Genomic DNA, 288358 nt, shown 5'->3' with positions numbered 1-288358 from the left:
AAGACCAGAAGGCAATAAAAGCCCATCGTGAATGGAAGATTGTCTGGATTAGGGGGACAGATGAAGCTGACTGAATTTCCCAAGGAGTTGTATCCAGCACCAGAGTTCTGGGGAGAGGCTAAAAACAGGAGGAAGGAGGGTGAGGCTGAGCTGGTCTTGGACAAGCTAAGGAAGCAAAAACTGTGAATAGCATTCCTCTGGAGAGTGTGCAGTAAGTGTGTTTCCAAAGGTGTCGTGAGTGAGTACTTGTGAGCACAAAGTACTGTGAACAGTACTTTATTTTTTTGTAAGTAAGTGTATATACATTCAGATAATAAGGGAGCACTAAACTCTGTGAAAATTGTATTCATTTATTTACTCTTCTCTTTGCTCGGAGCCTATCTCCTGAGCCATGTGTATTTAAGGTCCCTCCACCCCCCAGGAGCAGGGCAAATTTTAACTTGCAGGCTCCATCCATACCGGTCAGACCAGAATGTCTGGCCAAGCTCAGTTATATAACATTACATCCAGCTACTCAGATGCCAAGGCTGTCACCAACTCTGGCCCCAGGCAGGTGTGTGTGCCCAGGAGTGGGAGGGGGAGAGGAAAGGGCAGGGGACTGGATTTCCATTTGACTGGGCTCTTTGCCATGCCCTGAGGTGAGGCCTTCCATTTCATAAGTACCAAAGCCAAATCGACTGGTCTTGAGTCCCTCACTGGACTGGTGGTTGAACCGAGGAATCCTGCCTCCTCACCCACACCTCTACTCTACTTCCTGGATGATTTAGATTAGACAAGAGAAGGAACTGATTGATTGTAAGAGCTGCAAAGTATAGAAACTTGTTACCCAGAGAAATTATGGAGTTTCTTTTTGTGGTGCCTCTATTGATCTTTGAAGACAGGTATCTATGATGGTTCAGGAACAGTTCTATGAAGAACCAGGGGGATGGAATACACGACCTCCGGAGGGCTCTGCCAGCCTAGGGTGTCCACATGTGGAGGCAGCATGGTTCTGTGGAAAGAGTCAGAAGACCTCATCTGATATTTACTACTTGTGTGACCATGGTTGAGTCCCTTAATTGCCCTAAGTCTCAGATTACTCAGCTGTAAAATTAAGTGTTGGACTAGATGACCTCTGAGATGCTGTCTTATTCTATGATGCTATTTTTATAAATCCATTGCTATATGAATGTGCTATGGACTCCTCCTGGAAAGAATTTGGTGTCCAGATAACCTATTTATTATTTTGCATTTTGATTTTATATATATCTGTATGTATATGTACTAATTGTAAGCTTCATGAGAACAATGACCAGGTCTTACTCATATTAATATGTCCCTGAGTGCCTAATACAGTGTTCTCCAACTAGTTGGTACCCAACAGATGTTTGTTGAGTTGATTTGAATTGACCGCGTGTTGTTTTAAGAGGGACAGAAGGCTGGTGATCAAAACTCAGCAGTCTCTACAGAAGCCACTCTTCACGGTGTTGGTTGGACTAAAAAAGAATGAAGATCAAAAGAAATAAAGAGAATGAATAGAGTAAAAGAAATGGTTAAAGGAAGGACTCAGTGGGCCTTTATTTGCGGACCAGAGTTTTGTCTTTTTCTGGGGCAAGAAATTTGAGCTGAAGGCTTGGAGCTGAGGCTATTAAATAAGGATAAAGCTTGGAAGCCATCATCAAGAGCTTTAATGTGGTATGAGTGCCATTGTAGGCTTCTGAGCAGGGAGAGGCATGGTCACAGTGATGCTTGAGAAAGGTGTTTCATGAGCCACCATGGAAAAAGCCAAAAGTCCCTCGATAAACTTTATCCAGGTGCCTAGATAGGGCCAGGGCTAGGTTCTGGTGGTGACTGACTTGGGAAAGAGAAAGGAAGACATCCAAGTGTTGATGTGGATGAAGAATCCAAGGGAACAATATTATAAAGAAAAACAACTCTTAAAATCAAAGCAATGACCAACCACATTTCCAGAGGACTGAAGATGAAACATGTTACCTACTTCTTGACAGAGAGGTAGTGAACTCAAGGTGCAGAAAGAGGCGTATGTTGGTGGACATGGCCACTGACCACTGTATGGATTTATTTGGCTTGACTGATGGACTAGTATACTTATGATCCTATGAACTATGACAATGTAACTCTGGGAAGTAGCCCAAGCTGGGGCTACCTGGGGGTGTGGTTTTGACCATGAAACATCACTAAGTCAATCATCGGTCAGGGCTGGCTGAAGATATCCAGGTTGCTTCCATCAAATGTCTTGTTAAACAAGATGAATGTAAGGGAGTATACATATGACTATGCCTAGGATACATATCAGGAAGGTCAGTATGTAGTAAATATTGTTATGTCCCAGTGCACAGACAGTTAGCACGTGCACAGCCAATTAGCACGTACACAAGGAGTCCAAACTAATAAATTCTATAGGTGCAGCTGGCCGCAGTATCAGGAAGAGAGATAAGTGTTTTGCTAAGGCATGCTGCTTTTGAACTGGAGAGGGACTACTAGGGCCAATGCTTTGAAGCTAGGGAGAGATGTGATTTTAGTACTGGAGTTCAGGCACAGGCACCCAAGCAGAGGCTAAGGAGAAATGTTAGAATTAGGGCCCAAGCACAAGCACCCAAGCACCCCATCACTAAGAGGTCATTTAGTCTAAGCCATTCATTTTACAAATGAGAAGATTGAGGACCAGAGAGGGTAAATTACTTGTCCAGAGCCACACAGCTTGTTCGTGGAAGAGCTGAGACTCCTTGTGCCCAGTTATGTGCTTTCCACTGCACTGAAGTCACAATAATAGCCTTCAAAGTTCTCTTTTGAATATTTGCTACTACCACCAAGATCTGCACCCACAGCGATTGTTGCTGTTCAGTTGTGTCCACATAGAGTTCTATGTGACCCTATGGACTTTGTCCATGGGGTTTTCTTAGCAAAGAAACTGGAATGGTTTGGCATTTCCTGCTCCAGTGTGTCCCCATTTTACAGATGAAAAACTGAGGCAAATAGGGGTCAAGTGAATTGACCAGGGTCACACAGCTAGTAAGTTATCTGAAGCCAGATTTGGACTCAGCTCTTCCTGACTCCAGGCCTGATGCTCTATCCACCCCCACCACTTAACTGCCTGCTGTACTGCTGCTGTTAGAGGGAATTAGATTGGAGTAGAAGGGAAAGGGAGATAAAAACCAGAGAGGAGACCAAGGGGTGCAAAGGAAGGGATGGAAAGAGAAAAAGAAGGAAAAGAATGTTGCCGAAAATGGAGATATTATAAAGGGACTGAACCCCTGACTGTGGAAGGAGGGCAGTAGGAGAAGTGCAGAAATGGGGGAACCCATAGTAGATTCTGAGGCTATTCAGGACTTGTTAGGTTGGTTGTTCTTGGCTTCCTTTTCATTCTGCTTAACCCTTCCCAACACCCTGCTGAACACTCTTTGAACTGACTGCAGCTAATCCATGCCTATCCCCACCCCAAGCAGGTGTCTCACCACCCAGCTGAGAGACTGATCCCATCTGTACTGAGAAAGCACCCAAGCTGGGAGAGTCTATGCTGTTTTCCCTGCCTCTAGGGTGCCAGAAACAAAGCCTCTAATTACCTCAAGCGGCGATCCAGTGTGGAGAACAGGTGCTTAATTGGTGGGGGGAGCCAAACTAGCTCAAATGTTTACTAATCTGACCCTACCTCCTGGAAAAAAGCCTTTAGACTCCCTGCTAATGAGGGGGAATATGGTTTTCATCCCCTCCCTCTCACCCTAGGTGGAGAGATTTTAAAAGGCCAGAACCACAGGGTTAGATTTCCTAATCACCCTTTTCTTGTATCTCTCTCCAAATTGGCCCCCACATCATATATTTGAGGACTTTCTTTGTCCAATTTTTTTTTCTAGGAAAAGCACCAACCTCTGATTACACAATAGACCTCATCAGTTTCTTCATACAACACAGGATGTCTCTTTCTGTAGACACTCACCTTCCCCTCCACCTGGGGAAAAGAGAGCCATTCACCCCAGAATGGATGAGTTAGCCCTAACTTGGGACTATCTTGCTGCTTCTGAAGTGTGAGGGGAGACAGGATGTTATCTACTTTCCTGCAGAAGCTTCAAAGTTTCCTGGGTTGGTCCCTGTGATTGTAGAAAGAGACAGCAAGGTGCCAGATGCCTTGAAGCCTCTGGCAGTCCTTGGCCCTGTTCCAGGCGGAGGGTCAGAGTCCAATATATACTCTGGCCTTGGAAAGTTTGCCAGAGTAGCCTCCAAGTTGTATTGGTATCCATAGTTAGGTCTCTACTCATCTGGGAAACTTGGATATACTGAATTCTATCCTACTCTGAGCATGCTCTCTCCAACAGGCCAGGTGGGCTATATGGCAAAGAAGAGCAAAAGGATGGGATTCATATTGCCTAATGAGGCTAGAACTCCAACTATAATCATATATGGATCTCCTGGTTGATTAGAGAAATCACAATCATAATGTAGGTTGGATTTTGCATATTTTAATTTTTATATTAATCAATCAATAAACATTTATGAAATGCCTACTGCACACTAGACACTGTACTAAGCACTGAGTTATACTATGTCTATATCTTTATGTGTATATGTATACATATATATACACATGCACACACAAATACTATATTTGTATGAAACACTGAGTTATATATGTACATATGTGTATCTATATATGTATGTGTGTGTGTGTGTGTGTGTGTGTGTGTGTGTGTGGTGTAGTATGGTGATTATTGTCCTTTTTTCCCACAGAGGACCAAAATGACGTCACTATGCTGGGGTTTCAGTGTCAGTATGTCTGACTATGGCTGATCAGACCAAGACAAGTTCAGGAATGCTCTACCACAGGTCAGGTACAAATAGTTCATGTGAACATTTGGGGTGGATTCTCCAAATTTGTGCATCCTGTGTTTCCTTTGAGCCGTTTCAATTCTGCTTTGCTCATAGAGCACAGCGCCTTCTCTGATGTGGGCATGCCATGCTGAGCGGTCCTGTGCCAGTGTCTCCCATGTCACACAATCAATTCCAAAATTCTTTTTCTTTTTTGCAGTTTCACGTACAATTATCTTTTTTTTATTGTACTATGTTATGGAAATGCTTGTTTTATTCCATAAATTTCAAATAAATTTTTAAAAGACATTGACTTGCCTAGAGGAATTCTGAGACGTTTAGTGATTCCCCAATCATCATAATATTTTGGCCCTTGAGCCCAAGATTCTGCAATTCCCAGGTTGTCCTTTTATCTACTCTATCATATTCTCTGTAGAGAAGTTAATATTGCATCAATATGATAATAAAGAGCCTATCAATATGACGATAAAGAGCCTAGGTATATTATAAAAGCACACTGGAAATTTGCAAAACAAATAGCTAGGTCTTCCTACCTCTTTTGGTTAATAGGCACAAAGGAAAAGAAAGCTGGTAGGTTATGTGTGTGTGGCAGCAGCAACATCCCCTCCAGCCTCCAAAAGGAAACAAAGTTGGGTGCTTATCAATTGAGGAATAACTGAATAAACTGCGGCATATAAATACAATAGAATGTGATTGTTGAATAAGAAATGATGGGTGTGAGATTCCTATCCGTATGAGCTTCATATTTTGTTTATTAAGCAAAAGAGCTAGGACCTGACAACACCGTTTTACAAATCTTGGTGCACTTTTCAATCATAAAACTTTTATGACATGCCTATGTGCCAGATACTTTATTATAGTATTGCGACTGTATTTAATTCTTTTTTTAATATATAATTTATTTATTTTTAGCTTTCAACATTCGCTTCCATAAGATTTTGAGTTTTAAATTTTCTCCCCTCTCTCCTCTCCCCTCCCCAAGATTGCGTGCAATCTGATCTAGGCTCTGCTTGTACATTCATATTAAATATATCTTCACATTAGTCAGGATATAAAGAAGAATTAGAACTAATAGAAAGAACCACGAGAAAGGAGAAACAAAACCACAGAAGAAAAGGAGAGCAAGTAGTGTGCTTCCATCTGCATTCAGACTCCAAAGTTCTTTCTCAGGATGTAGACAGCATTTTCCATCATGAATCTTTTGAGTAATTCCAGAGTTCATAAGAGAGGCCTCGAGAGTGTCCTTGTATCGCTTCTTCTGACCACCACGTGAACGCTTGCCCTGTGTGAGTTCTCCATAAAATAGTCTTTTTGGCAAGTGTATGTTTTGCATTCGAACAACGTGGCGGGCTCATCAGAGCCTCATTCACTCTGAATGCTTGGCAGTTTAGTTCGAGTAAGGGCCTCAGTGTCTGGTATCTTATCCTGCCAGGTGATCTTCAGAATCCTCCAAAGACAGTTCAAATGGAGGTGATGCGGTTTCCTGGCATGGCACTGGTAGACTGTCTACAATCTACCACAGGCACACAGCAATGTGTCACAGGCGTACAACAATGAGGTCTGACAAGCATTTAAGTGCTAACTGACTGACTTGTACCCTTCACAGATTGGTCCTGCTTTTGTTCTCTGTGGTCAGGCAGAATAAGTCTAATCCTTCTTCCTCATGATAGCTCTTCAAGGCAATGATCATGCCCTCCCTCAGTCTATGCCAAACAGGAAATTCCAATCTTATACAATCTCCAGAAGTTTCTCTATTTCCCTTTTCTTCACCCTCTGTAGTCCTGTTGTTAAATCTATCTATCTATCTATCTATCTATCTATCTATCTATCTATCATCTCTCTATCTCTATCTATAGATATATCTATATCTATAGATATAGATATAGCCACTGAACATTTGCAGCATAGATACACCATGGTTTTGTTCAGACAGTGTTGCCGGTTTTATTTACAGCAACCTGCTGGAGGAAGCTTACTTAGCCTTTTGTTGAATTTTTGGCAGATGCGATGATCTGATTCTTTCTTTCTTTTCCTCCTCTCCTCCCTTCTTTCTTTCTCTCCTTCCTTCCTTCTTTTCTTCTTTCCTTCCTTCATCCTTCCTTTCTCCTTCCTTCATCTTTCTATTAATTGCCATAGACATATGTTTGTGTGTATATATAGTGTGTCTAATATACACACATGCACAGTGAGAAATTATTCTCATATGTTTATAAATATAAGAAAGTTGACAGAGCCCAAATGGAAAAGGAATTCTTTGTAGGTGAAGAGATTCTCCATGTATTCCTTTTTGCTGATAATATCCTGCTGATTGTATCAAACACCAGACCATTATAGAACTTTGTAAATAAGATCTTTAGTCACTGAAAGGAGGCAGGTAAGTGGCTCAGTGGGTAGAATTCTGGGCCTGGAATCAGGAAGACCTGAGTTCAAATCTGGCCTCAGATACTTACAAGCTGTGTGACCCTGAGCAAGTCTCTTAACCTCTGTTTGCCTTAATCTACTGGAGAAGGAAATGGCAAACCACTCCAGTGTCTTTGCCAAGAAAACACCATGGGCAGCATTGGCATACTGTGGTCCATAGCGTTACAACGAATCTAACACAACTGAATGACTGAATAACAACAATCATTCAGAAAAGTTCAGCCTAACCATCTACACAGGAAAAAACAAGTGGATGAAGAATGCCTATTCTTGTGCAGTTCAAAAGACTACCGACAGAGAGTTGATCTATCAGCATGAATCTTTATATCTTATATAAATATGAATGACAGTGAATTGGGTCTGGAACTGAATAGAAAGGAGAGTGAACTGCATTACCTTTGGGAAACTGTGTGGTTCTCTTAGTGATCCCAAACTTCTTCCTGAAACAAAGGCCCATCTTTTTACCGTTAGTAATCTTCCAATGTTGCCAAATGGTTGAGTCACGAACTACTGTGGTCTGAGAAGTTAAAACCAAAGGTCATCCAAAGGTGCATGGTGGGTGTGAGTAGCATGTAAAATCACCAAGAAAGAATTGAGCAATAGAAGCAGCATAAAGGATGTTACTACAGAGAAATATATCCAGGAAAGAAGGTACACTGGTCATCGAGTGAAAGCAAGTAGATAACTGATGGCCAGCTTGCATCCTCCAGTGCAATTCAAGCAATGGCAAGAGACATAGAGAAAGGACCCCAGAAGGCTGGATCAACTCCCACAGAGGTTTTATAAGAAGACATAGAGAAGAATCTCAAAGATGAGAAGGAGTGGATAAGCTGTGATCTGCATCGTTGAAGAGAGTGCCCACACAAAGAGATCCCAGCTCTATGAGTGTTGGACTAAGAGAAAATTAATATCTGGTTGTTAGTTGTTAATATTCTCTGAATCACTTTTTAAAGGTAGTCATTATTCTTTGCATTTTTTCAGGATATCTCCTTCCATTAGATAGGTTGTTGTATCAGGAGGGCCGAGTTTATAATCTCAAAGAAGATCATAAACATGTCTGAAAGGTTCGGAATCGCCGGATAGAAGAAACTCTCAAAGTAGAAGGCAGAAGAATCAAAACATTTATTTAGGCTCCACAGTAACCAACCCATGAACCAGAAGCCCCATTTTGATATGTTGGTCATAATCTTCCAGGCCCAATAGGTACGCCTTGAAAGAGTAACCAGGAGGCTACAGAGAAACATGATTGCGTAAAGCAAAATCATGTTTCCCCCTTGATGGTAATAAGATTACCCACTGGACTGAAGTCTTTGTTCAGCTTCCTCCCGTAGATCAGCTCTGCTGCTGGCAGCTCCTGCCTCAGCTGTGTCTGTTTCTGAAACTGAAGCTGCAACTGAAACTGACGATGTAACGGTCGTAACTGCCTCTGTAACGGTCGTTGTAACTGCCTCTGGCTCCAACCGGACAAGGAAAGAGAGGAAGAATCTTCAAGCTGTCCTCTCCCCTCTTATAGGGTTTCTGACATCATCAAGCTCCGCCCAAATGACCAGGGCCGATTGGTTCCTGAGTTGGCTCCTCCCCCTAGGGTAGACCAGGTTCTGGAGCTAACACCTCCCCTCAGCCAGCCCCATGACTCCCCACACAGGAAGCCGTCTGCCTCCCGGCATGCTCCCCGGGCCTCCTGCCCCGGAAGAGCAAGCCACAGTGTCCAGAGGCTCAATGAGGCAAGCTGAGCCATTCAAAGAAAACAAAAGCCATTATGGCTACATTCCACCCCTTGTTATAGGATACATAATCTAATCAGCCATGTATCCTAGAACATACATTGTGATTCAATTACAAAGGAAACTAAAACATATCATTCATTATAAAGCAAAACATATCATTCAGTGACATTCCTAAATATTGGTTTACGATTCAAATGTGATCCACCCCTAGGTCCCAGCAAGATAATCTCTTCAATCAATCATCCCCAAAATAATTATTAATAATTCAAATGTCCACCCCTAAATCCTTGTATCCATTACATAGGATCAATAATATCATAACAATAAAACAACACAGCAAGGATAACACAAAATAAGTAAACAGAACACTATCATCATTTCCACCCCCCTTGAACGATTGGGGCTCAAAATCTTGGGGTGAGGGGTGAAGGTCTCATTTTCCATAGCTTCTTCATGCTGAAATTGGATGTAGAGATGGCCCTGCCCCCAAAAAGTCCCATTCCAGAGGTCATTTCTTTAACGAGCTGGCAGGAATTCCAAGAATGCTACATGCTTAGGCAGTCACCGGAAAGTGCAGGGTGCTTAAGCCTGAAGGAAACAAAACTAGCAACAAGGTTAGCCAAAACAAAGGACAAAAGAATAGACAAGTATGGACTATAATTCTTCAAATAAAATCATCTCAAGTTTGGTTGAGATTTCAGTTATGCAAAGATCCAACATCAGAGCCAAACTCAGGTGGGAAATGTTTCTTTTCAAAAGGAACATAATGAGGAAGCCAAGAGGATCCCACCCTAGATATAGACTAAGATTGTCCTCCCAGCCTTTCCCCAAATGTACAAGTTTTCATCCGTTGATCACACAAGGTCACCTTCACTCTGAGTGGCTTGTGGGCTTGCAGGAGCAGTTCTTATTTCCCTATTTCTCGTGTTATCAAGTCCTCTATACATTCTGTATAATTCATTGGTTGGAATTCCATCTATCATTTCAAAACCTACCCCTGCTCTCAATAAAGTAGTAAACATTTCTTTCCTTGTTACTCTCCTTTGGCGCCAAGTTTGCTGGTTATACACTCTTCTCTCTCGAGGAGATCTATCCCTTCCCCAGTCACCTAAGTCATATAACTGTAAAATCTTATTTATCACTGTTGTAAGACGGCTCCCTACTTCTCCAAGCAATAAATTCAAAATTAGTTGTTTATAAGCAGGGGGAGCTGTCCTAATTATTAAATTCCTATGAGACAGTCCCATTGGATCATTGTAATATTTGTCTGCAGTTCCTATCATAATGGCAGTCTTCATTACCTCCTCCTTTAGTCTCATGATACAATCTCTAAGTGAATACCAGGGTCTGTGCTCAGTGGGCCACATAGAATCAGTATCATATCTCTTATTGCATCCCACAGCGGCTAATGCCAACAGAGTAGTCCTGCTATCACCATCTCCTTGCTGATGATGTTCCCTAAAAGCTTGTTGAACTAGAGGATCATGGCTGATACCTATGAATCTCATGCAGTCTGTCCCATCTACTGATATTCCACCGGCCCCTTGATCACTGAGTCTTACCATCCAAGATATCAATGGTTCTCCTATTCTTTGGCTGAATCTACTCAAAATATCTGTGACCTCTTGCGGTGAGAAATCTTCCTGAATTTCCCTTGTAACTGAATCTTCACCTCGGGTTTCTGTCTTCCTCCTTTGTATGGGTCGAGCCCTTGTCTGATCATTTAACCATCTCCTATTCTCTATGTGAGGCACATCCTGAACCCCAGTAGTGTTTTGTGCCTCAGCCGGCTCTTTCTGGGCTGGGTTGAAATGCACTCTGGGCTTTTTTGGTCTCCTGTTGCTCTTAGCCACATTAATAGAAAAGTTCTCATTTGAGTCAGTTTGGTCTTCTGCTATCTGAGATTTCCCTTCTTCCTGTGGGGTAGGAGTGCCCCCATGTCTTTCACTTAATCTCAATCTTTCGTATACTAGCCGGTAGGCTGATAACACTATCCAGCTTTGCCTAGATAGTGATGCCCCTGACTGAATCCCAACTTCTCGTAAACACTTTTCTAAATCCCTAGGATCTCCTCTCCGTAGCCTTGGTTCCCAGTTTTCACAGGGTCCAGCTTTTTTAGCCAATTCTTTTGCTAGGGAGGAATAAAATGGATCCTCCCATCCTGGGATATTTATCTCTTCCTCTGGAATTGTTCTGCTTCTAAATAGAGATCTTATACCTAGCGATCCTGTTCGTGACGCCAAATGTATCAGGAGGGCCGAGTTTATAATCTCAAAGAAGATCATAAACATGTCTGAAAGGTTCGGAATCGCCGGATAGAAGAAACTCTCAAAGTAGAAGGCAGAAGAATCAAAACATTTATTTAGGCTCCACAGTAACCAACCCATGAACCAGAAGCCCCATTTTGATATGTTGGTCATAATCTTCCAGGCCCAATAGGTACGCCTTGAAAGAGTAACCAGGAGGCTACAGAGAAACATGATTGCGTAAAGCAAAATCATGTTTCCCCCTTGATGGTAATAAGATTACCCACTGGACTGAAGTCTTTGTTCAGCTTCCTCCCGTAGATCAGCTCTGCTGCTGGCAGCTCCTGCCTCAGCTGTGTCTGTTTCTGAAACTGAAGCTGCAACTGAAACTGACGATGTAACGGTCGTAACTGCCTCTGTAACGGTCGTTGTAACTGCCTCTGGCTCCAACCGGAAAAGGAAAGAGAGGAAGAATCTTCAAGCTGTCCTCTCCCCTCTTATAGGGTTTCTGACATCATCAAGCTCCGCCCAAATGACCAGGGCCGATTGGTTCCTGAGTTGGCTCCTCCCCCTAGGGTAGACCAGGTTCTGGAGCTAACACCTCCCCTCAGCCAGCCCCATGACTCCCCACACAGGAAGCCGTCTGCCTCCCGGCATGCTCCCCGGGCCTCCTGCCCCGGAAGAGCAAGCCACAGTGTCCAGAGGCTCAATGAGGCAAGCTGAGCCATTCAAAGAAAACAAAAGCCATTATGGCTACAGTTGTAAAACAGTATTTCAGTGCTTTTAAGATTTTATCATCTTGAGATTTCTTCTGTATGTATTGTGCTCCAGGCATTCTTCCTGACTTCACTTTCTTAAATGCTGTTTCTTCTTCCTCACAAGCACACCAGGGTCTGAAGTGTTAGGCTCCAGATGTGATGGATTCAATGTCCTCAGTGATGAAAATTGATTGTCATGAAAATGCTGGAAAATCTGTTCCATTTCCCAGTTATTTGTGGTCTTCATGCCAGTTTTACTGATGAGTGTTTGGGGTGACATGGCTTAATTGGGTCTCACACTGAGCTTTCTGCAGGCTTGTTTTGACTTCCCACTGCTTTTTGCTGTTTTATGAGGAGGTGCTGCTCATCAACCTCTACCCACCTACTTTATAGTATTTCACAAATGAAGTTACATTATAAAACCTGCGTTGTCCTTAGCTGCTATATCATTTCGCTTGCTTGGTGAACTGAGCAAGTGTGTGTTGAATAAGGTGGGTTCTGGGCTTTTTTGCCCTCTTTGTTTTAGCAACTGTTATTTTTGCTGAGGGCACCATAGTCCTGCCAATCTCCCAGTTATTTATTTAGCCTTGACATTTTAAACCTCGATTCTTCTCAATCGCTCACCCCACATAACCAATTGGTGACCATATCTTGCCATTTCCATCTTTACAACATTTCTCATACCTGCCATTTTTCATTACTCATACAGTCACCATTTTAGACTATACAAAACTGCAAGTCTGACTATCACTGCCCCTACTCAATAAACTCTCCATCACTTCTAGTATAAATTATAATTGCCTCTATTTGGCTTTTAAAGCCTTTCACAACATGGTCTGCCTTTTCAGCCTCATTATATGTAATTCTCCTTCCCCTACTCTATAGTATAGCCAAACTGACCTTCTGCTTATTCTGTTCTTCTCTTCATCACAAAACGCCTTGACATCACCTCCCACTTTCTCTGTCTTTCCTCCAGTCTTTAATAATGAACTAGCCATTCTCCTTGCCATGGCCAACCCGTCTACGTTTGTCCTTGACCCATCCTCAACTGTCTTCTCCTACAGATTGCCCCCTCACTTATTCCCTCTTTCTCCTATCTTCAGCCTCTCTCCTTTAATAGTTTCTTCCCTACTGTCTTCAAACAATTAAAAGCAAACAAACAAAACCCTTCACTAGACCTTACTGATCCTTCAAGCTCTCATCCTATAATCTCTCCACCCTTTCTCAGCCAAACTCCTAGAAAAATTTGTCTCCAACGCCTGGTGCCTTCACTTCCTCGTCTCTTATTTACTCCTCAACCCTTTACATTATGTCTTTCAACCTTGTCATTCAACTGAGCCTGCTCTCTCCCAAGTTATCAATAGTCTTAATCACCAGATTTGTTGGTCTTTGATGAATCCCCTTTTTTATCTTTTTTCTTTTTGCTACATTTGACACTGTTGACTACTCTATCCTCCTGGATACTCCCTTCCATGAGTTTTAGTGACACCCTTCTCTCCTTCTCCTACTTGTCTGACTGCTTCTTCTCAGTTTCCTTTGCTAGCTCATCATTCATATCACACCCCCAATTCACAGTATTCTCTTCTTCTCTTTCTCTCCACTTTCTCTTAATGACTTAATCAGTTCCCATGGCTTTGTCTTCTTTATACAGATGATTCACAGTTCTGTGTGTCTAGCCCCAGTCTCTCTGCTTTGCTTCAAGGTAGTAATATTGAACTTTATTTTTATATTATATTTTATATATATATATATATATTTTATTTCATATTTATTTTGTATTATAAAACTGTATCTTAGACATTTGTTTCAACAATCCGGCTAGCAGCTGTTGCAGGGGTGTAAGATCCACCTACAGCCAGCACCCGGAAAGCTGCCGGCATGCTGCAAAAGCACAGGTTCTTTTGATCTGCTTAACTAAGGAAAGCAAGGTGAAGGGGTTGACAAGCTTACTTTAATTCAGCACACAAATATAATTCACTTGGTTCAGATGAAAAATCCAGCACACTGAACTTCAGAGTAAAATACAAATTACGAACATCAACAGACAGACCCAAAACAGATTCATAGTTACCAACATCTAGGTTCAGCCAGGGAGCTCAGAACAAGGGCTGGCCCAGAGTCACGCAGGCCACCGAGGCTGTGGGGAAGAGCTCCAAGGAAGAGGAGGCCAACCCCTGGTTTTATATCTTTTTCAGGGTCAGGGGTGAGTCACACATGCGACTCACCCACGTGACCTAGAATCGTCACAAAGAGGTGACTTAAACCCATGTGGTCTAAGAGCCTCTGCTCTCCCAGATGTGTAAACTAGGCCCTCCCTGGAGTTGGCCCCACCTTGGGCCCCACCTTAGTTGCCAATCCGCACCCACACAGGTTTTACACCTAATAGGGGTTTGGGCCTGGGGCTTAGCACCTAGTAAGGCTCAATGAAATACACTGAATTACTCAAAGGGAACAAAAGCCAAACTATTCAAGGGTACTTGGTTGAACTAAGTGCTAAGGAGCCCATTTTGCTTACTAACACAACATTTCATATTGAATGTCCCTGACACATCTCAAACTCAATATGTCCAATCCAGAACTTATTACCTTCTCCTCCCCACCAACCCACCCCTCTTTCAAACTGTCAAAGGTACTATCTTTCTTTAGTCTCATGGGTATAACCTCAGACTTATCCTTGATGTCTCCCTATATTTCATCTTACATATCAAATCAGTTACCAAATCTTGCTCTTTCTACCTCTACAACATCTTTACAACTGATCCCTTCTTTCTATTCAATAGCCACTTTGATTCAAGACCTCATTACCTCTCACCCAGACAATTGGAATGGCCTCCTAACTGTTCTTTCTAACTCAAGTCTCTTAGCACTACAATCTCTCTTAAGTACAGATCTGACTATGTCACTCCTTTGCTAAAAATCAAAAACAAAAATCTATTGGCTCTTATTACCTCTAGTATAAATTATTAACGCCTTTGTTTAGAGTTTAAAGTCCTTTACAACCTGACCTCAACCTCTCTTTCCAGATTGATTGAACACTACTCTGTCTTGCATTCTGATCCAATCAAACTGGTCTTCTCTCTGTTCCTTACATACAATAGTCCATCTCCCATCCACATTTCTCATCTCCTTGCCTTTGCATTGGTTGTTCCCCAAGCCTGGATGCCCTCCCTCCTTACCTCTAACTTACAGAGTACCTGTCTTCCTTCGAGTGCTAACTCAAGGACTGCTTTCTACACAAAGCCTTTTGTTGGCCCTCTCAATTGCCTGTACTCTCATTCCCAAAATTACCTTGTATTTTTCTACTTTGTATTTATTTATATTTATTCTCTTTAGATTTATTCTGGATATATTTATATATGTATTTATTATCTCCCTCATTAGAATGTGACTCCTTGATAGCAGAGATTGTTCCATACCTTGTTCTTGTATCTCCAGAATATAGCACAGTGCCTGGTACATAGTAGACTCTTGGTAAGTATTTATTGATACATTGACTGATTGTTCCTTACGCACAGCACTCCATCTGTATCTTTTTATCTTTAAACAGTTTTATTTTATTTTCAGTTCTGAGTATTCTCCCTTTCACTTCCTTCTTCTCTACTTACTGAGAAGGCAAGAAAAACAAAACTCATTACAGATATGTATAGTCAAGTAAAATAAATTCCCACATTAACAATGTCCAAAAAGAAAGAAGGAAGGGAAGGGAAGGAAGCAAGGAAGGAAGGAAAGAAGGAAGGAAAGAAGGAAGGAAGGAAGGAAGGAAGGAAGGAAGGAAGGAAGGAAGGAAGGAAGGAAGGAAAGAAGGAAGGAAGGAAGGAAGGAGGGAGGGAGGGAGGAAGGAAGGAAGAAAGAGAAAGACATAAAGACAGGAACAAAGAAAAAAAGAAAGGAGGAAGAGAAAATAAGCTTTGATCTGCACTCTGAGTCCATCAGCTCTCTATCTAGAGGTGAATAGTATGTTTCATCCTGAGTCCTTTGAAATTGTGGTTAGTCAGTGCATTGATCAGGGTTTGTAAGTCTTTCAGGTTTCCTTATCTTCACAATATTTCTGTTACTGTTTAAATTATTCTTCTGGTTCTGGTCACTTCATTTTTTAATCAGTTCATATAAGTCTTCCAAGGTTTTCCTGAAACTATCCCCTTCATCATTTCTTATAGCACAATAGTATTCCATCCCATTCATATACCATAATTTGATCAGCCATTCCTCAGTTGATGGGCGTCCCCTCAGTTCCTAATTCTTTGCCAAAATAAAAAGAGTAGCTAAAAATATTTTTGTACATATGGATCTTTTTCCTCTTTCTTTGATTTCTTTGGGCTATAACTTTTAAATTTTATGTAATTAAAATTCTCCGTTTTACCTCCTATTAACTCTTGTATCTCTTATATAGTCATGAACTCTTCTTCTCTCCATAGATCTGACAGGTAATTTCTTCCGTACTTGTCAAATTTGCTTATGTCACTTTTTATGTCTAAATCATATACCATTTGGAGCTTATCTTGATATCTTTCCATGCCTTTTTAATGGCCATTACTCATTGCCTGGAATATACTCCCTCTTCATTTCTTCCTCTTGGAATATTTCTCTTTTTTCAAGATGTTGGTCAAGCATCACCTTCAAAATGAAGCCTTTTTTGATCATCCTTCCAACTGCTAGTGCCTTCCACACCTCCCTAAATGACCTTATATATATTTTGTGTATATACTAATATATGTACATGTTGTCTTCCCCAATAGACTATAAGCTCCATTGGGGCAAGAGCTGTTTAATTTTCACCATTGTCTCCCCAGTTCCTAGTATGAGGACTGGATCAGGTGCTTAATAAATGCTTGCTTGCTTGATTGATGTTGATTAAACTTCTGCATAAAATGATAATGCAGGTAAAAATGTTCGTCCCTCTCCATTTCCCATTTTTCAGTGTCAGTGACTTGTTTGAACCTGTCAGGTTAAAATTATGACCATTATACACAGTCATCCTCTCATTTTTAATCCTTTCTTTTCATGTGATATTCCTTTTGACCTTTGCTTTAACTGGTTGGTCTTGTTGCACATAGACAGCTCATTCTAATATGACTTCTGCATCAGCCACTAGTTGTTTGCTGTTGGCATATTTTCCATTTCTTTCTCCTTTTTTTTTTGTGGTGTTGTTCAGTATTTATAGTGCCTCATTTCTTCTGTCTCCTGGAATAAAATATATATAATATTTAGGCAAGGGACTTATTAGTCTATAATTTAATTCAAACAGCATCTATAAAATGTCTACTGTGTGCCAAGCAGAGATGGAGCATGGTGTAGTGGATAGAGAGCTGGCCTCAAAGTCAGGAAGGTCTCGGTCGAGTCCTACTTTGGTCCCAAACTAGCTGTGTTGCTCTGAACCAATCATTTAAACTCTCAGTGCTCTAGGCCAGAGATGACAAATATATGACTACTGGCCACATGGGGAGAGAGAGTGAGGCTGACGACTTTGTGCAGCTCTGCCTCACTTAACTCCTATTCACCCAAGAGTCAAGACGTCACCCTGTGATGTCATTGTTCCTCTTAGAAAAGGGAGGACAAACAACACTCTTAAATGCTAACGTAACTGGAAAATATTTTAACAATAAATGAAACAAGTAATAAATATGCAAAATAAAACAATAAATAAAAATATAATAAAACATAGATAATATTAATATGTGGTTTTCTAAATCAACATGCGGCCTGCTGGAATCTTTATGTACCCTTTGACACCACTGCTCTAAGCCAGTACTTCTTAAACTGTGGGTCCAGATCCCATATGGGATCATGAATAATTTGGCAATGGTAAAAGGTTTCTGAATGTGCAGCAACCAAAAATTAATTAAAAAACCAAATGTGTAATGAATCCAAGGTGTTTCTGGCAGCACTTGCCCGTGTTGCCTCATGCAACTTTACTTCAGCCTTGGTTCTGAACACAAAGCATGCACACTTCTGTTGAGCATGCCCTCAGGGCTATGCAATGCAAAAGAACCCTGCTGAAACCCCAGGAAAAGGGGTCTCAAGTGGAAAAAGTTTAAGAAGCCCTGCTAAGCAACTCTCTAAAAGTATATGTCACAAAGAAAGATCCAACTTGCATTAGCAAAGAGAGTCCCTTCACGTGGACCCTTCATGTGGGAATTCCCTACTTGAAATCATATGATCCTATGAAATCATTGGTCCAGTCTCTGTCCTATCTGCTAGTCACAAGAGATAACAGAAACAAAACAAAACAAGCCCTGCCAGCCTTTGGCCTCTTTCCTCTCTCAAATTGGAGCAGTATATCCCAAAATAATCTTTGTCACGCTCCCCTGTGCCTACTTTACACTGCAGTCACTGAATCTCAAAGTCTATGTTGACTTAATACAAAGGTTCTTAACCTATTTTGGGTCATGACCCCTTTTGGCGGCTGGTAAAACCGATGTGCCCCTTCTCAGAAAAATGTTGTAAACGCATGAAATAAAATAGAGAATAACAAAAGAAACCAATTAGATTGTCATAGAGGCAGTTTTCCCATCCCCCTGAAATCTCTGGTTCCATGGACCTCACAGAGGGGATCTACTTTAATGATCTTGTCAGGTTCTTCATAGAATTCTCCAGCTCGTCCCCCTCTGCCCCAAATGTTGGCTCATAGATCTCATAGATCTTCACAAGATAGAGTGTTCTTGCTTGTGCTCTTCGTGAGCCCTGGTAAGCCACATGTACCATGGTGTGATGGCTCCTATTGTCCTTAGGCAGATGGTAACACCAGATCCTTCACCTCTTCAAGGAAAATTTGTGGGCATTCTTTCCACAGCTGCCTCTTCCTTCTAGTTTCACTTACTGTGAAAATGCTGATATTGATGTGATTCCATTCTTCTGGTAGTATGAGGGTGCAAAGATTTTGAATATTAATCATTATAGTTTTATTATAACAATATGTTATAATGTATTATATTATACATAATGTATTGTGTATGCATACATATGTCCAACTTTATTATAATAAATTTTAATATATAAGCATATATTTATATTACACAACTACATTATTATAATTTCTATAAGTGAAACTCTTTGATTTTTAGCTCCTTCTCCATTATTTCCTGCAACTCTACCACCATCCCTCAGAAGCGATGGGAAGTTGGAAGGTCGGCCAATGGCGACTGAGGGCCAGTTTTTATTTTACTTTGGTTCACAGGTTGCCACAATCAATGAATTTCTCACCTAGTGTCTGGCACATATCTGTGGAGCTATAAAGCATATATAAAGATCTTTATAGCTATGTAGCTATTTATTTATCTATCTCCTCTCTTCAGCAACCTTTTACTTGTTGTCTTCTTCCATTAGAATATAAGCCTCTTGAGGGCAAGGACTATCTTACTTATATTTGTATCTGTGTGTTGTCTCTCTGTCTATACTAGTGGCCAGCCTCCTGGGAAAGACTTTCTCCATACTTAGTTGATTAATCCTTGGACAGCAGATTCAGTCTATGGACAGACTATCCTTGATGTGTTTCGAGCTTGGTAGACCTGCCAGAGCTTATACTCTTGTTGGCATAGTCTTTTAAAATCCAGGGTGACCTCCATGCAAATGATGACATCGATTAGGGCTTTGTGACTTTGCTTGGAATAAGGCGGCACCTTAGTATTCTGTTTCTTGGGTCTTGGCAGAGAGGGAAGTTCCCTAACCTTTCTATCTGGTACCCAGTTCCCCCTCTGGAAGAGCCTGGCTTTAAGAGCTAGACTTCGGTGTCCTTATCACTGACTTGTTTATCTCTGAGGAAGTGCTCAAACTTTTCATGATCTAGCCCCAGAAGCTGGTCTGGAGGTCTAGGGCTAGATGGAATGAGGAGGCTTCTTCAGAGCTGAGTGACGATGAGTCACTCCATTTCTGTAGTTGCGTTATACTTGTCTAGCCTGGGGAGAGTCATTTACTGTAGAAATGGTATGTTTCCTGGTTCAGGGAGAGCTGATGAGCCACCAAGTATGGAATAAAGGGACATATTCTCCATGTAAGCTTGAGACCCAGAGGTTTAACTATGAAAGCTTGTCCATACTTCCCTGGAACAATCAGAATTGAGTTATTTTGCATATAGTTACTAGGATGCCTATAAGACACATCCCTGATTTGTCATCTGCCCTTCACTGTTTGCTGTTGTTTCAATGAAGTCAAATAAAGAGAAGGGAAACAGCTGAGGAAAGGTGGTTCTGCTGGTAGATTTAAATCACCATTATTCCCCAAAGCATTTATTCAAATGTCTTGCAAATGATCCTATACTAGGGGCTACTGAAAACTGAAGTCAGTAGACATACTTCCTATTGTTGTTCAGTCATGTCCAACTCTTTGTGAGCCTGTGGACCACAGCACACCAATGCTGTCCATAGGGAAAGATACTGGAGTCATTTACCATTTCTTTCTCCTGCTCATTTTACAGATGAGGAAACTGAGGCAAACAGAGGCTAAGTGACTTGCCCAGGGTCACCCAGATGTAGTAAATGTCTGAGGCTAGATTTGAACTCAGGTCTTCCTGTCTCCGGGCCCAGCTCTCTACCCACTGAAGCACCTAGCTGCCTCTGATATACTTCCTACCCAACTGTGAACCATATACTCCTTCTTGAGTATGACCTACTCAGCCTTACATGACTTAGCATTTCCACAATTCTCCTCTTAGACTCTCCCCTGTCTTATCTGGTTCAGGTAGGGAGTATAATAGATAGAGTACTGGTCTTAAGAACTGACTTGGAATCTTGCCTCAGGCTAGTTGTGTGACTCTGGGAGAATCACTAAACCTCTCTGTACCTCAGCTTCCCCATCTGTGAAGTGAGCATACACTTTGAGAGCAGGGACAATGATTTTGCCTCTCTTTGTATGCCTATTGCTTAGCACAATGCCTGGAACAAAAACTAAATGCTTAATAAATTCTTGTTTCCTATTCTGACTGGTGACTTATTGGCTGGTTCCCTCTTTCCTCCCACCTCAAAATGTTGGCATTTGCCAAGGTTCTAATTCTATTCATCTTTTTCCTCCCTTTCTCTATACTCTCTTACTTGGTGATCTCATCTATTCTTGTGACTTCAGTATTCAGATGACTACTAATCTTTATATCCAGCTTAAATCTCTCCCCCAAGCTGAGGTCTTACTGACATTTCAAACTCAACATGTTCAAAACAGAACTCATTATCTTCCCCAAAGATCCATTCTGTCTCCCAACTTCCTCGTTTCTATTTATGGGCTCACCAGATTCTCGCAATCATCCAGGCTGGAAATTTTATAGTCACCTTTGACTTCTTTTCACCCCCAACATTCAATTGGTCACTTAATCCTGCTGTTTCCACTTCCAAAATGTGTCTGAAATCCATCCCTTTCTCTATGTTCCCAATCTAGCCCTCTAGTCTAAGCTCTTAAGACCCAGGCTATTGAAAATTGGCTCCTAACTGATCATCTTGACTCATCTCTTGTTCTCCCAGTTCATTTTGCATACTGCTGTCAGAATTGTCTTCCTAGAACATAGTTTGGATAATTTCTCTCTCTCTCTCTCTCTCTGTCTCTCTCTCTCTCTCTCTCTCTCTCTCTCTCTCTCTCTCTCCTCTCTCTCTCTCTGTCTTTCTCTCTCTGCCTCTGTCTCTCTCTCCCCTCTTCCTCTTACTTTCTTCCCCACCTCCTTTGCTTGCTCTGTCTCTCTCTAACACACACACACACACACACACACACACACACACACACACACACACACATCCCTTTCCTCCTAGTTCAAAACTCTTCCATGGTTCTCCAAACTCCTTAGCCTGATACTTAAGACTAAGGTCTTCCATTATTTGGCTGGTAGTAACCCAGCCTTATCTCCCACTGATCTCCTTTCATGAACCCTATAGCCAGTCAAGTTCAGCTGTTTGTTGTTTCCCAAACATCCTCTATGGTTTCCTGCTTCTACCTTTAGTCAGTCAATCAATCAATTAACATAAACTGCTACTCTGTTCTGGGACTAGGGATATAAAGAAAACAGAAAAAAATTCCTGCCCTCAAAACATTTATATTCAAACAAGGGAGACAACCTGTATATACTTAAGTATGTAATAGCTACTAGCATTTTTATTGTGCTTTATACAAAACAAATGCAAAAGAAATACATGAATATAAGATGATTTGGGGAGATAAGACACTAGGAAGGAGGAGGGGAGAGGAGATGCTTGGTGTAGAAAGTGACAAGTGAGTTGAGCTTTGAAGGAAAGAAGGGATTCTAAGGGGCAAAGGTGAAGAGGGAGACCATACCATGCATGACTTCCTCCAAATCTTTTGAGAATCAAATGAGTAAGAGCAGAGAAAATGCTTGGTGGTAGCAATACAGGGTTGGGATTTGGCAAGGCATGAGCAGAGATAGACAAGGCAGAAGAGTATCTGAGGGTAGCGGATAGTGTAGAGTGTCTACACTTAGTGCACTAAGGCATTGAAATTGGGAAGAGAAGAGAAAGTAGGGGTGATAGCCTGGGAAATACTGACAGGTGGAAGGACTGAAGGTGACAGTGAGGATAAAGAATAGGTTTAAGTAGGAGAAAGGCATAGGGAGACATAGAACGACCACATAAAAGTAATTCCGTTATTCTAGATTTGTGGGTAATGACAAGATAAGAGTTGTGACGAGCCCTGTGGTTCACAAGAATTGAATAGATTGAGGAACTGAGAGGTTGGAATATCTGAAAAAACTTCAATATACATGTTGATGACTTCTAATAGAAGGGCAAGATTTGGGGTTGTGTTAAAATTGTATCTTTTTCTGGTCCCCTTGACCACCACTCCTCTTCTAATCAGTATAGTAAATTTATAAGTAAACAGTATAAAGGAGGCAGTAGGAAATGAGATTGTGAAAAGGAACCTGGAAGCCAAGTACAAACTATCCCAGAGATTGAATGAGCATAATTTATAAATATATATCATATATTAATTGAAAACCTCATGTTGGTAGTATGTGCTGAATCGGGGGACACTGTCTAGATGCTGATGTCAGGGCTTTTGAGTCCTACGATGTGTAAATCCCAGACAAACTCCAGACCTCCACAATAAAGACCAGCAAGTCACCAAATGGTGCTGATCATTTTGAGATGATGTGGACATGTTAACTTTTCAGTTTTACTGACAACTTTGAAATTATTTGAGTATTTTAATGAACTAACTTACCTGCTCCTAAGAGTTAGTTTGTTCCCCCTAAAAAACCCTATGAAAATGAAACCTCAAATTCCTGCCCCCTCCCCCCAGCTGTCTTCCATCTCCATTGGGTCTGTGCTGTTTAGTGTTCCCAACTCTAACCGTCGGTTGCATGAGCGATACTCTCTGCCTCTCCCCTTCCCCATGCTCTTCTTCACACTGCTTACCTTCCTTCACCATTCCATCCTCTGTCCTCATGCCATTCACCTCTGTACCCCTTTTACCATTTGTCTCTGTACTTTCTTTCCTATTTCCTCCGAACCTTTTATGATTATTAAAGTGTGGTTATAGCTCTGTTTCCTGCTGCCATCAGTCTCTCTTGGCAGTACTCCAGGAACCCATTTCATAATTTCTTTAATTAGTAATCAATTCAGAGGCAGAAAAGGAGTAAGGGTGAATGTCCTGAGAAATGGTAGGTAACAGCCATCATTATCTGGATTGGCTGGTAAATTGGATATCATGACCTTTAAAGGAAAGGTTGCTTAGTGGTAGTGGTAGAGAAAGAGTCTAGAAGTAGCAAAAGAGAGTAGGGAGTATTCTGATTCCTGCTACATGATCAGTGAGTGAAGAGGGAGGGAGGGAAAGAGAGAGAGTATAGGAGAAGATAAAGCCAGTACTGGAAAGGACAAACAAGGCTACAGTCTTATCTGGAGAGAGTCAAGTAACTGTAAGTGCCTGAGGATGGAAGGAAGAGGAGAAGAAGAGGTTGAAAAAGAAGAAAATGTTCCAGCCATTTTGAAAAGCAATTTGGAACTGTGCCCCAAAAGCTATTAAGCTGTGTATATGCCCTTTGGCCCAAAGATGCCACTGCCAGCTGTATGCTTCAAAGAAATCAAAGAAAGAGGAAAAGAACCCACATGTACAAAAATATTTATAGCAGCTCTGTTTGTGACAGCAAAGAACCAGAAGCTAAAGGGATGCCCATCAATTGGGGAAAGGCTGAACAAGTTATGATATATGAATGGGATAGAATACTATTGTGCAATAAGAAGTGATGAAAGGGATGGTTTTGGAGAAACCTGGGAAGACTTGTAAGAACTGATGCAAAGTGAAATGAAAAGAACTGGAAGAACAATTGTAATAGCAATTAGGTTTGAAGATCTTTCCCACCCATTAATAGGCCATATGACTTACTTACATCACAGGAAGCCTAAGTCACACGTGGTGGGAAGACCTTCCTGAGAGGAAATGGAAGTTATGTCACAGGAAATGCTGAGAGAGAGAGAGAGAGAGCGCGAGAGAGCGAGCTGTTAAGGCTGTTAATGTCCACTGTGATAGTTAGAGCTGAGGTAACGCAAATTGACCTCTGATAGCTGAGCAGACTGTGACAGCTGTACTGTGAGTTTGTTTTGGGGAAGACCCCAGCAGGGGATCAGAGAGGTTTGGGGATGGCAAGGCTCCATGTGGTGCTATTATGTATCGAATGCTTTGCTGCTCTGATGGCTTGGGTAGATGGCTTATGGAATATGGTTCTTTGGTATCTGAATAAATGGTTTTCTTCTTCTGCCTTCTATGTGGAGAGTCTCATATACTCTGTGATATAGAACCACATAGGCAATTTGACAGTTATCATCTATATTATTACTGCCTTACTGATACAACAATTTATACACTAACAACAATATTATAAAGATAAACAACTTTGACAGACTTAGGTCCTCTGATCAGCATAACGACCATCCAAAATTCCAAAGAACTCGTGATGAAATGTGCTATCCACCTCCAGACAGAGAACTAGGGAACTCAGTGTGCAGATTGAAGCGTATTTTCTTTTCTTTTTTTTCCTTTTTGGACATGGCTAATGCAAGAAAAACTTTGTCTTACTTGACTATACGTATTCACGACAGGTTTTGTTTTTCTTGCCTTCTAAAGGGGAGAGGGAGAGGAAGACGGGAGGAAGAGAATTCAGACCTAAAAATAAAATAAAATAGAATTTTAAAAAATAAATAAAAACAATGGAGATTCGCTAATGCAAGAGTTCTGGAAGGCACACTGAAAGAATAGATGGATCTAAAGTAGGACATTGGAAGGAAAGGGTGTAGGTGAATGGGGGGAAAGGAATAGGCAAAAAAGGAGAAGAAAGCGTTTGGCTTGCTCTGACAGTTATAAATCTGATATCACTGTAATTAGAAAAGTAAGAAGGTTACTTCGGGGAATGGGTTACCATGCCTAACCATCCCCTCACGCACCTTTTAGTGGACACAATTTATTCTCCCTAGACACTCAAAGGAGGTTAGTGAAGATATCAGGAGACATTTTGATACAATTCTTCCCATCCACCCCCCCCAAAAAAAAAACAAAATTGTAAGCTGTGAATTACAGCAGAGTATGTAACATTCATATAAAATACATTTGAATACAATATATCAAATCAAGTCATTAGTAAGCATTTATTAGGCACTTATTATATGCTTAGATAGAAGGAAAGGCACAAAATACTCCCCGCCCTAGAGAAACTTAACATCCTAAAGGAGGAGATAACACACAAACAACTATGTAAATACAAGATATATACAGGGTAAATTGGAGTAGTATAAGATATTCATGTACAGTAAATTTACACACAGTCAACTTGGCACACGCTTTATCATTTGTTTCCCACCCTCCTCCAGGATCCAATATGCAGCTATTTATGTGAGTGACATCTTCAGTTGTTACTTCCAAGGCATCACATGCTAGCCTAATCACTGACTGGATAGTCCACAATTTTTATGTTGTATTTCTGTGAGTTCTAGTTGCTCCAACTCTATTATCTCTGCATAAGAAGCTATTTTCAGACACCCTGGTCCGCAGCCAACATTCTGGGCCTACTGACATCTGAGGGCAACAAGGGCTGTCTGTCATACATGTTCAATGCCTTACCATACAAGCCTATGAGTATTCATCATATGTGACCTGACTCCTTAAGACCTTAAATGATAGCTTCTACGACTAATTTTCCTCTGCCAAGCCACTTGTTTGAGTGGCTAAGGTTTGAGTGACACTCCATATTACCTTGTAGCATATCTAGATTTAGTTTTATCCTCCTAAGAGTCCTCCACCAGGTCACCTCCATGGTAGTGAGTAGGGCTGCTAACTCATTCCCTGATGGTTAGCCAACTCCCACCCCCTCCAATTCCTTTAATGCTAATAATAATGATATGTGGATCCCCTTTCTGGGGCATCCTGGAGATAAGGTCTTACCAGAGTCCAATTCTTTGGCTCCTATCCACTGTGCTAGCCCAATCAGTTGTCCTACAAGCAGCAAGTGACTGGTCTTGGCAAAGCTCTGGTCACTTTCTGATGCTATTTTTATAGACTGGCAGACCTTCTAGTCTCTCAATTACTTGATTAGGTATGGCTTCCTTATCTCTGTTATCCTGTGCTTTCCAGTGGCATCTAGATGTCAGGATTCTAACTCCTGGGTAGAAAAAAATATATTCATAAGTGGTGACCTTAATACAAATGGAAACAACAGCCAAAACCAGAAGGAATCATCAGGAATAGGCTTGGCCCCAAGGAAGAGATAGGAGAATATGCCTCTTCCTCATAAGAGTGTGTAATCCTCTCAATGTCTTTCCATGCTGAAGCCAGAGTTAAGGCAGGGGCCTCTTATAGGCTCTCAGTCTTGTGATATATTGGTCATGAATTGCTGGATCTCCCTATCCTAAGACACTCTAGAGCACATGTCAACAGGCAGCTGAGGTCTTTGCTTTAGCATCAAGTATGGAGTTAATCCCATGGCATCATTCCTAGTGGTATTGTGGGCTTGTCCTAGAAAGGTCACATTCTGGCTCAAGTCAGCCTTCTGCGCAGGCCTGAGAATTTCCATATTTAACAGGTTACAGTTAAAGCATTCCAACTGGGGATTTCTTTGTGGGTGGGCAAAACATGTTTGTAGATATCCTCATTTCTTTTTTTTTTTTCTTTTTTTGACCATTTAAAATATTTTTTATGTATTTTTAATTTATGAAATAAAACAAGTATTTCCATAACATAGTATAATAAAAAAGCTAATTGCACGTGAAACTGCAAATCTACTATGTACAACCTGCTGTTCCTTTTAAATATATAACAAAGTTGTGTTATGGTAATTAGGGTGGGACTTATTTGTTGTCTTCTCTTTTGGAATGCTAAAGCAGTCAAGTACCTTTGATGAATCTTGCCTTTCAAATGTAGTAGCAAAGTGGACTTTTTGCTGTTTTTTGTTTGAGTGCTTCTCAGCACATCAAGTGCCTTTGATGAGTCTTTCCTTTGTTTCTTTGATTGAATCAAGAGTCTTTGATGACCTGCTTAAGAAAGAAAGCCTAGTTCACATGGGTTTGAGTCTTATGGTTATGACATCCTCTGACCCTGAGAAGGGTATATAAGATCTGAGGTTGGAGTTTTGTTTTGGGACTCTCACTCACTGGAAAAGTGTTGTGTGATTTGACCAGATGAGACTCTGGGTAGCTGTCATGGAGCCCCCCTGGCTTTGAAAAACCCAGATGTTGTTGCTTCTCTCTCTGGTAGCTATGTATGTATTGCTGTGGATAGACTGGTTTGCTCTGTTTATATAATTTCTGTTTGTATTTGCTCTGAAGTTCAGGGTGCTGACTTGAATTAAGTGAATGATATATATATGTTTAATTAAAATAAGATTGTAAACCCCTTAAAGTTGCTTTCCTTAGAAAAGCAGATCAAAGAATCTGTGCTAGCAGCCCTCTTGTGTGCTGGTGTTATTGGTCTTACATAGCCACAGTAGCTGCTAGCAACATTGTTGTTGCAAGTTGTCATGTAACTTTTTGGTGTTTTTTTTTCCTGTTTTTTTTTCTTCCCTCCCCACTCCCCCACTCTGCTTAAAGATGGCTAGCATTAGACACACAATTATGCGTATATGCATATACATATATATATATACACACACATATGTATGTGTGTATATATGTAAGTATATATGTCTGTATATATGTATAAGTGTGTATATGTGTATGTATGCACATACATGTGTATATATGTATGTGACACCATTCATACTTCTCTTTATCAGTTCATCCTCTGGATGCAGATAGCGTATTTCTTCATTTGTTCTTTATAGTTTATTTAGGTATTTTTAATAGTCAAAATGGCTTATTCATTCAAAGTCATTCTTAAAATAATGTTGCTGCTACTATATGCAATGTTCTCTTGGTTCTGCTCATTTTGCTCTTCATTACTTCATGCAAGTCTTTCCATGTTTTTCTAAGATCACTGAGCTCATCATTTCTTATAGCACAGTAACATTCCATTACAATCACATATCACAACTTATTTAGCCATTCTCAAATTGATGAGCATCCCTGCAATTTCCAGTTCTTTGACACCACAAAGAGAGCTGCTATAAATATTTTAGAACATATAGGGATCTTTTCCTTTTTTCCCTAGTCATCTTTGGAAATAGACCTGGTATTGCAGGGTCAAAGAATATAGGCAATTTAATAACTCTTTGGGCATAATTCCAGATTGCTCTCCAAAATGGTTGGATTAGTTCACAATTCCACCAACAATGAATTAGTGTCCCAACTTTTCCACATCCCCCTCCAACATTTGTCACTTTCTCCTTCAATCATTTTAGTCAGTCTGATAGGTGTAAAAGGTATCGTAAGGTTGTTTTAATTTGTATTTCTCTAATCAATAATGATTTAGAACATTTTTATATGACTATAAATTGTTTTGATTTCTTCATCTGAAAATTGCCTGTTCACATCCTTTAACCATTTATCAACTGGGGAATGACTCATATTCCTATTCTTTATGTATTTGATATATGAGTCTATAAATTTTTTCCCCAATTTTCTGCTCTCCTTCTGATCTTGGCTACATTTGTTTTATTTATACAAAACCTTTTTAATTTAATTTAATTGAAATTATCCATTTTACACCTCACTCTGTTCTTTATCTCTTGCTTATTCATACACTGTTCACCTATCCATAAACCTGATAAGTGATATGTTCTATGTTCTTCAGCCTTTCTTGTAATAGCTCTCTTTATATCTAGGTCATCTATCCATTTTGACCTTATCATGGTAAATGATGTAAGATATTGATCTATGTCCAATTTCTGCCATATTGCCTTCCAGTTTTCCTTTACCAAATAATGAATTCTTATTCTAGAATCTTAAGTCTATACACTTAAGGTTACTATGTTTATTTGCTGCTATAAATTGTATGACTACTCTCTTCCATTGATCTGCCTTTCTATTTCTTAGCCAGTAGCAGATAGTTTTGAAAATTACTGCCTTATAACATAGTTTAAAATCTAGTATTGCTAATTCTCCTTCCTTTTTGTTTTTTCATTAGTTCCTTTGATAATCTTGACTTTTTGTTCTTCCAAGTGAATTTTGTTATTATTTTTCTAATTCAGTAAAATAATTTATTGGTAATTTAATTGGGATGGCATTGAATGTATAAATTAATCCTGGACTTGCTGCTTCACTTTCTTGTGAAAGTGAAATCACAGATTACCTCTACTCCTTCAGTAAAGATCACTAAACTCCCTGCTGTTGGAGATCTATGGGACAGACCATCTGTATCCAGGTTGCTTCTGTCCTGCCTATACTGTACACTAAATTCTTAGTTGGCCCTGGGCTGCTGTCCACCTCTAGCTGATAGCTTTCCACTTGGCACTCACTACATAGTACACATGCTGACGGGTAAGGATAGCACACAGGCAAAACTGAGGCTTGTCAATTGTCAGCTTGAGACCAACAACCTAACACCTTCCATATTTTCTTCTCATGTCCTCTCAGTGACTTTCCAAACAACAATACCTTTACTTAGTTCATATTGCCTATTCATTTTTTTATGAGCCACTGACAAGTGGCAAGTGCCCCAGAAAACTTTAGACATGCTCAAATAGTAGGTAAATGATGATAGCTTCCTCTACATCTTCTTCAAAGGATCACTTTGGATTTAGACCTGGGAAAACAGTCCAACCCCTTCATTTTAGAAGAATGTGATAGGATCACTGTCTACCAGCGTCCCTCTCCCACCCCCATTTAGGGCAATAAAAGTATTCCCAAAACTCGATTGGCCCGGTGGGCTAAGGATCAAGCAACATCTCCACCAAAGTATCTTCCTTATGGCCACTGAGCATATTGATGAGACTTCCTGGTCACCTAAGGGTATAAAAAGGCCCAGTCATGTGGAATAAGGGTCCTTCAGACTTTGCTGGTGTCCCAAGGTAGGGCAAGGCACTATACTCTGTCCTGCTGACAAGCTGTGTTTCTATGTGGAGGCTTGAGGGCTGTGATTTTCTGTACAGCCTTTTTGTTGTTCACACACAGCACTACACCAGATCACTCTAGCTATCACTGACTGGCCAAGAATGGGTCCCAGCCCAAGCCTCACTTGCTCATTGTTTGGGGTTTTGGTGTCTCAGAGTAAACGTAAATGGCAATTGTTTTTCTTCTGGTCAGAAACTCTTAGAGTCTTTCCCCTCCCAGACTAATTATTTTGTGAAAACAAACAAGGCCATCTTTTGCCTCAATTCTTACCCAGCCTTTAAATACTGAATGGTCATTGCCTCAGACAAACTGAGCCCTGGGAAAGACCTTAGCTTAAAAAGGCCAAGGTCTCCTACTACTCTAGGGTCAGCTCTAGTTGTCCTGACCTGTCTTGCCACTGGACTCCAATGCCTCGATGAGAGAGTGGGGCTAAGGACTTTGCCTCACTTAAATCCAGTTCACTTGCAAATCAAGACATCACCTTCCTGATGCCTTTGGTCCTCTTCCAGAACAGAAGGACAAACAACAGCAATGTACAGGCTGCTTCTCATTCCTGGAAGGCTCTCCTGCCTTACCTCTGTCTCTTAGAATCTTTAGTTTCCTTCAAAGCTCAGTTTAATCACCACTTTCTACATAAGGCCTTTCCTGATCCCCCCAGCAGCAAGTTCCCTACTGACCCCCACCACCACCTCAATCATCTTGTATTTGTTTTATATACATTTTGTCTATACTTGCAGTACACTTTCTACCACACATGTACATTGTTTTTTTCTGGTAGAATGTAAGGCCTTCAACAGCAGAGACTGGTTTTGTTTTTTGTCTTTTTGGCTTTGAATCCCCAGCACAGATCAGTGTCTTGCCCATCGTAAGTACTTAATAAAATCTTGGCAATTGATTGATTCATCAATACACGTCCTACATTCCCTTCCGTTACTGAAAACACTCCACATTCAGCAATAAAATTCTTCTTTAGATGCTCTTCCCAACACTTAGACACCATAGCATCTTCTAAATCAAACCTCTTAGGATCCACCAATGACACTCAAAGTTCAAGGTCAAATCTGAAGTCCTGAGTTTCAGGAAACTTCTGCATCCTGTCAACACTGCCTTCTTATAAGCTTTGACACAAGAGGCATAGATGGTTGGGTTCAGTTACTGGTCTCTTGCTTCTTTTCTAGAGTACTCAGCAAATAGTCTGAAGAAACTTAGTTCCAAAGTAGAAACTCCAAGAATACTGTTGGTGTCTGGGCATACCTAGGGACCTCCTCTCCACTGACGTACAATTTCCTTTGGAAGTCTTAAATATGCTCAATATAGGGGCAATCTTTTTATTTAAGGTCACAGAAATCTAGTCCTTTTAGTGACTATTAAGATACGTAACTCATGCCCCAGAACTAAAGTCTGGAATTTACACAGAGAGGATTTTCTCTTATTGACTTCCTCTATAATTGTAACTTCTTTGTTTTGTGCCCCTAACTGGTGCTTACCTCTGAAAATGGCAGAATTTGGCTGACATCTGAGTCTCTATAGAAAAGATCCCATGCAAGTGTTCAGGCTGACAATGTGACAGATAAGGGACAACCTTTATTTAATCCAAAAGAAAACACAAAATACTCATAATTGAGTTCATAAACAGTCGAGATGACATCCCCTTCTTGTGAGATTCACATTCTCAGGGATCTCTGTAACGATCTATCTCAGAGTTAAGGATCTTCCCTCCAATAAAAGAACACTATATAGGGTTGATATGGTGTCAGACTCTCTCCAGACCTGTGCAAGTCCACATCACTGACAGTACCAATAAAGGGCAAAGTCTTGGTTCCTCCACATCAAGGCTCTGTACCTTATTGCCCTCACAAAGTCCTTTTCCTGTTTGGTCTAGAAGCTCCTCCACTGGTTCCCAGGCAACCTGGTTACATGAACTCTTTCACTGTTCTGTATTACTCCACTGCTGGCCAACTAATATTCTCATAGCTCCCAGTTGAGCACCAGATCTCTTTGACAATCCATCTCTACTTCCATTTACTGCCATTCCTGGGGCCATAGAGTTCTCTGGTGGGGCCTCACCAATGACCAAGCTTCTCTTCCAGGGCAACAGTCAGTCAATGAGCATTTCTAAAGCAGTCTTTGTGTGCTAGTCCTCCTCTCTCTGGATCTCTTCTCTCTGTGTGTCTCTGTCTCCTCATTCCCCCTTTTCTTCTCTTTCTCCTCCTCTCTCTCTGTCTCTCATTTCTCAGTTCTTCTCCTCTCCCTGTATCTCTGTTTGCCTTTTAAAGTCCAAGGTCAAGAGTGTATGAACTGAATCAATCACTTTTTTAAAAGCTTTTAAAATTTTATTAAATATTTTATTAAATTTTATTAAATTTATTATATATAATTATATAAATTATATAATAAATTAAATTTATTAAATAAAATTTTATTAAATATTTCCCAAGTACATATAAAAATGTTAACATTCTTTTTTGAAATTTTTAAATTCTGAGTTCCTCCCTCCTGCTCCTCTCTCGACCATTTAAAAGGCAAGTAATACCATATCAATTATGCAGTTGAAGTCATGCAAAACATGTTTCCATATTAGCCATGTTGCAAAAGAAAACACATACACAGAGAAAAACAAAGAAAAGATTTCTTAAAGATCAGAATTCATCAGTTCTCCCTCTGGCAGTGGAGCGTATTTTTCATCATGGGTCCTTTGGAACTGTCTTGGGACGTTGTCCTGATCAGAGTAACTCTTTCACAATTCAATCTATCATTCTTAAGGTCAGTATTCCAAGGGCCTGGATTGTGCCCAGAGTCAGATAAGTTTATATTTTATCTGAGAGCTAACCTTACCAAGGAACTCATACCTCAATAAAGAAACAAAGGAGGGACTCTTAGACACACCCTCTCGGACACACCCTCTGAAGTCTTACTCCTGGAAGAATTTACATATAATGATTATCTAAGACCTTCAATTACCTCAGTCTTGATAGTCACTGCAGCCTGTGTTGTCCTACAAATGCTAGAGGAATGAGTCCAGGGAAAGCCACTGGTCATGGTAGCCCCTAACTTTGGTTCTTTTATCAGTTCCTGGCACCTCTTCTTGGACACTGTCACAGAAGTTTCCATCTATATTGCACACACTGATAATAATGCTCATGGGGAGCATGAGGTATTCATGGAGGACTAGTACCTTTGGTGTAAAGACTGCCAAGCCCATTTCAGGGTTGCTCATTGACCTTTGGTGTCCACCTACACCTAAGTGACCTGTGGCTCCAAGAAGCTAGAGCATGTACAGCGGCCGCACCTAGGGAAATTGTCTTGGCAGATGGGCTCAACAAGGTTGAGGGTAACCAAGGCTCAAATCTCTTGGTGAGTCGGGAGGTGTCTATCCCAAGCATGTGAAGACTTTCCCTGGTGGAATGGGCAGATGAGAACAGTTTGTTCCAATGGCCATGAAGGAGGCTGAAGCAGGGTCTGTGGAGCACTTAGAGCAAAGGTCATCCACTGCCTCCTGGACCATGACCAGTTGTCTTGACTTTTATCCCACCACTTAGACTTCGATGACTCAGGAAGAAAAGAGTGAGGCTGACAACTTCACCAACTCTTGCCTCACTTAAATCCGATTCACATGCAAATCAAGATACACCCCATGATTTCATTGGTCCTCGAGAATAACAGACAGGCAACAACAATAATACTAATAGTTACCATTTATATGGCACTTTGAGGGTCTTCAAAGACCTTTACAAATATTATTTCACTTTATCCACACAACAACTCTGAGAGATAAGTGTTATTATCATCCCCATTTTACAGACGAACAAACTGAGGCAGACGAAGGTTAAGTGACTTTTTCAGGGCTACAGAGATAGTAAGTATCTCAGGTTTGATTTGAACTCAGATCTTTCTGAGTCTGGGTCCAGCCTTCTATCTGTTGCACTACCTAGATGTCTCAAAGACTAACTGATCACTCTGGGTAGCCTCCCTTGGCACAGTTCCGGTGACCCCCCACCAAGCTGAAGGCTCCCCACTTCTATAAGAAGACGGCATGATATAGTGGAGAGAGTGTTGGCCTTGGATTCAAAAAGCTCTGGCCTGATTCTACCCTGGACTTTTATGAGCTGTGTGATCAGGAGGAAAATCTGTCCTCCAGTTTCCTTATCTGTATAATGAGGGGGTTGGGCCAGATGACCTTTGAGATCCATTCTAGCTCTAAATTAATGATACTGAATTGAACAATATCCTGGACTGAGCCTTCAAAGAGTTGAAGGAGCACAGTGGGGGAAAAGTACTGTCTCTGGAATCAGAGCACCTGAGTTCAAATATCACATCTAATACTGTATCTGTGACCTTACACAAGTCATTAACTTTCCTGGGCTGGACTAGAGCGTCTCAGGGGTCCCTTCCAGCCCTGCATCTATGATCCTGTGGGTTTTTTGATCCAGAAAAGAGAGAGGGAAAATGATGAAATAGAAAAACTAGTGGGTTTGGAGTCACAAGACATAGGTTCAAATCCTGGCTCTGATAGACAAGTACTTTGATTCCTCAAATATGGAATGAGGAGGTGAGACTACATCTTTGTAGATCCCTCCCTGCTGTAAATCTATGACCTGGGACTTAGGACAATGCCTGGAACAATAGAGGTGCTTAATAAATGTTTGAGGCACTTAGATGGTACAGTAGATAGAGTGCAGAACCTGGAGTCACAAAGACACATCTTTGTGAGTTCAAATCTGGCCTGAGACACTTACTAGCTGTGTGACCCTGGGCAAGTCACTTCACCCTGTTTGCCTCAGTTTCCTCACCTGTAAAATGAGCTGGAGAAGGACATGGTAAAAGACTCCAGCATCTTTGTCAGGAAAACCCCGAATGGGATCATAAACAGTCAGACACAACAGAAATACTGAACATGCATGTATACAAAGGTGTTTAATAAATGCTTATTGACTGACTACAACCATACTCCTCCTTCACACCTGTCACTAACACCTGAGCTGGTCAGAGGAGACAGGGAAGATGACTGTTTGTCTAATGCCTGTTTTTTCTGACAACTCTCTAAATATTTGTCTTCTCTCTTCCTTGATCAAAGTCATCCATTTGGTACTAACAAAGAGGTAAGTCCTGCTTATTGGATGGTGAGGTGCTGGAACATAGTAATTGCTCTAAATTCTCCCCAAGGGCTTGCTCCCTGTACACTGCAGTTCAGATGCCCACTTTTTACAGTTCCTCCATATATGACTGCAAACTTCCCCCTACACTTTCTTGAGGGGTTACTTCGGAAACTGAAGGTCCTCTGCCCTCTCCATACCCGGGTAGCGATTCTCCAGTCTCCTTAAACATTCTCCTACTGGAACAGATGGATTTTCCATTTTTAACATGTACAGGACTTAGGCAGGCCCCCTTGGAGTCCCTGGCAGTCTTCCCCTTTTGGCATCCCACACCTGCTGTGGATCATCTCAATAGGACATACCAACTATAGCTCAAATTTCCCCTCTCCTTCTAGGGCAACAGCCGCCCCCAGAAAATAAGAGCTGGCCTGTGCTTTAAGGTTTACTCAGCTACTGCAAATGGATAAGTTATATGCTTCAGTGAAAGAGCCCAGATGATAATGATAATAATAGTCATGGTAATAATGGCTGGCATTTGTACAGTAATTTAAGGTTTACAGAGCTCTTTACATATTTTCAGTGATTGTTATTCAGTCATTTCAGTCATATCCAATTCTTCATGACCCCATTTGAGGTTTTCATGGCAAAGATACTGGAGTGGTTTCCCATTTCCTTCTCCAGATCATTTTAGAGATGAGGAAACTGAGGCAAACAGGTGAAGTGACTTTTCTCTGGTGGAGGGTTAGACATATTCCCCCAGCCCTAAACCAGCTTTCAGGAGGCCTATCTTGGCCCTCAGCTAACTGCCAGTAGAAAGGGGATGATATTCTCTCTCTCTCTCTCTCTCTCTCTCTCTCTCTCTTATAGTTTCACATGGCTTTCAGCTCTGGAGCATGGAGATCTGTTTCCCAAGCAATAGCAGGATGAACTTCCTCTCATATTGGATGCTATCTCACTGTGTAACTGGAGGCCAAAACCTCCAGAGTTCACCATCATTGTTCCCCCTCTTACAAAAAAAAGTATTGATATCTTTTGTTTTAATATCACCTGTCTTAAATATCACCTGTCTTCTAGACCCTCCTCTCTCCAGTGGGTCATCCCTTGTCACAAAGAACAAAAAATAAAAAGAGAAATAAGTGGTTCAGCAAAGCTACCAACATGTTAAGGGATTCTGACAATATATATAATGTTCCATACCCATAGTCCCCCACCTCTAAAAGGAAAGGAGGGGAATGCATTTTCTCAAGTCATCTCTAGGGCCAAACTTCTGAGTTACTGTAATTAGACAGCATTCAATTTCTTTTTATTGTGGTTACTCCCATTTATGTAGTTGCAGTTATTGTGCCTGTTAAAATGCTGGCACATATTAGGAGCTATATAAGTACTGATGGTGATGGTGATGGTGGTAGTGGTGGTGATAATGATGATGGTCATGATGACAGTGGTGATGATGGTGGTAATAATGGTGAGGATTACACTGGTGATGATGATGGTGGTGGTGGTGATGAGGAGGAGGAAAAGGATGACACTGATGTTGTTTTCCTGGTTCTCCTTCCTTTGCTTGGCATAAATCCATCATCCATGTTTTCCCAGGCTTCTCTGAATGGGCACTTCTCCCAGTTTCTCTCTCCAGCATCCACCAGTTACCAGTCTTAACCATTGTTATGCCTGTCTTCTGGCAAATTCCATTTATTCTTTTCAGTTGTTCAAACAGGAGAGGGAAGAGGCAAAAGAACCTAGTTGACTCACTGTGATACACAAATTACATGAGAAGTGCATTAGAAAGAAAGAAGTGCTATATGAGGTAAGGGAGTGTGTATAGCGAGGCTGGGGAAGGAGAGGCAGGGGGAGAGATTTTTAAGAAAAAATATAGGTGGCAAAGAATGGGAATCTTTAATAAATAAATTCCCCATAAACTGAGGAATGGATGAATAAGTTAGAGTAGGGGTGGGGAACCTGTGTCCTTGAGGACACATGTGAAGTTTGAATTCAGTCAACGGACTGAACTTGAGGACCTAGAGTGCCACAGGTTCCCCACCCCTGAGTAAGAGCATATTAATTTGAAGGAATACTATTGTGAACTCTCATGACCAACCAGGATTTCAAAGGACTAATGATGAAATATACTACCTACCTCCCAAAGCAGAGATGAAGGACTCAGAGCAGAGAATGAATCAAATAATTTTCAGGACATCACCAATGTGGACATTTGCTTTGATTGGCTATATATGTTTGTAATGTTTTTTTTTCCTTGTGTTCTCAGTTGGGGGAGGGAGGGGAAGTAAGACGGTAGATCTTGGCTGATTATATATATAAAGAGAGTTTTAATGTATAATATGTATTATCTAGATATTATAGATAGATTATCTAGATAATATATATCTAGCATATCATATAAGTTTTGTATGATATATAATGTCTCCTTATACTTGAAAGAGAGAGAGAGAAACTTGGAAACTCTGATCAACATAATAACCAATCATAATGATAAAACATGTTGTCCCCTACTGACAGACAAGTGATGGACTCAGATCAGATTCAGAATACACACATACACACACACATATATCTGAATCTGCTTTAAGTTCATCAACTTTCAGGAAGTGGGCAGCATGTTTCATATGTATACACACTCTCTCCCTCTCTATGTATTTGCATATACATATATATTTATATGTGTGTATATGTATATATACACATATACATATATATACACACACATTTATATATATATGTGACCTTTAGATATTTAGACATGGCCAATGAGAAATTTTGTTTCACTTGACTATATTTGTCACAAGGATGTTGTTTTTCTTGCTTTCTCAGTGGGGTAGGAGGAAAGAGAAGTAGGAAGGAGTACAGGCTGATCTTTGTTTAAAAATAAAATAAAATTTAATCTTTTAAGAAAGAAAAATATGAAAAGCTACAGAAATTAGCACAAAACCTTGTCTGGCCACACTGTTGGAGCCAAGGGATGAAAGAAAACCACTTGATCCCTCAAGATACCAAATGAAGCAAGAGCTGAGGCCCCAAGGCCAAGTTGCCAGTGAGTTATGGGGTAACTCTTTTGAGACACTGAGAAGGAAGGCAGCTAGAAATTAAAATCTTAATTCTTGTGGCTGAGCTACTTTTTTTTTAACCCAGTCGTGGTTTTTTTGCTCCTTTCTTACCGTACTAGTTGAGTCATAGGAGTGATCTGGCAGCCCCCCACCCCCACCTCCCGTCTGCAGAGTCAACCCAGAGCAAGTGAAAACCTCCCGATAAGGGACTGGAGAGTTGCCTTCTGTCCTCCCAAGCAGAACAATCTGAGACTGTACTTTTCTTGTCCTCCCATTTAGACTGTTCTCTACCTAAGGGCAGGAACTGTACTTATCTTTCAAAGTGTTGTCCCTAACATAATGACCATGTTTATCTAACAGAATTGAATTGAGCTGGCCCCCCAGCCTTTGTGGGGAAGAGGGTCATAACAACCCTGGTCAAAGCAGTTGGCCCGGAGACTCCCCCTCTTCTCCACCCCAGCCCAACAGGTTTTCAAGGGAGGACAGAAAGGACTGAAGAAAGTCTTGAGACTGTAACCTCTGAGACAACCGGTGGCTTTTGGTGGGGTATGCAGTAGCATTAGATAGCTCACATTTACAAAGACTTCTGAGGTTTACAAAGAGGTTTGCACTTTAAGAGGCAGACGGCCGCAGTATAAGGAAAGCTGGCTTCCAGTTGGGCCCCGACACATACTGGCTGTGTGACCCTGGACACTGCGTTTGACCTCTTGGGGTCTCAGAGGATAAGTTGCTGAACAAATGCCAAGCTATATTTGGTAGAAGCTGTTTTCTCATTAGGAGTCTCCTATGCCAAATGACACCTCAAAACTGTTCCACAAAGAAAAAAAAGTCCCATTGAATCTTTACTATAATTCTGGGTAGCAGTTATGATCATTGTCCCCATCTCACAGGTGATGGAACTGAGGCTCAGAGAGTTTCAAGGCCTGGTCCTGGGTTAGGCAGCTGACAAGTGTCAGAGATGGGATTTGAATGCAGGCCCAGTTTTCTGGCTGCTAGGCACTGCGTTCAGTGGCTCTCTTTAGCATTTAATCCACACAACCACCAAACCCCATTCCCCCACACCTCTCCCTGTCCCTTTTTTTATCTCTCCACAAGTCTCCTTCAGGGTTGTAGTCCAGGCTTTGTGACTTACTAGCCTTGCAGCTTTGTGCAACTCACTGCGTCTCTAAGACTCCGTTTTCTCAACAAATGGTGATGATAAATGTCTTGCCCTCACTGCCCCACTATGTTGTTATAAGGGGATTGAGTGAAATGTTTGCCTATGAGCTTGGAAATATTTAGATTTGAGGTAGTATTCCAATTATTTTCCTAAATCAGGAACAATTCCTTGGGAAGGAAAAGCTTTCACTAATAACTCCACCCTGAAGGAGGGATTTCTTGCCTTCCTCTGAACCCTTTTAGTATGTAGAGCCTGCATAGTTCCTTGTGGTATCTCAACTACTGCCATCTTGAAAGTCTTCAGCTTTTTACAAGTTTATGTCTTGTCTCCACAATTCAACTCAGAGCATAGCTAGCACAGGACCTGAATGGGGTTTGGCCCAGGGCGTCAACTTCTGCATGGCCATCCTTCCTCCCTGACAAGGCTCACTTCTGCATCCCCCATCCATCATCCAACCATGTTGCCACCCCTAGGATCCAGGTGACACGGCCTCCCTCTCTTGGAATTTTTCCCACAACCTCCATACAGCTGAGGGTCAGACCTGCCCCTTCCCTGTCATGAATTCACTTGAAATTGTACTGTCTTCTGTAGTGCTAGTGTTGGTGCCTTCGCCAGCTGTGTTGGCCTCAGATAAAAAAGAATTCTGGGTTAACAGCTCTGACTGCATTATAAACTCTATGAGGGTGAGGAGAGGGTCTAAGTAACTAATATAATACCATATACACAGTAGATGCTTAACAGATAAATGCCTACTGAATTTTACTGAATTTTGACTAAGGGGATTGGGGTGGAGAAGGACCTCTTACCTATGGAAAATCCAGCCTGCAGAGACAACACTTTACCAAACACTGACTGGAATGGAGAAAATGAGTGCAGAGAATAAGGAGAGGAGGAGAAATGAAGACAGGATAGATAATAGAGTAGAAGGAACAATGGATTTCCTCACCCTGTCATTTGCACGCACAGGCTGTGTGACTGAGCAAATCACTTATATTTTCTTCCTCTTTTTAAGATCACAGAGCAAAGTTTAGTAAGGAGCTCAAAAGCCATGTAGCCCACCCCTCAATTTATAGAGACCCAGGGAGGCTAAAAGTCCAAGTTTACATATAATTACCATTACACAAGATTACAGTCTCAGAGGTGGGATATGAGAACATGACCTCTGACTTCCTGCTTGGGCTTTAGTTTCTTCCTCTCTGAGATGAGAGAGTTGTCTAAAACAATTGCTAAGGTCACATGGATGCCTATTCAGGAGTCTCCTGTCCAATGTCACACAGAATAGAACATGACAAGTAGCTATCGGCACTACACTGAATAGAATCCTCTGAACACAGCAAATGCTCAGTAAGTATTTGCTGATCTGATTTGGAACTGGTGACATCAGGTGACAAAATGCACCTCCTTTGTTTCCATAAAAAGGTGAGGGACCGTGGCTGTGGAAGATTTTGTACGTTTTCAGGAGCTATCACTGTGTTGGTTGGTCTTGCCTTGTTCATTGGGGTGGGGAGGAGGTGAAGGCAGGTGGGTACTGGGAAATGACTAGGGTGTAAAACAAAAGGCACACCTTTTTAAAAAAGAAAAATAGGGTTTGTGCCTTTGCCAGCAGCAGCCAGGAATCTATAATGTGTCAAACCTAGACCATCAACACACTGAGGAGTCATTCTGAAAAGTCAAGCTGACCAGACAACTGGATAATGGGCAGCAGGAAACTTGTCTTTCTTGTAAACTTTTTGACCAGAAATCTTTCTAGAATGTTTCTCTCACTTCCTAGCCTTCTTTAACAGAAGATAACTGAACTAATGTAACTTATTCTGAATGACTCAAGGTTCATTGTGAACACCAGCTGTTTGTTGCCTGTTGTTGTTGAGTTATTTGGTTATGTCTGACTCTTCATGATCCCATGGACTGTACTGTCCATGGGGTTTTCTTGGCAAAGGTACTAGAATGGTTTGCCATTCCCTTCTCCAGTAGACTAAGGCAAATAGAGGGTAAGTGATTTGCACAGGCACACAGCTAGTAAGTATCTGAGGCCAAATTTGACCTCCGGTCTTCCTGATTCCAGATCTAGCTGTCTCCTGTTGTCTGTTAGTACTTGCTATATGAAGTAATTAATGGGCAAATCACTTCCTCCTCTCTGGGGCCCCTCTCTTGTAGTGGGAGCAATATCCTAACACCCCCCTCTACAACATGCAAGTCAGACTAGTCTTTCCCTAAAAGGTATTGTGATTTAAGAATTCTGATCAATGCAATGACCACCTAAGATTCCAGGAGACTGATGATGAAACATGCTATCCACTCCTTGACAGAGAGGTGACAGACTCAAGATACAAAATAAGACAAATATTTTTGGACGTGGGCAATGTAGGAATTTGTTTTGTTTGACTATTCATGGTTTTTTTAAATTTATTCATTTTGAACTTAAATACAAAAAGATTTTTAAAAAGAACGTTTCCATGTACACAGCACAATATAAAAAGAAGATTCAATATAAAACTATGAATTTCCATTTCATAGTTTGCTTTTTTTAAAAAAAAACCTATGTAATAAATACTACATATTATTTTCAAAGCTACCCTGCTTTTCTTTGCTTCTTTCCAAGTATGCATATTTCTTTTTCAAGAGTTTTGTGGTTTTCTTTTTCAAGAGAGGAGGAAGAAGGAAGGGAGAGGAAATAAATGTTTGTTAATTGAAAAATAAAATAAAAGGTATTGAAACCATCCTTCAGACTTGATTGTCTCAGGGAACTGATTGTTAAGGCTATTGACATCACTTTTTGGTTGCCTGACTACAGAACAACCCCAAGGAGCTGTAGGTCCTTCTTGATGTTTGGCTGGCAGACCATCACAAGCAACTCAGAGGCAGGGGAACGTTACTCACCTGAATCAACTTATAGAGTCTTTGATACATATCCCTGTTGAATATCCTTTCCCTTTAATAGCTGATTAAATCTCCTTTTGTTAACTGTTCAGTGATCTACAAGTATCTTATTTTGTTCTAATATCAAACAGACACTGTGAAAGGACTGATCTGAATCAGGACTGGCCAGAATAGCCCTAATCTTTAAAATAAGGGGCTTAGAGGAAATAGGCTCAGCTTAATTGCTCTAAGAATCTAAAAAATGATGATACCCTCAGGGACCACTGAGATGTCCTAGGCTGTCTCCCCACACGTTAAATGACCTCAGGGTATGAAAAATAGCGTTTCTGACTCCTCCCTTCGTATCCCAACATCTCCCATTCTTCATGCAAATTAGGCTAGTCTTTCTTTAAAGGTGTTGTGACTGAAGAACTCTTTGATCTATGTGACCTCCTGACAGAGAGGTGGCAGACTCAATGTTTTTGGACGTGAGGCAAGTGTTTTTGGACATGGACAATGTGAAAAATTTGTTTTGTCAAAACATCTCCACAGATCCTTTTCTTCTAACATAGAAAAACAATTAAGCAAAACCTACTAGCACAGCAAGCCTTACCTGGCAGCCTAGTGACATGACAACATGACAACCTGTTCTCCTATAGCCCCTCTTCACCAACCCTTTTACTTACAGACTCTTCCTAAAACAGTGATCTGACCATGTTATTCCCCAACTCAGAAATGTTCAGTGGCTTCTTATTAACTCTAAGATAGAATACAAAATCCCTAGCCTAGTATTTAAAGCTCTCCACAGTCTGGCTCCCATCTACCTTTCCAGAACCTTCCTTCCTTCCTTCTTTCTTTTCTTTCTTTCTTGTCCAAATTAATGACTCTTTCCTCTCCATTTTATTAAAAATAGCAGGTAAAAACATCTTCCTGGTGTGATGAAAAATGGTGTGATAAGCCTTCTCTTAGATTTCTTATTTTTCCATTTCTTTTTTTAAAAATAAATTAAATATTTTATTTTTTACCCACTTGCATGTAAAAACAATTTTTAACATTCTTTTTTTTTTAAAAGTTTTGAGTTTCTAATTCTATCGTTCCTTTTCTTCCCTATCTCCTCCCTGAGACAGTAAGCAATCTGATATAGGTTATACATGTGTATTCATGTGTATTTATGTCAAACATTTCCATATTAGTCATTTTGTGCAAGAAAACTTGAAGAAACAAAGAGAGACAGAGAGATGAAGGAAAGAAGGAAGGAAGCAAGCAAGCAAGCAAGAAGGAAGGCTTTGATCTGTATTCAGATGACATTAGTTCTTTCTCTGGAAGTGGAGAGCATGTTCCATCATGAGTCCTTTGGGATTGTCTTGGATCGTTGTATTACTGAGAATAGCTAAGTCATTCACGGTTGTTAATCATACAATATTGCTGTTGTTGTGTATAATGTTTTCTTGGTTCTATTCACGTCACCTTGTATCAGTTCATGTAAGTCTTGCCAGGTTTTTCTGAAATCATGCTGTTTGTCATTTCTTACAGCACAATAATATTCCATTATAATAATATACCACAGCTTGTTTAGCCATTCCCCAGCTGATGGACATCGCTTTGATTTCCAATTCTTAGCCACCACAAAAAAGAGCTGCTATAAATATTTTTGTATAAATAACTTCTTTTCCCTCTTTTAAAAACCTGTTTAGGATATGGACCTAGCAGTGGTATTGCTGGATCAAAGGGTATGTATGCACAGTTTTATAGCTGTTTGGGCATAGTTCCTCCAGAATGGTTAGTTCAGCTCACAACTCCAACAGCTCATTAGTGTCACAGTTTTCCCACATCCCTTCCAATATTTATCATCTTCCTTTTTTGTCATATTAGCCAATTTGATGGGTATGACATGGTACCTAGGAGTTGTTTTAATGGGCATTTCTCCAGTTAATAATGAATTTGAACATTTTTTCACATGACTATAGATAGCATTGATTTCTTCATCTAAAAGTTGCCTGTTCTTAAACTTTGACCATTTATCAATTGGGGAATGACTTGTGTTTATATCTGACTCAACTGAGAAGTGAGGGCTTTATCAGAGATACTTGCTATAAAAAATTTTTTTCCCCACTTTTCTGCTTTCCTTCTAATTTTGGTTGCATTGGTTTTGTTTGTACAAAAACTTTTAAATTTTATATAATCAAAATTGTCTATTTTGCATTTTGTAATGCTCTCTATATCCTGTTTGGCAAGACCTTTCTTGTCAAATACTACTCCCCTTCACACACTCTGTTCCAGCCAAACTGACCTACTGAAGGCAGTTAGTGGCAAAGTGGATAGAGAAATGGACCTATAGTCAGGAAGATCTGAATTCAAATCTAGTTCTAGCTATGTGACCCCTGGGCAAGTCACTTAATCTCTATTTGCCTCAGTTTCCTCCACTCTGAAAGGGGGATAATAGCACCTTCCTTTCAGGGTTGTTGTAAAGAATCCAATGAGATAATATCTGTTAAAGTTTTTAGCAAAGTACCTGGCACACATTAGGCACCATATAAATGCTTATTCCCTTCCCTATGTCTCTAAAGCTATCATTTAAAATAAACATTTTTTTTATTCTATCTTTCTTCTCCCTGCCCAGATCCAGATATCCCATATTTAGAATGCACTCTCTCCTCACCTCTGAATCTTGAGCAACCTTTGACACGCAACTCAGGGACTCCTTCCTATACTGCCTTTCCTGACCCCCACTCCCACAGCTGTTAGTGCTCTCTGCCTCCTCGGACTTTGTGTCTGTAATTTATCATTTACTTATCTCTATATTTGTCATATTTCTGTCCCCCAGTTCCTTGAGAACAAGGATTATTTCTTATGTCGTATTTGTATCCTGGCACCTAGCTTAATGTCTTGCAAATAGGGTTGGAGTTAGGGACTGGCCTTGTGATTTCCCTGCTATAGGGTATTTCCAGATAGGAAAACTCCTTCTACCAATGCAGGTCAGCCCCTTCTCCACAATTTATAGGAAGTTGCCTAGAGCAGTAAGAGATTGAGTGACTTGCCTAGGGTCACACAGCCAGGATGTATTAGAAATGAGGCTTTTACCCAGGTCCTCCTGGCTTGGAGATCAGAACTCCAGTTACTAAATCATACTGCACATAGTAGGTGCCTAATACAGATTTACCAACTTTATTTGGATTGAATAGGGGAAAAGTACATTTCATCATCTGTCTTTGGGAATAGACTGGACATTTCAGTTGTCCCTTCATGCCGCACCTGTGCACCTGCCCTTAGTAACCGTTCCTCACCTCTTCCTAACAATCCCATTTTTCTGTTTCTAATACAATATTGCCGGGGGAACCAGCTGTCCAAACCTGTTAGAATGGCAGGTGTTGTCATGGCCTACTTACATCCTGTATTTGGTCAATGAAATGTCAAGAAAAACAATGTAATGCACGAAATTAGTTCAATGAGACCAGAGGAGCCCCCACTGGAGCCAGCTTGAACTGGTTCATAAAAGCATATTGTTAAATTTTTGGTGTGAGCATTTATGCCTTTCTGCAAATCAGGGCCTGATTTATGTTAGTGTTGATTGTCTAGACTTAAAAGTGGTGGAAAAATTATAATAATGCATATTAAACTCAAAAGTGTATGTACGTTTTACAAATGTATATGTACTTTTTTCTGGAAAACAAGTTGTTAAACATTTGCTAGCACACCATTGCATTTATAACATTGGTGATTAGCCAAACAATTAGAAGTTAGAGATTAGGAGTTTGTTGTGAATCAGCAGTCCTGGAATGGGCAAAGATGCTGTGTCCAGTAACCTCACATGTCCAGAATTTCATTGACTGCAGAAGTACCATCTCCACCTAACAGCACCCCTTTAGATCCCATGCACCTGTCTCAACTGTCAGACCCAGACACTGGAAGAATTAATGTATAACATAATGATGACAGTTTGGGGCAATTTTATGCAAGATTTGCCAGTACAAAATATGAGTAGATGAAGCTTCTTGAAAACAGAAATCGTCTTTTGCTTTTCTTTGTATTCAGAGCACTTAGCACAGTGGCTGGTACACAGTAGGAGCTAAATAAATGCTTACTGACTGAGTGCTGATAAAGTGCTTGAGCTCTTAGATATAGTCTTCATGGACTTTACCATATCTATTCTGGATGCTCAATGGCTTTTCTTTGACTTCTCGGTCAATAAGCATTTATTAAGCTCCTACTATGTGCCAGTTGTGCAAGTCATGTCATCATCTCCCTGATGTCATGGTCCTCTTCAAGAAGGAAGGACAAATACAACCTGGGAGTAGTCCTCTCCTCCCCTCCCTTCCCTTCCCTTCTCTTCCCTCACCTCCCCTTTCCTCTTCTCTTCGGCCAGCAACCCTGAGGGTCTTCATCTTCCAGTTTGATTTTTTCTTTTTTTTCCTCTTTCTTTCTCTCTTTCTCTCTCTCCCTGTCTCTCTCTCCCTCCCTCTCTCCTTCTTTCTTTTCTCTTCTTTCTTTCTTTCTTTCTTTCTTTCTTTCTTTGTTCTTTGCTTGCTTCCTTCCTTCCTTCCTTCCTTCCTTCCTTCTTCCTTCCTTTCTTTCTTTCTTTCTTTCTTTCTTTCTTTCTTTCTTTCTTTCTTTCTTTCTTTCTTTCTTTCTTTCTTTCTTTCTTTCTTTCTTTCTTTCTTCTATTAAAGGGTCTATCCCTTGACTCACCTCTTAAAGAGGCCTATTCACTGAACGGGCATTTCCTCACTAAAGTGAAAACCTGAAAAGCCCTTAGCCTAAAAGGGCCAGGCTCTCCCGTTGCATCCTGGGCCATCTCCAGTCATGCTGGTGAATATCCGACCACTGGACCCAGATGGCTCTGGAGGAGAAAGTGAGGCTGGTGACTTTGCATAGCCCTCCCTCACTCAAATCAAAGTCAACTTCAAGTCATGTCATCATCTCCCTGATGTCACGGTCCTCTTTGAGAACAACAATGTGCCAGGCTTTGTGCTAAGCGTTGGTGATACAAAGAAAGGTGAAAGACAGTCCCTGCCCTGGAGGAACATCCCATTCTCATGGTCCCTTCTTGGTTCTTGGATGGTGTTCTGGGTAGGTGAGGTTGCTGTATCGCTGGGGTCTTGAGAGGTGAAACTTATAACTATAAAACAGAAGCAATAAAATGTGTTTTTTGCTTTGGGAACAACACTTGCCCTTTCCTGCCTCTGTTACTTTGTCATCTGACCTACCTACACAGCGTTAGAAGGGACCCACAAGGTCCCTGGTGAAGCCCTTTCATTTTACAGGTGAAGATATTGAAGCCTAGAAAGGGAAACAATTTAGTCATACAGAAAGTGACAAAGCCAGGATTTGAACCCAGATCATCTACATTCTGAGTCCAGTGACCTTTCCACGGCTCCATACTCCCTCCCTAACCTTATATGTCCCATTTACACCCTGCCCCTCGCAAAAAAAGTGCTTCTATGAGCCAAAAGCTTCAAGATAATGGTCAACTTCAAGAGTGACCGTCAGCCATGCCAACAGCAAAATGAGTGCTAGTACAGATGAAAGCACTGGGTGAAATCGGTAATCAATCAATAAACATTTATTAAATGCCTACTATGTGCCAGGCACTGTGCTAAGCAGTGGACCTATCCGTGTACCTTCGGAGGTGAGGAAGGGGAAGGGGAGGAATGAAGGGGGATATGGTTTAGCATTTCTATTTGATTCAAAATTTTCTTACTATACAATTTGTTGTTTTAGAAGGTAAAACTGTGGTCTCCGACAATTCCTTTATTTTTTTTAAAGTCTTCATATCAGTAGTGGATACTTCCGAGATGTGAATTGAGTTGAACTGAACTGAATTGGATTAATTTGAAAGGCTGGGCATTCATCAGAAGCTAAGAGATCTTCAGGAGGTGAATAACCTTTATGAAGGAAATAGGAAGATTTCCCTCCTATGAAGGAAGAGCTATATCTCATTGTCTCTGTGACCCCAAAGTTAGACAGAATGTAGTCTGCCTTGGTCTGTTGCCTGCTCTATCCTACTGTGCCTATGCCAGCCTAGGCTGCCTCTTCTTGTTATCTCTGTAACCACAGGTGCAAGGTCTGATGAAATAGAAACAGTCCTTGACAAAGTTCTGCAATGAGAAAGGAAGAATGAAAACATTATTAAAGGAAACTGGAGGCCACAAACTGTTTTCAGTTCATGAGTGACTTGTTCATTCCGCAGTGCCCTTACCCATCAGCTTCCCCCATGCCAACAGGTCTGCTGGCCACTAGGAAGGAAGAGCTCTACAATCATTCTCCAAAAAGTAAGGACAAGACCTCCGCCCTTGAGGAGTTTCTAATCTAATTGGAACAAGTCAATGCTCAGGATTATAGGGAATTATAGGGAACCAAGATAGGGGTGTGTGTGTGTGTGTGTGTGTGTGTGTGTGTGCAGAGAGAGAGAGAGAGAGAGAAGGAGGGAGAGAAAGAGAGAAGGGAGAGAAAGAGGGAGGGGGGGAGAGAGAGAAAGAGGGAGAGAAAGAGAGACAGAGAGAGGGAGAGAAAGAGAGGGAAAGACAGGGAGAGAGAGACAGAGACAGACAGAGACAGAGAGAAAATGTAACAAGAAATAGACCCAGTTGCAAAGGAAAACCAGCCAAAAGTCAAACATGAAGACCAGCTATCATTGCTTTCTGATAACTCCATGTATTTGTCTCCAAGTGACATCAACTTAAATGTTCCATTGAGTGCAGTGGGGATGTGGCTGACGTGCAAATGACAGAAGAAGCAGAAGCTGAGCTCTGAGATAGGGGGACCTTTAGAAGAAGGCAAAAGGTAATGAAAACACCATTTTTTTTTATCGTACTTCACAGTTTACAAACATCATCCCCACAACAGCTGGGTGATGTGGGTATTGTGACTAACTAGTCAGTCAATCAACAAGCTTGATAAAGTATCTACAGTTGCAGGCGCTACACTCATCTCTAAGAATAAAAAGACAAAAATGAAGCAAAGAGATATAATGATCAATGTGGGAATGACGAGGGCTGGAGGACTGATAAAAAGTATTTATACACATGTATGGGGTGTATGGGGTGTTCAGGGAGGATTAGCTTCTCTGGTGTGTGGCTTGCCGAGCCCTTTTCAGGGCTCATCCACCTTTGGTGTCCACCTGTGGCTCCAAGAAGCTGTGGCATGTGCAGCGGCTACACCCTGCGTAAAACCATCTTGGCAGATGGGCTAAATCATATTGAGGGTAACCAAGAGGCCTCAAGCTCTTCGGGTGAGTTAGGGGGGATGTCTACCCCAAGTATGTGAAAACCTCCTTGGTGGACAGATGAGAACAATTTGTTCCAACAGCCATGAAGGTGGTTAAGCAGGTGCTATGGAGCACTTAGAGCTTGGTCAAACATCAAAGACTTTTGTCTTGCCACTGGGCTCCGATGCCTCTGGAAAAGAGTGTGAAGCTGATGACTTTGTGCACCCTACCTAAATCCAGTTCATGTGTGAGTCATGACATCACCCTGTGATGTCATTGGTCCTCTTCAAAAGTGAAGGACAACCTACATACCTATACACACATATGTAAACATCTGTATGTAGATTGTTGTTTGCAAGAATAAACCCCAAAATCTGAAATAGTTTTGGAACATTTATTAAGTCATTTGGTAGAGAAGAGCAAACCAGAAAGGTGGTGTGCCTCCCTGTCCTCAAGGTTCTAGAAGGTTTACATTATATAGGATTTAGATAAAGGTCTTCACACATCAACCATATTTAGACAGTTAAGCAATTTTGCCTAGAGAGCAACCTGAAAGCGAGATAGGTTGAGGTGTTATTTAGTCGTTTCAGTCCTGTTGAATTCTTCATGACCTCATTTGGGGTTTCCTTGGTAGAGATACTGGAATGGTTTGTATTTCCTTCCCAGGTCATTTTATAGATGAGGCAATCGAGACAAACAGAGTTAAGTGATTTGTCCAGGGTCACACAGCTAATAAGTGTCTGAGCCTGGATTTGAACTCAAGAAAATGAGTCTTCCTGACTCCATGTCCTTCACTCTATCCACCGCAGCACCTAGCTGCCCTAAGATTGAGATTGATATGGGTAAACATAAAGATTTAATAAAATTCGGGTAGAGCCAAAACACTAGGAGAACCCAAAGCACAAACTTGAATGGAGCCAAAACCTGACTTGGGTGTGGAGTTCCAAAACAAGCATGTTTTGTGTGGATCTAGGACCTAGGAGAATCCAGACTTCCTTGCAGCCTTCTCCAGCATTCTTGGAGAATTACTGAGGTCAGAGCAATATTCTGGATTCAAACAGTCTCTGGACACATAAAGCTAGATTCAAACGAGATTAAAAAGTGATAAATAATGCCTAATATGTATGTAAAGGCATAGACATGTATGTTTACATAAGGAGACAGAAAAATCAGATCATTAGGACTTTAAACTGAAAACAGATAGGGAAGGAGAAAATTGCCCATATATATGGACTAACCCAAATACCACAGAGCGGCAGGTTTGGTGCAGGGGTAAGAATGGTAGTGGGGAAGCCCAGAAATTCACAGGGGCAATTCCTAAGGTATCCCCTTCCTCACTGTGCTCTTATAAGAGTGTTTCAACAATCTGGCTAGTAGCTGTTGTGGGGGTGAAAGACCAACACAAGCCCAACAACAAGCATGCTACCAGCACACTGCAAAAGCCCAAGTTCTTTTGATCTGCTTTAGTAAGGAAAGCAACGTTAAGGGGTTGACAAGCTTACTTTAATTCAGCATACAAATATCATTCACTTAGTTCAGGGGAAAAAACCAGCACCCTGAACTTCAGCGCAAAATACAAATAAATTACAAACATCGACAGACAGACCTAATACAATTCATAGTTTACTGACATCTAGGTTCAGCCCGGGAGCTCATAACAAGGGCTGGCCCAGGGTCATGCCGTGCCACCATGGCTGTGGGTAAGAGCTCCGAAAAAGAGAAAGCCAACCCCAGTTTTATATCTTTTTCAGGGTCAAGGGTGAGTCACCCATGCGACTCACCCATGTGACCTAGAATCAGCACAAAGAAGTGACTTAAACCCACATGGTCTAAAAGCCTCTAATGTCCCAAACATATCACTCAAACTCATCTGTAAACTAGGCCCTCCCTTGAGGCAAGGAGGTCATCAGGGACTCCCAAATCTAATCAAGGAAACAAAGGCCGAACTCTTCAAGGGCACTTGGTTGAGCTGAGTGCTAAGAGCCCAAAACAAGGGGCAAGGGAAAAGGGCAGACTAGAAGTTGTCCTCTGGTGCACACCATACTGGACCCTAGTGAGAACTTGGAGCTGCATAGCATTATGGTCTTTATTATCAAAAACTGGAAAAATGAGAGTACAAAGTAATACAATTTCATAGAAGAAGGGTCATAATAAGCTGTGCTCTAGTGTGCTCCATATTGAACTATGGCAAGAACTCAGACTTGTGTGGCATGATGATGGTCCTTCGTTCCACTTTGTGTCCTTGAAATTATATTTCTTTGGAGTCACACTTTCCCAGTTTTTATTAAGTAACAGTTCTTTTTCTGCCCCTTCTAAACCACCAAACTATTCACAAACAAGGAAGGCATCATCCAATATCTTTTAAAGATGATATGTCTTTATATTTGTGCCATCATTAATTTTCTGTCCAAAACCATTCAAATCGTATCTGAAAACCATGTTTCTTCGTACACATATTTTAACAGTTTTTATTAAGTGAAAGCTCTTTTCCTGTTCCTTTCAGGCATCAAAATATTCATCTGTCTTATATCCTTTTCTAATGCTTTAACTCTTCCTATGCATAGAAGTACTTTCTCTACCCCTTTCAGCATTAAACTGCTCCATATAAAAGGACAGTAAAGGGAAAATGCCTACAGGAGAGTGAAATGAGTTGAGAAATTATTAATTGTTCTCCTTTTGGCAGAGAAAGCCCGCCAGCAGATTGTCTGTGTACTAGAAGTCCATCATCACTAATATAATGTGTGTCTGTGCCAGGCTTATGATATTTCCCATGATCCTCAACTGTTTCAATTGCTTTCCATCCGTCTGTTCTCTCTAATGTCAAACAACATTGTCTCTATTTCCATCACCCACTTATCCACTCTGGATCTTGGATTTCCTCATGAAGAAGTTAATGAGAGGCTTCCACTTATTTAACATAGGTATGTCTCCTCCGCACGTAAGATTTTAAGTATGTGCGTGGGTGCTCCTCCTTAAAGGGTGCCCCTCGTGGTACATGGTTGAGGGGGCGGCAGAAAGGAGCAGGGCTGGGGTCAGAGCTGAGGAATTTAAGGAATGCTTCTCCTTGTAGCAAGAGGTGGGCACCTTGTGGGTAAGTATGATCACCCCACTTCCCATGCTTAGTTCACTTTTTTTTACTCAAAGGCTTCTTTCATTTAAGTCTAGAGGTATTAATATTTACAGATATATGCATATTCATTTGCTATTCTCTCTGCTTATAGATTATCTTATTTATAAAACCTTGCATCTGCCTGTGAGTATGCTTTTGGGGCTTCCAAATGGGATCAGTGTCTGCTTTGACTTCCTGTTCATGCCAGAGCCACTGAGGCAAGGACGTATGCCCTAGTCCTCTACAGACTTCAAAACTTCTCTTCAAAATTCTACCCAGTCCAAATAGTCACATCAGGCAAAGATTTAGTTTAACACTGGATTTAGTTTCATAGAAAGGGGGAACAGGTTTATAAATATTAATAGTAATAGCAGGCAATTAGGGAACAAATTGTTTTTAAACATGGCACCCCATCAGGACTTTCTCTACAACTTGGTGCTCCAAAGTTTTCAAGTTGGCCAGGAAGGTGATCACTACTTCCAGGTGCCAAGAATACCTACCCTGTGGGTCCACTTTCCTAAAACTATTGCTCATGAGCACCCACCAATGAGCTTACCTTTAATAGTTAGCCAGTAGACACAATTAGCTCAAAACAAAGGCATTTACTAAGATGGTATAAAAAGAAAAGTGACTATAAAATGTTCCACCCATAAATCTGGGGGTATGCTTTCACATACATTTATATATATATATACACATACATATACATATACATGTATGTGTGTGTGTGTGTGTGTGTGTGTGTGTGTGTGTATAAAATCCCTGTGGGAAGAGTGGGCACAAGCTTAGATTATACTGATACTCAGGCATACATATAAGGGATATGATGTGTGACCAAATCAACTCCCACCTCGGGTACCACTGGACCTCAATGTCTCCTCTCTCTGTCAAGTCCTCACACTACTTCCTGTAGTGCCTTTGCTGGGTGGGTCCCTCAGTTGGATCCTAGGGTCCACTCCTCTCCCACAGATCAACTCTCTATTACCAGGACTAGTTCTCTCTTGAGATCATAGTTTCTATCTGTCTGTCTGTCTGTCTGTCTGTCTCTATACACACACACACACACACACACACACACACACACACACACCTCTGTACCCTGCTGAATGTGGTTTGATGAGCGTAGCATGAAGATGTGTGTGAATGAAAATCCCTTCCACGCATGCCTGTTGCACTATAGTAGAGATTGAATTCCGCATACCTAGGCAGACCTTAGCAAGCTAGCTTTTTAAAGGTGACACTTCATCTCTGTTAACTGACCTTTTCTTTTCAATGACTACATGCCTTTACAACTTAGGTTAAAACCTCATCATTTGTGATTATATTCTAAATTGGGGGATTTAGTTGGCCAGGTAGTAATTACACCACCACCACCACCACCCCCACCCCAACCGCCCAAGATAAGAAAACTGCTCCATGAACTTCCTGGACTGGGGAATGTACAGATGAGGTTGTCTCAAGAAGAATGGGGAGCTTTTAAGAAGGAAATTCTAATCCATAAGTTCTTGGTCTCAGAACCTTTACTTTCTTAAAAATTACTAAGGACCTCATTCCCAAAGAGTTTTTGTTTATGTATCTACAAATATTAACTGTATTAGAAATTAAAACATGCCCCCTGCAAAAGGGGCCCATATGCATTCTAGGAGCACTGGTGACTCCCCGGCTAGTCTCTCTGCAGAACTATGGAGCAAATGGGTCTGTGGCCCGAGATGCCAACATCCAGGGGGCTCACTTCCTCCTTGAGAAGGCACACTTACTCCCTGCACCAACCACTTATATTTTTCCATTGTAGACACTTAGGCCAACCCACCCCCCTCTTCGTGTGAAAGCATCAATGTCAGTAGTTGGACTATTTTCTACACCACCACCACCATTTCTTCTTTCCCCCTTATTTGCACCCACCCTCCCCTCTTCTCAACATCGCAACCTCAATTATACAGCATCCTTCCACTCCTTTCTTTTTAAACTGCATGTGCTGGAACACATCTACTCAAAGTGCATGATGAACAACCTCCATACCTCAGAGCTCATACACAACCTCCTGGGTGATGTAGGCTAAAGAATTTTCCCCAAATGAGTAAGGCTGTTTCTCATGCCCAGGCATTGTGAGAATATGAACTCCATCCACGAATTAGCCCTCACTTTATTTGATGGAAGCAAAGGCAGGTAATTAAGGATGAATAGAAAAGGGTGGCATGATACTATAAGAAACACTAAAGTTTTGTACAGTCTGGACTTGCATGAATGATAGACCACAGAAAAGTTTTTTCTTTTTTTTTTTTTAAAGCTATGTTGGGTGCAAGAGGAAGGTAAAAGAAGAGATAGCTCCTTTTCCTCCTTAGGAAGGCATAGCTAGTTCTTGCGCCAGCCATTCTCCCTATAACTTATGGTTTAAAGTTTGAAGTAGGAAACTCATGGGAAAGCATTGTCTGACAAAACCTGGAATTACAAGGGGAAGGTGGGTGCAGAGAGAGTGAGAAATGGTGGTAGTGGAGGGAGTTAGGTTTGGGGGTGCATGGCATGATGATAATGAAAAAGGCAGAGAGAAGATAGAACTTATCTTACTTCTCTTTCCTCTACAAAAAAAAGAACAATATTGGATTAGGAATGATAGAGCCAATATGATTAACAAGGAATTGAAAGCTAAAAGACATGGACAACTAGGTGGTGCACAGTAGGCCTGCAGTCAGGAAGACTCATCTTCCTGGGTTCAAATCTGGCCTCAAATGCTTACTAGCTGTGTGATCCTGGGCAAGTCACTTAACCTTGTTTGTCTCATTTTCCTCATCTGTAGAATGAGCTAGAAAAGAAAATGGCAAAACACTCTAGCGTCCTGGCCAAGAAAATCTCACAAGGGGTCAGGAAGAGTTGGACATGACTGAAACAACTGAACAACAACAAAAGTAAGAGACATGATCAAGCTACATCAAGCTGCCTTCAATGGATTTAAGTCACACCGTCCTGACAAGTTACATTACGAGATACCGACTGAAAGGACAGGTGTGACTGCTAAACCGCTATAATAGTTGAAAAATTATAAGGATTGGAATTGGAGAGAGGCAAATGTTGTCCAAATTTGCAAAATAGGGAAGAGAGTGAAATCTTCAAACTATTGGTTTATAAGCCTGACTTAAATTTCTGGCAAAATTTTAGGACATACTCTTAAAAGGAGGGTTTGTGAATGTTAAGAAAGAGAAGCAGTGATTATTAAAAGCCAGCAATGTTTCATTGAGAAAAGTTCATGCAAGACTAACCCAGAGTTAGTAGCCTCTTAGATCAAAGGAATTCAGTGAGACATTTGATAATTTCTCATTTTATTCGTGAGGACAAGATGGAGACAAGATAATAGTTCAGTTAACTAAATTTCATTGAATGACAAGAACCAAAACCTAATGATAAATGGAGAAAAGTATCCAGTGTTGCTGTTCAGCCATTTCAGTCCTGTTGACTCTTTGTGACCCTGTTTGGGATTTTCTTGGTAAAGATACTAGAGTGGTTTGCCATTTCCTTTTACAGCTCATTTTACAGATCAGGAAAATGAGACAAACAAAGTTAAGTGACTTGCCCAGGGTCACACAGCTAGTAAGTGTCTGAGGCCAGATTTGAACTTGGACTCCAGGCTCACTACTCTATTATCCACTGTGCTACAAAGCTGCCCTTATATTAACACTATCTATGTTCTATTGTATTTTTATTTGTTTTTTAAACATTTCCCAATTACATTTTAACCTGGTTCTGGCCCTCGCTGTACCCATACAGCCCATGGATCACATGTTTGACATCTCTGCTCTGCAGCACTTCTCTTATAGGGTTGTTGTAAAGATTGAAAGACATGATGTATATAAAGTGCTCTGCAAACCTTAAAAGCGCTATGTTAGTATGACATGTTTGTTGTTGTTATTTGCCCCGGGCAAACCAAATTTAATATTACGTTCAGTTTTGAGTGCCGTATTTTAGGAAATATATTGGAAAACTAGAGCCAATCCACAGGAGGGTGGCCAGCATGGAGCTTCTCTGTATGATGTATCAACTTAAGGACTAGAGGTATTTGACCAGGAAAAACAAGATTTAGGGAAGGTGTGAGAACTGTCTTAACTATCATGAGCGTATTGTATGATGATCAGCTTTGATAGACTTAGCTCCTCTCAGCAATGCAATGATCCAAGACAATTCCAAAAGACTCATGATGGAAAATGCCATCCACATCCAGAGAAAGAAGTATGGAGTCTGAACCAGATCAAAGCATGCTATTTTCACTTTTTTTGTTTTCTGTTTTTTCTTTCTTGTGGTTTTTCCCTTTTGCTCTGATTCTTCTTTCACAACATGACTAATGTGGAAATATATTTAATATGATTATACATGGATAGTCTATATCAGATTGCTTGCCTTCTTGGGGAGGGGGGAGGGGGTAGAAGGAAGGGAAGAGAGAGGGAGAAAAACACTTAAACACTTGGAACTCAAAATCTTATAAAAGTGAATGTTGAAAACTAAAAAAAAGATAACTAATTAACTATCATGCCCAATTGAAATTAAACTTGTGCTGTTTGGCCCCAGAGGGAAGAATTGAGAACAAAGTGTAGAAGTTTCAGAGACAGATTTTAGTGTAATAGAAGGAAAACTGTCATAATTTATATAGCATTTTAAATTTAGCCAAACACTTTCTTCTAAACAACTGTGTGAGACAGGTAGTGCAACCCATTTTATGGATTCAGAAATGGAAGACAATATAGAGGTTAAGTGACTAGCAGCGTGACACGGGTACTGCTAGTGTCAGAGCAAGGCCTTAAGCTTGGGTCTTGTGGCTTCTACACCAGCATTCTGACCAACATGGCTTCAGCAGGCTGCATCAATAAAGGCAATGGATTGCTTCATGTAGTAGTGAATTCCCCATCACTGGAGGTCTTCTATCAGGGGTTGTATGATGGCCTATCATGGATGTTCAGTTATGGGTCCACATTAAAAGACATTGAAAAATTAGAAATGGTGACCAGAATGATGGATTAAGCAACTAGGGATTTTTTAGCCTAGAGAAGATAAGACTTAGGAAGAATCGTAATGGCAAGTAAAGTGGGACTTTTTGTTGTCTTTTTTTTTGGAGTGCTTCTCAGCACTAAGGCAGTCAAGTACCTTTGAGTCTTGCCTTTGTTTCAATCAAGAGTCTTTGATTGAATTGGGAATCTTTGATGACCTGCTTAAGTCACAGGAAGGCTTAGGTCACATGGGTTTGAGTCGCATGGTTGTGATGCCCTCTGACCCTGAAGAAGTATGTATATAATCTAAGTTTAGCATTTTGCTTGGGGTTTACTCACTGGAAGAGTGTCCTATGATTTGATCAGACGAGACTCCAAGTAGCCGTTGGAGCCCCCCTGGCTTTGAAAAAACAGATGTTGGTGCTTCTCTCTCTGGTAACTATGTATGTAATGTCTTGGACAGACAGCTAGGAGCCTGTCTGTTGATTTGTGTTATTTTGCTCTGTGTATATAATTTCTGCTTGTAATTTCTGTTTGTGTTTTCTCTGAAGTTCAGGGTGTTGACTTTTTCCCCTGAACTAAGTGAATGATATATGTATGTTTAATTTAAAATTATAAATCCCTTAAAGTTGCTTTCCTTAGAAAAGCAGATCAAAGAACTTGTGCTAATAGCCCCTCTGTGTGCTGGTCTTACACAGCCACAGTAGCAGCAAGTAGCATTGTTATTACAAAAATATATCCTCAAAAAGGGAATTCTTGGTCTGTATAGCTTGGACTATGTCTCCTAGGTCCCTTCCAACTCGATCCTATGATTCCTTTATCTTCATTTTACAGGTGGGTAAATTAAGATCACATGGATGGTAAGTAACAGAGCCCTGGATCTGAACCCAGAACTTGAACCAGATCTCTTGACTCTTGAGTCCAGCACCAGCCCTTCCTCCTCCTTCATTTGTGTCTAGTATCTTAGGTATAATACTGTCTACAGAGAGGGGAAGAGGGAAGAAGAACCAGATGGGTTGGGTTTGGGGGTGGGGTGGAAGGCGTTTGAGGGTGTTGCAGATGAGAAAGTGCTTCCAGCTCAGGGATTTGCTGCTTCTTCTTATCTCTGAGTTTTAGTTCATTGGAACAATTAAAAGGAAGGCAAAGTTGTTAGCCCAGGGCTAGGACAACTTCTGATCTGTTGCTACTCCTTCAGCATCTCACCAGGGCCCACCTAGTGCTTTCCACACAAACCACCAGGCCAGGGGCCATGTCCCAAGGCTAACTGGAAAGTTCTTGAGTTAGACAACCCCTCCAAACCTTCTCCTCCAGTGCTTTGTTTTCTGTGCCTGGGCATTACTGCCTAGAAAGTCAAGCTTTGTGAAGGTTTGTTCTTTTGGCAAAAAAGAAGAAAACTAACCTAATCACCTCTCCATCATGTGTAGGGCTTAACAATCCCTCTTTCATAAGCCTCCCACTGAAGTGCATCGGACTCTGGCCACAGAGTCGGTTTCAGGGCCTGCCAAATTACCCTTTGGAAAGAAAAACACCTTATACTAAGGAGCTTTAGAGGATGTTGGGGCACTGCGGATAGGTCCTCTGGGTTTGCGTCCAAAGACTCTAGGTCTAATCCTGGAATCCACAATGTGTAAGCACACAGAATGTCAGAGCTGGAAATGGCCTCAAGAATTTTCTAGTGTCTCCCTATGGAATGTAGGTTCTTTGCGGGCAGAGAGCATCTTTCATTTTGAAAGGGGGGGGGCAAGGAGGAGGCAATCGGTGTTAAGTGACTTGCCCAGTGTCTGAGTCTGGATATGAACTCGGGTACTTCTGACTCCAGGGCCATTGCTCTATATCCACTGTGCCACCTAGCTGTCCTCATTTTTGCCTTCGCATCCCTAGCACCTAACAGGCTGCTTGGCACAAAATAGGAGATTAATAAATGCTTATTAAATCAAATAAAAGCTAGGCAACATTTATATAGTGCTTGAGGTTTACAACTTTTTTCATAAATATTATCTCATTTTGTGCTGACAACAATTCTGGGATATAGGTGCTTTTATTTATCCCTCCTTTATAGATGAGGAAACAAAGGCAGAGAGAGGTTAAATGACTTACTTGCCTAGAGTCATACAGCCAATAAGCATCTGAGGCTGGATTTGAACTCGAGTCTTCATGACTCATCTTAAGTCTTCTTGACTCAGTGCTCTCTCTACCTCGTCATGCCTTATGTTCCAGAAGGAGTGACTGAGGCCCATGCAGGAGAGGTGACTTGTCCAAGGTCACACAGTGGGTCTAATGGGCACTGGAACCTAAGTGCCTTAGCTGCTAGTCCAATGTTCTTTCCCTTATGCTGCATTGTCCCCGACACTTACTTTATTGGGACATTACCAAATCATACATGTATCAGCAAAGATACATAAAGGGAAAATATTTACTGCAAATAGAAAATAAAGCGTGTATTTCTAAGAGAAAAAAGGAGAAGTCTAGATAACCCCAATTTAGGAACTAGGCAATTTCCCAGACCAGACCTCAGAAGCCCATGTTGGTGTTGAGTCACTCAACTGGGTCTGATTCCCTGTCAGCTGCCCCATCAGAAGCCTGTAGTGTAGCCATAATATAGCCGAGATGTTAAACATTTGTGATTTTTTAAAAAATAGTAGAATTTACTCAGTGGATAGAATCCTGGGGCTGAATCAGAAAGACCCAGTTCAAATGTGGACTCAGACATTCATCAGCTGTTTGATTCTAGGCATGTTACTCAGCCTCTGTTTGCAGGGAAGGAGATGGCAAACTATTCCAGTATGAAGAATCAGACTTGACTGAATGACAAGAAGAAAATCATATTGTTGCAAATAGAGTGATTTAAACAGAAGCAGAGTTTGGGGTTCTTGGGGTTTTTTAAATAGCTCTAATTAATAGTATTTGGGGATTGGTGAGTCTCCTTTATCGTCTCGTAGTTCTCCACCCTGCCCCAGCACTACTTTTTAAAATTAGAATGGAAAAAGCTTTGAGGGTGAGGGGGAATGGAGAGATCTATGGAAGGGGGTAGGAGTAAGGTCAAAATTCACTTAGTAAATATGAGAAGCGGCATCCTTCAAGGTAGGGAGGCAAGTGTGGTATGGGGGACAATGGAAAGGGAGGCAAAGTCCTGGTATCATACAGAGAATGCTGGGATTTGGAACCAGAGGATGTGGTTTTAGATACTGGCCCTGCCCCTGTGACCTTGAGCAAATCATTTAATCTATTTAGGTCTGTTTCCTTATGGAGGAGGTTGGGCTAGATATCTTTTAAGGTCTCATTAAATTGTAACACTCACATCCTTTGATCCTATGAATCAAATGGGGCGAGTCCTGTTATTAGTTAGGATTCGTTAATCCAGATTCAGATAAAAAACATTTCAAGGAAGGAAGGGCCGTAATCCAAGAGAGGCCCCACCGTGAAAATATCCTTTCATTATTTCAGTCTAAGCACATTGCATATACAATGAAAAAAAGAGATAATATTGCTAAAGCATTTGGACAACCTTAAAGTACTAAATAAATGCTGGTTATTATTATTATACCATCATAATAGCTCTATATTAGGATCTGAGGACAGTATATGATCCATAAGTGGTCACTGGCCCTCTTATGTGCAAGATTCTGTTCTAGAAACTTTGGGGGGCTATAGACTGATGCAGGTCCTTCTCTGAAGGAGTTTACAAACTAATGGTAAAGACGTATACCCGGAGCAGCTAGGTGGTTCAGTGAGTAGATCACGGGCCCTAGAGTCAGAAGGACCTGAGTTCCAATCTGGCCTTAGACATATGACACACTTACTAGCTGTGTGACCTTAGACAAGTCACTTAACCCCACTTGCCTTGCCTTCCCCCCCTCCAAAAAGAAAAAAAGACACATACCCATGGCGAGATAAGCAATAGTATAATGGATTCCCAGATAGCCTACAAGGCTTGATAGTTTATGCAGGCTTAGAGACAATAGGAATATTTTTATCCGCATTTCACAGATGAGGAAGCAGAGGTTCAACAGGGCATGTCCATGGTCTCTAAATAGCAGAACAGGTCTCAGATTTGCTTTGAGGCCAATGCCCTTTCTATTGTACCATAGTGCCTTCCTACAAAGCAAGTGCCTTCAGTCATTAGGGTAGGTTTTATGAAGGAGATGGGTCTTGATCTGAGCCTAATAAAAATAATAATAATAATAATAATAGGTTGCATTTATATAGCACCTTAAGGTTTGCAAAGAGCTTTACCAACATCATCTCATTTTATCTTCACAAGAACCCTGGGAGGTACGTGCTATTATCATCCCCAGTTTTACAGATGAGGAAGGCAGAGGTTCAATGACTTGTCCAAAGTTACACAGTAAGGGTCTGGGACTGGATTTGAACTCAGGTCTTCCTCGCTACAGGTCTAATGCTCTGCCCACTGCACCACCTAGAGAGATAGTCAAGAGATGGAGAGGCTAGAGGAGCAGAGGGGTGACCTAAGGCATAAAGGGAGACATGGGCAAGGGTCTTTAGAGGGGCAACGTACAGACCAATCTGAGTGAAGAGGAGGCTTTCTGGATCAGAGAAGTAGGAGATTGGTCTTGGAAGGTAAGTTGCAAGTAGCTCATCGAAAGGCCTTGAATGCCAAGCTAAGAAGTTAAAGTTTTGTTCTACAGGCAATGGGGAGCCATGGAAGGTCTTTGATTAGGGGAATGATGTGCTCAAAGTAGTAATTCAGGAAGACTGATCTAATAATAATAGCTAACATTCATATAGTGTTTTAAGGTTTGCAAAGCAACTTGCAAATATTCTCTCATTCGATCCTCACAACAAGCCTGGGAGGAAGGCACTATTATCATCCCTGTTTTATGGTTGAGAAACTGAGGCAAACAGAGGTTAAGTGACTCATCCAGGAAATGACCCAATGGACAGACTGAGAGCTGCATTAAGAGACCTAAGGAAAGCCCTTGGCCATGGGATCAAGCCTTTCTGCAGAACTAATTGAAGGACATAGACCCACCGGGTAAGAAAGCATGGGTCATCATGTCGCCAATGGTGGAAATACTCATATTAATGAGATCATAGAAATAAAAGTTCATAGATGAGAGGGAGAGAGTGGAGGCAAGGAGGCCAGACAAGAGACTCTTGTGGGAGTCCAGGTATAAAGTAATAAGAGTGAGAATTAGTTTAGTGAGAGTGGGAATAGAGAGGAAAGGAATAAATGGGAAAGATCTTGTATCGTAATGGGAATATTGACAGGGCTCAGGCTTGGTGACTGGATATGAAACAGAGGAGTTCGTGATGCTCACCCATCAAGCCTGATTGACCCAAAGTTTAGTCTAATTCAGTTGAATTCAAGAAAGCATTCATTGAGTGTGTTCAGTGTGCCAGCCATAGCCCCTGGGGATACAGAGACCAAAGTGAAACACCACCCCCTGCCCTCAAGGAGCCTATAGTCTAATGAAGATCTAGTCTTGATTATATTCTAGAAAGAAATTTGGGCACAGGTAGGGGGCAGGGTAGAACCAGAATTATTTATGTTGCCTTTCTTCAAACAGAGAGGAAGGAAATATCAGCATAGCCAGTGGTGAGAAAGGAAGGTTTCATGGCAGAGAGAGGGCCTTAAGCAGGGCACTATGATCTAGTCAAAAGAATGCTGGACCTGGAATCAAGAAAGACCTGGGTTCTGATCCTGCTTCCGCCACTTGTATAGCTACAGGACCACAGGGGACTAACCTCAGTTTCCTCACCTGTAAAATAGGGATAACATAATCAATAAAACCTACCAGACGGGGTTGTTGTGAGGATCAAATTTTCCTTGTGTCTATAAAAGAGCACTACCTAAATGTCAGTTATTAGTAATCCCCACAACTAAACCTGAAATTGTGTCGAAGGGAGCAGAAGAGATGGTTTAATAGAGCCTTGAGCAGCAGGCAGGAAATTACCGATAGTACTGAGGGCGAATGGGCTGGGCTACCTACCACCCACTTCCAACCACAGTCCAGATGTTATGGAACAGCACCACAAGGCAGTGGGCAGGGGAGTTTATACAGTATGAGAAGAGGGAAAACCCCTACGTATGAACAGTTGTCAGCCAGCCAGAGCGGGAGAGGGTTAGGCTGGTCTCAGAAACCAGTCTAAAAGTAGTCTTTAAGTATGACTATAGTTTAGATGCAAGGGCCCAACATCTCTGGGTTTTGTGTTGTATCATCCATTAAAAGATGGGGATGGGGAAGGAGGTGATGGACCTGGGAGAAGGGAGATGGTTTCAAGATAACAAGATGAATAAATTCTTTGTTAAGAGGGAAGGTGATAGAAGGAGTCATTAGGAAGTGATGATGTTGGGGTGGGAGGGAGGGAGAGGGGAGAAAATACCAATAAAGCATGTTTGGTTGTTTTATTTTTAAATAAATGAATGTGATTTACATATAGGCTTCTCGCACCCTACCCTCCGCAAATGTACCTTTAGGATGACCAGAAATTGTTCCAGGAAAACTATTCCCATGACACTAGTGGGTGGGGGAAAGAATAGAGAAATGAGAAGTCATCCTAAACCAGCTAAACAGGGAGTAATGGAAATCTCTGTGCAGTGTGATCTTTGGGAAGGTAATAGATGAGAAACGAGTGGGATAGAGTGAAAACATTGAGGGAGAGTCCGCTTCTTCATTTTATGATAACTGACATTTACATAGCCCTTCAAGGTTGCCAAAACACTTTACACACACTGGAGCCTCACAACCACCCTGTGAGGTTGTGTATCATATATGACTATATACCCATGTATGCTAAGTAGCAAATATTATAATTATTCCACTTTATGGATGAGGAAATGGAGCCTGCTGAGAAGAGCCAAGTCCTTTCTCTAGGGATCACACAACTACCAAGTTTCTCAGGCAGGATTGGAATCAGGACTCTATCTGATGAGGTCAGGGGTATATTGAAGTTTAGGGATATTCTAGACCCCAAAATATCAAAATGCCAGGTCGTGCCGAATGAATTCGACCCAAGCCTTCTTAACAGCCAAAGAGAAAAACAAAGTTTATTAAAGATTCACCATAGTGGATAGAGTCTTAAGATATCTCACCATTTGTGATGCTCCTATCGACAAGCCGGCCAAATTCAATCTGCTGAGCTAGATTGAATCTGAGCCCCTTCATGGAGGCAAGATGAGACTTATATACAGAAAGGTTGTGGGAGGGATCTAGGGTGGTCAAGTAGCCTGGGGTGATGGAAGGAGGGGTTTAGCTAGGGTCTTGATGGGAGTGGGGGAACTGGGGGGACTGGGGTGAGGTCAGACTCCAGGGTGGGAAATAGCTGAAGGCTACCTGGAGATGACAGACAATGTAGGGCTAGGGTAACAGCTCAAGGGGGTTCCCGGAGTCTGTATCCCATCAGCATCAGTAACCTATACCCCATCATATCCATGACACTAGGTCGCCTCTCCTCTAGGCTGGGGTGAGCCTGGATGGTTTCATTTCATGAAGGTGGTGACTAGACTGAGGGTCAAGAGAGCCAGGTTCTAGTAGCAGCTCCGCCACTAACCATTCCTTCTCCCGAGCTAGTTTCTGTCTCTACAAAAATGAGAGGTTAGATGGAACAATGAGCGTTTCAAGTCTGCCTGTGAGTCCAAAATGTGTTGCATTTCAAGTCCTGGGAAGTTGTTAAAGTGTTCTCTTGAAAGAACGTGATGGTTGAACAGCTGATGTTCAGGAATGGGGGCGGGGAGGGTTGGAGGGAGAACAATTTCAGGTTTCTGTGGATGTTCTCGCTGCCTGCAGACCAGGAAGGATGAGATTACTGCTCCCCTGTTTTAAACTCATGCGAAGGTAATTGAATAATATGCAATTGTGCTTTTCCTCGTCAGTTAGAGATAGTCCATAGCCAGAGTTCCCTCCCGAATGAATGAATGAAACTGCATTTATTAAGCGCCTACTTTATCCCACGCACTCTGCTAAGCTTTGGGGATACAAATATGAGCAAACAAGACGGTCCCTTGCCCTCAGGAAGTTCATATTCTAATAGGGGAAGGCAACCCATACTGAGCAGTGATGGCCCTGGAAGAGGACAGGGAGTTCAGAAGGAATTGGGCTGGTGTCCTAAGGCAGTTAAATTGACACTGGAGAAGTTTAGTTAGGCTTTCGTGCGATAGGTTGGGAGAAAGTTGAGATAGAAAGGGTGGGGAGCCTTTTTGTCTTTTATCTAGCCGATAGACTAATGTGGGGAGTTGGTCTCTATGTACCCTTTGCCATAGATAAATATTCTTCCTTCTTCTTTGGCCTGGAGGGATGCAGCTCCCCGCTCCAGCCCAACCTATGCAAATCCATATTCACATTCTAACTTCTGCCGCTTCTCCCCCGCAAGGCAGCAACAATCAAAGACTTAATCTCTCCACCCACTGACTTTCCCACCCAGAGTAAAGTACGGCAGACTCTCCCAGGGCTGGTCCCACGGCTCCTCCTCTCTAAAGAAGCACGTACAAAGCCGGGGAGCTGAGCCCAGGTGAGGCATGTTTCAGGGACTCTCGAATCTTCCTCCTCAATCCATCCAGCACACAGCAGCCTCTATTAATACAGTGCTTGAGGCGGCCTGGAGCAGTGAAAGGAAAATAGCACTTTTACTACCTGCCTTACACTCTCGGTGGTTGTAAGATAAATACTTTTTAAAGATTTAAATGATATGGAAATGAGTCCTTATCTACTGGACTTTGCTTGAAAAACTCTGCAGTTTGAGATAAAAGTCTGACTTTCAAGATCCTCTGTCGGCTGCCTTTCCAATCTGAGCCTTGGACCTGAGGCCTTTTCTGTGACTTGCATATTTCTTGTATATTATGTGTACTTGTTGTCTCCCTTCACTGAATATAAAGTTCCTTGAAGGCATTTTGTCTTTTTTTCTTGTCTTTTTTCTTTCCTGTCACATAGACACTTAATAAATTTGTTAATGGATAGATGGTGGCTCAGGGGATAGAGCACTGGGCTTGGAATTAGGAAGACTCGTGTTCGTGAGTTCAAATCTGGCCTCAGACGTTTACTAGCTGTATGACCCTGGGCAAGTCACTTAACCCCTATTTGCCTCAGTTCCACATCTGTAAAAGGAGCTGGAGAAGGAAATGGCAAACTATCCCAGTATCTCTGACAAGAAAACCCCAGATGGGGTCACAAAGGGTCAGGCACAATTGAAACGATCGAACAACAACAAAGATTGATCATCTCCCCATATTTCCTTCTACAAACCCTCCATCCCTTCCGCTCCACTGTACATATCCAAATCCTACTAAGTCCCATCTCCTCCACAAAACCTTCTCTCACTACTCCAGCTTACATTTATTCCATCACTTTTTAAAATTCCAGACCACCCACGTTTTCTGATTTCTGATACATAAATGCTCGCCTTGAAAATCTAACAATCATCTTTTGAAATCAGTTCAAGCTGACTCCAGCCCAACTGTGCTTCTAGTTGCAAATCTATGGACCCAGTGAATCATAGTACACTTTTTTATATAAGTGCATTGGAGAGGTGCAAAACAAAGCGTATGTGAGGTCTAGGGGAAAGGTTTCTAGAGAAAGAAGTCTTAGGAATGGTTTTCTGAAGGAGATGACATCTGAATTGGACTTTAAAGCATGCGTAGCAATCATGCAAGCAAAGAGGGGGAAGGAGGGCATTCTAGTCTAGGGGACCAGCCTTAGTCAAGCCACGTAGGAAGAAAATGGTAAAGAATTGGGTGGGGAGAGAATGATCCAGTTAGGATAGCGAGCACAGGAGAACAATATTATAAGTCTGCAAAAGTAAGGCGATGACAGATTGTAGAAACTCGGAATGCATAGGAATTTCTTTCTTTAGCTTATTATTTTGATGTATTCCTGACATTCATTTTTTTTAAAGTTTGAGTACCAAATTCTCTCTCCAGCCCCACCCCACACCCTTTGAGAAAGCAAACAACATACTATCAACTGGACATGTAAAATCATACAAAATATATTTCCGTATTGGCTCTGTTGCAAAAATAATCAAGAAAAATAAAATGAAAAAATATACGTCAATTTTCACTCAGAGTTCATCAGTTCTCTCTCTGGATGCATATAATGCGTTTTTCTCTGTGAGGCCTTTAGAATTGTATTGATTAGAGTAGCTAAGTCTTTCATAATTGATCGTTGTACAATATTGCTGTTACTGCGTACAGCATTCTCCTAATTCTACTCACTTTACTCTTCATCAGCTCCTATAAGTCTTCCCAGGTTTTTCTGAGGCATCCTGCTCCTCCTTTCTTATAACACAATAGTATTCCTTTGCAATTTTATACCACAACTTGTTCAGCCATTCCCCAATTGGTAGATATCCCTCAATTACTAATTCTTTACCACCACAAAAAGAGCTCCTATAAATGTTTTTGCACATATGTGTTCTTTTTCTTCTTCTTTGATCTCTTTGTAATACAGACCTAGCAGTGGTATTGCTGGATCAAAGGATATGCATGGTTTTATAGCCTTTTGGGCATAGTTCCAAATTTTTCTCCCGAATGGTTGGACTAATTCAAAACTCTACCAACAATGTAATTATGTCCCTATTTTTCCACTTCCTCTCCAGAATCTGTCATTTTCCTTTTCTGTCATGTTAGTCAATCTGATAGGTATGAGGTGGTACCTTAGAGTTGTTTTAATTGAATGCATAGGAGTTCAACTCCCTAATAAACAGCGAAGAATATGGGCTTTTTTCCCTCTAGACGGTGACTGACTTCCAGATATTTCTTCCTGAGTCCACATATTGGCCACAAAGGAGGCTTTGGGACTGTAAGGTCAAAACAAGAATAATTCCTCTTCTTCGCCTAATAGTAACTAAAATAAGAAATGGTCTAGGGACTAAATCTAGTAGTGAGCAAAAAAAAAATAAAACCAAACAAACCCAAAACAGAACAAAAAACAAACAACAGGTGAGCAAACTCCCTGTCCCTGGGCAGGTCAGCACATTTTCTAGACCTTACATAGCAGTAGAGAGAGAGAGAGAGAGAGAGAGAGAGAGAGAGAGAGTGAGCGCTGAAAAGTTAAGTGACTTGCCCATGGTCACCTAGCCAGATTGTGTTAGAGGTAGACCTCAAATCCGGATGTCCTGTCTTCAAGGCCAGATCTCCATATTGCCTCTCAAAATAAGAAATAGTTGTTTAAAAAAAAAAACAATGAAATTAATATATGCCATCAATCATGTAATAATAATAATAAAAAAAACCCTGGTCTTTAGCCTTTAGAGTGTGTGTGGAGTCTAACCAAGCACTGCCCCACCCCCCAATTCCATTCCATTCTGACCAGGACTGATTTGTGTTTACATGATGTAATTGCTGATAAAAGATGATATCACGGGTTACTATGTGGCTCATACCGTTGTCCAAACTATCATAAACAAAGAGTTGGAAGGCACCTCTGATGCCTTTTGATCTGACCTTCTCATTCTGCTTATAGCCACATATCCCATATCCCCTGACCCAAATTCCAGGCTCTTTTCACTGGGCCGCACTGGTCCTGGAGCCAGTCCCTTTTTTCTCCTTCTGTTTACCTTTTTCCATCCACCCCATCCTACCCCAGAATCTCATCCATTAACGTTAACATTGAATTTTCAGTCCCTACAAAATTGTTGTTGTTCAGTCATTTCCAACTCTTCATCACCCTATTTGGGGTTTTCTTGGCAGGGATACTGGAGAGGTTTGCCATTTCCTTCTCCAGCTCATTTTACAGATGAGGAAACTAAGGCAAACAGGGGTAAGTGACTTGCCCAAGGTCACACAGATGCTAAGTGTCTGAGGTCAGATTTGAACTCAGGTCTTCCTGACTCCAGGCCCAGCATTCTGTCCATTACCCAACCTAGCTGCCCTCCCTACAGGATATCCAGGTGGAAATGTCTGTAGGCATCTGGAAATCTAAGACTAGAGTTAAGGAGAGAGGCCAGTGTACATAAAAAGAGAAAAGAGCAGAGGGCCAAGGACAACCTTGAGGAATGTCCACAGGATGAAGATGCAGAAAAGGTCAGAGAGATCGTAGGGAAGGGCATTGTCATGGAGGCCAAGATAGGAGAAAGTTTCTAGAAGGAGGGAGTTCTTCACAGGGCCAGGGTCAGCTACCGAAGAGAGTTGAAGTAGGCTGAGGAGTATGCTTTTTTATGGTCAGGGTCAAGGGGGCTGAGGGAAAAAGCTACCTGCAGAGCATTGGCCAGGAAAGGAACCCCAGGAAAGAGCGTCTGTGTCTCTTGCAGCAGCCTGACTACAGGGAGTCCTGGGAGGGGGGCAGACTGTCCTCCCAGCCAAACTGCTGTTGCTGCTGGTGGCTTTAATCCCCGCTGTGCCAAAACAGGGTGTAACATAAACCAAACCCAAACCGTCGCTCCTTTTTCCTCTCTTTACTTTAGTAACCTGACATCTGTGTTTCTGGGATGTTTTATTTTTTACTTCTCTTTCCTGCCACAGGATGTTAGGGGGGAGGAGGGGAACCCACCTAATCCTAACAAACGTCTCTATCTTGAAAGCAAGGTCCTTTACATTAATAGCCCTGGTGGCACCTAAGGATATGGTCTTTGCTCTCTGACTTGGATCAAACGCACCACGACTGAACACCTCTTCCTTAAGATGGCCACAAAATGATCCTCTCAAAGCCCCATCCTGGACAGCCCGATGACCCGCATCCCTGAGACTTTAGAGTGGGCTGGGGGCAATCAGAACGTCCAATCAGGGCAGTGATTTTCCTCAAAAGAGCTTTGAAGTTCCAATAGCCCCGTCGTACAGGCAGTGAAGGAGCTTCCAAAGGGCAGAACCCCAAAGAGGGGAAGAAACTAAGCAAAGAGTCACCTGACAGAAGAGGCTTCTCAGGATTGAATGTATCCACTTCCAGATGGCTAAGAGTCTATCATAGTCTCATAGCTTTAGTGCTGCAGAGATCATTTAATCCAAACCTCTCGTTTAGACCCAGGTAGGTTAAGTGATTTGCCCCAATTCACAAAGAAGTAAGTAGAAGAGGCAGGTACTTTCTCTAGATCTTTTCTCTGTCCCATAAAACAGTTCACTAAGCTCATCCCCCTAAACCAGGGGTTCTTAACCCTTTTTTGTGTGCCATGGACCCCTGTGATAGTCTGGTGAAACCCATGGACCTTTTCTCAGACTAACATTTTTAAATGCATAAAATAAGACAGAATTATAAAGAAAATCAATTATATTAAAAATAAAGATTTTCCCCATCCAAGTTCACAGATCCCCTAAAATCTATCTATGGACCCAGGGGACTCTGGGTTAAGAATTTTTGCTCTACACTGTGACAGATGGGAGGAAAGGAACAGAGACAACGTGTCGAGGAAAGAACTGGAGAGCTGAGTCTGGAATTCAGAGTCTTCTGTTGGCATACACACATGCTATAAAGAGTGTCCCAAAAGTCTTAGTGCAATTTTAAACTTTAATATCTGTGGTTAACTAATACAGAATGTCGATGGGAGTAGGGGCAGTTTGGCTGGTTAGTACGGGATCTTTATTGTTCTGGGGAATTAATTGGTCCTGCTTGGAGTCTTTGCCATCCATCAGCAGCAGCCCAGGATTGAATATCTCCTTCAGCTTTCTGGATCAGCCAATCAGGCCCAAAGTCCTTGATCAAAAACGGAGAATTCCAAAGGCAGGAGGGGTGTTAGGAATCATCTGATTTAACACCTTCATTTTAGATTTTATGTATTTATTGATGTCCTTTGTCTTTGCATCACAGAAATTTCTCCGTATAAAATATCCCAATCCCTACTACTGAGCCTTCCTTTTTAAAAGAAAAAAAAAACAATTAAGCAAAACCAAACAATGCAGCCACTGCTTCTGACACCACATGCAACATTTCATCCTTCCTGCAAAGATGGAGTTCTTAAACTAAGGTCAGTAAACTTGGGTTTGTTTTTTGCTTTTATATTTTGATAACTACATTTCAATGTATTTGGTCTCCTCGATGATCAAATATATTTCTATTGTATGCATTTAAAAACGTCATTCTAAGAAGGGATCCATTGGCTCCCCCAGACTGTCAAAGGGGTTCAAGACCATTGAAGATTCCCTTTTCCCTCCTCAGAAGGGAAGTTTGTCTCATCATCTGTTCTCTGAGGTCAAGATTGGTCATTCCAATCAACCAAAATCCAGCTGCTTTCCACTTTTTGTTTCTTTTAATTTCCATTATTATATTCGTTATGTATATTATTGAGATGGTTCTGATTCTTCATTCTGCATCAGTATATACACAAGTCTTCCCATATTTCTCTGAATTCCTTATATCAGGGCTGTCCAAAACATGGGCTGTGTGCCCCCATGCGGCCGGCCTGTGTCTACCACAAGCACAGAAATTGACACAAATGCTTTAGTTAAAGCATTTATGTCAATTTCCACGCCTGTAGTAAAAATAGGTGGGCCTCATAAAATCCCTTTGGACAGCCCTGCCTTATATCATTGTTTTTTATAGTACAACGATATTCTATTAGAACCACATACCAGGGCAGCTAGGTGGCATAATGGATAGAGCATTGGCCCTGGAATCAGGAAGATCTGAGTTCAAATGTGACCTCAGATACTTACTAGCTATGCGACCTCGGGCAAGTCACTTAACTCCAATTGCCTCCCTCTCCCAAAAATACCATAATTTATTCTGCCATCCCCTAAACAATGAGCATATACTTTGTTTCCAGTTTTTTTGCTTCCTTAAAAAGTTTTGCTATAAATATTTTGTTATACATGGGGCCTTTCTTTCTCTGACCTCCTTAGATTCCAGTAATAGGATCACTGGATCAAAGGTCTATGAAGAGTTTCATGACTTTTTTTTGGAATAATTCTAGATTGTTTTCCAGCATGCTTAAATCAATCGACAGCTCCACCAGCAATGTATTTATGTGCTTGTATTTCCCATAGAACTAGTTCTATCTTTTATCGTCTTTGCCAATTGGATAGGCATGAAGTAAAACCTTGGAGTTGCTTTAATTTGCATTTTCCCTACTTAGTGGCATGGAGCATGGTTGGTGATAGTTTGTGGTTCTTTGCCCTGCCCCAACCCCTACTCAAATAGTTAATCTTTTTACTAGTCATCCATTGGGAAATAATTCTTGGCCCTTTGCATTTGTATCAATTCCTTATTTATCTTGAATGTCACACTTCTTTTCCAGAGATTTGATGCAAATATTTTTCCTAGTTAATTTCTTCTCTTTTTTTCTAGCTGTCTTGATTTATTAGAGCGAAAGTGTTAAAAATTTTATACAGTTGGAATTGTCTACTTTATCTTTTAAGATTTTCTCTAGTGTTTATCTAGTTAAGACATCACCTGGCCACATAGTGGTTAAAGGTATCTCCTTCTATTATGTCCTAATATTTAAATTATGTGATCTTTTATGTTTAGTTTGAGTATCTAACTGGAGCTTATTGTGATATATGGTATAAAGATGCTGATGTGAACCTAATTTCTGCCAGACTGACTTCCACTTTCCCCAGAAATTCTTGTTTAACATGGAGTATTTTCTTTTCCCCAGTGTTCTCCAGTTGTTGCACTAGGCTGATTTATTCACTTGCTTCTGGATCTTGCTTATCTAATCTGTTCCACTAATCCCCTCTTTTTACAAAAGAGTAAGGGGAGGCACAGAAAGACTAGGGAACTTGCGTGAAATCCTTGTAATCGGTCCTGTTGCTCAGCTGAGATGGCCACCTAGAAGCCCTGACTCCCGGTATACCTTTACACAGTACCAAAATACTGATTGGCCAACAATAGGTCCCAGGCCAAGTTTGGACCCACTGTCTCAGAAAGAATGCAAATAGCAATTGTTTTTGTTTTGGCCGGAAATCCTGAGGGTCTTCCCTCCTAGATCGATTTTTTTTTTTTTTTAGGTAAAGAGGTCATTCTTTGTCTCCTTTCTTATTAAGCCTTAATCACTGAATGGGCATTGTCTGGGTCAAACCAAGACCAGTTAAAGAAAAGGTCAAGGTCTCCCACTGCATCCTGGGCCATCTCCCGTTGTAACTGGAGTAACTATATCTTGTCACTGGATCCAGATGGCTTTGGAGGAGAGAGTGAGACTGGTGACTTTGCACAGCCCTGCCTCACTTAAACCCAGTTCACTTGCATGTTATAGCACCACCTCCCTGATTTCATGGTCCTCTTTGAGAACAAAGGACAAACAGCTTTCTCTCCCCATCCTCCCATCTCCCTCTCCACACAACACCTCTACCTACCCATTGGCAAATGGCCATCTCTGAAAGTTACAGGTCACAAATATGATGGCATTACCCCAGGTAGAAGAAGTCAACAATTTCCACAGTTCTCCCTGTACTTTTTGTTGTTAATCTGCCCTAGTTCCTTCTAGGCCTCAGTTGTTTTTTCACCTCTGCCACCATTGTACCAGGTCTATAAATGGCTCTGATTTTCACTGGTCAGCTAGCCCTGCACTAGGCGGGAGGTTGAGTTCAGTTCAAAGGACCAAGGCTCCCAACTCCTGGATACCCCAGGATATTGTAAATCCTACATTCCCCCAAACTCCTATACAGTTAGCCCTTCCGCATCACGACTTTCCCCATCACAGTTTCCATATATCGCAGGTCGACACAAGAAGTTAAATAGGAATTTGGGGGGAGTTTTGCAGAACCCACAAACTGCATCATAATGAATGACAAGTATGAAAAATTCAAAGAAACGTAGAAAGACCAGTATGATGTGATAGAAAATAAAGAACAAAAACCCAAAAGACCGATGCACTACATGATGACTACAAAAATATGAGTGAAATTAACATGGAGAAACAACAAAACCAGGATCAAATGCCACAGCTGGTGTGGGTACTGAGTTGTTCAAATTAAAAGACATTCATTCTGTTAGTAGTCAATAAGCTAAGTGTTTTGGAGGGATGGACTTTGTAAGGAGCTTTCATTGGGAAGTATCTGTTATGTCCAAACAAAATGTTTCATTAAATTAAAAAAAAAATAAAAAGAAACAAAATGAGATGTTGAAACAGATGACTTCCTTCTCAGGGATCCCATGATGCTATGACTCCTGCATCTAAGTCTGAGAAATCTTTAGGTCATCTGTTCATGGATAAAGGCTGTGGTTTCACTGAGTGGTTGGAATCCCGCCTTCACCTATATGAGGTTTCTTCCCATTTCCGACTCTGATCTCTTGCCAAATATCCCACATACCCCCTTTGCCCAATGTCTCCCTCCCCCAGCAGCCCTTTACAGTCACTTTTATTTCTTGCCTCTATCTTTTCAAACTCAGCACCGGCCATAGTTTTGAAAAGCAAGAACAAGGAAAAAAAAAAAACCAACTAATCACCAACTAGAAAGCAGAAGCTTTCTAGGGGCTTTCCTGAGGTGAAAATTCCCCATCAGTCTCTTTAATGACCTGGTCCTTTTTTCCCCCTAATCTCATGCCATAATTTCTCGCTATCACTACTCCCCGTCTCCCTAAGAGGCAAACCCTCAGTAATGAGTTTTTGTTGGCTTTCATTCTCAATCCAGGCTAATATTTTTTTTCAAAAAGCTTTCATATATATTATTCTTGCAACAACTGAGAGATGTAGGTGGAACTCTCTAACTGACCCTTGACAGATGAGGAAATAAATATCTATACTTGTCTCCCTCTTTGGAATGGAAGATCCTTCAACATTGTACACAGAAACAGCAATATTGTAATGATGATCAAATGTGAAGGACTTAGCTACTCTGGTCAATACAACGATGCAAGACAATCCTAAAGGACTCGTAATGAAAAATGCTGTCAACCTCAGATAGAGAGTTGATGAATTCTGAGTGCAGATTGAAGCATAATTTTTTCAGTTTATTTTTCTTGCTTTTCTTTTTGCAACATGGCTAACATGGAAATATGTTTTGCATGATTTCATGCATGTAATGGATCTCTCACGTAGCTTGCCTTTTCAGTGGGTAAGGGAGGGATGGGAGTGAGGGAGAGAATTTGGAAATCAGTTTTTAAAATGAATGTTAAAAATAAATGAACAAATAAATAAATGAATGAATGAATAAATAAATGGGGGTGGGGCAGGTGGGGGGAAGACAAGAAGAATGGAAGCTCCCTGAGAGCAGAGATTGTTTTATTCTTTCTATTTGTATCTCTAGTGCCTAGGACAGTGTCTGGCATAGAGAAGGCGCTTACTAAACACTTGGATTGATTAGTTAGATAAAGGAATGAATGAATGGAGTTGAAGGCCATCACACAATGAGTTTGTTAGTAACAGGGCTAAGACTAGAATCCTAATCTCAATCCAGTACAGAGCCCCTGTTTGAACACACTCTCTCTCTGTTCACTGTGACCCTTGGAGCTGTGTTTCATTAATATCAGCTACAACAGACATTTATCAATAGCTTGCTATGGGCAGGGCACTGTGCTGAGCCTTAGGGGTACAAAAGATAGTTGTGAACCTGACCCAAAACTTCTCAAGGAATTTATAGCCTAAAGACCAGCAGAGAGGAAGAGGTGGAAATGACACATCTACAGATAACTGATAAAAGGAAGGAGCAATTTGCCCCAAGTCACAGTGTGCTAATAAGTGGGAGAGCCAGACCCGGAACCTAGGTCCCTTGTCTCCAAAACTCACAACATCCTGAAAGGGGAGAGCTCATCTGGGGGTCTAGCCTCCCAGCCTGCACGGCCCTCCATGCACAACACCCACCCAGCCAGGCGAAGGTTGGACCCGTGTCCAAACCTTTCATAAAGAAAGTTTCCCATTTTCTGACTCCTCAGCCTAGACTCTCTGCTACTACAGCCGCAGCCCCATTTCTTCTGAGACAAAGGCTGAAATAACCAGCTCTTCCTTCCTCCTCACCCCCCTATCTCTTCTCTTAGACCTCATCTTCCCCCAGAGCTACGCCCCCCCCCCCCCCCGTGCCCACCAGGCTTTCCAATAGAAGCAGCAGGAAATGGCTTTTAAGAAGGTAGTCTCAGGGGTGGGGGTGGCATCAGGGCAAGACAGGGCAAAGGGCAGGGCACGGGCAGGGCTGGATTATCAGGGCCTTACTGCTGGTCCAATGTTAAGATGTCTCCACTGGAAAATGGCCAATTTATTATCAGAAGTGAGCCTCCCTCTAGCTTCAGGCCCTTTTTTTGGGTGGGTGGGGTGCAAATGACAGATCCTATGGTAGGTCTTATCATCTCTGTTCCCTTGGTCCTCTGGAAGGGCCACAGGAACAAAACTAGCTTTCCTGGCTTTGCAAAAAAAAAAAAAAAAAAAGGAAAGAAAGGAGCAAGGGAGGGAAGGAAGAAAAGGAAGAAGGAACAAGAAAGAAGGAAGGGAAGCCCCATTCGAGGTTTTCCTGGCAGAGATACTGGAATGGTTTTCTATTTTCTTCTCCAGCTCATTTTACAGATGAGGAAACTGAGGCAAACAGGGTAAAGTGACTTGCCCAAGGTCACACAGCTAGGAAGTTTCTGAGGTCAGATTTGTGCTCTAGTGTTCCTGCCTCCAGGCCTAGAACTATGCAACCTAGCTGCCTCAAGGGATTGTAGGATCATGGGAGTTGGAGCTAGAAGGGAGATGGTCAGATCCTAGAATCATCAAGTTAAGGACCTCAGAGGACATCTAGTCCACCCTCCTCAGTTTACAAATAAGGAAACTGAGGCCCTGTCATAAATGGCAGGAATAAACCCTCAATCCTCATGCGTCTACGCCACTTCTATGCCTCTTATCATCTGCTGCCATGTACCAGTTATCTTCTGAGGTCTATGCCCAGCCTCTCCAATTAGGACCCGCTAGATTGCTTTAAAAACTAAAAATAGGAAGCATTTATAGAGCACTTTCAAGTTTACAAAGCACTTTACAGTGTCCACTCATTTGATCTTCACAAAAACCCCATGAGAGCAGTGCTTTTATTATCCCCACATTCTTCATGAGGAAACTGCTGGGTGCAGGTCTTTCCTTCTCTCCTGCTTCCAATACTCCAGAATGTTTTTGTTTTTCTTTCCCTCTTCCTTCCTTTCTTTTTTCCTTCCTCCCTCCCTCTCTCCCTCCCTTTCTTTCTTTCTTTCTTTCTTTCTTTCTTTCTTTCTTTCCTCCTCCCTTCCTCCTCTTCTTTCTTTCTTTCTTTCTTTCCTTCTTTCTTTCCTTCTTTCCTTTTTCTTTCTTTCTTTCCTTTGTTTGTTCTTTCTTTCTTTCTTTCTTTCTTTCTTTCTTTCTTTCTTCCTTTCTTCCTTCCTTCCTTCCTTTCTTCCTTCTTTTTTAAAATAACTTTGCTTTCAGAAACCAGACAATTTTAAGTTTCCTGGTCCTACATCTAACTTAGAAAATGGTACGTTAATTAGAGTTAGAAAGGCTGTTGGAGAGTTTATTCAACTTTTTTACTTTACAGACAGGGAAACTGAGGTCCAGAGAGGGGAATGGCTTCCCCAAAGTTATACAGCCATTTATTGGTAGAGCTGGGACTAGAACCCATGTCTCTTGGGTCCCACTTTTCTTGTCAATATTGTGCTGCTTCCAGGGGTGTGCTGGAGAGCTGGTTGTCAAATTTTCAATGGCAACATTTATTTTACTCTATTTTTTTTACGTTTTTTTGAGGGGGGAAGGCAGGGCAATTGGGGTTAGGTGACTTGCCCAAGGTCACACAGCTAAGAAGTGTGTCAAGTGTCTGAGGCCAGATTTGAACTCAGGTCCTCCTGACTCCAGGGCTGCCCTTAATGTCAACATTTACAGCTTGAAAATCAATAAATGATATAAATCAGGGCTTGATTTATTGTTTTGTTTATTGTGTAGACTTGAGAAAGTGGGCAGCTAGGTGGTGCAGTGGATAAAGCACTGGTCCTTCCTGAGTTCACATGCAGCCTCAGACACTTACTAGCTGTGTGACCCTGGGCAAGTCACTTAACCCTGTCGAGAGATAGATGGAGAAAGAGAGACAGAGAGAAAGGGGTGGGGGAGGGGAGAAACCAAAACTCTTTCTATACCCAAATGACTTTCTACTAAAGGGCAGAGGGGAAAAGAAGAGGTTTCCAATGGCAACCCAAAGTACCATAGTGTGAGAGAGGAAGTATCTACCTGTGTCGAAAACCCCATACTTTGACTGATCTATCAAAACACCCAGAGGACCATATGAGCCATGGGACCCAGTATGGTCATATGATTAATTTAGTTCAATCCTCTATTCTGTAGAGGAGAAAACTGAAATTCAGAGAGGTCCTGACTTGCCAGAGGTGGTGGTGAGCAGCAGAACCAGCCCCAAACGAGGCCCAGCTGTCTAGGAAGGACACCAAAGGTTCACATGGTTGGCCCCACCCTCCCAAGGTCCTAATTTGTTCGAGAGGTTTAAGAATTGGTCTAGATCTATGGGGAGGGGAAAGGGAGCTAGGGCTTGTAGGCATCTTTAACTCCCAGGGCCAAGCAGACAGTTTCTCTCACTGTAAAATTAAGGGTTTCCTGCTCTCCCTTGGCCCAAACACCTCTTAAGCTTCTGCTTGGGTGGGAGGTCAACAGAGTCTTCTGGCCTGGTCTGGGTAGCTAGCCTTGTAAATGCTGGCATGCCCTGATAATTCCCGTTCTTCTTATCAGGACCTAAGGAGAGACGGGTGGGGTGATGTAGGCCTGTGGGTTGGAGGAGAAGGAGGAGAGAAGAAGTGATACTGGAGGGTGGGTGAGGATTCTACACCCAAACTATCCTCTCCTACTCTCAGCATGGAAACCTAGACAGGAATTAAGAGCTGGAGTAGGGATAGTGGAAGAAATTGAATGTGCATATGGGTCGTCAACTGGACTGATCTGGCCTCTAACCTGTGCGTGGCCAGAGCCAAACAGAGCAGGCTAGAGACAGAGGAGAGTCAGGAATCAAACAGTAGTTTATTTCAAAGTGAGGGAAATGGGCTTGCAAGCAGGGATAGGAAGGGGATCCAGACTTGTGCTGAGGCCCGTCCCTGGTGGGGGGCCCAGAGGCAGTGTGGGGAGATCGAAGTAATTGTATCAGAGGTTGGACAGTGAGCTGTAGCCCTGACAATGCCAATGTGACCACTTTGATTCATAACAGGGCTTCATGACCAGAACTGGTCCAAGCTTGTCTGAGCTCAGAGAATGCCTGGTGCTGGTCAAAGCAATACAATAATGATGCGGGGTTTTGCCAGAACAGTGACATCATCCAGAGGGTGAGTGCAAAGGATTGTTGTTATGCCAAGCTCAGGCACATCCTGCTTGCTGGGCCTTTGCTCTGGAAAACATGTCTCCTAATATCTTGACAGGGTGGGGGGAAATACTCACATGGGGTGATGGGAAGGTCTCAGCAAGAAAGTTGAGGGACTTTGCATAAAAAAACACAGGATGGAGATTAGCCATAATGTGGCTTATTCTTTGGGACTGCGACTTGAATGGGGCCCAGTGTGAAGTCAGGGACCCAAGCAATGTCAGTTCTCCAACACCCCTTGACAAGGTAGCCTAAATGTCTATGAACCCACTGAAGATGGTGTTATCCTCTCCAACCACTGTGGGGTCCCTACTCTGCATTTGTTCACTCGTGTCTGACTTTGTGACCCCATTTGCGGTTTTCTTGGCAAAGACACTGCAGTGGCTTATCATTTCCTTCTCCAGATCATTTTACAGATGAGGAAACGGAGGCAAACAGGATTAAGTGACTTGTCCACACACCTAGTAAGTGTCTGAGGCCACATTTGAACTCAGATTTTCTGACTTCAGGACTAGTGCTCGACCCACTGCGCCACCTAGTGGCTGCACAGTAACCACCCTATAGTGATATGATACTGGGTCCATACCACCAAGTATCTCAACTGTGAGATAAAACTTTAGGAGCGTGGAAGACTTTGAGGTATCGCAGCTCACCTTACCTTCTTCCCCTCATCCCTCAGCTGTTAGGAGCCTAGGTTGTTGCTGGGGTTCTTGGCCCGATCTTCGCTTCTCAAGCCTCCCTCCCATGCTCATTTCAGAGACTGAAGCCCCCTCCTCTCTGTCCCGCTCCTTTCTAAGCCAGGCCCTGGGCGAAGTGTAGGGAGGTTCTGGCGAGTGTGTGTTCATGTTTACAGACTTGTGGGTGTGAAATGACTAGAGGGGTGAGTCTGGTGGTTTCAATTTTACAATGTCAAGTATTTTTAAAATATTGTAAAAAAAAAAAAAGAGCTAATGGGGATTTCCTAAGACCAGACTGGGGGTGCCTTTTAACATGAAAATATGTCTAGTGAGTGCCCAGTGGGGGCAAAGTGAATGGGGTGTGTGGGTGTCGAGGGTTTGGCACGGGGCATGACTGAGAGGTACCTTGAAAGAAAGGGGTGGGGCTACAGACCCAGGGCCAAGGGGGAGAGGGGTGCCTGATATTGATCAGAAAGATGAGGTGCATTGGTACATTGTGCTCCAGCTCATCTGATCGAGGGAGCTAGAGATGGGAAGGGCCTTGGAAACCATGAAGTCCAGCCGTGTCATGGATTCCTACAGAGGACACCAGCTGGATAAAGTAAGAGGGGTGGCTATCAGAACAGGAGGTTACAAAAGGGATGAACTGGGAACCCAAGGAGGAAAGGACCCGTGGAAACCAAGAAGGTGCTAACAGCAATAGTTCCCACCAGGACTGGAGGCTCAAAAGTGCATTGACTGAGGACTCCCAAGGGATATCTGTTGTATCAATGGAAAAAAATGCTAAATTTAGACCTTGAAGACCTGAGTTTTAATCCTGGCTCCAACACTTAACCAGCTGTAACAATCAACCTTCCAGTGTTGTGAGGATACAATGAAATACTTGTCAATCACTTAGAGCAGATGAAACATAGTAGGTGCTTAATGCTTGTTTTCTTCCTTCTTTCCCGTGTGACCTTGGGCAAATCATTTATGTATTCTGTGCCTCGATTTCCCTGTCTGTATAATGGGGGTAATATACAGCCTATCTCATGGAGTTGTTCAGAGGAAAATGCTATACAAATGTGGGCTACTTGACCTCCAAACCACCTCGGTCCATAATCTTCCCTATCCTTAGAAAGTTAAAACAGGTGAGACCAGCCCTGCTCCTCCGCACATCACTCTGGTTAATGTTTATTTTTATTTGTTTGTTTTAACACTTGTATAAATCCATTTCTCTCCTTTTCTGGACCAAAGTCAGTTCATTTATATCTGATTTCACCTACATAAAAATGGGATGGAGTTGTGCATAGTGGCATTGATTTTCCTGTGCTCGCCCTGTATGGATGCTCCTCTGCAGGGATGACCCCACAGGATGGACTGGCTGGGATAACCATAGCCCTCTAGCCAGGGCCTAGAGTAAATGGAGAGGAAACCTAATGACCACAGGATGATGAACTTACAGCTGGAAGGGACCTTGTGTTGTTCAGTTGTGTCTGACTTTTTGTGACCCCATTTGGGGTTTTCTTGGCAGAGATATTGGAGTGGTTTGTCACTTCCCTCTCCAGCTCATTTTACAGATGAGGAAAGAGCATTAAGTGACTTGCCCAGGGTCACGCAGTAAGTGTCTGAGGCTAGATTTGAACTCGGGAAGATGAGTCTATCCTGATTCCAAGTCCAGTGCATTATCTACTGTGCTACCCAGATGCTCTACAAAGGACCTGAGAGGCTATCTAGTCCAATTCCATTTTACAGGTGAGGAAACTGAGGCCCAGAAGAGATAAGTGTCTTATCCAGGGTTGACTCTGAGGTGGGATAAGAACACAGGTCTTCACGACTCCAAGTCCAGCGCTACACCAGGCTTAGACTCATGGGTATCGTTTTTGGTGCCCCCCACCCCAAATCACACATTTTTAACCGTGGCAAGGGGAAACCCATGTCATCAGTGAGTGAAATGGAGGGAATGGTTTCCATGTCAACGTGTGGATCCCAGAACCGAGAGACAAGGTGGGAGTGGGAGGTCTGTAACGCAAAGGATTTCATAATCCCCAGGGACCTAAACCAGGTGTGAGATACTCCACCCTGGCAAATGCACCGAAGACTCAATGAGTCATAGATAACTGTCTGCTGCCCCCTACAGCCAGAGAGCAGGAGCAGCAGCGACACCAGTCAGGAGAGGCTGATGGGCATGGAGGTGTGCTGACTCATGCTTGGGGACAGAGCTAATCCTCTTCTTTGATGAATATTTAAGAACCATAAAATACAAGAGCTGGAAGCAAGCTTTTTGCAGTCTGGGCCAACCTTATCATTTTACCGATAAAGACATGAGAGGCCAGAGTGCCTTTCCTCACGTCATCTAGGGAGTCAGTGGCAAAGACCGTGACGCGTCCATTATTCTTTCCACCACTCCAAACTGCTCTAGGAAGTTAATAAAGAGGCATTTAATGGAGACTCTGGAGGAATCAAATACTCCCACCAGTGGGAGCCAGAATGGGAAAAGGGCAGATGGGATCTGGGAGTGGGGAGTCCGACATATTGTGGCTCCAGGGAGAGAGCCCAGGGAGGGGTGGTCTCGGCATAGCAGAACTCATAGGCAAGGGCCAGCTCCAGGTAAGTGGCTCCCCAAATCTTGTCTCTGGGCCTCTCTTAGTTGAGGAAGAACACCCACACCCGGAAGCTGAAAAAAGAGGGAGAAACAGTTGGGGATGTACCCATAGTGCTCTGGGGAATTCCCCCTACCCTGAACCCTATCATCCTGTTCTCACACACACACACACACACACACACACACACACACACCCTTACCCCCTAGCATTGGCAAAAATGAAAGATCCCTTGCTCCTTTATCTCAAGGGGACCTTCAGAGAGCAAAGGCTAGAAAGGGTTTTAGAGTCCACTTCTGTCTTCTTTTACAATGAGGAAATTAAGACCCAGAGAGGGGAGGTTACTTACCCAAGATCACATAGCTAGTAAATAGGAGAGCTGGGCTAGAACCCGTGTCTCTCCGCTACCCATACAAGGCTCTCCCCTCTATACTTGGCTGCCTTTACCCACCCCATGAGGGTCATAGTGAATTTGGATAGGGTGATGCTCCCCTCCCTGCCCACCCCAGGGTATTTGGATGTATTTCAGACAGCCTTTGGGTTCACCTGCCCTTTTTCACGGATAGGGAGATGCAGTGGCCAGTCTGTCCCTGAAATCTACAGAGTAGCCTGGCATCATGGAAAGGCCCAATGTGCTTGGTGGACCTGTCACCCTGAATGTAGAATCTCCTGGGGTTCCCCCTCCCCACTCCTCTCCACACCTACATACACCCTTCCCTGTGACAAGCACATACTCTCTGTTCCTTACCTTTGGCTGAGGAGTTGCTTCCCCACTCCCCAAGGGACCTCTCCCTGACCACGGTTTCATGTGGAAGAGTTGAGGGGCAAACACGGGAGCAGAGTGGGAGCCTGGCGCATTGGCGGGGTGGGGTCTTGGCATGTTGGTAGGGTGAAGGCCTCGCACACCACCAGTAGAACGAAGGGCGGGCACAGCAATTGCGTAGGGACGAGACACACTGGCTGGCTGAGAGTAAGGCACAGAGACAGGGCAAGGGGCAGCGCGCCACTGAGGGGAACATAATCTGGGTATTCGGGCCCTGTCTGGCCCCAGAACCCTCTGCAGTCGTATGGCTTCTGCCATATACCTGGGAAAAAAGAAAACAACACATCTACACTATCTCTTCTCCCATCCCCCCTTTCTAGAAGGAAGAACGCAGGGGTTCTCAGCCTGTAATATTTGCATTGCTCCGGGCCAAGTTGCTTCCCACATCCTCCCCCTTCCCTCCACCCCACCCCACCCCCATCCTTTGAAGTTGAATAACCCACTTCTAGAGAAACTGGAGCTGGGGAAAACCGGGAGGGTGTGTAATAGCCAGGAAGGCTGCCCAGCTACACTAACCACACTAGCCCTTTATGCAATGCCCTGGGCAGACAGTTGGGTTAAGACGTAGGACCCTTCCACCCCTGGGGCAGCCCACTCAGGTTGGGGCCCCAACTCACTTAGGTCCCAGCGGTGCACAAAAGGTTAAATACCAGTTACTGGCACAGCCCTGGTCAAAGGGATTATAACCCTGCAGGTAACGGCACTGTGAGAGGCAGGAGGCAGGTTGGTTAACTTGTACTTTCTGCATAGGCTGGTAATTTATAGTCAGCCGATAACACTCGTCTTAGCTTTCTTCCCTCCTCCCCCAGATTTCTCCCTCATTAGAATATAAGGCCTGAGTTCCATTTCATCTTTGGGTCCCCAGCACTTTCTTGCAGAGAGCATGGGGATGATTAATGAATATAATAATATATATAATAATGAATATTATAATAATATAATATATAATAATGAATGTGATAATAGCTCTCATTTAAAGGTCTGCAAGGCTTTTTATATGTTATTTTGTTTCACAAACAAAGGTAAATGTCGTTGGGATCCCATTTTGCTGAAGAGAAAATGACAGTGTCTGAGGCAAACTTTGAACCCGGGTCTTCTGGACTCCAGCATTTTAGTCATCGTGACACCTAGAGGTGTCTTGAGTGAGAGAAGAAGAGTGGGAAGAAAGCTCTTTGAAAATGAGAATACTGAGACCCTCCCGAGATGAGTCCTCCCCCGCATCCCCACCCCAACGCTCCAGCCCCGGGTGGCTCCCGTACCTTGACCTCATAAGAGCGCTCAGCCGAGCTCACCGACAGGGCTTGCATGCACAGCAGCAGGAGCAGGGGCAGCATGAAGGCTGCGGCGGGGACAGCGACCACGATGCTGGCAGAGAGGCTAAGGGGGGACACCTGCTGACCTGGGTCCTTCCCCATCCTGATTTCACCAGCCCTTCCTCTTGTCCCTCCTTCTCTATCTCTTTATCCTTCTCTCCCTGACCCATCATTCCCTGTCTTCACTGCCCTCCTCTCTGTTCCCTCCCCATTTCTCATTCCTCCTCTGGGTCCCTAGGACCCCCCCAAACCCTTCCCTATCTTGATTTCTCTTCCCTGACCCCCTTCTTCCTTCTGCACAGGCCCACTCCCCGACATCTTCCCTGTTTTGAGTGCTGCCCCTTCCCCTCCCATGCCCTTGCCCTCAGAACACATCCTCTTTCAAGAAAGCCTCCCCCCCCCCCCCCCCCCCCCCGCCCCATTGGTCCTGAAGAGGATACGCAAAGGCCTTGTCCACGGACAACGGCTGTTGGGATGTTCGGATCAGGAAGGCCAAGCAGGCAGAAAGCAGGGCTCCCGTGTAGAGGCAGAGCGAGACCACCAGCAGCATGAAGCAGCGGAAGTTGCGTTGGCCAATGCAGTTGTTGACCCACTTGCAATGGTGATCAAAATCCTGGGGGGAGTACAGTGAATTGGGGCTGGGGGTTCAACTAAGGAATCCCTAAGCCTCAAACCCCTCTGCCTTTCCTTACCCCGATCTCCCCACCCACTTTCCCCTTTCCCTTGCACTCTCTCCCACCTTTTTTTTTGCACCTCCCCCCCTTTTTTTGTCCTTCCCCACACAGGAAGAAGCTGAGAGGCCAATTAGCCAGCAAATTTTGTCCCTTGGCCTGGTAGTTGTGAGTTTATCCTTTCAGGGAGGCAGCCTGGGGCCATGAAAAGAGATACCAGAAACCAAGAGATCTGGGCTCTGGCTTAATCCCTGTCACTAAGAAGGTATGTGACTCTGGGCAAAACCTATCACCTCTCATGGTTTTGGTTTCCCCAACTATAAAATGAAGATGCTAATTATATCTTTCCTGTCTATCTAAGGGATCAAATGAGAACATAAAATACCTAACAATTATATAGAACAGGGCTGGGGAAACTGAGGGCCTCAAGGTTACACATGGCCCTCTAGGTCCTCAAGTGCAGTGAAAGGACCCAAAGGGCCAAATGTGGCCTCGAGGCTGCAGGTTCCCCATCCCTGATACAGAACCAAAGGGCTTCTACACATTATCTCATTAGAACATGAATGAAAAGCCATTTGATAAAAGTGCCGTAAATAAGTTTTAGATTATTGTTCTAAGAAAGTCTCCTGGCCTGGAAACCTGGGCTTCGTTTCCCAAAGACTTGAGTCAGCAAGAAGCAAGAGTTTCCTGCTGGGCCCAGCATTGCCCTGGCCCATTCCCTGCCCCCTCTCCACCCTTGAGAACTCTCACAAGCACACACACACCTTCATGGTCTTCTCAGCTGACACTAAGAGGAGCAGTAGTGTCAGCTTTCTCCCTGCCCCAAAAGAGATGTGTGTTTGTGTAAAGACAGTATATAAGAATCCCAAGCCAGGGGTTCTTAATGTAGGATCTGCTCTGTTTGAATAGACTTCATGGGTTTTGTGAGCTTGGGTGGGATAAAAATTTGTGTTCCGTTAAATCCGGCTCTTTGTGACCCTTTTTGGGGTTTTCTTGGCAAAAATACTGGAGCGGTTTGCCATTTCCTTTTCCAGCTCATTTTACAGAAACTGAGGCAAATGGGGTCAAGTGACTTGCCCAGGGTCACACAACTAATAATGTCTAAGGTCAGATTTGAACTCACAAAGATGAATCTTTCTGACTCTAGGCCTGGTGCTGTATCCACTGCACCCCCTAGCTGCCCTGGATAAGAATTACATCTCTATTTTCTACTACCCTGTCATTGAAATTTGTGATTTCCTTAAATTATCAATTTTTTAAAAACTATTAAAAAACTAAAGGCTTTGCCACACTACCAAAGAAAGGCATCCTTGACTCAAAAAAGGCTAAGAATCCCTGGGTCCTAAAATGTCTGAACTCTTAGGAAGAATTCTTAGAGATCATCTACCTATCTGATTCAGCCCTCTCATTTTCCAGATGAGGAAGTGGCGGTCTGAAGGGAAATCATAGATTTAAAACTAGAAGGGTCCTCAGATTACCGAGTACACCGCCCCCCCCCATTTTAGAGATGTGAAAACTGAGCCCCAGGAAGGTTCAGTCACTTGCCTAAGGTCACACAGGTAGTGAATGTCAGAGGTAAGATTTAAACCCACATCTGCTGACTCCAGAATCAAAGCTCATTCCACACTATGATGCTACCTGAGGTCTCATTGCTAGTTAGTGGCAGGGCTGGAAATCAAATCCACATCTTCTGATTTTCAAGACCAGGGCTTTCCTGAGAGCACCAGAATTCATCTCTGCTTTTTATAGACATGCCTGATGCATATATATATATGTTTCCTACTGTGGTGGGGCTAGCTGACATGTAACATGTTTTAGAATAGTCTTAAAAGATTCTTCTCATAAATAAGTCCATGTGATGTGATGTAGTGGGAAGCTGGGCTGATGTATGGGAAAGGCCACTAGATTGGTTGTCAAGAGACTTGAGTTTAAATCCTACCTCTGAACCTTTTGTGCAACCATGCACAGGTCATATAACCTCTCTGAACTTCAGTTTCCTCATCTGGAAAACGGATACAATCCTTTCAGTGTCTTCAAAGAGGTTGTTGTGGAAATGTGAGCTACGAGTATACCCATTTGGGTTTGTCTTACAGATTCTGTAGGTGGGGTGGGGAGAGTCATGAAGCCAGCCTAGATACCCATCCAGGACTCACCTCCACACAGATGTTGCACCAGGGACAGTGGTAGGTCCGGGGAGGACGGTGGTAGCAACACCTCTGGCACCATTGCAGGCGGAAAGCTCTCCTGTTCACCCATACCACCTTGATGGCCAGTGGGCACTGCCACTCAGAGCCTGGGCATGGAGAGAGACAGGAAGCACCTGAATATGCTTACATCCCCACCACCAGAACAAGTGACCAGAAGCCTGGGAGCGTCCAGCTTCTAGGACTCTAAAAAAACTCAGCAATCTAGGGGGAAGAGGTAGAACAGAGACATTTGCAAGTGCATCGAGGTCCAGAGGACAACCCTACAGGGATACCTGAGTGTCTAAAGCACATGGGTGTCCCAACAGGAAGAGTTTTGACTTAGAAACCAGGCCTTTGGAATCGTGGTTGGCCTGCCCTTTAAGGTGGAGTTGAGGAAGGGAGTGGGGTAGGTAGGAAAGGGAAAAACAAAGAAAATAGGAGTATTGCGAAGGGAAAGTAGGACACGTCTAGTGGGACAGAAGGAAAAAGCTCTCCTTATCAACCCGCTCCACAACTGCTAGGTTCCTCCCCTCCTCTTCCTTTCCATGTTTCTTTTACCCTCTCCCAGAATCAGCAAGAAAACCATTGGAAGTCACCCAGACCTGTTTCCTCCTTTTACAGAGTCCCCAAGAGGGAGAATGACTCCACAAGCTCACGCAGCTAATTAGTGGCAGAGTCAGGAAGAGACCCTAAGTCTCTTGGCTCCCAGCTCAGAGCAGAACCCCACTTTAGCCTCAGAAGCTCTCTGAGTCACAGCTTGATAGTTTGGGAAACACAGCTTTTGGAGGCAGAAGGGGCAGAGGCAGGTGTTCTGGGGAAACTGAGGCACAAAGAAGGGAGAGGTTTTAGATCTCAGTGGCTTGCCTGATCTACAGCCTCCAACCCTCCTCCTCCTTCCCATCCCCTTTTATTTCTTGGAGCACTAGGTCTCAGGCAGGCAGGGGGACCTCACCTCGGTGGAGAATGCCAGGGTCAGAGAAATTGAGAAAAATGAGACTGACCACAGTGGGAACAAAAAGGACTCCGGTGATGGTGGGAGACACCCAGTCACCATGCTGAGCAAGCCACCTGCAACTGAAAAGAGAAGCAATCCCAGGCTAAGTTTCTTTTCAGCCTTCCCTCCACTCACCTATGCAATTCCCTTCCCATTCTAACTCACCCCAATCCCCAGTCCAGAGGGACTAAAAGGAAGGTGTATCAAATGCAAACTTCCAGAATTGGATATCGTCTCATATCTCATCATCTCAGCCAATGTCCCAACCTAACATTAGACAGGTTGCGGCCTGTTCTAAGGCAGCAAGGGGAAGAGAATTCATGTTCTTCTTGGTAACTCTGATGAGCAAGGTTCAGGGGGTATGGTCCATTTCAGTACAGTGGCCATTTTTCACCCACTAACCACTCATTTGGGGCCTTGAAGTATCTGAGTGGGCTGTGGAAAAGGACAAGAAGGTCATCCTGGACCAGTCCAGACTGGTCTAAGACTAAAAAAAATAGCAGGAAGTTAGGAGGCTTGAAGGAAGTAAGCATCTCATTGACTGGGAGCAGCTACGGGAACCTGTGAGATGCTGTGATTGCCATGAGAGATGAGGGCCCACTCTGGTAGATCCTCCCTATCCACTTGGGATTCCTACAAAGGAAAGGGGCCATGACCAGCCAGGCTATGGAGAAGGCAAGATGCCTGTGAGATGGGGAGCTCCATCCTGATCTGTATACATGGAGTTCTTCATGGGAGCTGAGACCCACTCACGGGAAGGAGAAGAACAGACCACTGATGGTGATCAACAGCACGACATTGAAGGCAGCGAAAATGCTAGACGGAGCCCAGGAGTGAGGGACATTCTTGTGGGTCACTGCCATCCTCCACCAGGGGCCCCCAGGGGAGAGCAGAGCCACTGCTAGGCTCTCTCCCCCCCTCTGGCTACCCATAACCCATCCCTGACCTTCAGAATCCTGTGAGGAGAAGTTGCCAGGTCGATGGGAACCAGAAGGAGGAAAATATAATGTGACATCATAAAGGACGAGGAGGTTCCTAGCGGAGAGAGAGACTTAGGAGTTTTCAAACAGAGATACTTCCATCTAGTTCTCCTGTTTTATTTGACTATTCTCTATCCCCTGGCTTCCAAGCCCATTGCCCAAGTTCTGTTACTGTGAGGCATTTTTTTCATGAGAATGAAGAAGATGGATAGATGGATGGATGGATAGATAGATAGGTAGATAGATAAAAATAGACAGAAAGACAGCATTTATGAAGTGTTTACTATGAGTCAGGCACTGTGCTAAGGACTAAGATACTGAAAAGCAGGGGAGAGGAGGGAAAAGATATTCAAATATAGAACTATGGTGAGGAGATGACCAGGAAAGGAAGTTAAGGTGAAAGTTCACTTATCAGATCCTGGGGACTCAGGGGTGGACTCCAGCCAAGGGCCATGGTGAAGAACCAGTGAGGATGTGGCATGGAAACCCAATCCTAACACATGGCTGGACAGCTACACTGGCACTGAAGGATATAAAATTTGGGAAAATATATTGGAAACTTCTGTGGCTGTCCTCTACTTTAAAAAAAAAATCCAGCCAAGTTACCAAAAGGTAACTTGCCCTGTCTCTGCCCCACCAATTTTAAAAATGATCATTATTAATGATTATTATTCCAATGATTTCATTGATGCAGGAATCTATCAACGTTGATGGGCCAGGTCCTAACAAATTCCTTTTATGACACAAATATGGTGCTGATACTTAAACCAGGAAGAGCTACAACAGAGAAAGAAAACCACAGACCAATTTTTGTAATGAATATTGATGCAAACATTTTAAATAAAATACTAGCAAGGATGTTGTAGCAATATATCACAAGGATCATACACTATGACCAGGTAGGATTTATACCAGGAATGCAGGGCTAGTTCGATGTTAGGAAAACTATTAGCATAAGAGACCACACCAATAACAAAACCAACAGAAAGCATATGATCATCTCAATAGATGCTGAAAAAGCGTTTGACCAAATATAGCACCCATTCCTATTAAAAACACTAGAGAGCATAGGAATAAAGGGAACTTTCCTTAAAATAATAAAAAATTGAAGGAATTAGAATAGGAAATGAGGAAACAAAACTATCATTCTTTGCAGATAATATGTTAATTTACTTATAGAATCCAAGAGAATCAACTAATAAACTAGTTGAAATATTTAATTTTAGCAATGTTGAAGGACACAAAATAAACCCATAAATCATCAGCATTTCTGTATATTAGCAACAAAGGTCAGCAGCAAGAGATAGAAAGAGAAATTCTATTTAAAATAACTATAGACAATATAAAATACTTGGGAGTCTGTCTGCCAAGACAAACCCAAGAACTATATGAACGCAATTATGAAACACTTATTACACAAATAAAATAATATCTAAACAACTGGAAAATTATCAATTGCTCATGAATAGGCTGAGCCAATATAATAAAAATGACAATTCTGACTAAACTAATTTACTTATTCAGTGCCATACCAATCAAACTACCAAAAATTATTTTATAGAGCTAGAAAAAATAACAAAACTCATATGGAAGAACAAAAGGTCAAGAATATCAAGGGAATTAATGGAAAAAATGGGAAGGAATTCCCTCACCAGATCTCAAACTATTTTATAAAGTGGTAATCATAAAAACTACCTGCTACTGGCTAAAAAACAGAGTGGTAGATCAGTGGAATAGATTAGGTACACAAGATACAGTTGTAAATGATCATAGTACCCTAATGTTTGATTAACCCGAAGACCCCAGCCTCTGGGTTAAGAACTCAACTATTTGACAAAAACTGCTGGGAAAACAGGAAAACTGTGATAAAAGCTAGATATAGGCCAACATCTCAAAACGTATACTAAGATAAGGTCAAAATGGGTATATGGTTTAGACATAAAGGGTAATACTACAAGCAAATTAGGAGAGCAAAGAATAGTTTACCTCTCAGATCTATGGAGGAGGGAAGAATTTATGATGAAACAAGAGAAATGAATACAAGATGTAAAATGAGTAATTTTGATTATATTAAGTCTAAAGGTTTTGCACAAACAAAACCAAAGCAACCAAGATTAGAAGGAAAGCAGAAAGCTGGGAAATCATTTTTGCAACAAATGTCTCTGATAAAGACCTCATTTCTCAAATAAAGAGTGAACTGGTTCAAATTTATAAGCATGCAAGTCATTCCCTAATTGACAAATAGTCAAAGGATATGAAAAGGCATTTCTCAAAGTAATCAGAGGTACCTGTAGACATATGAAAAAATGTTCAAAATCACTGTTGGTTAGAGAAATGCAAATTAAAACAACTCCGAGGTACCACCTCACACCTATCATATTGGTTGATATGACAGAAAAGGAAAATGATAATTATTGGAGGGGATGTGGGAAAATCGGGACACTAATTCACTGTTGGTAGAATTATGTACTAATTTAACCATTCTGGAGAGCAATTTGGAACTATGCCCAACAGACTATAAAATTGTGCATACCTTTCAATCCAGCAACATCACTACTAGGTCTATATCCCAAAGAGATCAACAAAAAGGAAAAGGACCTACTTACACAAAAAATATTTATGGCAGCTCTTTTTTTGTGGTGGCAAAGAATTGGAAATCAAAAGGATGCCCAATAATTAGGGAATGGCTGAACAAATCGTGGTACATGCATGTGATAGAACACTATTGTGCTATACGAAATGATGAGCAGACAGACTTCAGAAAAACCTGGAAAGATTTATATGAACTGATGCTGAGTGAAGTGAGCAGAACCAGGAGAACATTGTACACAGTAACAGCCACATTGTTTGATGACTAACTTTGATGGACTTAGCTCTTCTAAGCAATGCAAGAACCTAAAACAACTCCAAAAGACTCATGATAGAAAATTCCATCCACATCCAGAGAAAGAAAAATGGAGTCTGAGTGTAGATCAAAGCATACTATTTGCTCTTTTTTTTGTTTTGTTTTGTTTTTCCTTTCTCATGGTTCTTCCCATTCATTCTAATTCTTCTATACAACATGACTAATGTGAAAATATGTTTAATAAGAATGTATATAGAGAGCCTATATCAGATTGCACACGATCTTGGGGAGGAGAGAGGCGAGGGAGGTGGAGAAAATTTAAAACTTATGGGGGCAGCTAGGCGATGCATTGAGTAGAGCACCAGCTCTGGAGTCAGGAGGACCTGAGTTCAAATCTGGCCTCAGACACTTGATACACTTACTAGTTGTGTGACCTTGGACAAGTCACTTAACCCCAATTGCCCTGCCTTCCCCCCTCCAAAAAAAAAGGAAAATATAAAACTTATGGAAGTGAATGTTGACAACTAAAAATTAATTCATTAAAAAGAAATGATGAGCTGGATGCTCTCAGAAAAACCTAGAAAGACTTACATGAACAGATACAAAGTGAATTGACCAGAACCAGAACATTGTACGCAGTAACAGCAACATTGTATGATGATCAACTGTGAGTAACTTAGCTATTCTTGGCAATACAATGATCCAAGACAATTCCAAAAGACTCATGAAAAACGCTATTCACACTCAGAGAAAGAACTGATAGAGTCTGAATGCAGATGGAAGCATAGTATTTTCATTTTTTTCATGGCTTTTTTTCCTTTTGGTCTGTTTTTTCTTTCACAACATGACTAATATGGAAATATGTTTTACGTGATGGCACATATGCAACCTAGATCAAATTGTTTGCCATCTTAGGGAGGAGGGAAGTGAGGGAGGGAGGGACAAAATTTAAACTTAACATTTTTTAAAAATGAATGTTAAAATTTGTCTTTACATGTAATTGAAAAGAGTAAAACACCATTCAAAAATGTAGATGGGCCTTTTCTCCAAAGTCTATCCATGGAAGAGTTATCTGGGGCACTTAGAGGTCAAGAGATTTGCCTAGGGTCATATAACCAGTATATTCAGAGGCAAGACTTGAATCCAGATCTTCTTGACTCTGAAACTCTATCCAGTGGGTCATTTGTTGTTATTGTTGTCAAATCTTTTCAGTCATATCCAACTCTTTGTAACTCCATTTTGAGGGTTTTCTTGGCAAAGATACTGGAGTGGTTTGCCGTTTCCTTCTCCAGATAATTTTATAGATGAAGAAACTAAAGCAAACAGGGTTAAGTGACTTGGCCAGGGTCATGCAGCTAGTAAGTGTCTGAGGCCAGATTTGAATTCAGAAAGAGTCTTACTGGTTCCCAGCCCGGTGCTCTATCCACTGCACCACCTAACTGTCTTCCATTTGGTCGTACTCTCTCTCTAATATTTTATTATAGTTTTAAAAAATTAATTACCTCTTCTACTTTCCTTGATTCCCCACTAATAACAACCTTCCTCTATAACTCCATATCATGCGTTCATATTATCATGTAAACTAGGTGTTATAGATGTCTGTGCTTATGTCTTATCCCCATTTATAGGCTGTAAGTTTTATTTGGGCAGGGTTTGGACCTAACCTAAATTTTCTGTCTTTCTCAGTGCCTAGTTGTGCAATGCTCTGTTCACAATAAGTGCTGAGGAAATGTTTGTTAAATTGAATTGAAACTGAATTATACTTAGTAATAATCTCAATTAATACAAATAAACAGAATATGGACTAAAACCTCAAATGAAACCATAGAATCTGACATTTTGATTTTTTTTGAAGAAGAAGAAGATTCTGGATGAGTCCCACCAGATGGAGGGCATGCTCACATGGATGAGGTCATAGCTCCAATGGAGTGCAGGACAATAATACACATTTTAGCAAAATAATAATGGCTATTTACTCTCTGACTCCTAATGTCTTTTCTGTTTATAGACTTGAAAAGTGTTGTTCTGTAGGGTATTTTGTGTCATCATAGTCAACCTGTGTTCTAATTCTTCCTTCTCCGCTTTAGATCACTTTGAGCCTTTCTGCATTTCTCTGTATTCTTTCTATCTTTCCTTTTGCCAGCCCTGGAGCATTCCATTTCATTTGATGTACCACTACTTACTCAGCCCAAAGACCATGTTAGAAACTCAATTTAAACAGTGGGAGAGAAAAGCAAAAAAGTGCTTTAGTCTCAAACACAGATTCATCACAACATCCTTCAAGGATGGCATATCCTCAGATTGGGGGTGGGTGGGAATGTGTCTTTTTTTTTCTTTTTCTTTTAAAAGAACCGTTTGGTGATATCTTTTGTTTTTATATCACCTTCATTTCCAACTACCCACTCCTCTCCTAGAGAGTAATCCCCACTAACAAAGAATAAAAAAGAAAGAGGAAGAAAAGCAGTTTAGCAAAACTAATCAACATATCAATTGAGTCTGAGAGTATAAGAAATGCTCCGAACACATAGTCCTACGGGGGAAACTGCTAAAGGTTGCTCCATGAGAATAATAGTTTTTGGAATATGGTAGGGAATGACCAAATCCAAGGGGCAGCTAGGTGGTGAGGTAGATAGGCCACTGGGCTTGGAATCAGGAGTTCGAATCTGGCCTCAGACACTTGCTAGCTATGTGACCCTGGGCATGTCACTTCACCCTGTTTACCTCAGTTTCCTCATCTGTAAAATGAACTGGAGAAGGAAATGGCAAACCACTCCAGTATCTTTGCTAAGAAAACCCCAAATTAGGGTCACAAAGGGTCAAACACTACTAAAACAACTCCACCAAGACCTGGTCCAAATAGCCAAAAGTTAGGAAGAAGTTATGGGAAGGAATTATTTCCATCAGTCCCATGACAAAACTCAAGGACTGCCCAAGGAAATCTAGCAGGTATCTTTGGTCTTCCTTTGAACCTCAGTGGCATCGATGCTCTACCCCTACTCAATAGGTACCTATGTTGTTATTTATTCATTTATACAGACCAGCCTAATGTAGTGGAAAGGCAAGGTAGTTGGGGAATTGTGAGTGACTTATTTATGTTGGTAGAAGATGAGAGACTATGGAAAAGACTGACAATTTTCAGATGTTGTACTATCAACAATAGGCAAAGGATAAGTAGGATTTATCATTTGTGAGCTTTATTACTGCACAACTACCTTGGAAATCCATGTAACATTAATTATAGAGACTCCAAAGTCACACAATGGTGAGGAACCCACTGGGAATAACATCCCTATACTGCACCTTAGTGCCCCCTAGTGCACACACAAAGCAAATCCACTGTAACATACAGAAGTGGAGAAAAGGGAATTTTCCAAGTGTGGCTAATCCACAGAATTTCAGAGCTGAAAGGCACCTCAGAGACCAGCTAGTCCAACCAATGCTGAATAAGGATCTCTTCTATGATATATTCAACAAGTGGTCCTTTGGCTTTTTTGCTTGAAAACTTCCAATGAAGGGAAACCCACGAGCTCCTGAGACAGCTCATTCCGTTCTTGGATAGAGCTAAGTATTATGCAGTTTTTACTGATGTCAAGCCTAAATTCACCTCTTTCTGACTGCCTCCTATCACTCCTAGTTCCCCTTTTTGGGACCAAGCATACCACTCCAAGACAGAGCACAGATCTGTCTTTCCTGGACTTGATTCATTTTTGCCTGAGAGGTTTATCTCTAGTAGACCTAAGGGTATATATTAACACTTATAGTATAGCTAGGATGTGTAAAAAATATTTATAGGTCTTTTTGAGGTGACAAAGAATCAAAATCTGAGGGGATGTCCACAAATTGAGGAATGGCTGAACAAGTCATGGTATATGGTTGTGACGGAATACTATTGTGCTGAACTGTGGAATACTGGCCAAATGACTAAACATGCTGCCCACTCCTGATAAAGGACCCAGAGTACAAAATGAGATCGAATATTTTCTTGAACATGGCAATGTGGAAATTTGTTTTGACTATATGTGTCTGTAATGGATTTTGTTTCTCTTGAGGGGACGGGGTTGGGGTAAGAGGATGAGAAGTTATATCTTGGATGATAAAAAAAAAAAAGAACAATTAAAAGAAAATCATAGATGAGGCAGCTAGGTGGAGTCAGGTTACTTGGAGTTAGGAACACCTGAGTTTGAATACTCCCTAAGATGCGTATCAGCAATGTGGCTCTTGGCCCATCACGTAACTGCTCCCAGTCCTAGTTTCCACGTCTGTAAATGAGGCTAATTACAGCACCTGCGTCACAAGATGGTTGTGAGGACCAAGTGAGATAGCATGTATATTAGTGATTAATTACCCTGGCCACCCCCAAGTGGTAACATACTTGAAAGCCAAGTATGTTACATTTTACCCCTCCCCAGTGTTCTCCAATACTCTTAAAGAGGAGGTGAAGGGGACTCTGGTCCCTCTGCCATTGGCTCAAGCTCCTACTGAGGATGTTCCCCCAATTTTAGGGGTCTCTTGTACCCCAGTTCCACTTAACAGTCAGATTTAGCTTTTACAAAAGAATATTTATTTCAAAGGCATAATAAGAACAAATATACAAACATCCCCATATCATAAGAGAATTTTAGTATTTTTGTCATATTTTAATATTTTTGTCATATATTTGTCATGCCTCTTAAGAATTTAGAAGAAGAACTTAACTTAGTTATCTAACTTGAGCTCTGGAGCTATCCAGTCAGTTCCTACTCTGTCTGCAAGATTCCAGCTTGAGATATCAGCTAAATCCCCTAGTATTTGCTGGTCAATTTATCATTTTATCTTATGTAGATCAGTCTTCTCCTTCTGCTGTAGGTTTTTTTTTAATTTTTATTTTTTTGCAGGGGGGAAAGGCAGGGCAATTGGAATCAAGTGACTTGCCCAAGGTCACACAGCTAGTAAGTGTGTCAAGTGTCTGAGGTCGCATTTGAATTCAGGTCTTCCTGTTTCCAGGGCTGGTGCTCTACTCACTGTGCCACCTGGCTGCCCCAGCTCTAGGTTTTTTGATGCATAAATATTTACCTTTCTTTTTTGCCCAATTGTTTTCATTCTGCCTTGTCCCTGCCCTTTGGTTTTCCTGTATCATGGGATTGTACTCTAAGCATGGAATAAATTGGCTATTAAAATATCTCTGCATGTGGATAAGCACGATTGGCAACAGAACCTATCAGAGGATCCCTCAGTATTTTTGTATCAAAATGATAGATCACAAAGGGACAGGAGTCTTCCAAAATCAAGTCCAATTCAAATCTTCCAGCCCCGAAACTCTCCAGCACACTGAAGATAAAATTTACCTAAGGGAATTTCTGAGTGGGAAAACTCACTAGCCAGTAAAGTTGTTCTTCCTTCTAAAAAATAGCAAAACATCTATAACCTGTATCTGATTGTATGAGAGATGAGAGGGAGGGGATAGTATTGGGAACTCAAAACTTTTTTTTTAAATGTTGTAAAAAATGTTTTAACATGTAATTGGGGAAGAACTTTATTTTTAAATTTTTTATTTATTTATTTTGATTTTTGATATATTGCATATATTTTTAAAAATTTAAAATAGCAGAGACAAATGGTGTCTGTGTATTTGTCTGTGCTGTCTATGTTGCCCATTTGTCTGTCTCTTGCCCATGAATAATAAGACACAAATTGTTGAATTCCAGGGTGCTCATCTGGCAACTGCACCAGTCTCACCGAGGAGTAAGGCACTGTGATTTATAAGTCAGAAGCAAGGCCTGGGCTGAGAAACTCTTGGTTCTTAACAGGAAGGACTAGGTATTTTTTAAACCCTTTCACTTCATTTTCCCACTGACAAGCAACATGCTGGTCTTTCTGTCTTTTGTCATTACTGTACAATCTTGGCTACCCTCCCCATCTAAATTCATAGATAGTCCTGGTCTGATCTGGATAAATGCTAATAATATTCTGCTTTGAGTGTTCAGTAATCCATTTGAGACCTCATTTGGTTTGGTCTGGTTAGGTTAAAAGAATACAAATCTGACGTCATTCTCAATTCTACATTAAGGGGGCTTCAGAATCACTGTTGAAGGGTCTCTCGGTTTAACTTGTCTGTCCAATTATCTGTCATTTGTAATTACTGCCTGTTATGTCTACTGAGTAGTTCTGGTCTGGTCTTATTAAGATGTGACATAAATCTCAACTCTGCTTTAAGCAGGCAGTGATCCGATAACTCTGGTTTGTGGAAACTGCCTGTGGATTCAGAAGATAAATTATTCTTGGTCCAGTCTGCTCTTCATACAAGAGCTCTAGTCTGGTTAAACTCTGTGAAAAAGAAAAATGAATGAATTGCAAAAACAGAGAAAATACAACAAGCTTGACTTGGGAGGATCTTTTTTTTAATGTATTCTTATTTATTTTGTTAAATATTTCCCAATTATATATTTAAAAAATTAATATTCTTTTTTTAGATTTTGAGTTCCAAGTTTTCTCCTTCCCACCCTTCCCCCATTCTTGTTGTTCAGTTATATCCAGCTCTTCATAATCCCATGTGGGGTTTTCTTGGCAAAGATAGTAGAGTGGTTTGTCATTTCCTTCTCCAGCTCATCTTGCAGATGAGGAAACTGAGGCAGACGGGGTTAAGTGATTTGCCTATGGTCACATAGATAGTAATGTCTGAGGCTAAATTTGACCTCAAGTCCTCCTAACTCCAGGGTTGCCACTCTATCTACTGAGCCACATTGCTGCCTTTCTCCTCAAGAAGGCAAGAAATTTGATATCAATTATATATGAGAAGTCATGCAAAACATATCTCCATATCTGTGTTGCAAAAGAAAACACATATAAAAAAAGCAAGGAAAATAAAGTTTAAAAAGTGTGCTTCAATCCACATTCAGAGTTCTTCTGTTCTCTCTCTGGAGATGGATAGCATTTTCATCGTAGGTCCTTTGGAATTGTCTTGGATTGTTGTCTTGGTCAGAGTAGTGGTCTTTCATAGCTGATCACCCTCACCTATACCGCTGTTACTGTGTACAATATTCTCCTGGCTCTGGGGAGGATGTTTTGAAGTTGTTAACTGATGAAGCTTCATAGCCAAATTAGTTGGGATTGTTTAATCCCAACTCCACCTTCTTACAAAACAGGGACCTCCACAGCCCCATTGGTTAAACAGTTAGGAAGAGATAAGTTTCAGTACCTAGCAGAAAAACACCAGGGATTTATTGCTCATCCTTGTGCTCCTTATTTTGGCCAGGTTGGAAGTATAACAAGAGGTAGGGAAATGAGATGAAGATTTCCCTTTTGTAGAAATTAATTTAGGAAATCTGTTTACCATGCATTTAAAATGAACAAAAATGTGGTTTGAAAGCACTGAAAAATATCCTTGTGGGTTTTGGGGGTAACAGAATCTTTTGTTATACAAAATATCCCTCTGTCACACTCTTCATTCCCTGGAGAGTGTCTCCTGGAGAGGGCTTCTTAAACTTTTTCCACTTGTGACCCCTTTTTGCCTGAGAAATTTTCACCTGATCATGGGTATATAAATACAAAAAATAGGTATACAAACCAAACGTTCAGTGACAATAAATCGTAAAGAAATTTATTTTAAAGCAATTCTTTGATATATATGTAATTTTACCATTTATTAAAGACAAATGCAAATTTGCATACTAACGAGATGGATGTGCTTGCTTGTTTTTACATAAAGAATTAAATCTTGATGGAATATTTGATACTGCAGGATGTAGAGCATCTTCAACATTTTTCAGACTTGATTGATATTTTGATTTTATAATCATTAATACTGAGAACATTGCTTCACATAAATACGTAGTACAAAATGGCAGAAGTATGTTTACAGCCATTTCAGAAATTGTTGGAAATTCTGTTTCAATCCCAAGCCAAGATTCATTTAACAATTTTTAAGGAAACAAGTTTTAAACCTGTGTCCCTTGATAATTCAGCAAATTCTTCTTGAACTTTTAATGGCAGATAACTGACATTTTTTATTTCAGTTGAGTATGGTTTAGAATCAAAATTTGAAGGGAAGTATTTCTGAAACTGTGTCTCCAGGCACTTCAGATGATTAATTAAATTTGGGGGAAGGTTATTTTCAATTATAAAATCATCTGTGGCTGTATACATTTCTAAAGAAACATTTTCCTCCCTGTTCTTCCATATGTTAACTTATTTAGTAAAAATTTTCCATTTTATCTTTTAAAATAAATGTTATAATTTTTTCCTCAAAGCAACATATTTAAATCATTGAGTTTTTTGAAAATATCCAACAAATAATACAATTTTGAAAGCCATGAATCATCATAAAAAAATTAACAAGGGCAGCGAGGTGGTGCAGTGAGTAGAGTACTGGCCCTGGAATCAGGAGGAGCTGAGTTCAAATCTGGCCTCAGACACTTGACACTTATTAGCTGTGTGACCTTGGACAAGTCACTTAACCCCAATTGCCCTGCCTTCCCCCCTCCAAGAAAGAAATATTAAATATTTTTATTTAATATTTAATGATATTATTAAAATATTTTTAAAATGAACAATATGATTTCTGCTCAGTCAAGCATATAACAACTTCCTCTTTCAATTTCAATAATGTTTAAACTTTGCCCCCTTAAGAGCCACTTTACCTCTGCATGTAGTAATAAGCTTTTGTAATCAGAGTCCATGGATTTCCAAAGGTTTGAAAACAAACAACTGTTAAGGGCATGGCTTTTAATGAAGTTAATGATTTTGATAGTGTCTCAAAGCACAACATCTGACTCTGTGATATCTTTTTTGACTACAAGTGCCTCCCAGTGGATCATGCAGTGAGAAAAAGTGATATGTTTATTGCCACCAGCTTTAACTTTTGTTACAAATCCAACGTTCTTGCCCTTGCTGCTCCATCACCATCTGCACAGACTCCGCTGCAATTTTGCCACTGTAAACCTTCATTTGTGAAAAATTCATGAACTTTAAGATACATATCTTCCCCTATTATGTGCTCTTCCAAAAGGTGACAAAACAATAATTCCTCATACATGCTTCCTTCATAAACGTATCTTACATAAAGTAACAACTGTGCCATGTTAGAAATATCAGTTGTTTCATCTAACTGAATTGCAAACTTTGGGCTGCTCTCAAGCCTGGTAACAAGCTGCTGGAATTGGCCATCACTAATTTCAGAAATTCTTTTGGAAACAGTATTATTCAATAAACGAATTTTACACATTTCGTTCCCATACTTTTCCCCAATGAACTATTTCTGACATTTTAATAGTGGTAGGTAACATGAGATCTTCTCCTATTATGTAGCCCTTTTTAGTTTTTGCAGTTAAATAAGAAGTTTTGTAAGATGCAAGTAAATACTTTTTGTTGACAGTAACAAATTTCTCAAGCATTGTTTCTCTTTATTTGAACATTTTAAAAGTTGTTCAAAATATTCCTTTGACTTATTGGACTGTGCTACATGCTTCGTATTAAGATGTCATTTTAATTTGGCTGGTTTCATGCTCTCTGCAACCAAAACTTCTTTACAATTTAGGCAAAGAGGTTTTACCACACCATCATCATTATTAGAAGTAAATCCACTTTGCAAAAATAATTTGACATGTTTTCTTTCTCTTATCAACTTATGTGTACTACAACCTGGTAGTGAAGACTCTGCCACATTGTCATCAGTATTTTTGCCCCTTATGTCTAAATTTAGCTACTTATCCATAACTGAAAAATATTTTTGTCCTAAAATATAAATAAATATTGAAAATAATTTCTCAAATAAGTACTAGCTTTAGTTTATGAAATTATATTTGTTTGTGCTTAACTTTAGAAATTGATGTTCACACTTACATACAAATACAGTGGTGATGGAAGAGAAATATTATTAAAGGGCTTTTGTCTTTACTTGCCGTGATTAAACACTTATGTTTCTGTAAAAGAAGGAGATAACAGCAATTTTTAAAATCAAACACTTCAACACAATACAATCCAAAGATTTGCTAATTTGATACATGCTGAGGAATGATGGTAGGAAAATATTAAAAGTTTTTATTTTCCATAATTAAACTATTATGTTTCTCTAAGAGCAGAAAATTTTGTATGTACAGCAAAAATGCTGCAATTCATAATACGCAATAGTCTCGAATCTGAGCCAAGGTGTTTCTGGCAGTTTTTATTGGCATTGTGTGGCATGATGGCACGCTCAGTGCAAAGTGTACAAATTGTGTGTTCAGAACCAAAGCTGCTGTGAAGTTATGAGATGCAACACAGGCAAGCACTGCCAGAAACATCTCAGATTTATTATGCATTTGATTTTGAATTAATTTTTGGTCATTGCACACTCAGAAATCTTTTACTGTTGCCAAATTTTTTGAGACCCCCACATTCAGTTACATGTGACACATAGTTTGAGAAGCTCTGTCTTAAAGCTGTCCAGAGAAGAGAAAGAAAAAAAATAAGCCTTATCTAGTATTCAAGATTATGGCTTCTTTCCAAAGTAGCTTGTTTAAATCAAAAAGAGAATTAAAAAAAAATTTATTATAGGAAAAGAATCTTTACCTTTCCATTGCGAATAATTTAACAAAACTGAATTGTCCAGGTAAATTAAAAGCAAATTCACATAACAGAAATTGAAATGGACTCTCTTCTGTGAGAATATTTCTGAGGAATTGTTAAAATGCCCTAGTTCATTCCATCCAAGTAGGGCAGGAAACTTTTTAAGATAGTGGAGATCTCTTTCAAGATAGAAATGTTGGGTAACTTGTTGACTAGGAACAGTCTCTATTTGCACAACCTTATAATGGCTCCTTTGGTCTCTAAGGAGTTTCGATTTTGATTCATGTGAAAAGTATTAACAACTTCAGCTTAACTGGTATGGCGCTAATTTGCAAAGGAGAGATTCAATGGCATGAAGTAACTAGTTCTGGGCATAGGTGTGAGATATGATTGGGAAACATACAAATGGGAGGGATTGAGAAATTAGTAAGAGTACTTTGAAATTGTCTTTAAAGAATTGAGTTGGCAGGCTTTAAAGTCTATGGGAGGAAAAGGAAAGAAAGTTTCAGGAATTTTGGATCCCACTGAGATCAGAGGAAAATGGGAAGATTTCTATGCCTGTAAATTTGTGAACAATATTTGGAGGTGTTGTTTCAATCAATTTTGAAATATCTCATGATCTGAATTTTATTTTAGCTACTTAGATATTCTTGTTGATACAGGGAAATAGCTGGAACTGTAGTATGATTTAAATGTACCAAGGGAAGTTAGAAATGAATTTGTATGGGAAAACTTTATTGGATTATCTGAACCTAGTCCTGTGTAGGACTGACTTACATGGGATCAATTGATGTGGCAAGAACCTGAGTTCTTTAGGGTTTGAGTGTGTAAAGACAAGCAAAGTGGACTTTTTGTTGTCTTTTGTTCTGGAGTGCTTCTCAGCAGTGCTAAGGCAATCAAGTGCCTTTGATTGAATCCTTTGTTTGTATTAAGAGTCTTTGTTTTGATCAAGAGTCTTTGATGACCTGCTTAAGAAATAAGAAAGCCCCAAGCCCCAGGCCTCACACCCTTTTGCTAAGTAGGTACTAAGCCCCAGGGCTCTGAGAAGTGTATATATGATCTGACATTGGTTTTTGTTTTGGGGTTTTCACTTATTGGAAGACTGGTCCCGTGGTTTGGCCAGACAAGACTGGGTAGCTGTTAAGGGGAACCCCCCGACTTTGAAAACCCAGATGTTGGTGCTTCTCTCTCTGGTAACTATGTGTTGTGATTTGGTCAGACAGATAGAAGCCTGTCTATTGATTTGTGTTATTTTGTTCTGTTTATAATTCCTTTTTGTAATTTCTGTTTGTATTTGCTTTGAACTTCAGGGTGATGACTTTTTCCCCTGAACTAAGTGAATGATATATGTATGTTTAATTAAAGTGAGATTATAAACCCCTTAAAGTTCTTTCCTTGGAAAAGCAGATCAAAGAGCCTGTGCTAATAGCCCTTCTATGTGCTGGGCCTGTTGGTCTTACACCCCCACAGTGGCTGCTAGTCCCGTTGTTGATACAGAGTGGAACACAGGCAAGTTGTCCCTGGTCCCAGGCTAGGTCTTAGTATCCTCTTGACTCAATTTCTTCTGAATAAGAAATTTTCCCACCTGTTTAATCATGAGCCTGGCTATTATGCCCCATGAGTAATGTGGAACCTTTTTGCATGATTGGCTATTCCAAAATAAAGGTTAAATATGATCTTACCTGGAATCATACAGGGCTTAGGGAGCTTTATCCTGTTATGTTTATGTCAGATCAGTCTGTACCCTTGAAGGAACAGTTCTTCCTTTCATAGCAAATTTCTATAATCAGGCTAAGTGAACTGTATGATGAATCTTATTGTTGCAAAACTCAAACATCTCTAAGTTACTATAATGAGATGCAAATATGAAAGACAGTAAATTGTTTTTAAGTCTTCTATTCTGAATTTGTGGTCACTAATATTTATATATTCATGCATAAAATTAAGTTCTTAAAGTATCTCATTCTTTCTAGATGATATAAGGATAATATAAATCCTCAAAATGGGGAAAGAACAAAGATGTGAGGTGATAATGGAGTAGTAAATTTCACTTTGAGAAAGCAACAAGACTAGATTGTTTTCTCTAAGAACTAGGATATAAGTTAATATTATACTTTTTTTCATTATTCTCAATAAAAGTATTTGAAAGCCAATCATATATATGTATATATGTGTGTATATACATATGCTCACATATACATATATATGTATGTATGATCGGCTTTTGAACTTCCTTAAGCAGAGTCATAATCTCATATATCCCCTAAAGAAACACACCTAGTTAAACAGACACTATTGGTAAATTCTGGAACAGGCCTCATTCCTAGGTAAGTTCTGGAGAGATGTCCTAGTAGATCTGCTTCCACGATTCCAATCTCACTTATAGAGGTTCCCTAGGCAATGCCACTAAAGTCTGCTAATGATAAGACTTAATATAATTTAGTGAGGTTTACTACAACTTCTTAATTTTGGTTTTCCAGTAACTAGCTCATGTGGTAAAAATCAGTTCATACCTTATGAACCTAATCTTATATTTGTCCTTTTGTCATTGTTCTACTAGAAGAAACACCTCTCCAGAATAGTCCTGGGAATGAGAACTATTCCAGAACTTACCTATAGTATCCATTTAATTAGGTGTGTTTCCTTAGTGGATTATGAGATTATGACTCTGCTTAACTAAGTTTGTTCAACTTTTATGATATTGAAGGAAGCATGGGATCATGAATGTGTTTTAAAAACTTTTTCTTCAGTGATACTCATGGCCATCTATGTTCTTCTCTGCTATTGCTTTCAATGTCTGGGAAACCTCACTGTATTGGGTAGTGCATTTGTTTCCTGGTGCAAATCTGAGCTACCTGATTTACAGCCCCTGATGCTTACTTAATTTGATCCCTCCAACTATGAAACACTGGGAAAAGTTCATCATCAATCAGGGCTCTATATCCCTCTTTAAAATAATTCTATCAAGCTTCAGATAAGATGGGAGGGGCAGGTGGTAACTCCACTGACTCAGGTTATTTTAACAAATTTCCTTTAAAATTTTAACCTAGCTCTTTGCTTCTGTAATTTTGCTTCCTCTAGTATAGGAATGTTGGGCTTTAAAAGCCCCAAAGGGAGGAAATTATGGGAAATTTTTATTACATTAGCCCTGTGTGGCTTAGAGACCAGATTTGTTTAATGCTCCAGAAACCTTCCGGGGAAATGGGCCACCTTTTTTTGGCTCTTCCCTCTGATGGATGACTTAGAAAATTCCTTCCTAAAACTTTTTTCAGGTTTGGACTTATTCTTCTTTTTTCATTAAATTAATTAATTTATTTTTAGTTTTTAACATTCACGTCCATAAGTTTTAAATTTTCTCCTCTTCCCCAAGACGGCATGCAATCCGATATCAACTCTACATATGCATTGTTTGGACTTATTGCTGACTGACATTTGCAGCATGAGATTATTTGAGTGTGATGAACTAAACTTTTGCCCTTGAAAAACCAACAGAAGGATATATTTGAATCTTTATGTGGGGAAAATAAAGATTTCATGACTAAATAAGAGATGTTTATAATTCCTTGTTTCAGAATGTACCCCCAAATTTGGCTATCATATCTCAACTAAAGCTTAAGAGAATCATTATGGGAAGAAATATCTCCTTGCTGAGTTTATGCAGTAGGTTAGTGCTGCCTAGATAAATCTACAACGATGCAGAAATTATAGAGATAAAAATCTAGCTTTTATTATGCTTAAGCACATGTTCAGGAGGTAGAAAAATAGCCCTGAACAAAGATTAAGATTCCAGTGAAGCTTTTTATAGACAAAATTACGTCAGAAAGACAGAGAAATAAATTATTTTACATATTGCCATCTTGTACATTCTTTTAGGCTATAAAAGTTTAAAAAGACAGGTTCATAATCCCATGCTTCCTTCAGCATCATAAAAGTTGAAAAAGGTAGTTAAACAGAATCATAGTCTCACACATCCCCTATGGAAACAAACCTAGTCAAACAGACTCTACAAGTATACTGAGTCAGGTTACAGATTAAACTGTATTTAGAAGGTTTGCACTGGACTGATTGAGAGGAAAGATTTATATGCCTACAGAGTCCTTCCACAAATAACTATATTACTTTGAGAAGCTTAAATTCCTCTTTGGCTTCTTGTCTAAGGAATGTCAAGAAGTCTTCCCTTTATTCTATCATTCCATGAGACAGGTTTTTAGCCAAGAGAGGTTAATATTAACAGGAAAGAATCCATCGAATACTTATGAAAATGGCATAATAAAATGTAATAAAAGGAAAATGAAGGATTCCTATGACAGTATCATATCTGTCCCTTTATCTTAACCTTATCTGAAAAAGAAGTTTCTGTTTCCTTTGGCCTTGAGTAAACAGGTATGCACACTTTCTTTCCTTTGGAACAATTTAAGCATTCTCTTTTTACTTTTAAATTGCAATTTACTTGTCTGCACTCTGTGCTTCCTTCTAGGAAGGACCTGGAAACAATATTGTAATGCAGTGAAATATAAACTATCAAATGAAATGCAGGATGTGTGCTGTTTTTCTTTTTCCTCTTAGAATATTATAGTATTTGACCCTCTATAAGTAAAACAGGTCTTGATGGAAAATGCATTGCAATTTTGCATTAAGGTGAAATGTTTGTGGATTGTAACAATAAGAGTCACTTTTGAAACCATTAATGAAAATGGATTTTAATTATTCAATGCTGGTCTCTGCCTATACGTGGTATAGAATGCTTTGCTAAAGAGATAAATAAATTGATTTTTTTTTGGTACAATAATTCAGAAATGCATCTGACTGGATTAATGTCATTTGCCTGGCAATAAGTTTTGTTTTGGATCTATGTTTTAAATTTATGTTATTCTGCTCTCATGCTTAATTTCTTCCATTGTGCTTTTGGGAAATCTTTATGTAAGAAATACTATTGATTTGTAATAATTTTCCTTTTTCCATTATTTATTTATTTATTTATTTAATATTTTTGGTTTTCAGCATTCATTTTCACAAGAGTTTGAATTACAAATTTTCTCCCCATTTCTACCCTCCCCTCACTCCAAGATGACATATATTCTGATTGCCCCATTCCCCAGTCAGCCCTCCCTTCTGTCACCCCACTCCCCCTCATCCCCTTTTCCCTTACTATCTTGTAGGGCAAGATAGATTTTTATGCCCCATTGCCTGTATATCTTATTTTCTAGTTGCATGCAAAAACTTTTTTTTTTGAACATCTTCTTTTAAAACTGAGTTCCAAATTCTCTCCCCTCTTCCCTCCGCATCCACCCTTCCTAAGAAGGCAAGCAATTCAACATAGGCCACATGTGTATCATTATGCAAAACCCTTCCACAATACTCATGTTGTGAAAGACTAACTATATTTTGCTCCTTCGTATCCTATCCCCCTTTATGCAATTTTCCACTCTTGACCCTGTCCCTTTTCAAAAGTGTTTGCTTTCGATTACCTCCTCCCTCTGTCTGCCCTCCCTTCTATCGTCGTCCCTCGCCTTTTTTAAATCTCCTTCCTCCTTCTTTCCTGTGGAGTAAGTTACCCAACTGAGTCTCTATGTTATTCCCTCCTCAGGTCAAATCCAATGAGAGCAAGATTCACTCACTCCCCCTCACCTGCCCCCTCTTCCCTCCCAACAGAACTGATTTTTCTTGCCACTTTGATGTGAGATAATTTACCCCATTCTATCTCTCCTTTTCTCCCTCTCTCAATATATTCCTCTCTCATCCCTTAATTTGATTTTATTTTTTTAGATATCATCCCTTCATATTCAACTCACCCTGTGCCCTCGGTCTATATATATATATTTATAGACCGAGGGCACAGGGTGAGATATATACATACACACACACACACACACACACACACACACACTTTTATATACACATACACACATATATATGTATGTATGTATGTATGTATATTCCCTTCAGCTACCCTAATACTGAGGTCTCATGAATTATACACATCATCTTTCCATGTAGGAATGTAAACAAAACAGTTCAACTTTAGTAAGTCCCTTATGATTTCTCTTTATTGTTTACCTTTTCATTCTTCTCTTGATTCTTGTGTTTGAAAGTCAGATTTTCTATTCAGCTCCGGTCTTTTCACTGAGAAAGCTTGAAAGTCCTCTATTTTATTGAAAATCCATATTTTGCCTTGGAGCATGATACTCAGTTTTGCTGGGTAGGTGATTCTTGGTTTTAATCCTAGTTCCATTGACCTCCAGAATATCGTATTCCAAGCCCTTCGATCTCTTAATGTAGAGGCTGCCAGATCTTGGGTTATTCTGATTGGGTTTCCACAATACTCAAATTGTTTCTTTCTGGCTGCTTGCAGTATTTTCTCCTTGACCTGGGAGCTCTGGAATTTGGCAACAATATTCCTAGGAGTTTTCTTTTTGGGATCTTTCTCAGCAGGCAATCAGTGGATTCTTTCAATTTCTATTTTGCCCTGTGGCTCTAGAATATCAGGGCAGTTCTCCTTGATAATTTCTTGAAAGATGATATCTAGGCTCTTTTTTTGATCATGGCTTTCAGGTAGTCCAATAATTTTTAAATTATCTCTCCTGGGTCTATTTTCCAGGTCAGTGGTTTTTCCAATGAGGTATTTCACATTGTCTTCCACTTTTTCATTCCTTTGATTCTGTCTCATAATATCTTGATTTCTCATAAAGTCACTAACTTCCAGTTGCTCCAGTCTCATTTTTAAGGTAGTATTTTCTTCAGTGGTCTTTTGGACCTCCTTTTCCATTTGGCTCATTCTGCCTTTCAAGGCATTCTTCCCCTCATTGGCTTTTTGGAGTTCTTTTGCCATTTGAATTAGTCTATTTTTTAAGGTGTTATTTTCTTCAGTATTTTTTTGGGTCTCCTTTAGCAAGTCATTCACTTGTTTTTCATGGTTTTCTCGCATCGCTCTCATTTCTCTTCCCAATTTTTCCTCTACTTCTCTAACTTGCTTTTCCAAATCCTTTTTGAGCTCTTCCATGGCCTGGGACCAGTTCATGTTTTTCTTGGAGGCTTTTGATGTAGGCTCTTTGAGTTTGTTGACTTCTTCTGGCTGTATGTTTTGGTCTTCTTTGTCACCAAAGAAAGATTCCAAAGTCTGAGACTGAATCTGGGTGCGTTTTCGCTGCCTGGCCATGTTCCCAGCCAACTACTTGACCCTTGGGTTTTTTGTCAGGGTATGACTGCTTGTAGAGTATAGAGTACTTTGTTCCAAGCTTGAGGGGCTGTGCTGTTGTTTTCAGAGCTATTTCTATACAGCAAGCTCCGCTACACCAGTGCTCCTCCTCCCCCAAGACTGCAACTCAGATCTAAGCTGGCTCTGCACTGCCACTCAGATCTGCCACTTAATTCCTCCCACCAGGTGGGCCTGTGGCCAGAAGCAACTGCAGCTGTAGTTCTGTAGCTGCCCCACCTCCGCTGCCCCAGGGGCAGTGGCCAAACCGCAAACTCCTTTCACTCTGTCCCCGCAGCTTTTCCCACTAACCTTCTCTGTTGTCTTTGGTGTTTATGGGTTGAGAAGTCTGGTAACTGCCACAGCTCACTGATTCAGGGTGCTAGGGCCTGTTCCGCCTGGCTCCTGGTCTGGTTGGTCCGTGTGCAGCCCACGCTGGGCTGTGCTCTGCTCTGCTCCTAGCTCCATGTGTGATAGACCTTACCCAGCTACCATCCAGGCTGTCCTCGGCTGGAGCCCTGCTTCCCTCTGCTATTTTGTGGGTTCTGCAGTTCTAGAATTTGTTCAGAGGCATTTTTTACAGATGTTTGGAGGGTCCTGGGGGAGAATCCTAGGCAAGTCTCTGCTTTCCAGATGCCATCTTGGCTCCGCCTCCCTCCCCAGCTCTGTAATAATTTTCTTAATGATTTTCTGGATGACAGTGCCCTTCTGGTTAAAGACTGCCTCTGTTAGAATTAGATTTAGTGCCCAGTTTTTCCTTCTCTCCAGTTTCCTCCTACTCTTCCGTTCCACAGTCCACATGGTAACTCAAGCAAGGTGAAGACAAATGGCACATTGGAAAGAGGGTTGGGTTTGAAGTCAAAGGAACTAACTTCATATCACAGGTCTGCCTCTTACTGCCTGTGTGACGTTGGGCAAGTCTCTGAGTCTCAATTTCTCATCTGTAAAATGGAGATTGGGAAAGAAGGAAAAACTGGCCACTAAATCTAGCCCATAGCCCAGAGTTGTTTTAATTTGCATTTCTCTAATTATTAGTGATATAGAATATTTTTTCATCTGACTATTGATGGCTTTGATTTCTTCCTGTGAAAACTGCCTGTTCATATGCTTTGACCATTGATCAGTTGGAGAATGGCTATTATTAAATTAATACTAACATTAATATTGATATTAATTGGTTAAATAGAACTGTGGTGCTAATCATTGGTGGCTACACACGAAAAAGAAAGTTTGAGTTGGTAGCATTAAAAAAGAGACACTATAATCTATCAGGCATTCATTCATCCAAAATGCTGAAAGAGGAGATGTAATCAGCCTCATTTGGGGAGAGTAAAGCCAGAATATCATGACAGTTAACATTGGTTGCCACAGCCAAAGAATTCATTGCCAAGTCACCAGCTTACTGAAGACTCTGCTTAATTAAAATGATTCTTGGAAAGACACAGGCTCCCAGTTTTAAGCTGTGATTATCTGGCAAGTAAAGTTGAACGAGTGTTATGGACCAGTCCTAAGTGTTCTGTTGCTGGGATTGTACTTGAAGACTTTGCAGCATTGAAGAACCTTCGAGAGCTACTACTCTGCTGAAATAGCCTTCGAATGCTCATGATGGGGGCATCTGAGTAGGACTGTATGGATGTCCTAGTCTAGCAACCCTGTGAAAAAGGAAATACTGTTAATCTCTTATTACCCACGTTTGATGAAATCATTCTGGTTCTTTGGGATCACTGCTTTCATTTCTAAATATTGACTATCCACCCCTTTAATAATATTTTCTGGAATTTTGCCAGGAAATAAAGTCAAGCACAGTAGTTTATAGACTTCAGATTTCATTCTCTTCCCTTTCCTGAAAACTGGGATATTTGCCCATCTCTAGTTGTATGGTTCCTTTCCCATTATCTATGGTCTTTCAAAGATTGCCAAGAGGGGCTCACCTGTGCTTTTGACAGTTTTTTTGTACCTTAGAACATACCTAAGATAGAGAGACTTGAACTCATCATCATTTTGCATTCCTATCCCCCATGCCACTTGAGTGACAGGAGAGAATAAATGGTGTTTTTCTGAAGGAATTTATATCATGTTTGGAGCTGCTAACTGGTAGGTAACAAAAAGAGAGGAGAAAAAAAGGAGAAAAAAGAGAAAGGTGAGCAGTGGCACCTGGGGTGCCTTTGGTGGTTTTGCCCTCATCTTACACAGAAATGATATCACTAAAGGCCCTCATCTCAGGAACATAGATTTGGGGCTGTAATGGAGATTTAGAAGTCATTTAGTCCAATTCCTCCATCTTACAGATGAGAAACTGAGACTCAGAGACTTGCCCAATGTCACACAGGCAGTAAGAGGCAGACCTGTGATATGAAGTCAGTTCCTTTGACTTCAAACCCAACTGTTTTTCCAATGTGCCACGTTTCTTCACCTTGCTTGAATTACCATGTGGACTGTGGAACAGAAGAATAAGAGGAAATTGAAAGAGAAGGAAAAACTGGCTACTAAATCTAGCTCCACACCAAGTCTCAAATGGGTAGGGGGCATTAGGTATGATGTGGGGAAGGGAGATCCTACCAGAAGAGCCTTCACATCTGGGACTGTTAGTGATACCAGAGATTGATATAAATTCTTTGGGACTAATGGTAGCTCATTTAAGGGATTCTATTTTGGTTTCTTCTTTCCATTAATGAAGCTTTTCTGTATGTGTGTGTGTGTGTGTGTGTGTGTGTGTGTGTGTGTGTGTGAACTGTGTGCAGGTAGGGAGTTGGTTTCAGTGTGCTGTAAAATACATACCTTTTCCCAGTTTTCTTGAGTGAGAGCATACAAACAAGAGTGATAAAATCTCCCAAAGTTTATCAAACCTCTTTATATCATGAAAGCCTCTGACACAAGGGTTACACTTAACCTCTCTGAGCCTCAGTTTCCTCATCTGTAAAAATGAGGATACTAACATTTGTACTACCTACTATGGGACTCATACCCTGCAAGCATGGCCCAGGTTGAGGACCTCGATGTGGCAAATATTTTGAAGGACAGGCATCTTAGGAATGATATCTCCCTCTTCCCCTTCAGTCTGGGAGAAGATGGAGGAAACATTGCATAGACTTTGGAAATGGGGGTGTAACAGGTGCTAGCATATGGAACTTAAGGTAAAGGGGGGGCTACACTGAGAAATATCACTGGTAGGAGAAAAGCAGAGATGGAAAGAAGCTGAGTTCGTCTTGAGGCAGGCAGTGTAAACGTTCACAGCAGGCAGATGGGACTGCAGCAGACCTATTGGAGAGAGGACTTGATCAGTGATAGATTCTTCCCCTACCCCTCAGCTTTGAAGGAGGATATCTGAGAGGCATTTTCTTTCTCCTTTCCTCTCTTCTTCTGACTAGAGAGGGAGAATTGTAAAAACCCGATATATCTTATTTTTCCATAGAGTCCTACTGATGCTAATTTGCCAGCCTGATTCTTTTTTTTTTTTATAAATGAGTTTGTTCTTATTGTCCATGGTGAAATCATTACTTGAGACTAGAGTGCCCTCTCCCAGGGGCACTCTAAAATCCTCTCTGAGAGGGGAGAGTTTTATGGACTATCTGTGCTAAGACACTATAATTCTGCTGTGGGCAGTTAAAAGACTACTCTAGTAGTTACTCAGTCACAATTAAGCTTTATTAACGATTTTATGACTTTCCCAGCCTAAATCCTCAAACTTGAACTCGGGGTCACTTAGATTTTTCCTAGAATAGAGGTTCTTACTGCAGGGTTCATGAACTTGTTTAACACATATTTTTATAATTGCATTTCAATGTAATTGATTTCATTTGTGGTCTTGTGTATTTTATTTTATGCGTTTAAAAACGTTATTCTGAGAAAGGGTCCAGAAGCTTCGAACTCTCCAACCCTTCCAGGGTTGTCCATGATGTACAAAAAAGGGTAAAGAACCCTGCCCTAGAACAATGAGTCATTTGCAGCCAGGGTACCACTGAAGGTGCCAACACAGACCCTGCAGGCTAAACTCTGCCCCTTTTACCTGAAAGGAAGGGATAACTAGGAAGGCTTAGAGAAGGAAGTTCTACCTCTGAGCTTGCCTACTAGTTATTATGTGGGGATTTCTACCCCACCCCTTTCTGACTTTGAGAGGAAAGAAACAGCACAGCCTCACTGGAGTTGCACAGCTGACACAATGGATAGAGTGCTGGATTGGAGTCGGGAAGACCTGAGTTCAAATGTGATCTTAGATGCATACTAACTGTATGACCCTGAGCAAGTCACTTAACTGTGTGCCTCAGTTTCCTTATCTCTAAAATGGGCTGGAGAAGGAAATGGCAAACCTCTCCAGTACCTTTGCCAAGAAAACCCCAAATGGGGTCACGAAAAGTTAGACACAACTGAATAACATTGTCTCCCAACACATAGTATCTTGCCCATAGTAGGAGTGCAATAAAGCTTCTGGGTCCTCCTCTCTTCTCTGTATCCTTCTAAGACAAGCTGGCCCTGCTTCTTCCACCCCAACTTATCGATTGTGATTTGAGGTTCTTGGATTCTCTTTTCCCTATAGACCTAAGACCCTCCCTGTCCCTTAGTGCATCAACTTCCCAGTCTAGGACATGAGGGAATCTCCTTGGAAGGAGTAGGAAACAAATCTTCTCTCTTTGATTAAGGAGTGGAAGGGAAAATGAGACAAAAACAGAGAAGGTGAAGTGCTTTAGGGACTGAGACAGCACCAGGCTCATCCCACCAGACCCACAATTATCTTTCTCTTTCTTTCAAATAAAATTAATAATCCCTTTTTATATACTACGGCATGGCATTTTGATCTTTCTTACTAATGCAGAAATCCTTCTGGAGTCAGGGGACCTAGGCTGAAATCCTGCCTCTGACATTTATTACCTGTGTGACCTTGTGAAAGTCTCTTACTCTCTCTGGTTCCTTTCTCTGCAAAACAACGGTGTTGCATTAGATGACCTTTAAGGTCCGTGCCACTTCCCCAAATCCTTTCCCTCGAACACAGTTTCAAACCCCACTGGAAGAAAAGTTCTGGGAAATAACTTCCCCGCCCTCAGCCCTGCTCTGGGCAAGTCTAAAGTACAATATTCTGAGCAGTTAACCTCAAGGTCTCCCATCTTAATTCTGGGTTGAATGACCTAGGGGAATGTTTGATTGGAGATGACTTTCAGGAGGCTGAGTCAGCCTGCCCTGTTGTCAGGGACAGGTGAATGTGTCACAGGTCAAAGACAGCAGGGGAATTAACATCCTTTCCTTGTGCTGTCCCATTGCCCGCTCCCTTATAGTACTCCTGGCCTGTGGCACTGCTCCCTACACAGGGACTTTCCTTGGAGTCAAATCAAGTCAACAAACATTCGGGAGCTAGTGTGTGCCAGGCACTGTGCTGTGAGCTGGGGAAACAGAGCAAGGTGAAATACTCTCCCTGCTTTTGAGAAGCTCAGAGTCTGATGGGAGAGACAGTATGTGAATAGCAATGTACAAGCAAGATCAATATATAGCATTACGATTAAGGGGAATCAGAAAAGTTTCATGTAGGATTTGAAGGAAACCAGGAGAAAGAGATTGAAGAAAGAGAGAATTCTAGGAATGAAGGAACCACTGAAAATGTCCTGAGTCATATGATGGAGTGTCTTGTTCAAGGAACAGCAGACCACTGGATCAGAGTATGTGGTGGGGTGTAAGGGATGAGAAAGCTGGAAAAGTAGGAAGGGGATAGGTTTCTGAAGGGCTTTGAATGCCAAACAGAGGATTTTACATTTGATCCTGGAGGTAATAGGGAGCCATTGGAGTCTTTTGGTGGGGGAGGTGGGTTTTTTTTTGGAAGGCAATCAGAGTTAAGTGACTTGCCCAGGGTCACACAGATAGTAAGTGTCAAGTGTCTGAGGCTGGATTTGAACTCAGGTCCTCCTGACTCCAGGGTTGGTTCTCTATCCACTGTGCAACCCAGCTGCCCAGCCATTGGAGTTTATCGAAACCTTTGACAGCTGTGTGAAAGATGGACTGGAGTGAGGAGAGAGCTGAGATAGACCAACCCACAGATTACTGCAGTAGTCAAGGCATGAAGTAATAATGGCCTGTACCAGAGTGGTGGCAATGCCAGAGGAGAGAAGGGGAAGACAGTGATATAGGAGAGGCGTTACAAAGATACAGCTGACAGGACTTGGCAACTGATTAGATGAGGAGTTGACCTTATCTGTCCTATAATTCCGGGTCACTGGGAAATTAGTGGTTCCCTTAATAGGGAAGTTAGAGGGGAGAAGAAGAAAATATAATGGGTTTGAAAGAAAGGAGGATCTGAGAGGAAACTGTAATGAGCTCTGTGTTGGACCTACTGAGTTTGACATGTCTGTGAGACACCAAGTTCAAGATATCCGATAGGCACTTGGAGGTGGGAAATGTGGTTACACCCTCCATTCTCCTCATCCACCGTCTGAAGGCCTCCATGGCTGTCTCCACCAACCCAATTCCAAAGAATGCTGAAACTATTGATTAAAAAAAAAAAAGTAAACCTGAACTGACTCTTCAATGAAGCAAAGGATTTTGAGAAGCACAGGTGAGAAAGGATAGCATTCATTTCAGGTAGGATGGACTGCCTATGCAAAAGCATGGAGGTGGGGAATTGAATGTCATGTTAGGAGAATAACAAGTTGGCCAATTTGGTTGGAACAATGAGTGTGTGAAGGGTAATGATATGAAATAAGTCGAAGGAATAGTTTGAACTATATTGTAAGGCGCTTTAAAGGCCAAAGAGAGGAATTTGTATTTTATCCTACTAATGTAAGAAAATATGCATTTTATCACTGTGAGCCCTGAAGAGTCCTAAGTACAGAAATGATATGATCACACTTAAGCCTTAAGAAGATTATTTTGGAAACTGGGTGGAAGATAGATGGGAGGAGAGTAAGACTAGAAGCAGAGAATAATTTGGATGTTGTGGCAATAGCTCAGATTAGAGATAGTGGGGGCTTGGACAAGGTTCCTGGTTATAGAAGGAGAGAAAAGGCAACAGATATTAGAGATAAAATATAAAAGGACTGTTTATTTAGCAAAGAAAAGGTGCATACCAGGAAATACGTAAATAACCGGAAAGTAACATCATCAGCCAATATTTGCACACCACCTCAAACACCTCTTCCTGACCTCCAGATAAAGTGTTCAAGCCCTTCTTTAGGGACTGTGTGAAGGAAGAGGGAGGTGCTGATGGGCAGAGGGCAGGAAGCGGCTTTCAGGGCACTTGGTGTTAAAACAGAAGGAGAATCTAAGCATATGGGGGATTTTCCATCTAGCCATCATTTGTCTCTCTAACTTGGGGGCTTCTCCCTCACCCCCTGAAAGCCTAAGATGTGTCCTTCCTTTCAAGTTAGAGGGATAAATGATAGCTAGTTAGGAAATCCCTGTATGGTTAGATTGTCCTTCTATTTTAATGCCAAGTGCCCTGGAAGCCTGCTTCCTGCCCCGTCCCCACCAGCCTCTCCGTCTTACTTCATCGGTGATGTTTCAGACAAGGTTGCGGAGTTTAATTAGCCCAGGGCCTCCACTTGTCCCTCTCCCCCCTTTCCAGCTTCTGCTCTCTGAGATGCAGCTCCCAAGTATGATTTTTGGGTCATGAAATGAGCCCTGGGTCCACTTTTTTTTTTTCCAGAGTTGAAAAGGGATGTACAAGAATAGGAGAACAGGGCTGGTGGATGGCTTATCGATGTGTCCTCCTACTGGACTCTTGAGCAACAAGTCAAGCATTTATTAAGTACCCACTATATGCCATTATGGTAAGGACCAGGCATACAAAGAAAGACAAAACAAAAACAAAAAACAAGCCCCGTACTCGAGGAAGTCATGGTCTAAGGAGGAAGATAATGCACAAGCAACTATGTGCCAACAAGATGTAGATGGGATCAGCTGGAGATAATCAACAGAGGGAAGGTACTACTAGCAGTAAGAGGAATGGGCAAAGACAGCCTGTAGAACACAGAATTCTTTGTGTATATACATGTATGTATGTGTGTATACATATGCATACATGTATATGTATATACATGTATATTTTTAATTTTCTCCCCGATTACATGTTGTTTTTCTTTTGTTTTGGTTTTTGGTTTTTTTTGGAGGGGGGAAGGCAAGGAAATTGGGGTTAAGTGACTTGCCCAAGGTCACACAGCTGGTGTGTCAAGTGTCTGAGGCTGGATTTGAACTCAGGTCCTCCTGACTCCAGGGCCAGTGCTCTCTACTCACTGTGCCATCTAGCTTTCCCCCCCTCCAATTACATGTTAAAACAACTTTTTAACATTTAGGTTTTTTTAAGTTTGGAGTTCCAAATTCTATCCCTACCTTCTTCCCCCCTGCCCCCCATGGTAAAAGCAATCAGATAGAGGGTACACATGTGCATTCATGTAAAACATTTCCACGTTAGTCATTTTGTATAAGAAGACTCAAATAAAAGAAAAAGAATGAAAGAAAGTGAAAAAAGCATGCTTCAGTCTGTATTCAGACAAAATCAGTTCTTTCTCTGGAGGCAGATCGTATGTTCCATCATTTGTCCTTTGGGATTGCCTTAGATCACGGTATTGTTGAAAATAACTAAGTCATTCACAATTCTTCATCGAACATGTTACTGTATACAGTGTTCTCCTGGTTCTGTTCACTTTGCTCAGCACCAGTTCATTTAAGTCCAGGTTTTCCCCAAGTCCACCTGCTCATCCTTTCTTATAGCACGATAGTATTCCATTACCTTCATATACCACAGCTTGTTCAGCCATTCCCAAATTGATGGGCATCCCCGGGATTTCCAGTTCTCGGCCACCACAAAAACAAATATTTTGTACAAATATTTTCTCCTTTCCCTTTTTCATGTCTTTGGGACAGACGTAGCAATAGTATTGCCGAATCAAAGAATACGTACAATTTTATAGAACGTGGAATTCTAGTGGAACCTGAAGAAAGCCAGGGAAGTCAGGAGCTGTAGATGAGGAGAAAGAGAGTTCCGATCTCCTGACCAGGGACTCATGAGTGAGGAGAAAGCATTTCTGCTCTCCCTAAATGCTTTGGGATGTTCCACTGCTAAGATAGGAGTCTCCCTGACAGCCAGCCCTGAAAGATCAGGGATAGGGTTCATCTGTGGGAATGAGGAGGTAGAGAACACAGGAAATCAGGGAGGAGCCAGGACCTGAGGCATTCAAACTGATTGCATTTTGCTAGAAATGAACTCTGCTACCAGGAACTTGGCTTGACAGGAAGGAGAGAAGACAGGGTTAGGCGTAGAAACTGCAGCTCCGCGCTGAAAGCTCAGCCACAGCACACCTTGAACTTCCCCCTCGCCCAGCCTCGAGTCAGCCAAACCGCAAAAAGTTGATCAGTCCGGATAATGGAGCCCGGCGCGAGCCCGCTAAGACGCGACCCCAGGTAAGTGACAGCATCTCCGGAACCTTAAGTCCCTGGAAGTTTGATTGCTAAGCTGTAGGCACCCCCTCCCCATCCCCCACCGGCCAAATAACCCACCTTATACCCAGGTAGCCGCTATTCCTACTTCCGACAGTGGGAACCTTCACATTGAACCTATCTCTGGCACGGAAAGGGAACGAGCTAGCGGTCCAGCCCAGGGAGAGGGACTGAGAAACTCCTCTGGGTCACGGCAGCTATGAAGACAACCCGTGACTCAGGCTGCCCTGGGCACAGTGGTTCTGCTTGATACGCTGGCACCATGTTTGACTGGCCCATTGTGGAAAGGGGTAATTTTCTCTGTGCCACTTGCCTGCCCCACACCAGACCGGCCAGATCCGGGTGGTGAGAGGAAGATGGAATTGTCCCACTGATATGCAGGCGGGTCAGGCTTTCCCGGAGAGCCAAGATAGTCCCAGATAACAGCCGCAGAATCAGGGCTAGATCTAGAAGAAGCTTCAGAGACCATCTAGCCCAACCCTCACGTTTTACAGACGAGGATGCTGGGGTAGTGAAGTGACTTGCCCAGGGTCACACAGATAGCATCAGGGACAAAATTTGAACCCAGGTTCTCTGACTCCAAAACAGCTTGATTTCAGCTATATCCTGACAGCAACTGGTGGTGTGTGTTGGGGGGGGGGGGGGGCTAGAACATTGGGCCTAGAGTCAGAAAGATCTGAGTTCAAATCCAGCTCCAGACACTTACCAGCTGTGGAGCCTTGGGCATGTCACTCAAAACTTCTGTCTCCCTCAGTTTTCTCAACTGTAAAATAGGGATAGTAACAGCCCTTGACCTCGCAGGATTGTTGCTGGGATCAAATGAGATAAAATAATACAGGTAAAAATGCTTTAGCACTGTGCCTGACACACAGTAGGCACTCCATCAATGCTTATTCTCTTCTTATTCCCCTCCTCCCACTCCATGCCAAGTCTTGCCTGCAGAGAATAATAGGTTTTTCATAGTCAAGGTGCTTAGTCCTCCCCATGTCAAGGATCTCTCCACAGGACTCCCTGTAGATGTGGGAGAAATTGAGAACAAAAATGAACTCAACCCACAGAGGCAGATAAAAGAACATGGGATTAGGAGCCAAAGACCTGAGTTCAAATCGTGACTCTGCTCCATCATAGCTATTAACTCCAGGCAAGCCATTTCACTTTTCTGGGCTTCAGTTTCTTTACCTGTAAAATGGAAGGATTGATTCTAGAGGATCTCTGGGGTTGCTTCTAGATCTGAATCTTACAGATGATTACAGAATCCAGTCCACAATGGCTAGAGAGGACAGTGGCTAGAGAGGATGTCTGGTAATTCAGGGAACAAGCCCCACCTACGTAAAGTCCCCGTGTTCCCACTGTGATTTTGAACATCGGAGTTAGGGAGATGCGCTTCTCTCCTAGGGTTCCACTCAGTCTGTTCGAGGTGCTGACAATCAACCACAGTGTTCCAGCAGAATGCCTTTCTCATCCTCCTGCGGCAGCCCAGCTCCTGTCTAGTGAGTCAGACGTCGCCTGGAAACAATCTGGAGAGGGGAAAGGTGGAAGCGGGGAGGGGGAAGTATGAAGGAAAAAGGCCTGTACAGATTTCCAATTTTATTGTCTTGTAAAGTTGTTGCTGCTTGTCCTACATTCTCGAAGAGGACCATGACCTCAGGGAGGTGATGCCGTGACTTGCAGGTGACTTGGATTTAAGTGAGGGAGGGCTGGGCAAAGTCACCAGCCTCACTTTCTCCTCCAGAGCCATCTGGGTTCAGTAGATCAGGATGACTGGGAGACGGTCCAGCGTCTTGTAAAGTATATGCCCTTGGAAGGTATCAAATAACCTTCATTTACTAGCTGGAGAGCTCAAAAAACTAACAGGAAAACCCAGCCTTGTAAACTTCTCTAGGAACCATAAGTAGTATCCTACTTATGCAATCCTACTGATTGCAAGCTTTTATACGGTGAATGTAGCCCATTTTGAGATGTTATTTTCCTTGGTTTTGTTGCTCTAAGGATCCTGTTCGAAAGCCTCATCACCCTGAACCCCTGCTCAATGAACGCCAGCGGCTTCCATATCACCTCCAAGATCAGATATAAAATCCTCTCCCTGGCTTTCAAAATCCTTCATAATCTGCCCCCCTCCTACTTTTCTAGTCTACTTACACCTTATACCTTGCCAGCCTCCCCGCCCCCCCCCTCCCGCCCATATCGTGCTATCCAGTGACACAGGCCTCCTTGCTGTTCCCAGAACACTCTGTATCTCTCAGCTTCAGTCATTCTCATTGGCTCTCCCCATACCTGAAATGCTCTCCCCCTCCCTCATCTCCACCTCCTGGCTTCTCTTGGCTTCCTTGAAGTCTCAGCTAAAATTCTATCTTCTCCAAGAAGCCCCTCCTGATTCCCTTTAATTCTAGTGCCCTCTCTCTGTTGATTATCTCGGTTTATCCTGTCTGTATCTTGTTTGTTTGCACATAGGCACGTGCTTGTTATCTGCCCAATTAGAAGGTAAGCTCCTTGAAATCAGGGATTGTCTTTTCCCTTTTTTTGGGTGGCCAGTGCTTAGCACAGTGCCTGGCAAAGGATGATTAATAAGCACCCCAGTGGGTGCTTAATAAATGTTTATTGACTGTGACAAAAAAACCACCAAAAAACAACACCCTTTGACAAACCTAGAAGGACTTTGGTGAGATTTTATTTTGGGGGGTGGGTGGGGCGGAAGCAATCAGGGTTAAGTGATTTGCCAAGGGTCACACAGCTACTAGGTGCTTGAGACTGGATTTGAACCCAGATCCTCCTGACCAACTGCACCACCTAGCTGCCCCCCTAGGAGGACTTTGGATCTGAGCCCAGCAGTGGGCTCTCTGTTTGTCACCAGAAGACCAGATCAGCTAAATTTGGAGAGGTTCATTACCAGAGGTTCACAATTATATCAACTCATGAAGAACACTTACTTAGGTGTGGACTCTTCACTATAGAGGGTTTTGGATATGAATCAATAAAGGGAGTGTCCATAATGATGAATTCACCATTTTTTTAAGTATTGAAAGATATCTATGATGAACTAATTTTTACAGTATTGTAATGATTTTTCTCAATAGTCTTTCTATTATTTCATAGTATTATTCAATTCAACAGATATTTATTAAGCCCTTCTAGGCATACATCTTCACGTACTATGACCACAGAAAGGTACTTGTAATAGAGGGCTGGCCTTAGACTAAGAAAGATCTGGGTTCAAGTGATGACTCTGACACATACTAACTATATGACCCTGGGCAAATCATTTAATCTCTCTGTGCCCAAGCCTAACATCTAAGGCTATAAGGTAGAAATGAGTGGTTTCCCAACCAGGAATTGGGAAGGGGAGAGAGAGAGAAAGAGACAGAGAGAGAGAGAGAGAGAGAGACAGAGAGAGAGAGAGAGAGAGAGAGAGAGAGAGAGAGAGAGAGAGAGAGAGAGAGAGAGAGAGACAGAGAGAGAGGGAGAGGGAGAGGGAGAGGGGAGAGGGAGGAGAGGAGAAAAGAGGGAGAGAGAAAGAGAGGAAAGCTCAAGAAAGGAAAAGAGGGAGCTGGAGAGGGAAATAAAGCTAGACAGAGGCAGAGAGAGATTGCTGGGGGTAAGTAACCATATTATTGATTTGTTCCTAGATAGATTTGAAACTAGATGGATTTGAAATTTTGGGGTAAAAAGTAGCTGTTTCTAGATGTCACAAAATTGCAAGCTAAGAGAAAATTCTGTCGGGGCACCCGATCAGAACTCTGCGCACTGTCTGTCTTTTCTCCCATCATCAGCTGCCTGGGTTGCTCTAATGCCTTCTCCTGCAGGTATCCCAGCAGGCACGAGTTCCGTGTCTCTCTATAAACTTTCTCTTCTTTTAGCACTTTTGTGCAGAATTAAATCCAACAACTGGATTGTGCCATGCTATGGATCAAGCTAGAGTTCGATTAAGCAATGCTAGGTCACAGTTAATAAATATGAGCAGGATGACTAATTGTCTGCAGATCTCTGGTTTCATTATAAACTTCCTCTTTGTGCCCATATACTACTTAAGTGGTACGGAATTTTTTTGTTAACTGAACGTATGAGAGGGGAAATGAGATCATCTTAGCCATCGGTGACAGTCTCGGTGTTTGTTTTGCTTTCTTTACTGTTTTTCTTTGTTGTGAGTTTGGGTTCTATGGGGTGAGGAGAAAGGCAAGCAATTATTGTGAAATGATGGTAATGTACAAAACAAAAAATATTCATACAACTTTAGGGAAAATCCCTTTTCTCTCACGAACAAAAACAAGGAGCTTCTAGTTTAATTAGGGAGACAAGTCACACTGCCATTGGACAGTTGATTTTGCATTTCAATGTAAGTGCCCAAATGAGGGGTACAGATATTAAAAGAATCTCAGAGAAGGGAGACATCAGTGTGGTTGGGCAAAGCTTAGAAACTGAGCCCTAAAAAGAAGAGCAAAAATTGGTTTGATGGAGAGAAAATGAGGTGGTCCCTCCAGGTGGGAGACCATGGAGGACAGGGCAGAGACAGGAATGAGGGTCACAAGAGAGTGAGGAGGCTAGCCTGGCTGCGGTGAAAGGTTTCTATTGGGGAGCAGTAAGAAATAAAAGAGGTTGGAGAGGGAAGCTGAAGTCAGAGTGTGGAGAGCCTTGAAAAACAGAGAAGTTTGGACTTTATTCCTTAGGCAATTGGGAGTCATTGAAAGTTTTTGAGGAAGGGAGTGGCAGGATAGAAGGGGTGAGTTGGAATGATTTATCAGTGTGCGCTCTAATAAATGTATATAGGAATGAATTGATGGAATGGATGGCAAGAGAAAGAGAATATGAAAAAAGAAGAGAAATGAAGGTTATTATACTAATCCAAAAGCAAGGTGATGAGGCCCTGGATTAAGGTGAGAGACAATGAGAATAAAAAGAAAGGTCCAGACTTGGGCAACGTTGTGAAGGAAGAATCAATAAGATTTGGTAAATGACTGTATATAGGAAATTATAGTCAGAACTCAAAGGTGACTCTAAAGTTGAGAGCCCGAGGTAATGAACCATGAAATAAGAGAGTCAACCTGGGACTGTTTTGGAGGTTGCCGCAAAACATCTATATTATTAAACTCTGCTAAATTTTCTCTCTAAATTTTGGTCAAACATAGTTTATCCCAGGGCAGCTAGGTGGCGCAGTGAGTAGGGCACCAGCTCTGGAGTCAGGAGGACCTGAGTTCAAATATGACCTCAGACACGTGACACACTTACTAGCTGTGTGACCTTGGGCAAGTCACTTAACCCCAATTGCCCCGCCATCCCCCCTCCAAAGGAAAAAAAAATCTAAAAAAACTCATAGTTTATCCCTAAAGAGGCCATTAGCCCTTTAACAAAATAATTTTTAGCATAAGCTGAAATTTTTCTTAAAGGATGGTAAAAATTACTGTTTGCTAAGGGAACATTAAATGAAATCTTTCTGGGCTTAAAGCATAGTGAACCAAATACTCAAAGGCATCTGTGATCAGAACAATTTGGAAGTTTCTTCCAGTGATGTAGTCTGAAACCTATCCACGCCTGCTCATCCTACGTGACTCTTATCCAAGTCTTGCCATAAGTTCTCCTCAGGGGGATTTTGGGGAAGGGGTGGGAGGGGGCAGGGTCGCCCCAGTGTGTTGAGGTCCTTCCTTGATTTCTCCTAGCATCATAAGGCAAAATGTTCTATTCGCAAATCCTTGCCTTCAGCCATGAGACCAGCCCATCTTCTCTTCCAATCGATGACATCTTTGCTCCTATTTTCTTCAGAGTTTCTCATTAGTTAAACGTCAGAGCATGTTCATACCCACCATATACGCCTCTCCTTTGCCCTTGGTTGTTATTCCTTTTTAATTCTTCTGAGACTATTGTGCTCTACATCTTGCATCACCAGTAGGATGTTGGCCATAAAATGATGGGCCTTTGATTTCATGGGAAGCTTGGGACCATTGAAGAAACCTTGGAATTTCCTGAAGCTAATCCAGCTCGTTTTCCTCTTCCTGTTAAACTCCGGCCTCAATTCATTGTCCATATGTATTCTCCTCCCAAGGTATGCTTGCTGATGGACAAGCTCTATATAAATGTGCATATATATGCATGTTCTAATCTGGCAAGAGACATTCGTCATCCACTTGTTTTTTCCTGATGAAAATATATTGATGAAAATACTGGTCTGGGGACCTCAAAGCATGGAAAACCCTAGCAATAAGGAGAGGGTGAGGGCTGGTGATATTTTGGCACAAAAGAGAGGAAATTAAAGGCTTCTTTAAACAAAAAATACCACAGATAATTTTTTACATAATTTCATTTTTAATATTTTAGGAGGAAATTACTTATAACACTGACTTTTTCGTGGCAATGCTGGTTTAGAGCAAACTGTCTGTAGTATTGATTAGAAGGGAGGAAAAGGATTATTAGGGAAGATTTATAGATATGACTGAGGGAAAGGGCAAGTATGGTGTTTGATGTAGACCAGCAATATCTCACTAGATTATCAGGCAGCTCTTCTCTTTTTCTGTTGAAGCAAAGGAAGCGAGCCTAGGTTCCCCTCATACCTAAGGAAACCTCGTTTGACCCACCTTCCTGGACCTTAAGTTTCCTTCTACTTTCAGATCTATGGTCTATTAACTCAGATTTCTCTTCCCCTTCTCAGCAAAGATCTAAGAAATATATGTCTACACTTCTTGTCTCCAATCACTTCTCAACCCCTCACCATCTGATTCCTGATCTCATTCCTCAGCCAGCTCTGCTTTCTCCAGAGTGCCAATGATCTCTTCATCATCAAATCAAATGGCCTTTTCTCTGTGCCAGCAGTGGCGTGAATATATGATGAAGTAATGGACACAAAAATACAAAGACATGGGGCTAGGCGAGTCATATAGTCAAGCTATAGACTGACTGAGTTTAATGGAGTTACTGACAGTACTTTGTACAGGTTAACTGCTGAGTCATCCAGACCTCAAAGAGTACAATAAAGCATTGGTTAAGTTTTTTATCTCCTTGTTCCTGGGAGTGAGACATTATTTTTCCTCAAGGCTAACCATATTGAAGCATTTATGTTCTCTCGCATATAGATAACAGACTGAAACATTTCTGTCATCTCCCATGTGGGCAATCAGCTATGAAGGCGGGTTTTCTTTGCCAAGTCTTCTTATCCTAAAACTGGCCTTGCCGTGCAGAGACCCATTCTCGATTGACGCTGCCTTGCAGAGGTCTAAGAGGCCTAAGCAGGATATAGCTGGCTCCCCACATCTCTCAATCCTTATTCTCCCTGTCCTCTCTGTTGTTATTGTTTTTAGTTGTTGTTCAGTGGCCCATACTATCTGTGGGGTTTTCTTGGCAAAGCTATTGCTGATCCGTCTTTTCCAGTTGTGCCCAACTCTTCCTGACCCCATTTGGTATTTTCTTGGCAGAGTTACTAGAGTGCTTTGCCATTTCCTTCTCCAGCTCATTTTACAGATGAGGAAACTGAGGCAAACAGGGTTAAGTGATTTACCTAGGGTCACACATCTAGTAAGTGTCTGGGTCTGATTTGCATTCAGGAAGATGAGTCTTATTGACTCTAAGACCATACTGCTTCCTGACTCTATCCACTGGGCCACCTAGCTGCCCCCTTGGCAAAGATACTGGAGGGATTTACCATTTCCTTCTCCAGTGGATTAAGGGAAACAGAGGTTGAGACTTGCCCAGGGTCATACAGCTAGTAAGTATCCGGGGCTAGATTCAAACTTAGGTCTTCCTGACTCTAGGTCCAGCACTCTATCCACTAAGCCACCTAGCTGCTTCCTCTCTGTAGTATTTAACATATTAACATTCAAGAGAGGGCAAGAAAAGTTTCAGCTTTGTCTTTTTATCTTGATGCCTAGTATAGTCCTTGGCACGTAGTAGGCACTTAATAGATGCTTGTGGATTGTTTGACCACCTTATCCTCCTAGATATTCTCTTCTCTCTGGATTTTTTGACCCCAGTCTTCTTTGATTCTCCTCTTATATGTCTGACCACTCCTTAATCCTCCTTTGCTAGAGATCCATGACCTGCCATAATCTGACCCCTAACTATGAGTGTATCTCAAGACTCTCTCCTGGACTTCTCTCTTCTCTCTCTATACTTGCTTTTAGTGATCTCAATTAACACCTATATTCAGAGTTCTCCCAGATGTGTGTGTGATATATTTAAATATGAATATATGTATGTATATATTTGTCATACTGTGCATGTGTACACATGTGTGCACACACATGCACCATGTTATTTTTTTCTGAGCTCCAGTCCCAAATCACCTACTCTTTACTGGACATTTTGAACTAGATGTCCCCTGCATAGGTATGTTAAGTGCAACATGTCTAAAATTGAACTCAGTTATGTTTCCTTATAAGATCTGTGGCCTTCAGGGGTGGGGAAAGGAGAGGGAAAGAGCGGGATCTCCAACTAAGAAGCTCCCACACTGGACTGGACTCACATTCTGGGGGAGTTCCATGGAGATCTATCCTAGAGGAGCCTGATCCATAAAGGGAAGCGGGTCTAGCTGTTCTCACATTCTCTGGCTCATTTTGTTCCCCTCCCACAGAGAAGAACTACAGAAAAAAATCTCAAACAAATTCTAGGAATAAATCATGTCTAGATTATTCCCCAAAGGGATTAACAGGAAAAAAGTCAACATGGATGCAGATAGCGTCTTTCTTCATATGTGCTTTAGAGTTCATTTGGGTATTTATAATTGTCCAGATGACTTCTTTGCTCAGTCATTCTTAAAACAATACTGCTGTTACTGTATACAGTGTTCTCTTGGTTCTGTTCATTTCGCTCTTCGTTATTTCATTCAAGTCTTTCCATGTTTTTCTAAGATCACTGAGCTCATCATTTCTTATAGCACAGTAGTCTTCCAAAGTTCCATTTTAGACATATTGGGTTTAAGATGTCTACTGGACACCTAGTTTAAAACATCTGAAAGGCAGTTGGAGATGTAAGACTGAAGGTCAACAGTGGTAAATTCAGGAATTATCAGTATAGACATAATTAAATCCATGAGTGCTGATGAGCTAACAAGTGAAATAGTATAGAGGGAGAAGAGGAAAGGGCCCAGGGCAGAACTCTGTGGGACATGATGGTTGATGAGTGTGACGTGGATGAAGATTCAGCAAAGGAGACAGAAGGAGCAGGTAGATAGGACGAGAACCAGAAGAGAATAGTGTCCCAAAATCTTATGGAGAAGAGATTATCAAGGAGGAGAGGGCGATTGACAACATCAAAAGCTGCAGAGAGCTCAAGAAAGATGAGGATTGAGAAATGCCATCGGAATTGGCAATTAAAAGATCACTGGTAACTATGGAGAGAGCAGCTTCAGTGGAATGGTGAGGTTGGAAGCTAGAAAGTTAAGAAGAGAGTGAGAGGACAAAAAGTGGAGGCAGCAATCGAAGATGACCTTCTCAGCTCTCAAGAAGTTTAGCCACAAAGGACAGAAGAGACACAGGACAATGGCTAGCAAGGATGGGAAGATCTAGTGAGGGCTTTTTGAAGATGTAGGAGATATGGGTATGCTTGTAGGCAGTAGGGAAACAGCCAGAAGATAGGGAGAGAATGAAGCTAAGTGAGATGACAGAGGAGGAAATGTGCCAGAGGAGACAGGATGGAATGAGACCACTTTTGTAGGTAAACAGGTTGGCCTTGGCCACTTCTTTGTGTAGGACAGGGATGAGGGAAGAGATAAAGGCAGAAGGCATCTGAGTGATATGAGATAAAGGAAAGAGAAGAGGGAGCTCTTGGTGAATGGTCTTCATTTTTTTCTGTAAAAATGAAGCAGGGTTCGCAGCTGAGAAGGTAGTACAATGGAGAGCCATAAGAAGTTTGAGCAGGGCTAAAAAGGGTTGGAAGAGCCATTGTGCAGAATGGGATAGAATTGATAAGGAAGATGTAGAAGATTGCCTAGTATCAGTGAGGGTCCAGCTGAGGCCGTGTACATAAATTTATAGTGGACCTTGTCAGAATAGTTGTGTAAGTTTTCCACTGTTGCTCAGCAGCACATGTAGAGGAGCAAAGGTGATGGATGTTGGGAGTGATCCAAAGCTAAGGCTTGACAAGGAACAGTTATGATGGGGCGGGGGGCGGGGCAGAAACTCAAGAGAGAAAGATAGTGTGGAATTGAACAAGTTTACCAAGATGCAAAAGTGGGGAAAAGAGGAGAGTACAGCTAATGCAGGGATGATGGTCCCAGAAAGAACTGAGAAGTAGAGGAATTGGACATTCTGGTATGTCTTGGGAAGGCAGAAGGAGAGATGGAAAGCCTGTGATCAGGCAAAAGAATTTCAGAGTTTGTGAACATGGAGATGCTGTGTCTGTGGGTGATGGCAAGATCAAGGGCATGGCCATTTTTGTGTACCGACTTTGTGGGGCAAGGTCAGAGACAGATATCCTTGGACTTTGAAATAGGAAAAAGGAAAAACCCTGCATCTCCCCAATAATTGGTTATTTAATATAAGAGAAAAATAGTCATTTCTCTCACTTTGAATGCCAAACAGAAAATTTTATATTTGATCTATTTGATCCTGGAAGTGATAAGGAACCACTGAAGTCTATTGAATGGAGAAGGGGGATGGAGGTGGTGGTGACACAGTTAGACCTAGAATTTAGGAAAATCATTTTGGCAACTGATTAAGGATGGATTGGAGAGCAGAGACTTGAGACAAGCTGACCCACCAGCAGGTTACTGGAATAATCCAAGTGTGAGGTAATGAAGGCTTGCACCAGAGTGGTGGCAGTGTCAGAGGAGAGAAGGGGGCTTGTTTGAGAGATGGTACAAAGGTGAAACCAAAAGGCCCTGGCAACAGATTGGATACAGGAGACTCGAGAGTCAAGAATGACACCCACGTTTTGAGGGTGAAGAACTGGGAGTATGGTGTTGCTCTGGAAAAGAATGGGAAGTTTGGAAAGGAGATGGGCTTGGGACGCAAGATAGTGAGTTTGGGTTTTGGACATAGTGAATTTCAGATCTCCGCTGGACGTCCAGTTTAAGATTTCTGAAAGGCAGTTGGAGATACAATCCCGGAAGTCAGCAGAGAGGTTCAGGTAGGATTGGTAGATTTGAGAATCATCAGCATAGAGATGATAATTAAATTCAAGGGAGCTGATGAGATGACTGTATGAAGTAGAAGGGGAAGAGGAAAGAGCCAAGGAGGAGGAAGAGGAGGAGGAAGAAGAGGAGAGGACGAAGAGGAGCAGGGGGAGGAGGATGAGGAGCAACAACTGTGTTCTGAATACCTGGAGAGAAGAGAGGGTGATTGACAAGTCAAAGGCTATAGAGAGCTCAAGAAGCATAAGGACTGAGAAAAGGTCATTGGATTTGGCGATTAAGAGATCATTGGTAACTTTGGAAAGAGCAGTTTCAGTGGAATAAGGCCAGAAGCCAGATTGTAAGGAATTAAGAAAAGAAAGTGGAGGCACCCGTTGTAGGCAGCTTTTTCTGAGGAATTTAGTCACAAAAGACAGAAGAGATAAACAGCTTGTTAAGGCTTAGAGCTTACCTAGGCATCTTCTGCTCACTACGGCAGTGGTTTACTTCTCTGACACGAAGCCTGGACTTAATAGTAGACACACTGACAAATATTTAAAACATAAAAACAGTAGCCCGTATCTCCTATTATAGTTAGGTCTCTGTTAGTGCAAACAATGAATTCCATTAAGTATAAGTCTCCTTAATTCCATTAAGTATAAGTCTCCTTATTCGAATTTACACTGCATATCTCCATTGGGCTGGAAACCAGTACCACAGCTTACATAATTACACCTGTAAATACCGTGAATTTGAACATATGTGACCACTTCCTGGGATTCATTATTCGCACTAATCTGGACCTAGCTGTATACTCTCCTGGGTTGTAGAAACTCCAAGGGAGAACTGTAGAACTACTGAATAGGTTCTGCTAATCATTTACTTTATGAGACCTTATTGTTCAGACTTTTTCAGTCATGTCTGACTCTTCATGAACCCATTTGGTGTTTTCTTGGCAGAGATACTGGAGTGGCTTGCCATTGCTTTCTCCAGCTCATTTTACAGATGAGGAAAGTGAGGCAAACAGAGTTAAGTAACTTGCCCAGGGTCACACAGCCAGATTTGAACTCAGGAAGGTGATTCTTCCTGATCCAGCACTCTATCTGCTGCACCACCCAGCTGCCCCTTTTGACCTTGGGATCAAAGCACTAAAATGTCCCTAGTGGTATTACTTTCCATACGTGACTCCCAAGGTTGTTTTGAGGATCAGATTAAATAATCTATATAAAGTACTTTCTAAATTGCCAAGTACTATGTCAATATAAGCCATACTTACTTGTTGCTATTATCATTTCCACCCCAGAGTTGAACTCTATGCAGCTGGCCATCAGTGGGATCCTGACCCTGTTCACTGTGGTCTCTATCATCATCTATGTGGAGGATGCCTTTTACCTGTACAAGCATATACAGTGCCCAATCAAAAGGAAGACCCTGATATGGAATAGTTCTGCTCCAACGGTGAGAGACTGGCCAAACTGGAGGGGGGGCAGGGCAGGAGAAGGACCAGCGATGGGGCAGCCATGAAACTCAGCTATTCAAGCCTCTGAGGAGTTATCCTCCAGAGGGCAGGAGGAATTAGGTTTAGTTGATTTCTTCCGACAAAGATTTATGGAATGCTTACTTTATGGAAGGCATTGTATTTTGTGAGACTCAAAAATGTGTCTCAGCCCTCAAAGATCTCATATTTCACTGCTTCAGACACTTACTGGGTGTGCAGTCCTGGACAAATCATGTCATCTTTGTTTTCCTCAGTTTTCTCATCTGTGAAATGGAGGCGATGACACCTACCTCCCAGGGTTATTGTGAGGATCAAATGAGATGGTTTTTATAAAGCACTCTGCAAACCTTAAAGCACTATATAAACTCTAGCTACTTATTATTATTCCTATTATATAAAGCAGATCAATAAAAATTTGAGATGGGAGAAAGCACTAGCAACTAGGGGGGCTCAAGAAAAGCTTCATGGAACCAGTGACACCTGAGCTAAGCCTCTGAAGGAAGGTAAGAATTTGGAGAGACTGACATGAGGAGGGATGGGAGGCCAGAGAACAAAGAATGTCAAGATTAGGGGAAAATGTAATAGGACATTCAAGCTGGGAGGCAGAGTCCACAACAAGAGTAATGTGAGATAAGACTAGATTAAAGCCAGATACAAAGCTCTCAGAGCTTAAACACTACCCTAAAGACAAGAGAACAAGTAAAAATCTTTTGAGCAAGAGCCATTAGACTTATGCCTTGAGGCAGGAAAGCCAATTAGAAGACGATTTCAATAGCCCAGGAAAAAGATAATCAGGGCCTGAACTAGGATGGCGACCATGTGAACAGAAAGGAGATGGTCCGAGGTTATGGACCTGGGAGATTGGAAGAGTCGTGGTACCATCAATAAAATAGGGATTAGTTGATTGTTGTCCTTCTTACTCCAAGAGGACCAAAATGAGCTCAGAAGGCGCTACCATAGGTCAGATACAAATAGTCCATATGAACATTTGGAGGAAATTTGGAGAAGGGGGTTTAGGGACAAAGATGAGCTGCCTTCTGGTTATGTTGTTTGAGCAGAAGACATCTCAATGGAACATCCAAGTTGGAATGTTCAACAGGCTGTGGGAATGGAGTTCAGAAGAGACATTGAGCGTATGTATGTATGTATGAATACATATATATATTACTATTATATATGTATGTATGTGTATATATATATATTTGGGAACCACCTGCATAGAGGGGAATCCTTTGGAAGTGATGAGATCACCAGGGGACAGAATATAGGATAAGAAGAGAAGAAAACCCACGGCAGACCCCTGAGGGACATCAACATTCAAGGGGTAGGATATAAATGATGATCCAACAAAAGAGAACAGTTTCAGTAGAGTGATGAAGAGAGAAAGCTAAGCTGATTGTAAAGGGGGGGGGGTGGAGAGAGAGAGAGAGAGAGAGAGAGAGAGAGAGAGAGGAAGGAAGGAAGGGGAGAGAGGGAGGGAGAAAGAAAGAGAAAGGGAGGGAAGGTGAAAGAAAAAAGAAATAGGGAGGAGGGAGGAAGAAGGAAGGAAAGGGAGAGAGGGAGGGAGGAATAGAGGGAGGGAGAAAGAAAGGAAGAAAGAAAAGGAAGGAAGGAAGGAGGGAAGAAAGGAACAGAAAGAAAGAAAGAAAGAAGGAAGGAAGAAAGGAAGGAAGAAACAGAAAGAAAGAGAGAAAGAAAGGAAGAGAAGGAAGGAAGGAAGAGAAGGGAAGGAACGCAGGCAGGCAGGAAGGAAATGCATTTACTAAGTCTTTATATACCAAATACTGTGCTAGGCACTGAGGATCTAACACAAAAGTGAGACAAATCCTGTCCTCAAGGAGGTTACAGGATAAACCCTAGTACTGGAGTCAGGAAGAGATCTGAATTCAAATCCTGAATGCCAGGGAAGGCATTTTGGGTCTAGAGAACCACAGAGATGCTGTGTGGAGCCAGAAACAATGCTCGCATTGATTTAATTACTATGACCAGAACCAGAGTAAGAGGCAGAAAATGGGATGGTGGGAGGAGAAAGGAAGTACGTAAGGCAGCAGCAGAGCTGATGGCAACAGGCCATGGGGAAGTCCAGGGCTGGCTAGGCTGGGTGAGTTTGTACTCACTCCCTAATCAGGACAGTTCTGGACTCAGTGCAGAATTCCAAAACTGAGTGGATTAATTCTCCCTGGAGATTTCTGATCTAGAGGATACTGTTTTAGGTAAAGAGAAGTAGAGGAAGAGGAGGACAGCAAAGCAATTCATGACATTATCCAGAAATCCAAATGCCATTCTTGGACACCTGCCTTTTAACCAGTTTTTCCTAAGGTCTTAAATTTCTCGCCCTTCAGAATTCTTAGCAATGTTTTCTCCGAGTTGAGGCAGCTCACCATCAAATGGTCTCCATCTTCTCAAGTACAGTAGATGAGACTTCCCGCTAAGAATGAGGGGGAAGGGCAGATTTAGGAGATTGAAGGGAGATGGTTTGGAACAACTATTGTAGGAACTGTGATACAGAACAACCTGCCACTTTCACAGCTGAGGAAACTTAAGGTCCACAGAGAAAATGGGACACACTTGTGTTATGCTCAAGGTGCTGGTGGGGCAGCCAAGCAGAGACATCTAGCAGACAGAAATGCAAGCCTGGAGCTGGGAAGACATTAGGGGTGGAGGCCTAGATTTGGGAGTGAGCTACATAGATGTGTCCACTGAAGTCATGGGATTATCTTTTGAGGTCAAGTCAGTGCTAGATCAACCAACCATTCTGCCCTAGTTTATACCACACCCACCCAAGAAACTGGACTTTGGGGCTGTAGACTTCTGGGGAGCGAGGCATTCTCCCTCTCCCAACTGATTGTCTCTGATTCTTTCCAAGTAGGTAGTGTCTGTATTTTGCTGCTGCGGGCTCTGGATCCCCCGCGCCTTGATATTCGTGGAGATGGCTGTCACCACGTAAGCACTCTAGTACTCCTCCAGGGTCTGGCTTCTCCTACTAGCGCAGGCCGAGGCCAGCTCAGACTTGGGGCTCTGCTCCTCCCCATTTAGTTTTGAAGCAGCCACGGCTCCTACTCTTCTCCCTACTCCTTGACACGGGGCTGATCAAAGAGGACTGCCGCCCCCAATCCCAATATAGATGCTACTGATCGGAAGATGAGCACTCCCCCAGCTGTGGTGATTCGGCTGTTCTGAAGCCTGGGTTCTTGTTAACATCTCCTTTTCCACTGTCCCCCGATCCTGTTCCCTCATCTCCCTCCCTCCCACACACAAGATCAGTCCCTGCTGCAGCCCCCCATCAGCAACATCTAAGCCCAAGCCCTCACTTCATCTCTTTCCTCCTAAGAACTTTCCCTTCCCCAGACAACAAATGTCCTGTTCCTCCCTAGGACAGGACCTAACCACCTCCCTCCCTTCCTCTCTGTCCTCAGGTATGTTGCCGTTTGCTTATACTTGACAATGATGGTCATGGTGGAAGGCTTTGGTGGGAAGGAAGCAGTGCTGAGGACTCTGAAGGACGTCCCGATGGTAATCCACACTGGCCCTTGCTGCTGTTGCTGCCTCTGCTGTCCCCCCTTATTCCTTACCAGGTATGGAAGGGGGAGAGAGAGAGAGAGACAGACAGAGAATATGAATGTATATAGATTAAGACTTGTGAGGGGAAAACCACAACTCAGGGTGGAAGTCATAGAATGATGCTTGTGAAAAGCCTTTTCCTCTAGAAATTTTGCCTTGCCAGGGTGATGGTTCATTTAGAACACTGGTGGAGATACATCTATGTGGCTCATTCCCAAATCTAGGGCTGCACCCCTAATGTCTTCCCAGCTCCAAGCTTCAATTTCTGTCTGCTAGATGTCTCCACTTGGCTGCCTCACCAGCACCTTGAGCATAACACAAGAGCGTCACCTTTTCTCTGTTGACCTTGGTTTCCTCAGCCATAAAAATGGCAGGTTGTTCTATATCACAGTTCCCACAATACTGAGGGCAGAACTAGGGCTCTGAGGCTGCTCCACCCCGGTGCAGATCAGGCTCTTAATTACTCCATTTGCTCATCTCTGCCATTCTTCCTAGTCCTTGGGGAGGGAAGGGGAGCAAGCATTTATTAAGTATCTACTATGTACCAGGCATTGTACTAAGCCCTTCACAAAGATCTCATTTAATCTTCTTGACAACCTCGAGAGGTAGGTCCCATGAACCCCATTTTAAAGTTGAGGAAACTGAGGAAGAGGTTAAGTGACTTGCTCAGGGTCACACAGCTAGTGCCTGAGGCCCAATTTGAATCCAAGTCTTCCTGACTCCGGGGTCAGCACTCCGTCCACTATGCCACCTGATCGTCTTAACACTGAATTCTGCCCGAGAGTTGTCATCTTTTGAGATGAGGGGGTGTGTGGGAGCCTGGATACGAGCTTACAGTGCCTGCCGTCTTAGCACCGGAATGATGATGGCTAGTATTTCTATCGAGCTTTCAGGTTCATAAAGTGCGTTACGTGTTATCTCATTTGCTCCTCACAACAACCTGGGAGACAGGTGCATGGTCATCCCCATTTTACAGATGGAAGAGATCGGAGAGCTAATAAACATCTGGGACAGGATCTGAACTCGGGTCTTAGCTTCTTCTCAGCTCCCTTCCCACCACCCTATGGCGTCTCAATCCCCAGAAGAAAGAAGATCCACTTAACACAAATTAAGCAGCCACCATGGTGGTCCTCTTTCTCTGAGGACAACCAAAGGGCTTCCTTCATGTGGCAGCATAGGAGGAGTGGGCTCTGTGCCAACATACCCCTCCCACTCTCCTCAGGAAGAAGCTGCGGGTGCTGATGCTGGCCCCACTGCAGTATGCCTTCCTCAGAATGGCCTTTGTTTTGTTGGGCCTGATGCTGGTACCTGAAGGCATCTATAATCCAGCAGAAGTAAGTAGGAAGGGGCTGGGGAGTGGAAATAAAACCCAGGAGGAGCCTCATCCCATGCCCTGCCTCCAGTTGAGCAAACTTAACATTGAGGCCCTTCCCCGTTCTGGTGGGCTGGAGCATAGCAGAGGTGGTAGGGGTTTATGCAGGAAAGGGCATTATGGCCTCTTCCTTCTGGCCATCAACATGGGGAGAGAGATTCTAGGCAGAATTCTTTCACCGATTCCTTTCTTCTATGACCCACCTAGATCTCTGCAACAAGCACAGCTATGTGGATCAACGTCAGCCTTGGTGTGTCGGCCCTACTGGCACTCTGGGCCCTGGGCATCTTATCCCGCCAGGCCATGTCACGCCTCAGAGCTCAGAACATGGGAGGCAAATTCATTCTCTTTGAGGTAACTGCATCTAAGTGCACAAATGCTGTCGGTTCCATCACCTGAGAGAAATGGTATCCCAAGCTATAAAATCCTGACTTTAGCCCCAAATTTCCCTGGGCATCCCTAGGGCTCCTCTAGGTTTGGAGAGCCAGAAAATTAATCTGTCGTCAACCGAGCCAAAAATTAAAAGAATCAGAGAGAGGGAAACGGGATAAGAAGTTAAAACTGGAAGGAAAATTTGAAGGGCAAAAGCATTAATAGAGTACCCATGCTGTGTAGAGACAGCAGCCTTGAATTTATCTGCTGTTTTGTTATTCAGTTGTGTCAGACTAATGACCCCATTAGGTGTTTTCTTGGCAAAGATACTGGAGTGGTTTGCATATCCTTCTCCAGCTCATTTTACAAATGAGGAAACTGAGGCAAAGTTGAGTGACTTGCCCAGGGTCACACAGCTGGCACGTGTCTGAAGCTGGATTTGTACTCAGGTCTTCCTGACTCCAGGTCCGGCACTCTATTCACTGCACCACCTAACTGCCCTTCTTCTATATTACCAATCTTTCAAATGCCTGGAAGCAAGCTTGTCGTGCTTCCAGTTCCATTAGCTGATTTCCATATGGCATAATAATCTCTAGTAACCTGCTTCAGGATGCGCTCCAGCTGTCAGTGTCCAGGTTTCCAGATTTCTAGCCATCAAACTTTCTTGGACCTGACCAATAATTTTATAACCCCATCTGTGTTCAAGATGTCTCCACCTGGATACCCTGCCAATCCTCAAAATGGAACCACCTTTGTAAATTCCCTTTTTCTTTCCATCATCTTCCCATTCATCCATTAGAACTTCTGGATTATCTTTAATTCGCTCCTCTTAGTCATATCCCTTCCCATCTTCCCATCCCTCACTTCCCTCACTGTCACATCTTCCTTTATAATATTTTTTAATATCTCACGTCTTATTCTGTTTCCAATGCCATTGCTCTAAGCTATATCCTCATTTCCTCAGATGTAGGTTAATACAATTCCAAAAATACTTATTAAGCACCTACCACATGCAGAAGATTGTTTTAGGTGCTAGAGGACCTTACTTAGTTAAGTTACAGTCCTTGCTCTCAGAGTTTACGGTTAAGGGGTACAAAATACACACACAAATAATTAAAACGCAAAATAATACATGTGGTGTCCTCCAAAGTTCTGTCCTGATTCCTCTTTTCTTTTCACTCTGTATTTGGTGACCTCATCAGCTCCCATGGATCCAATTATCATCTCTATAGAAATGATTCCCATATCTATATGACCAGCCCTAGTCCTGAGCTACAATTATACATCACCAATTTCTTCTTGGACATCTCAACATATTCTAAACAGAATTTCTTATCTTCCCCTCAAAACCCTCCTCTCTTCCGAACTTTCCTATTATTGTCAAGGGTACCACCATCTTTCCTAGCACTCAGGCTTGAAACTTCAACATGATCCTTGACGCCTCACTCTCACTCACCCCACACATTCAATCTCTTGCCAAGTTTTGTCATTTCTACCTTTGCAAACAGCTCCTATATACATCCCTCTCTGTCCATTCATACAGCCTCCAGCCTGGTACAAGCCCTCTTTTTCTTGTGCCTGGACTACTGCAATAGCTTTCTAACCAGTCTCTCTGCCTCAAGTCTCTGCCTACTCTAGTCCATCTTCCACTCAGGTCTCAAAGTGTTCACCCTGAAGTGCATGATTGACCATGTCTCTGCCCCTACCCCTGCTCAATAATAAACTCCATTGGCTCCCTATCATCTCCAGCTTTAAATATCAAATCCTCTGTCTGGCATAGCAATAGCTCTTCGTAACCTGGCATTTTCTTATCTTTCCAATCTTCTTACAGTTTATACCTTCCCATTCACTCCAATCCTGCTACAGTAGCCTACTTACAATTCCTTAAATGAGACACTCCCAGATGGATGTTTTTGCACTGGCTGTCCCCATGCCTTGGACACTCGGTCCCCTCCCCTCTACCTCTTTAGTTTCCCTGGCTTCAAGAATGCTCAGTTCCCACTTTTTGCAGGAGTCCTTTCCCAGCATCCCCAACTGCTAGTGCTCTTGGAAGGCCCTACTCCTCTTCTCTCCACCTATTCAAATCTTGTTTGTCTTTCAAAACCCACCTCAAACATTACCTCCCTTCACAATAATGCAAACCAATATTAAGTTCTTACTTTGCAAATGGCCCACAGAATTTATTGTTCACGTATTTGGGTTATATTTAATAATTATATCCTACTACAGGCACAGTAGACAGAGCGACAAACCTGAAGTTAGGAAGATTCATCTTCCTGAGTTTAAATCTGGCCTCAGACACTAGCTGTGTGACCCTGGACAAGTCACTTAACCCAGTTTGCCTTGGTTTCCTCATCTGTAAAATAAGCTGGAGGAGGAAATGGCAAACCACTCCAGGATCTTTGCCAAGAAAACCTGAAAGGGGGTCATGAAAAGTCAGGCACGACTGAAAATGACTGAACAGCAAATACATAGTTTTGAGATGGACATGATTAAGATGACTGAACACCACCACCACTACTAGTGGTACCACACAGCAGTGAGACATAGAACACAATGGTTTCTAGAGAACTGAAAATGACCTGGCTGTAGTGGCACACACCTGTAATCCCTGATGAGGGGGAGGCTGAGGCTGGTGGATTGCTTGATTTGCGAGCTATCAACTGTAGCACAGTTAAGCTAATCAGGTATCCACACAGCCTGGCACCAATGTGGTGGGCCCTGGTTGCTGAGGGCCACCAGGCTGCCTCAGGAGCAAATTGGACCAAGTTGGAAAAATGGAGCAGGTTAAAGCATACATGTTGTATGGTACTGGATTGGGCCTATGAATGGTGGCTTCACTTTAGCCCAAGTGAGGTAGGGAGACCCAAGTCTCAAAAAAATTAAAACATACAGAGAGCAATTGGTCTAAGCAACCTGTAACATATAACCAATGTGGAACTTCGAACAAAAAGGAGCAAAATATATCAAGTAGCTGAATGATAGGAAAAGAAGATGGGTCTGTCAAGGGGTGAGGGCAAAGGATGACAGGTTAAAAGCCAGAGTGGTGTACTGGCAATCTCTCAGTATCCAGTGAAATCAGGGAAGAGTCTCACAGGATGAACAGACATGGAAGGATGGCCAGCTGCGTTGTTGGAACTTACAAATTAATGAGATCACAGAGTCATCTCAGCATTTCTGTATACAATACCTAATAGCATTTTCTGATGAATACACATAAAGCAGCTTTGTTTCTCCAACCAGACTAATTTTCTTGAGGGCAGATATTGTGTTTATCCTTCTTTTTATGGCCAGCAAACTCTAGATATGATGCTAGGCATATAACAGAGGTTCAATTGAATAGTGCTCATAGAGAAAAAAACAACTTCCTCCTGCAGTCCAAGGTCATACAAGGAAATGCACCGTGACTGTGAGATCCTACCCATGATTAGCATAAAAGGAAAACTCAGAACCTGCTTTTGACTAAGCTAAGAAAACTGGTACACTGGAATATCTCTAGGATAAATTGCAGTCAATGGATGAGGGCAAAGGGAGGGGTAGATGAGGGGTCGAGGCAGAAGTAATGAAGATCACATTGTGTATAACACTTGAAAGGCAGGTGGTTACTAGGTGTTGGTTGACTTGATTAATCAATGGATCAGCCAATTCAATCTTTATTCTCTGTTCTTCTGGACTGCCCGTTTTGATGCTTATGCATTAAAACCTCCAGCTAAGTCAGGATTTCATGAGCTTTGAATCAATACATATTGTCCCCAATTAGCAGTTCTGGTCAAATGTTTGATGAGGAAAGAGGCTGAAAACTATAGTAAGAGGTTTTCTAGTACACATGGATTTTGAATATCTGAATCCCCTACTCTCCTAAGCTTGCAATATAAGATGGTTGTGCCTATATACAATGAAAGACAGATGAAAACCTAGAAGACTACACCGGAAAATCACAGGGCCTCTGCTCTCTTCAGGTAGAATTACAAAATCTCATTTGGAAGGGACTGAAAGAATGATCTGGTCCCCAGTAAGTGGTCATTCAGTCTTCACCTGCAGCCTTTCAAGTGAAGAGAACTCCCAAGACAACACACTCCACTTTTGGCTATCTGCAATTTTTAGGAAGTTCTTCCACACATTAAGCCTAAACCTAACATTGTCATTTCCACCTATTGCTCCTTGTTCTGCCCTTCAGAGACAAGCAGAACAAGTTCCTCCTTCTATACTTGAAGACATATAGCATGTCCCTCTGTTTTCTTTTCTCCAAGTGCCTTCAACCGATGACCCATGACAGAGTCTCCAGATTACTCACTGTTTTTGGTCCCTCTCCTCCAAATACACTTCTTTCTCAAATACAGGGGAACTTTCTGGGATGCACTCTCACTCTGCTCTCATTCATAGGTAATGTTCGTAATAACTACCCTGCAACCCTCTATTTTCTCCACACTGGCCAGTGTTGGACAGATTGCTTGTTCTCCGCCCTTTTCCTCTAAAATCAGGTCCCAAGGTGAGTATCTACAAACTCTTGATATTTCCTAGAGGAGGGCTGGGGAATCAGGGAGGGAGAACAGGAAAAAGGCAAACAAGAGGCAGAGATATTCTCGGCTTGTCTCAAACCCCTACAGATGCTCACTGTCGAAGAAGAGAATCTTTAAGAGGTCAAAGCCACCGTGATCCTCTACCCCTCTGCCTTACATAGGGAGAGAAAATTAAAACCTAATAGCTTGAGACTAGCCATTGTGCCCAGACAAGAAGAGTATTCAAGGAGTCCATGACTATAGAGCTTCCATCACATAATCTCTGGGGTAAGAATAGGTATCCTTATCAAAGAGATGGTCATGCTAACAGAAATGTATTGTGTAATAAAACAGTTTATCCATAGTTGCACCATAAACATTCCCTTTACTATCCTCATAAAACTTATCTTGGAGTCATAGAGGTCTAGACTAAAAACCAGGAGACTTGGACACTAGCCCTGATTCCATCTCTCATTTATTATGGCCTTGAGCAATCTTAGCCTCTCTAGGTACATTTCCTGATCTCTAAGATGGAGATATTATCTGTTCTATCAACATCCTTATTGTAGTGCTATGCGAATACAGAGTGGCATAATATTTTATTATTCTTAGGCACTGCTGTCTATATGTTATTCAGACATTGTTCAATTGTGTCAGACTCTTGGTGACCCCATTTGGAGTTTTCCTGGCAAAGATACTGGAGTGGATACTGGAGCCATTTCCTTCTCTAGCTCATTTTACAGATGAGGAAACTGAGGCCAATCAGATTAAGTGATTTGCCCAGAGTCACACCGCTACTAAGAGTCTGAGGCCAGATTTGAACTCAGGAAGATGTATCTTCCCTACTCTGGACCCAGCACTCTATCACCTAGGTGCCCAGCTTATGTAGCTAAAAGTAGTCATTAGGATTTTAAACAACCAATCTCCAGTAATATCATCAGTTTGGTAGTAAGTCTGGTTTACTGAATGAGTAAGGTTGAAACTTACTTTCAGGCAACTTACACTAGTATCAAGAATGCCTAAAACTGGTAATCCCAGGAAATCTTGCAGAGAAGTTATCACAGAAATATAGATTAAGGGATCTGATAAACCAATAATCCTTTTCAACAGGGCAGCTAGGTGGTGAAGTGGATAGAGCACCGGGCCTAGAGTCTGGAAGACTCATCTTCCTCAGTTCAAATCTGCCCTCAGACACTTCCTAGCTGTGTGATCCTGGGCAAGTCACTTATTAGCCTGTTTGCCTCAGTATCCTCATCTCTAAAATGAGCTGGAGAAGGAAATGGCAAACCACGCCAGTATTTTTGCCAAGAAACACCAAATGAGGTCATGAAGAGTTGAACATGGCTGAAATGAGTGAATGACAATCCTTTCAACAGGCTACTTAGACTTGAATTTATCAACAAGATACTGCCTTTGTTTCTCAATGCTATCCATGTGATGTTTTGTAGTGATGAACTGCCACCTTCAGGTACTAGAGACCTTTCTGGTCGCTGTACTGGCAAGAATATTCTATCGGAAGCGAGACGATAAGACGGGGCTTGAACCTTTCTCTTTTCTGGATCCACCCTCTGAAGTCAAAGCTTAAACAAACACAGACTGGCTCCCCCAAACAATGGCTGGAGCCACCAAAAATGCAAAGGTCCTTCTTCACTAGTCCAGATGTGAAAAGAACAAGGAAATTCTCACTGTCATTATGTAGGCGGCAAATAACTACAGAGATTAAATTGAATATTTTAACATGATAAAGTGCTGGGGTCGGGGGGGGGGGCGAAGAAAAGATTTTATTTTATAAAAAAAATTAAATGATGGAGTTTTAAACTCTGCAAATGTAAGGGTTTTGTTTTGGGGACTAGGGAGCAGCATATACAAGCCAGAATACTCAAAAGTTCATTTGTACATAAAATGTCACTGTAACAAATCTGGGACACATCCCAAAGCAAATGAAAAGTTAAGTTTGCCAGTCTTGCCAGAATGCAATAGATCCTTTGAAATTGCACATCATTAATATAATTTAGCTATAGCCCAAAGCCCTAAAGAAATCAGATTGTGGGGTAAGAACAAAATGAAAAGGGAAACTATCCCGTTTGCTATAGAACTAAAAAAGCATTATTTAGACACTAGCGCTAGGTTTCATTTCTATGCAGCAAAAATTTGGTGACGCTTCCCCACCAGGCTATAGCAAGATTGCCCCTGAGATAATATACAATTATCCAGCTTGCATAATGTGATAATACAAATTTGGAACAAAGAGCTCTACTAGGAAAGGGAAAGGGGAAGATAGGTACTACCTCCCTTTCTCCCCAAACAAATATGTCACCACACAAAGTCAAAAACACATGGGATGAGAACATTGGTTAAAATCACTTTGCATTTATTTGGCTAAATGACAAAAGCCAAAACAACTCTGAACAGATTAACAACACACAGACGGAAACTGATAGACTAAACACCAACAGAGGAAAACTTTCCTTTGGACTCGACGGCATAACTAACGAAGTTAACATTCATGCCAAGACCTGCGCTTCTTTTCAAGACAATTCCTTTCCCCCAGGAGCCTCAACCCCACAACAATCTAAGATGACACATCTTTGTTACGGGGTCAAGAAGGCCCACATTCAATCTGAATGAACTTCACCTGAGTCATTTCAATTTAGAACCTAATGTAAAACAGATGCTCTCTCTTTTGATCTTCCTGTCTCTGCCAAGTATAAACCTACATAAGACTTTGGCAGAAAGAAAATGCTGTGGTTTTTTAAAAGAAATTAGTATTTTAATATCATTACCCCAAGACCATGTTCCATTTATTAATATGGAAAAATAACAGCTAGGAGGGACCATTCTTTATCCCATGACAACCTGTTCTCCAAGAGAAGAAAAAAAGTACAAATCATTGTGGTATGACTGAAAAATATAGATTCTTATAAATACTTATATTGATGAGTTAAAAAAAATACAATTACTTACAAAACATCCATCTTTTTTCTTTTTTTCCATTTGCATTGGTCAGGCTCCCTATGATACTGTGTACAGAGAAAATTCTTGAGAGCTATGGCTTTTGATAGAAGAAAAATGCAAATGTAGTTGAGTTGAAGAGATTATGGGGAATAGATCCAAAGGTGAGGTCCTAAAAGCATCAAACTCCTTTATAGAGGAAGTCATACTCAGATCAAGATAATCAAAAGATGGAAGAACAAAATACTGTGAAGAAGTACTATGGAGATGAGCCTTCATCAATGCTACTTACTAGGTGCTTGGCCCCAGGCAAAGAAAGAAAAAATGTAATTATGGTACAAGCAATGGTGTTCTTGTGGCAGAGAAAGAAGTTACCCAATCTCTTTATTAATGATGTGTATAGATCCTTCCCTTTATTTTTGTGTTTTTTTCCTCTCTCCATAGTTTACAGAAACCTCTTGTTCACATTTTCACCTGAGCCTTCAGTCATGGTCTGCTTTTTGACCTCCCAGGAGAGGCTGCAGGAAGAGAAACAAACCCCTTCTATTTTCTCATGTAAATTCCCACACCTCATTTCCTCATTGCTGTGGTGACTGAAGACTTTGCCAAAGGAGAAAGTAGATGTTCTGTCCAGTCCACAGTGAGGCCACTACTAAAATGACCATCCTTAATGTCAGTCTCATGGCATCTATAGAACTGCCACAAACATCTCTTTCTCACCTGCAGACCATTACCTAGCTCTAATCCTTCTGTTGAGGCTATGCTATGTCCACCTTATCCATCCCATTTAGGCTGACTGCTTTCACTGACCCAAAGACACTGAGAAACAGCCCTGTACCTTTATAGAACAAAGGGGTAATCATGGCACAGAGGGCTCTCCCCTCTAATTTAATTTAATTAGGTAAACAGTCAAAGATGCATCATTCCAGTGGTATCAGCTATTTTCCTTTCTTGGTTTCCTCTTTGCCGAGGCGCAAAGATGTTGAAATATAGACTTTAAGGTATCCAAACAAAGAGCCCTGGCTACAAAAGGACTTGACATCATGAAAAGCTGTTTGTGTTTGGATGATGTCTACCTGAGACAGGTCAAAAGGTAGTGCTGAACACAAACTTGGGCTTAACAATTCTGTGGCTAAACAACTTGCCTAAAGGTTACTTGCTAAGGATGAGGCATATCCAAATAGAGTTATCCCACCAGTCATTGGTACAGAGGAGCAAGTCTTATCTGCTAAAACCCCCAAGTTAATATACTTCTGGTGAACTAAAGTAGGAAAAATCATATTCTGAGGGTTTCTCTTTGTAAATACACATCTTAAGAGAGAAGAAATTGTAAATCAAGATACTAAGGACATTCCAAAGGATGTACCATAAAAGACCTTGGGGACAAATTTCAGCAGTAATACCTTTACCTTCCCCACCACCAGCCTTCAAACACACAGCCTGAGAAAATGAAAAATCTGTACCAGAAAGAATGTCCTAGATAAAAACAGCATCACTAATAAGGGAAGCCCGCCTGGTCAAAACAAAAAAGTTAAATTAACACTTGATCAAATGAAGCCATGAAGCAGCATAACAAGGGAAGAAATTATCTTAAATGTTTCAGAGGATCCCAAACCAAAGCTCATTAGAACCAAAAGGCTCCAGAATAAAAATGGCGCTTCATCAGAAACACAGTTTCCATAAGCCAATGACTGGGGAATCCAGAGGCAGTCTCCCTCTATTCACTTCCTTCACTTTGATATGTCAGCAGCCTCTCCAGGCAGCTCAAATCTTAAGAATTCTAGCTGCCTTGCTGGGTAGGTACAGTGTAAATCCTGTGACAATTACTTGTCATCTAGCAGGCACAAAAAACAGGTTTTATTAGAAAGTGTTCATGCGGGAGGCCATGGGAGGCAAACGGCCCCAACACATGGACAAACACAGAAAGCAATTTGTGGTTTTCGTAGCTGAAAACACTAAAACTCCACCCCCACAAGGGGCACTGATGAGCAACCGAGCAGAGTCAGACATATGCAGTCTTCTCATCGAGCCCACTACACGAGCACTGGGGTAGGTAGTGGCGGCTCTGCTGGTCATTGGGTTGAGGAGGCAGGATGGTGAAGCTAAGAAAGAGGCACATGCGCAGCAGCAGCAGCGGCACAGCCTTAAGCATCTGCATTTCTTGGGACCTGCAGGAGAGAAGTGGTACACTCCCGAAGGCTGAGCCAGGCCCAGGCGAACGGTGGCTGGAGGGGAGAGGGAGGTCTGCACCTAACTCAGGTCTCACCTCTGGGAAAGGAATATGGGTGAAGAGTTCCTGTCTGCTCTGTCTCTCAGAACAGCGGAAGAGACTGAGAGAACTGACCCAGGTTAAGAAAGTTCTGAGCAAAAGAAATTAGAGAGTGCGGCTACGGTTAGAGAAAGGGAGGCAAGTCCTTGACTCTGTTCCCAAACTCTGAGGATTCTTCTACAATCATTAAATGTGGGCATGGGAACATGGATTAAAAGAACACACTGAAAGCCTCCAAACACTTGCAGTGGTATCCTTTTTGGTAGAAGCAAGGTAAAGTCCTAGATATGGGAATAGTTGGGTACAAGACTGTTTCCACACTGGAATTCAGTTTATAAGCTGAGTTTGCATATGAACGTGTACATGTGAGTGCACACCTACACAAATATCACAGTATGCTCTGTGCGCTAAAAGCAGTCCATAGAGAGAAAGAGGCAAAAGCCCACCAAGGGCTCCTAGGCAGCTTGGTAAACTGGAAATGAGTTTCTGAAAAGATTAAAATTTCAGGGAAACTGCTTGATGAATTATCCCTCTACCCATTGTCCTCAGGGATCACAATGGTAGCATATTTCCAGCAGACCCACCTCAAGGAGTGAAAAGAGACAGACCCAGAGACCTTCCTCTGAGAGCTCCCTACTACACCTCAGCACATTTGCCAGCAACGAGCTTAGGGTATTTGTGACTTTGGGAGGTCAGCTTTGCCTTCAAAAAATAACATAAAAAATGGAAATCAAATTATAAAGAAGTTCACATCATTTTCCCTAAGCCACATCTGGCATGGCTCACATCAGGTGTAAGGACTTGGCAAGTTGGTCTGCTTCAGAGCAGAAATAAAATTAGAGTGAATTAATGGGAAAAAAAAGGCCTCTGGGAACAATACTATCTTTTTCCTCTCTTGGCTGGGGCTCCACTTACTACATTTAAAAGGCTATTTTTTTAATTAATAAAAACTATTATTTTCCCTTCAGGATTATCTGAATGCAAACAGTAAAGCAATGTCCTCGCGGAGGCTGGTGCAGGGGAATAGAAGAGAGGCTTCTAAGGCAGTCCCTCCTCTGTTTCTCAAGGTGATGCCTTTTGGAGGACAGGCTATTTTCATCTCTGTCCCCAGTCCTCCTTCCCTTGCCTACAACTGTCCTTGAGTTTAGTGTTGGAATTGACAATTTGGATTTCAAAAGACAGTTGGAGGTGATAAGGACAGAGAAAGGAAGAAGGGAAATGGGATGGCAAATTAGTCCTCTTCATCATCTTCACTTATGTCATACTGAACAGCCTTGTGTACCGAGAGGTTTGATGGGGAGGAGGGTGGAGAAGTCTTGCCAGAGAAGGGCCATCGAAAGGAGGGAGAAGGGGAACGTTCACGAGTGGGGCTGTTGCTTGGGCTCTGCTTGGGACTGATGGCTTGAAGCATCCGGCCTTTTCCTTCCTTCAGCATGTGTTTCTGGGGATGGAGAGGATAACAAAAGGAAAGTTAGAGGAAACCTCTGGTTGATGCTAAATCACTACTAATGGATTGTACATTTTGAGCTAGAAAATAACTAAGAGGCCATATACTCCAACTCTCTCATTTAACAGGCAAAGAAACTGAGACCCAAGGAGGCCGCGTGACTTGCTTTTAGATCACATGGTACTTTAGTAAGTACCCAGTGCCTCAGTGAGTCATCCTGGGCTTCACTAAATAACCACCTTGCACTGATACTGCAGGATGACTTTGGGCCACACGAGTGGCAGAATCATAAGCTGAGCAATGGCTTTAGGCACTTCCTAGGCACAAACACATTTTAAAGAAGTTCTACACTACAGTAAACCACCTACTGACTATATAAGCATAGAATCCTGGAAGCGGAGAGGAACCCCTCAGAAAGCCATCTCTACAACAGTCCTTTACCTCCAGGCAAAATCAGAGATCAATCCACTTAGACTGAAAACTATCTATCACAGTCTTAAGAGTTTTTGAACATTCTCTCGGTGGGAGGCAGATGGTCTTTAAATAATCCTTTCCAATATCCAAATCTCTTCAAGAAATCTTCCTTGGAATTTAGCCTAAATCTCTGCTGCTAACTGATCCAATATGCCCCTGTCACATAATGTGGAGAGGACACATCTTTCTTCAAAGCAGATTCTTTAATACTCAGGCTCATACAGGTATACTTCCTAAAGGTAAGAATCTACCTAACATTCTTCTTCTTCTGACCATAAGAGAAACACTGAAGCAAGCCAAATGAGATGAAAGACTTACTCAGATACTAAATCTTTTGAAGATGCTGATCTAAGACCGAAGAAATTATTAAGGAAGTAGACAATCTTTATCAATCACCAAACATTTAACACTGAAGAACAGACTCACCTTTTGTTGTCCATTTTTTGTTGTTGTTCAAGTAGTCTATAATTTTTTCAAGTAGCAGAAAAACTGTTCAAATGCTTAAAAGGATATACCCTCTAACCAATGAGAAAAATCATACCAATGCTCCTTCTGGGCCAAACATCTCCAGGAAGTTTCCAATGAATTCTCGGGATTTCTCCTCCCACTTCTGAATGAGGTCAATGCTTTTCTCCTCCACCTTCTGCACAAACTCCTTTGACTTCTCCTCTACATCTTTTACCTTCTTCTTTACTTTGTCTACACGTTCCTGTAAGTTATATTTCTTCTCCTGGAGAAGGAAATAACTCTTTTGAAAAACACTCACCTAGACTGGGCTACAAAAGAAAAAGAAGGTTTCTAACATACCTTGTTTATAATTTCCTGCATTAAGAATCCCATCTTCATCCATATCCCACCCCAATTTATTTTAGAGGATAAATATGAATAAATATGTGTTATGATCTAAATGATCATCTTACACCAAGTTCTTCATCCAGGCTTGGGACCCATAACAACTTACAGTGGATATCCAGAGAGAGAGGCAGACACTTAACTAACACAGGTGGATTCTCTAGGTGTAAAACTCAAGCCTGAAGCATGAGCAGTTCAGACATCATCTATTTCTGATAGAGATGTCCAGAAAATGGCAAGATCAACTGGTAACTCTGTCAAGAAAATGCCAACTGCACAGTTGATCCGATCTAGGAAATGGAGGTGATAAATTCTAGGTTTGCCTCTAACACTAGTTTAGATCTTTCTTCATTCTATGATTCAATTTGGTCTTAAGTAAAATGAAGGGATAAAATACTGCTCAGTTCATAGAAAACTACACAAGGATTCCTTGATTAGCCAGTGTCTATTGCCTGAATAATCTGTTTTAGATTTCAAGATGCAGGTATCTTAATTACCTTGGATAGAAAGTCAACATAGTCTGGCCTGGGCAAGTACACAGTCTACAAGGCCCTGGAAGAGCCAAAGGGCTATGACTCACATTGATGAAGCTGACATTGAGTTCCTTGGCAGTGTATCCCCGTTGTAGGTTCCGCCTTGCATATACGTCATAGTCCCGAACAATGCGGGTGATGATGTCTGATGTGGATATACCCTCTGTCCTCTGTGTTGGCACGAACATGCCTAACAACACAACACACACACAAACACATACATACACATACACAGAGGATGGGACTTTGTTTAGCCCAGATGATGGGACTTGATTTGCTTTATAAGGGAAACCTAGTCAGGATAGCCATAGCATTGCTACAGTAAAGTCTGAGAACCCCGAGCTCTTTTGTTGCAAAAGGGAATCTTCAGACTTAGAAAATGATTCCACAGAAGGGGAAGGCCAACATTACAGAATGGGAACTGTGAGTAGAAACTGAGGAGACTGCAGGGCACAGAGGTATTAGGAAGAATTTGGGATTTAAGACACAGGCAGATCAATACATGTAAATAAATTTTCCTGAAATTAAACCAGCTGTCACAAGGAAGGGAAGGGCAGAAAGTGTCAAGAACCACCATGCCGAAAGACAAGACTGGGAGCCACAGGATCGCAGCTCCGCTGCAGGGTCTTGTATGTGACAGAGATATGGTCTTGGAACTAGTTTCCTCCTCTGTAAAGAGAGGTATAATAAATCCTCTCCACCTACTACTGATGTCCCAAAATTTGAGAATCCACCGCAGACTCACCTGCTTCTTTAATGTGTTTGTAAACATCATCACTCCCTGCAGAAGAATAGGGGATGTCATCATGGGCTACAAAGTCAATCTGAAAAAAGGGGAATATTTCAAACCCAGCAAAATTGCCATCTGAAAAGAGCCAGTAAACCTTCCTAGAGAAAGAACACTAATCAGAGGTTAATGGCCAACCTCTCTTTGTCATACTCATACGTTTCCTAATTTATTCACAAACTATACAACCAATAGTCCAATAACTTCATCAAGGAATGGCGGCAAAAGTGACATTTATCAGCTTCAACAGCTTAAACACTATGGAAATCCAACTTTAAAGGTGCCGCCGTGCCTCTGCCCAAGGAATGGAGTCTGGCCTGCAAGTCTTTCAGCAACCCTCCTAAGTAGCACATTGGTTCTTTGAAGGAAGACGAGAAGACTCTTCCTATTCCCAATCCTGTAAAGGACTGGATAAGTAAGGGTCTCTGATAATGCAGAATTAGATTAGAAACAAGTTCATTTCTAATCAACTGGCTCTCTTTTCATCATTCAATGAAATGAGGTGAAATAGTAACTAAAAACTCTTTTATTGCTATGCTAATACGAAAGAGTTACAGCTGAGCGCCAAAAGCCAAATTAAGAAAAGGCTTTTTGATTGCAGAATCCATCTTCTTACTGGACAGTAACTCTTATTTATAGTGATAATCAGATGATGTAGAACAGCAATCATTTAGGAGTAGCTAAGCAAATTCTTTATTTATTCCCTTTTAAAGACGAATAAGGGACAGGTACAGGACTAGTGGCTACCACAGGTCACTGGTCAGCTCCTTCCAGACTTGAAGAAGCTGCTTACAGAACAAAGCAGCCAGTTAAACAGAATCATGGAGAAAAATCCAGGAGAATGTTCCCTGAGTCTCAGTTCCCTGAGAAGGAAGGATGGGGCTGCCAAAGGGGAGAGGGAGGAGAGAGGGAGATATCGCTTAGAACCTTAATTATCAGTTAAGTAACAATTAGTTTACAGCTAGCTGAAAGCAAGAATGAGAACCACTGAAGGCTGACCAATGTTACAAGGAAAAAAGTAAGGGGGGGCGCGGAATTGATGGAGGACATGAGGGAATACTAAAGATCAACTTCCTAATTTTGCCTAGGATTTACTCAAGTTAAACCACTAAAAATCATCTCACATACTACTTTTCCTTTACTCTTTAAAAATGCAGAAGAAACAGATGATTTCATCTGTTCCCAAGGGCCTCCAACAAATCTCCCCGATTCCTAAAACCTTCCTAAATCTTGTTTCACAGCATCTCAGCCCTAACTATTCTTCATCTAGTAGAGTTTCCTATACCTTTTTATCTGAAGAGAATTTTTTTTTCTTATACTTGCGATTTCATCAATGTTGGGAACCTCCAGGAAGGAAAATCCCTCTGCCTATGAAGACCAGCCTTTGCTCTGCGACTTAAAGTATTAGAGAGCAATGGGTCACTGAGAAGCTAATGAGACTTGCCCAAAGTCATATCTGGTGAGAATATGTTCCTTAATTTATCATGTTCAAGGCCCTTCATCCTGCCTTATTAAGCTTCCTCACCTTTTACATCCACCTTTTCCCAGCAATGATGGCATTTTTCATTTTACATGGGAATTAAGATGAAGAATTACAGTGTTCAATTCCTAAACTAAAGAGAAAACCCTACTTTCTGCTCTGCATCAGCCTTTTACCCCAAAATTAATAATGACAAAACCAAATCCAAGCTAAGTCAAATCAATATAAAGGTCTATGCCCATTTTTAGTTCTTGGATATCAGATCCTGAGGACAGTTCTGGGGTTCTGGTGAGTACCTATAAACATTCTTTATCCTGTTCCATAGGAGGGGAGGGACAAGCCCAGGTGCCACTCTCTTGAGAGTGGAAGGGGATGGGGAATGAAGAGTAGATACATATGCTCAATCTCTTACCCGATGTTCTGCCAGGAATTCAGGTGTTAGTGTCCAGGGGGCGTTCCTCACCACCTCATCTACGTAGCGGCAGTGCTGAACTGCATCATAGCGTTCATTTTCATTCATCACCGTGAAGCCCTTGAAATTGTGTGTCAGCTCATCACTGCAAACTGAGGCCATGGGCAACCGTTAAGTTATCAAGACAAAATCACTTCTGCTTGTCCAACCCCCAGCCTGTATTCTGTCCCACCTAGAAAATGAACCAATCTCTGCATGCTGAACAGTTTTCTATATATAGCTAAGCCCAAGAATTAAAGTGGCTGGATATGCATTTTCCTAACTGTAGATGCACAGCTCTCCACAGGAACTATAAGGACTTTATATTATAAAGAACTTTCCCAGAGTGGATACAATAGAGGTCTAGGAATGAATACACTTAATTTAGCTCTCTCTTCTGGCACAAACTTAGCTGTCTGTTCCTAGCTCCATTATCAGTACCTACATCAGTACTGGATTGGTACTAGAACATTTGTTTGTACTACACCTAGTGGTCTAATATAAGAAATGGAAACCTGGGCCAACTGGACAAAATAAACCAATGATGCTCCAATGACTCAAGAAGCTTAAGCTGAAAGTAAATGAAGGAATTCTATGGCATCTCTGTTCAATAAGAAAAAAAGTTCTATTCTCTTGATCACAGCTGCTCCTACTTTGTATTTCAGTATTAGAAAGGAAGGACTTGGTATTTACCATCTCTTTCTGAACAAAAGTTAGAAAATCTTTCCTTACCTCCCACAATAAGGTATGTGTTAGGGAATAGGTTCTTGGCTTGCATCAGGGCCCGGGCATGACCAGAGTGAAATAAGTCAAATATGCCATCAGCATAAACCCTTACAGGTCGCTCACCTTAAAATGAAAGAAAAGAATGCTTCAATGAAAAGAACTGATTCATCACCTTACACCCTCTGTAAATGGCACTGGGTCAGATCACAGTTACACAAGGTCAACCCTCCCCAGGACAGAGATACAGTTTCCCTCTATGCAAATGCCAAAAAATGTCATTAGATTCAACAACTGTCTGACTACTGTGCCTACCAAATGGTCTGGAATTTGACACCTCCCCCTTTACTTCCCTCTTGAAATGTCTCTGATTATTCATTCAAAACTGAGGAGATTAGAAATAATATCCCAAAATTTTCCTGTACAGTAACTAAACATAAAAAGTTACACCATTAAAAAAAACTATTAGAATGAAAGAAAGTTAGTTCTCGTTAGACAACTACGCTTAGGAGAGTTGTTATATACAAAAGGAACAGGGCAATTGTAAAAGATAAAGTGAACTGTTTCAATTATATAAAATTGAAAAGGTTTTGCACAAATCAAATCAATTCAGCTAGAATTAGAAGAAAAGAAGTTATCTGGGGAAAAATCTCTGTAGCAAATATCTCTGACAAAGGTCTGAATTTCAAGTTTTATAGGGAATTGAGACAAACCTATTAAGTACACAAGCCATTTCCCAATAGAGAAGTAGTCAAGGGACCACACGGTTTTCTTTTTCTTTTAAAAAGTTTGATTCTATATCACCTTCATTTCCTAATAGGGGCAGCTAAGTGATGCAGTAGGTAAGAGTCCAAGGTCCAGAGTCAGGAAGACTCATCTTCCTGAGTTCAAATCTGGCCTCAGGAACATTTACTAGCTGGGTGACCCTGGGCCTCAGTCACTCATTTGTAAAAAGAGCTGAAGAAGGAAATGGCAAACCATTCCAGCATTTCTGCCAAGAAAACCCCAAATAAGGTCGCCAAGAGTTGCGCATGACTGAAATGACTGAACAGCAATAAACATTTCCTAACATATCTCTCCCTTCTCCCAGAAAGCCAACCCCTGTAACAAAAACAGAGGCAGAAAACAATTCCACAAAACTAAGCAACACATCTGGAGTTCTCTACACACACACACAAAGAGAAGCGCCTCCTCCTCTCTTTTCTCTGGGGTCGTTAGGCCATTGTGATATAACAGCGTTTTGTTGTTATTGGTCTTTCCGTGTCCATCTTTATATAATGCCAGCTTTTTAATAGAAGAATGGTCATTTGGCTGTCTGTCTCGTAGACCAAAGAGTTTTTGTGAGGAAAAAATGAGATAATATTTGTAAAATTTGTAAAACACTTTGCAATCTTTAAAAGTGCCATATAAATGCCATTGTTGTTGTTATGGTTCAATCTGCAAGCTGGCTGCCTCAGACAAACTGGGAAAGACCTTAGCTTAAAAGGGCCAAGGTCTCCCATTGCACGCAGGGGCCATCTCCAGTGTCCTGGTCTACATCTTACCGCTGGACACAGATGGCTCAGAAGGACAGAGTGAAGCTGGCGACTTCATAGCCCTCCCTCGCTTAAATGCGATTCACCTGCAAGTCATGACATCACCTTCCCGGTGTCATGGTACTCTTTGAGAACGAAAGACAAACAATGACGATGATTCATTTTTATAGCCATCCTGGTTCAGTTTGCTTCACTTTGCATTAGTTCATAAGTCTTCAATGTTTCTAAGGATTCATCATATTCACTGTTTATTAAAACCAGTAATATCCCATTATATTCATGTACCACAACTTGTTTATCCATTTCCTAAACTTTCTTTCCAATCCTCTATCACTATAAAAATAACTGCCATAAATGTATTAGTACATACGGGGCCTCTCTTTGTATCAATGACCTCCTTGGAGAACATGCCCAGTAGTGACGTCTCTGGAGTCAAAAAGAAAGAAAACTTTAATCTTTCCTACCATAATTCTAAATTGCTTTCCAGAATGGCTGAACCAATTCACAGCTTTGCCAATAGTAAATTTCTTTGCCAATTTTTAAAAGTAAGAATGCAAGCCATAAACAGCCATATGAAAAAGTTACAAACCACTAACAATAAGAGAAATGTAAGTTAAAACAACTCTGAATTTTCGCCTCATACCCATCAGATTGACAAAGATGACAAAAGATGAAAATGGTAAGTGTAGAAAGGTTTTGGAAGAAAGGCACACAAAGGCCCAGCTCAGGAAGCTGTGAATTGGTCCAATCCTTCTGGAGAACAATTTGGAATTAAAGACAAAAAAGCAGCAATAAAAAGGTGTTTTGGTTTCTTTGTTTTTTTAAAGAACTTCCTTCAAGTTATTTTGTCCCAGTTTTTAGGCCACAATATACCAAAACTAGTCAGAATTAATCTAAAATTTAATTCACTTTAACCTCAAGCCCTTGTCAAATCTACCTGATAATACAAATAGGTTTCCCCTGATTGCTCCTTCTCAGTCTCTTTTGCTGGATCTATATCATTCTCCCTCATTGTGGGTATTGTGAGTTTTTCTCAAGGTTCTGTCCTAGGCCCTCTTCTCTTTTCCCTCTACACTCCCCAGTATGTATGGGTTTAACTAAAATCTTAGAAATATGACTTTGGCAGCTAGGTGGTGCTATAGATAAAGCATCAGACCTGGAGTCCAGATCTGAGTTCTAATCCAGTTTTGAATACTATGTAACCCTAGGCCTAACTTCAAAATGGAAATGAAACAACTTCCCAAGGATGTTGTGAGGATAAATATATTTATAAAGCACTTTGTAAACCTTATAGCACTATAGAAATGTTAGTTATTATTTATGGTTATTATCATAATAATAAATGACTTGCAGTCCTAGTTTCTCCTCTGAATTTTTATCCTGCATCACCAAGTGCTAACTGGAGTCTGACAATCCCAAATATATGTGCAGGAACAATTTATACAATAACAATAACACTGTAAGGACAAATAATTTTGAAAGATTTAGGAATGCTAATCAATTAACTGACTTAACCAGGATGGCAGCGGGCTCATGGTAGATGAAACCTGATGCCACTTCTTGACAGTGATAGACTCGGGGTGCAAACAGGCATTTTTTCTTGGACATGGCCAATATGGGAATTAGTTTTGTTTAACTATGTATGTCTGTAACACAGGTTTTGTTTTTCTTTTGGGGGTCGGGGAGAGGCTAGCGGATAAGGAGGAAAAGGCTATTTTCATTTCATGAAAAATTTATTTAACAAAAAAAGATGTTCTAGAACTATGCCCAAAGGGCTATAAAAATGTGCATACCCTTTGACCTAGCGATACCACTTCTAGGACTGTATCCCAAAGAGATCACACAAGTGGGAAATGGACCAGTATGCACAAAAATATTTATAGAGCTCTTTTTGTGGTGGCAAAGGGAATGGCTAAACAAATTGTGGTATGTGAATGTAATGGAATACTATTGTGCTATAAGAAATGAGGAGGAGACAGACTTCATTAAAACCTGGAAAGACATATATGAACTGATGCTGAGTGATGGGAGCAGAACCAGGAGAACATAATACATGATTACAGACACATGGTACCTGTAAGGACTAACTTTGATAGACTTGACCCTTCTCATCAATACGAGGTTCAAAGACAGCTTCAAAAGACTCATGATGGAAAGAGCTATGCACATCCAGAAAAAGAATTATGGAGTCTGAATGTAGATTGAAGCAAACTATTTGCTTTCTTCTTTTTTTTCCCTTCTTTTTGGTTTCATTTCTTCTTTCTCATGATTCATTCCATTAGTTATAATTCTTCTTTACAACTTGACTATTATGTAAATAAGTTTAATGCGAAGGTATATGTAGAACCTGTATCGGATTACATGACATCTTAGTGGGGGAAGGGGAGGAAAGGGAGGGAGAGAAAATTTGGAACTCAAAAACTTGTGGAACTGAGTGCTGAGTGCTGTAGACTAAAATTTAAAAAAAAAAAAGGTGTTCTAGAAACATCTGAAACTCAACATGTCTATAACATATTTCATCTTTTTCCTCTCCAAACTTACTTATTTCTGCTGAAGGTACCACCATCCTTTCAGGTCCCAGGTTCAGAATCTCAGCATTCACTGTCTTTGACTCCTCAACACCATACATTGAATCAATTCACAAATCTTGCTATTCCTATCTCCACAACCACCTTGTATATATTAGTATTAATTCACATTACATTTCTGATATATGTACATATATCTATACTTATTGCCTTTCCCACTAGAATGAAAGAAGGGACTGTTTCATCTTTGTACTTGTATCCCCAGTGCCTAACACCATACATGATACACAGTTGAATAAATCAATGATTGAGCTAGTTATAATTGCTCTCAGAAGCCTATACAGGGAACCAAGAACTAGACCTAGAAGAAACTCATGGCCTCTTCCTTAAGCTTTTTACAAGGTAGGTATTAATAAAGACTAGATGTCTCATGCAGAACTATCCTCAATTTCAAATTCCTTTACCTCTTTGTATATTTCCTCAAATTATCCTCATCAACATATTTTGTTTTTATCAGACCTGGTGTGCTCTCCTCTTCCCTCCCCCTCTCCCTCTTTTATCCTCTCTGCTCAAAAAGTCAAAATCCACTTGCTGATTTTTTAAAAATTTCTACTTTCCAAGGGAAGTGGCTTCTTGGCTTCCTTTAAATGCCAACTAAAATCCTACCTTCTACAGTAAATCCTTTCCCAACCCCTCTTAATTCCAGTGCCTTCCTTCACTCTATTAATTCTTATTTATCCTGAATATAACTTGCTTTGTATGAATTTTGTTTGCATATTATGAATTCCTTGAGGAAAGGGACTTCTTTTTGTCACTTTTTGTGACAGTACCAGGTACACAGTAGGCCTAAAATGGTCACGTGTTTATTTTCTCTCTGGCTCCATCTACGTTTGCTAGATTGCATCCACCTAACTCTGATATTGTACCATTAAACCTCCCTATGAAAGCCTGAGGAACATTCTTCTCTACACCAAGCACAAGTTCAAAATTCACCAGGTATCATTTTTGCCATTGATTTTCTTACACAGAATTTAGTCACTTGACAAATCAGAAAAATAAACAATAGAGAGAGAAAAAACATTGACTTGAACCATGACAAATAGAAACTTTAGTAGCCTTAAGCCTTGTTACTGTTTATTTTCAGGCTTAAGCTCTAGTTATTTTTCCAAAGGTTTTCCACTATACCTCTCATCTTCTGTACTTTTATACTACCTATGTCCTTCAAGTTCCTTCCAGAGGTCCTGGGTTTGGAGTCAGAGGACCTGGGTTCAAACTGTGCTACTTTAAATAACCCATGTGACCTCTGGAAAGATACCTCCTCCTTCTAGGCTGCTATTCCCTTATCTGTAAAATGCTGAGGCCTCTAAGCTTGCTTCTAGCTCTAAATCTATGATCACAGGATCCAGCTAAATGACATCTTCTACATTAAAGCCTTTCTCAATAAATGACCTTTCACACTAAAGAATCCTTGCAATTACTTACTCTGTATTTCAAATGCACACAGAATTTATAACATCATGTGTGATGGCAAATTGTGTATGACCTATCCCCCCTATTTAACTATAATTTCTTTAAGAGTAGAGACTATATTTTACTTATCTCTGTATCTCCACTAGCATCTAGCACAGTGTAAACATATAATAAATAGATGCTTGTTACATTTAAATTTATTGAAAATGCAAACTCTAAAAGGAAAAAAAGGTGACCTAAAACCAAAAGACTGGAAAATATCTGTTGAAGGGAAACTGAATGGTATAATATAAAGAGCACTGGTCTCAGATAGAAGGTCACAGTTCTAGTCCCAGAAATATCAATGATACCTGTCACTATTGGAACCACAGCATCACAACAAGAACTGTCACATTTCTGATGAAATGAACTATGAATTCAGATATTTAGTTTGGTAGGGTAAGTATTTATACTAAATAGGAAAGTGTGCTCATCACTCACTAAGGCTGAAGGGGGTAACGAATAATTTTTACAGACTTTGTTGAGTTAAATGATCTGGCGCTTGGGAATATTCCATTTATTTTTGACTTTATTTCACCAAAAATGGTCCACAATTAAGTTTACACAGTTATGTTTGGTAATAACAATACTTTGTTCAGGGTTGGGCACAGTGGAGAACTCAGAACTCTCCTGTACAGAAATGTCAAGTGCTGGCTGCCTGCAACTGAATCCCTTATCACATGACTAAATTTGACCCTTGAACTAAATGTCTGTTGGCATTTTGGAATTTGACTCCCTCTTACAATGTTACAGTAACTGTGTTTCTAATCTAGGTTTGTTATGATCCTGTCCATGAGATAATTTATTAAGCCACACTAACTCATATTAAGTACTCTGCAGATCAAACGATTACAAGTAACCAGAAACTATCACATCACAGAAGGAAACCTTAAACACAGAGTTGAGCTATTTGGCAAAAGTAAAGCACTATGTGGAGTCTGTCCTTTTGTCAAGACTCAGATGCCAGCCACCTTTCAACATACTGTCCCATAGGTGCTATAACACTGACATTATGAAGCATTCATATTTATAATAATTTACTACTTTTTAAAATAGCATTTTTTCCAATTATATGTAAAGACAATTTTTAGCATTCATTTTTACAAAATTTTGAGTTCTAAATTTTTCTTCTTCTATTTCTCCCCTCCCATCTTCTTAAAACGGTAAGCAATTAGGTATAGATTATATATGTGCAATCATGTAAAACATACATCCACATATACAGTCATATAGTGAAAGAAGAAACAGACCAAAAGGGAAAAAAATCCCACCCCACCCCCAAATAGTATGCTTTGATCAGCATTCAGGGTTCATCAGTTCTTTCTCTGGATGTGGACAGTATTTTCCATCATGAATCTTTTGTAGTTGTCTTGGATCACTGTGTAGCTGAGAAGAGCTAAGTCATTCCTAGCTGATCATCACACAAGGCTGCTGTTACTGTGTGCAATGTTCTACAGGTTCTGCTTACTGCACTTTGCAACAGTTCGTGTTTTGGGGCTTTTTTAAAATCCTCCTGCTCATCATTTCTTCTTGCATATCAGTGTTCCATTACAATCATGTACCTCAGCATGTTCAGCCATTCCTCAACTGATGGGAATCCCCTCAATTTCCAATTTTTGGCCACCACAAAAACAACTGCTAAAGTATTTTTGTGCATGTAGATCCTTTTCCCTTTTTTATGATCTCTTTGGGATACCGACCTAGTAGTGGTATTGCTGAATCCAAGGGTATGAACAGTTTGGTTGGCCTTTGGGCACAGTTCCAGATTGCTCTACAGAATGATCTACAGATCAGGTTCACAACTCCATCAATAACACATTAGTGTCCTGATTTTCCCTCATCTCCTCCAACAGGTATCATTTTCTTTTTCTGTCATATTAGCCAATCTGACAGGTTTGAGGTGGTACCTCAAGAGTTATTTTAATTTGTATTTCTCTAATCAACAGTGATTTAGAGCATTTTTTCATACGATTATAGATAGCTCCGACTACTTTGAAAACTGCCTGTTCGTAACCTTTGACCATTTATCAACTGGGGAATGCCTTAGATTCTTATGAATTTGACTCAGGTCTCTATATATTTGAGAAGTGAGGCCTTTATCAGAGACACCTGCTATAAAGATTGTTTCCCAGCTTTCTGCTTTGCTTCTAATCTTGGTTGTACTGGTTTTGTTTGTGTAAAAATCTTTCTAATTTAATATAATCAAAATTATCTATTGTACATTTTATAATGCTCTCTATCTCTTGTTTAGTCATAAAGTCTTCCCTTCTCTATAGATCTGACAAGTAAACTACTCTTTGCTCTCCCAATCTGCTTGTATTACCCTTTATGTCTAAATCATGGACCCAGTTTGACCTTATCTTGGTAGGTACACTGTGTAAGATGTTAGTCTATACCTAGTTTTCTCAGTAGTTTTTGTCAAATAGTTGAGTTCTTAACCCAGAGGTTGGGGTCTTTGGGCTAATCAAACATTAGGGTACTATGGTCATTTATGGTGTCTTATGTACCTAATCTATTCCACCGATCCACCACTCCTATTTCTTAGTCAGTACCAGACAGTTTTGATGATTACTGTTTTATAATATAGTTTTAGATCTGGTACTGCTAGGATACTTTCCTTAGCATTTTTTTTTTCATTAACTCCCCTGATATACTTGACCCTTTCATTTTTCCAGATGAATGATGTTTTTTCTAGCTCTATAAAATAATTTTTTGGTAGTCTAATTGGTGTGGCACTTAATAAGTGAATTAGTTTAGGCAGAATTGTCATTTTTATTATATTGGTTTAGCCTACCCATGAGCAAATGATATTTTTCCAATTGTTTTGAACTGATTTTATCTGTGTTAAGTGTTTTGTAGTTGTATTCACATAGATTCTGGACTTGTCTTGGCAGGTAGACTCCCAAGTATTTTATATGGTCTACAGTTATTTTAAATGGAATTTCTCTTTTTATTTCTTACTGCTGCGCTTTGTTGGTAATATATATAGAAATACTGATGATTTGTGTGGTTTTATTTTATATCCTACAACTTTGCTAAAGTTGTTAATCATTTCAACTAATTTTTAGTGGATTCTCAAGGATTCTCCAAGTATATCACCATATCATCTTCAAAGATTGAAAGTTTTGTTTCTTCACACCTATTCTCATTCTTTCAATCTTTTTCTTCTCTTATTGCTATTCTACTACAATAATGAATAATAGTGGTGATCTTATTGGGAAGGCTTCTAGCTTATCTCCATTGAAGATAATGCTTGCTGATGGTTTTAGATAGATGCTACTTATCATTTTAAGGAAAGTTCCCTTTATTCCTATGCCTCTACTGTTTTTAATAGGAATGGGTGCTGTACTTTATCAAAAGCTTTTTCTGTATCTATTGAGATAATCATATGATTTCTGTTAGTTTTGTTATGGTCACTTATGCTGATAGTTTTTCTAATATTGAATCAACCCTGAATTCCTGCTATAAATCCCACCTGGTCATAGTGTATGATCCTTGTGATATATTGCAATAATCACCTTGCTAGTATTTTATCTAAAATTTTTACATCAACATTCATTAGGGAAATTGGTCTAGAATTTTCTTTCTGTCTTTACTCTTCCTGGTTTAGGTATCAGCACCATATTTGTGTCATAAAAGGAATTTGTAGGATTCGTTCACCTATTTTTCCAAATAGTTTGTGTAGCATTGGAATTAACTTTTCTTTAAATGTTTGGTAGAATTCACTTATGAACCTATCTGCTGGGGGCGGGGGGCAGTTTCTTAGGCAGTTCACTGATGTTCTATTTCTTTTTCTAAGAAGAGATTATTTTGTTAATCTGGGCAATTTATATTTTATATATTCATTGATTTTATTCAGATTGCCAGATTACTGGCATATAACTGGGCAAAATATTTCCTAATGATTGCTTTAATTTCCCTTTCATTGGTGGTGAGTTCACCTTTTTCATTTTTGATACTGGTATTTTGCTTTTCTTTTTTTTTAATCAAATTAACCAAAGGATTATCTGTCTTATTTGTTTTTTCATAAAACCAGCTCCTAGTTTTATTTATCAGCGCAATAGTCTTCTTACTTTCAATTTTATTAATTGCACCTTTGGTTTTCAGGATTTTAAATTTGTTCTTTTCCTAGTCTTTTTTTTTTTTAGTTGCATGCCCAATTCATTGATCTGCTCTTTCTCCATTTAACTGATGTAAGAATTTAGAAAAATAAATAAAGAAATATATTAATAAATAAATGCTGCTTTGGCTGAATCCCATAAATTTTGGTATGTTGTCTCATTGTTGTCATTCTCTTTAATAAAATTGATTATTTCTATGATTTATTCTTTGACCCATTTATTTTTGAGGATTAGATTGTTAGTTTACAATTAATTTTTAATCTATCTTCCCACTGCCCTTTGTTGAATGGAATTTTTATTACATTATGATCCAACAAGGATGCATTTAATATCTCTACCTTCCTATATTTGATTTTAGGTTTTTATGCTTTAATACATGGTCAATTTTTGTGTAAGTGCCATATAATGCCAAGAAAAAGGTATCGTATTTTCTATTCCCATTCAATTTTCTCCAGGTTTGTCATATCCAACTTTAATAAAATTCTATTCACTTCCTTAACTTCTTCCTTGTTTGTTTTTTGGTTGGATTTATCTAGTTCTGAAAGGGGACTGGTGAAGTCCCCCACTAGTATAGTTTTGCTGTCTATTTCCTCCTTTAACTCACTTAACTTCTCCTTTAAGAATCTGGATACTATACCATTTGGAGTATATATGCTTAGGGTTGATATTACTTCATTGTCTATGGCACCTTTTAGCAAGATGTAGTTTTCTTCCTTATCTCTTTCAATTAGACCAATTTTTGCTTTTGCTTTGTCTGAGATCATGATTGCTACCCCTGCTTTTTTTTACTTCAGCTAAAGCATAATATATTCTGCTCCAGCCCCTTACCTTTACTCTGTGTATATTTCTCTCTCTGTTTCAAGTGTGTTTCTTGTAAACAACATATTATAGGATTCTGGTTTTTGATCCACTCTGCTATTCACCCCATTCACATTCACAGTTATTTATGATTACTAATTGTGTATTTCTCTCCATCCTACTTTTTCTCCCGTTTGTTCTTCTCTCTCCTTTCACACTTTCCCTTTTCACCAGTGTTTTGCTTCTGACCTCCTCTAATCCTCCCTACCTTCTGTCAATCCCTACCCCCTCACTTAGCCCCTTCTCTCCTCCTACTTCCCTGCAGGATAAGATAGATTTCTATACCAACTGACTGTGTATGTTATTCCCTCTTTGGGCCAATTCAAATGAGAGTAAGGTTCAAGCAATGCCCACCATCCACCCTCCCATCCTCCCCTCTATTGTAACAGTTCTTTTGTGTCTCTTCATGTGAGATAAATAAATATGAAGCATTCATATTTATAATAATTTACTAGTCTTAAATTAGAATGGAGTGGACAAGCACATGTGCTGACCTATGTATAAGAAAAGCTTCTCCTCACCCCCTGGTAGATTCAGGATTAAGAGTTTTAACTATTCCCTGTGTTGAATAATAACCCACCAATCTCTCTAGTACCACAGACTGAGGTCTAGAGGTCCAGTTCTACACCCACTGCTGCTGGGACACTCTCAGTACAAATTCTCATTAAAATGAAGAGGGGCTACGGGAAAATAAATGCGTTAATGCACTTTTGGTAGAACTATGAACTAGACTAATCATTCTGCAAGGTAATTTGGAACTATGCCCAAAAAACTATTTAATCATGCAAATTCTTTGACCCAGCCATAATCCAACTAGATCTATACACTAAAGAGATCAAAGAAAGAGGAAAAGGACCCATATGTACAAAAATATTTATAGCAGCTCTTTTTGTGGTGGCAAAGAATTGGAAGCCCAAGAGATGCCCATCACTTGGGGGAATGGCTGAACAAGTTATGGTATATGAATGCAATGGAATACTATCGTGCTGTAAGAAATAATGAAAGAGATAATTTCAGAAAAAACCTGGCAAAACCTGTATGTACTGATGCAAAATGAAGCAAGCAAAGAAAAGAATCTTAACAGTTAACAGCAATACTGTAAAGACAGACTTTGCTCTGATCAACATAATGATCCACCACAGTTCCAAAGGACTCAGGATGAAATATGCTGTCCAGCTCCAAATAGAAAACTAATGGATGCAGAGTACAAATTGAAGCACATTTTTTCTCTTCCTTTCTTTTTTTTGGGGGGGGAGGGAGGAGATACATGACTAATGGAGACATCAGTTTTGCAAAACTATACATATGTGTAATGGCTTTTGTTTTTCTTGACTTCTCAATGGATGGGCGAGGGATTATGGAAAGAAAAACCTGGATCTGAAGAAAGGTATAAAGAATTTAAAAGTCTCTGTGCTTTAAAAAAGAAATAAAAATCAAATAAAATAACTACGGAATTACGAAAGATCTGTGACTGTACCTACCAAGTGCTATCTGTAATTAAGGTGGGACTTTCTTTTACTGTTTTCTCTTTTAGTACTTATTTAATCAGGTGCCCCTGAAGAGTCTGGCCTTTGTTTCTTTGATTTGATCAGGAGTCTTTGATGACCTCCTTGCCTCAAGGGAAAGCCTGGTTTGCATGGGTTTGAGTCACATGTTTGTGATGCCAGAGACTTTAAGGCCACATGGGTTTGAGTTGCATGTTTGTGCCGCTTTTAGGTCATGTGGGTTTGAGTCACACTGCAATGCCCTTTAACCCTGAACAAGATATATAAACTCAGAGGCTGGCGTTTTCCCTTGGGGCTCTCATTCACTGAAGAGTGTCGTGTGACTTGAAGAGACTCTGGGCAGCCTCTGTTAAGAGCCTCCTCCCAGCTTGTAAACCCAGATGTTGGGGCTTTGTTAAACCCTGGTAACTATCAATTGAAATTTGAATCAGACAAGGTCTGTCTGTTGAAGTTTGTAATTTATTTGTATTTATTCTAAAGTTCAGGGTGCTGGCTTTTCCTCCTGAACTAAGTGAATGATATCTGTATGTTGGATTAAAGTGAGACTGTTAACCCCTTAAAGTTACTTTCCTTAGTAAAGTAGATCAAAAGAACCTGTGCTGGCAGCTCTTGTTGCTGGTCTTATTGGGTCTTACACCCCACAGTAGCTGCTACCTGAATTGTTATTACACCAAGGCATACCAAAGAACAAAACATTCTTTATAGAAATAAGACAGACCTAAATAACTACAGAAATGTTAATTGTTCATAGTTGAGCTATACCACATAATATAATAAAGATGCCAGCACTGCCTAAAATAAAATGAAACAAATTTTTCTGATATATACCCCCTAAAAGCTAAGAACGTTCCTTAATGGATCAATTAAACAGTTCTTGAAAGAAGAATTGTAAACGATTAACATATGAAAAAATTATTCCAAATCATCACTAATAAGAGAAATGAACATTTACCTCATAGCTAGTAAACTGGCACAGATGACAAAAGACGAAAATGGTCAATACTGGAGGTGTTACAGAAAGACAGGCATACTTACTCATGGGTGGTGGAACTACAAATTAGTACAACCATTCTGGAAAGCAGTTTGCAATTATACAAATAAACTGACTAAAGTGTCTATATCTTTTGACTCAGAGGTCTCACTACTAAGCATGTACCACAAGGACGTCAATGGGAGAAAGGTCCCATATATGCAAAAATATTCATAGCAGCACTTTTTAGGTGTAACAAAGAACTGGAAACAAAGCAAACTGTGTTACATGAATGTAATAAATTCTGTTCTAGATGATATAATGTGCTAGAGGAAATATGAATATGAAGTCAGAGAAGCATAAGATGATTATGATCAGTACTGTCTCATAAAGCAGAGATGAAGTGGCAAGTAAAATTACTTAAAATGAAAGTTTAAAGAAAAGTTGGCAAGACAAGTCACCCCAAAGGCATTTAAGGAAGAAAGTGAAAACACAACAAAAGGAAGAAAAAAATAAAAAATCTGTAAAAAATATTATAACAAACCATTTTCTCCATCAAAGACAGTCTAACCACCACAGTTTCCCAAAGAATTAAAAATGAATAACATACAGAAGGCAATGGAAAGGCAGATGGTGAGTATGAGTAGGTTATGACATATAACTAATGAAGTGCTCCAAAGGTCAGGAAAGTTATCTTCAAGGAAATATATGATAGGAAAATTGGTAAAGATCAGCTGGCAATGTGGGTGAGGGGAAGGGATGAAAAGTGGACTGCCAGAGCAATCCACTGGGTACCCTTTGATGACAGGAGAAATCAAGGCTTCCAGCACATTTGGTGAGCCCCTTGAGACAAACTTATAGGAGGACACAGATAAATTGGTGCCCTCTCTCTCAAACTACCATGTCTTTAGGTGTTCCATCATTTTTCAGTTGTCCAACTTTTCATAACCCCATTTGGGGTTTTCTTAGCAAAGATACTGGAGTGGTTTGTCATTTCCTTCTGAAGCAAACAGATTAAGTGACCCATCTAGGGTCACACAGCTAGTAAGGCCATTTTTGTTCCTTCTTTTGTTTTTTTTTCCTGGTTCAAGTTTTCTTGCACAAAATGACTAACATGAAAATGTGTTTTACAGGACTGCACACGTATAACCTATATCAAACTGCTTACCACCTCAGGGAGAAGAGAGGAATGGGAGGAAGGGAAGAATAGAATTTGAAACTCAAAACTTTAAAAAAAAAAAGAATTCTCAATATGTAATTCTCTATATGTAATCAGAGAAAAATATTATTTAAAAAATTATACCAACTTCAGGATCCAGAACTTTAAAATTATACTTTTTAAAAAAATTTTTTTTTGTTTTTTTTTTCTATTTTTTTAAAATTACACTCTTAACCGCCATCACACCACTTCCTTTCTTTCCTTCCCTTCGTCCTTCTGTCTTAATATAAACCTACTCTTTACCCTTATTGTGTATGACAACTGATATAATGACACATCCCTGTTTTCCTATATGCTTTCTGTGGGGGCACTTGACACTTCTTGATAATTCTACTTCATCCTTACTGACTACCCTTATGGACTCATCACATTTCCCCACAGCAATTTCTCCAACCTTTTCTAATTTCTTCTTAATAATGAACACACCACAGTCTACAACACTTCGGGGATAGGGGTTAGTCTCAAACAAAATTGAGAGATTGAGGACATCCAACAACCTCATTCAGCTCTTCCTCTCCATTTCTCCCACCTTCTGAGAATCATTACTCTCTCCTCCTTCCTTCAAGTCCCAGAAGAACCATTTCTACTAATCACCACACCTACTCCCCCTAACCAATACTCTTGATTCCCTGCCTCCTACACTCCTGAAGGATTCTGATCTAGCAATCAGCTCCTCTGTTTTACGCATCTTCAAACTTTCTCTTGCTCTATTCTACCTATCTACAAACATATTCAGGTCTACCCAAACCTAAATAATTTGTCCCCTGACCCTTCTATTCTGTTCAGCTATTTTCATCTTATCCCTTTTTTTTTCTTAATTTATTTATTTATTTTTAGTTTGCCACACACGGTTCTACATAGTTTTGAGTTCCAGATTTTCTCCCCTCCCTCACCCCTCCCTCCCCAAGATGGCATGGAATCTCATATAACTATCATGTATAACTTCGCATTGAATTAATTTATGCACTAGTCAAGTTGTGGAGAAGAATTATGACCAATGGAATGAATCATGAGAAAGAAAAAACAGAACCAAAAAAAAAAAACAACCCAAAAACAAAAACAAAAGAGAAGCAAAAAAGGCGAGCATGTAGTGCACCTCGATCTGTATTCAAACTTCACAGTTCTTTCTCTGGATGAAGATAGCATTCTCCATCGTGAGTCCCCTGGAGTTGTTCTTGTACCTTAGGTTGCTAAGAAGAGCGCAGTACGTCAGGGTTGGTCCTCACGGAATCCATATATCTGTGGCTGTGCACAACATTCTCCTGGCTCTGCTCCGCTCACTCAGCATTATGTCATGTAGGTTTTTCCAGATTGTTACGAAGTCTGCATCATCCCCATTTCTTATGGCACAATAGTATTCCATCACCTTCATATACCACAGCTTGTTCAGCCATTCCCCAATTGATGGGCATCCCTTTGATTTCCAATTCTTGGCTACCACAAAAAGAGCTGCTATAAATATCCTTGTACATATGGGTCCTTTTCCCGCTTGTGTGATTTCTTTGGGATACAACCCTAGAAGTGGTATTGCTGGGTCAAAGGGTATGAACATATCTATAGCCCTTTGGGCATAGTTCCAAACTGCTCTCCAATCTTATCCCTTTTAATCAAATTCCCACCATTCTAATGCTCTCTAATATCAATGACCAAATAACCAAACCCAATGGCCATTTATTAATCCTTACCCTCTTGTCTCTTTGCATCTCTGATATTATCTGACTAGATATCTCTCCTTAATACTCTCATCTCCTGAGGTTTCAATACTACTGCACTCTCAATTTTCCTCCTACCTCTCTATTTCTTCCCTCTATCTCTGTTGATTCTTAATTTTCTTCTCAGTCCTTTAGTAGGGATATTTCTCCAGGGTCTATCCTTGACCCTCTTCTCTCTCAGTGGTCTCTTCTTTGGCAATCTCATTCACTCTCATATCTTCAATTGACATCTTTATGCAGATGATTCCCAGGCCTGGCCCTTTGAGCTCCGAATCCACACCTCACATTGGAACTGGGTTTGTTATCATTCTCCCTCAACCTGCTCCTTTTTTTGACTTCACTACCACTGTTTGATCACCATTCATCAGCATTTCTATATTTGTAACTTCTAGTTTATCTTTGATGCTTCCATCTCTATCCCCTCTCCTAGCTAATCAATTACCAACTCCTATCAATTCCAGCTCTGTAATATCTCTCTAATTAGTCCCCTCATTCCTCCTTCTTTCAAACATCTCTTTTCTGGCACGAGCTCTCATGATCACCTGCATGAACTTTATTTTGTATATATTTATAAGTGTACATGTCACCTCCCCAAAGGAACAGATGTTCCTTAAAGGAATCGAATTCAAATTCATTCTTGTCTTTGTCTGCCTGGCCTTTACGATCTAATACATAGTAGGTGTCTAGCAGAAGGTTGGTGATTAACTGACTAATGCCCTAACCTCCTTTCAGATTTTCCTACATTCTAATTGGTTTTATATACTGATGCCAGGAAAATCTTTCTTAGGCACTGATGTGGTCAATTACCCTTCTGAATAAAACATCTTCAGTAGCTCACTACTGCTTACTTCAAACTAATTTGTTCAGCATTCATGCCCCTGCACAAGACAAGTCCCCCAGCTGTTCCCAATTCTTGAAATGCCCTCCTTCCTTCCTACTCTTTCTACTCCCTGAATTCCTACCTATCTTTTAGAGACCAACTGAAAAGTGACATCCTCCTAAGAGGCAGAAAAGTACAGAACACGCTCACAGGATAGTGCCCAATACAATTTGGCCTTGTAAAGAAAGTAGATGTGTCTTTCTGTGAACTTTGGGGCTGAACAGATTTTTAAGGTTTTGGGAACACTGCACCTATTTTCTATTTTTCTGTATTCCCTTTAATAGTAGGGGAGTACTACAGTAACGTGAACAAAGGACCTGCTCTGCCATCAAAAGGCTTCCAGATTGGTTTCAAATGAGCCATAAGTTGTACAAGTGAAAGGGTTCCATTCGTGTCCCACTAAGTAAGCTCCAAAGTCAATTCTCTAGGAGGAGATGCCCCTCTCCTATCCTCATCACAAGGACAAGAAGGATTCAAATACTCCATATGTAAAGTCAAGATAGACCAAGCCAGTCCTAGGGAACTGTATCTAAATAATATAACTTGGGAAATGTAGCATCACCCAGCCCAGAACTATGTTGATTTGTTTTATTTGTACTTCCAATAACCTTACCGAGATATATTATATCTGAAAATATTCATGGACACCTACCCTCTATCTCTACTCATATCATGATCATAGCAATGAAGACATTTCTGAGATAGAATTGACTGGACCTGGTAACTTAGTGGATATGAATTACACAGGTACATTGTTTCTGAATTTTCATATTCTTTTTCTTTGTAAATAAATTTCAGGAAAAAAGATCATCTCATCTCAAATGTGTAACAGCCATGGCAAAAGGTGAAATGGGAAAAATAGATGCCAGAATGTGACGTGAAAACACAGTGGCAGCAGCAGAAGAATAAGAAGTAATTAAGGATTTTTTTAAAAAAGTAATTAAGGATTGAATTAGCAGCTCTCTCTTCACCCCTACCCTCTTCCCTTCTCCAAGGATTAGGTGGATTCTTAAGGTACACAGGGACCAGGAGGCACAGTGGCTCAAGCTGAAGTTTGATGATAAGGAAAGTTTAGAAAACAATAAAAGAGGAAAGCCCTGGATTGAAGAGATTGATTCCAGGAAGAAGAAATGCTTGTTTCACTGATGCCTGAAGTCTAGAACTGGTTCCTTCCTAGACTGAGTAGAGTAAAAGAAGGAAAGAATTATAAGAGTGAGGATGAAGGCTAGGACACATGCCAGGTTTCTGGACTTCAATCAATATGTAATACACCCACCAAAGAGTTTGGAGGAGTCATCTGGGATGATTAAACGTCTGTCTAAAGAAGATGAAACTGACAGTGGTATGAGGAACTGAAGTGGAACAAGATGGGGCATGGGAAAATTGGTAAGCAAAGTGTTGCAACTGCTTAGGAATGAGACAAGGTGGACTTAGACTAGGGCGGTGATAGAAGGAATGGAGAGGAGACGTGAGAAGCTGCAGGAGTGAAATCAAAAGTAGTCAGCAATGAAATGTTGCTAACAGCAATTAATCAGTCAGCTAACTTCTCCACTGCCAAATTCTGAGCCTAGGTTGTGGAAAGAAAAGTAATGTGTCATTGAGAGCAATGGGGATGAATCTGTGGGCTAGTAAACATTTCTTCAGATTGGTGGATTGCTACCCATTTCAGTGTATAACCTTTTCTGCCTTAGTCAACAATCTGGGGGGAAAGTACAATTGAAAAAGAAAAGTAAGTGAATGGAAAATCAGAGTGGAATGTGGTATTCCAAATCGGTGGCAAGACAGACGAGAGGAGAACCTACTCCAACGTGAGATGTAAACTTCAGGGCAGTAACTATTATGCTAGTTTACACCATGCAGATGAATGTTTTGTAAATACCAGGAAATGCAGACAAATGAACAAGAATAAGAAAACATGCTTAATATGAAATTTACTTACAAGGAGTCCCTCTCCTGGCCTCGTCCATAGTTACTCTGACATAGGGCTTACTGTAGTCAATTTCAATTTCATCTGAAAATGGGGCTGGCTCCTTTAAGCCCTTTAAGAAAAGTAAAGGAGAAGAAACAAAGTTAGCTTCCATTAAAGAAAATGGATGACAACCAAATTCCTAGAGGAAGGGCACATTTTAAAAAACAACAATTAAATTAAGTATCCTGACATTTTAAAACATAATCTAATCTCTTTTCAACACTTGGGTAAGGGAAGTGGTTCTTATGGGATGAGGTCAGAAATGCAGGTAAAGGTTTTCCCAACAGTCCTTAAGGAACCTTTCATTCTTGGGTTTCTCAAACATGGATTTCTGTTTCTTATTGCTTTGGTTTCTTTATATAGTCTATTCCACTGATCTATTTTTTTTTCATTTTTTAAACCATTATCAAATGGTTTTGATAATTATTTGTACTGAGAAACTTTTTGGTATTTCTCCACTGCAAATAAAAGCCCAATATAAAACCCAATAAAAGCCCAAATACAAAGCCCAATCTGGTTGTGGATAAAAGCTTTTAATTATATTAAAGAAGAATCTTTCTACATTTATGCTTTTTAATGGTTTTCAACTTAAATGAGTTTTGCAACTTGTCAGATAAAAATTAGATTTAGACCAGAACCTATATCACAATAAGCTCCAAATATATACGTGACTTGAATATAAATTTTTAATTTCATAAAAAATTGGAGGAGAGAATTCTCAGTCAAACAAAGGAATAGAAAGGCAATCATAAAATTGAAAAAGATGGGTTAGGTTACACAAAATTAAAAATATTTTGTCCAAACAAATCAAGGCAGATAGAATTAGAAAAGAAATTGTTCAATGGAAAGGATCTTTATATCAACCATTACTGATAAACATTTGCTTGATTACAAGACATAAGGAATTCAATACCTGCTATGTACCAGGCACAGCACTGGGCACTAAGAATAGAAAGACAAAAATGAAACAGTCCCTGACCTCAAAGAATTTATATTCTAGTAGGGAAATACAACATTCAGAAGAGTAAATATAAAATGTATACAACTGTAATTAATTAAGAGGAGAGGGAGAAGTCCTCTTGTATGAAGTAACGCTTGAGCTGAGCCTGAAAAGACTCAGAGAATTCCTAGAGGCAGAAGGGAGACAGGAGAGCATTTCAGGCAGAAGGAACAGCCTATGCAAAGATGGTGAAGTGGTAGATGGGATGTCATGCATAGGGAACATCAAGTAGGTCAAGTTTACCTACATATAGTTGAGCAGGGAGGTGGTGGTGATGGTAATGTGTAATCAGCCTGGAAAAATAGGTTCACACCAGATTGTGAAAGGCTTTAAATTCCAAAGAGACATTTGTGCTTTTCCCTTGAGAGAATATGGAGCCAATGGGGCTTTTTGGGCAAGGGCATAATGTGGTCATGAAGAATGACCTGTGCTTTAGGAATAGCAATCTGGTAGGCACATGAGAGGGGAGAGAGTAAAAGAACAATTAAGTTGAGACAAGAGATAATGAAAGCCTGAACTAGAGCAGTGGCCCAGTGTGTACATACAAATGACAAGATCTGGCAAATGATTAAATTGTGAGGAGGTGAGGAGCCAAAGAGTTGAAGAAGACTAAGGCTGTGAATCCGAGTGACAGGAGGGACTGCAGTGTCCTTGTCAGAAATCAGGAATCTGAGAGAAGAGGTAGTTTTATGGAGAAAGATAATGAATTCTGTATTAGATTGGTTTGAAATACCTATGGGAAATTCAGGTGGAGATGTTCTGCAGTCATTCTGGTAATGTAGATCTGGAATTGGGGAGAGAGATAAGGGCTAGATAAGCAGATTTGGGAGTCATTCATAAAGAGATGATACTGAACCAATGGAAACCAATGGAAGCTTTACAAAAAGTAAAGAGAGAAGAGGGTCCAGGACATAGAACTGGGGTATATTTATACATAGTGGGCAAGACATGGATGATGATGCTGAAAAGTGGTCTTTCTTTGACCACTGGTCAGACTGCAAGGAAGAGAACACCAAAACAGGGCACTGTCAGAAAGGAAAGAGTATGTGGGGGAGGGAAGGGAAAAAAACACAAGAAGGGGGAGTATGCAGGGGAATGGGGGAGGGTATAGAAGGAGGAATGGTCAACAGTGAAAAATATTACAGAGAGGTCAAGAAGGATGAAGACTAAGAAAACGTCATTGGAGTCAGTAATCAAGAATCAATGGTGACCTTTGAGACAGAAGTTTCAGTTAAATGATAATAGATTTAGAACTGAAAGGGACCTCAAAGTTTCTCTAGTCCACTATCCTCATTTTCCAGATGATGAAACTGAGATCCAAGGAAGTAAAATGACTTGCCCAAAGATACATATATAGTCAGTGGCAAAGCCAGAATTTGAACCCAAGTCCTCTGACTCCAGATCCAGACAAGACTGCATTACACTGGGATTTAAACTACATTTCAAGGAATTGAGAAATAGGAGAGGAGAAAATAGAGACAAGGCAGCTTTTTAAAGCAATATGACTGTTGAAAGAAATAATACAGAATGATAAATTGAGGAAATAATAGAGGCTAGTGAAGACTGGTGAAAATACGAGGGGGAATCTAAGCATGTTTGTAGTTAGCAAGGAAATAAGGAATTAGCACAAATATATAAGATCAAAAGTCATTAATGCTCCAATAAATAAAAGGTAAAAGGATATAAATTATTTTCTATAGAAAAATTGAAAATTATAAATGACCTTATGAAAACATGCTTCAAATAAGGAACAACAAAAGTTTAAATCGACAGATTCTTTCTTTTGTTGGAGCTTCATCGAGGTCACATCTGCAACTGTGGGTGTGCCACCAGGGCTCTGTCCTGGGTCCCCTTGTCTTCTCCCTCTGTATTGTTTCACTTGATCAGCTCCTAGGGATTCACTTATCTCTATGCTGATGATACTCAAATCCACTTACCCAGACCTAAGCTCTTTGCTGACATCTCAAACCAGATGTCTTGTAGACATCTTGAACTCATTACCTTTGCCCCCTAAGTCCTTCCTCCTCCAAACTTCCCTATTACTGCTGAGGTTACCATCATCCTCCCAGTCACCCATTCTCACAACCTACATATCATCCTTGACTCTTCACTCCCTCTCATTCCTCATATCCAATCTGTTGCCAAAATCTGTCGATTTAACTTTGTAACATCTCTAGCATATGCCCCATTTTCTCCTTTGACACTGCTACCACCCTTGGGCAGGACCTTTTCACCTAACCCTTTGACTATTACTATGGCCTCCTGGTTGGCCTCCCTACTACAAGTCTCTCCCTGCTCCAGTCCATCTACTACTCAGGTGACAAAGCGATCTTCCTATTCAATAAACTCCAGGGGCTACCTATCACCTCCAACATCCAATATAAAATTCTGTTTGGAATTCAAAGCCCTTCTTAACCTGTTCCCCTCCTCCTCTGCCTTCTCTCCGCTGCTCTCTTTGTACAGTCTTCTTACCTCCCACTATATACTTTATAATCCAGGAACACTGGCCTCCTTGTTGGTCCTTGCACAAGATACTCCTTTTCCTAACTCCATGAATTTTTCACTGGCTATCCCCCATTCTTAGAATTCTCTCCCTCCTCATCTTTCCTTTGGCTTCCTTGAAATCTCAGCTAAAATCCTACCTCCTACAGGAAGACTTTCCCAATTCCCCTCAATTTTAGTGCCTCCTTCTATTGATTATCTTCATGCGTGCTGACAGCCAGGACTTTTTTTTCCCCTATCTTTGTATCTCTAGCACTTAGCACAGTGCCAGGCCCTTAGTAAGTGCTTACTGTTTATTGACTGATAGACATTACTTAGGTAGCTGCTGATCATTAATCACAATACATTATTCATTTGTCTTTCATCTTCTGATATGATTACAATGATGTTGATGGGAGTCAATTTTTAATTACCCACAGTCAGTCAACAAGCATTTATCAAATAGTTACTATGTGCCAAGCACAGAATTATCACCAACAATACCTAAGCCCTAGCAGGATCTGTGGCCTGACCACCTTTCAAAGGGGACTTAAGAGGCAACCTTCCCTGGCTTCATTTGATACCTTCTATATTAACCCATCTGCTTATTAAGCAAATGTGACAGAAGTGTCATAGCCCTGGCCCTACAGGCTTCTCGGCATGTTGCCATCACGTTCCAAAACACCGTAAATACAGCTACCTTGCTACATATTAGGTTGATTTCATTCTCCCAATCGTGATTAATTTATTGGTGAACTGCAATAAAAACTTATTGCTATTATTATACCTATTTTCTATTCTGAGAACTCAGTCTCTGGCAGCTACTTTGCAACAAGCTATTTACTTTTCTCCATGACTTTGATGATCAATTAGCCTATTCCTGACAAGACCTAAAATTAAAAAAAGCTATCCTTCACAGGGCCACTGTGCAAGAGTCCCAAAAGAAAATTTTGATTTAAGAGCAAGGCTTTAGCTAGTTACCTCATTCTCGACACTCACATCCAGAATGGCCTCATGCCCATGACTGGACATAATGTTTCTCTTAATGTAGCCAAAAATCATATTAATTTTTTTGACTGCCATATCAAAAGGATGACTCCTTTTGAGCTTGCAGCCCACCGAAACCCCCAGATCATTTTCATAGGAACTGCTATCTTTCTAATCTGCCTCATTTATCCTGGGAAGGGTATTGTTAAGCTGGTGAGGCCACTGAAGGGAAACCAGGATGGTGAAGAGCCTCAAGATCATATCACAAGAAGAAACTAGAGGAACTTGAGTTGTTTAGCCTAGAAAAAAAACTAGGAAGTAGAAAAGAGATAATAGTTGTCTTCAACAATCAAAAAAGCCTTAATTGTAATATGAAAGAGAAATTAAGACTTGTTTTACTTGAACCTGGAAGGCAGATCTAGGACCAATAGGTAGAGACAGAAAAAAAAGGCAATTTAGGCCAGCAAGGAAAAACTAACAAATAACCAGATATCTGGCTGCCCCAGAGATAGCAGGTTCCCCTTCACAGCAGATCTTCAAACAAGGCTTGATGATCACCATTCAGCTGTATTTTAGAGGAATATTCTTGTTTTCACACAGGTCTAATGAGAATACCTCTGAGGTCCCTTCCAACTATAAGATTCTGAGATTTATAAAGTGCACAAAAAACCTCATACACCACATCATACCTATCGGATTGGCTAACATGACAAAACAGGAAAATGATAAATGTTGGAGAAGAAGTGGGAAAACTGGAACACTAATGCACTGTTGGTGGAGTTGTGAATTGATCCAACCATTCTGGGTAGCACAAAGGGCTATAAAATTATGCATACCCTTTGACTCAGCAATTTCACTTCTAGGGCTGTATCCCAAAGAGATCATAAAAACGGAAAAGGACCCACATGTACAAAAATATTGATAGCAGCTCTTTTTGTTGTGGTCAAGAACTGGAAAGTGAGGGGATGCCCATCAGTTGGGGAACGGGGAATGGGAACAAGTTATGGTGTATGAATGTAATGGAATACTATTGTGCTATAAAGAACGATGAGCCGGCAGATTTCAGAAAAACCTGGCAAGATTTACATGAACTGATGCTGAGTGAAGTCAGTAGAACTAGGAGAACACTGGACACAGTTACAGCCACATTGTGCAATGACTAACTTTCAAAGACTTAGCTCTTCTCAGTAATGCAAGGATCTAAGACAACTCCAAAAGACTTGTGATGGAAAATGCTAACCACATTCAGAAAAAGAACTATGGAGTCTGAATGCAGATCAAAGCATAATAATTGCTCTTTTTAAATTTGTTTTGTTTTGTTTCTTCTTTCTTATGGTTCTTCCTATTGGTTCTAATTCTTCTATACAACATGACTAATGTGAAAATATGTTTAATATGCATATGTAGAGCCTATAGATTGCTCGCCATCTTGGGGAGGCGGGTGGGGTTGGAGGGAAAGAAAATTTAGAACTCAAAATCTTATGGAATTGAACGTTGAAAACTAAAAACAAATTAAAATCAAATCAAATTCCACCTTCTACAGGGGAAAAAAAGAAATGTAGCAGAAATTGTTATTGCATTTCTATTTGAAACACAAATAAGAATTATTGTTCTAATTTCCTGTTAATGAAAAAATAATCATGAAGGGGAAATTTGCCTAATATCACTGAGTGAGCCAGAGACAGAATAAAAAACAGAAAACAGGTCTTCCATGTTCTATTATAAATTCCAAGGTCAGGGGCAGCTAGGTGGCGGAGAGAGTAGAGCACTGGCCCTGGAGTCAGGAGGACCTGAGTTCAAATCTGGCCTCAGACACTTGACACATTTACTAGCTGTGTGACCTTGGAAGTCACTTAACCCCAACTGCTTTGCCAAAAAATAAATAAATAAATTCCAAGGTCTTCTTGATCAATTATACAGCCATTTGCAATTTACAGTTATCATTTGCCAGAGCCATGCCTCACAATTAAAAATATAGCAAGAACTATGGCATCTGTTTTCTGGTTCCAATAAAGTTTTTTTTAAAAAGACCACAACACTTCACATGTATTATCAACAGGCTGTGCCAGATCATCAAAATCTTTATTTACTATGCTCGTGGTGGGGAATAACTTAAAAGTAGTCTTTGTAGGGAAAACATTTAAAAGGAAAAGACTCCTGGAAACAGTCTTTCAAGAAACAATCATTTCTGTTTCTACCTTCACTTTCTTTTTTTTGCCACATACTTTCTTCATTCTGACCTGAGAGGATTACTAAACTCAATTTTTATATTCAAAGTTTCAAGACCTTCGAGCAGCCTTCTGTGAGGAATAAATTTTATTATGCTGAGCATGACATAAAATTATTTGTAAATCTGCATATTGAAAATAAATAAACTAACAATGTTAATCCCCATCCCTAGAACTTCTAAAAAATACTGTTCCTCCTAGGGCATTTTCATATTCATTGTCTCATTCACTCTCATTTTCCTTTTCTGTCTTGTTTCGTAGCCAATCTGATAGGTGTGAGGTGGTACCTCAGAGTTGTTTTAATTTGCCTTTCTCTAATCAATAATGATTTAGAGCATTTTTTCCTATGACTATAGATAGCTTTGATTTCTTCTTCTGAAAAATGCCTGTTCATATCCTTTGAATTTATCAACTGGGGAATGGCTGTTATTTTTAAAATGTTGACTCAGTTACCTATATATTTAAGAAATGAGGCCTTTATCAGAGAAATACGCTGTAAAAATTTTTGATGTTACTTCATCATCTATGGTACTTTAGCAAAATGATGTTTTCCATCTCATTTTCTCTCAAAGTATAAGTGGAGCAGGGAAGGGGAGGATGGGGAAGAAAATAGCTTTTATTAAGTGCCTACCATGTGCCAGGCACTGTGCTAAGCATATTATGAAGGTGATAATTCCCATCTTATAGATAATCTACAGAAAAATTAAGTAAATCATGTCCAGTCATACAAACCTGCAGCAAAAATAAGTAAATTAAAAAAGCAGATCTTCCACCTTCTACAAGTGTTCTTCTCATTAAACCAAAGATTTTCATCCCTTTTCTAGGAGCAAATTCCAAAATGGCGACTAAACCCCACAATTTTCCAGAAATTCATGGCAATGTGACTTTAGCAGAAATAGTACTAGTCTAAGTCAGAAGGCCTGGTTTTGAGTCCCAGCCCCTCATCCCTTGACTCACTTCTTAAAGAGGCCTATTCACTGAACAGGCATTACTTCTGTCAGGTGGACTCTTTCTTCAGCACCAGAATTAACTTCATTTGGATCTACAAGTTCTGAACATGAAAAGGCCTTAGACTAAAAGGACCAGGGTCTCCTATTGCATCCTGGGTCATCTCCAGTCATCCTGATAATGGTCACTGGACCCAGATGGCTCTGGAGGAGGAAGTGAGGCTGGTGACCTTGCACAGCCCTCCCTTACTCTAATCAAAGTCAACAGCAAGTCATGTCATCATCTCCCAGATGCCATGGTCCTCTTCAAACATGAAGGACAAACACATAACAAGTTCAGAATGGGCATAATATTGCCTCATTTGATACCCTTAGCTTCTTTTTTTAAACCTAAGAACCTTAGGTAGTGCAGTGGCTGGAGTGCTAGGCTAGGAAAATCTATGTTCAAATCCTTCCAGACACACACTAGATGTGTGACCCTGGGCAAGTCACTCAGTCTGTCCTACCCTCAGTTTTCTATTCTGCAACGTGATGCGGTTTGACTCTATGACCTCTAAGTTCTCTTACAGGTCTAAATCTAGAATCACAGGATTCCAAAAGCTTCTGTTTTTCTATTCCTGAAGGTCTGTTATTTCCCTCACCAACATCACTCTTATACCAAAAAAGATAACAGTCCAGAATTCCTTTTCCCTTTAAAACTACAACAGATATTAAACACCAGAAGAGAACAGAGATGGAAAATCCATTCATATAATCTTCAGTTTTATCATCACCACCAACAAAAAAATCTATACTACAAACTCTACTGTAACCTGTGACCAAAAAAGTCCTCTTGTAACTTTCCTGAGCCCTCCCTCTCTAAACATCCATTTTGGAAAACAATGACTTAAATAAGTTTATTAACTTGCCAGATTTCTAGAGCACTTTTAAACTTCAACGTGCTATCTTTGATTTTTCAGCAGTGGGTCAAACATCTGCAGATGGTACAGTTAGAGGGGACCAGTTCTAAGGAAGTTAAGCACACATAGAAATGGGAAACTGCTGTATTCTTGGAACACTGTTACCATATTACTGACTACACAACAATAAAAGGTACTGATAACTTGTAGTAAGTTGAATTGTCTTTCTGGGAAAAGGTTTGATGAAATATTGGAGCTGAGGTAGAGTGGGAAGCTTGGGAAATACTCTCCAGTGTGGTTTCACACATGAGACATAGTTGAAGTATGAATGAAAGAAGGCTTTGGGGATAAGAACCAGCAAATTAGAACTACAATTTTATTTTTTTGCAGCAAAACAGAGAGGAATTTAGGTACAAGAATTGAATTCCCTGGGAAAGTTATGGGGTTAGGATGAGAACCCTAAATTAGATGTTGTTCGAACCCCTATTTTGCCCACTTCATTACTAGTTTGGCCATACTTTGTGCCTAATACCTCCAAACTTTCCCTACTTTCCTTCTCAACTTTAGGGCAAAGCAGCTCAACTAAATTGTGGGTTATACTACAACAGTAGGCAGAACAAGCCTTCCAACAACTGGGTGGACACTGATCTCGTAAAGGCTATAGCAATTCCTCCTGAAGGTGAGGCACCAGAAAATCCCTTGTTTACTTACAACTGAGCAGCGAGGTATTTTGGCAAGAATCCCATCTTCTTCTGTTGCCCCATTGGGTCCAGTCAGTTCCCTCCTCCTCTTCCTTGAATTCAATTTGGTTGAACATGGTGCATCCATTTTCTCTAACCTGGACACAGAAGAGGGAAGAGATTGCCTTCTTACTGGGGAAGAAAAAGCAAGCTAGCATTGCAGTGACACCAACAACAGCTGTACTCAGCAAATGGTCAAATCCAAAATGTACCTTTCTACAAGGTATGCCAGTTTTATTTGCATAAACAGTAATACTCAATTAGGTACAGTATCTGGCAGAAACAGTGAATGATGCCCCTGAAAGGATGGCCACACCTTTATTCCCTTCTCACTCCCAACAATTCCATTTGTATGCAGAAAATATACTGCATATTGTAGTTTACAGGAATGTTTGTAGTATCACTGAATTTATATTCTTATTTCAGGTCAAAGCCTGGAGCGCCTTGGCTTAAAAGGGATACTATGTGAGCTCCACTATTGCTCATATCTTTGGCAAGAGAACTCTGGAGGTATGGTACGTGCACAGGAAGCTTGGTAAGATTGGTCTGGTGGTCCTCCCCGCCAAAATAAGAGCAAACTGAGACATTTGCAATTTACTCACTGAAGCTATACTTTGATCAGTGTCCCGCTCTAATTCAATTTTTATGTCCTGAGAATTCCCCCCAATAGTGATAGTGAACTAACGCGCTGAAGCAATGGTAAAGTGAATTGTAAGTAATTTCTTTAGCCTGGAACTTGATAACTTAAGAAAGGACTGAAATGTTTAATAAATAAAGCCCCATGTAACAAAATCCAATATTCAAATGAGAGCAGGTAATTGTTAGGGGCAGAGAGAGACAGATTGCAATACGAAAAAATAAATTTACATTTTCAAAAGGAATAAATAAAATGAATAAGACTATATTAATTATGGGGCAGCTAGGTGGCACAGTGGATACACAGGCCCGGGAGTCAGGAAGACATGGGTTCAAATCTCAGACACTTGACACTTGCTAGCTGTGTGATCCTAGGCAAGTCACTCAACCCAAACTGCCTCAAAGGAAAAAAAAAAGATACTATATTAATTACTGTCTAGTAACACTATAATATGTGTAGTTCCATATTTCTCTCCCCTGTCTCTCGCTCTACCATTCATTCTTCCCTTCAACAAGTATTTACTGAGTTTCCATGATCAGACAATGGTAGACACTGTGGAAAATTTAAAAAAATATATTTGAGATACAATCATTACCCCCAAACAGTTTTCTCCCACTGCCTAGATAGACTACCTTCTACCTGGATCCTCTAGGTTCTCCCCCTTCTCACTTAAATCTGAATTGTTCTTGCTCATTCTGTGTACCCCCAGGGCTACTAGAACCGAAGCACCACTTAACATGATACAACTATACAGGGCTAGCCACAGACAAAAGACAACAAGGCATCAGGACACCCAAGAATCTGTAGTGTAAAAAGTAGAAGTAGAGATGACCATAAGAATGGGAACAAAAAAAAAAAAAGAATTTCAAATACTCAATGAAACATAGCTTCAAACAAATAACAAAGATGCTAGTCTATAACATGAATCAGCAACCTAAGAGTATAGCTATCAATGGTTGTACTGGCTATGTTTCTAGGCAGCAAGGTCGACCTTAGGCAAAATCATCAAACAGGTGAAATCTGTCTTTAACATCCTTCTCTTGGAAGCTAGATAAGTATTCCTTACTAAGGGATAATTAAAGAATTAGTTGATAAGGTTCAAGATAGTACCCCTTTTGGGGATATTTGCATTTTTAAAAAAAGGACCCTAAAGCCAAGAAATCAGCAGCCAAAAGCCAGGAACCAGACTGCCAACTGGACAGAGTCCCTTGGGGCGCCATCCCCCTCACCCCACCTCCTTTCCCACAAAGAGTAAGCTTGCCCTAGCCTCGTTCAGTGTCTGCAAACCCTTGTACAATGAATTGCCTGAGCACATCCTGTGGAGTTCTAGTGGAGGGCGACAACAGGAGGGTGGAGGATGACCTGTAGGAAACTGCCTCCCCAACTACAGATAACTTGCACTTCTCATGAGGAACAGAATGCAAGCATGACTTGATAAGCCAACTATAAAGGCCAGCTGTCACAAGGATAACTGTTCTATGGACACAGGGTTCACCAACTGTTAGCAAATACAGACCCTACACACACACACACACACACACACACACACACACACACACACACACACACACACCATTAACCTGCTAGGTATTCTATTACTCAGAAAACTGCTTCTAATTAGAGACTGCTTTGGATAAAGCCTGATGGGGGACTCGGGAAGTGAAGTTTTCTACTTTAACTCTGGTCACAGAGCAATGGTTCTTAACCTTTTTTATGTGTAGATTCCTTCTCAGAATCATGTTTTTAAATGCATAAAATAAAATATGTAGGATTATAAAGAAAACCAATTATTCTGAAACATAATTATCAAAATTAAAAAAAAATTCACAGATGCCAAATGAAGAACTCCTCTTAGAGACAGCACCCACCTACACCTTGTCTGAGGTTAAAGGGAAACAAAAACTGCTCATTCTGTTACTTTACTCTTAATTTAGTGTCCTAATTAAATATTTTTCTGTTTTAAAAACTGACACTCTTATCAATGCTGGACAGCCAGATGGTAGAACACAAACTGTGTGGCATGACTGCATTCCAAAGGCCCATAAAATAAAAGACAGCTTGGAACCAATCAATTCCCTTGATCTTTAGACCATACAATACTAGGGTTGACAAAAACAGAAAATGAACAAGACAAAAGATTATAATTTAAAAAAAAAAACTACTCCGTTGGGAATTAGAGATGAAAGATAGGATGTATTTAGTTATAGCCAAGATAAATTTTGCCCCCACTAAAAAAAAAAAATTATGGCAACCACCAGCATTATTATTAACCTGAAACACAGTCTCTTGAATCTTCTGTTAATGGTAGTAATGCATTTGTATTTCAACTTAGTCTCTTGAGGGATGCTCTCTAAATCTTCCATACATAAAAGATTGATAAATCAATATACAGAAAGTAGGTTTTAGCAGGGCAGCTAGGTGGCACAGTGAGTAGAGCACCAGCCTTGGAGTCAGGAGGACCTGAGTTCAAATCCAGCCTCAGACACTTGACACATGTACTAATGGTGTGACCTTGGGCAAGTCACTTAACCCCAACTGCCCTGCCCCTCCAAAAAAACCAAAAAAAATTTACGTAGGTCTTAGATCTGCTCTTCAAAGCTTTGTGCTAACCTCTAAATGGAAGAAACACTTGGCTTTTAAAAATCCAAGTCAGAGACTTCAATTTGGGAAGAAGCGGGGTGCACTGAAAGTATACAGAGGCAAACACATTTGCATGAATATTTATGGATTTTTTATCAGACTATAAATATGTATCAACAGGAATTGAAAGTAATAAGCTATTATCCTACACAAACTGCTAAGGTCTATATCATTATTCTGCTGTCCTAGAGGCCAAAAATGTTCATCACCTCTAACGCCAGTAGTTACAAAAGTACGATCAGGTGCCTTTAAGAACAATTAGAAGAAAAAACTTAAAAGTTCCAGCAGATGGGGATGTCACCACAAGAAAAAACTGTTCAGGAGTAAAGTAAGACTTAACATTCTTCATATACCAGAACAAGAAGTGAGGGTGGTTTTCCTTTAAAAAGTGGCATTCAGAGAGCACTGGTCCCCTCCCCAACTCTCTACCTAAAGCAGCATGTTGTGGTGCAAAAAGCAATGGACTGGGGGACACCTGAATTAGATGGAGAAGGGTTGGAGAAAGGAAAAAGGGGAGAGGAGAGGAGGAAGAAGGAAGGAGAAGGAACAACAGGGAGGAAGGAGAAGAGTGGAGAGGAAGAGGGGGAAAAAGGGAAAGAGGAAGGGGAAAGAAAAGAGAAAAGGGAGAGAGGAAGGGAGAAGGGGGCACTTTTAATTCATCTTAGAACGAGGCTATTAGATTAGGCGATCACTAAGGTCCCTTCCAGCTCTAAAACTGAATTTTGGATAACAAGTGAGGATCAAAGACCCAAACGGGGTCAGGAATTGACAGACACAACCGAAACAACTCAACAACGACAACAAAAGTATATTCTATCACTCTAAGAGAGAATTGCAATTTTTGTCATATGCCTCAAAGAAAGAGGAAAAGGATCCGTATGTTAAAAAAAAGTTATGGCTGTTCTTCTTGTAGTAACAAAATACTAGAAACTAAGCAGTTGCCTAAATAACAAGGAATGGCTGAACAAACAAGGGTATATGAATATAAAGGAATACTATTGTGCCATAAGAAATTATGAGATGGACAATTTCAGAGAAACTTGGGAAAATATGAATCGATAATGAAATGAGCAGAACCAAAAAAACCGATTTATACAGTTACAATAATGTAAAGGAAAACAAATGTGAAAGACTTAAGAATTTTGATTACACAATGATCAACCACAACTCCAGAGGATATTGATGAAGCAGGCCCCACTCTACCTACCCCAACCCTACTTCTAAACGGAGGTACAGAATGATTGAGATATAGATATATACATGTATATGTAAAAGAAGTTCAAGTACCAAGGAACCAATGTCAGGACCACAGAAGACCTGGAAGCCTCTATTGTAAATGACAGGAGAGCTTGGAATGCAATATTTCAAAATGCAGGAGACATAGCAAAGTACAGACAAGACAAAACAATAACTTACCCTGAAAAACTGAGCTGGGGGTGGGGATGGGCCTTTAATAGAATAAAGAACTTTTGAGCATCTTCAATGAAAAAGCCAAAGCTGAGTAGACACTGTGAAAAGAAAGTACAAGAATCCAGAGAAACCTAGAGAGAGAAATTTATCTGAGCAACTGGAAGTGGCTATTGATGATGCTGTATTAGCATTCTAATAGTGGGAGGAAAAAAAAATGTCCCTTCAGAGCTTTAGTGATTTCAAAAGGTAGTGAGGGAGTTAAATAAGAAAAACAAGTGGACTTGTTCTGTTCTGTTTTAAGGGGGTGGAGGGAAAAAGAGTAAAAGAAATATACTAGTATGCAAAGGAGGAGAAGGGGGGTGGCGGAATTTACTGTTTCTCATAATTGGTTTGAGTGAAAAGAGTATGGAGGAAGGGATGGGGAGAACAGGCATCAGATGAACCTCACTCTTACCTGAAATGAACAAAGGAAAGTTAATATCTCTCTCAAACACACACTGTATAGTGTGTGTGTGTGTGTGTGTGTATAAAATATAACAAGTGGGGATGGAGAAAAGGAAGATAATATCTAACAAGTCATACAAGAAAAATAAACTAGAATATCAGGTGGGAGGGTAATTAAAAGGAAAAAATAACTGGAATCTAAGGGAGCACCCATCCATAAGACAGCAACTGAACAAACTGTGGCATATCAACGTGATCCATAAGTAATAACAAAGGAATCAATTTCAGAGAATCCTGGACAATATGAACTGATGTAGAACGAAGTAAGCAGAAGCAGAATAACAATGAACAAATTATGCAAGGGCAACAACACCATGCAGAAAAACAACTCTGAAAGATTTAAGAAAGCTAATCAATGCAATGACAACCAAGTCTCCAGAAGACATGACGAAGCTTGTTATTTCTTGGAGAAGCAACGCACTTAAGCTACAGAAAGAGACATGCATTTTTGGACACGGCCACTGCATGTACTTGTATTGCTTAACAATACTTGATAGAACACTTTTCATTTTCTTTCTCTCATCTTTTCAATAGGAGAGAAGCTGTAGGGATCGGGGTTAACAACAGTGATTTTTAAAGAAGGTTTACTGAAACATTTTGTAAAATTCAGAGAAGAAAACAGAAGGAAATTCGGAAGGAAGTACAGACAAGCAGAACAATCTTGAAAGTAACATGTAATTTATTATATACTTTTTAAAAAAGCAAGAAGAAATATAAACTCATGGTTTCATATATAATCCTCTTTTTGTGTTCTGCTTCGTATATGGAAATGGGTTTTTTTTTTTTGGTGCTTAAAAATAGAATTTAAAAAAAAATTTTAAAAGAATTGTGTGTAGTGAGAACAGAGTAAAAGCCCCATGGGGCTCTTCTGTGAATAAACTACATGAGCTATAACATCTATTTTGACTGTTCAAAGACTTTTTTTAATCTACCTCCACAAGCTCAGCTGAGTTTCTAATAGGTGAAATAATACTGTATTTTTCAATGTTTTGCATAATTGTTAGGTTTGGAGGGAACATAAGAGTTTGTGATCAACTAACAACTTAATTATGCAATTAATTCTTTGGAACCTAAAACAAGGCTTTACATTTGTTTTTTTCTCTTCAATTTTGACTGGGTTTTGGCTCAGAGTTCTGGCAGTCAAGCTCATTATGTATATTGAATATGTATTAGTTTATCCCCAAATTTGTGTTAATCATAAAATTATTAAGCTTGTCTTCATTTTGTTTAACAAAATCAAAATTAAAATTTTAAACACTTTGGCCAACTCCTAGAAATCTCCCTACATTAATCAAGATGCTATACAAACAGCTATGCGCTTACCCATAAAGCCCACGATCAACAAGCATCAAAACAAAGTCTACAATAGTCCCCTCATGTACTATTCTTACCAAAAAAGGAAATGAGTTTAATTTATCATGACTTAAGTCTTCTCTAACAATCATTTAATTCTCTAATTACTTACAAAATATTAATTTCCCAGGGATTGAATAAAAAGTTGTATTGGTCCATAGTTTCTAGAATCCATCCTCTTTCCCTTTTAGAAAAATCAGAGCTGTAATCAACTGATAATTTATGTAAGATGACTGACCAGCAGTGGTTCTGAAATCATTCTGCCTACTCCTTTAGCAAACTTCTGTCTTAAGCAGTTTCTAAGTAGATTTTCAAAGAGGCAAAAGTACAACTACAAACTTAAAAGTGAGTGAATTTTTAAAAATGTGTTTCTTGATATTGGAGGGGCAGAGCCAAGATGGTGGCTGGAAAGCAGGGACTAGCGTGAGCTCCCTGCCGAGTCCCTCCAAAAACCTATAAAAAACAGCTCTGAACGAATTCTAGAATGGCAGAACCCACAAAACAGCAGAGGGAAGCAGGGCTCCAGCCCAGGATAGTCTGGATGGTCTCTGGGTGAGGTCTATCCCACACGGAGCTGGGAGCTGGGAGCGAAGCGGAGCAGAGCCCAGCATGAGTGGCGCGGACCAACCAGACCAGGAGCCGGGCGGAGCGGGCCCTCGCACCCTGAATCAGTGAGCTGCGGCAGTTACCAGACTTCTCAACCCACAAACACCAAAGACTGCAGAGAAGGTTAGTGGGAAAAGCTGCGGGAGTGGAAGGAGTTCACGGTTCTGCTACCAGCCCCAAGGGCAGCGGAGGTGGGGCAGCTACAGCTGCTGTTGCTTCCAGACCCAGGCCCACCTGGTGGGAGGAATTAAGTGGCGGATCAGAGCAGGGGTGCACAGCCTCCTGAAGATTTAAGCCCAGTCCGGGTTGGGGGTTCTTGGGGAAGGAGCAGTGCTGGTGTGGCTGAGCTGGCACATCCCCCCCAAACGTGGAACACAGAACTCTGTAGTCTACAAGCAGTCATACCCCACTGAAAAACTCAAGGGTCAAGTTAGTTGGTTGGGAATATGGCCAGGAAGTGAAAACGCACCCAGATTCAGTCTCAGACTTTGGATTCTTTCTTTGCTGACAAAGAAGAACAAAACACAGAGACAGAAGAAGTTAACAAAGTCAAAGAGCCTATAACAGAAACCTCCAAGAAAAACATGAACTGGTCCCAGGCCATGGAAGAGCTCAAAAAGGATTTGGAAAAGCAAGTTAGAGAAGGAGAGGAAAAATTGGGAAGAGAAATGAGAAGGATGCGAGAAAACCATGAAAAACAAGTCAATGACTTGCTAAAGGAGAACACCCCAAAAATACTGAAAAATACACTGAAGAAAACAACACCTTAAAAAACAGACTAACTCAAATGGCAAAAGAGCTCCAAAAAGCCAATGAGGAGAAGAATGCCTTGAAAGGCAGAATTAGCCAAATGGAAAAGGAGGTCCAAAAGACCACTGAAGAAAATACTACTTTAAAAATTAGATCGGAGCAAGTGGAAGCTAGTGACTTTATGAGAAATCAAGATATTATAAAACAGAACCAAAGGAATGAAAAAATGGAAGACAATGTGAAATATCTCATTAGAAAAACCACTGACCTGGAAAATAGATCCAGGAGAGATAATTAAAAATTACTGGACTACCTGAAAGCCATGATCAAAAAAAGAGCCTAGATATCATCTTTCAAGAAATTCTCAAGGAGAACTGCCCTGATATTCTAGAGCCACAGGGTAAAATAGAAATTGAAAGAATCCATCGATCATCTCCTCAAACAGATCCCAAAAAGAAATCTCCTAGGAATATTGTCGCCAAATTCCAGAGCTCCCAGATCAAGGAGAAAACACTACAAGCAGCCAGAAAGAAACAATTTGAGTATTGTGGAAACCCAATCAGAATAACCAAAAATCTGGCAGCTTCTACATTAAGAGATCGAAGGGCTTGGAATACGATATTCCGGAGGTCAATGGAGCTAGGATTAAAACCTAGAGTCACCTCCCCAGCAAAACTGAGTATCATGCTCCAAGGCAAAATATGGCCTTTCAATAAAATAGAGGACTTTCAAGCTTTCTCAGTGAAAAGACCAGAACTGAATAGAAAATTTGACTTTCAAACCCAAGAATCAAGAGAAGCATGAAAACGTAATCAAGAAAAAGAACAAGAAAAAGAAATTGCAAGGGACTTACTAAAGTTGAACTGTTTTGTTTACATTCCTACATGGAAAGATGACATGTATGATTCATGAGACCTCAGTATTAGGGTAGCTGAAGGGAATATGCATATATATATATATGTTTATGTATATATATATATAAGTGAATGTGTATGTATGTAGATATCTACATGTGTATATATATATATATGTATATATATATATATATAGAAAAAGAGAGAGAGAGAGAGAGAGAGGACACAGGGTAAGTTGAAGATGAAGGGAAGATATCTAAAAGAAATAAAATCAAATTAAGGGATGAGAGAGGAACATACTGAGAGAGGGAGATAGGGAGAGATAGAATGGGGTGGATTATCTCGCATAAAGGTGGCAAGAGGAAGTAGTTCTGTGGGAGGAGGGGAGAGGGCAGGTCAGGGGGGAATGAGTGAACCTTGCTCTCATCAGATTTGGCCTGAGGAGGGAATACCATACATACCCAATTGGGTATCTTACCCCACAGGAAAGAAGAGGGAAGAAGATAAAAATAAAAGGGAGGGGGATGATGGAGGGGAGGGCAGATGGCAGTGGAGGTAATCAAAAACAAACACTTTCAAAAGGGGACAGGGTCAAGGGAGAAAATTCAATAAATGGGGATGGGTTGGGAAGGAGCAAAATATAGTTAGTCTTTCACAACATGAGTATTGTGGAAGGGTTATACATAATGATACACATGTGGCCTATGTTGAATTGCTTGACTTCTTAGGGAGGGTGGTTGTGAAGGGAAGAGGGGAGAGAATTTGGAATTCAAAGTTTTAAAAACAGATGTTCAAAAACAAAAAAAAAGTTTTTGCATGCAACTAGAAAATAAGATACACAGGCAATGGGGCGTAGAAATTTATCTTGCCCTACGAGAAAGGAAGGGAAAAGGGGATGGGAGGGGAGTGGGGTGACAGAGGGGAGGGCTGACCGGGGAACAGGGCAACCAGAATATACGCCATCTTGGAGTGGGGGGGAGGGTAGAAATAGGGAGAAAATGTGTAATTCAAACTCTTGTGAAAATCAATGCTGAAAACTAAATATGTTAAATAAATTTAAATTTAAAAAAATTGTTTTTACATGTAATTAGGGCGGAAATAAAATATTATTAAAAAAGAGAAAAAAATAAAAATACTTTTGAAAAAAAGTGTTTCTTTCTTGCTTCCTATTGATTGCAAAAAAAAGTAGGGCCATGACATTCACTCAAAAATACTCTTAGATATATGTGCTGATGATAAAGTGGATCAAGTTTTGTCTTTGAAACCTCCATAACCAATATCCAAATGCTTGGCTCTCCACTAATGAGTCCCCAAGTTCCTACAAGTTCTCCTTATCAAAACTTAGCTACATTATATGGCTAGGGTCTTTTGGTCCTCCTCAAATCATACCATTTATTTTACAAGTTTCTTGATAACAAGGTCTTATATTCAAGATGTATAAAAACTTACTGAAATTTATAAAATTATTCCCAACAGATAAATGGTGAAAGGATACAAAGAGTTAGCTTTCAAAGAAAGGTTATCAAAAACCATATGAAAAAATGATCTTACTAATAATTAGAAAAGTGCATTTAAAGCCTCTTTGCAGTTCTATTTCACATACATTTAGAATGGTAAAAAAAAAAAAAAAATGACAAATCTTGGAGGACCTGGAAGAAAATAGGTACACAAATGTACTGTTGGTGGAGCTGTAAAATGGTCCCACTATTCTGGACAGCAATTTAAAACTATGCCCCCCAAATTACCAAACTGTGCATATCCTTTCACCCAGCTATTAGACCTGTGCCTGCAAATAAGTCAAAGAAAGTGGAAAAGGACTCTCTAAAATAATATAACTATTCTTTTTCATAGTAGCCCCAAACTGAAAACTAAGGAGGTAACCACCCTTTGGGGAATGTTTTAACACCAAAGTCCTTGGCACTGTCAAACAGCTCAACATCAGAAAGTGAAAAGATCTGATCACTGGAAATGACATTTAAAAAGAAGCATCTGTTTTGCCACTACACCCTAAGGACCACGGGATTTTTCCATTTGCCTTGCAGATTGTGGTTGTTTTCCTTCCTTCTTCAAGAAGACCATGACATCAGGAAGGTGATGTCATAACTTGCAGGTGAATTGGATTTAAGTGAGGGAGGACTGTGCAAAGTCACCAGCCTCACTCTCTCCTCCCAAGACATCTGGATCCAATGGCAAGTTACAGATCAGGAAGACTGGAGATGGCCCAGATGCAGTGGGAGACCTTGGCCTTTTAAAGCTAAGGCCTTTCCCAGGTCTCAGTTTGTCTGAGGCAACCAGCTTGAAGATCAAGCAATACCAACAGCAGCAGCATTTATATAGCACTTAAAAGATTGCAAAGTATTTTACAAATATTATCTCATCTTACCCTCACAAAAAATCTAGGAGGTAGATGCTAGTGTTATCCTCACTTTACAGATGAGGAAACTGATTAAGACAGAGAAGTTAAATAACTTGTCCAGGGACACATGGTTAGTAAGTGTCTGAGACCGAATTTTAACTTGGTTTTCCTGACTCCAAGTCCAGTGCTCTATCCACTGTATCACCCAGCCATCTGTGTGGGTTGTCTTCCCCGTTAGAATCTGAGCTTCTTGATAACATGGACTATTTCTTACTTTTCTATCTGTAATCTCAGTGCTTAGCATAGTACTATGGACATAATAAGAGCTTAATGCTTTATTTATTCATTTATTATCTTAATTTAACAGAGTATTAGCTCTGCCATAATGATGAAATGGACAGTTTCCAAGGAAACTGGTAAAACCTCTATAAACTGATGAAGAGCAAATTGAGCAGAACCTAGGAGAACAATTTATAAAATGACAATAACATTATAAAAAAAAACCAAACAAGTATGAAAGCCTTTAGAACTCTGATCAATATACAACGAAATTCTAAACATCCATAGAACTAAAGATGAAACATGCCACTTCTGCCTCCTGCCTAAGAGGTAATAAACTGAAAATGCAGAGACACATATATACATTTTCTGGCATGGCTAATGTGGGAATTTGTTTTGCTGGGCCAGGAGTGACGAAAGTTTTATCTTTCAAGGCATTTTGTTCTTCTTGATGGGGGGGAGCAGTTGGAGGAACGGAGTTTTTTGTTGTTGAGTTGTTTTAGTCCTGTCCTACTCTGTGATCCTATTTGGGGTTTTCTTGGAAAGATACTGGAGTGGTTTGCCATTTCCTTCTCCAGCTCATTTTACAGATGAAAAAAGTGAGGCAAACAGGTTAAGTGACTTGCCCAGCTAGTAAGGGTCTCAGGCCACATCTGAACTCAGATCTTCCTGACTCCAGGCACTCTATCCACTGCACTATCTAGATGCCCCTTATAAAAATGATTTTTTTTCTTTTTTTTAAAACTTTATTTCTTTTTTTTAGATTGATTTGCATTTATTTTATTTTATTTTTATTTTTAGTTTACAACACATGGTTCTACATAATTTTGAGTTCCAGATTTTCTTCCCTCCCTCCCCCGCCCCTCCCCAAGACAGCATGGAATCCCACATAACCTCCACGTGTAACTTCTCATTGAACTAATTTACACACTAGTCAAGTTGTGGAGAAGAATTATGACCAATGGAACGAATCATGAGAAAGAAGAAACAGAACCAAAAAAAAAACAAAACACAACCCAAAAACAAAAGAGAGGGAAAAAAAGGGGGAGAAAAAGGCAAGCATGAAGTGTGCCTCAATCTGCATTCATACTTCATAGTTCATTCTCTGGATATAGATAGCATTCTCCATCGGGAATCCTTTGGAGTTGTCTTTGTACCTTGTGTTGCTCAGATGAGCAAAGTCTGTCAGGGTTAGTCCTCACAGAATCCATATATCTGTGGTTGTGTATAGTGTTCTCCTGGCTCTGCTCCGCTCACTCAGCATTATATCGTGTAGGTTTTTCCAGGTTGTTATGAAGTCCATATCATTCCCATTTCTTATGGCACAATAGTATTCCATTACCTTCATATACCACAGCTTGTTCGGCCATTCCCCAATTGATGGGCATCCTTTTGATTTCCAATTCTTAGCTACCACAAAAAGAGCCGCTATAAATATTTTTGTACATATGGGTCCTTTTCCCACTTGTGTGATCTCTTTGGGATACAACCCTAGAAGCGGTATTGCTGGGTCAAAGGGTATGAACATTTTTATAGCCCTTTGGGCATAGTTCCAAATTGCTCTCCAAAATGGCTGGATCAGTTCACAACTCCACCAGCAACGTAACAATGTTCCAATTTTCCCACATCCTCTCCAGCATTTATCATTTTCCTGTTTTGTTATTTTAGCCAATCTGACAGGAGAGATGTGGTATCTAAGAGTTGTTTTGATTTGCATTTCTCTAATCAGTAGTGAGTTCGAGCATTTTTTCATATGCCTATAGATACCTTTAATTTCTTCCTCTGAAAACTGTCTGTTCGTATCCTTTGACCATTTCTCAACTGGGGAATGACTTGTATTCCTATATATTTGGTTCAGTTCCCTGTATATTTTGGAAATGAGGCCTTTATCAGTGACACTAGTTGTAAAGATTTTCTCTCAATTTTCTGCTTCCCTCCTAATCTTTGTTGCATTGGCTTTTTTTGCACAAAAATATTTCAATTTCACATAATCAAAATTATCCATTTTGCATTTTGTAATGCTATCTCTTGTTGGGTCATGAATTATTTTCTTTTCCATAAATCTGATGATTTCCATAAATCTAGATGCCCCTTATAAAAATTATTTTTACCCCTGCATTTGTAAAGCTGATTTAACTTCACAAAAGTGCTTCCCCGAAAGATAAACAATGATATCCTTATGACCAAATCAAAAGGGTTTTCTTTATTCAATCTTTCTAGACCTCTCCATCTTCTTATATGTTAAACTCTCCTTTCCTTCTGGACTTACTGTCTTGCCCAGTTTTCAAACACTCTATGCTCTCTGGTTCTTGTTCTTTATCTGTAACCACTTCCCTGTCTCCTTCCATATCTCCTCTTCTTGGCCAGCCTTAGGGTAGATGTTTCCCAAGACTCTATCCCCAAAGCTTTTCTCATTACCCTTCTCCCCTTCAATCATCTATTTACTCTCAAAGCTTCAGCTAGCAACTTTACCCAGATGGCTTGGCAAATCTTCATGGTGAGGCCCAACATTACTGCTGAACTTCAGACCCATATCTCTAAAATCATATAAGACCTCCAGTTACATCTACGTCTCACTGATACTTCAAAAATCAACGTATCTCAAATGAGCTTATTCTTCTTCCCCCAACACTGCTCTTCCTTCTATCATCACTATTTCTGCCTGTCAAATCACCATTCATCCTATCTCCCGTGGTATTACCTGCAGTGTTTCCCTGTACCTTCTTCCTCTGACTGATTGGTTTCTCCCAGAATCTCAATTTTAAGTAAAGTGAATTTACTTGGCCAGTCATGTCTTCATTCCTCTCCAGGTTCCAATACTGATTTCTCCAAATGGCATGTCCCTTCCATTCCCCCTCCCTCTCACACCCTCCCAATACACTCACATTCTTTCAGCTTCCTATTATGAATTATGTCTTCCCCTGTTAGAATGTAAGCTCTTTGAGGGCAAAGGCTATCTCTCTTTCAGCTTGTATCTCTACTCCCAAAGCTTAGCACCGTGCCAGGAACATAGTGGTGCTTAATAAATGCTTGTTCTCTCCTCGTTAATAATAATAATAAATAAATAATAAATGCTTGTTCTCCCCTCCCCTCCGTGATGCTGCCCCCACCCCCTTCCTTACTTCTCATATGCAGTTATCATGTTCTAGTGATTCTATCTCCACAGTCTTTCTCTGATCTTTCCCTCTTCTCCTTTCTATTCCCACTACCACCATCCTGGCACAGACTCTCTTTATAACATTCCTGAACAATTACAACTGCCTTCCAAATGCTGCTTCTTACACTCATTTCTTTCCCTGTTCTAACTTATCCTTCAATTTGATGCCAGCTTAATCTTCCTCATGACCTGATCATGGCATTCTCACTGCTTAAAATCCTTCAATCGCTCCTTATTTGCTTATAAAATCAGGCCAGTAAAACAACTCTGAAAGACTTAAGAACTCTCATCAATGTGATGACTAACCAACCACAGTCCAGAAGATCCCTAATGAAATGGGCTTCCCATCTTCTGACTGAGAGGTGATGGGCTCAGGATGCAGAATGAGACACCTTTCTTGGATATGGCCAATGTGGGAATTAGTTTTGCTTGACTATGCATATTTGCTTACAGGGTTTTGCTTTTTTTTTTTTTTTCAGTGGTGGTGATGGTGTGAGATAGGAGGAAGATTAATCTCTAAAACTGAAAAATAGATTTGAAGATATTTCTTTCACTCCTCCCTCATTCTGTGTTGAACTCTCTCTCCACCGAGTCTACGCCTCTTAGATGTTCAAGCTTTCCTGTCCTCACTCTGTCAGTACAAGATCCCACCTCCTACTTTATTAAGAAAATAGAGATTATTTTCCCCAAATTCACTTCCCCGTTCTATAGTTCCTACTTCTTCCACCTGCTCTTCATCTAGTCCACGTTGTGGACTCTAAGCTCCATCTGAGTCAGCAGCGTGATGTGGCAGCGAAAGAGATAAATGTAACTTCCCAGAATAGGGAGGCAATAGGAGCTCTGTACTCTGCCCTCCTCAGAACTGGCCTGGATTACTGATTTTAGTTCTGGATACCACAGTTAAAAAATGACTGCTAAATTCAAGAGCAACCAGGATGGTGAAGGGTGTTGGGTCACGTTTTATAATAATAATAATGATAATCTTCCTCATAACTAGTACCTACTATGTGCCAGGTACAATGACTTAAAATATTTTATCCTCACAAAAATCCTAGGAGGTAGGTGCTAGTCTTATGCTCATTTTAGAGTTGAGGAAAGTGGGGCCAACAGAGGTTAAGTGATTTGCCCAAGGCCACACAGCTAGTTAGGTGTGTGATGCTGGATTTGAAATCAGGTCTTCCTGATTTCAGGCCTAAAGCTCAAGCCACTGTGGCACCAGCTGCCACCATTGAAGAAATTAGTTAAGTAACTGGTTATAGTTAGGTTAGAGAAGAGATTATGTGGAACAGGGATGCTATAACAGCTGTGTTGAAGTACAAGATGTACCAAAAATTTTAGGGCAGTTTTTCCCCAATTTAATATTTAATTTTTCCCCCAATTAAATCTAAAACAATTTTAACATTCTTTTTTTTTCAAATTTTGAGTTCCAAATTCTCTCCCTCCTTCTCTCTCTTCCCCACCATTGAGAAGGCAAACAATTTGACATTGCTTGTACATGTGTAATCCTGCAAAACCCATTTCTATGTAAGTCATGCAGCAAAAGAAAACGCACACCCCCCACAAAAAATAAAGAAAGTAAAGAAAAAGTATCTTCAATCTGCATTCAGGCTCCACCACATTTTTCCTTTGGAGATGGACAGTACCTTTCATCATAAGTCTTTAAGAACTATCTGAGATCATCATATTGCTGAGAATAGCTAAGTTATTCACAGTAGACCATCATAAAATAGTTACTGTGTACAATGTTTTTCCAGTTCTGCTCACTTCACTTTGCATCAGTTCATGTAAGTCTTTCCAGGTTTTTCTGAAATCATCCTGCTCATCATTTCTTATCACACAATAGTATTCCATTGTAGTCATATACAACAACTTGTTCAGCCACTGCCCAATTGATAGACATCCCCTCAATTTCCAATTCTTTGCCATCACTAAAAGACTTGCTATAAATATGTTTGTATATTTTTAAAACTCTCTTTGGGATGGGGATGCCAATCAATTGAGGATTGGCTGAATAAGTTGAGGTATATAATTGTAATGGAGTGTTACTGTGCTGCAAGAAATGACAAGTAGGATGATTTCAGAAAAACCTGGAAAGATTTACAAAAACTGGTACAAAGTGAAGTGGGAAGAACCAGGAGAACACTGCACACAGTAACAAGCCTCTAGTATCAGATATTTAAAGCTATATTTTAGACTATTCGGAGCTGTAATCCTGGGGGGTACCAAGCTCTGATGCATGGGTCTTAATGAAGAACAGAGAAAACGGTAACAAGCCATAGCAACTCTGACAGACCAGAGACAAGCAGCCCATGAATCCAAAACAATTGAGATATGTGGAGGATACAAATGCAACACTCCAATTATGCCAAGCTTATTCAATTTTGAAGGTCCAGCCCCTAGGATGAATTGAATTTTCCCTTTCTTCCTGTACCATGTGATCGTGGTACATAGTTTATGCTCCTTCCACTAGTGGTTCCAGAACTGGTTTGTGTTCTCTACAATTCACTCTTAACTAACTGAACAATAGATCTAACAGAAAACCCAAGAAATGGGACCTGATTACACAAACTGGCATTGGAAAGTAAGCTAGAGGAGTATTGGTTGGTGCAGGGGGAATAGTTTGGTAGTTTTTGTTTTGTTTGGGGGTAAGACGTTTGTTTTTGTTTTGGTTTTTTTTTTTGGAAGAAAAAAAGAACCTGACTTTGGAGCTTCAAACAATACACTGCAGATCTACAAACAAATGAGAGGATGACATGAGGCAGGTTTTCTTTTTCTGAGGAAAAAATGGGCATGGGCTGCTGTGGCCAGAATAGCCTTTGTTTTCTTTGGGTGGCTCAGTTTACCTCATTGGGCCTTGCTGGGTCTGCTGCTCCTCTTCCGGGACAGGAAGCTCACAGACCATGCCAGGAAGCAGAGAACTTCCTGTGTGATGAGTCATGGGGCTGGCTGAGGGGAGGTGTTGACTCCAGAGCCACACCCTATTCGGTGTTAACCTAGTTTACGCTAGGGGGAGGGGCCAACTCAAGAACCAGTCGGCCCTGGTCATTCAGGTGGTGCCTGATGATGTCAAAAAATCTATAAGAGGGGAGAGGACAGCTTGAAGAGCTCTCTTTCCTTTTCTGGTTGGCGCGGGAGCAGCGGCGAGCATGACTCTTGGCCAGTCCTTGCTCCCGGGCCGAGCCCAGATGTTGGTAACTATGAATTTGTATTGGGTCTGTCTGTTGATATTTGTAATTTGTTTGCATTTTGTTCTGAAGTTCAGGGTGCTGGCCGTTTGTTCCCCTGAACTAGCTGACTGTAATCTGTATTTGGTCTGTTTGTTGATGCTTGTAGTTTGTTTGTATTTTGTTCTGAAGTTTGGGGTGCTGGCCGTTCGTTCCCCTGAACTAGCTGACTGTAAACTGTATTTGGTCTGTTTGTTGATGCTTGTAATTTGTTTGTATTTTGTTCTGAAGTTCAGGGTGCTGGCCGTTCGTTCCCCTGAACTAGCTGACTGTAATCTGTATTTGGTCTGTTTGTTGATGCTTGTAATTTGTTTGTATTTTGTTCTGAAGTTTGGGGTGCTGGCCGTTTGTTCCCCTGAACTAGCTGACTGTAATCTGTATTTGGTCTGTTTGTTGATGCTGTAATTTGTTTGTATTTTGTTCTGAAGTTCAGGGTGCTGGCCGTTTGTTCCCCTGAACTAGCTGACTGTAATCTGTATTTGGTCTGTTTGTTGATGCTTGTAATTTGTTTGTATTTTGTTCTGAAGTTCAGGGTGCTGGCCGTTTGTTCCCCTGAACTAGCTGACTGTAATCTGTATTTGGTCTGTTTGTTGATGCTTGTAATTTGTTTGTATTTTGTTCTGAAGTTCGGGGTAATGGTTTTGTTTTCCCCTGAACTAAATGAATGTTCTGAACTTCAGGGTGCTGGCTTTTCCCCCTGAAGTAAGTGAATGAATCTGTATTGGGTCTGTCTGTTGTTATTTGTAATTTGTTTGTATTTAGTTCTGAAGTTCAGGGTGCTGGCTCTTTCCCCCCAACTAAATGAATGTTGCCTGTATGCTCCCCTAAACTAACTGAATGCTGGAGTTTTTTCCCCTGAACTAAATGAATGTTGTCTGTATGCTAACTGAATGCTGGATTAAAGTAAGCTGGTCAACCCCTTCACTGTGCTTTCCTTATTTAAGCAGATAAAAAGAACCTGTGCTTTCCCAGCGTGCCAGCAGCCTCCTGGGTGCTGGCTGTGGGGAGATCTTACGCCCCCACAGGAGCTGCTAGCCAGATTATTAAAACAGCTGCAGGACTATTTAAAATGCCTCATTTACAATGCAAGCACAAAGGTAGATGTAATTTTTACACCTATGAATATTTTGCCCAATTTCCTTCCCTTTCCCATCCTCACCCTATTGGGTCTTTATTCTTTTAATATAAATAAGGTAATCTGATAGCCTTACTCTATAGATTACTGGATACTTATTGTAGCATTACATAACTGATTCAAATCTGTTAATGAATTAGCATTTTCATACTGAAACAAGTCTGCCTCTGTAAAAAAAATAGCAAAATGTTTGCTATTTATAAAAAGGGATATAATGAAGAGGGAGGCTAGGGTAGTTTCAAGTTATTAGTTTAAAAATGAACGAGCAGTTTTGTACCTGGTGACTGTGGTGCACTCACCTCTGATAGTAACTTGAATTCAGTATGTAAGAAGGGTTTAGTGATATTTCATTGCTGTTTAAAAAAATGGCAACACCCTCTGTGTCCTTTGTTTTTCTTTTTTTTTTTTTGGAGGGGGGAAGGCAGGGCAATTGGGGTTAAGTGACTTGCCCAAGTGTGTCAAGTGTCTGAGGCCACATTTGAACTCAGGTCCTCCTGACTCCAGGGCCGGTGCTCTACTTACTGGGCCACCTAGCCACCCCCCTTTGTTTTTTTCTTAAGGCTCTCAATGTGTGAGTAGAAATTTGGATATAAGACCTTAATGTAAAAATGAGAAATGTTATCTTCTCTGAAGCATGTAAACTGATTCTGCTCCTAAAGAGATAGTTGAAGTGTGTAGATAAATGTCTATATATGCAATCTATTAAAATAATTTAATTTGGCTGAAAAAAAAAACTGGGGCAGCTAGGTGGTGCAATGGATAGAGCACTGGCCATGGAGTCAGGAGGACCTGAGTCCAAATTTGGTCTCACTTTACTGTGTGACCTTGGGCAAGTCACTTAATCACAACTCTCTCTCTCTCTCTCTCTCTCTCACACACACACACACACACACACACACACACACACACACACACAAACACACCCCCACCTCTAGTCCTAGGGTGTAGGGAATGGTGCCTGTGGGTACAATGTCATAGCAGAAGGGTGGGGACTTTCAGGACAGCAGAGTTCCTGGTTTCCATTACGGGGCAGAGGAGAGAGCCGAAGTTTACAGCTGGAAGAGGGACCAAAGGGAGCAAGAGCATTCACAAGACAGTGTGACTGAGGGCTCAAGCCATAGCTTAGGTGTGGGGAAGAGCACCTGACCTGCAGACAGAGCTTTAAAAATAACAGTAAGAAGGACCTAAGGCTTGAGGCACCATTTCCAACACCCCAGGACTAGAACCAATTAAAATAATAAGCAGCTAAAAGTAAAATAAAATAAAAATGAGTGAGCAAAGGAGAAAGAACCAGACCACAGACAGCTATTATGGGGATAGAGAAGATCTGGGTTTATAATCAGAGGAAGATAGTAAAGTTGAAAAAGCCATTTCTGACTCAAAGACAAAAGTCAAATGGTCATGAGCCTAAAAAGAGTTCTTGAAAGAACTTCAAAAATCAAACAAGAGAAACTGAGAAAAAAATTAGGAAAAAAATTATAGCAATCAAAGAAAATTATGAGAAGAAGCTCAACCAATTGGAAAAGGAGACCCAAAAACTTAAGAAAACAACTCCATGAAAACTAGAAATGGGCAAGGGGAAGTTAATAACATTACCAAACACCAAGAAATAATAAAACAAAATTAAAACAATGAAAAAATAGGAGAAAATGTGAAACACCTTATTAGAAAAACAAATGATCTGCAGAACAGATCAAGAAGAGACAACATAAGAATTGTTGGACTACCTGAAAGTTACGACCAAATTTTTCACAGACAGTCTCTTAGATAAAGATCTCTTCTCAAATATATAAAGTTTTGTCAAGTGTATAAAAATATGAGTCATTCCCCAATTGATAAAATGATCAAAGGATACAAACAGGCAATTTTTTGATGAAGAAATCAAAACTATATATAGTCATATGAAAAAGTGCTCTAAATTATTATTGATGAGAGAAATGCAAATTAATAAAACTTTGAGATATCATCTTATACCTATCAGATTGGTTAAAATGACAGATACCCTTCAATTTTGGAATGGCCAAACAAGTTGTGGTGTATGATTGTGATGCAATACTACTGCATTATAGAAATGATGAGCTGGTTAATTTTATGTATGTATATGGCTATATATATGTATATGTATTCATGTTTAATTGTAGCCTTCTCTAGGGGAAGATGGGGAAGCAGAAAAAGTGCACATTAGAGAACAAAAGAAAACTTAGAAGGAAGCACAGAAAAGCTGGGTAGCTTTGAAAACAATGTGTAGTAATGAAACTGTTCTTTTTTCCCCTCATTTTGTAATTAAGTTTAAAATGAATAAAAAATGTTAAAAATCTACAATTCACAGAATCATAGAATAAAAAAGCTGAAAGGAATCTTTGTGATCAGCTGGTATAAATACTTTATATAACAGATGAAGAAGTTGAGGCCCAGGGAATTTAAAAGATTATTCCAAAGTCACATAGCTAGTGGCCTAGAATTTTAGAGTTCAAAGAGATTTTAGAAATTATTTAGTTCAAAATATTTTACTGATGTAACTGAGTCTCAGGGAGATTTTTAGTCCAGTCAGTCAGTCAACAAACATTTATTAAGCCCGAACTATGGGGACAAAAGAAAATAAAAAACAGTCCATGCTTTCAAGTTGCTCATTGTCTAATAGGGGAGACAAAATACAAACAATACAGACATTTGTCCAGTGACACATAGCTATTTAGTGACAACTTTGGCTTCCACAAATATTTATTAAGTACCTACTGTAACCACAGTACTGTGATAAGTGTTAGGGGACATATACATTTTAAATAATACACAATCCCCTCAGGTAAAACATAGTCAAGTGGAGGGTTACAACACGCACACAACTACAGTGTTAAATGAAAAATGGAAAAGTGCACAAGTATAAAACCAGAGCTTTACAAGGTCTCACAGAGGGAATGATCATTAGTGACTGTGAGTATAGAATGGATCAGAAAATGCTTCATGGAGAACATGACATTCATGCCAAGCTTTAAAGTATGCATGAGTAGGATCTCAATAGACAGACATATTTTTGGAGGGCTGGGTAGGGTAGCATTCCAGACATAGGTAACAGACTGATCACAAAAACAGGATAACCCAGGCAGTAATATGTGGGAGGGGAATAGTGTGAGATAGAAAGATAGGGTGGTGCTAGTTTGTGGAAAATCTTGAATATTAGACTAATAATTTCTTCTTTTTTAAAATTTAATTTCATTATTTTTCAGTTTTAGAAACTAATCTTTCTCCCATCTCACCCATTACCACCACTGAAAAAAAGAAAAGCAAAACCCGGTAAGCAAATATGCATAGTCAAGCAAAACTAATTCCCACATTGGCCATATCCAAGAAAGGTATCTCATTCTGCATCCTGAGCCCATCACCTCTCAGTCAGAAGATGGGAAGCCCATTTCATTAGGGATCTTCTGGACTGTGGTTGGTTAGTCATCACATTGATGAGAGTTCTTAAGTCTTTCAGAGTTGTTTTACTGGCCTGATTTTTTTATAAGCAAATAAGGAGCGATTGAAGGATTTTAAGCAGTGAGAATGCCATGATCAGGTCACGAGGAAGATTAAGTTGGCATCAAGATGAAGGATAAGTTAGAACAGGGAAAGAAATTAATGTGAGAAGCAGCATTTGGAAGGCAGTTGTAATTGTTCAGGAACGTTATAAACAGGGTCTGTGCCAGGATGGTGGTATTGGGAATAGATAGGAGAAGAGGGAAAGATCAGAGAAAGACTGTGGAGGTAGAATCACTAGAACTTGATAACTGCATATGAGAAGTAAGGAAAGGGGTGAGGGTAGCATCACAGGAGGGGAGGGGAAGAACAGTCAGAGAACAAGCATTTGTTAAGCACTACTATGTTCCTGGCACAGTGCTAAGCTTTGAGAATACAGACAAGCTGAAAGAGAGACAGGCTTTGCCCTCAAAAAGCTTACATTCTAACACGAGAAGATAATTCATAATAGGAGGCTAAGAGAGAGAGAGAGAGAGAGTGTATGTGTGTGTGTGTGTGCACGCGCGTGCGCACACGCATGCATGTGTGTATGTATGTGTGTATGTAATGGAAGGTACTTGCCATTTGGAGAAGACAGGATTGGAGCCTAGAGAGGAATGAAGACGTGGCTGGACAAGAAAAGATACGTTACTTAAAACTGAGATTCTGGGAGAAACCAACCAGTCAGAGGAAGAGCGTACAGGGAAACACTGCAGGTAATTCCATGGGAGACAGAATGAATGGTGATTTCACAGGCAGAAATAGTGATGACAGAAGGAAGAGCAATGTTGAGGGAAGAAGAATAAGCTCATTTGAGATATGTTGATTTTTGAAGTATCAGTGAGTCATGTAGGTGGGGATGTTCTATATAAAGTGAGGGCCCAGCTGAGATAAGGGATAGCAGACTCAGTGCTCACATTTATATTGACTGACCTTCCCTAGCCCTGTTCAATGGTATATGACTAGGAAGAAAGGAGATAATGAAAAAAATACAGGGCTGGGATTTGGCAAGGCTGAAGGAGCTGATACTGTTGAGGGACACGAAGGTCTATACTATATGAGGGGAAAAGCAACTTGAAAGAATCGTTTATACTACTTCTGAGGATGAGTAGGATGAGAATAACTGACAACAGGGTGTAAACAGAAATGGTCAATTCTCATTTACTTGTTTTCTCCTCCAAGACTAAAGTTTGGACTGGGAAGGCCAGGACAAAACATGCTAGACAAAGTCTCTCTCCCATTCATTATATACACAGCAATTTTCTCCAGTAGAAACCATCTGATATTTAGTAAGTTTTATGTCCTGGTTGAAGGGCTTTCCATATTCATTATATACAATGAATGACATGAACTAATGTTGAGTAAGGTGTTTGATTTGGAGAAAAGTCTTCCCTCAATCGTTACATTCAAAAAAGTTTCTTCTTCAGTCTTCTCTTCTCCAGGCTAAACATATCCAGTTCCTTCAACTTATTGTCATATGGCATGATCTCACTCTATACCCTTCACCGTCCAGGTTGCTTTCATTTGGATACTCTCTAATATGCTGTACCCCAAAATGAACACTTGTCCTCTTCTCTCCACTCTTTGTACGCTCTCAGTGATCTCATGAGTTCCCAGGGGATCAATTATCATCTACATTCAAATGATTCCCAAATGTACAGATTGAGCTCCACTTTCACATTATCAGGTGTCTGCTGAACATTTCCACCCAAATATCTCATTGGTAATTCAAATAAAACATGTGCAAAACAGAACTCATTTTCTTTCCTGTTAAACCCACTTCTCTCCCTCCCAACATTTTTACTTATGTTAAGGGTACCACCAGTCAATGAGGTTCACTCCCTATGAGTTATCTTCAATTCTTCACTCTACCTCACCCCCTATATTCAACTGGTTGCCAAGTCTTGTCAATTCTGCATCTCTATAACATTTCATCTGTCCCCTGTCCCTAGTAACATGGCCACCATCCTCTCACCACCTGTGTCCTAGACAATTACAAGTCTCCTACTTTTCCTTCTTTTTCTCTGGTCTCTTCTTTCTCTTAATTCAAGGATGTCCAAAATACGGCCAGGCCACATGTGGCCCACAGTGCGATTTTATGCAGCTGCCTTTGGGTTTTAATTTTCATGAGCGAAAAAGTTAAATAATAATTTGCATGGAATGCGTATTAGATTTTTTAATTCCATCACTAATAAATAATCTCAATGTTAATTTTCTTTGGTGTTTTTATGCAGTATTACAGACAGAACATATTGCATGGAATTTTTAATTGATTTGTGGGATGTGTTCTGTCTATATAATGCAGATACTGTTGTGCTGTCGCTTTGTTGTTTTGTGTTTGCTTTTGCATTTCGCGCCTTCACCTGTCATATGATTTGCGTTCCCCACTTTCTATTAGTGTACTGTATTTTTTATTCTGGGTGCAGCCCTCGAATAATTATTTTATTTTAATGCAGCCCTAAGATAACCCTAAGGTTGGACAGCCCTGTCTTAATTCATCCTTCACAGAGATGCCATATTGATATACCTAAAGTGTATGCCCTACAGAAGGGCTGTCCAACCTTAGGTTTTTATTGAAACAATAGACAATATATTTTGATTTACTAGTTTAGTGAGAGCTCTGTGGTAGCTCAGCTTTGTTTACTACAGCATTTATGTAAATTTCTATGCTTGCAGGCAGCTGCATTAATCACACTTCAGGGCACATGCCACACATAGGCTGCATTCTGGACAGCCCTGTCCTACATCATCACTCCCTTGCTGAATAAACTTGAGTGGCTACTTCTGATAATAATATTTAGAATTAAAAAACCTCTGGTTGGAATTGAAGACCTTTTACAATCTATCACATATTTCTTGACTGATTTCATATTACTCTCCTTCATGTACCTGATTGTTCCAGTCAACTGACTAGCATCACAAGAAATAAAATTAATTGTAATTGTAACTAAGTCTTTACTAATGTGGTGGTCATTTCCAGCTCGGTTGTTTGTATGCAGTCATTTACCAACATCTTGGAGCAAAAATCAAAACCAATTAGTTAGAAGCAAAAAGATAGTGTGTACAACAACTAAAACATCCCTAAACCTGGTCTATTTAAATAAGTTGCTGATGTTAAAAAATGGCAAATATATGAAGGACTATCACCATCTTCTACTTAAACTTAACCAATATACATAATTACTATGTTGCAGAGGTCAAACTTGAAATTACCTCAGTCAGCAACCACTTGGTCTCCTGGCCAAGAAGAGAAATACGGTAACTGAGGGCAACAATTATTTATAATATAAATCCATTTGTAAAATCTTAAAGAGGAAAATAGTAAAAGATTATGAATCACCTCAAAAAAAAGTAATTGATAGAGGGAAAAATAAGCTTACAGAAAGTTTGGTATGACTCAAACCCAATCACCCCAAGATTATTTAGGGATGAAACAAAGAACAACATGATATGAATATAGAGAAACATGGAAAAACTTACATGAACTGATGCAAAGTAAGCATAGACAGGAAAATAAGATATGTAATGACTACAACACTCTAAATGGAAAATACAACCATCATAAAAAGCCATCAAAATGTGGTGAAACGATTAAAAGAAAAATTTGGCCCCAAAGAGACATGAGAAGGCACCTCTCCTCACTCCTTTGCACAAGTCAGGGTCCATGGGTGTGGAACATGACATTTAAGAACAGATTTTTTCAATGTGTTGATTGGTTCTGAACTTTTTTTCCTCTTCCTCTTTTAAAAAAGGTCTTTGTCATAGTGGACAGCTGTTTAGTAGGGAATATGGAGGAAAATCTAGGCAATGTAAAAATGAAATATGTTGATAAGAATCCAATTTAAAAAGAAAGTGGGGGGGGCAGCGCCAAGATGGCAGCTGGAAAGCAGGGACTTGCTTAAGCTCTCCCCCAAATCCCTCCAAACATCTGTAAAAAATGCCTCTGAACAAATTCTAGAACTGCAGAAACCATAAAATAGCAGAGGGAAGCAGGTCTCCAGCCCAGGACAGCCTGTATGGTTGCTTGGAAGGGTCTATCACACAGTGCTGGGAGTGGAACACAGCCCAGCATGTGCCACGCCAGGACAGACCAGACTGAGAGTCCACTGGAGCAGGCCTTAGGACCATGATTCATTGAGATGTGGCACTTACCAGACTTCTCAACCCAAAAAACGCCAAAGACCATAGAGCAGGTTAGTGGATAAACTGCTAGGCTGGGTTAGAGAGTGGTCCAGCCACCAGCCCTGGGGGTGGCAGAAGTTGTGCAGCTGTGGAACTCCAGGATTAGCTGCTTCTGGAGTTCCTGGCTCACTCAATGGGAGGAATCAAGAGGCAGACCACAGCGGGAATGCAAAGCTTGCTTTTGCCCTGCTTGGATCTGAGTCACAATCCTGGTTGTCACTTCTTGGGGGAGGAAGAGCACTGGGTGTGGCAGAGCTTGTGGTGACAGTGGAGTAGAAGTAGCTCTGAAAACAGCAGTGCAGACCCTAAAGCTCGGGACAAAGCACTCTCTACAAGCAGTCATACCTTGACAAAAAGCTCAAAGGTCAAAAGTAGTTGGTTGGGAACATGGCAAGGCAGCAAAAAAGGACGCAGACTCAGATTCAGACCATAGAATCTTTTTTTGGTGACAAAGAAGATCAAAACATACACCCGGAAGAAGTCAACAAAGTCAAAGAGCCTATATCAAAAGCTTTCAAGAAAAATATGAATTGGTCTCAGGCCATTGAAGAGCTCAAAAAGGATTTGGAAAAGCAAGTTAGAGAAGTAGAGGAAAAACTGGGAAGAGAAATGAGAAGGATGCAAGAAAACCATGAAAAACAAGTCAATGACTTGCTAAAGGAGACCCAAAAAAAAATACTGAAGAAAATAACACCTTAAGAAATAGACTAACCCAAATGGCAAAACAGCTCCAAAAAGCCAATGAGGAGGAAAATGCCTTGAAAGGCAAAATTAGCTAAATGGAAAAGGAGGTCCAAAGGCCACTGAAGAAAATACCACCTTAAAAATTAGATTGGAGCAAATGGAAGCTAGTGACTTTATGAGAAATCAAGATATTATAAAACAGAACCAAAGGAATGAAAAAATGGAAGACAATGTCAAATATCTCATTGGAAAAACCACTGACCTGGAAAATAGATCCAGGAGAGATAATTTAAAAATTATTGGACTACCTGAAAGCCATGATCACAAAAAGAGCCTAGATCTTTCAAGAAATTATCAAGGAAAACTGCCCTGATATTCTAGAGCCAGAAGGTAAAATAGAAATTGCAAGAGTCTGATGATCACCTCCTCAAAAAGATCCAAAAAAGAAAACTTCTAGGAATCTTGTTGCCAAATTCCAGAGTTCCCAGTTCAAGGAAAAAATACTGCAAGCAGCCAAAAAGAAACAATTTGAGTACTGTGGAAACACAATCATGATAACACAAGATCTAGCAGCTTCTACATTAAGGGACTGAAGGGCTTGGAATATGATATTCCAAATGTAGCTAGGATTAAAACCAAGAATCACCTGCCCAGCAAAAGTGAGTATAATGCTCCAAGGCAAAATATGGACTTTCAATAAAATAGAGGACTTTCAAGCTTTCTCGGTGAAAAAACCTGAGCTCAATAGAAAATCTGACTTTCAAACACAAGAATCAAGAGAAGCATTAAAAGGTAAACAAGAAAGACAAATCATAAGGGACTTACTAAAGTTGAACTGTTTTGTTTACATTCCTACATGGAAAGATGATGTGTGTCATTCATGAGACCTTCCTCAGTATTAGGGTAGTTGAAGGGAATATATATATATATAGACAGAAGGCACAGGGTGAGTTGAATATGAAGGGACGATATCTAAAAAAATAAAATCAAATTAAGGGATGAGAGAGGAATATATTGAGAGAGGGAGAAAGGGAAAGATAGAATGGGGTAAATTATCTCACATAAAAGTGGCAAGAAAAAGCAGTTCTGTTGGAAGGGAAGAGGGGGCAGGTGAGGGGGAGTGACTGAATCTTGCGCTCATCAGATTTGACCTGAGAAGGGAATAACATATACACTCAATCGGGTATCTTACCCCACAGGAAAGTAGAGGGAAGGGGATAAAAAAGGGGAGATGATAGAATTGAGGGCAGATAGGGAGAGGAGGTAATCAAAAGCCAACACTTTTGAAAAGGGGGAGGGTCAAGCAAGAAAACAGAATAAAGGGGGGCAGGATAGGATGGAGGGAAATACAGTTAAGTCTTTCACAACATGAGTATTGTGGAAGTGTTTTGCATGTTGATACATGTGTGGCCTATGTTGAATTGCTTGCCTTCTTAGAGAGGGTGGGTGGGAAGGGAAGAGGGGAGAGAATTTGGAACTCAAAAGTGTAATACAGGGAAAATTAGGAACCCCTGAGAAACCCCTAGCTACTGACAAGCACTCCCAGAAAGAATGGACTCAGATATCTTTGGCATTTAGCAAACCCCCGGGACTCCATGACTCTACCAAGGAACGTAAATGAGATTATCCCACTAGTACTATAACCTGACTGAATCTTTTGATCAGCCGGGACCTTTGTTCCTGTTCCCCCACCCCATACCCCCACATATCCTATATAAGCCAAGCTGTCACCCCAACACGTGGCCATTGATTTGTGGTTGCAGTACCCCAATGGCCGCCGGCTAATAAATTCTCCACTTAAAACTTATACTCTGTGGCGTGTCTCACTCGCTTCTGGTACAACATTTTGGAGGCCCCAGCGAGATGAGGCGGTATTTCATGTTACCGCCCTGGAGACACACAGAATTCCGGACCTCAACAGGGAGGCTCTGCCCCTGATCCACCTTCTCTCACTTCAGAGGGCCAGCTCCTGGGGATTTCTTTTCCTAGGACTCTGATGTGGAGTGACAGTCTCGGAGAATGGGTTCTTTGCTGACCTGTCCCTTTTCAGCCTATGGAGAATTCTGGTTTTCAGACCTCTAGAGGTAAGTTTTTCTGGTTTGGGGCTAGCCATCTGGTCTCTGTTACCATGACACCCCTGACTAGGGGAAGGTGGGCAGAGTGGAAGGGCTGGGACGCCAGGTCTCTTCCTGCTGGGGTGTGGGGAGATTGAGGGTCCTATCCCTAAGGAGGAAATCTGGTTCACTTTTCTTTCCTCTGAGGGGACCTGTTTAGCCTTCAATTCGATCCACACTGTTTTCTGTTGCATTTTGAGTTCATCTCTGTTCGCTTGTCTGTGTCAAAATTGTGAAATGTCTATGTTTTGTTAAAAAATCTGAAACATAGGCAGCCAGAGATATCAGGCTGCCACTAGGGAAACAGACTCCTTTCCTTGTGGCTCCCGTTTGGCCAACATAGAACTACGGCGGGAATGGGTTAAAATTTGGCAGATTCTGGGTTTTAAATTGTTAAAAAGTTTGGAAATTCGTTAGTTGAATTTAGGAAGAAAGAACTCCTGAAATTGTAAAGTCATTCCAGGAGCTCACTCTTGCTGAAACACCTCCTCCCAATGAACGCCTTCTGGCTAAAACCTCCCTTAAAGTCTTCAGTGGGACTCTCGCATTTGTCTTAGTCCCTGATTCCCTTAGATTCAAGTACAAAAGAGGTTTTTGGGAGTGAGCAAGGGGTGAAGTTTACTTCAATTACAATCATTGAGATCTTTTCACTAGGGCTGCAGTAAAGTCTAGAGCAGTTAAGTCAAACTCCTCTCCTTCTAGATCAGACTAGAAGAGAATGCAAACTGTAGGGAAAAACTTAAATCACCCTCCTCACCGGGCAAAAGGAGGAGAGGAACAGAAATTCACAGACTGACAGTCAGTCCTGTGCCCCTGGGTACCTTTGTAGCCCGTCCTTGTGGTAAAGTTTAAAAAGTAAATTTTGTGAAAGAGAGAGATAGAAACTTGTAAAAAAGGAATTTAGGAGGGTTGTAGAATAGCAGCTTGAGACTACCTGTCTAGCCAGGAGTCCATGTGCTCCTCTTAGCTGCCATGTGCTCCTGGCCACACCCTTCCCCCACCCTCCACATTGAAAGATTATGGGAGCTGAAGCTAAAAGAAGACTTGTAAAGAAATAGGGCTGGTTAGTTAGTGCTTGGAATGGTAGGCTCCTTGCCCTCAAGGGGCTGCCAGGCCCCACTTAGGGAGGAGCCCTTAGAAAACTAAAAGGGATTTTTTCCTTTTATCTGAGACAGCAGGCTGAAGGGGAAACTGAGAAATACTTTAGCTTGGTAAAAAGAATGAGTGGAGGAGTTGCAAGCCATGTGGTCTTAAGGACAGCTCCCTCTTATCTTCCTTGGGGGTCCAAAAAAAAATCCTTTAGGCATTTTTGTGTAAGATGAAGCTTGGAAAAAGTGGGTGCAAAATTAAGTTTCTCTCACGGCCAGGCAAAAGTTCCTGATACCTGGGCCAGAGGTAGTGGTGCTGAAGAATATACAGCTAAATAAAGTGTATTTGGGATGTTAATGTATTAATATATGTGATACATGTATTTATATATTAATGCATTAATATATAATACCAGAAGTGCAATTGATGTCATCTGAAATTTATTGTTTCTGTATTTTAATCTGAGTTTGATATGTGTGAACTGGATGCTTTTAAAGGATGTGATGAAAAGTTGGTAATTTTAAACTATCATATTTGGTTCAGAAATGTATCTACCTAGACTGAAATGAGTTCAATTTTACATACATAATAATGTTTAGGGTATCGTCACATTTTTATAATATAAAATATTTTGTTTGAGTAGCATTAGGTTAAGAAGTTGGACAATTGCTGTAACCTAAGAATTTATTACCTCCAAGTTTTGTCTGGAAGTTCAGTTGAAATTGTTCTTGTTATAAAGCAACTATTTTGCTAAAATGTGGTTTTATAAACAGTAAGCTTTTCTTTTTCAATGCAGAGAGTATTGGGCCTTAGAAATTAAAATGTTACCACTAGTGGTTATGAATCAGATTTGATTTGCTTATTCAACTCAGTTATGATCACTAGATTGGTAATTAATTGGAATCTGTTTCAAGTTTTGAATACATGATAATTGCTTGTGGTGTACTTATTTCTAAATTTGTTATTATATACAAATTAGTTAACATCACATTACCTGTGCTGTTAGAGAATAATTTCTCTTATAATCTGGATGTTGTTAGATTAAGAATTGTACTTAATTAAGAAATTGAGGTTGTTAACTGAACCAAGGACATTTAGATATTCAATCTTGTGAAAGTTTTCAGGGTAGAGGGATTCCTATAGACAAAGCTTTTGAAAGTCCTGGTAAACTTTGTTATTGTAATAAAAGCTAATTTAATTGGGTCCATTACAACATCTTTTTGACTAAAGGATTTTGTGATATCTAGAAATTCTGTAATAACAAAGAATTGAGTTGTTATAATACCTTGAAAAATATAGGGGTATGATTTTCAAGCCTGTATCATCTAAAGATGTATTTATGTATGTTAATCTGGAGGTTTATGGACTAATTTGTGAATGAATCCAAATGTTTAAAGGTTATTTTGCTTTAAGAAGGGAAAATACTTTTGAAAAATGTTCTGTAAAATCTTTTTGTATAATTTTAGAAGGCCGGCTGAATTTCTACCTGTAAGCCAATTGGTTGCAGTTCAAACCTATTGTGAATTCTAGGAGTGTAGCCAGAATGGACTTTGTTTTCTTTGAATGACTCAGCTTGCCTTGTTGAGCTTCCCTGGATGCTGGGGCTTGCTCTTCCGAGGCAGGAGGCCCAGCGACCGTGCCAGGGATCGGAGAGCTTCCTGTGTGATGAGTCATGGGGCTGGCTGAGGGGTGTGTTAACGTGGTCTACGCTAGGGGGAGGGGCCAAGTCAAGAACCAATCAGCCCTGGTCGTTCAGGCGGCACTTGATGATGTCAAAAACTCTGTAAGAGGGGAGAGGACAGCTTGAAGATCCTCCTTTCCTTTTCCGGTTGGAGCCAGAGATGCCTACAGCCGAAGCTGAGCTGCCGGTAGAAGAGCTGACTAGAGGCTAGTGGGTAATCTTCTTACTGTAGAGGGGAAGCATATATACGATTTTGCCTTATACTATCTCACTTCTCTGTGGCCTCCTGATTACCCTTGTGAGGCAGACTTATTGGGCCTGGAAGCTTTCAACGAAAATATCAAAATGGGGACACTGGTTTGTGGGCTTGCTATTGTGGAGTGTAAATACATGCTTTACTTCTCCTGCCTTCTGCCTAGAGAATTCCTTATATCCTGCGGTTCCGGACCTTTTAGGCACATATGAGATTCTCTTTGAAATCATAAATTCTGCCTTCCTAATATAGGGAGTTTCTGGGTGAGAACCTTATTAGAATTATTATAATTAATGCTTATCTATAGAAGCCTTGGGAGAGAGGTTGAAGGCCCATTCAATGTCTTATTCAAGGTTTTTTTTTAGTAAGGAGGTATCTATAAGGACAGTCTGAATTCCTTACTCCTCCCTGCCCTTAGTTTAGATAAGAAGAAAAGAATTTCACCTTAGCCCACCTGTCAGAAGGGAAGGAAAGGGGAGGAGCAGCAATAAGAGGACCGTAGGGGTCAAGAAGCCTCCAACCTGGCTTCTTAAAAAAAAACAGATAAGATCAAACTAAGACTTGAGATGGGTTTGGCCTGGTAGTTTAATTAGTGAAGTCTGCCATCTGATGGAGAAGAACCCACCCTCAGGGGGAGATGAGATGGCAGATCGCTTTAATAAGTGTTCCTTTCTTTTAGAATGAGTTATCACGAAAAACAAATCCCTTTTTTGTGTCTTTGTGTGTTTAAGAAGCTGGAATGGGATTCCCGTATACAGAGTTGTGACAATGAAAGTACTAACTTATGAGTTGTTTTGTCTTATGGTTGAAATGTAAAGGAAGACTGAGTAATGGGTTTGAAAGATTTGGAAAGGAAAATTAAGGTTGAGGGAAAATAGGAAAGGCAGATAAGAAAGTTTGGGGACAAATGGGAGTTAGCTAAGCCTCTCCTGTCCCGAGAATGATAGTTTCAGATGGTCAAAGTAAGTTGGAGATGAGTGTGAGGAAGTATTTAGAAGATGGAAAAGTTATGTAGCTTGATTTGATAATTATTAGCTCAATGAAATTTGGGCAGTCTCATCTGAAGGATATTTATTTGCTATTTAAGATTCTATGGGACTACAATTTAATATTGTTTTAAGCTCTGATTACAGGACTAGGTCACACGAAGCCAGTAATGGCATGGCAGGCATTACAAGTTGAGAATTTTTAAGGTGGATCTGCCTGGGAACAGTTGTGAAGCCGACCTTGGTCACAGCCTAGGTAGGATCTTCCTGACTCTATTTCCCAATTCTGCTATTTCCTTTCTGAAAAGGAAAGTCCCCACCTGGTTACACCTAAGTCCTGCTTTCAGCACCTGGTGACTATAAGATTGGCTATCAGATATGACTCGTGCCTGGAATCAAACAGAGCTAAGGAAGTTCTTTCCTTCTGTTAAGATATATGACATAGTCCCTTGTTTTCTTTCATAGCAAATTTATATTAACAAGAAGTTTTGTAAGCACTATGCTAAATCTGTTAGGTAATAGATGAGTACTGAAATATCTCTGAGTTATTATAATAGGATACAGGTATGAATAGCTTACAATTTTAACCTATGTTTATGGCCAAATAAGACATTGAAATAATATAGGGATAACATCCTCCAATAGGGGGAAATGATTAGGCAAAGCAAATAAGGCAAAGATGTAATGTGATCAATGTCTAATAAAAGGAAGGGATAGCGAATTTTGAAAAAGGCAATAGGATCAGATTGATTCCCCTAAGAATTATGTACACATGTGTATGATTGGCTCTAAAAATTTATCAATTCTGGAAATTCAAGCTGATAAGTGTGTTTTGGTAATAAGATCTTAAATTTGGATGCTAACACAAGAAAATTGTATAAGATAGTGGTACAAGTGAAAATATATCCCCTTTGTGAAGTATCTGTAAGTTATAGTAAGTTAAAATTGTCTGAGAATTTCTAGATCTGAACCAGAGAGGCAGAACTCTCTTTTACTATCAAGGGACCAGATAACTACAATCAGGCATCTGGGATTTTAAAATACTGCTTTAAATGAACATTGTGACTGTAATTTAAAGTTACTTTGTATACAAAATGTGCAATTAATTGCTGGAATTGAATCAGAAACATTTTTTAGCTTTGTTAAGAACGGTTTGTGGACGATTTATAAATGCCATCAAACTGACATGGCATGGCTAAGTTTGTGATGCTATATATGATTGTTAATAATGACTGCATTACTTTGTATGGTTCAGGTTTAAGTTTTTTTGTTATCCAATTTATGAATGTAAAACATGTGCCATGCAAATCTCCCCCTCTATGGTGAGTCATCTAAGTAATTGGTCTGTACCTGACCCAATGTAATTGTGCAGTTTGTGAATTATGGGAAAAACTTTATTGTAATTGTTTGGACTCAGCCCTGTGTGGCTGGGATACTGAACTACTTCTTGTATTTGTTTGAACTTAGCCCTGCATAGCTGGGACCTATGTTGTGTTTTCTTTTCTTAATCATCAAATTACATGTGTTCTGGGAACCCCGTGTGAGGAGTGGACATCTGGGCCTATAGGAGACCTTGCCCTGCGGTTCCAAGAGCCTGAGAGGGACAGAGCCAGATGCGGATGGCTTTCTCACGGGATCCGGAACCAGAACCTGAGCAAAGACCTGCTTTTTTCCCTTCTGAGTCCTTGTGTTCCCAAGACTGTTTTCCTGAATTTTTATTATGTTCCCTCTGCTTACTTACAATTAGTTTACAATTTCTGCCCATCCCTGGGGATGTCCAAATACAGAAAAGGGAAAACCTGACTCCACCTAGATAGGGATTTTAGAACTTCACCCCTGTGGATGATACAGTTTTTAATTGGTCTTCAGGCGAAACTTTCAGTTTGCCTTTGACCAAAAAGGGGGAAATGTGGAACGTTTTATACCATTTTTTAAAAATTTCTGGAGTGCAGTACCCGGGGAGGCTCCTTGGACTCTCCTTGAGTCTTCCAGCTGGGTTTGGCCTTCCCCTGGGGCCAACGACCTAGCGCTGTCATTGGGCCAGAATCTCTGCCTGAGCCTTGCCTTTTATTGTCACTATCAAAATGCATGCCTTCCCCAGGCTCACCCCTGCTTAGCGTTTTGGTTGGCCTCCTAATTTTATTGCTATGCCCCATCAGGTTGTTCCTTTTTCAAGGATTTGAAACCCCCCATGAAAAAAAAAGTGGGGAATGTAATACAAAGAAAATTAGGAACTCCTGAAAAACCCCTAGCTACTGACAAGCACTCCCAGAAAGAATGGACTCAGATATCTTTGACATTTAGCAAACCCCCTGTGACTCCATGACTCGACCAAGGAATGTCAATAGATAGGAACATCCCACTGAAGGATAACTGGGCAGACCCTTTCTAGCAGATATCCCTGGGGCTCCGTGACTCCACCAAGGAATGTAAATGAGATTATCCCACTAGTACAATAACCTGACTAAATCTTTTTTTTTTAATTTTTTTTATTTTTTAATTTATTTAACACATTTAGTTTTCAGCATTGATTTTCACAATAGTTTGAATTACAAATTTTCTCCCCATTTCTACCCTCCCACCCACTCCAAGATGGCGTATATTCTGGTTGCCCTGTTCCCCAGTCAGCGCTCCCCTCTGTAACCCCACTCCCCTCCCATCCCCTTTTCCCTTCCTTTCTTGTAGGGCAAGATAAATTTCTACACCCCATTGTCTGTGTATCTTATTTTCTAGTTGCATGCAAAAACATTTTTGTTGTTTTTGAACATCTGTTTTTAAAACTTTGAGTTCCAAATTCTCTCCCCTCTTCCCTCCCCACCCACCCTCCCTAAGAAGTCAAGCAATTCAACATAGGCCACATGTGTATCATTATGTATAACCCTTCCACAATACTCATGTTGTGAAAGACTAACCATATTTCGCTCCTTTCCAACCCATCACCCTTTATTGAATTTTCTCCCTTGACCCTGCCCCCTTTCGAAAGTATTTGTTTTTGATTACCTCCACCCCCATCAGCCCTCCCCTCCGTCATCCCCCCCATTTATTTTTATCTTCTTCCCTCTTCTTTCCTGTGGGGTAAGATTCCCAATTGGGTATTTATGGTATTCCCTCCTTAGGCCAAATCTGATGTGAGCAAGGTTCACTCATTCCCCCCTCATCCGCCCTCTCACCTCCTCCCACAGAACTGCTTGCTCTTGCCTCCTTTATGCGAGATAATCCACCCCATTCTATCTCTCCCTGTCTCCCTCTCTCATCCCTTAATTTGATTTTATTTCTTTTAGATATCTTCCCTTCATCTTCAACTTACCCTGTGTCCTCTCTCTCTCTCTCTCTCTCTCTCTCTATATATATATATATATATATATATACACATACATATATATACATATATATACACACACACATAGATATATACATACATACATATTCACCCATATATATACATAAACATATATGTATGCATACTCCCTTCAGCTACCCTAATACTGAGGTCTCATGAATCATACTCGTCATCTTTCCATGTAGGAATGTAAACAAAACAGTTCACCTTTAGTAAGTTCCTTGCAATTTCTTTTTCTTGTTCTTTTTCTTGATTACCTTTTCATGCATCTCTTGATTCTTGTGTTTGAAAGTCAAATTTTCTATTCAGTTCTGGTCTTTTCACTGAGAAAGCTTGAAAGTCCTCTATTTTATTGAAAATCCATATTTTGCCTTGGAGCATGATACTCAGTTTTGCTGGGGAGGTGATTCTAGGTTTTAATCCTAGCTCCATTGACCTCCGGAATATCGTATTCCAAGCCCTTCGATCTCTTAATGTAGAGGCTGCCAGATCTTGGATTATTCTGATTGGGTTTCCACAATACTCAAATTGTTTCTTTCTGGCTGCTTTGCAGTGTTTTCTCCTTGATCTGGGAGCTCTGGAATTTGGCGACAATATTCCTAGGAGATTTCTTTTTGGGATCTGTTTGAGGAGGCGATTGATGGATTCTTTCAATTTCTATTTTGCCCCGTGGCTCTAGAATATCAGGGCAGTTCTCCTTGATAATTTCTTGAAAGATGATATCTAGGCTCTTTTTTTGATCATGGCTTTCAGGTAGTCCAATAATTTTTAAATTATCTCTCCTGGATCTATTTTCCAGGTCAGTGGTTTTTCCAAGGAGATATTTCACATTGTCTTCCATTTTTTCATTCCTTTGGTTCTGTTTTATAATATCTTGATTTCTCATAAAGTCACTAGCTTCCACTTGCTCCAATCTAATTTTTAAAGTAGTATTTTCTTCAGTGGTCTTTTGGACCTCCTTTTCCATTTGGCTAATTCTGCCTTTCAAGGCATTCTTCTCCTCATTGGCTTTTTGGAGCTCTTTTGCCATTTGAGTTAGTCTGTTTTTTAAGGTGTTGTTTTCTTCAGTATATTTTTCAGTATTTTTGGGGGGGTCTCCTTTAGCAAGTCATTGACTTGTTTTTCATGGTTTTCTCGCATCCTTCTCATTTCTCTTCCCAATTTTTCCTCTCCTTCTCTAACTTGCTTTTCCAAATCCTTTTTGAGCTCTTCCATGGCCTGGGACCAGTTCATGTTTTTCTTGGAGGTTTCTGTTGTAGGCTCTTTGATTTTATTAATTTCTTCTGTCTGTATGTTTTGGTCTTCTTTGTCAGCAAAGAAAGAATGCAAAATCTGAGACTGAATCTTGGTGCGTTTTCGCTGCCTGCCCATATTCCCGGCCAACTAACTTGACCTTTGAGTTTTTCAGTGGGGTATGACTGCTTGTAGACTACAGAGTTCTATGTTCCACGTTTGGGGGGGTGGTGCCAGCTCTGCCACACCAGCACTGCTCCTTCCCCAAGAACCCCCAACCGGAACTGGGCTTAGATCTTCAGGAGGCTGTGCACCCCTGCTCTGATCCGCCACTTAATTCCTCCCACCAGGTGGGCCTGGAGCCGGAAGCAACAGCAGCCTTGGCTGCCCCACCTCCGCTGCCCCCGGGGCTGGAAGCCGAACCGCGAACTCCTTCCACTCCTGCAGCTTTTCCCACTAACCTTCTCCGCAGTCTTTGGTGTTTGTGGGTTGAGGGGGTCTGGTAACTGCCGCAGCTCACATATTCAGGGCGCTAGGGGCCCCATCCGCCTGACTCCAGGTTTGGTTGTTCCACGCCGCTCAGGCTGGGCTCTGCTCCACTCCGTTCCCAGCTCCCAGCTCCCAGCTCAGTGTGGGATAGACCTCACCCAGAGACCATCCAGGCTGTCCTGGACTGGAGCCCTGCTTCCCTCTGCTGTTTTGTGGGTTCTGCCATTCTAGAATTGGTTCAGAGCCATTTTTTATAGGTTTTTGGAGGGACTCGGTATGGAGCTCACGCTATTCCCTGCTTACCAGCCGCCATCTTGGCTCCACCCATGCCAATCCTGACTGAATCTTTTGATCAGCCAGGACCTTTGTTCCTGTTCCCCCCCCCACACATATCCTATATAAGTCAAGCTGTCACCCCAACACATGGCCATTGATTTGTGGTTGCAGTACCCCAATGGCCGCCGGCTAATAAATTCTCCACTTAAAACTTATACTCTGTGGCGTGTCTCATTCGCTTCTGGTACAACTAAAGTTTTAAAAGCAGGTGCTCAAAAAAAAAAAGGTGTTTTTATATGCAACTGAGAAATAAGGTATATAGCGAATGGGGTATAGAAATCTATCCTGCCCTACAAGAAAGTAAGGAGAACGTGGTGGGGGGTGTGGGGGGGGTGGGGGGTGACAGAAGGGAGGGCTGACTGGGGAATGGGGCAATCAGAATATATGCCATCTTGAAGTGGGGGGGGAGGGTAGAAATGGGGAGAAAATCTGTAACTCAAAATCTTGTGGAAATCAATGTCGAAAACCAAAATATTAAATGATGAAATAATTTTTTAAAAAAATAAAGTGGAAGAAGAAACAAATTGGCAAAGATGATACAAAATGGATACAGTCAACGCTGAAGAGGCTCTCATAAGACAAACATATACTGCATTATAGGTGGAAAAATTAATTAATTCATCCAATCTAGAAAATAATTTGTAACTGAAAGAAAAGTGATTAGAATGTTCATTCCTTTTGACCTAGTGATACCAATACTAGCCATCCAAGAAGGTCAAAGAAAAGAGGGTAAAGTCCCATAAACACCAAAAAGTCAGAGCAGCAAGTCTACCACAAAGTGGTATAAACAAAAGAGGCACCTATCAATTGAAGAATGGCTAAACAAGCTTTGATATATGAATGTAAGATAATATTTAGTACTGCACAGCATAACCAAAAGAGGAAATCTGTGAAAATTTTTAAAGATTTCTATGACTGATACAGAGAAAAGTAAGCACAACCAAGAGAACAACATGGCCTATGACCAAAAAAATGTAAAGAAAACCAAAGCTAAAAGACATCAAAGTCCTTATCAATTGCAATGACTAATCTTAACTCCAGAGGATTGAAGAGGAAACACACTTCTGTCCTCTTGATAGAGAGGTGGTGGATTACAGGTGTAGAATAAACATAGGCTACCTAATTGTACTTCTTGGTTATAAGTGTGTGGGTCAACAGACCACTGACTCAAATAAAAAAACAGAGGTGTCTCAGCTTTCTCAAGGTAGAAACAAAACAGAAGCTTTATTTGATCAAGTCTCGTGAGAATTGGGCATCTCCCACTACCAGGGCAGAGATAGTAGTGAAGAGAGGCAAGAGGGAGAAGGCAAGCAAGGGGATATATATCCTTGTACAAACAATTCTAAGAAATCCCACCCCAGAGGCTGGACCTCTGTCCCCATTTCTGGGGACAGGTGGCCTCACAATCTAACCAGGAATAAGTTTTACCCAATACCAGCACAGAAACTACAGAATTACCTTATAGGGAAACTTTAACGTTAGGATGGCGGTTTGTGAGTAGGTTAGGGGAGGGGGAGAGGGGAATATCACCTGATTTCCCCGAAATCATATGATTTACAGGAAAACGAAACTTAGGCCTAGTGAGGTCCACATCCTAACTAAATTTGTACTATTTGAATATCACTTTGCCTGAGTTATTCATAGGGAAGCTTTCACGATCTTGTACTCCATTCACAGCTGAGGTGACATCTATAAATCTAAAGAAGAAGGGGGAGAAAGACATTCCTAAAGGCTAAATAATCAGATTCCCACAGACTCAAATTTATCCCATTTCCCTTTTCTCTAAATATTGATTCTCAAATATTAATACATATATACACACACACACACACACACACACACACACACATATACCCTGTGAAGTCTTCACACTTTATTCTCTCACTACCTCACACATAAGGAAGGGTTTTTTGGGGGGAAGAAGACACAGTATCCAGGAAGGAAATAAACAAATATGCGTTAAGCATCTACTATGTGTTAGGCACTATACTAAGTGCTTTATAAATATTATCTCATGTGATCCTCACAAGTTCTATCATTATCTCCATTTCACAGTTAAGAATACTGAGACAGACGGAGGTCAATGTTTGAAGCAACATTGGAACTCAGATCTTCTTTACTCCAGGCCCAATACTCTATCCACTGCACTATCTAGTTGTCTCTAGGCAGACAACATTTTAAAAAAGTATTATGAAATTTTAAAAACAGGAATACAACAGCTGAAAAAGAGGAAAGGCTTCCAATATATAATGAACTACTTTCTCCATCACTGACGGTGGAACCACCATATTTGGACTCTAATATCATAATCCCTTATATATTACATGAGGTAGAAAATGTCACTAAAGAAAACAAAGACATGAAGAATGATTACTAGGTCAGGTGCAGATAAAAAATACCTATAGGAAGTCTATATAGTATGAAGGCACTAGATCAATTCTTGAGTTATTTGAAAGGGAAGATACAAATGATTAGAAAAATTAAGATTTCATTACTACCAAAAATATAATAGAAAAAAAATATCAAAAACATATGGCTACTTTCTCATCTCTACAAAATTTTTTTCAAAAAAACCAACATGTCTATTGAGGACATGCTTGATGAATACGTAAGAAAGGAAAAGGCAACCTTTTCCAAGTAATATTCTATAGAAGACCATATCTTTAGTTATACAACTGACTAAGAGGCATAAAGAATACAAAGACCCTATTTGTTCTCCGTTTGACAACTATCAAAAAGCATTTCATTCCACAAAGCAAAATACTGTCTTAAAAGGCTCTCTTCCTATAAAGTGTCTCTTTTGAATATGATAAAAATTATACAATATTCCTTAAAAGATAGAATAACAGATAACTTTATTTGATGACATTCTGATTATAAATATGAAGGATGGCATCCAACATTACATGTATCACTAATTTGCTCTTACTACACCACTACATCTCACCTTGGGACTTCATAACTAAAACCATGAGAGGGAACTTACGGTTGGAAGGAACACAACAAGAGTCACCAAAATTTAGAAAACTGCGCTGTCAACAGAAAAGATCCCTTCTTAAAGAATCACTAGCCCTCCTGGGTGATTTAGCTATCTGAAGGGAGCACAGTAGAATGTTCTCTTGTTTTAGCTACTAGTTATAGAACTATGGTAATCCAGTCCCTGAATTACCCCTTATTTCCCTTGCTACCAAAATTATGTAGCACTACAGCTGTATTGTGAGTGTCAAAATGCATTCTGACCTGCTTCAAAAAGGTTAAATTTTATAAAGATTTAGGCTAATTCTTAAAGTAACATTTAGCCAATCCTAGAGTCAACCTTAAATATGAAAGACCAGAAGCATAACATCAAACAAACCCTTAGCCTCCTTACTCAGGAAGGTTAGCCGATTCTCTGAGAAAGTAGCAAGCACGAAGTGCCAAGGAACTCCAGAATAGGCAAAACCTTCATATTGTGAAGTTTTCCTTATCTGCCTATTCCAGCTTCTAATACATTGACATCCCTTTACTTTCTTCTGATGGTCTCTGTTGTTTTACACTGGAAGGATTTACCTTAAAAACTATTTAATTTGTAAACCTCAAGTCCTTCAAAAGTAGGTAAGATACATAGCTTACAGAAATATTTTTAAAAGCTGATGTTGCATACATAACTGATATATGTAAATTTCTATTATTCTATTTCCCCCAAAATATTGACTTCTACCTCCCATTTGCCCTGTTTTCCTCCATTCTTATTCAGGGAAATAGCGTATACAGTGGAAAAAATACTAGCTCTGGAGTGAGAAGACCTAGGTTCAAATGCTATCACTGATGCTTACTACCCTTTGTGATGTTAGGCAAGTCACCCAACCTTCCATGGTCTCAGTTTAGTTATTTGTAAAATGAAAAGGTGGGACCGGATGGCCTCTGAGTTTCTTGTAATTCTAGATTTATGATCCTATTAAAAATCCAGACAACCTAAGGAATTTGTTGGGTTTTTAATCATAACAAACAACAACAAAGTGGGAAGGATCTTGAGGGAGTTGAGGAAGTTTGCCAAGAAAAATTGCCACACCTCTATCTGTGTAACCAATAGATATCACTCATGCAAAAGATATAATGACAAGCCTAAACGAGGAGATAGTTTTGAAAAGCAACGCTCATTTGTTTATATATTATTTCTTTGTGGTCAATGACCATGTCTTATATTTCTTTATACCTCTCACAGTACTCCCATTGTATCTAGCACTGAGCCCTAAACATAGTAAGAACTTAGTAAGAGTTGATTGAGATTCCATGTTCAAGAGAAAAATAAACTGCCTTATTCATGTTTGCTCAAGGAGTGAAAGGGTTGTGAAAATATAGCGACTCTTTAGTGCCAATGTGTGTGTGGGGGGGGGGGTGCGGGGGGGGGAAGGAATGATTTTCCAATGCTACACAGTATGACGGATCCTGTTCCCTGTCCACAGCACTCACATTCATGAACCTGAAGGAGATCAAAGAGTAGTTGTGCCAAGAATATATAGCATCTCTCTAAATTAACATCATTAAAATGGGTCAGGACTTCTTGTTTCCTCTATGGTTTCTCCCTGAGACACATTTCTTTTGTCAAATGCCAACAAGGAGCATGAGGTACTGTGACAAAACAGTCAAAGGAGATTGGCAGCCTGAATATGGAATCGGGGTGAGGTGCTCCCTTTAATATCACAGCCTATTCAGCCCTTAGAACAGTCACCCTATTTTAATCATTCAAATTCCCCATTCTTGTGGGTTTCAAGAAAAGCCTAACCTGCCCCCTTGGCCCAGAATACCTCCTGAATTCATTAGTCAATTTCCCCAAAGTGGGCGTGTGCTTAAAGAAGTCGACTTTACTCTTTACTAGACCTGCCCTTAAGATTCTTATTCTTTCCAGTTCACAAAAGCTGGCTCCTCTTTCTGCCGACTCATTCCTCAGTACACAGGCATTGCCTTGCCATTTAGTGTTCCAACAAAGTCCCTAACAGGGCCTAATAGAAAACAGCATATTACTATTAACCAGGAAATGAGGCAGAAACTATGGGGTCAGAGCAGTAACTCTTTCCAAACTTCATCCAGGAGAGGCCACGTACATATAGATGGAATCTGGACCCTGACTCTGCACAAAATGGAAATATTAAAACAAAAAACCACACACGCCTCATCACCGCCAAAACCCAGATCCCACTAGCCAAGGTTTAAAGTCATACTTCTTTTCTACCATTCTATTTCTATTAAAGAAGCAAGCCCCAGCATGGCACTAGCAGGATAAAGTTGTTACAAGTTAAACTACTTAAATATGATAAACTGTAATCACATATACTTTGTCAAAGCCAAAAAATTCTAGATTATACCTTCTAAACTGCCTGGTTACTATAGGGAACCACATGGAAACTGGAGTGCTCTGGGCATTATTACAACATACAATAATCTTGTTTCATCCATCCATCTATGGGCCAATATACCACATTCTACAATATTAATACTTTCCTCTTTCCCTCAGCACTTTTCCAAATGATACACCAGCAGCCAGCCTGAAAGCCTACAAAGCATTTTCACTACTACCAGTGGGAAGCTTACAAGGGAACAGTGCTAAAAGGGACAGACTTTTCAAACTCAGCTTGGAGTGGTCCTAATTTTCTTGTCATTACTCATGTCATCTATGATGCACTGAAAGCTCTGGGCAAGAACACGAAGTATTATCAGTCAAGTTCAAAGAGTTTTTATACCAAAACCAAGGCTTTAAGTCTTTGGATTCAAGACCAAGGGAAAAGAGAGCCTAAAGTAACCTCCGAATACAGCTGACTCCACTGCTAGGCAGGGGACTGATCTTTTTGATAAATAAGTGGGAGATCTTAGCCAGATTATGAGAATAGTTCGACTTTGAGAAAAGCTGCAAGAAACAGATTATCTATCTGACTATGTCTCAATGAACCATCAACAAAACTAGAATTTATACAGGTGTTCCAAGGGTGCTATTAAAGCTTAAAGCTGGAACTAGACATTTGGGAAGCTTTGTATATCATTATAATGCCATTTGGGGGGAGAGGGGTTCCAGGAGTCAGGACCTCTCATTTTTTCCATTATGGAGATTCCTTCCATCAATTGGCACCTCATCTGCAATTTATAATATCAAAGAGCTTCCAGGGACACTAAGATGTTCTGGCTTTCCCAGGGTCACATAGCTAAAATGTGTCAGTGGTAGGAACTAAACTCTGGTTCTTCCTGACCCCAGTGTTGACTCCCTCTATCCACTATTCCAGGCAATCTCTATATAATTATTCTTTTATACTTATTATGTACCAAACGTGTCAAAGTTTGGACAAGGTCCAACACCATCCTTAATTAGGGAATTTCTTTTTGTTGTTGTTGTTGTTGTTGTTTTGCAGGGGGGAAAGCAGGGCAATTGGGGCTAAGTGACTTACCCAAGGTCACACAGCTAGTGTGTCAAGTGTCTGAGGCTGGGTTTGAACTCAGGTCCTCCCGACTCCAAGGCTGGTGCTCTACTCACGGCACCACCTAGCTGCCTCAATTAGGGAATTTCTATAACCAATTTACTCATTTTATTCTACAGTCACAGATTAGAATTTCAACTCTGAGCTTCCCCAAGGCCCAAAAGTTGCTGTTGACCAAAAGATAAAGTTTTCAGCTTTCAAATGTACTCCTAAGAAGTAATCATAGCTCACTCTGCCACAGAGAAAAATTCACAATGCAGAGACTTCTAAGAACAGCAGCTATCCTAATCAGCTCCAGTGGCTGGATCACTGCAGTTCTAGCAGTTCTTCCTAAAGATGTTTTTGGCTTTTTTCCCCTGACACTATGCCCTATTTGAAGACTCAAAATGTTCTATCTATCCCCAGATTCCATGACTCAAAGCATGTCAGAAAAGATCTATAAAACAACAATTTCCACTACATCTAAATTATCTATCTATAATAGGTATTTTGGGGGCACAAACCAGCCCACTACCTCCTTTTAAGCACCACACCCACCCAGACTATCCATTTGACTCTCCCTAAATAGACTGTTATTTTTAGCAAACCCAGCATGCAAATAACTGTGGATTTGATATATAAGACCAATAGGTCCCTGTACTCCCTGGCAGCTATCCAAACCTAAATATAAACAACTTCAAACCACTGCAGCTTTCTGATTCTGAGAGCCATATAGCTGCCAACTTGGTTTACCAATAGTAATACAGGCAACTCTTCAATAGCAAGATCAATTGCCCAGGACAGCCAGCCCAAAAGAAATCTTTTAAAGTTACTTACATTTAGTTTCAGAATATATGCTGCCATGTTTGGTTTGTGTCATTTTTCTGTAATTATATGGGTTCACTGAACACATACCAGCCAGAAATCAAGAGAAAGCTGGTCCAGACTTAAAATTTGCCACAATCCATACATTTAGGTAATTAATAAATGATTGTAGCAAATAATCACACCTTTATTTATGAAACAGAGGCAAAAGTCACAATGTTTAAATGACAGAGAAACTGGAGAAGTCAAGAAACAGGAGTTTTGTGACCAATTTAGGTTTACAAAACAAATTCATAATCGTGCATAAGATGACAAACAAATGAGTGGTAGAATGTGACAGATGATTAGATTAAAGGCATTTTCTAAGGTCCCATCTAACAATAAGATCTATGAATCGAGACAAGAACTTAGGTATTTCTTGACTAGATCATGCTGCTTTTCCAGTACTTCTGTTGCTAACAACATTACAGATATAGACACAGTCAGGATCTTCATCAAAAAAGGAATTCCCTTCAGGTCGGACCAACACCTAACACCATATTCTGCAAAAAATTCAAAATGGATGGATACATTATCTAAATATTAAAGATCATATTATAAAAAAATTATAAGAGATTAACTTTCACAATTATAGGTAGGATACGAATTTTTAACAAAAGAGGGGCAGTTAAGCCAATAGCAAAAGACTAAGATAATTCTGATTACATGAAGTTCCAAAGCTTCTGCACAAATAATATTAATGAATCCTAGATAAGGGAAGCATCAATTGGGGAGATAATTTTTGTATCTAAGATCTCTAATAAGGGTTTGATATGCAAGACACAGACATATAAAAGGAAAAAAACCATTCACTAATAGGCAAAATGTGAGAGATTGGTAAAAGTTAGGGAAAGTTAGGTTTCCATAGAAGAGTTTAATTAAGTTCCACAGAATAATTAATGAAGTATCAGCCTGAACAAAGAAGGAATAAAAATTAACGAGGATGAGGATCCTCAGCCAATCCAAATAAACCTTGTGGTGTTGTAGATACCTCAGATCCAGGATGTTAGGAAAGCTGGTCTAAACTGGCCAGATAACAGTAAGGGTTGAAGAGAGAACTGGGTCAAACAGCTACCACACATGCTTAATTGGCTGAATATTACTTTACATAACCTCAAGGAAGAGTTCTCCACCATTTTTTAACACGAGACGTATTGGGGGGTGGGGGGGGGGGAGAAGGGAATATACCAAGGAGTTGCACATTGGGGGCACGTAGGGAAGATTGTAACCCAGGAGGAAGCAGACAAATCGGCTCTCTGAGGGGAGGTACTGAGCTGATGGTGCATCAATCAGTGTCAGTCTAATGCTATAAAGCTGATCTCATTTCTGTAAGCAGTACCCCCTCTTCCTAAAGAAGGGTGGAGTCTCCTCCTGGCCAGGACCGGTTACCAATTCCTTTGGGTTCCTCAATAATAATAAAATGCCCTTGATACCTGAATTTCAGTGTCAAGCATTTTTCTAACACTAAGAGTCCACAGAACAAACAATTATCAAATTATTGATATCACTGATCAATCATGATCAAATATTGATATCAAATATTAAATTATAAACAATCACATCAAAGAATGCTTCAAATAACTAATAATAAAGAGAAATGCAAATCAAAACAACCCTGAATTTTCTCTTAATATTTGTCAAGTTAGCAAGATGACAAAAGGTGGAAATAGTCAGTATCGGAGGGATTGTGGAAAGCCAGCATTCTTAGTGGAGCTGTAAATTTGTACAACCACTCTAGAAAGCAATTTGTAATTATGAAAACAAAATGGCTGAAATTCCATACCCTCTGACCCAGAGATTCCTCTGCTTAGGAGATTCAACTGCAGGAGGTAAATGACAAAAAGATTTCCTATACACCAAAATTTTATAGCAGCACTTTTTGTGGTAGCAAAGAACTGAAAACAAAGTAGATGTCCACTGACTGAGAAATAGCTCAACAAACTGGCACATGAATGTAAGAGTACCACTGCGCTGTAAGAAACAAATCAAATGATGAATGTATACAGAGAAGCAGAGAAAGATTTACTATGAACTGATGCAAAATGAAGAGCCAGGAAAAGTAATATTAATAATCACAACAATGTGAATGTAAAGAATAACTGCCAAAAAATAGTGGAAAATGAATGTTGCAAGGTGGGGTGGGGGGTGGGATGTCCCTTGACTATTAAATGTAAACTTGTAATCCCTACCGCTGGGAGGAGAAAGCTGCGACATATCTCAAGAGTCCTAAACTTCAGTTGGCTAAATGTAGGTATCTGGGGAGAAGGTGACAGGATTGTTTAAGGAAGAGCTAAGCAGTACTCATCTGAAAGGCAGCAAATCAATAGTGGGACTGGAGTGGCCACCATACTTCCAGCCTGGGTGAGACAGGGAGACCCAGTCTCAAAAGTAAATAAACATTGCATGTAACACCAGGGTTTGAGTGTTCTTGGTATGGTGTGTGTTGATTGTTTTGCTGAATTGTTTTCTTCTCTTTTTTCTTTGTTTAAATAAGTCTGCTATAAGGGCTGGTTCTCTGTGAAGAGTTACAGGGGAAATGTAGGCAATGTAAAAATAAAAAACACCAATAAAAATATATGTTTTTTTTTAAAAAAAGGAACTCCTCCCACCCCAATAAGGTAGGAAAGAACTATAAGAATAAGGTTTTCTAACTGAAGTCTGAAAGGTGAAGACTATCGTTAAAAACAAAGCAAAAGAAAATAAAAACATTCCCTCTTCAGAAAAAGAGACAGACCGCGGCACAAAACTATTTCTAAGTATGACGTAGCAATGTAACATGGTATCAACACAATTAAGAATGATCAAAATGACATTAAAAATAGGAAAAGACATTAAATAGTGTGAAATGAAATGAGCAATATGAAAATAATGTTTTCACTGATTTCAACTATATAAAAAGGCTACAGGAGCAAAAAGTGGACAAAAAACAGAAATGGACATAAAAGAATTAACTGATAAATTGTTAGTGGTTATAGCTGCTTGCTTGTCAAAATTCATTTTAAAAAATTTAAAGTTTTAAGTGTTTATGAAAGTTCATAATAAAGTTGTTTTGGATTTTATTTTCTTTAAACCAATAAAAGCTCCTTGACCCCAAGGCTAAAAGGAAAAACTAGATAAATTTGTTCTGATTCAGAAAGTAACTAGGAGCCTGCATGGAAAGTAAGAGGATCAGTCCTCCCACTAATTTGACATGAAACTCTGGCTACCAATTTCACTTTCAGTTTTCCTATCTATAAAATTGGTGTGATAATACTTGCCCCTCTCTACGTCACAAGAACAATAGCGGAGATGAGGTGGTAAAATGGAAAGAAGACTAGCCTAGGACTTGGCAGACCTGAATCTGTCATTAAATAGCAGTGTGATCTTGAGCAAGTTACTTAACTTTTCTGTCTCAATTTCTTGATCTGAAAAATAAAAGACTAGGCAGGGCGGAGCCAAGATGGCAGCTGGAAAGCAGGGACTTGTGTGAGCTCCCCTCCAGGTCCCTCCAAAAACCTATAAAAATGGCTCCCCATAAATTCTAGAACTGCAGAATCCACAAAACAGAGGAGGGAAGCAGGGCTCCAGCCTGGGACAACCTGGATGGTTGCTGGGTAGGGTCTATCCCACAGAACTGGGAGCAGAGGGGAGCAGAGCCCAGTGTGGGCTGCGCCTGACCAACCAGACTGGGAGCCTGGTGGAACAGGCCCTAGCACCCTGAATCAGTGAGCTGTGGCAGTTACCAAATTTCTCAACCCACAAACACCAAAGACAACAGAGAAGGTTAGTGAGAAAAGCTGTGGGGACAGAGTGAAAGGAGTTCACGGTTTGGCCACCGCACCAGGGGCAGCAGAGGAGGTACAGCTACAGAACTACAGCTGCAGTTGCTTCCAGCCCCAGGCCCACCTGGTGGGAGGAATTAAGTGGCGGGTCAGAACAGGAGTGCAGAGCTTGCTCAGATCTGAGTCATTGTTGGGGTTGGCAGTTCTCGGGGGAGGAAGTGAGCTGGTGTGGCAGAGCTTGCTGTGTAGAAATAGCTCTGAAAACAACAGCGCAGCCCCTCAAGCTTGGAAAAAAGTACTCTCTACTGTACAAGCAGTCATACCCCAACGAAAAACTCAAGGGTCAAGTAAGTTGCCTGGGAACATGGCCAGGCAGCGAAAACACACCCAGATTCAGTCTCAGACTCTGGAATCTTTCTTTGGTGACAAAGAAGACCAAAACATACAGCCAGAAGAAGTCAACAAAGTCAAAGAGCCTACATCAAAAGCCTCCAAGAAAAACATGAATTGGTCTCAGGCCAAGGAAGAGGTCAAAAAGGATTTGGAAAAGCAAATAAGAGAAGTAGAGGAAAAATTGGGAAGAGAAATGAGAGTGATGCAAGAAAACCGTGAAAAACAAGTCAATGACTTGCTAAAGGAGACCCAAAAAATAGTGAAGAAAATAACACCTTAAAAAATAGACTAAATGACAAAAGAGCTCCAAAAAGCCCAATGAGGAGAAGAATGCCTTGAACGGCAGAATTAGCCAAATGGAAAAGGAGGTCCAAAAGACCACTGAAGAAAATACTACCTTAAAAATGAGACTGGAGCAACTGGAAGCTAGTGACTTTATGAGAACTCAAGATATTATAAAACAGAATCAAAGGAATGAAAAAATGGAAGACAATGTGAAATATCTCATTGGAAAAATCACTGACCTGGAAAATAGATCCAGGAAAGATAATTTAAAAATTATTGGACTACCTGAAAGCCATGATCAAAAAAAGAGCCTAGATATCATCTTTCAAGAAATTATCAAGGAGAACTGCTCTGATATTCTAGAGCCAGAGGGTAAAATAGAAATTGAAAGAATCCAACAATCACCTCCTGAAAAAGATCCCAAAAAGAAAACTCCTAGGAATATTGTCACCAAATTCGAGAGCTCCCAGATCAAGGAGAAAATACTGCAAGCAGCCAGAAAGAAACAATTTGAGTACCGTGGAAACACAATCAAGGTAACACAATATCTAGCGGCTTCTACCTTAAGGGATCGAAGGGTTTGGAATACAATATTCCGGAGGCCAATGGATCTAGGATTAAAACCAAGAATCACTTACCCAGCAAAACTGAGCATCATGCTCCAAGGCAAAATATGGATTTTCAATAAAATAGAGGACTTTCAAACTTTCTCAGTGAAAAGACCAGCGCTGAATAGAAAATGTGACTTTCAAACACAAGAATCAAGAGAAGAATGAAAAGATAAACAAGAAAGAGAAATCATGAGGGACTTACTAAAGTTGAACTGTTTTGTTTACATTCCTACATGGAAAGATGATGTGTATAATTCATGGGACCTCAGTATTAAGGTAGCTGAAGGGAATATACACACATACATACATGTATGTATGTATACATACATACATATATATATATACACACACACATACACATACACACATAGAGGGCACAGGGTGAGTTGAATATGAAGGGATGACATCTAAAAAAAAGAAAATCAAAGTAAGGGATGAGAGAGGAATGTATTGAAAGAGGGAGAAAGGGAGAGATAGAATGGGGTAAATTATCTCACATAAAAGTGGCAAGAAAAAGCAGTTCTGTTGGGAGGGAAGAGGGAGCAGGTGAGGGGGAATGAGTGAATCTTCCTCTCATCAGATTTGTCCTGAGGAGGGGATAACATACACACTCAATTGGGTATCTTACCCCACAGGAAAGAAGGAGGAAGGAGATTTAAAAAAGGCGAGGGACGACGATAGAAGGGAGGGTAGATAGGGGGAGGTGGTAATCAAAAGCAAACACTTTTGAAAAGGGACAGGGTCAAGGGAGAAAATTGAACAAAGGGGAATAGGACAGGAAAGAGCAAAATACATTCTTTCACAACATGAGTATTGTGGAACGGTTTTGCATAATGATACACATGTGGCCTATATTGAATTGCTTGCCTTCTTAGGGACAGTGGGTAGGGAGGGAAAAGGAGAGAGAATTTGGAACTCAAAGTTTTAAAAGATGTTCAAAAAAAAAAAAGTTTTTGCATGCAACTAGGAAATAAGATATACAGGCAATGGGGCATAAAAATCTAACTTGCCCTACAAGAAAGTAAGGGAAAAGGGGATGGGGGGAAGTGGGGTGATAGATGGGAGGGTTGACTGGGGAATGGGGCAATCAGAATATATGCCATCTTGGAGTGAGGGGAGGGTAGAAATGGGGAGAAAATCTGTAATTCAAACTCTTGTGAAAATTAATGCTGAAAACTAAAAATATTAAATAATGAATTTAAAATTGAAAAAAAAAATAAAAGACTAGACTGAATGACATGGGAGATTCTTTCCAGTTTTAACAATCTATGATTCTATAATTTCCAAAATGAAGATAATGGATAGAAAATACTCAAGGAAAAATGTGCTACAGTAGTACTACTACTAATTTTTTGAAAACAACTTATTACTGCTCCAAGACATTTATTTATTATTAGTTATCTTAATAATTCTACCATACTTATTCTTTCAGAGAGTACCATATAAGTACCCGTGTAAATTCTCATTAACTTTTGCATTATGTAAGATGTCTTATTCCACTGGCAGAAAATTTGACCTGGAGACAGATCTTCCCTATGGATACACAGTAAGTCAATCAATGTCTGCTGACTCCAAAGCTCTATTTGACTGGATAAATTTCCCTTAAGTAACTGCATAAAGGAAAAGGAAATTCTCACCAAAAAACAAAGATCTGTAAACCAGATGGACAGAAGGGGATTCTGTAACTTGAAGCAAAGCTTGGCTTACCAATGTCTGGTTACCATGCTTATAAGACATAATTTTAAAGAAGCATGAGACAAAACAGGTACAATCATCTCAACACGAATATGAAAAAATACTGTTATCTTCATACCTGTCTTTAACTTAATGCCTCTCAGCACTATTCTGCCCATATTCAAAACCACAGGAGTCGATAACATTCAATCACACTTGGATACAGAGAGAGTAATTATTGAGACATCAGCCTCAATGTAGCGTTTGACAACTTAAAATGTATCCCCCTGGCCAATCTTCCCATGCCAGGAGGCACTGGCTATTATTAATTAGCAGCAGCAGTTCTGCAAGGATGCAAAGGAAGGTAAAAGGAAACTGACTTTAACTCAAAATTAACTCTTTTTATCTGCATGATTAGTAGAACTAGTCAAAAATGAAATAACTAGGAAATAAAACCAGTAGCTTAAAATAGTATCGAGATTACTCATAGAACGGTCTCATGAAAAACACCACTCCGGCTGGACTGATCTGCCTTCTTTCCCCCGCCTCCCCCCATAAACAATATTCAAACGGCTGCACCCCTTAATTATATTCTGGTCACTGCCACTGACCACAGATGACTGCTCTGCCCTGGCTTTCATTCCCTACGATGGGCCACTATCCATTAAAATCTGCAAATTTAAAAGTGATATGTAAATTTAAGGTATTATCTTTGTCCTTTTCCATATACTAACAGACCAGTGGTGTCTATCACATTTAGCTCTTCTGGGTCAACAAGCACCCTGATGGCAGGAACACGGTCTAACTCCAAACTTTGTGTCTCGTTAGCGGCTAGAACAATCCTCGGCACCCAGTAAGTGCTTAATATCCGCTCCGCAGTATTCTCTTTTTAACTAGCAATCTCTGCCCCCGGAGCAGGGTCCCCCTCAGACAGCCCCACCCCGGGACCGGCCGGGCCGGGAGCACCACTCCCTCCCTGGCCACTCCGTCCTGCGGGTTTCCACCATCTCACCTGACTGACGTCTGCCTCGCTTCTAACTGCCGCTGTCAATAACCAGCCCAGAAGACGTCCTCAACCGCGACCCCGTGTCCCCAAGTCAGCCCCCCATCCCCAATGGCCCTTCTGCACCCCCAGTCTCCGGAGGCACCGGGAGCGAGCCCCGAGTCTAAGGACCCCACTCGCCCCGCCCCCGACCCCGCTGTCAGCCCCTTCATGTCACAGACCCAAGGAGATGAAGTGACCAGACAAAGGTCAAACAGCTCGTTCCCGGCAGAGCCGGGGCCAGAACCCACACTTCCAGACTCCCGACCCCGCCCCAGCGCCGCGCCTCGGACCCGCGACCCCCCGAGGCTCACCCACTCCATCCCTCGTCAAACCCTCCCCGCCAAACCACCCCCTCCTCACAGCCTCCCCAAGTCCAGCTCCCGGCCCCCAGTCCCCGTTGCCCCCCGGACCGGGCTACCTACCTACGCGGCCCGCTACTCTCGTCTGCCTGCCTGCTTCCGTGCGAGCCGCTCGCACTCCCCTCGGCCTCGAGAGCTCCCTCAAGCGCCGCGTCACTAGCGGAGCAATAAGGGAAGAGGACCGCGGGAAGACAGCTGACGCCAAACCGGAAACCCCCTTACAGCTCCCCGCCCCTTAGGGAGTCCACCCCCCCAGGGTTTCCCACCGGGAACTTCCAGGCTGGTTACCAAGGTTCCGCGTCCGCAGCCGGGCCAGAGGGAGAAGGAGCTGGGCAGGGAGGAGGACGGGCCCGAAATGAGAGGCTGCGGAGCTCCAGCCCCACAGGCCAGGCGGCTCCAGGGAGCCTTCGCTCAGAAAGCCAGCAGGCCCGCGTATTTGCCCCCTGCAGCCCTTAGGGAGGAGCCGTGTTTCTGCACGGGCACGAAGAGGCCAGCGATCAATGAGAGAAGGAAGTGGACTTCGTGCAGGGGCTCTATCTGAGCACGGGCGGCTGCCCGAATGCCCCCAAAAGCCCCGGCCGGGCTGCTCCGGCTGGGCCAGTTTTGGTCTTAGATCTCCGGGCCCCGATTCTGATGCTTTGTATAACGCGAAGGGAGAGGAACCTGCGCGCTGCGGTTGTTTAGGCAGAGGCCACTCCACTCCAAGGAGCGTGGCTGGGGGGCTTAAGAGGAGGTGGGCAAGGGAAAGAAGGGGGAGACTCCGAGGGAGGTGAACACGACACCTAGAGAAAGGGCGGCTTTATGGGAATCCACCGGGCTAAATAGCAAACCTCTCACCCCATCTTGAAGGTCACTTGGGCGCCGGAGGAACTGACAAAGTTTCCAACTCCTAGAAGTGGCTATGCCATGTACCGACTTGAAGTGAAGCTATATGCAACACCAGCGATTCCTGAAAATTACAAAAGGTGCAGAGTTGCACACAGGTAAAACAGTAGTCTTAACTACGTGTGTAGCCTAGTGTCATGCCTTGCACTTATTAAATCTGGAAATAAATTGAGGAATGTAAACTTAATGGTCCTTGTGTCTAATATTAAACACCCACTCGATCCTGTCTTAGGAGTCATACATCATTAATTTTTTAATATAGGAGATTACAGCCTAAGGAAAGGCTGCAGACCAAACATTTGTTATTTGTGTGGAAATGGGATTGAATTCATAAGCATTTAACGCATTTTGCTTTGGGGTTCCAATATTAGTTTCTCATATTAAGTCATGAAGGCTAGAACACAGGATAGGTGAAGGGGCTTATAACAGATCTGATCAAGGAAAAGGAAAAAAAAAAAACAAAAAGTGAGAAAGGGTACAATAGGAGATAGGTTCACATAGGTTCTAAATTTCAAAAAATCCCCAAACTTTGACTAAAAAATCATAGGCACTGCATCAGTCTCCAGATGCACAGAGGTCTTTGGACCTCCAGCCCTTTCTCGTTATCTATCCTAAGCCGCTCTTGGGTCAAATAAAGAGTAGAATGGGGATGCAGAAGGTGGGGCTCACCATGCCAACTTCTGTGATATCCCAGTCTTCCAGAAAGCAGGCAGCAAATATGAGCTACGCCTATGCCAGGGCCTATGCCAATTGTGTCTGCTCCTATAAGTGACATTAGAGAGAGTGGCCAAGGGAAAATACATGGCAGATGCTCCACCTCGTGCCACACTACTACAAAGGCCATTTTGCTATTTTTATACCTGCTGAGTTTTCTTCTTACTAGACAACTTAGGAAGCAACTTTACCCAGGGGCTATCTATCACCTTTGCCTTCCTGGTCTCCTTTTCTTTTTAATTTTTTAAGCTTTTATTTAGTATTTTATTTTCCTCCAGTTACGTGTAAAAACAGTTTTTATGGTCTCCTTTTCTTTTTACCTAACCTGCTCACCCTATATGCTCATTGTCAGAAAAAGGAGAATGAAAGCAAAATGTTAGTTCATTGGGCGCAGACATGTTTTTGTTGTGGGGTGGGGGTGGGGTGTCTTTGGAGACGCCATGTCCCAGTAGGTGCTTAATAAGTCTTTGTTGAAGTTAAGAGAGGAAAAAGAGAGAAAGGGAGTAAGCAGAAAACTAAAGCTAGACAGGTTTTTCTCTCAGTAAGCAAATCGTTTAAAAGCTCCAATCAGTTACACTGCAGCTGTGTGGAACAACCAAGAAAATTAACTCAAACGTCAGATGTCAAACTCAAATGACAGTCAAACCTTGTGTCGTTGTCATTGATAGATGACGAACTATATGTGTATTCCCAAACAATAATTCACCTTAACATCCAGTGTCCATGGAATAGAGATGTATAATCCATTCTTTATTCTAAATCTGATCAAAAAGACCTCAAGTTCAAGGTCATTTTTTTTCTACACATCCAGTTGTTTCACTTTAAGAGACACTGGCTCATAATGTGCAGTATATATACACATACAGTTATGATCAAAAATATTTTGGAAGTTCATTTCACTGTTATGCATGAAGTCTTTCTTATAAGCTGCAGGAAGAGTACTTCTCATTTTTATGCAAAATGTAGTCCTGTAAACTGAATTTAGTTAGAGCTGGGCTTTTTTGCATACATAACAACCCAGAAGGACTAGAAAAACCACAGATATTTAAATAGGAAATATCTTGAAGTTAAAGAAATAGTTGGTCTGTTGAAACATTCAGTAATTTCTGAAATTTAAATGACCTAAGTAGGGAAGAACAGTGCCTGAGATTGACTCCACTGAACTGTTTTTCACCTCTTGGCCAAGAACTCAAAGAAGCAGCAGACTGAAGCAAAGTGTGTGGCAATGTCATCACTGGTAACAAAGTTGGATAGGGTATTTATTCACAAAATAATGAGCTGACTCAGATGCTTGCAGGTTCTGTTATTCAAGGTTCCTTCCTCATAGCCAGAGCAAAACTTACCAAGCTTTAGCCTGGTAGAATCACAGCAAGTATTATGATGCCAATATAGCATCAGAATTCAAGAGACTAAGCAAATCATAAGGGTAGAGACCCAATGATTAGGAAAACTTAAGGGAAATGGAGCATTGTGACACTGAAAAAAAAAATTAAGAAAATACACGCAAGATTTTGTTTCCAATCCATTTACTAGCTTGTCAAGGTCATAGCAAGCATTTATACCAAATGTAAATATAACAAGATAAAGTTTAACAGGGACAAATACAGCTTTTAGATTGGAGGGGGAAAAATGCCCAAGTTCAAGATAAATAAACAGAAGAAAACCCTAGCATTTTAGACCTGGGAAAAAGACCTTACAAGTCTGCTAACCCCCATAAGGAAATGTAGACCCTGAAAAATGAAGTGACTCTTCCTAGGGTTAGACAGCTACTGACAGAGCCAGGGCAAAACCTTAGTTGTTCTGACTCCTTGTTCTGTGCTTTTTCCATTTCACTACATTTACAAGTTTGGCTGAAAAAGATGCTACCACCAACATCATTTAATATTCACTGAGTGTCCACTATGCTAAGAACCGTTGGATGCTATGAAAAAAACTAATGGATTCAAGACAACCCAGTCTGGGTAGTTTGACTGAATTAGCAATGTGCACACCAATAAAGTACTGATTTGGGATGGCTGAGGTTGTTTTATTCAAAATCTATGTCAACTCCAGGGCACAATGAATAGAAATTTTAGGAGTACAAATAAGAAACCAAAAATTAAAAATATAAGGCCCTGGGGCAGGTCTGGTAGTTGCCAAACTATCAACCAATCTTTATTTTAATAAGACATACAAATACTTGTTTGTTGAATTATAAACTCAGTACATAAACCAAAGAAAAATTTCAACATTTCTTTTTGGTCATATTTCTTTACCGTTCTTCAAAGGATCAATAGTAGAAACAGCCAAATGCAGCTACGACACAGAACAAACTGTCCTGAGAAAACAAGAGAAAATGTCTTTAGTACCAATAACAATATACTTGCAACACTTAGGACTGGTATCATAACTATCAGATCACTTTTGTATACTCAGAAGGATTTCATCATAGATGCTCTAACAAGGCAATTAAAACCATTTCCAGCCTTCTTGTCAATTATAATTCTTCCATAGAGGATCTACTCAACTTAATGCTCTTTTAGTAAAGCAGGGGTAACAATATGCCACTCAAATTTTCTATCTATTCCCTCACATCCTTGATCTGTAAGTTGCCTGACTTCTTTTCTGAAATCCTTGATATCTTTTGCACAGAACATTTAAAAATTTTTTAAAAAGTCCTTCCCCCAGAAAAATTTTAACAATGAAAGGCAGAATTGCAAAGTGGATAAAGAGAGCTATCCTCAGAGTCAGGAAGACCTAAGTTCAGCTCCAGCCTCTTGACATATTCGATAATAGCCACATGATTCAGAGCAACCCACAACCTCAGTGGCCCAGGGAGCTCTGTAAAAGGATGAGTTCTGCATTGATAGAGGACATGTCCTTACCAAAAGTACTCTATGTGATGAAAGCAAAGAAAAAGACAACATCCAGAGCTGCTTCTAAAAGGATAAGTTATGAAAATAGTAGGAAGAGCACTAAATCAAGAGTAATAAGTATTGGGTTCTAGGCCCACTTCACCACTTAATAGTTTTATAACCCTGAATAAAATCAATTCTCTTTTCTGGGTTTCAATTGTCTCATTTGTAAAATGTGAGAGCTGAACTAAATGATTTCTAAAGGTTCTTTCCAGTCTGTGTTAGCAAACAATGAGACATTTCTGTGACCACGAAGGTAAAGATGGAGAAGCACACAGCACTGAGATCTCAGTTATGTTATAATAATTAAGAATCAAATTATAGGTGTGTGTCCAGGTCTGAGGTCTTAGAATCAAAAAATTAATAAAGTGCTTACTATGTGCTAGGTACCGTACTGAGGTTGGAAATAGAAAGATCAAAGTAAAAAAGTCCTTGCCTTCAAGGTGTTTGCATTTATTGACACCATGTACATACACACAAACATACCTATGTGTGTATACATAATACATCCGAAATGATTATCAGCGTAGTGCTCCTTGGGGCTACCTCTCCACCTTGGCACCCACATGTCTGTAGTCGAGGGGGTAGGCAGGTGAGTGACTGCTGTCTCTCCAAGGTCCCAAAGGAGGCTGTAGAAACTCACTACTAAAACTACAATCCCTACCAATACACTTAACTTTAATATTCAGGCAACAGATACAATTAACTCAAAGTGAAGGCCTGTACTAAGATGCTGCAGCAGGAAGAATAGCTACAAAACATTCTCCTCATGAACCTGGAGCACAATCTCCCACAGATAGGCCCCATTCATGCCTGAAAGAAGGCACTGACTTGGACTACAGTGGTAGTGAGACACATGCAGGGAGCACATGAAACCACAGCAACTCACTCCCCTCCAGTGTTATAGGGCCTTGATGTCCTTCCCCTTTTCCTGGTGCCATCCACCCTCTCTCCTGGGTTAGCCTTTTGGATTGGCCTCCCTGGGTTTGCTCCCATACATAGTCCACTCAGCTATAAGGCCTACTTCTCTGTGGAATCCACGGTCAGCTCATTCCCTGCTGCCAGAGGCCTGGCTCCTTGACAAGATTTCCAGCCTTCTGCTTCTCTGTTTCTGTGTCTGTCTACAGCAAGAGTTCTTCATCTTTTTTCCTGTTATGGATACCCCAGGCAGACTGAACCCCTTCTCAGAATAATGTTTTTAAATACATAAAATGAAATAATAGCATTGCAAAGGAAACCAAATGTTAGTAAAAATAAAGATATAATTTTTTCCCATTCAATTTCAGAGACACCCTGGAATCTATCCACAGCATATGTTGTCAGATTTTTTTCAATGTATTAACCATTTTTGCTGATTTTTTTTCTCTTGTCTTTTTTTTTGGGGGGGGGATTCTTTGTGATAAGGGAATGCTGTGGGGACAGTAGTAGAGAGGGATACATGTGATGTAAAAATAACAGTAACTTTTTTAAAATAAAAAAATTACACTTTAAAAATCTGAATAACCTTTATTATTCATCTATGAGGCATGAAGGCACTATAAAGAGAATGAAGTTATCTAGTCCATCTCTACTTTTAGGTAGGTTTATTTAAAGCATTTCAAAAAGATCCTCTGTTTAAAAAAATCTTGAGAAAAATGAAACATGCCACCCATTTCCTGATAGAGAGCTCAGAATACAGACTATAACACACTGGCGGCGAGGGATATGGGTGCGGGGGTAAGGGGGGTGGGGTTGGTTTGGGAGGTTGGGGGAATGTCCAATGTGGGAATTCATTTTGTTTGATTCTATGTGTTTATAACAGGAATTTTGTTTTTCTTGCTTTCTCAAATAGGGGAAAGGAGGAGGTGGAAAGGAAAGAACATTGATCTGAAAAGAAAATAAAATTCAACAAAATTTTGAAAATAAAAAATCTGGAGATTGTTACTACTTCCCAGTATTAAGTATGCTCTTGGAGGGCAGAAATTGCCTTTTTTCTTTTTATATCCAGCATCTAGCATAATACTGTGTACATATCGCAGTTGATGCTTAGCAAGTATCTGCTGGATTGAACTGAATTGGTGATGAATTCCTGTGGTTCAGAACCTTTACTCAAAAAATTTTAATTTCTAAACTATCTCTTTTATATAACAGGTTAGGCACATTCCTCCTTTACTCTAGGTCTCTCATAAAGAGATGACCCTTTCCTTCACTGAGGCTAACCTTCCACCCTTAATTCCATCTCCTCCTGTTCTTTTCTGATTAAGTGTCCCCACAATTATCTCTTTTTTAAATGACTTAAATTTTTTGTTATTACAAACTTGATAAACAGCAACAAATATGAGCATTTCCATATACAAAGGATGTACATGAAACTACTACTGCTACATATAGATTACTCATTTTAAAAGTTTTTTATTCATTTTAAACTTAATTACAAAATGAGGAGGGGGAAAGGACATTTCCATGAACACAGCAGAACATGAAGAAAGGCTTCAATATAAAACCATGAATTTCCATTTCAGACTGTTTTTTAAAAACTATGTACTAGGCATTGTTTTCAAAGCTACCCAGCTTTTCTGTGCTTCCTTCTAAGTTTTCTTTTGTTCTCTGCTGTGCACTTTTTCTGCTTCCCCACCCCACCCTAGAGAAGATTACAATTAAATATGAATGTATATACATATATATAGCCATATCCATATATATACACATATATGTAAAAGCATACTGTACATACTCCTATGAGCAGGTGGAGAGGATCTTCCTTCATAGGTCCAGGTCTTTCCTGTGTTTTTCTAAAATCAACCAGCTCATCATTTCTATAATGCAGTAGTATTGCATCACAATCATATACCACAACTTGTTTGGCCATTCCCCAATTGAAAGGTATTTATAACTTTAACCAATCTGATAGTATAAGATGATATATCTCAAAGTTGTATTAATTTGCATTTCTCTCATCAATAATGATTTGGAGCATTTTTTCATATGACTATATATAGTTTTGATTTCTTCATCAAAAAACTCTGATTGTATCCTTTGACCATTTTAGCAATTGGAGAACAACTCATATTCTTACAAATTTGAAAAAGTTCTTTATATATTTGAGAAATGAGACCTCTATCTAAGAGACTGTGTATGAAGACTTTTTTCCCACATTTTCTGCTTTCCTTCTAATCTTGGCTACATTGGTTTTATTTATACAAGAACTTTTAAATTTAATATAACTGAAATTATCCTCTTTAAGCTCACAATCCTCTCTATCTATTGTTTATTCATAAATTGTTCTCCTATCCATGAATCTAATAGGTAATGTTTCCATGTTCTTCTCATATCTCTTGTTTATTCATAAATTGTTCTCCTATCCATGAATCTGATAGGTAATATGTTTCCATGTTCTTCTCATTTTCTTGTATTATCTCCCTTTATATCTAGGTTATGTATCCATTTTGACTTTATCTTGGTACAATCCATATCTTTGGGCTTTCATGTTTCAGATACTGGTCTATGCCCAATTTTTGCCAGACTGCTTTCCAGGTTTCCCAACAATTTTTACCAAATAATGAATTCTTATCTCCCAAACTTAAATCTTTAAAAGTGTCAGACCCAAAGTTACTATAATCCTTTTCTACCATGTGTTGTATGTCTATTCTGTTCTACTGATCTACCTTTCTATTTCTTTGCCAGTACCAGATCATTCTGATATTTATTGCCTTATAATAGAGTTTGAGGTCTGGTATTGCTGAACTTCCTTTACATTTTATTTTCATTAGTTTCTTTGAAATTCCTGACCTTTTGTTTTTCCAAATGAATTTGTTATCATTTTTTTCTAAATCAGTAAAATAATTTTTAGTAATTTAATTGGGATGGCATTGAATAAGTATGTTAGGTAAAATTGTCATTTTTATAACAGCTTTGCCTACCCATGAATAATTAATATTTCTCCAATTATTTAGCTCTGACTTTATTTGTATAAAGAGTGCTTTGTAAGAGGTACATTCTCAGGTATTTTATACTGTCTACAGTTACATTAAATGGGGTATCTCTTGCTATCTCTTCTTACCAAGTTTTGTCAGTGCTACATAAAAATGTTGATAATTTATGTGGGTGTATTTTACAACCTTTTTTGCTAAAATTATTGTCTCAATTAATTTTTAATTGACCCTAGGATTTTTCAAATATATCATGATATCATCTGCAAAGAGATATTTTATTACCTCATTTCCCATTCTAATTCCTTCAATTTCTTTTTCTTCTCTTATTGCTATTGCTAACATTTCTAGAACAAAACTGACTAATACTGGTGACACATAGTGCAGTTTCCTGTTTATTTCTTTTAATTGAATCTGTTTAAGCTCTGAACTTTGAAATCATGGATTGCTACCCCTGCTTTTTTTATCTCAGCTGAAGCATAATAAATTCTACTCCAGCTCTTTATTTTACTCTACGGGTATCTCTCATTTTTGTGTTTCTTGTAAAGCACATATTGTCAGATTCTAATTTTTAATGTATTCTATTTCCTATTTATGAGTAAGTTCATCCCATTCACATTCAAAGTTGTAATTACTAGTTGTGTTATCCTATTTTTCCTCATTATTTATCCTTCTCACCCTGTTTACTCTATCCCTCCTTACAGATCTAGTTTACTTCTAACCACTACCTTGCCCTCTTATTCCTTAATTTACCTACCACTCTCTAAAAGTCTCTCCCTTATCCTCTCCCCCAACCCTCCTCTATGGGAACAAAGGACAAAACTACAACCCCACTGGGGATCCAACTGGAACCAGACAGTGGGGCAATACAGCTCTTTTCTTTCTTCTGAAACGTTGCAAGATATCTTGGAGTTTAAAGGCTAGATTTCTTTCTTAAGAACCATGCCCTTAAACTCAAATCACTCTGCCTCTCACTGATTAGGTCCCAGGTCATTGGGGACCCCATTGGGTCATTGTCTGGGCCCTCACTCAGAGAATGTAAATAGGAATTGTTTTTGTTTTGGCCAGAAACCTTAAAGGTCTTCCCCTCCCAGTTTGATTTTATTTTTCTGGACTAGGTTAAAGGGGCCATTCTTTGCCTCATTTTTTTTACTTACCCTTAATCACTGAATGGGAGTTGCCTCAGTCAAACTGAGACATGCTAAAAAACCTTAGCTTTCAAAGGCCAAGGTCTTCCATATCTGGGGCCATCTCCAGTTGTCCTGATGTGTATCTGGCCACTCGACCCAGATGGCTCCAGAGGAGAAAGTGAGGCTGGTGACTTTGCACAGCCCTCCCTCACTTAAATCCAATTCACCTTCATGTCATGGTCCTCTTCCAGAATGAAGAACAAACAACTACCCACCCCTCTAAGAGTCCCTCCCTTATCCTCCCCCCTGGCCCTCTTATTTCTTTATAAATTTAGAAGACTTTCACACCCTTCTAGATGTATATGTTATTCCCTCTTTAATCTAGTTCCTATGAGAGGATGGTTCCAGCACTACCAGCCCTCCACCCCCACTTGCTGCTTCTGTATCAGTTCTTCCTTTCATGCCTCATTTGTATGAGATAACTGCTCCTTTTAATCTCTCCCTACCCAGTTTTATTTTTTAGAATCAACCTATGTTACTCAGCTTAGCCCAAGCCTTTCTTTTAAACTACCCAAGTAATGATGACAGTCTTAAAAGTATTGATAATATTTTTACATGTAAAAAGTAAACAGCTTGACCTTATTAAGTCCTTTATAATTGGTCTTTAATGTTTACCTTATGTTTCTCCTGATCTTCTATATCAAATTTTCCATTGAGTGCTGGTCTTTTTGTAACAAATACCTGAAAGCCTTTTTTTTCCCTCCAGGATTATACTCAATTTTGCTGAGTAAGTTATTTTTGGTCATAACCTCAGCTCTTCTGCTCTTCGAAATATTATGTTCCAAGACCTATGGTCTTTAACAGAAAAGCTACTAAGTTTTGTGTGATCCTGATTGTAGCTCCATGGTCTTTAAATTGTTTTCTTTCTTGTTGCTTGCAGTATTTTCTCCTTAACCTGGGAGCTTTGAAACTTAACTATGATATTCCTCTAAGTTTTCATCCTGACATCTCTGTCAGGTGGTGATAGGTGGATTTTTTTCTATTTCTACTTTACCCTCTCATTCAAGTTCAGGGCAATTCTCCTTAATAATTTTTCATTAAATTGTATCAAGACTCTTTTTTGGGTTTTAACTTTCAGGTAGTCTAACAATTCTTATATTGTACCTCCCCAATCTGTTCTCCAGATCAATTGTTTTTCTCTTTGAATTAGGAGTGGCTTCTTTAACTTAACTCTCTTCCTCTGAAGATGAACCCATATCTTCTCTATCCCCATAGTAGTTGTCTATGGTCTGGTTCTTTCTCCTTGTTTACTCATTTTTATATTTATTTTGTTTTATTTTATTTTTAGCAGCTCATCAATTGGCTCTAGTCTTGGGGTGTTGGCAATGGTGCGTCAGGCCTCAGGTCCTTCTTACTGTTATTTTCTAAGCTCTGTCTAAACTCTGGCACTCCTTTCTATTCCCAAGCCAGAGCTACAGTCCCCAGACACACCGTCTCACAAATGTTCCTGCTCTCTGCAGATCCCTGCAGCTGCAAACTTCAGCCGTCTCCTCAGCCCAGGAATGGAAACCAGGGACTATCACAGCCCTATAGGAGAGCAGCTCTCCTGGCAAGTGCCCACAGTCAGCAGCATCCTTGCCCCTCTGCTACAGCACTCACTCACCCAGCTTGTGCTTACTCCTTCTTCTTGCCCATAGCTGCAAGCTGGACTGTGTCTAGTCAGCAGAGCTAGGCCTGGTTTCAGGCAACAGCAGAGGGTCTTTTGCTCTTCCCCTGCTTAGCTGTCCAACCCCCTAACAGTCAGCTGGTTGAAAGTTCCTGGGCTTGCTGTTTGTTGTTTCAGTGGAATCGGCCTGGAGCTGTTTGCACTTCAATTGGGCCTAACCTCTGCCTGGCAAGGTTGAGTCTTTCCTGAGGTCCTTTCAAGTTGTCTTAGGAGGACAACTGCTTTACCCTGACTTTTATTTCTTTCTGCAGCTCTATGTTCACTTTAAGGTGAAGTTATCTTTTTTTGTCAGGGACATTTATAGAGCCTGGGATTTTCTGACTTACTCTGCCACCTTCCCAGAATCCTCCCTCATACCGTTTACTTTAAAGATAGAGAAATAAATCAGTTGATCACATTGAGCACATGAGTTGCAAAACTGTCCTGATTGTCTGTCTCCCCTCCAAACGTCCTGCTATTCAGTGGCACTTGATGTTTTTGTTATTTTTTTTCTGCCAATATCTATCTCCTTTTTGACCCTCACTCCCCAATCCTCCCTTGTAATAATTCAATATGGTCAAACAAAACACACACTACATTTTGACCATGTCTGGCCATGCCCCATTCCTTACCTCTAGTCGATAACCTCTCTAACAACAGGTAAAAAGCACATCTTGCCATTGTTCTCACCTGGAGTTGCAGTTGACCAGTTGTCATTGCACTGAACATACTTCCTAAGTCCTTAAGAGTTGTCCTTCCCCACGATGTAGTAGTCACTGTTCAAATTATTCTAGGGAGGTTCTGCTTACCCTCCTGGTATCAATTCATAGAAATGCTCCTGAATCTGTCCCCTTTGTCATTTCAGCACAAATTCCACTAATTTCTTATATAACTCATTCATCTACACCCCAATAGATGATTACTACCCACTCTCCAGTTTTTGTGGCCGAAAAAAGGGAAAAAAAGTGCAGCCATGAGTATCCCCACAGATATTCCTTCTGTTCTTTAATTCTTTAGGATATAAGCCCAGTAAGGGCACTAAATGGGTCAAGGGGTTTGAATAGCCCAGTAACTTCCCAGGCATAGTTCCAAATTGCCCTCCAGAATGTACCAATTTACAGATCCCCCAGCTCCATTAGTATGCCTGTTTTCCTATGTCCCCTCAACAACTCTCATCTTCCCCTTCCTCCATCTCTGCCAAAATGATGAATGTCAGACAGGACCTGGAAGCTGTTTCAACTTTCATCTGTTCTGTTTTAGCAATCTGGAGTATTTTTTGGCATGGCTATTGACATCCTGTCCCTCCGCCTCTGAGAACTTCCTATACATATTCCCTTACCATTCATTTATTGGACAAGGATTCCTGCTCTCATATACATGAATCAGTTCCCTATATATTTGGGACACTAGAATCTCAAAAGAGAAACTCATTGCAAAGATTCCTTCCCAGTCCACTATTTTCACTCCAATTCTAGCTTCATTGCTTATGCTTCTGCAAAAGCCCTTTATATCTATGTAATCAAAATTGTTCATTCCGTCCTCTGTGATCCTTTCCATCCCTTGCCTAACCAATAATGTCCCCTTTAACCATAGCTGTAAAAGGCACCTCCTTCCTTGTTACTTAGATTTATTGTTTATGATGTGACCTTTTATATCTACTCTATCTTTCTGGACCTTATTGTTGTATGTAGTGTGAGATGATGGTCTTAACCTAATTTCTGCCAGACTGCTTTCTAGTTTTTCCAGAAGTTTGTGTTTAACAGTACCTTTCCCATTTAAGTTTATCAAGTTCTATTCCCCAATTTTCCACTGTTTCTAAGATTTTGCATTACTAATTTGTCCCCCTGATCATCTTTTCTATTTTTTAATCAGTACCAAATAGTTTTGGAGATCACTGTTCTATAGCATAGTTTGAGATCTGGTACTGCTAAAATACCTTCTTCCCTTTACATATTATTTTTAACATAATTCTTTTATTCTGAATTTAATGAACCTCCCTCCTCCCAAAAGATACATTTCCATATATAGAGCAGAACAAGAAAAGATTACATCTGAAATCACAAATCTATTATACACACCTTGCTTTTTTAAAATATATAATAAATTCAACATATTACTTTAAAGTTGTCCTGCTTCTCTGTGTTTCTCTCTGAACTCCCTTTACTGCTCCTCGGTGTTTTATTTAATACCTAAAGACTCTCTGTTGTTTCTTTTCTTCTTTTGGGAGGAATAACCCTATCACTAATTCCCTTCTCTATACCTTCTTCCTTTCCCCCACAAACTGAAAAAGAAAATCCTTGTAGCACACTACCACATTGGCCATATCCAAACATGCATGTCTCATTCTGTTCCTTGAGTCTCTAAGGATGAGAATATACTGAGTCAATCTTTTTTGGGGAGGTGGGGGAGGCAATCAGGGTTAAGTGACTTGAATAGGGTCACATAACTATTAAATGTCTGAAACCAGATTTGAATTCAGGTCCTCCTGACTTCCAGGCCAGTGTTACCTAGCTGCCCCTTACTGAGTCAATCTTAAAGTACCTACCTTCATCAGATGAGAACACCTCTTTTGAATGGGCCGATCAAAGGCCCTAAAGAAGACGTGAAAAGTCCTTAATCAATTTAGAAAGAACAAAAGCCACTGTATAAAATGAAATTATGCTATAGAGAGTAAGTGTATTGGGACTGGTTAAGGAGACTCAGTCATACTCTTTAACAGTTTGGAATCTAGCATCTGACTGTCTGGTCAGCCCAATGGTAAAAGCCGTTCCAGCCAAGCCCCTCAAAAGAAGAAGAAATCACCTTGGGTAAAGGAGAAACTCTCTGCCTCCTCGCCTCGCCACAGACAAGAAGATGACCTTGTGAGTTTTGAAGGGTAGGAGAATGCAGACTTCCCATGGACATATTAGCAGTATTATCAGAACCAGAGTAGCTAAAAGTGGAAGCGAAGAATAAACTGAACACACTGAAGAAAGGCAACTTCAGTACTCTAGAAAGATAGACAGCAGAAAGCTACCCCTCACCTAAGAGAAATTTCAAGAGGACCAAGAACAGAGAAAAGCACTTCCCACAATCAGTAGCTGTCAATTTACCCCTTTGCTAGAAGAGCTCTCTAAGCTTGAGCCTATTTCCCTTGGACTCTGTGGGAAAAGTATGCCCAAAGTTTGGGGGAAGGATTTGTACCAATTGTTCTTACTTTACCACCTTAGCAAATGACCCATTTCCAAAAGCCTAACTGATATCAACCGATAATCAATGGAGGAAGCCCACTGGTAGAAGACTACTCTCACACCTCAGGGTTACCCACAAAACCCAGAGCAAAGAAGCAGCCAGTCACACGATGGAAAGCCACGTTTCCAATGAGATTGAGAATTTGGGGTAACAGCCTCAAAGCATACAGTACAAGCTTTACCACCTCTCAGGAGACAGGGGGCTACCTACCTATGATGCTCCCTCATCAGTACTCTGGAAGTGTGATTATTCATGGCAGTAACCAGAGTCAAGTCTTTAAAAGTTGGTTTTCTTCACAATATGCAATACAATACGATAAACATTTATTAAAAACCTACTGAGTTCCAGACACACTGCTAATCACTGGTGTACATAAATATTTATTAATATTTAGAAAGACATTTCCTGCTCTCAAGAAGCTAGATGACCTACATAAATCCTTAGCATTCCTATACATTACTAACAAAGCCCAACAGCAAGAGATAGGAAGAGAAATTACACTTAAAGTTACTGTAGACACTATAAAACATTTGGGAGTCTGCCTGCCAAGACAAACCAAGCGCCTATGTGAACATAATTACGAAACACTTTCACAAAAAATCAGATCTAAATAAATGGAAAAACATCAGTTGCTCGTGGTTAGGCCAAGCTAATATAATAAAAATGACAATTTTACCTAAATTAATTTACTTATTCAGTGACATACCAATCAAATTACCAAAAATTATTTTATAGAGTGGGATAAAGTAATAACAAAATTCATCTGGAAGAACAAGAGGTGCAGAATACTAAGAAATTAATGGAAAGAAATGCTAGGGAAGGTGACCTAGCCATACCAGATACTAAACTGTACTATAAAGCAGCAGTCATCAAAACTACTTGGTACTGGCTAAGAAACAGAGTCATGGAACAGTGGAATAGGATAGGTACACAAGATGCAGTAGTCAACAACTATGCAATCTACTCTTTGATAAACCCAAAGAATCTGGCTTCTGGGCTAAGAATTCACTATTTCACAAAAACTGCTGGGAAAATTGGAAAATGGTAGGACAGAAATTGGACATAGAACAATATCTTACGCCATGTACCAAAATAAAGTCGAAATGGGTTCATGATTTAGGAATAAAGGCTGATACTATAAGCAATTTGGGAGAGCAAGGAATAGTTAATCTATCAGATTTATGGGAAAGGAAAGAATTCATGACACAACAAGAGATAGAGAGCATTACAAAATGCAAAATGGATAATTTTGATTATGTTAAATTGAAAAGTTTTTGTATTAAAAAAGCCAATGCAACAAAGATTAGGAGGGAAGCAGAAAATTGGGAGAAAATCTTTACAACCAGGGTCTCTGATCAGACCTCATCTCTAAAATATACGGGGAACTGAGTCAAATTTATAGGAATACAAGTCATTTCACAATTGAGAAATGGTCAAAGGATATGAATAGGCAGTTTTCAGAGGAAGAAATTAAAGATATCTGTAGGCATATGAAAAAAATGCTCTAAATCACTATCAATTAGAGAAATGCAAATCAAAATGACTCTGGTACCACATCTCTCCTGTCAGATTGGCTAACATGACAAAACAGGAAAACGATAAATGCTGGAGAGGATGTGAGAAAAATGGAACACTATTACATTGCTGGTAGAGTTGTGAACTGATCCAGCCATTCTGGAGAGCAATTTGGAACTATGCCCAAAGGGCTATAAAAATGTGCATACCTTTTGACTCAGCAATACCACTTCTAGGGCTATATTCCAAAGAGATCACACAAGTGGGAAAGGGACCTGTATGTACAAAAATATTTGTAGCACCTCTTTTTATGGTAGCAAAGAATTGGAAATGAGGGGATGCCTATCAATTGGGGAATACTAAACAAGCTGTGGCATATGAATGTAATGGAATACTATCATGCCATAAGAAATGGGGAAGATACGGACTTCATAATAACCTGGAAAGACCTACATGATACAATGCTGAGTGAGGGGAGCAGAACCAGGAGAACATTGTACCCAACCACAGATATATTGATTCTGTGATGACAAACTTCGATAGACTTGGCTCTTCTCAGCAATACAAAGTTCAAAGACAACTCCAAAGGACTCATGATGGAAAGAGCTATCTATATCCATGCAGTGTGAATGCAGATTGAAGCAAACTATTTGCTCTCTCTCTTTTTTTTTTTTGGTTTTGTTTCTTCTTTCTCATGATTCATTCCATTGGTCATAATTCTTCTTTACAACTTGACCACTGTGTAAATAAGTTTAACTTGAAGGTATATGTAGAAGATATATCAGATTCCATGCCGTCTTGGGGGGGAAGGGGAAGGGAAGGGAGGAGAAGAAAATCTGGAACTCAAAACCATGTAGAACTTAATTAAAAAAAAATTTTTTTAAATTTTTTAAAAGAATGTAAAAAAGAAAAGAAGCTAGATGACCATCAGAGGACATGATGATGGCAGAGATGGGAAATGAAGAGTTTGGTGGGCTTCTGAGCCCTCTTTTCATGTAGATTTTGGAGGAGTTTTTTTGCTCCGCCCTCCAATCAGATGAGCAGAGGCTATTTACATAAACTGTGCTCCTGATTCTCTCACTTCATTCTGTATCACTTCATACAGTGTTCCTAGGTTTCTGTAAAAACACATCTTTCATCATTTCTTACACTGCAATAATGTTCTACTACATTCATATACCATAATTTGTTTGGCTATTCCCCAAATGATGGGAAGCCCCTTAGTTTTCAGTTCTCTGGTATAACAAAAAGGGCTGTTAAAAATATTTTGGTACATATGGGTCCTTCTCCTTTCTTTGACCTCTTTAAGGTATAGGCCTAGTACTGATGTGCCTAAACCAAAGGGTATGGACAGTTTAGTGAGTCTGATGCTCCTTAAATTGTCTCTCCTTGATTCTTTTTTTGCAAGTCAGTTGTTTTTTATGTGTATACCTTACATTTTTCTTGTACTTTTCTAATCTTTTGATTTTGTTGTAATATTTCTCATTTGGGTTCTGTTTGGTTCATTACAATTTTCAGGGAATCCATTGTTTGGATTATGTTTTCTCCCTCTGTTCTAAAGAAACTCTAAGTATCTCTCTTTCTCTATCTAAACTCCTTACTTCTCATGGGTTCAATTACCATGTCTCTGCTGATTCTGCATATTCTCTCTCCAGAGCTCTACTCCCATATCACTAATTGCTTATTGGACATTTCAATCAGGATGTTCCATAGACCTCTCAGACTCAATTATGTCCAAAAGAGAAATCATCTTTTCCCCCAAATCTATCCCTCTTCCCAAACTTCCTATTTCTTTCAAGACTACCACCATCCTTCCAGTGACCATCTCCTTAACTCCTCACTCTAACTTTGCTCTCAATCATTCAATTAGTTGCCAAATCTTGTCTTTTCTATTTCCTCCCACCTCTGATGGGTACTCTGTGACCCCCTGGCAAGTGTATTAACCTCTAAACGTTCTAAGCAACTCTCTAGGCCTAAAAGTGACAGCTAAGGTGCTGACTTGTGTTGGTACCTTCATCTTTCTCCTAGCAATTCTCTTCCCGCCAAGGGGCACTTGTGCCTTGGAGCTTGGCAAATTTCTCTTGTTTCCTAATTGTTTCTTTCATCTGTATAGAAACAAAAGTGTGCAAAAGGGTAGGCGTGGTGCTTATAGGGTCACAGTTAGAAGAGACGAAGATGAAGCCATTAAGCTTTCAGAATGAGCTGCCTGACTGGTGAGACAGTGAGCACAGTCTCAAATAGTCTACTCTATCTTAATAGCCAAGCACAGAGCAGATGCCCCAAACCTGCCCTCCACCCTGGAGTGTGCATATTTCTCCTTTCTTTCCACCTCTTTGCTCTAAGAACCATAATCAAATCAATACTACCACTGCTTCTAGGAAAAAAATATATCAAATTTGGGTCCATTCACCACCTCTGTAATTTCCTTCCTTGTCCATCATTCTTCATATATATTGTCCTCTCCAATTAGAATGAAAGCTTCTTGAGGACAACATCTTTTGTATTTGTCCTCAATGCTTGGCACTCAAGTAAGCTCTTAATATTTTTCATACGTTCACAGAGCCTTTGAAAACCCAGGGACACTTCCAAGAAGGGACCGGAGAAGAGTTTTGGTAGAAAGGAAGAAAGAAACATAGCACTGCTCAGGCCTAAGAAAGAGCTCTATACCTAGTATCTGGGAAAACAGGAAGAAAATAATCACCTATGCTGGTTGGAGCCTCACAGCAGAAATTTATCAGTGCAGTGCACATAGTACATGTTAAATAAATATTATGCTACTTTCAAGCTCACAATCATGAAGATTCTAGTGCTTACACACAAAATGGTCATAATACCTTTTATTTGATACATTCATTTGTCTTTGATAATGCAAAACCACAATAAATACTAAATACTATCACTACCATCTTGATTCAAATACCTCATATTTAATATTCTTCAGAAACTCATTGTTTTTAATATGATTAGAAATCTCCTTGTCTCCAAACAGGGAAAAAAGCTCCAAATGTACTTACATTCATAAAAACATCGTGAGTGTAGTTGTCTGTGTCTGCATCCCAGAAACACCGAGCAGCCATACTAACCAGCCAAAAAAGAATTGGGAAACATCAACATGTGGGAATCTGAATTAAAACTGGCGTGAGCAATGGGTCTTTGGTAAATTTTCTTTAAGACATTCTTAAATATGACTTTAGCTGAGATGTTTGTTAAAAGCTCTTAAAATCAGTAACACCCAAGTTTCAATGCTAAATTAGTCACACTGGACACAGGATAAGAGAACTTTAGAGCTGAAAAGGACGTAAGAAATCATCAAGTCAAAGGATCAAAGATCTCTCAGTCACTTGCTTGAGGTCACACAGTAGTCACTGGAAGCCTCAGAAATATAACCGAACTCCTAGATTCAAGGCTCACTTTACCAAACCACAAAGCCTTCAAATTTCTCCATCATTGCCTATACTGTGCTTACACATAGTCTAGTCGCCTAGAACATAATTTGTAAGTATGTCTCACTAAGGCAAGTTACGCTTGCAGCAAGTAAACAACATTTTCTGATTCCCTTCCATAGTGCTAAAAGTACATCAAACCGAAATTCGCTTGGTCTAGTCCCTTTAATTTAAGTGTTGCATGACAGCCAATAAAACTTTTAAACTACCTTTCAGGTAAAAATACAAGTGAAGTATGTCACCTAAGTTCTCATTTTAGAAATAAGTCAATCATGTAGCAGAGTACTACAAAGCAAGACAGAAATGCTGTGAAGGTAGAATAAATAAGTACAGTATTTGGGAGATAAGGGAGAGTCAGAAGTTGAGGACAACTCTGATGTTGTAAATCTACATGATTGAAAGGATGATGGGACCTTTGACAGAAAGAGGGAAGTTAGGGTTTCTGTTGTGGACATGTTGAGTTTGAAATGCCAACTTGCACATCCAGCTTGACATGTCCACTAGGCAGATGGAAATGTGGGAGAGCCCCTCAACATCCACATTTAAATGTGGCTACTATTCAGTACCAGTAAGAACTACAATTTCTTTTCTCTTTTTTCCTTTTATCACTTGGGTTGTTTTCATACACTCTTATAAAATGAATCTTGTTACAGTAAACCTAATGAATCCTTTTGGCCAGCCCAAAAAACAAGAAGTGATGGCAAGGACTTACTTTACTCCTTCGCCTCTTTGTTCTCCAATCACTACTTGCACCACCATTTTATATCGGTCAAATCCCATTTCTAAAAGGGAAGAAAGACAAGACCATAGTTATAAGCAAATAGAGTGAAATTAACTGTTGAAAAGAAATCCACCCTAAAACCACCATAAGCAGCAGAGCAGGAAGCATAAATATAGGCTATGTTTATCAATTGTAGTCTTTCTCTTAGTCAAACAAAAAAAAAAGAAAAAAATTTTATAGCAAATTCCATTTATATTTACTCAAAACAATGAAGCAACCAGAACCCAGAAAATCAAATCATGGAGCATATCTATCTTATAACTGTTCTATAAAACTATGTTTAGTTCTGTTAAGTTTGTTGTTAAGACAATAAAAGCAAATCAGTGGGAAAGGAATGGATATATAAAATGACCCAAATAACCCAGAAGTCACATTTTGCTAGAACAGCCAAGTAACCAATTCATTTCAGACATAAGAAATTTTCTACCTGACTATATGATATTATAAGGCTTTCTGGAAAGTACTGTCTATGTACTTCCTTTTCAGTGCTTATGAACAGCTATACTCCAAAAAACTGAACTGTCGAGTTTTTAATCCAGAAACTTCCAAACAAAACAATTTTAGGGAAGATAGTTGAGCCCAGGGTTTCAAACTTTCTGTGTTGAGAAACAATAACATTTTGTTTTAAAAAAAAAACCCAAATGCTCTCTATATAAAGTACATTATATGGAATAGTAAATAATTATCCTGGCTTTCAATATCAAGAAACAACCCACAGAAAGTAGTCACACAAATTTGGGGGAAGTAGGGGGAGAGAGAAAAAGACTTATTTTTGTCAGGACGAGGCCAGGCAGGTACACATTTACTCAGAAAGGCCAAGTTTTAAGACTGAATGCTATCAGATCAAGAACTTGTAACCGCTAACAAATTTAGAATAAAACAAAATCAAAGCAACTCACTTTGGAATCAAGTAACAAATACTTATTTAATACCTACGGTAAACAAGGCAGCATGCTAGATACTGCAGGTAAAAATATAACATAGTCCCTACCTTTGAAGAGTTTATAAGTGGGGAAGGAAAAGTGAAACTATAGCTAAATAACAGTTCAATCTAATAAGAGATGTCATAAGGCAGGCATAACTAATTGCCAAATGAATAGTACAGAAAATAAGTGCTACAAGATTCTTAGTTTTCAGTAAGGGCTGGAATGGTCTAGGGAGGCTTCACACAACAAAGGACTGGAAATAGGTCTTGAAAAGTGAGTAGGATTTGCTATGGGGTAGAATCCCAGCTAGTGAGAATGGCATGACCAAAAGAAAAGGCAGGAAAACTCAATGAGCAGAACACGTAAAATGGACCAGCATTCAGAGAGGTAGGTTAGAGACAGACTATGGATGGCCTTGAATATTAGAACAAGAAATGAGGCTGCTGGTAGAATTACAGCTTTTTTACTTTGAAAGTAGTCTTAAGAAAACAGTGATCCTGTTATAATGGAGTATGTAATCTGGAGAAGGGCCCCCTCCATTTCATGCGCCTCCCAATCCAACAGTTGTGTATAAAAATAGTTGGCTTGATGTGTAGGAAGCGTCCATGACTTGGGCACAAAAGGATGCAGAATTTAAACTTATACAACTCAAACTTCCTACTGTGGTAATGCTTTTTTTCCCCCTTATCCTTATTCTTTCCCTCACACTGCTGGCTCAGTAATAACCCCATCAATGTGTATTACTTATAGAGTGTCTTCCAAATTATTTTGGGCATCTAGATACTAATAACCATGTACCTGATGAACCAACAGATTCCACATCGAGGACATGAAAGAATGGATAAGAGGGAAATAAAATATTCTGAGATATCAGTGTGACTACCTTTTAATTTATTTTTGATGCTCTCTGACAAAAACTTTGTGAGGGCAGGCATTTCACTTGGCTCATACTGAGCGGTTGCTAATTCTTCCTTGAGTATGGTGTGGATGCATTCTTTCACCGTAGAGGGTCGGAACCTAAACGAAACAGAAAATCAACTACTATGCACCAACATCTGATCCAGGACTTTATAATCTCAACTTCATTCCATCCTTTACACAGTTTCAACATATTTAACTCTTTTTTGGTGTTCGTCAACTAAAGAGATTTTAAAGACATTTATCAAGATAAATGAACATACCACTTAGTATAATGCGAAAACAAACAGTGAAATTGCTTTTTCCAAAATCTGGTGACACTTGCAGTCTGAAAGGTCTTGATGCCCAGTTCTGTGCTAAGTGATAGGTTAAGTATATTCAGCCTCAAAGTATAGAGAAAGGTTATTGAACCTACTTTTCATCAAGTCTTATTAAAAGTTAAAATAAAAAATTATACACAAAAAAGTAGAACTGAAATAGTAGAACAATGAAATAATTTTTGTTTAAATAGTTCTGATTATATATATTACATATGGTTTTACTTGGTTTTATTTTGTTAGTGTTCTTTATATTTGTTAAGATTCTTTAAAAAAAAACCTTCTTAAAAGTATTATCGTTAAGTCTCTCTCAACAATTTGGAATATGAAATCATAGTTCCCAGGTTCCTCAATTTCATCACATGTAGCAAACACTGTGCATCAAATTTTGTGTCCTAGTTAAGAGTAGGAAGGGATAAAGGAAATTTTGCTAAATTACTTGTGCCAAATTTTCATAAGCTGGACAATCCATTAATTCATTAAAATTTAGTAAACAACTATATTCAAGACACTGCATTACCTACTAGTATACAAAGAGACAATCTCTGCCCTCAGGAAACTTGCACTTGGGGATGAACATGACAAATATTCAAATAATTGTAACACAAAGTAGAGAATGATGGGGAGAAATGAGAAATATAGAGAAAATAGGTAAATCTGAGGAAAGGAGAATGCTTTTAGCTGGGGAGATCATGGAAGACTACTCAGAGGAGGTGGCACCTGAGCTCAGGCTTGAAGGAACATAAGTAGCAATTCTAAAAGGCAAAGATGACTGAGAGTATTTCAACTGTGAAAAAGCACTAGGAGCACCATTGGTGAGGCTGTGACTGCTCCACCAGCTAGTTAACCATTCTGAAAAGCAATTTGGAACTACACTCCAAAAAACTGCTAAACTGTGCATATACCATACTTTGACCTAGGAATATGGTCTATACTAGAATACTAGATCTATAAACCAAAGATATCAAATAATGAGGAAAAGGACTCATGTGTACCAAAATGTTTATAGCAGCTCTTATTTGGTGCCAAAGAATTGGAAGGTGCAGCTAGGTAGCACAGTGGATAGAGGCCTGGAGTCAGGAAGACTCATCTTCGGGAGTTCAAATCTGGCCTCAGGCAAGTCACTTAACCCTATTTGCCTCAGTTTCCTCATCTGTAAAATGTGCTGGAGAAGGAAATGACAAACCACTCCAGCATCTTTGCTAAGAAAACCTCAAATGGGGTTACAAAGAGTCAGACATGACTGAAACAACTGAACAAAGGAACTGGAAACTAGGGGGATGCCATCAATTGAGGAATGGTTGAACATGATAGAATACTACTGTGCTATGAGAAATGAGAAGGGAATAGTTTCAGAAAAACTTTTATGAACGTATACCAAGTTAAATGAGCAGAGCTAGGAGAACAATTTATACAATAACAACATTATAAAGTTAATGAACTCTGAAAGATTAGTAAATGATCGATGCAATGACCAACCACAATTCCAAAGGACTCATGATGAAACAGGCTACCTCCGGAAAGAGAAACTGATGGAACAGAGCACAGACTAAGGCACATTTTCTTTTTTTTCTTTCTATGTTTTTTTTTTGGGGGGGGCGGCATGGCTAATGAGAGAATATGTTTTCCATGACTATACATATTTGTAGTAGGTTTTGTTTTTCTTGCCTTCTCCATACATAGGTGGGGAAGGAGATGGAAAGGAGGGAGAGAATTTGGAACTAAAACTAAGATGAAACTGAATTTTTAAAAACGACTACAGGCTGAAGAAGGAATGTCAGTATGGACAACTTTTTTCTAGGATTCTGACTGAGAAAGGGAGGAGAGAAACAGAACAATAGCTGGAGGGACAGTAGTGTCTAGTGACGGTTTTTTCAGGATAAGGGACACTTGGGCACACATAGAGGGGTTTAGCTTTGGCAAGGAGGGCCCCTCATGATCAGAGACTGCAGGATGATGTCAAGGAGTTTGGAGATAAAGACAAAGGGAGAGAAGAAGGACGTCCAGACTAACGACCTCAATTTTCTCATAAAGTCAAGAGGGTAGGTCCTCAAATGAGAGTTGGAGTAGGCTTGAGGAGCTGAGTATGTTTTGAGGTAATAAGGGATGAGAAAATCAATCAGAGAGGATTCACAGGATCGTCAAAGCTGGAAAACATTAATTGATTGTTTCCACACTCAGCACAGCTGTATGGCTTCCTCTAGTTCTGTTCATCAGCAAAGCATTCCAGGGCTGGAATCCGGCGAGGGGTGAGCGGTGACAGAACAAGGGGGCAAAGGACTTGAGAGCGAAGGAGCTGAACTGGCTAACTCTACAGTCAAGGCTAGGAGGAAAGCGAAGTCAGGGCGGTGATAACAGCATGGGAAGATACTGAGGGACAGAGGGACTAGAAGTCACAGTGAAGATGAAGAGTTAACTTAGCAGGGCTGAGGCATGGGGAGGGATGGAACGACAGGCTCTTCTAACAGGCGGAGCTACAGGGCTACAACTTCCTGGAGGGCAGGGATTATCTTGCATGCCTATGTATCGCCAGGGCGCGGCTCAGAGCCCACCAAGTATTTAATTAAGAATTAATTAAGAATTTAAAAGGCTCTAGGCAGCTAGGTGGCACAGAGGAGAGGGCCCTGAGTTCAAATCCATCCTCAGACACCTCATAGCTGCGTGACTTAACCTGCCTGCCTCAGTTTCCATCTTTACAGATGAAAACAACCTACCTTCCAGAGCGATGAGGACGAAAGGAGGTGTTTCTAAGCTGCTTTGCATGTAATATATAAACGCTCACTATGGTTAATAACCGATTTTTCATTCATCCTTACTTAGGTACATATCTAAGGTGGGAATATAAACCCCAAGTTGAGTGGAGATCGTTTCTTTTCTCTTCTTTAACCGCCCCACCCCCACCCCGTGCCTGGGACACAGGAGCCCCGGGCTCGTCCCCTCGCCACAACCAGCAAAACGTAACAAGGCCTTCAAAGGTGAGAGTCATGACGAATCATAACGATATCGATTGTGGCAGGGAGGAGGGGAGGGGGCGGAGGAGGAGGGTACAGGGGAGGGGAAGAGGATGATTGGAGAGGAAAGGAGGAGGGGGAGAGAGAGGGGGTGGGAGTTAGAGAGGAAGAGGAGCGAGTGGACCGCGAGGGAAGAGGAGGAAAGGGGAAGGGGGAGGGAGAAGTGGGCACGTCTCAGCCCAGCAGGCAGCAGAGTCCTTTTGCCAACCCGGGCTTACCCCTCAGAAAACAAACGGGACGCCTCCGGCACCTCCAAAGGAGGGGGAGATAAGCCGTGCTCTGCTGTCCCCTGCAGGCGAGTCCACGACAGGACCCGAGCTTGCACCATCCGGCCTCAGCCGAGAATCACCCCCCTCCCTTCCCCTACCTCTGTGGCTCCCGACCGAGGGAGTGCCGCCTCGGTTTACACCGGCCAGAGCCGATTGTTAAATTATTTACATCTCGGAAACAGGCAAACGGGCTACCAATCAGGCCTCGGTATTGCTCTGCCGATCGTCTCGAGACTTAAGAAAGGATGGAAGAAATCTAAGGGATTCTGATTAAGTTTATCGCGCATGATTTTTGCGGGTTCCCCTTCCCCCCGGAGAGCCGTTGGTTAAAATTTTACCAGTGCACCCCAGCTCCTAACCCGAAGCCCTCCGTTTCCCGCCCGCACGCAGGCCCTCAGCCCTACCCCCAGTACCCGCCTTTGTTGGAAGATGGGTCTCAGGATGTAGGTGTTCTCCGACCCCACGTGGCTCTTGTCCTTTTCGGTCACACCAGCACTGGGAACCGAGAAGGACATGGTAGCTCCCGGCGGGGAGACCCCAGGCGCGGAGCCTGCTGCTGCATGGAAAGCGCGGCCAGATTTAGCGCGGTCGCTCGGAGACCGTCTCCTAGCAACCTGGCGTCACTTCCGCCCCGCCCCTTCCGCGCCCTCGGTATTTCTGTCGTGAGGGGGGGGGGGGGGAGCTGCTTGGTGAATGTGCGCGTGCGCGCGCGCCGTGTTCGGTCCTAAAAGGCTCCTTGTTGGGAAATCAAAGTGGAGAGATGGAAGGGGAGGGGGGAATATGGGAAAGGAAAGGAAGGGAGGGGGGAAGGGAGAGAAGAGAAGGCGAGGAGCAAAGGAGAAGAAGGGGAGGGGAGGAAGAAAAAGGGGAGGGGGTGGTCCCTCCAAGACTGCAAGAGCGGCATGCTTAACGGCGCTGTTTAACAGCAAAGAATATAAAAAATAATATAAGGGTTTATATAGCTCTTTAAGGTTTGCAAACATATTCTAACGCTCACAACAGCCCAGCGAGGTGGGGGGGGGAGCGGGTGCTAGTATGACCCCCAGAGGAGGAAACTGCCGTAGAGGTTAACTGACTTTGCCCAGGGTCACACAGGTAATAAATGTGTGGATCAGAACTCGAACTCGGATCTTCCTCAGTCCAAGTCCTTCCTTCTGCCCGCCGCCTAACTTAGCTTAAAAAATAATGTTCTCGAAGATCTTCCTAGAGACAAATTCCAATCCTGCCTGAGTGTGCGAACTTGGGCGGCTCAGACTTAGTCACTGTTTGCCTCGCTTTCATCTCTGATCGCGCACAGTGAGAGCACCGAGGCGTTGCATGAATGCTAGCTAAGATCACCTCCCGCGCTAATTGTCCGCCCTGGCTGCTCCATCTTTGGTCTTGAGCTGATGGTCAATATCATTGCAGGGCTTAGCGCCCGCGGTTCCCGGCCCCTAGTAGGGGCTTAGTAAAAGTTGACTGACTGAATATGGTGTCCCTAAATCGGCGTAATTTAACGGGAATTTATTAAGTACCCACCAATGGGCCAGGTTTGGGCAGCTAGGTGGGGCAGCGGATACGGCCCTGGGCTTGGAGTCAGGAAGGCCCATCTTTCTGAGTTCAAATCTGGCCTGACATTTACTAGCTAAGTGTGACCCTGGGCAAGTCACTTAACCCGTCCTGCTTCTTCTATAAAATGAGCTGAGAAGGACATGGCAAACCACTCCAGTATCTTTGCCAAGAAAACTCCAACTGGGGTCACGAAGAGCCAGGCACAACTGAACAGCAACAGTGAACTAGGCCAGTGTGCTAGATTCCGGGAAGAAAAAGACCAAAAAAAAAAAAACCAAAAAACCCGCAACTAGGCACAATACCCCATAAGTGCTCAAGGAAAGGAGGTATCATGCTGCTTGGCCTGGGGATTATTCATCCCCACCGCTACCACAACGCTCCTAGGCCTCTGTCCTCCCTCCCACCACCCAGTGAATTTTTTGAGAGCACTCTCAAAGCACTTTTATTTTTATTTTGTATTGCAGTGTTTCTTGTCAAATGGCCTATCTACCCCATACTGTCTCCCTTAATTAACTGAGAGGACTCCACATTAAAGGTCAACCTCCATGGAGGATGACCTACACACTTAGACTTATGCATCATTCTTTTTTTTAAAAGGATGTTTTAATTTTCTCTCAATTACATAAAAACATTTTAATTCTTTTTAACAATTTTTTAGTTCCCTCTCACTCCCCCTCCCCTATATGTAGAGTCATGCAAAATATTTCCGTATTAGCCGTGTTGCGAAAGAGAATGCAGATCAAAAAAGGAGAGGAAAAAAAGAAAAAGAAAGAAGGTCTAAAAAGTGTGCTTTAATCTTCATTCAGGCTGCATCAGTTCTTTCTCTGAAGGTGGATAGCATTTTTCACCACAGGTTCTTTGAAATCGTCTGTATCATTGTATTGCTGCAAATAATTAAGTCATTCACAGTCTTTCACACCATTCTAATTAGAACCATGGAACTGATTAAAGCTTCTCTATCCTGCCACTGACAACAAATTACTATGTCCTGCTTTTCCGATTTCTGCGATTCAAAACTTCCTTCTGCTTAGGTGAAAAACCCTCCCCCCCCCCCCAAAGGAATTAGTTGCCATGGAGAGAGAGTGGTTTTTTTTACCCCCTCCAGCAGAGACTGGAACACCACTGGGTTGTGTGGGAGTGTTCAGAGAGGACTATCACCTCCGCTGTGAGGGCTGCTGAGTGCTTTAAGGCCTACTCATCCACCTTTGCCCTCTGCCTGGCGCTCAACTTGCACCTGTGGCTCCAAGAAGCTGTAGCATACGCAGCAGCCACACCCTGGTAAACCATCAGCAAATGGGCTAAACCAGGTTGAGGGTATCTGATGGACCTTGAACCCTTAGGTGAGTTAGGGAGATGTCTCCCCCAAGCATGTGAAGACTTCCCAAAGAATGAGCGGATGAGAATCATTTGTTCCAACTGCCATGAAGGTGGCTGAAACAGGCCCTGGGGAGCACTTAGAGCTTGGCCAGACACGGAAGATGCCAAGATCGTCCACTGCATCCTGGGCCATCACCAGTCATCTTGACTTTTGTCGTGACACTGGACTTCAGTGACTCAGGAGGATCGTGAGGCTGACACTGTGCCTCACTTAAATCCGATTCATGGACAAGTCAAGAAACCTCCCAATGATGTCATTGGTCCTCTTTGAAAACAAAGATGAAGGACGAACAATAACAGAACGGGGATCCTTTGGGGGCATGGCCTAAAAGAGACGGCTGCTGAGGTCCAGAGCTTTGCTGGTTCCAGGGTCATTTTCTCTTTCCCAATAAGTCATCTGATTCACAGTTTTCCTCCCCAAAAACCTTTACCCCCTTCAAATAAAAAGAGCTATAATGTATATGTAGCTTTAAGGTTTACAAAGCGCTTAACCTATGTTATCTCGTTTTGATCCTTACAAAAGACCTGTAAGGTAAATACTATTATTATCCCAATTTACGGATGAAAAGACTGAGGCTGAAAGAGGTAACATGATTTGCCCAAGCCTTGGGCCCCAAGGTCCCTCAGCTAGTAAATGTCTGAGGAGGGATTCAAACTCAAGTCTATCCTGACGATATACCTAGGACTCCATCCCCTACACCAGGGCTATCCAACCTTAGGTTATCTTAGGGTGACATTAAAATAAAATAATTATTCAAGGCCCGCACCCAGAATAAAAAATACAGTACCCTAATAGAAAGAGGGGGAACACGCGTCACCGATACGACAGGCTAAGGTGTGAAGCGCGAAAGCAAACACAAAACAACAAAGCGACAACACAATAGTGTAAAGGCAGATGCATACTGACTACTCTGCATCATACAGATGGAACGCATCCCACAGATCGCCTGAAAATTCTATGTGATATGTTCCATCCGTAATACTGCTTAAAAACACCAAAGAAAATTAACATCAATGAGATTCTTGATTAGTGATGGAATTTAAAAATCTAATACACATTCCATGCAAATTATTTTATTTTTTCACTCGTGAAAATTAAAACCCACAGGTGGGCCACATAAAATCACACTGCGGGCCGCATGCAGCCCACAGGCCATAGTTTGGACAGCCCTGCCCTACACCAAACGGGCCTCCCATTTCCTCTTATTCTCCATTCCCGTCACTATGAGATCCAGTGTATACAGAAAGGTCATTCTTTAGATCCTCCTCTCCATCACCCCCTGCCCTTCACATACACGCACTGAATTCGTTCCACGTGTCAGAATTCCTAGTTAAGTTTGGCACCTCCCTTGTTCTGAATTGACTCATGCCAATTACGATCGAATTGGATTTAATTTTAAACTTTTTAAAATTTAGATCCAATTGTTACACTATGCCACATGTGATAAAAAGTTAAGAAATTTGTCCAAGAGATGGAGATAAACAAGCTTTAATGGTCTGAGCATAACCTGATTTAAAATACATTGAAAACCTTCGGGCTATACTCAAGGCTAGATCTGGAAAAAATGTACTGTTTGTTAAAGTACTCTTAAGATAATGTGGAGTTTCATGATGAAGAATTAAAGAATGGGTATCAAAATCTTGTGAGCTCAATGCCAAATCATGGTTAGGGTGAGGGCGGAAGAAGAGCAGAAAAAGGCAGGCACACTACATATTTAAAACTTTTTTGTTTTTAAAGATTAAATGAAAAGATCAAATTGGGGGACAATGTAACAGAGGACCAATTTGGGCATTAGGGAGACCTGAATTCCAGTCCTAACTCTGGTAGAAGTTTTGTGACCGTAGCAGTCACCTAGCATCATGTGCCCCCAGGCAAGAAGAGGAGAAATTGCCTATGAATTGTCATTTGTTTCAGTAGTTTCTACACCAGTCCTCTCCATACTGCCTAAATCGTGGGCCAAACATTAGCTTCCTTTCTGTCCCCTGCCCCCACCTCAAAAAAATCTACTTAGCCGCAAAATCAAACCGATGACTCTGTGTCTTGCACAGAATAAATGTTTAATAAATGCTATCGTGGATTCATATTGAGTTTGCAGTTCACTAAAACTCTCACGTATTTTTCAAAGAAATTTTTGTCTCTAGTCATGCCTCCCCCATCTTCTATTTGTAGAATAGATTTTTTAACCTACCATATTTCCCCATGTATAAGACACACCTTAATTTTGGGGCCCTAAATTTGAAAAAAAATGTATTAGATTATTATTGTAATTGAACTCAAGTTTTATTCATCATAAAATTTATACAATAATACGATGAAATTCAAGGCCCTTCTGCTCATAGCTTTCAGGCATCTTTTGGGCAAGTCTGATGCTTGTACGCATGCTTAGTCCATTCCGTGTCATGAACCTGAAGCACCAATTTTGTCCTCCTTTGAAATCAGTAACTTCTTTTTCATCAGCAGTTCTTCTTGCCTCATGCTGAACCATCTTTGTGGACACAGGAATTCCAGTTGCGCTTTGCTCTTCAATCCATATCTTCAATTCCCTCTCTAACTCAGGCCATTTTGCTGACTTGCCTCTCATGGCCTTCTTCTGCCCTGGCGTTTTCAGTAGGGTTTCTTCTTCCTGTAGCCAGTCTCAGATTGTTTTCTCAGTTGGAGGAGGGCGAAACTTAGGGTCAGCAGCACGATTTCCATTGACTTTTGCAAACTGGATCACTTTTGACCTGAATTCAGCACTGTACAAAAATCTTTTCTGAGCCATTTCTGGGCAGAACGTGGCAAAAATGTAGCCTAATATTACCAGTAACAAATGCAAAACAATGAGCCAGAAGACAACAAGCTCGAAAAAGTGGGTAATGCAAGTAAAAATATCTACATCAACGAGCGTAAAAACAACTGCAAAAAAAGTGGAAAATGAAAGCAAAAAAAAAAATCTACAACCACTGTATAAGACGCACCCAGTTTTTAGACCCCAAATTTTTCGAAAAAGGGTGCATCTTATACATGGGGAAATATGGTAAGTATAAGCATTTAATTTTAATTTTTTTTTTTGGACCTGGCCTGTGATTTAATCAATGCAGGAAACTGCAAGTGAGGAAACTCAGCCACTAATAGTCTTAGAAAGTAACCATAGTCACCAAAATATTTACAGCCACTCTTTTTATGGTGGCAAAGAATTGGATGCTGAGAGGAAACATATGAACTGGGGAATGACTGAGCAAGTTATGGTATATGAATGCAATGGAATATTATTGTGATTATGAGGATGGTTTCTGAGAAACCTGGGAAGACTTATATGAACTGATGCAAAGTGAAGTAAGCAGAACCAGAAGAACATTGTACACAGTCCATTGGAGTGCAAATTGAAGCATATTTTCTTTTCTTCTTTTCTTTCTCTTTATGTTTTTTGGATACAGATATGTAGGAATTTATTTTGTAAGACTATATATATGTGTATACACATATATATATTTATAATGTATTTTGTTTGTCTTACTTCCTCAATGGGGGAGAGAGGGAGGGAAAAGCAGAGAATTTTGGAACCAAAAATGAAATGAAATTTAATTTCTTTTTCTTTTTTTTCTTTTCTTTTTTTAAACAGTTTTTTTATTTTACCAGAACACAAATACAAAATAGAAAAAAGAAACAAAAAGCATGCCATATGCATAGCAGAACATAGGAGAGGATTCAAAATAGGTAACAATAAATTTTCATTTCAAGAAATTGGGAATTGTCCATCTTTTCTTTGCTTCCTTGTGTTTTCTTTTGTTCTCAGCTGTGCACTTTTTAACTTTGTCCTTTCTTTCCCTCCCCCCTCTCCCCTCCCCCCAGAAGGCTACAATATAATTTAGATATGTTTCTTGATATATACATACATATACAGATATATACATACTTATACATATATACACGCATATATAGACATATACTTTCCCAAACATACTCTACTCCTGCTCTTTGTATTTTTTATATTTGTACATATCTTTTGTTTCCTATCCCTCCTGCCTCCTCTACTTTACTTCTACCCCCTACATTGCCTTCCTATTACTTGCCTTCCCCTACTAAGAATCCCTTCCCTATCTCCCATTCCTATTGATCTGAACTCGCTTTACCTATTCCCTCATTCTCCCCTCTAAAAATCCCTCCCTTGTCTTAATCCCTCCCTTGTCCTCTTCCCCCTCACTATACCCCTACCATTTTATTTTTTCTAAATTTAGAAGACTTTTATACTCTTCTAAATACACACACACACACCACACACACACACACACATATATATATATATAGTTCCCTCTTAAACCCATTCCCAATGAAAGTAGGTTACCAGAACTACCAGCCCTCCTCCCCCATCTAAATCCTCTGTATCCTTTCTTCTTCTTGGACCTCTCTTGTATAAAATAGTTACTGTTTTTAGCTGTTCCTAAATGCTTTTACTTTTTAAATTCATATCATAGTCAGGTTTATCCCCCTCTTTCTTATGAGCTCAACAATTATTAATAAGAATGTTAGACATATATTTTATATTTTATGTTATATAAAAGGTAAGCAGTCTTTTCTTATGAATCCCTTGTAGTCAGTCTTTGGTATGTACCTTATGTTTTTCTTGGTTCTTGTATGTCGAATCTTCTCTTAGGATGGCGATTCTTTTTAACAAAATCTTGAAAGTCTGAGGGTTTGTCAAATGTCCATTTTTTTCATTCAAAATAATACTGAAATTTGAAGGGTATGATATTTTCAGTCGGAGTCCCAGGTCTTTTGCTCTTCCATATATTGTGTTCCAAGACCTATGGTCCTTTAATGTCTCAGCTACTAGGTTTAATTTCTTTTTCAAAAAAAGAATGAAAGAAAGTTCCCTGGAGGCACTGAATTGCCCAGAATCACAAAGCTAGCATGTGTCAGAGGGGATAGACCTCAGATTTTCCTGAGTCAGTGACTGACTCTCCATCCATTATGCAATGCATATACTACTTTTCTTTTTCTCCTATTAAATTTCATTTTATCATATTTAACATCTTATTCTAGTCTACTCAAACCTTTTTGGATCCTGAATTTGTCTTCAATCAATCAATCAATAAACAAGCATTAATTCACTCCTTCCTAGTGGCAGGCACTATTCTAGGGATTCAACAAAAAGCAAAAACATTTAACCTGTTAGCTACTTTGATGCTTACTTTCTCAGCTTACTACTTTTTAAAAATTAAAAATTTTTTTAATCAACAAAAATACACCCTCTCTCACTTCCAATCTCCCCCTACTGGTTGAAAAAGAAAGAAAAATAAACCTTTATTAAAAAGACATATATATATGCATGCATATATATGTGTATGTTTATATGTACATACATATGAATATATACATACACACATAGTCAAGCAAAACAAATTCCCACATTAGATATGTCCAAAAAATATATGTCTCAATCTGCACTTTGAGTCCATCACCTCTCTGTCAGGAGGTGGGTAGAATGCCTCGTCATGAGTCCTCTGGCATTTGGTTGATCATTGTATTAATCAGAGTGCTGTCTTAAAAGTTGTTTGTTGGGGCAGCTACGTGGCGCAGTGAGTAGAGCATTGGCCCTGGAGTCAAGAGGACCTGAGTTCAAATCGGGCCTCAGACACTTGACACACTTACTAGCTGTGTGACCTTGGGCAAGTCAGTTAACCCCAATTGCCCTGCCTTCCCCCCTCCAAAAAAAAAAGTTGTTTGTCTTTGCAATGTTGTCATTACTATATAAATTGTTTTCCTGGTTCTGCTCACTTCACTTTGCATCAGTTCATACAAGTCTTGCCAGATTTCTCTGAAACTATCCCCTTCATCATTTCTTAAAGCACAATAGTATTCCATAACATTCATATCCATAACTTGTTTAGCCATTCCCCAACTTATACATCCCTCTTTGGTTTCCAATTCTTTGTCACCACAAAAAGAGTTGCTATAAATATGTTTGTCCTCTTCCTCTTCTTTTGATCGCTTTGAGGACCACTTGGATTTTGAATGAGTGACTTAGCATTTTCTGTCTCAGATAGTTAAATTGTTAGTTTACTTGTAGCATTAAACTGCTGGTTTTTCTTTCTGTTTAAGAATTAAAAATCTGTTTCCTACTTTTACAAGAGCAGATCAGAAACTAGGAAGGTGCATTGTTTCCTCTTGAAAACTCCCTACTGGCCATGGTTCTATATTATTCTAGATTGGGTCTGTTTTGAGAGCTGCAGCAAGATACCTTTAACTACAAACTCCAAGTCCTGATCTCTACTTTCAACTCCATGATGCACATGAAATCCCCATTCCAATTTCTAACAAGGTATTATTGCCAGATTGTAGCAGACTTTGAATGTCAGGTTAAGGAGTTTTGATTTTATCCTATAAGTCAGGGCTGTCCAAAATATGGCCCGCAGTGCGATTTTATGTGGCCCACCTGTGGGTTTTAATTTTCACGAGAGAAAAAATAAAATAATAATTTGTATGGAATACATATTAGATTTTTAAATAACATCACTAATAAATATCTCATTGATGTTAATTTTCTTTGATGTTTTTAAGCAGTATTACTGACAGAACATATCACATTGAATTTTCAGGCAATCTGTGGGATGCGTTCCATCTGTGTGATGCAGACTACTCAGCATGCACCTACCTTTCTACTGTTGTGTTGTCACTTTGTTGTTTTGTGTTTGCTTTTGTGCTTCATGCCTTCGCCTGTCATATTGGTGATGTGTATTCTCCCACTTTCTATTAGTGTACTGTATTTTTTATTCTGGGTGCTGCCCTCAAATAATCATTTTATTTTAATGTGGCCCTAAGATAACCTAAGGTTGGACAGCCCTGCTATAAGTATTGACTTTATATTGTAGTTAGAATAATGGATCCTGTGATATATATCTATGGACTTTATGAATTTAAATTTTTTTCTTTTTTCTTTTGAAGTTAATCATCAACAAACACAAATGTTTTAACATACAAAGAACAGAAAAGATAATTATATATGAAATTGTGAACTTTTATAGTTTAGTTTCCTGAGAGAGTATTTTAAATTTAACAAGGTACTAACATAATATCCTTTTTATATCCCCTTCTGAACTTTTTTTCTTCTGTGTATTTTTTCATGTTTTATTGACTGCATGAACTTTTACTGATAATAATTGTTTACATGTTGTCTCCCTCATTAGAATATGATACTCTTGAGGCCATGGGCTGTGTTTTGCCTTTCTTAATATTCTCAGAACTTAGCATGGTGGCTGACACCTCGCAAACACTTAATAAAAGCTTTTTGACTAACTCACTCTGATAACCTATATCCTAACTATTAAAAAAAATATAGACTTTCATTAGAAATACAAAATTAGTCCAAAACCAACTTTATTCAAACAGCAATGCCCAGTTATGGATCCATATTAGCATTGCTCAGTTTGGATCTAGACAATAAAAGATTCATTTCCCATGGAAACGTGTTAGAATATATATTGGCCCCAGGCTGGAAATTCCCTGTAGTCTCTTGATATTTACAAAAAGAAGTGTTCTCAAGATGTGGGGCGGTTCTTCAAACAGAGTCCATCTCAATTCTGACACCAGGTCTGTGTCACTGAGGATGACTTTAAACTTCCATTTCAGCAGTTACATAAAAGGGAATATACTTTGAAAAATATTATTTTTTCCAATTACACGTAAAGATAGTTTTTAACGTTTATTTTTGGTCAAGCTGTTTGTGCCCATGGGAGCTAGAGCCTCAAGTAAATTTTGTCAGCCGAGCGTCCTGTATCAGTAAGGCAATAATAACAATGTAGATGACAATTGTCAAAATGCCTATGTAGTTCTGTATCGCAAAGTATATGAGACTCTCTGCATAGAAGGTAGAATAAGTAAACCATTTATTCAGACACCAGAGGACCATATCCCATAAGCAAATTTTAACTCCCACAGCCAGTTCACCCACTCCATCATAACAGCAAGGAACATAAAACATAATATCACACCATGGAGCCTTGCCATCTCAAAACCTCTCCAACCTGCTGCTGGGGTCTTCCCCAAAACAAAGTCACAGTATAGCTATGTCAGCCTGTTCAGTTCTAACTATCAGGAGGGTGGCCATTGGCAGCCATAACTGCTCTTGCTCTCTCTCTCTCTCTGCATTTCCTGTGACATAACTTCCTTTTCCTATCAGGAAGCTCCTCCCACCACATGTGATTTAGGCTTCCTGTGACATAAGCAGGTCACATGGCCTATTAATGGGTGGGAAAGATCTTCAAATCTAATTGCTACTACACCTCCTCAACCACCAAAAACCCCCACCTATCCAGCCTCTCTCCATCTAGCTGATGGTCCCCAGGAAAGGGACCGTTCAACATCTCCATGAGAGGCTACTTCATCCCTAGCCCCTTGCCAAATGGCAAACCGGGACCTTGTCAGTGACTGTGCAGACATCTGAGGGACCCGTCTACAAGGGAGTTTCTAAATGCTTTTGCCACTCCAAGGGGCATGGCTTCATTACAGCAGCTGTTGGAGGCCCAGACACCTTCCTTCATATGTCTGATATTGAAGGAGAATGCATGCCTATGGAAGGAGACGAAGTCACCTACAAGATGTGTTCAATTCCACCAAAGAATGAGAAGCACCAGGCTGTGGAAGTTGTTATTATTCACCTGGTACCATGCACCAAACATGAGACCTGGTCAAGACATGTCATCAGTTCCTAGGTGGCCTCCTGGTACCCCTGCTTCCTCTCTTCTCTCCAGCTTGGCTGTCTTAAAGGACACTGCTCTGGGAGGGGAGGCGGGGCAAGTTTTGGGGATAGACAGATGAGTTATGAGTAAATTTTGGCCAAAGAGTGGGATGGGAGTGGGAACTCAAGGGTCAAATAGATGTGACTTATCTCCTGAAGAAAGGAATGAAGGACCAGGGGCAAGGGAACAAGGGTGACAGGAAATGTCTTGATTCCTTACCACCTGAAATGTATTAATTTTTTAAGAAGAAGAGGCTCAGTAGCTGAGTATAGGATTAAACTTTGAGCCCAAAGAGATGTGGAAAAGACAACTTGGGATGTGTTATTTTCCTAACATTCTGGCTGGCCAGCTGTTAGCCCCAGCCTCCACATAGACTGACCTTCTTGCTGTACCTGTGTATGTTGGTACTTTATACCACCAAGTTAGACCTCTGGGACAGAGGCCCAGTAGGAACCCATGATAGGCAGTTTGATATTGGCACAAGTGAGTGAGTCTGGTAGTTCAAGCCTTGTGCACACCTGATGGTTTAAGGAGATATTGCAAGCCTGGTTTGTTGATAAGAGTTCACATATGCCCATTGAATGAGCTGGGGGCAGCCCAAGCTTAGAGCACTGGGGCTTATCCTGATAGAGCCCTCCAAGGATTTACTCAAGCCACACCCCTAGTCCCATTGGAAGCACTCCCCTATGTGTGCAGTGGAATGGACTTTTAAACCTTTTTTCATCAATTTTTAAAATTTTTATTAATTTTTTTGGTTACATTTTCAGCTCCAAGTTCTCCCCCTTCCTCCTTCCCTCTCAGAGATCAACATTTGATATAGACATATATGTGGAACCATACAATACATACTTCCATATATAAGTTCTTTCTCTGGATGTAGATAGCATTTTCCTTCATAAGTCCTTCATAGTTGGACCCAGATGGCTGTGGAGGAGAAAGTGAGGCTGGCGACTTTGTGCAGCCCTCCCTCACTCAAGTCCAATTCAATTGCAAGTCATGTCATCATCTTCCTGATATCATGGTCCTCTTCAAGAATGAAGGACAAACCACAACAACTAATATTCATATTATTCAGAATAGCTTAGTAATTCAAGGTTACTCTTCGAATATTGCTGTTACTATGTATAACATTCTAATGGTTCTGATCTTTTCACTCTGAATTATTTCATGCAAGTCTTTCCATGTTTTTCTAAAATCAACCTACTTGTCATTTCTTGTAGCAGAATAGTATTTCATCACTCTTATACCACAACTTATTCAGATATTCCCCAAATGATGGGCATTTCCTCAATTTCCAGTTCTTTGCCACCACAAAGAGAGCTATAAATATTTTAGAACATATAGGTTCTTTTCCTTTATCCCTGATCACCTTGGGAAACTGACCTAATAGTGGTATTGCTGGGTCAAAGGGTATAGGCAGTTTAACGACTCTTTGAGCATAATTCCAGATTGTTTTCCAAAATGGTTGAATCAGTTCACAATTCTACCAACAGTGTATTAGTGTTCCAATTTTTCCACATCCTCTCCAACATTTGTCATTTTTCTTTCCTGTCATATTAGCCAATCTGGTAGGTGTGAGATGGTACCTCAGAGTTGTTCAATTTGCATTTCTCCAATCAATAATGATTTAGAGCATTTTTTCATATGATTACATGTAGGTGCAGCAGCTAGTGGATAGAGTGCTGGGCCTCGAGGAGAATTCATCTTCCTGAATTCAAATCTGGCCTCACACACTTTCTAGTTGTGGGACTCTGGGCAAATCACTTAACATTGTTTGCTTCAGTTTCCTCATCTGTAAAATGAGCTGGAGAAGGAAATGGCAAACTATGCCAGTATTTTTGCAAAGAAAATTCTAAATGGGGTTACAAACAGTTGGGCATGACTGAAAACGACTGAACATCAAATATATAGCTTTGATTTCTTGTTCTAAAAACTACCTGTTCATAGCCGTTGAAAATTTATCAACTGGGGAATGACTCATATTCTTATAAACTTGACTCAGTTCTCTATATATTTGAGATATGAAGACTTTATCCAAGAAACTGTCTATAAATTTTCCTCCAATTGTCTGCTTTCCTTCTAATCTTGGCTACTTTAGTTTTATTTGTACAAAAACTTTTTAAATGTAATATAATCAAAATTATCCATTTTACATTCCACAATGCTCTCTGTCTCTTCTTTATTCATAAATTATTCTATCCATAAATCTGATAGGGAATATATTCTTTTAATTTACTTATGACATCTCCCTTTATGTCTAGGTCATGTATCCATTTTGACTTTATCTTGGTAAATGGTATAAAATATTGGTCTATACCTAGTTTCTGCCTGACTGCTTTCCAGTTTTGCCAGCAATTTTTACCAAATGATGAGTTTTTATCCCAAAAGTTCAGATCTCTATGTTTATCAAACACAAGGTTGTTATAATCATTTACTACTCTGTATTATGTATCTACTCTTTCCCACTGATCCACCTTTCTATTTATTAGCCAGTACCAGATAGTTTAGATAATTATCACCTTATAATACAGTTTAAGATCTGGTGATAGACCTCCTTCCTTTACATTTTTTTTCCCATTAATTCCTTTGATATTCTTGATTTTCATTCTTCCAAATGAGTTTTGTTATTATTTTTTTCTAGCTCAATAATATAATTTTTTGATAGTTCAAATGGGCTGGCACTGAATAAATAAGTTAGTTTAAATGGAATTACCATTTTTATCACATTGGCTTGGTCTACCCATGAATACTTAATATTTCTCCAATTATTTAAATCTGACCTTATTTGTGTAAAGAATGTTTTATAATTCTGTTCATATAGTTTGGCAGGTGTACTACCAGGTATTTTGTTTGTTTGTTTTTGGGAGGGGGGAAGGCAAGGCAATTGGGGTTAAGTGACTTGCCCACAGTCACACAGCTAGTCAGTGTCAAGTGTCTGAAGCCAGATTTGAACTCAGGTCCTCCTGACTCCAGGGTCGGTGCCCTGTGCCACCTAGCTGTCCCTACTCCCAGGTATTTTATTTTGTCTATGTTTACTTTAAACGAAATATCTCTCTTGCAGGGCTTTGATGGTGATATATAGAAATGCTGATGATTTATCTAGGTTTATTTTATATCCTGATACTTTGCTAAATTTATTAATGGTTTCAAGTAATTTTTCAGTTGAATCTCGATGATTTCCCAAGTATACCATCATATCATCTGCAAAAAGAGATAGTTTTATTTCTTCATTGTCCGTTTTGATTCCTTCAATTTTTTCCCTTATTGCTATTGCTTGCATTTCTAGTACAATATTGAATAATATTGGTAATAATGGGCATCATTATTTCATTCCTGATCTTATTGGGAAATGTTTCTAACTTATCCTCTTTGCAGATAATGCCTGCTAATGGTTTTAGGTAGATGCTTCTTATCATTTTAAGTAAAAATCCATTTACACCTGTTTTCAAGTGTTTTTAATAGGAGTGTTGTATTTTGTCAAAAAAAATTTCTGCATCTATTGATATAGTTATATGATTTCTGTTGCTTTTGTTATTGATATAATCTATTATGTTAATAATCTGATATTGAACCAGCCCTGCATTCCTAGTATAAATCCCACTTGGTCACAATGTATAATCTTTGTGATATATTGCTATAGTCTCCCAGCTATTACTTTATTTAGGATTTTTGCGTCAATATTCATCAGTGAAATTGGTCTATAATTTTCTTTCTCTGTTTTTGCTCTTCCTGTTTTAGGTATCAGCACCATATTTGTTTCACAAAAGGAGTTTGGTAAAACTTCTTTACCTTTTATTATTCCAAATAATTTATTTGATATTAGAATTAGTTGATCTTTAAATGTTTGATAGAATTGATTTATAAATTCATCTGTTCCTGATGTTATTTTTTCCTTAGGAAATTTATATATATATATCCTGTTCAATTTCTTTTTCTAAAATACATTTATATTCTATTTCTTCTGCTGCTAATTTGGGCAGTTTATATTTTTGTAAGTATTCTTTCATTTCACTTAAATTGTAAAACTTATTGGCATATGATTGGGCAAAATAACTCCTAATAATTGCTTTAATTTCATCTTCATTAGTGGTGTATTCACCCTTTTCTTTTTTGATACTAGTGATTTGGTTTTCTTTTCTCTTTTTAAAATTCCTATTAACCAATGTTTTATCTACTTTATTGATTTTGTCATAAAACTAATTCCTAATTTTATTTATCAGTTCAATGGTTTTCTTACATTTAATTTTGTTGAACTCACCTTTAATTTTCAACATTTCCAATTTGGTGTTTAGTTGCAGATTTTAATCCGTTCTTCTTTTAGTTTTTTAATTGCATACCTAATTCATTGTTCTTTTTCTATTTTATTGATATCAGTATTCAGAGATATAAATTTTCCTCTGATTACTGTTTTTGCTGAATATCATAAGTTTTGGTATGTTTTTTTCATTATTATTATTCTCTTTAATAATATTATTTATTGTTTCTATGATTTGTTCTTTAACTTATTAATTCCTTAGGATTAGATTATTTAGTCTTCAATTAATTTTTAATCTATGCTTCCATGGCCCTTTATTAAATACATTTAGTAATTTTATTGTATTATTATCTAAAAGGGATATATTTATTATTTCTGTTTTTCTGCATTTGATCATAAAGTTTTTATGCTCTAATATATGGTCTATTTTTGTAAAGATGCCACACACCACGGAGAAAAAGGTATATTCCTTTATATTCCCATTCAATTCTCTCCAGGTGTCTATCATATCTAGCTTATCTAAGATTCTATTCATCTCTTCAACTTCATTCTTAATTTTTTTTTTGGTTAGATTTATCTAGCTCTGAGAGAGGAAGGTTGAAGTCCTCCACTATTGTAGTTTTGCTTTTTCTACTTGTAATTCATTTACCTTTTCCTTTATAAATTTGGATGCTATCACATTTGGTACATGTATGTCTAATATTTATATTACTTCATTATCTATGATACCCTGCTTATGTCTTTTAATTAAATCTATTTTAGGTTTAACTTTTTCTGAGATCATGATTGCTTTTTTTTTACATCAGCTGAATACTGAATACATTCTACTCCAGCACTTTATTTTTACTCTACGTGTGTCTCTCATTTTTAAATACACTTCTTGTAAACAACATATTGTCAGGTTCTGGTTTTTGATACATTCTGCTCTCTGTTTCCATTTTATTGGTGAATTCATCCTATTCACATTCAAAGTTATAATGACTAGTTGTGTATTTCCCTCCATCCTATTTTCCCCTGCTGTCCCTTCTCTCTCTTTTTTTACCCTAACCTTCCTCAGAAGTCTAATTTCCTTCTAACTATTGGCTCCCTAATCTGCATACCCTTCTAAGAGTCCCTCCGTTAACCTATCCTCTTGCCCTCCTATTTTTTTGTAAGTTAAGAAGATTTTTATACCCAATCAAACATATATGTTATTCCCTCTTTTACTCAGTTCTGAATAAGATTCCCTCTCTTCCTGCTCTTCACCCCTTCTTCTACCCCACTATAAAAATTCATCCATTCACACCTCTTTGGCATGAGATAATTTGCTCCATTTTACCTCTCCCTGCTCAATTGTATTTTTTAGGATTCTCCCACCACAATCAACTCAACCTGAAGCCTTCTATACATGTATACTCCAACTACCCTAGTGATGATAACATTCTTGTGTTACAAATATCATTTTCCCACATAAGAAGTAAACAGTTTAACCTTATTAAATGCCTTAAGATTAGACTTTCATGTTTACCTTCTTATGTTTCTCCTTATTTTTATATTTATAAGTCAAATTTCTATTCAATTCTGGTCTTTTCCTCAAATATACATTTTTTTCTCCTTGCAGGATTCCACTTAGCTTTGCTGAGTAGGTTATTCTTGGCTTCAAATCCAGATCCTTTGTTCTTCAGAATATAATATTCCATGCCCTTTGGTCTTTTAATGTAGAAAATGCTAAGTCTTGTGTTATCCTGACTGAAGCTCCACAGTATTTGAATTGTTTCTTTCTGGTTGCTATAATATTTTCTCCTCAATCTGGGAGCTTTGAAATGTAGTTATAATGTTCCTGTGAGTTTTCATGTTGGCATCTCTTTCAGGTGGTGATAGGTGATTTTTTTCAATTTCAATTTTATCCTTTATTTCTAAAATTTCGGGGGAATTTTCCTTAATAACTTCTTAAAGTATAGTGTCTAGACCCTTTTTTGATCATGACTCTCAGGCAGTCCAACAGTTCTTATATTATCTCTCCTAGATTTGTTTTCCAAGTCAATTGTTTTTCTAATGAGATATTTTATATTCTCTTCTATTTTTTCATCCTTTTGATTTTGTCTTACTTCTTGATATCTTATGAAGTCATTAGCTTTCTCTTGCCCAATTCTAATTTTTAAGGAGTTATTTTCTTCAGTAAGTTTTTGGATCTCTTTTTCCAATTGGTTAACTTTGTTTTCATAATTTTCTTGATTTGATTGCATTACTCTTATTTCTTTTCCCAATTTTTCCTCTATATCTCTTATTTTATTTTTAAGCTCTTCCAAGAAATCTTTTTGGGTTTGTGATCATTTTACATTTTCTCTTGAAGCTTTACAAGGAGCTGTTTTGACTTCATTGTCTTCTTCTGAGTTTGAAGCCTAATCGTCTTTATCACTGTAGTAACTATCTATGGTCAAGTTCTTTCTCTGTTGTTAACTCATTTTTAATGGCCCAATTTCTTGGCTGTTAACTTTATGTTAGGACTTTCATGTCAGTAGTTGATAGCTATGTCCATTGGGAATATAGTAAAGAGGGCAGGGTAATCAGTGGAGAGAGTATGTTTCTTACTTCAACTAAGAACCAATTTTAAACCTCAATCCTTTATCTTGTGTTTTCTTCATGTTTCCTTGCTCTCATAATCAGCTTCTTTATGGAAGAAGGACAACTTTAGAAGGGCCTCTCTGCCACAGACTGGAAGTTAAATCTGAAACCAAATAAACCAATAAGTCCAAGAGGAAAATAGCAGTGCTTGTAAAAGTTTTCTCTATATGAGTTCTTAATTTGGGCAACTCAGTGGAGACCAGACTTCGCCTCTCCACCCAGCTGCATAGCCTATATACTTTCTCTAATCTCTTCCTCAAGCCAAATAGTCTTTAAAACTATAGTTCCAAGAGGAAAGCAGAGAAAGAGTACAGCAGGGGACACCTAAAAACCTCTGCCCACTTGACCATAGACTACGAAAGGGTAAGTGTTCCAGGCTCCATGCCATGGCCCCCTGTGGTTTGGAGATCTCTGAGATAGTCTTCTAGCAGTTCTCATCAAGTCAGAGTGGTCCTGATGTGGAAGGGTGTAGGAACAGCATCTATGTTTCCCTCTGCCTTGCTGTTCTCTCTCTGCAACAGACAGACAGACACACAGACAAACACACACACACACACAGACAAACGCACACACAAACACACACACAAACACACACACACACACACACACACACACACACACTTTACCATCCCAACATTCCATCTACACACCAGGCCCTGGTGATACTTCCTTAAACCTACCCTATCTAAACAGCTCAAAGTTTCCTGGAGGCTTCTTGCTAGCAGCAAATTTGCATCAGAACCATCTCTACTAAAATTCATGTAGTTGTCCCCATGTCTTTCTTTTTGGGATTCTTTTCTACCCCTAACATCGTTTCTAGAACTGTCTTCTCCTCTGCCTTTCTCCATCTGTCCTTTGCCTTTTTGCCTTCCTGGTCCATGAACACCTTTATGGTCCCTCTAGATGCTTCTTGTAACTTGGGATTTCCCCTCCCCCACCCCACCCCAACACACACACACATTCCTTTATCCATATCCAATTCCAGTTCCTAACTACTTGGACCCTCTGTCTCTATCTTCTAGCTCAACCAGAGGTGGTTAGGACCTAGGAACACCTGAGTTCAAATCATTCCCCTGACACTTAATAGCCATGACCCTGGCTAAATCACTTACATTTTTTTCAAGCTCAGTTTCCTTGTCTGTAAAATAGGGATAGCAATAGTACCCGCCTCACAGAGTTTTTTGAGTCTTAAATAAGGTAATATATGCAAATCCCTTCACAGACCTTAAAGCTCTAAATTAATGTTAGCCATGACTAACACAGGAATATGTTTTACATGACTGTACATATGTAATCTATTTAAAATTCTTACCTTTTTAGGGAGGAGGGAGAGGAGGGAGGGAGAAAATTTAGAATTCAAAAAAATTTTTAAATGAATGTTAAAATTGCCTTTACATGTAGTTGGAAAAAATAGTATTCTATTTTAAAAAAGAATTATAGGGAAAGAAAAATAATAAAATAATGTTAGCTATTATTATTATTAAGGATTCTAAAGAGGAATCCTAGGAGATGCTAAGGATCATTTTGCTACAGAGGCACCTAAAAGAGAAATTACCTCTCTCTTCTCAAAGAAGCCGCAGAAGAGACCCAAGAAGCTGTTGATTAGTTGAGCTAATACCAGGAGAATCTGGATGACATTGACACTCAAGAGTGTGGAGAAGAAAATTACATGCCAGATGACAGCTCTAGGAGGCTCAATGCAAACTGAATCCCAGAGGAAACGGTCATAAAGGTAGTTCCTATCCCCATAAAGATAAGAAAATCAAGTAAGGAACACAGAAAACTAAACAAATTAAATTAAGAAGCCCAGAGAGTCTAGAAACAGGGACTTCATAAAATGAAACAGGTACCAAACTCTTGTACAAAGAGATTAGGCTTTCACTTTCACTGAACTCAAAGTTAGAGAAAAATAAGTGTAAGACTTCAAATCAGAACCTAAAAAAGGAATTTTGTGTCAGAAGGGTTAGATGCTCTAATGGAGCAATCAATCATTCAAAAAGCATTTTTTAAAATTTTCAATAAGCATTTAAAGTATCTACCACTGTGCTAGGCATCAGAGATATAGTACAAAGAATAAAATTTTCTCAGTTCTAAAGGAGTTTACCCACTCCAACCATCCTGGAAAACAATTATTAAATTATACCCAATTATAAATTATACCCAATCCTCCACACTCCCTGAAAAGATACTAATCTGCTCATACTCTTTGACCTAGCAATCCCTCTACTAAATATATATCCTAAACAGATCAAAGATAGAAAGAAATGTCTTATATATTTATAGCAGCGCTTTTTGCGACCAAAACAACAACAAAAAATTAGAAACAAAGTGTCCATTGGGTAATGACAGAATGAATCATGGTATGTGAAAGGAACAGAATATTATTGCACTGTAATTCACAATGAACATTAGGAATTCAGCGAATTGTGGGAAGACTTATATAAACTCATGCAGAGTGAAGAAAGTAGAACCAGAAGGACAACGGACACAATGATCACAGTGCCATAAATGAAAGCAACAATAAAACAATAATTAAAAGACAACTTAACCCAGATTAAATGCAAGGACCAATCTTGGTCCTAGAGGACAGAGGATAAAACACAATTTCCATAAAACACACATTCAGTAGAGATGATAGATAAACTATCAGTATGAAATTTGGCAGATGAAGTCAGACATGGTCACTGTATTGATCGGTTATTTTTTTTTTACCTAACCATTTTTTCTTTGTTACAACAAAAGGTTCTACTGGGGTTATAAAGTAGCTAAGAGATTGTTGTTGTGGTTGTTCAGTTGTTCAATTGTGGCTGACTCTTTGTGGACCATACTGTCCATGGAGTTTTCTTGGCAAAACTACTGGAGTGGTTTTTCATTTCCTGTTCCATCGGCAAACAGAGGTTAAGTGACTTGTCCAGGATCACACAGCTAGTGAGTATCTGAGGCTACATTTGAACTCAGGTCTTCCTAACTTCTAGCCCATCTCTCTGTCCACTGAGGCACCTAGCTGCCTATGTTAAGAAATTAGTGGGGTGTAAATGACATTAGTGGGGCAGCGAGAAGGTCCAGTGGATAGAGCGCCAGGCCTGAAGTCAGGAAGACTCATCTTCCTGAATTCAATACGGCCTCAGACACTTATTAGCTGTGTGACCGTGGGCAAGTCACTTAACTTCTTTTTGCCTCAGTTTCCTCATCTGTAGAATGAGCTGGAGAAGGAGATGGCAAACCACTCCAGCCTCGTTGCCAAGAAAACCCCAAATGAGATCATGAAGGGTCAGACACGACTAAACTGACTGAATAACAACAAAAGACAAAAGGTATTATTGACAAATACAAATTGAGAAGAATGATGAGCAACTAGAATGGACATTCTCATTTCCTGGGATAGGACTGAGATTGTAAAGCGATCATTGGACTTCTAAAGTCCCTTCCTTCTCCAGATCTATGGTCCTGTGATAATCTTCCCGTTTACCTGTCATTCAGGTCTTTAAATGGGTAGCCATACTTCGAGGCTCGTGTCTCATTGGATGAAGGAACATCAAATATGCAGAAGGGACCATCCTTCAGGGCCCCACCAGATGTAATAAAGCAGACAAAGGCCCCGAAAATAGCCAGGCAACCTGCCAGCACGGAAACAAGCATCTATAAGGGGGAAGGGAAAAACAGTGAAACGAAGTCTGAGACAGAATTACCCACCAACCTACAGCGTGACCCAGGCAAGTCACTGTGCTTTGGGCTCTCTCCCCACCCCACTGATACATTTGTCGTTCAGTCATGGCCAACTCTTTGTGACTCCATTTTTGGGGTTTTCTTGGCAGAGATACTGGAACGGTTTGCCATTTCCTTCTACAGCTCATTTTACAGACGAGGAAACTGAGGCAAAGAGGGTTAAGCGACTTGCCCAGGGTCACACAGCTAATAAATGTCAGGCCAGATTTGAACTCAGGAATATGAGTCTTCCTGTCTTTAGGCCCAGCACTCTATGCACTATGGTGCCACCTAGCTACCCTATTGATACACAGTCACGGCAACTGGCTTCCCCGAGAGTCCAGCTAGGATGATGTGGGTGTTGGAATGATGACACAGAAGATGAAAGAGAAGTACCAGGATTACAGGACGCAGGCTTTTTTCTGTACGGAATCCGTCTGCATCTAGAGCTTCAGTGCTCCAAAGTCAGCAGGTACTATAGGGCTTCACAACATCTTTACATCAAAAGCTTTTGCAGATGAATTTGATTTAGCCCTTGATCTCACTAGGTAGATTAACTTTTAACCGCTTACTAACAGTTCCTCCAAAATACGGCCAGATTTTTCCATCTAAATCCTGACTTTCTCGCTCTTGAATTCTCTCTCAAAACACACACAAGAGAGAAAAACAAAAATTATGGCCAAGCTGCAAATGCCTCTCTTCTAATAAGCAATTCTGGTAGCTAGCTTGTTTGTCATGTGCATTCCTAGCTGGTACAGTGTGGTTCTTGGGCAGATAGGTGACCCAGCAGATAGAGTGCTGAGCCTGGAGACAGGATCTGGCCTCAGGCACTTACTAGCTGTGTGACCCTGGACAAGTCACTTAATCCTGCCTGCTTCAGTTTCCTCCTCTGTAAAAGGGGGATGATAACAGCACCTACCTTCAAGCGTTGTTGTGAGGATCAAATGAGTTAAGTACTTAACACAGGGTCTGGCATATAGCAAATGCTCTATAAATGTTAGCTGTTATCATTATCATCATTATTAATATCTTTGCTAGCTTCCAGATCACTTCCAAATCTTCTAATTTCTTAAAGGAACCAGAATACTTCTTCCAAAATATGAAGTTTAAAATGCATTTGAGTGAGGAGTACATAATTTTAAAAAATACAGACATACAGTAGTTTTTCCATTATCGCCCTGAAGCCCAAAGTACATAGAAGCTTTGCACATGTTCCAGAAGGTTTTCATTTTAAGTTAAAAGATTCACAGTGAATTCTGGAAAACAATTTAGAATTATGCAAGAAAAGGCACCTGACTGTTCCTTTCCTTTGATTCAGAGCGCTTACTACTGGTCATATACTCCAATAATGTTAAAGACCAAAAGGGATCTGCATATGCCAAAATACCTACAATAGAATTTTTGTGTGTGACAAGAAAGAACTGGATGCAAAGTGCGTGCGTGTGTGTGTGTGTGTGTGTGTGTGTATGATTATTTGGAGAATGACTGAATAAACTGTATATGAATACAATGGCACGTTATTGTGCACTCAGAAATGAGAAATATGAGGAATTCAGAGAAACGTGGTACGATTTGTATGAACTGATACAGAATGAAACAAATAGAATTAATGGAACACTACACACAAAAATTATAATAAAAATGAAAAGGACACTAAAATGAAGATGATTGATGAGTAACTGTAAAGACCAATCCTAATTTCAGAGGTAGTACTTCCCTACTTTTGGTAGAAAGGTGGAGGACTACGAATGTGAAGCATTGAATGTATTGTTGTATACAGTCACTGTGTCAGTTGCTTTTGCTTAACCATTTTTCCTTTTCCTTTTTATGAGGAAGGGTTTATTGAAGAAATATCCAGAGACAATTGTTATATTAAAAACAAAAGGTGTCATCAAAACTGCTTTTTTAAAAATATCATTTTCCAATGTTAATTGTGAAAATGAATTTTAATTTTAAAATTTGCCATTGTTTTTGCTTTCTCTTATTTTTGTAACACCTTCATTACTTAATGTATTCCTCCTCTACCGCAATTATGTTTTCCTAATTCAAGGAATATACCAAACTAAGCAATGAACTGCAATAAGAAGATGTAAGACTCACAACATTTTAAGAACTAGAACAAAAGAACCACTTACACTTTTGCAGGGCCCAGTGTTACTGAAGCAGCCCGAGCGCCAGCCTATCAGTGTGATGAGAATGGATGCAAAGAGTACCTGTGGGAAAAAAAAAGCTTGTCTTCTGTGGGGGGCAGAGGAGGGGAGGAGGAGCAATCTGGGTTAAGTGACTGGCCCAGGGTCATGGAGCTAGTAAATGTCTGAAGCTGGATTTGAACTCAGGTCCTCCTCACTCCAGGGCTGGTGCTCTAGTGACCTAGCTTACTCATTTATTCCATTTCAAACAATCAGAACACAATGCATTTAAGCCCTGTCTGACCATGCTGATAAAGAGTTAGTTCACAGTCTTTATCCCAGTCTGAATATTCTCTATATTCTCCCAACTACAATTTGGCAGCCTGGTCCCAAGGATTTTTCTCTTCTCCTGTTTCCTAGTCACACTTGAAGCCATTTCAGGTTTCAGATTGGTGTGTTGTCTCCTCAGGAAAAAAAAAAAAAAACAACTTCTTTCTGACCTAATTGCACACCCCACCATGAGAAAAAACAGAGAAGGTGACCAATGTGGAGAAAAAGATGTCTGCTTACCATCAGGCCACCTCCCCAAAGGCCTGCACCCCTCATAGCATGCTTGCCTATAAGGCCGTTCTTCAGATAGGTGACTTCCCAGTCAGGAAAGAATAGAGCAAGGTTGGCACCAGCCGCAAGTTGGGCTGAGATGCCCAGGCTGACCCCCAAGATTCGGGAACATGATCGGGAGCATGCCATCATGAGTTGGGGCAGGAACTGTCCTAAAATAATAATAATAATTAATAGATAATAAAATAAGAGGGGGAAATTATCACAGCTCCAGCTTTCAATCAACCTTCCCACATTCTCTTATCTCTGACCAACTGATTTCCCTCCATGCCACTGAAGGTAATTACAGAAAGCAAGGACAAATAACAAAGGCAATGAGGTTAACAGAGTACAGAGATGTGCTAATGCCTTGTTATCCCCACCATAGCCCCATGGAGGCTGGAAACATAAGTCAACTAAAGCACTTTCTGCCCCAGTGAACCCGAGCCCTAGCTGCCTCTTGTTCTGTATTTCTTCACTAAGCATTAGTGATTGAGTAATAGGAGATACAGAGATATCCTCTTGAAATGGTGAGTTTGGGAGGTCCTGAGACTCTCAGTTGGAGCTGACCGGCCGCAGGATTTTCTGCATCTGAGAAGATGACCACAAAGAGATGGATGACTCCAAGCCTTGGCCTGGCTTGCTAAAACACATAGACCTTAAAGTAACTGGAGAATGCAGAACTGAGGAGAAATGAGAAGTGTCTACTTAGCAGTCCCACAAAATGCCTACAAACTCCCAAGAGATAACAACAGCAGTTTATTGCTACTTTGTTTATTGCTGGTTTCGTTTTGTTTTATGGGCAATGCTTGCTAGTGAGTTTTGTGTTTAGCATTTCTTTTGTGTACAGGAGATAAGAAGATGTCCAGATATATAGGTTACATTGGATTTCTTTCTATTCCTTCCTTTTTGGGAAGACATTAGACAGCAGTAAAACCTAAGCTTTAAGAACTTTCCCCAGAGCTCTGGGGTAGGATCTTAAAGAGCTCTCTATGAATGTCAGGTTTGACCTCAATGCTTGTGTCCAAAGTTGAAAGTGGTCTATTAGTGGAAAAAGAAA

General features: G+C 40.5%; 4 protein-coding genes and 1 pseudogene across 5 annotated transcripts; 2 read left to right on the top strand and 3 right to left on the bottom strand.

Annotated features, from left to right (window-relative positions):
- Nucleotides 1-83002: 83002 nt before the first annotated feature.
- On the bottom strand, nt 83003-90116 carry ZDHHC19 (zinc finger DHHC-type palmitoyltransferase 19). 2 transcript variants are annotated; one of them, XM_036747814.1, is made up of 8 exons: nt 89926-90116; nt 89131-89252; nt 88146-88285; nt 85762-85934; nt 85268-85373; nt 84626-84711; nt 83934-84270; nt 83003-83259 (listed from the first exon to the last, which is right to left on the bottom strand). In XM_036747814.1, the coding sequence occupies exons 1-8, from the start codon at nt 90102-90104 to the stop codon at nt 83170-83172; spliced, it is 1233 nt and encodes a 410-aa protein (XP_036603709.1). In that variant the 5' UTR covers nt 90105-90116; the 3' UTR covers nt 83003-83169. The 2 variants fall into 2 exon arrangements, with proteins under 2 accessions (XP_036603709.1, XP_036603708.1); XM_036747813.1 differs by lacking the exon at nt 84626-84711 and having other exon boundaries at nt 83007-83259.
- A 29796-nt stretch (nt 90117-119912) lies between these two features.
- On the top strand, nt 119913-144194 carry SLC51A (solute carrier family 51 subunit alpha). The gene is made up of 9 exons (XM_036746163.1): nt 119913-120088; nt 121520-121614; nt 132454-132608; nt 135518-135591; nt 136065-136223; nt 137432-137543; nt 137789-137935; nt 142337-142442; nt 143901-144194. The coding sequence occupies exons 1-9, from the start codon at nt 120051-120053 to the stop codon at nt 144035-144037; spliced, it is 1023 nt and encodes a 340-aa protein (XP_036602058.1). The 5' UTR covers nt 119913-120050; the 3' UTR covers nt 144038-144194.
- Nucleotides 144195-144802: 608 nt separating this feature from the next.
- PCYT1A (phosphate cytidylyltransferase 1, choline, alpha) lies at nt 144803-262958 on the bottom strand. Its single transcript, XM_036743467.1, has 13 exons — nt 262777-262958; nt 258728-258861; nt 256850-256919; nt 255711-255772; nt 236776-236881; nt 182480-182606; nt 173197-173296; nt 154430-154546; nt 153659-153810; nt 151725-151803; nt 151027-151169; nt 150136-150324; nt 144803-149114 (listed from the first exon to the last, which is right to left on the bottom strand). The coding sequence occupies exons 1-13, from the start codon at nt 262872-262874 to the stop codon at nt 148905-148907; spliced, it is 1587 nt and encodes a 528-aa protein (XP_036599362.1). The 5' UTR covers nt 262875-262958; the 3' UTR covers nt 144803-148904.
- LOC118837107 lies at nt 262873-273978 on the top strand (annotated as a pseudogene).
- Nucleotides 273979-280935: 6957 nt separating this feature from the next.
- TM4SF19 (transmembrane 4 L six family member 19) lies at nt 280936-287451 on the bottom strand. The gene is made up of 5 exons (XM_036742567.1): nt 287269-287451; nt 286705-286782; nt 284334-284503; nt 282420-282603; nt 280936-280967 (listed from the first exon to the last, which is right to left on the bottom strand). Exons 1-5 carry the CDS (start codon nt 287449-287451, stop codon nt 280962-280964), a joined length of 621 nt encoding a protein of 206 aa, XP_036598462.1. The 3' UTR covers nt 280936-280961.
- Nucleotides 287452-288358: the final 907 nt, after the last annotated feature.

This window comes from Trichosurus vulpecula, chromosome 2, assembly GCF_011100635.1.
Source record: "Trichosurus vulpecula isolate mTriVul1 chromosome 2, mTriVul1.pri, whole genome shotgun sequence".
Lineage (NCBI taxonomy): Eukaryota > Metazoa > Chordata > Mammalia > Diprotodontia > Phalangeridae > Trichosurus > Trichosurus vulpecula.
Note: the sequence above shows the minus strand (reverse complement) of the source record. Positions and strands in the feature narration are given on the sequence as shown.

What these genes read in the sequence shown, in the direction of transcription:
- ZDHHC19 (XM_036747813.1), bottom strand. Translation starts at nt 90,104, where the DNA reads ATGGGTAGCCAGAGGGGGGGAGAGAGCCTAGCAGTGGCTCTGCTCTCC. An exon ending in CCCTGGCATTCTCCACCGAG is followed by an intron (nt 88,286 to 89,130) that starts GTGAGGTCCCCC and finishes CTCCATGCCCAG; the next exon opens with GCTCTGAGTGGCAGTGCCCA. An exon ending in AGCGCTCTTATGAGGTCAAG is followed by an intron (nt 84,271 to 85,267) that starts GTACGGGAGCCA and finishes CTTTTTTCCCAG; the next exon opens with GTATATGGCAGAAGCCATAC.
- PCYT1A (XM_036743467.1), bottom strand. Translation starts at nt 262,874, where the DNA reads ATGTCCTTCTCGGTTCCCAGTGCTGGTGTGACCGAAAAGGACAAGAGC. An exon ending in CACATACCTTATTGTGGGAG is followed by an intron (nt 153,811 to 154,429) that starts GTAAGGAAAGAT and finishes CCATGGCCTCAG; the next exon opens with TTTGCAGTGATGAGCTGACA. An exon ending in AATTCCTGGCAGAACATCGG is followed by an intron (nt 151,804 to 153,658) that starts GTAAGAGATTGA and finishes CCCTTTTTTCAG; the next exon opens with ATTGACTTTGTAGCCCATGA.
- TM4SF19 (XM_036742567.1), bottom strand. Translation starts at nt 287,451, where the DNA reads ATGATGGCATGCTCCCGATCATGTTCCCGAATCTTGGGGGTCAGCCTG. An exon ending in TTTGGGGAGGTGGCCTGATG is followed by an intron (nt 286,783 to 287,268) that starts GTAAGCAGACAT and finishes TTTTTCCCACAG; the next exon opens with GTACTCTTTGCATCCATTCT. An exon ending in TTTAAAGACCTGAATGACAG is followed by an intron (nt 282,604 to 284,333) that starts GTAAACGGGAAG and finishes TTATGGGGATAG; the next exon opens with GAACTACCTTTATGACCGTT.
- SLC51A (XM_036746163.1), top strand. Translation starts at nt 120,051, where the DNA reads ATGGAGCCCGGCGCGAGCCCGCTAAGACGCGACCCCAG. An exon ending in GCAAATTCATTCTCTTTGAG is followed by an intron (nt 137,936 to 142,336) that starts GTAACTGCATCT and finishes TCTCATTCATAG; the next exon opens with GTAATGTTCGTAATAACTAC. An exon ending in CTCTAAAATCAGGTCCCAAG is followed by an intron (nt 142,443 to 143,900) that starts GTGAGTATCTAC and finishes GATGTTTTGTAG; the next exon opens with TGATGAACTGCCACCTTCAG.